Consider the following 288,358-nt stretch of genomic DNA (forward strand, 5'->3'; position numbering starts at 1 on the left):
ACAAGCAATAAACAAAGACCAAAAAATTAATGAAATGGAAGATAAACCAATAGAGTTTTAACAAGACAAATTTTCAATGATTACTCATCAATTAAAGCAATGAAAAGCACATATAAGCTAACTAGGACTCAGAGAAACCTAGAATGGCTCTAGAGTAGAGTAAAAAAAACTAAAAAAAGACTCAAGAAACCTCTAGTTTTGGCACTTGTTTTCACTCTACTTTTCAATTGAAATTTCAGAAATAAGATTGGTCTAAAATAGACACTAATTATAGAACAAATTTTGAGCCAAAACAACAAGTTCACTTTTTTTTATTTTTTTCTTGGACACCGATTTTCCTGCCAACTTGTATGATTTTTCTTATTTTTTACTTTTATCCAAATCACTTGGTTCTTTTTTTCTAATTTTTGTCCAAATGTCTACAAAATTTAGTAAACATTTTAGCTCAAAATTCGCAGTGACCAATTCCCAGTAATATTTACAAGTTCGTATGTTCAAGCTATCAGTACCAGTGATTTCATACTTCGAATTTTTTTTAAGCATGGTATATTGATTGCCTTAGGTTTACTTCCAACTTTCCTATGTATATTAAACTCGCTAGGCTTGTTTACCATAGTTTTAGGAGTTCAATATTCACTTAGGATCAAAATTTCAGCCAATAATTCAATCAGCGAAACTCAAATTCACAATAAATACAATCATAAGGAAACCTAAAAGTTTAAGAAAAGGTTCACAATCAAAGACTCTCTAAGAATTATGAATGAACATGTTAAGGACTAATTAACATGCAAGATTTGACTCAAATCAAATAATAGGCTAAAAAAATTTCATACACTCATGAACAAATGAGTTAGACAAAGAAATAAGAAAAATAAAATTAAGCACAACATAAGGAATCTTATGTGAAAGGTTTCATGATTAGACATGACTTCTATGACAAAAATACAATAGCTGAACATGTCACTCTAGATTTTCGAGGTTTTTTTTCTACTTTAATGTTTTTGTAAGAATTTTATGGTTTAGGTTTCAGCCACAAAAAATAGCAATACAAAAATCAAAGGAACCTAAAATCAACACAATTCATGGTCGAAGAACAAGAACAAGAAATTTGAACCATAGAAAATCAAATCTAGCTTCTATAGCAAGTTTAATCGATGGAAATTCTAAAAAATCATGTTAACAACATTCAGCACAAGACATGTGATGAGATACATGGAGAAAAATGAAGAAACAACAATGGAGGAGAAGGTAAAAATGAAACTTAATGGAGGTTTAAGGAGCACTTACTTGAAGCTTTTGTGCTCTGATACCAGTTGATGGAAGCTTGCTTGAGAAGGTTCTATGGAGGCTGGATATTTGAGCTTCAATAAGGTCCTTCAATGGTGATTTTTAGCCATGGAGTTGTAGCGACAGATAAATGAGAAGAGGTGAGAGGAGACGCCATTCACTAGAGAATAAGCCATGGAAGGAGAAGCTTAACCACCAAGAGAGTTCCTTGGATAAGAAGCTTAGCAAGGAAGCCTCATTGGATGAAGAGAATGAGAGAGAGTGTGAGTGTGTGTGTGTGACATGGAATGAAGGAGAATAGGGAGAGAGACCGAACTTTGAAGTGTGTCTCACAAGTTTCTCATTCATCAAAGTTATGACAAGTGTTACATATGTTTCTATTTATAGCCTAGGTCACTAACTAAATGGAATTCACTTTGTGAATTTCATCTTTGTTTCATGTGAATCTAAAAGGAATATTCCAAGAATATGCCAAAGGCATCTTAGCATATTTCCTTTAGATGCCACAAGCATGAAAGGTGTGACTCTAGCACATGGGAAGCTTCCTTGAGAAGCTAGAGGGGGCGAGGGGGGGGGGGGGGTGGGAGGGACTCACACCCCTCCAATAGCTAAGCTCACTCCCATGCCAAAATGGGCTTGGCTTCTTGGGTAAGGAGGTGACTGAAATTCATTTGGCATGGGGAGGCCTAAGCCTGGATGAATCTTAGCTACACAGATCCCTCTAATAGCTAAGCTCACCCCATGCCAAAATACATGAAGATACAAAGAATTCCCTACTACAAATATCACTCAAAATACCATGAAATACAAGGCTAAAACCCTATACGACTAGAGTACCCTTGACTTGTAGGGTAAGGTTCCTTTAATATGTAGGGTACCCTACAAACCTAAAATGACCAAAATACAAGACCCAAAAGAAGAAAAACATATTCTAATATTTACAAAGAAAATTGGACCCAACCTTGGCCCATGGGCTCATAAATCTACCCTGAAGTTCATGAGAACCCTAGGGCTCATGAGCAGCTCTAGCCCAATCCTCTTAGAGTCTCTTGCTTATGGCTCTGGTGACTAGTCCTTTCCTAGGAAGGATTGCATCACCAAGGTTCTGTATGGTCCACCTTATTTTTCTCTGAAAGGAAATTGGGAAGTGAGTTCAAGACCAATTTGAAGAGTAGTACCTTAGGCAAAACAATTTAGATCAGACCTTGTTTTTAAAACGTGGATCCAAATCTCTACTATGGAGGTTGTCACTCCATGTAGCTGAACAACCTCCTTAGCAAACAACTAAGCCACCATTTGAGCCAAAAAAGGTGTTTCTAAAGGATACAGAGATTGAATATTAGAAACTAGAAAGATCTCCAAGGTACAAGTGGCTGAACATAATAGAATCAACCAAATAGATACGCTCCTAACATGAATTTCAGAGATAAGGCCATATATTTTAGTGTGTTTGGATTATTATGAGGTTAAGAATTTTTTTTCTTAAACTATTTTCTGATAGATAGGAAAATTTTAAAATTAAAAAAGTAGCAATGACTTTACACTTTTACCTGAAAGTGTGGTTCCAACCTTAAGTTAAGATGAACTTAACTTTTCCCTCTTCCCCGCGCTAGGGATGATATTTGGGTTGTTTGCCAATTAGAAGAATACATTAGGAGGTTTACATCCTTTTGCTGCATATTCTGAATTGAAGTTCTCTTCTGAGGATAAAAGTGAGGACTTTTTTATTGACAAACTAGATGATGTTTAATATGGACTTCCTATACTGTTTAAATAGACAAAAAGCATGGTAGTTGAAGGATTTCAATTTTGTCTTTTCAATCATGTTAGGAATAATGAAGTTCAAAGTTCAGACTCAACAAATCCCTAATCCAAGAAGTATTTTTAGAATTTATCCATCTTTTCTTCTCCAATTGTTTCTTCTGTCTATTTTGGTTTGTTTTATTATTTTTACTGTCCAATCTATTGTAAGTGAGGCCTAGTTTAAGGAAATGGTCTCTTTCCTATTCCAATGCCAACAATGACTTCTTTGTTAAACAATAATGTAGAACGGAAGAAAGTTGAGGAAAATGCTAATGCCTCAAGCTTTCTATAGTGTTAAGGATAAATTAAGCTCTTACCATCTTATACTGGAGTAAGAGGTCAAGGTGGTCAATTCTTTGAATGTGTCTAGACCCATGGTTGACTTGCTAGGAAATTATGTTCAAAGAAAGAAGAAAATTTTAAGACAATTGGATTGTTGTTTCAACAATTAGCCATAGGGGAAACAACTGCATGACCTTTGATGCATTGTAGGATGCTGGTATGTCAATTAGTAAATAAATTTGTTATATATAGTGATATGATCAATTAACTTTGGAGAAGCTGCTTCTCTTGCCAATCATGATTTACCAAAAAAACAATTATTCAAAGGAAAGAAAGTCAAGTTCAGCCAAGGTATAGTAGTCCTTAATTTAAAGAAGCTATCGCAGCAGCTAATTCGCTCTCATCATGTTTTTCATTAAAGGAAGTCCTGAAGAGCCAAAATGTGGATTTAGTAGAGAAATTGTTGATATTTTGAAGTAACAAAAGTTTTCATTTTATTAAGTTTTAACATCTTGATTTATTTAGAGGTTCATGATGACTTGACGAAGTTTTCTAACTGGCTCAATTATCCAAAAATTTTCGGTGAAAGAGAATTCTTGGTGGCTGTAACAGCAATTGCTACTCATGGAGAGCTGCAATGAGTAGCAGAAGGTTTTCAAAGATCATGGATTATTCATGATAAATTCTTAGTGTGTATTTGTGATGCAATCCTACCCCCCAAGGGCATTGGATAGAAGACTCCAAGAAGATTGGACCAGAGATGCAAGAGAAGGCCCTAGGATTCTCATGAGTCATAGGGTAGATTTTGGACACATGGGCTAAGTATGAGCCCACTTATCTTTGTACATATTAGATTAAGGTTTCATTATTTTTGGGCCTTGTATTTAGGGCTCCATAGTGTAGGAAGGGTACCCTAGTAATGTAGGATTTTTCAGCCCTTGTATTTTAGGGCACCTAGACTAGTTTTTGTATTAAAGATAGTTTTGTAATTTCACATGCATTAAGTGCACTATTTGATGTGTGTGTTGGGAGATAAATTTAATTGAATTGGGAGAAGCCCAATCCAATTAAATTTTGGACCATCTTAAGGGGGAGGTGAGCATTTGCTTGCTACACCCCATTGCCACATCATATAGTCACACTTTGTGCATGTTCTTCATGTTTTACATGTCTCATGACACCTAAGCACACTTGGTGGAGAATATTGGACTTGATCTTGGATTAGTGGGCTAAACCATAGCTAAAATTCACTAATCATAATTAGTGAAATTTTTGCTCCAAATTTGGCTCCACCAATTCAAATTCAAATTCAACTGAAATTTGAATAGAAATTCAAATTTCCCTCCAATTTAGTGTGACACTTAGGCTATAAATAGAGGCCTTGCGGGTGCATTTTTTTCAAATTTGATCATTTGAGAATTACACTTCAATGTTCAGACCTCAATTCAGGCACAAAATTTCGTGCTCCTTTTCTCCTTTTCCCTCCACTCATTTTCTCCTACCTTCAAGCTCTTATCCATAGCTTCCTATGGTGGTGAGCTAGTTCTTGACTCATCTTCTCCTTGAAGTGGCATCTCCAATCATCTTTTTTCCTTCTCCATTCCGATGCCATTGATCTTCAAGAAGCAAAGGACTCCATTGATGAAAAAGATCCAAGGCCTACAAGCTCCACATGGAGCTACATCAATTTGATTTGCACTTATACGAATTGTCTAGTGCTTAGAGTCGGGTCCATCACCCACTCGTGTAGTACTCTTTATTTACTCTTTTTCATAGCTATAAACTTGATAACCCTTATTTATGTAGTTCACATAACGAAACATCAGAAAAGGACAGGATCATTAACATCAATTTTATTTTCTCTCTTCCACGGAAAATAATAATTAAAGAGACATGAAATTAATACATAAATTGTACTACTATTAATTTGTACAATATATTTAAGACATTGGTTAAACAATGAATAAATGGTGTTTTTGGCCACCTTAGCAAACAACTATGCCACCATTTGAGCCAAAAAAGGGTGTTTCTATAAGATTTAGTGACCACACACACACTAGGCTAGCCTATCCCAAACAAGTACGATTGCATCATACCCCAGGTAGTCTTGTGATAAAATCCGTCCCTACATGATCCCATTATAGTCTTTGGTATAGGTGAAGTTTTGCGTAGACCTATTGGAGAATGGACATTCAGTTTGTTACTTGTGTTGCTACCAGATACGGTGTTCCTCTATAAATTTAGTTTCTATAGCCATCATCCTTTGCCAAAATACATTTGCTTCCAAATTCCTATAGCTCCTATAAGCTCCTGAATGACCCCTAATGGGTTTGAATGAAATTCAGGTACCACTATAGTAGAACTAATGTCTATTGTTAGTTAGTTGTTATAACAACTCTCCCCTTATAGAATAGGCCTTCATGATCTAAAGAATAGTCTGGTTTGTCATTTGTTTTTTCCTAGAATGAAGTGATGATTTTACATAACCAAGGATCAACATTCATTTCTCTTCTCTTTATTTTTTGCAGCTAGCAAAATTGGCTTGGCAGACAACTATGAATATCTTCAGAATCTATTGCCCCAATTCTGCTGTCTAGGTCTAGGTCAATAGATTATGTCAAAATGATAACCCTGTGGCTTAGGCAACCACTTTTGCTGATTTTGGGTTGTTTTTCTCAGTTGTAATAGGTGTTTGAAGATTTTCTGATAGGTTAAAATTGTAAATTTTGAAATGTTAATATAGACACCAATGCTAGATGGCTTACACCAGTGCCATTAATTCTTTTTCATAAGTGGTCTTACTTTGATTGTACCAAATTTAAATGTCCTGAAAAATATTTTATTAATAACATGAACATTGTGCAATGATGTCCAAACAGATACTTAAAAGAAAAGGACACCCTATATGCTGCTAGAATTATGTGGTAAATCTTTGTCTACCTCATACATCTCAAAAAAGGAACAAAGATATAAAGGACAGAGTGTTAAACTTTTAGGGCCCCTTTGATTTCATTGTATTGGTAAATTAATAATGTTTTCCAAGATTCCTTGAAACTTGTTAATGCAACCTATGAATCATAGGCTTCACTCTAGTGGCATGTTGAAGCCAAGTAGCAGAGGGAAGCAAGTCTTCAATGACAAAAACCTATAGCAAGTTTTCCTATTTTTTTAACCACTGATTTAATATTTTCTTGGTCTTTGCATTTGTTGCCAAAGGAAGCCCTTGAAGCAATTGTATAAATTGATGAAACTACTGGTTGAGTGAGGTTAAAGGAGGTCCTTTATGTCAATCAATCACTTTGACCAGATTCGACAACTCTTCTTCTCTAATTGGCTAGTATGAGTTGACATGTTTTAGGCTTAAAAACTCCAACGTGCAAATTTTTCTTAACTGCCTCCAATAATTGCCTTAAGGATCAAAAGTTACATTTGTTGAATTGTAAGACATTATATCAATAGGTAGGACTTTAGGCCTTGTGGCAAAGTTAATGTCATGGGTTTTCATTACTTCCTTAGCAGACTTTCAAACATCACTGCCATCCTTGCACTATTGTCTCTCTTTGTCAATAATTATAATTGTCTAATGTTGCCACCATTATTTTCAAAGTCTTACATGAAATTTAAGTCTACAACAATAATTTTTTATTATGATCTTATACTGCATTGCTAACTTCCTTTCCTTTTTATAATTTGGGATGCAAGTGTTTTAAATTTTATAACTGGTGTAAATTCTAACTAGGACATTTGCTAGTGAATAAGCAAGTTGTCTTATAGAAAACATGAAATGAGGCGACTTAGGAATTAATTGTTTACATATTTCCACATTCTCGTCATTTATAGTTTGTTGTGGAATAATAGCTTCTTTGTGTGTGTTCATTTTTAACATCATTAAGGGACTGTTCTACAAGGTTCAAGTTGGTGTACAATCATCGGAAGGGATTACAAAGGTCCATGGAGTCTTAAGAAGGTTCAATGATTTTCTAAAGTTGTTTGCTAATGTAAGTTTATCCTTTTTAACTGCATCTTGATTTTTTTATTTCATGTACTTGTACTTCAACCCTGATACTGACAAGTGACGTCTCATTTTAGCATGATGATCTCTCTACACACATATTGGTTAGTACCCATTTTAGTGTTAAACACTTACTCCAATTATAGCCATTGATTCATTTTCATCCATAAGACCATTCAATTTATTATAGTGTGACAATAATAAGGGATTGGCAAGATGTTTAACAAAGAAATATTTTAACTCATCTGATACTCTCTCAAGGAGGGGGTTTTCTCCATGCAATGAAAAGAGTGGGAAAAAAATTTAATAGTGGTGAAAAAGTCCAATGGTTTTATCCATTTCCATGTCCTTTAAAGCAAATAAATGACTGTCATACCCTAATTTCGTCCGGGGACCATTGTTTGATGTCATACAACCTTCGCTCGACCTCTTCGAGGAACTTGACACTCATCGTTAAGTTATCCGTGAAGTTCCGCGACATGTCGGGAGTCGAAAGGAAACATTATTGTACAATCCGTAAAGTTCCGTATCATTCCAGAAGCCGAAGAGAGCATGGTTGCGTAATCCGTAAATTTTCATGACATTACAAAAATAAAACAAGTATCGTTACGTAATTCGTGAAGTTCCGTAACGTTACGGAAAAAGAATCAGCAAAAAAGGGGTAGAAGGGGGTATATTTAGTAAAATGGGGGTGCAAATAGTAATTTTCAAATCTGGGCCCTTCTAGAGGTTTCTGGGCATTTTCTTGCTTAATGTGGAAGCAACCTAGCTCGCCTGGGCGAGCTGAGCTCGCCTGGGTGAGCTAGGTGGCAACCACCTCCCCCGTTTTGTTAAAAAATGGGCTTCCGGGGCTTCTGGGATCCCCGTAATGCTTCCGTAAAATTCTCATAACCCTAAATAAGCATATTTCACTTAATATGGGTGAGAAGGATGAGAAAAAGAAGAAAATCATGTCCTATAGGCTTCCGTAACTTTTTCATAAATTACGAAAAAATGGAGGGTGAACTTATCAAGATAGGGGTGTAAATAGCATTTCGAGTCTAGGCCAGCTCCTCCACGTTTTTGAAAAATCATTTCTGAGGCTTTCGTAATGCTTCCGTAAAATTTCTGAAAACCTTGGTGAAAGGGAAGAGAAAAAAAGATGAAAATCAAATCCGAAACACTTCTGTAAGGCTTTCGTAACTTTTCCGTAAAATACGAAAAGGGGAGTGAACTTAGTAATTCGGGTGCGCTTAGAAATCTTCTTCATTAAGTCTCTGGGCAGCAAGCACCTCTCTTTTTCCCTATAAATAGGGAGGGGGGCTGTTTCAAAAAATACTCATCACCCCTTAGCTATGCATTTCGGCTATTTTGGGCAAAAAACACATTTTCGTGAAGAAAAAATCGAGTCGAAGTGCTTCCGTAACGCTTCCGTAAGCGATTCTGTGGAAATTCTTCATCGTTCTTCACCGTTCTTCGTTCGTTCTTCGTCGTTCTTCGGTCTTCAACCGGTAAGTTCCCGAAATCGAATCTTTCAATTCATTCTATGCACCCTTAGTGGTTCCTACTTGTTTTGTGTACTTTCACTTTAATTTCGCTTAAATTCAGTTTTCTTTTCTTCCGTTTTTAACGTGCTTTACCCGTTTATTTAAGCCGTTTTCTCACCTAATAAATGATAAAATGAATTTCAACCGATCATTTGCATTGTAATCTCGTTTAATCACTGTTAAAATAAAATCTAACCGATCATTCACGTTGTAATCTCGGTTAAACCAAAAAAAGGCCAAATAATAATAAAATAACCAAAATATCTTTGAATAAAATAATAAAAAAAAATCAATCAGACATTTTTCTTTGGAAGTTTCCTTGGATCAATTGACTAATAACCAAAGTGAAACTAAGGCTAAAATCAACTCACAAATCAAGCTTTGTCCGCAAAAAATCGCTAAAAACCGTTTTAAGGTCCAATGCCTTAAACGATCCTCTTTGCTTTTATCGGTTAACATGGACCGTTCAAAAGCATAAAATCAACATGTAACTTTACCGCTTTTGCGAGAACTACGTAGGTCTGATTTCCTCTTCGATGGAGGATACGTAGGAGCAAAAGCCCCGCTTTTGTCGACCTCGTGAGATGGTTAGAGGTCCAACACCTTAGCTTTCTCACCAAGTAAAATGGATCATTTTAAGGTCCAATGCCTTAAATGACCACCTTCCAAGTAAAAAGAATCGCTTGATTCACCCCTTTTGAAAGAACTACGTATGTCCAATTTCCTTATCACAATTGAGGAATACGTAGGAGCAAGGGAAACACCCTTGTCGACCACAAAAAGATAAAAAATATAAAAAGCATAAAAACACAAAAAGACATGTAAAAGGGAAAATAAAACAATTTGAAGTCATCTTTGCACACTCGATTAAAGGCTGTCGTCCCTTGTGACGGACGCGTGGGGTGCTAATACCTTCCTCGTGCGTAAATACAACTCCCGAATCTTTCACACTAAAAGTTCGTAGACCACGTCTTTCCGGTTTTTCCTACGTTTTCCTCGAATAAACGTTGGTGGCGACTCCACGCATCTTCCTTTCTTGGAAGACGCACCCGTGAGCCCTTGCGTCGCCTTCCCGTCGAAGGACAGGTTGCGACAGTTGGTGACTCCACTGGGGACTATTGTTAGAGAGTTAGGCCAATCAATCAGTGTGCTTTCCTTACTATGACTTCCCTTTTGTTCTTTTTCTTTGTCTTTTTTTTCTTATGTTCTTGTATATATAAACTCTTTTGATGTTTTTAGTATGTTTTAAAATGTATGCATGAGGTAAATATTTATTCATTTGATGCACACAAACACCAACACTATTTGCACACACGGTGAGTTGAAAAGGGGCCCTATACCCGGGTCCATGGGAACATAAGGAGTGGAGGTGAATCTGTGGTCATGCTAGGTCTCTGACTTGCTTGATTACAGTGAACCCTCATCTAGAGTTTTTCTCTTTGATAACATATTGTTGCTAGTAGTCCCTACTGCCGCAATATGTTCTTCGAATGGGATGATACCTCTAGAGACCATCAAGAGAGATATGACCACCTTGGGAATTATCATTAAAAGGCCTTTTGGTTCCTCCCATGTAGGTCCCTAAAATAGGGGCACGGAGCAAACACGCTGCATGCCGTTTTAAACACTGCTATGCATGTAGTCCTAAATGTCATGTACGCCTTTGCTTGTAATTATTTGTGGATATTGTCGTACTATGTGCATCCCTGTGTTATGCTTTTGTGCGTCTACATCATGTCGTCACGCACACGTTGTATGTTGGTCTCATATTTTGTCATGGGAAGCCGAAAGATCCATATCACCTTCTTAAACTGCACACATGGGGCACTGCACCCCCAAATGCGCAAGTAAGAAGAGATAATTTTCCGGGCCCTCGTGTCCGTAAATGCATTCATATCATGCATCGCGTAAGCATCTCTTCATGGCATCATAATGAACGTATCATTCCTGCATTTGCCTGTTATCATATTCCGGCATCATATTTTGCATGAGTCATTGCATCATCATGCGTATGCATTCAACATACTTTTTGTTCTACAAACTGCATACCTTTTGTTTTCATGTTTTCTCATGCATGATTCTTGCATTTTCCTCTGCAAAATGAAAACAAAAATGGGAGGCGTGAAAATTCATACTACATGTGTTAGGTACCATGAAGCCAACCATGTTGGGATCATAAACCCATTTCTAAAAAACAACAAAACAAAATGATTGAGCATGGTACCTAATGCATGGTTAACTAAGAAAAGATGTTTCTTCGGGCATCTCAATTTCATAATTACATTTTCCATGCATAGCATACGTATTCTTGAGTCGTTCCTCTCTATGAAATTTTGTCGAAGTATTGGCGATCAGAATTGCCATTCCTTGGATTATAGAGTTGAACCAAGCTCATGCTTTTACGAAAAGGTTCATCAAGTCAAGTTGAAGCATGGAAGTAACCATCTTGCAAAAATTGGGGCAAAAGATGGATCGAGTTACATCACTGCTTCGGCTACTGCCAAACACATTTAGGATTGTTGATGTCCTTGTTACTTCTAGTTTCACCTTGACAAAGATGTCATGGACCATGTTGAAAATCTAAATTGATTCAACCCCATGTCCTGCATAAAAATTCGCAATACTGTGCATCATTCACATACATCCGTTCTTTTCATTGGTTGCATTGCTTGTTGCATTCTTTCCTTGAAAAAAAAAAGAACTTAATCATTGTTATCAAAAAGAAAAGAACACGCTTTACGACGCCCTTACCGAACCCGTGCTAGAGCTAGAGTAATGGGTGAAGTAGAGGAGCTGCAAGAGCAGATGAAGGCCGACATGGAGGCCATGAAAGAGCAAATGGCCACAATGATGGAGGCCATGATGAGCATGAAGAAGATAATGGAAGCCAATGCGATTGCAGTTGCCGCTACCAGGGCTGTTGCTAAGGTGAACCTGATGCCCCCATCTGATCTCAACCAAATGAATCATCCAACCTCATATATGGTGGGCAAAGATTTGGGAAGTACGGACGACCCCATGATATGCAAATACAAAACGAGCACGCCTTCCCGCCATATGGCTTGCCTCCCAACTATACGCCACCCAATGTGGCGTACACTCCCAATGAGAATGTCAATAACTCCACTCCTATACCCATTGAGAGCCAACAACCCCAAACTGATCATGCACATTTCTCTTAAACCGTGGGGGAGACATATGAAATTCCCCACCACAATCTAGCCGACTTCGAGCCTTGCCTCAGATATGCCATTGAAGGGCAAGCAGTTGGTGGTATACCCCTGCAAAACACTTTGGAGGGCCCTCAGTATCACCCACAACTACACCTCTTGCATTCCACAACAAGTAAAAACCCTCATGCTATGGCAGAAATGGGAAAGTTGGATCATCTAGAGGAAAGGCTCAGGGCCATTGAAGGAGGTGAAGATTACGCCTTCGCTAACCTAGAAGAGTTGTTCCTAGTACCCAATATCATCACCCCTCCTAAGTTCAAGGTGCTGGACTTTGACAAGTACAAGGGGACTACTTGCCCCAAGAACCATCTAAAGATGTATTGTCGGAAGATGGGGGCATACGCAAAAGATGAGGAATTGCTGATACATTCCTTCCAAGAAAGTCTTGCTGGGGTAGCTGTTACCTGGTACACTAACTTGGAACCTTCCCGAGTCCATTCTTGGAAGGACCTAATGGTTGCCTTCGTTAGGCAGTGTCAGTATAATGGCTTCAGATAGGATACAACTATAGAACATGTGCAAAAAAGGGACATGGATCTTTCAAAGAATACACCCAAAGGTGGAGGGATCTGGCAACCCAAGTGTTTCCCTCAATGACGAAGAAAGAAATAATAACAATGATAGTAGACATATTACTAGTGTTCTATTATGGAAAATGGTGGGTTACACACTTTCAAGGTTTGCGGATTTGGTCTTCGCTGGTGAAATGATCGAAGTGGGTCTAAAAAGAGGCAAATCTAATCATCATGCTTTGATAAATGCAAAAAAACTAGGGCAAATGAAGAGGGTGAGAATGAGGGAGAAACCCATGTTGTGACTGTCATTCCTATACAGCCAAGTTTCCCACCAACCCAACAATGTCATTACTCAGCCAATAACAAACCTTCTCCTTACCCACCACCCAGTTATCCACAAAGGCCATCCCTAAATCAACCACAAAGCCTGTCTACCGCACTTCTAATGATGAACACCACCTTTAGCACAAACCAAAACACCAACCAAGAAATGAATTTTGCAACAAAAAAGCCTGTAGAATTCACCCCAATTCCGGTGTCCTATGCTGACTTGCTCCCATATCTACTTGATAATTCAATGGTAGCCATAACCCCAGCCAAGGTTCATCAACCTCTATTTCTCCAAGAATACAACTCGAACGCAACGTGTGCTTGTCATGGAGAAGCCCCGGGGCGTTCAATTGAGCATTGTAGGGCCTTGAAGCGTAAGGTGCAAAGTCTAATTAATGCAGGCTGGTTGAAATTTGAGAAGAATCGCTTATGAATCCTAACATTGACAAGCAACACCACACATGGGGCAATTTTTGGGAAGCTGTTGTTAGATGTCTCTAATGACTCATCAGGATTTTCAAGTTTATGCCATTATTGTAAACCACAGTTACAATGCTAAATAAAATGGATAAATTTGACATCTTTGTCCCTCATCATCTCACAAACACATCTTTGCTTATTCAAACTTCCACCGGAATGTGAGTGCAAGCCATTGGTTTGTTTGCTCAAACGACCTACGCTTCTGAGTGTTGACTTCCAAGACCGTTCAATCAGAGATTACTCGTCTTGCACGTTGGTGGGGGTGCCGTAAAACAACGAGTAAAGTTCAAAACAAATAAGTTTCAAAATAAAAGAAAAAAAACATTTGATTGACTGTGTTTTCAAGTAAAAATATAGGCATTCATGTGAGCTCATTTTATCATTCTTGAAAGTTTGTCTTTTCAGAGAGAAATGAGTTATCAAGAATAGGAGTCATTTGACTTAATTCGTCAATTGAAAAATCCTTCAACTATTTCTCGTCCTTGAAAAATTCTTTTGCGAGAATCAAAGCGCCTCTTTCTTTCTTCCTTGCTACAAGGTTGTGAAAACAAAACAACGATGGATACCTTAGAGCCCTACACTGGGGCAATGAAAGACACCATGCATAAACCTCAAGTGAACCTAGGGGCAGATTAAAAGTTCTCACCCAATAGGTTCCCTGCTACAAGGTCATGACGAAAGACAACGATTGGTACCTCAAAGCCCTGCACTGGGGCAATGAGGGGCATCGTGCATGAGCCTCAAGTGAACCTAGGGATAGATCAAAAGTTCTCACCCGTCGATGTTTTTAAACAAAAAAAAGGGGGGACAAACCCTGGCATTTCAATGAATTGATTAAACATCAAAAAGCTCCATTGTCGTCACTCCAAAATGGTCAAGTGACTAAATCAAATAGAACATACACTCTGAGGGAGTTCCCAGAGAGATTTGCAAAAGATAGGATAAGGTTTCATGAATTATCGCCTCTTTCAAAAGGACAGTCAATCTGTGTTTTCCAAAAAAATTAAATCAAAATCAAAATCACAAAATAGGGAAAGAATGTCATGAACATTGTACAACTTTCCGTTGCATTGCATTGTTTCATATGAAGTCCACATTTACCAAATTTCAAAGGTTGCATACATCTGCTTCCCTAAAAATCATGTTAACTGCATAGATTTCCTACACCTAATGTCCCATCTTTTGGAATTTGGGATGACCGGCCCTCTCAATGAGTCAATCTCTTGCTTTCTCAAAAGGGTGGACCCTTGGGTACTAGTACCCTCACCTTCCGAGGACTACACGTCCTCGCCTTTAGAGGGTTGCACGTCCTCACCTTCAGAGGGCTGCACACCCTCGCCTTCAGAGGACTACACATCCTCGCCTTCAGAGGACTACATGCCTTCAGAGGGCTGCACGCCCTCAGAGGACTGCATGTCCTTGCCATCAGAGGGCCGCACGCCCTCACCTTCCGAGGACTACACGTCCTCGCCTTTAGAGGACTACACGTCATCGCCATTAGAGGGCTGCACGCCTTCACCTTCAGAGGGCTACGTGTCCTCACCTTCAGAGGGCTACATGCACTCCCTCAGAGGACTACGCGTCCTCACTTTCAGAGGGCTACATGCCCTCGCCTTTAGAGGGCTACACGCCCTCACCTTCAGAGTGCTACACGCCCTCGTCTTCAAAGGACTACACGCCCTCACCTTTAGAGGGTTGCATGTCCTCGCCTTCAGAGGGTTGCACACCCTCTCCTTTAGAGGGCTGCACGCCCTCGCTTTTAGAGGACTACACGTCCTCGCCATCACAGGACTACACGTCCTCGCCTTCAGAGGGCTACATGCCCTCACCTTCAGAGGACTACACGTCTTCACCTTTTGAGGGTTGCATGTCTTCGCCTTCAGAGGGCTGCACACCTTTTCCTTTAGTGGACTGCACGCCCTCGCCTTTAGAGGGCTGGACGCCCTCGCCTTCAAAGGGTGACACATCCCCGACTTTAGAGGGCTACGTGTCCTCACTTTCAGTGGGCTCCACATCCGCACCTTAAGAAAATTTAAGGTCCTCTGCCCTTAATGCTTAACCAAGACTTGCGCTCCAGGTTTCGGGGGCCAGTAGTTTCCTTTAATCAGTTAAGTTCCTGGGCCACCCCTTGATCCTGGAGGAGGGCCAACTGTGCGAGCACAACTAGAGGAGGAGGCTATCGTACATCCACTATGCATACTGGGGCAAGATTTCACCCGTGCCGTTACAAAGAGACGAGTGCAGATCATGTACACCAACATGACCACTTTTACATAGATATAGATGATGTTGCCACTTAGCAACATTCTGCCCAGCGACCACAATGCCGATCTCCCCCTGTGGAAGTATCAGTTGGTTTGTGCCGTTCTGACATAGGTAAGCATGCATGTGGCTAAACTGATTTCTGATGACATCCACTATTTGCAGGGATCGTGCCCACAAGACACCCAGTGGACCCGGAAAAGTCCAACAGGGCCCTGGAGTTTCCAGCTCTGGTTGCAGGCCTCTATCAGTCCTACAGGGTGCCCCGTCCCCCCAGCAAGGTCATGCCATCATGACATAGGTAAGTATGCACATCGCTCAACTGATTTCTGATGTCATTTATTGTTTGCAGGGATCGCGCCCGCAAGACACCCAGTGGACCCGAAGAAGTCCAACAGGGTCTTGAGGTTTCCAGCACTGATTACGAGCCTTTGTCAATTCTACTGAGTGCCCGTCGCCCCCAGCAAGGTCATCAGGCCCCCTACTAACTGAGCTTTCATCAAGAAGTATTGCGCCCCCAAGCAAGCACAAGGCGAGACACCACAACAGCCTGTAGATGGCTGGCAGCGGGCAACAGACGCACCGCCACCACCTCTAGAGTTCACCTCAGCTCATCCACAAAAAGGTTAGAGCGTTGCCTACGACACATGACCGACTAATATGCGACCAAGTCCAAAGCCAAAGGTAAGCAAAATACTAGGTCCGTGACCGACAAGTCATAAGGCGTCCAGCTCAAGACATTAAAGAAGCGCTACTAGGAGGTAACCTAGTACCTTTTAAATTTCTGCTTGTTATTTGACCACCTTTTGTTTCTCAAGTCATAGTAGGACACACCTAGTTGCTCATGGTCCTAGGAATTTAAATAAAACAAGCACAAACTCGAAAGGTAGTCATACCTCACAAAATATATATGTATGTTTAGGTAGCAAGATACCTTGGATATGCATGTATATAGCAAAAATACCTCACAAAATATATGTAGGTGTGTGTAGGTAGTGAAAATACGTTGGATGTGCATGTATATAGAAAAAATACCTCCCAAAAATATACATATGTTTAGGTAGCAAAATACCTCATGAAAGAAAAAACAACAACAAAAACAAACAAGAACAAAAATATATCTTTCGGCTGAAAAGCCAGCTTGCTTTTGAAAAGAGATAACTTCTAGCTTTTCTATGAAAAAATTCACTGATCATAACCAGTTTTTGGATGAAAATGTGTGACACACCTGAAGGGTGAATGCTGTGAAAATTTTCCCAAACGCCTAAAATAGATTCGGATGAATGCATGAATTGATAAAGGAGCATATTTTGGAAACATTGGGTTGACTTAAAATAGGGAAAATGAATCCTGAGCCCTAGTGTCCATGACCATAAAAACTGGATGCTTGAGTGTCCACATGGGTGCATGCATGACCAGTTTTGTATAAAATTTCCTAATCATCATTGTTGCATGTGTATCACGGAAATAATGTGGGACATCCCCTTTATCCCCGAACCGCTGGCCAAACCCTGACATATATCATGACTAGCCGTTCTACAAGCCTTGAGCCAAAATCCCAACTTATCATAAACCTTGACCCAGGGTGAGAATGTCAATCCTTGCACTCGAAAGAAAACAAAAAAAAAGGTAAATTCCCAATCAAAGAGTGGGAGAAAGCAAAAAAAGAAAGAAAATTCCCAATCAAAGAGTGGGAGAAAGCAAAAAAAAATAAATCCCAATCAAAGAGTGAGAGAAAGCAAAAAAAAAAGAAAGAAAGTTCCCGATCAAAGATCGGAAGAAAACAGAAGAAACATGTAGAAAGGTCTTTGGACCAGACAATATCTGAACAATACAGAATTGTCACCAAGTAAACGAAAAAAATAAAGGAAACCACGACCTAAAGTGGCCCTCTCCCTTTGATTGCCAACCAAAATCCTGTGTGTCGGTGACTTGTTCACCTCACACTAAACAAAAACAGAAAAGGAAAAGGCCAAGAACACTCAAAGCCAAAATTCCCACAAAGAAAAATCACAAGAAAAAGTCCTATTGATCCATGATCACGCATGTAATCTTTGATTTGATAGGAAGTGATTTGCAAAATCAAGTCATGAAATATCTATGGTTCGGAATTAGGATGAAACACTTACCTGTGTGAGATTGATACACTTTGAGTAATTTTCTTCTATTTTTGTTGGACTTAGTGTTTCCTCTAAATGGTCGTTTAGAAACGAAATGCTAACATCCAAAATCTCATTTATGGTTATGAGAAAATTTCATCAGCATACTCTCCTTCCTCGATAGACACATTGTTTTTCATCCAAAAAACATATGTTGCTCTGATCAGTTGGAAGTTTTGTCTCTTTACTAGAGCATGTTCGCATTTTAGTGAAGAAAACACCGAGACTATTTTAGTCTCACAGTTATCAAGAACAACGTAGGTCTGAGTTCCTCATCACAAATTGAGGATACATATGAGCAAAAGCCCTGATTTTGTCGACCACCCCACCTTTTGTTACCATGACCCAAGAGTTCGGTGGCATGCGGAGCCACATGACCATGGGATCCCCAGATTCGTATTCATTTCATTTTTATGTATGTTATCTTGTTTCTATGACTTGAGGGACTAACGTTTGTTTTTGTTGTTTTTTTTTCGATTGTCATTTGTTTTGTGCATACATTTTTTTGGATTGTTGCATTAGTGCTTATTTCGTTATTGTCGATAATATTTGTTGAAATTCTGGAACCGTGTAGAGTTTTTGTTTAGGAGGGTCATCCTAAAAATAAAACAAACAAACGTCGTAATAACGCCAAGAATAGAGAAAGAAAGAGACGTTGTGAACAAAATGTCATATCTATATATAAAGAAAAGAAAAGAAATTTTTGTATATAAACAATGTGTGAAAAGAAATTCTTGTATATGAGCAATGAGTGTATATAAAGGAAATTTTTATATAAACAACGAGTGTATATTGAAAAGGGGAAAAGAAATCTTTGAAAAGGAATAGAGATTTTATATAGACCATGTCGGTATAGAGAGAAAGAGTTTTTCAATGCGTGTGTATATAGAGAAAAAAGTTTTTTCATGTATAGGATTGTAGGTGTACAAAGAAGAAATTTTTCTCATAGATAACGATGGATGTATAGTTTTTTTTTTTTTTTTGCAAACGTGCATAAGAAAAAATGAAACAAAAAGAAAAGAGAAAGAAAGACCTCGAAGGTCGGCATGTTATGGTCATAAGGAAGCACAAATCATTCGTAGAGAGCAAACATATCTTTTGGAAATAAGAAATTGACGCTAAGAGTTTATTTTCCAAAATAACCAAGATAAGAATGGATGGATTCGTTGAACCAATGAAAGAACATAATTTGGAAACGTTGGGTCTACTTGAGTAAATCCCAAGCCTTAGTATCATAATGCCATAAACTGGATGCTTGAGTACCCACCTAGCTGTATGCATGACTAATTTTGCGCATTGTTTCCAAATCATCATTGTTACGCGCGCCTCGTGGAAATAATATGGGAGTTTAACCCAAAACTGACACCCTGACACATGAATTTGTTTTGCCCCAAATATCAAAATCGGGCACACGCGGTGAAAGGACCATGTTGTGACACAACCTTAAGCTACCTTGAACCTTGGCCCATGAAGAGAATCCACATCCTTCCCCCCGAAGAAGAGGACAGCCGAATCTCCTCAAGGGAGAGCGAATAACGAATGCTAAAACCTGAATTCCCAATCAAAGATCGAAAAAAAAAAAGAAAAAGGAGAGAAAGAAATGAAAAGGAAGAAATGAAAAGAAAGAAAAGAAAAGAAGCATTCCCGATCGAAGATCGGAAGAAAGTAAAAAGGAAAAGATCAGAGGTAAACAGAATAATTCCCAATCAATAAAGGAAACCAAGAAAGAGAATAGAAGGTCTTTGGACCGGATAAATTTTCGGCATGTTAAATGACCGCTGGCAAAGGGAAAACCCATTTTGAAGTGGTTCTTCCTTTGGGATTGCCATTCAAGGTCGCTCCCAACTGGCGATGTCCCGCCCCACATAAACAAAGAGGAAAAGACCGAAACATCCAGCTTCCTCTCCAAAAACACTACCCTCGAGAAATTCCTATTGATCCGTGATCGCGCGTGTAATCTTTTGGTTCGATGGGAAATCATGTGCAAAATAAAGTCATGGTGCAGCTATGGTTTGGAATTAGGGTAAAACACTTACTTGTGTGAGATTTTGTACACTATGAGTGGTTTTATTCCCAGTTTCAGTTTGACCCGACATTTCCCTTCCTTGTTCATTTAAAAGTTAAACGTTGACATCCTACCCTTCATTTTTGGTTACAAGGAAAACTATTTTGGCATAAGAATATAGTTTCTCTAAAATATGGTGCTCTCGTGAATGATTTATTTTTCCTTGCTAAAGCATGTTCGCCTTTTAGGTGAAAGAACCCGGTGGACCATTCGGTCCTAAAATCAAATCTTATTCGGAGCCCCATGAATTGATTGTCGTTCATGCATCCTCCACTATTGAGTCTGGAGTCCCACGAATTGATTGCCTAGCGCTGTTTGTGCACCCTCCACCATCTTATTCGGAGCCCCATGAATTGATAGTCGTTCATGCTTCCTCCACCATTGAGTCCGGAGCCCCACGAATTGATTGCCTAGCGTTGTTCGTGCACTCTCCACCATCTTATTCAGAGCCCCATGAATTGATTGTCGTTCATGCATCCTCCACCATTGAGTCTGGAGCCCCACGAATTGATTGCCTAGCGCTGTTCGTGCATCCTCCACCATCTTATTTGGAGCCCCATGAATTGATTGTCGTTCATGCATCCTCCACCATTGAGTCTGGAGCCCCACGAATTGATTGTCTAGCGCTGTTCGTGCACCCTCCACCATCTTATTCGGAGCCCCATGAATTGATTGTCGTTCATGCATCCTCCACCATTGAGTCTGGAGCCCTATGAATTGATTGCCTAGCGCTGTTCATGCATCCTCCACCATCGAGTCTGGAACCCCTCGAATTGATTGTCTAGCGCTATTCGTGCATCCTCCACCATCAAATCTTATTCAGAGCCCCATGAATTGATTGTCGTTCATGCATCCTCCACCATCGAGTCCGGAGCCCCACGAATTAATTGCCTAGCATTGTTCATGCATCCTCCATCATCAAATCTTATTCAGAGCCCCATGAATTGATTGTCGTTCATGCATCCTCCACCATTGAGTCCGGAGCCCCACGAATTGATTGCTTAGCGCTGTTCGTGCATCCTCCACCATCGAGTCCGGAGCCCCATGAATTGTTTGCCTAGCACTGTTCATGCATCCTCCACCATTGAGTCTGGAGCCCCACGAATTGATTGCCTAGCGCTGTTCGTGCATCCTCCATCATCAAGTCCGGAGTCCCATGAATTGATTGCCTGGCGCAGTTCATGCGTCCTCCATTATCAAGTACAAAGCCCCCGGTGAGGGGAAAATACAATTTTTGTTATTTTCCCAATCGGTTCCTTCACCAAAAATGTGTATACGTGTATATTATGTTGTTTTTTTGTTTGTTTTGTGTTGTGTAAAGAAAAAAGAAGGAGAGACGGGAGTCAATTATTTCAGATCGTTTTGGTTGGAACTATTGTGATTAAGATCAATTAAATCCCCATGATGGGCAAAGGATGGCCTTCAGGAATCCTCATAGATTAATTAAAGAAAAGGCTAAGATGGACGAAATCAGTGTCTTATCTTTACTTTCCTCCTATCTCCGATAAAATGTAAGTAAAGAGGGGCAACTGTCATACCCTAATTTCGTCCGGGGACCATTGTTTGATGTCATACAACCTTTGCTCGACCGCTTTGAGGAACTTGACACCCATTGTTAAGCTATCCGTGAAGTTCCACGACATGTCAGGAGTCGAAAGGAAACATTATTGTATAATCTGTAAAGTTCCGTAGCATTCCAGAAGCCGAAGAGGGGATGGTTGCGTAATCCGTAAAATTTCGTGACATTACAGAAAGAAAACAAGTACCGTTACGTAATTCGTGAAGCTTCGTAACGTTATGGAAAAAGAATCAGCAAAAAAGGGGGAAAAGGGGTGTATTTAGTAAAATGGGGGTGCAAATAGTAATTTTCAAATATGGGTCCTTCTAGAGGTTTCTGGGCATTTTCTTGCTTAAAGTGGAAGCAACCTAGCTCGCCTAGGCAAGCTGTGCTCGCCTGGGCGAGCTAGGTGACAACCACCTCCCCTGTTTTGTTAAAAAATGGGCTTCCGGGACACCCGTAATGCTTCTGTAAAATTCCCATAACCCTAAATAAGCATATTTCACTTAATATGAGTGAGAAGGAAGAGAAAAAAGAAGAAAATCAAGTCCTATAGGCTTCCGTAACTTTTTCATAAATTACGAAAAAAGGGGGGTGAACTTATCAAGATAGGGGTGTAAATAGGATTTCGAGTCTAGGCCCACATTTTGGAAGTTGGGTTGCTTAAGGAGGAAGCAACTGGGTGGCAAGCTTCTCCACGTTTTTTAAAAATGGTTTTCGGGGCTTCCGTAATGCTTCCGTAAAATTTTTGAAAACCTTGGGTAAGTATATTTCACTTAACATTGGTGAAAGGGAAGAGAAAAAAAGATGAAAATCAAATCCGAAACACTTCCGTAAAATACGAAATGGGGGGTGAACTTAGTAATTCGGGTGTGCTTAGAAATCTTCTTCATTAAGTCTCTGGGCGGCAAACACCTATCTTTTTCCCTATAAATAGGGAGGTGGCTGTTTCAAAAAATACTCATCACCCCTTAGCTATGCATTTCGGCTATTTTGGGCAAAAAACACGCGTGAAGAAAAAATCAAGTCGAAGTGCTTCCGTAACGCTTCCGTAAGCGATTCTGTGGAAATTCTTCATCATTCTTCATCGTTCTTCACCGTTCTTTGTCATTCTTCGGTCTTCAACCGGTAAGTTCCCGAAATCGAATCTTTCAATTCATTCTATGCACCCTTAGTGTTCCCTACTTGTTTTGTGTACTTTCACTTTAATTTCGCTTACTTTCAGTTTTCTTTTCTTCCATTTTTAACGTGCTTTAACCATTTATTTAAGCCGTTTTCTCACCTAATAAATGATAAAATGAATTTCAACCGATCATTTGCGTTGTAATCTCGTTTAATCATTGTTAAAACAAAATCTAACCGATCATTCACGTTGTAATCTCGGTTAAACCAAAAAAAGGCAAAATAATAATAAAATAATCAAAATATCTTTGAATAAAATAATATAAAAAAATCAATCGGACGTTTTTCTTTGGAAGTTTCCTTGGATCAATTGACTAATAACCAAAGTGAAACTAAGGCTAAAATCAAGCTTTGTCCGCAAAAAATCACTAAAAATCGTTTTAAGGTCCAACGCCTTAAACGATCCTCTTTGCTTTTATCAGTTAACATGGATCGTTCAAAAGAATAAACTCAACATGTAACTTTACCGCTTTTGCGAGAACTACGTAGGTCTGATTTCCTCTTCGATGGAGGATACGTAGGAGCAAAAGCCCCGCTTTTGTCGACCTCGTGAGATGGTTAGAGGTCCAACGCCTTAGCTTTCTCACCAAGTAAAATGGATCATTTTAAGGTCCAACGCCTTAAATGACCACCTTCCAAGTAAAAAGAATCGCTTGATTCGCCCCTTTTGAAAGAACTACGTAGGTCTGATTTTCTTATCACAATTGAGGAATACGTAGGAGCAAGGGAAACACCCTTGTCGACCACAAAAAGATAAAAAATATAAAAAGCATAAAAACACAAAAAGACACGTAAAAGGGAAAATAAAACAATTTGAAGTCATCTTTGCACACTCGATTAAAGGCTGTCGTCCCTTGTGACGGACGCGTGCGGTGCTAATACCTTCCTCGTGCGTAAATACAACTCCTGAATCTTTCACACTTAAAGTTCGTAGACCACGTCTTTCCGGTTTTTTCGACGTTTTCCTTGAATAAAAGTTGGTGGCGACTCCGCGCATCTTCCTTTCTTGGAAGACGCACCCGTGAGCCTTCGCGTCGCCCTCCCGCCATAGGGCAGGTTTCGACAATGACTAATGACCGTAATTTTGTTTTGGTAAACAATGTAGCTATTTTACTTTGTTAAGTAAATGATGAAACACCCTTTATCAAATCTGGAATGGCTCACTTTCTAATTAATTTACTTAGACATTATGGGAATGCAAATTGAAAGGTTAACAAGTATCAAGATTCAAAAGTAGTATATTCTATTTGAAGAAGAAATAGTATAAGGTGTAATATGAAAGTTTGAAAACAGGAAACTTAGCCATTACAAAACTGACAACAAAGTTCTAAATTTGAAACATCACAAGATCTAAAGAAAATCAGCATCAACTTTTCATGTATTCAATAAACAAACATGGATGGGAAGTTTTCAAAATATTATGCCTTTCAATCAATGGACAACCATGATGGTCTCACAACAACATGAGAGAAGCCAACCTTTTTTTTCACCGATGGTACATATGGATGAGAAAATGTCTTCTTCTGGAAACTAGAAATTCTTTCAAGTATTTCTCAATTCTTTAAGAAAGAACAATTTTGGTTATTAGATTAAAATAGAACCAATGGGTTATAAGTGTTTTAAGATGTATGTTACCTGGGCTATGTGTGCACTTGTGCGTGTATGATATATATAGATAAATATTTTGCATCTGTTTCTATGCTTATTTAGGTTACTTTGATTTTTAGACTTTTCCCCCCTACTGTCTTTGTAGATTAAAAAGAAATACCCCACTAGCGCCACCCAAGGGACTCTTGCGGTTGAAAAGCCGATCTTAGTTAGAAGAGGTCATAAATATCTTAGCTCACTATGATACCAATTGTTTCATCTATGGCATTATGGACCTACATATTGCATCATGCTTGAATTTCCTTATTTTATAAGAACATAATTGGCCTAGATTCTTAGCAGCTATAGATTACTAGGACCTAGAAATTTAGGTAAGGTATGTATTTGATTATTGTTGATCAACTCCTCAATACCTGTCATTGTCTTGTAAAAATGAGCCTATTGATGTATTTACCCAAAAACATGGTAGCATTATGTGCTTTTGGATTTCTGCTAGAGCTCATTATATTTCTTTTTGCCGAATCCTTTCATTGACTCTATCTCTAACTTTCTAATTGTTATCTTTTCTCTTTGACCTAACATCAACAATAAGTGCCAGTTTTGTATGTGACTGCAACTGGGTCAAGTTTTTAGCGTGAATTTCAGTTCAAATAATGGTAAAGAACTTTTACAAATCCAATTTATATCTAAACAACCACAACCTTGTATTTTTAATTTGTTGTTGAACAATTATTTGAATTGGATAAGGATACACGTAGAAATTTTGGGACATAAAAAATATTGATGAATATTAGCTCCATATTCTCTTTATTTATGTAAAGGTAAAGAGATTATAGATTATTATGTGAGATGGTTAGGATTAGTTAGTTGAGAACTCTCATGCCTCAAGGCCATGAGGGCATGAACAACCTTATGACCTTTGTCACTCGAGAGCCAAAGAAAGGGATTTTGCCTTATTTAGTAGGATAATCTATGACAACTTGTATTCTTTTTGTTCTTTTTTGAATGTTGATAAGTCATTCTTTATCTAGTTTCTCCAAAAATTATAGGTTGAACCAAAGTAATAAGCATAAATATCTTGCTCCTACATGAAAAATAAACCCATCGTCTAACAGTGACGAGCCTATGTGAGATGGTTACGATCAATTAGCCGAGGAGTCTACATGAAAATAAATCTTGAAGTCTCCTTCCTCTTCCTCTAAAGATTCCTAGTTCTCTATCAAAAAGACTTATATATTGAACTCTCTTAGGGTTAAAATATGTTGTACTAAGTTGCAAATTCTTAGTGTAAACACTTATGTGTGTTTGGTTTAGCATTTACCAATGTTTGATTTTAGTCAAGTCCAAACTATAATTTGTAGATTTTGGGATTTTTTTTGGATGTTATTAATGTCAAAATATGACATGATTTTGTTTTTTTAATTGATGTTGTTATCCTTTCAGTTGTATTTTATGCCTACGGTCATTATCATCATTTGTATTACATCATTTATGACATTTCTATTACACAATTTCAGTTTATGTTGGAAAATAGTCTTTAACAATAAATATCATCAATTATGGGAAAAAAATGTGGTATCACTTGTTGTTTTCAATTCAATAGCCATAATTGACTTTCCTCCAGTCTGTATTCATTTTTGTTAATAACATGCTTGAACAAATTTTATATGACTGCTTTACCATCTCACCTACTCATAGCGGTTGTTAAGGTGCTTTTATGTCATTCTTGCTTGACTAAACATAAACTCATACAACTTTTGCTGCCATCACCGCACTAATAGTTATTGTTACAAGTATCTTTCCAGGTATGAATGTCATTATGACACTTATGTGGATATTACATTTTTTTCATATATGTAAATTCTTTAATGTTAAAATTATGTGCATCTTGAGTGACCCTTAGCTTCTCGTTTAAGATTCAATATAGTGATTAATACGAATAGTTTGGATTAATCATTGTATTGGATCTTGAATTGTCCATTTGGACAAGTTGGGAACACTCATTTTCACTTCATTCATAGTTATAGGTTAAGTATGTTGTGTTATATTTGATTAAATTTAGGTTTACTGCATATTTCTTTGTTCTCTGAGTGCATACTTGAACATGGTCAATTCATGTCACCACTTTCATTTCGTGTACTTGGAGACCAATGTGAAATGCTGCTGAATTTTAATCAAATTTTCCATAAGGTACTTAACTTGTACATATGAATGACGTAAAATAAGGGAGTTCCTGAATGGGATAGGACCACATTTTTTTTACAGAAAAGTGAGATTATCATGCATATGGGATAATGTAGCCGATATCATAGAACAAAAAACATGGATCAAAGTTGGATTAAAGCACATCGCAAAAGCAAAGACTATCAAAAGGGGGTTGAAGATTTCTTGCAATTTGTGCAACAAAATGCACCAATATTAGCTACAAAATATTTTTGCCCATGTGTTAAATGTGTGAATGGGAGACTTCAGTCTTTGAGTGACATTAGATCACATCTTATATGTTAGGGGTTTAGTCTGTCTTACACAAATTGGATATGACATGGTGAATTGCCACTCATGTCAACAACCTCTCACACAAAGGCGGTTGATGTACAAACTAGAGATCGTATGGAAGACATGATATGTGATCTTGGCCAAGAGGATTTTTGACATGCTCATGCACCTTATTATGAAAAATTACAAATAGATTCAAAGAAGCCATTGTATTTGTGATGCACAACCTTCACTCGATAACCAACGGTTCTAGCTTTGGTGAACTGGAAGGCCAAATTTGGGTGGAGTGACAAAAGCTTTACTGAGTTGCTTGTGTTATTGAAAAATATGCTTCCTAACGATAACATGTTACCGAAGAGTCACTATGAGGCAAAGAAGATATTATGTCCTTTAGGTATAGAGTACCAGAAAATTCATGCATGCCCTAATGATTGTATTTTGTATAGAAATGAGTTTGCAGAAATGCACAACTACCCGACATGTGGGGTATCACGCTACAAAGTGAATGACGGCGAATGCAGTGATAATGCAGCCACAAAAAATAGTCATCCAACAAAGGTTTGTTGGTATCTGCCAATAATACCAAGGTTTAAGAGATTGTTTTCTAGTGCATACAATGCAAAAACCTTAGGTGGCATGCAGATGGTAGAATAATTGATGGGTTGAGCCGACATCCCGTTGATTATCCACAATGGAAGAAAATTGATTGCTTGTATCCAAAATTTGGAGAGGATCCAAGAAACCTAAGGCTTGGTCTTGCTTTAGACGGAATGAATCCTTTTGGTAACTTGAACACCAGCCATAGTTCGTGGCCTATTTTGCTAATGATTTACAACCTTCCTCCTTGGTTGTGCATGAAGCAAAAATACATTATATGGTCTACGATCATAGTGGGTCCAAGATAGCCAGGAAATGACATTGATGTCTATCTAACTCCCTTGATTGAAGACTTAAGGAAATTGTGGGTAGACGGGGTTGATGTGTATGATGCGAATGTTCAATAAACCTTCAGGTTATGTGCAATGATATTTTGCACCATTAATAACTTTCTGGCTTATGGGAATTTGAGCAGATATAGTGTAAAAGGAACCCACGCATGTCTTATTCGTGAGAAAAAGATGAGTTACATCCAACTGAAACATGGAAAGAAAATAGTATATACAGGGCACTGAAGATTTTTGAAACCTTATCACTTATATCGGCAATTAAAGAACGCATCTAATGGAGAAAATAAGATTCAAAGTGTGCCTAAACCCTTAGTTGGACACAAAGTTTATGATCGGGCGAAAGACATCATAACTATCTTTGGTAAGACATAAAAAAGGGATGCGTTTGGGAAGAACATTTGGAAGAAAAGGTCAATATTCTTTGATCTTCCTTACTGGTGTGACCTACATGTACGACATTGTCTGGACGTTATGCATGTTGAGAAAAATGTGTATAATAGTTTGATTGGCACTCTTCTTAACATTAAGGGCAAGACAAAGGATGGTTTGAAATATCATCAAGATTTGGTTGACATGGGTATACGAGACTGCTGCATCCAATTTCTTGAGGTGATCGAATGTATTTGCCCCGACATGTCACACAATGTCAACGACAGAGAAAAAAGTTTTTGTCATTGTTTTATAAATCTGAAAGTCCCACAAGGATACTTTTCAAATATCAAGAGCCTTGTATCAAGAGTCATGTGTTAATGCAACAACTCTTGCCAATGGTCGTTCGTGGTATCTTGCCTGAAAAAGTTAGGCTTACCATAATTTGCTTGTGTTTTTTCTTTAATGCTATCTGTAGTAAGGTTATTGACCCTCAACAGTTGGATAATTTGGAGAATGAAGCTTCAATCATCCTATGTGAATTGGAGATGTATTTTCCCCTGTCATTTTTGACATCATGATTCACTTAATTGTTCATCTTGTGGGGGAGATTCATTTTTTTGGGCCTTTCTTTTAACGTTGGATGTATCCGATTGAGCAATACATGAAGGTGTTAAAAGGATATACAAAGAATCAATATCGACCAGAAGCAAGCATTGTTGAAAGATACATTGTTGGAGAAGCTATTGAATTTTGTTCAAAGTATATAAATACTGCTACACCAATCGGGGTTCCTCAAAGTCGTCATGACTCCACGATTCAAGGTAGGGGTACATGAGGATTTAATGTTATAACCATGTATCATCGGCAGTTGTCACAAGCTCATCTATATGTACTAAACAACACAACAGAGGTGATCCTGTACATAGATGCTCACAAAAAACATGTCACAAATACTCACCGAAAAATGAACAAGATGAGGTTGTTGCAAGAGCACAATAGAACTTTCATCAACTGGTTTAGACAAACAATCTTCGCAGATGACAATGCTTCGATGACACTAAAATTGTTAGTTGTTGGTCCAAATCTCAATGTTCCAACTTGGAAGGGATATGATATCAATCACTGTTCTTTCTACAGAAAGTCACAAGATGAAAAAAGTAGCGTGCATAATAGTGGGGTGAGTGTTGACGAACATTCAGATCACTTTTGTAGTGCTTCTGATAATAATATGATTCAAGCATCCATGCCTTACTATGGAGTCAATGAAGATATTTGGGAGCTTGATTACGGTGAATTTATAGTGCCTTTGTTCAAATGTCAGTGGGTTAATGGAAATATCAAAGTACGTCAAGACAAAATCGGATTTACTTTGGTTGACCTTCAAAAGGTTGGTTACAACGACAACCTATTCATCATGGTAGTCCAAGCTAGACAAGTTTTTTATGTCTAAGATCCATGCGACTCAAGATGGTCAGTGGTTCTACCAGGGAGAACAATTTCTATCGGTGACCATATTGATGGTTCAACACTCGATGTCAGCAAGATGTCAACTTTCTATCAACAAATGCCTTTCATAAATGGTGAAGATCAAGAGGATGATATACATTCAAATTGTAATGATCATGATGGTTTGTGGGAGAATATTCCTACGTAACTGCTTATGAACAAAGTAATGTATATAATATATCGCATAATTGTAATACATTTATGTATTTGAATATTTACAAGTTAATGCTTATATTTTGTTTATATAATTGATTATGTCCTAACTCAATTTGTTTGACTTGTCCAGACTCATGACAACACCCCCAAGGTCCCCTCCATATTCAGATATTCCTTCGGAGGCTACATCTAGGAGGACTAGACAATCCACTCGGCTAAGAAGGTTGACTGTCCAAAGTTTGGATCAGCCATGACCAACAGTAAACGTCAATCGTGCCACTAGGAGATGATCAGGCCCCCATAAAGAAAAGTTTCATAGTCATTTGGGGGTTGTAGCATGAGAAAAAATTCCTATTGTCCACTCCAATTGAAATGTTGTACCAAAACCTTTAAAGAATCTAATATGGGATGACATTTTGGTAAGTGCATATTTAAGTTGACAATTGTATACAATTTTCTTTAATTATTTTCAAAATATTATTATTGACTAACTGTTACTTAACAATTTAGATTTGGAGGGCAAATTTGACATCCCTAAAGGTGACAATGCCAAAAAGAAGGTGATGTCAACGGTCGCTAATAGATGAAGGCAATTTAAGTCCTCCCTAACGAAAAAGTATGTTTATGCTGACAATGAGGGTCAACAAAAAGATGATCCTTTTGTTAAGTATGGTATCGATGCAGCAACTTGGGCAGAATTTGCAAAAATCTACCAAACCCCTAATTGGAAGGTTTATTTAAGTAGTTTTGTATTTATAATTGAATTTGTTATCATTTTTTTATTTACTAATTTGAAAAAAAAATGTTTCTTTTTTGTAAGGGAATATGGAAAAAGGCCCAAAAAATTAAAAAATACAATGATTGCCTCCACTTGCTATCTCATGGGGATTATGATCTGCTTGAAAAAAAAATAATAGACGAGAAAAGGAAGACACTAGAACACCTAGCTGAGTTCACTAAAAATTCATCCCTAAGTGTCAACCCACCATCCCCCATTTCTAGACATATCAAGTGGAAGATGGCCTGCACAAAACGATATGACTAGATGACCTCTACAACGGCCCAAGAAATATCAAACAAAATTGTGAGTAATTACCTCGATGTTTCACAGTTTGACTTAATTTATTGTATAATAAGAACCTCTGTTGGATTGTAAATTCATGTTGTGTTGTTCATAGGACTCTTTAGAAGAACAGACGATGCAAAGTAGCTTTGTTTCGCATGGTCGTGTGGACATATTGAACATTGCTATTGGCCGACTAAAGCATCCAAGTCGCGTACATGTGGCGGGAATAGGTGTGACAATCATTCAATACTTTGGATAGGCCTCACGTGGCTCCAACACTTCCTTTGCATCAATCACTCAACAAAAATTGGCTGAAATCATCGGTAACCTAAAGGAAGAGTGGAGGAAAGAAGTAGAAGAAGAAACAAGAACCTACAAGAAGCGCGGAGGAGGAAGGTAGAAGAGGAAAACAAATGCAGTTTGGGGACAATTAAATAAGAGTTGAAAAAAGAAATAAAATTAGAGTTATCCCAAATTGCATCACAACACTCAACCCCACTTGAGCCATCGGATATACAAGTATTAGCTACACGTGTGAGCACCAAGGGGAGTTGTCTTGATGACACAAATCCATTAGGTAAAGAGCCTTATAATGTGCACGTGGATACCATGGGTTTGTACATAGTTGGTGAGCAGTCTACTCAACTAGTGGCATTGGGAAAAGTGTATGACAGTTTATCCACCATACATAATGTCCCTTATGCAAATGATGCGGTTAGGGTGAGTGTTGTCAAAGTTTACCATGGTGACGCTTAGTTCCCTTTCCCGACATTAGAGATTCAGTTTGTGTGGTAGACCGTTGGCACATTCGTGGGCTGGCTGACACATCTGATGAGGTTTTTTCTTTTCCCTCTGAATATTAATTTTAGTCACATTGTTAAATAAAATTAGCATAATTGATATTTTTGTCAACCATGTAGGATTCATAGAAGAGTCTACCGAAACCGGTTGGATCCGTTGAAATGGATAATGCAGTGACTGCAATTGATCCATTGGGAGAATAGGTTAAGAAATTGTTTGATGTTTACCAAAAGCCAATTGAGTTGTCATGGGATGGGGCAAAATTTGGGATACCTAATGTCAAAGATGACTTTTTCATCACACACAGAGATGTAACTGAGATAATTTTAGGTGACAAGTGTTTGAACATATCCATACTACAGTTGTGGATGATGTAAGTAAATTTGGTTTAGTAGGTGTTTAATTTATTAACTGATAATTAATTTTCGTTACAATATACCATTAACAATATTTATGTCAAATGTTTGAAATAGGTTTATGAATGATTGGAGTACGAGCTTAGGTTATGGATCACTAAATGGTATCCTTGAACCTCAGTTTATACACAACGCAAAGAACAGACGTGAAGAATGTCAACATTACATTGAAACATGGGTCAAGGAATCACAATGACAAGTCTACTTAGGAGCTTGCCTGGATTAGTAAGTGAAATTCATGTTGTACAATATGGATATTATATGCATTATTATTGCCAAAGTAATGTTTTTCGTCTTCAGGGGACATTGGCAACTTGTTGTTCTATGTCCACGGGACACTATTGTTGTTTGGTTTTGTTATTTGCGTAAGAAGCCTAATGTTAACATCAAGGCTGCAGTTAACATGTTATTTTTAACATTATAAGTCAATGAATATATATCAATTGTAACATATAAACACAATGATTATTTGATTATATACGTTAATTTTATTTTGAAACTAGTGCAATGAACATATTAACCACTACTTTGGAAGGAAAGCCAAATCAAGCTATACCTCGGTGGATTGAACCAAAGGTATGTCATTATTTCATGAATAGGTATCTCGAATTACTGTCGTGTGTTACTTTCAAAGTACTAGCTTTAGTAAATATATTTGATATTGCATTTAGAGTCATGTTCAAACCGGAGGCTATGAGTGTGGATATTGTGTCATGCATTGGATGGGGTGCATAGTGAGCGGCGGTTTAAAGAATGAATAGAATAAGGTATGTTTATTGTAACAGGTTTTAATTGTTACTTTTGTATCAAAGTCTAATTCCAATGTTTTATGTACGTCACTAATTTGATATTGACAATTTTGCAGTGGTTTTGTGATGGAACACCGTTAGACAGAAAGGCTATGACAACACTTTGCAACAAATGGACAACATATTTTCTCTAGATTAAAAACATGGAATTTAGAAAAATTTAGATGACATAGGAATATTTTTGTTTTGAACTAAACATTTTCATTGTATATTGATAACAAACAATTATGGTTAGTTGACATTTAATTTACTAGTAATATATATTTGTTTTAGTAATACTTGGTTACCCTCCATTTTTTCCCGATGACCCATTAACCACATGCAAAAAGGTACCATTCATAATTGCCTTAATCGCTTCTGATTAAATCATAATAATTTCTAGAATTTCATTGGAAAAATCATTTAATATTTGTAGATGAGGCCAATGACATAAAGGTAAGACATTCATTTATTTGTATTTTTATTTTTATTAGTAGTATATTGTCGTAATGTTGTGTCAACTTTCTTTCTTTTTTGTCATATATTTAATATAATTTTTGTATATAGCCTCCTCATATAGTTGTATTTAGGCAAGTAATACTTTGGTGATCTTTTCACCCATTGATGGAAGCTTGCTTGTGGGGCTTCTATGGAGGCTGGATCTTTGAGCTTCAATGAGGTCCTTTAATGGTGATTTTCCACCATGGAGAAGAGGTGAGAGGAGGCGCCATCCACTAGGGAATAAGCCATGGAAGAAGGAGCTTCACCACCAAGATCAGCCTTGGATAAGAAGCTTGGAAGGATGCTTCAATGGAGGAAAAGAAAGAGGGAGAGAAAGAGAGATGGGGGAGCACGAAATTGAAGGAATAAAAGAGGGAGAGAAGTGAAACTTTGAAGTATGTCTCACAAGACTCTCATTCATCAAAGTTACAACAAGTGTTACACATGCTTCTATTTATAGACTAGGTAACTTCCTTGAGAAGATTTCTTGAGAAAACTTCCTTGAGAAGCTTCTTTGAGAAAACTTCCTTGAGAAGCTAGAGCTTAGCTACACACACCCCTCTCATAACTAAGCTCACCTCCTTGAGAAGCTTCCTTAAGAAGCTTCCTAAAGAAGCTAGAGCTTAGCTACACATACCTCTCTAATAGCTAAGCTCACCTCCTTGAGATGAGAAGCTAGAGCTTAGCTACACACCCCTATAATAGCTAAGCTCACCCCCATGACAAAATACATGAAAATACAAAAAAAAAAGTCCCTACTACAAAGACTACTCAAAATGCCTCGAAATACAAGGCTAAAACCCTATACTACTTGAATGGCCAAAATACAAGGCCTAAACGAAGGAAAAAACCTATTCTAATATTTACAAAGATAAGCGGGCTCATACTTAGCCCATGGGCTCAAAATCTACCCTAAGGCTCATGAGAACCCTAGGGCCTTCCCTTGGATCTCTGGCCCAATCTACTTGGAGTCTTCTATCCAATGCCCTTGCGGGGTAGGATTGCATCATTCCCTCCACCTAGGAAAGGATTTGACCTCAAATCCCGAGGTTCTTCATACTATGGGCTCCTTCCCTCAACACCTGTTAAAAGAACAAAAACATATGTATTAGTGGTGTTTGGTATGTTGAAGTAAGGTAAGGTCTGACAACCCATTTCCTGGGCATCTTCCCATGAAGGAACATGGTTTCTCACCAACTCAATGAGTGGTGCTACAAGTATAGAAAAATATGGGATAAATCTTTTGTAAAAGTTTGTTAAGTCATGGAAGCCCCAAATTTTTCTTATACTTGGTGGAGTGGGCCACTCAGGAATGACCTTTATTCTCTTAGGGTTCATGGGAACCCCTTGATCACTATTTGAAAAATTAAGAAAAGTAACGCAATCAAACATACCTTTTTCTGTATTTTCATATTGATTATTCCTACTAAAAAGTATGACAAACCTAAGGTGTCCCATATGAGTACCTAAGTTTTTATTGAAACTAAAAATAAGAACAAACCTACCTAATGGGTCCCTATGTACACACGCCATGAAGATGTTAGGTGTACGAGTGATTTTACAAAAGAGGGTTGCACCACTCAAAACATTCATCATACCACCTATTTTAGGGACTTGGTGCCTAATAATACCTATTTTGGGCACCAAAAAAGCACAAGGATTTAAGATCTTGCGAACCAAACCCTCATCCAACAACTTCTTTACTTGAGGAATAAACTCAAGCCCAAGAGGTGTGACAATGCTAGCAAGTGTCTTTTTACAAAAGAAAAAATGTGGAGGTTGTCTAAGAGGGAAAGTTTCTTTAATGTTTGTCTTTATTGTAAAATGAGTTTCCTTCTTAGCTAACCTCTTGGAGGAGACACTTACCTCCTTACACTTCTCTTTAACGACTAATGGTTGTCCATCTTCTTGGGGGTAGATTTCTTCACTAGATTCTTCCCCTTTTGCTTCTTCACTTTCACTAGAGGAAGGTGAAGTAGTAGCCTCATCTTGGCTACTATAAATGTCTTGGCCCCTCATAATCATGGTTTTTGTGGTGGGGCATTGAGAAGTAATGTGTCCTCTTCCAAGACATTTAAAGCACTTTATAGAGCTAGTTTTCTCTTGCATACTAGCCTTAGGGGCTTGCTTTTCTATTGCCATCCCCTTATCATCTTTGGGCTTAGAAGGTGTCACCCCTAAGATTCCTTGACCTTGGTCTTTCTTTGGATAAGAGTGAGAGCCATAAATTTTGAAGTAGACTTCTTTTTAAGTTGTTGCTCTACCCTTATTTCCCAATCTAAGTTAGCCTCTACATTGTCCTTCCCATGGAAGTATGAGAGGTTAATGTTAGCCTCTTGAGGCTTTCTTTCCTTTTCTCTTCTATGGGAGTGAGGTCTAAGATGTGACCTATGCCTTCCTTCGTAATAGTCACGAAGTTCTTCACTTAGGCTCTTGCAAGAGTTATGACTACTATAGGAGGCATGTTTTTCTCTTTTCATTTCTTTCATTATTTTTCTTCTTTCTTCCTCTCTTATTTTCTTTCTTTCATCTTGACTTATTTCTTCCACTCTTTTTTTTCCTTTTTCTTTTCTCTCTTGTTTTTCTTTCCATAACTAGAGGGAACTCAACTCATCTAAGATTCTAGATAAAGGGTCTTTATGACTAGTACCCTCGCCATTAACACTAGATGAATGATGACTCATGTTGGTTCCTAAGTTGTGGTTCTTTCTTGTTGGGGGTTTGAAAACAAAAGGTAAAAGAAACTATGGTTGAAACTAGCCAAAATAAACACTAAAAGAGGTGTGACAGATAAGGTAAACAACTAATTGGTAAAAGGAAAGCTATCTAGGCGGTTTGACAATGGAAGGTAAAGGAAATAAGCTATGAAAGTAAGCAAGAAAAGTAAACTAAGTGAATCCTAAGAGTGTTTGGATGACCACATCAAGGTTCCCAACAAAACACTCATTATCCTAAGGAAATATTGCCTAAAATTATTACACTCAAATGGAAGTTTGGTAACTTATTGGAGGCTCCCAACACACTTCCAATGAAAGGTCTTTTTGTTACAAAACTTGAAAGCAATAAAGGTAAGTAAATTGCAAATTAAAAAATTACAAAACGGTCCTCAATTTTGGTGGTTGTTCTCTCTTTTGTGATTCACTCAATTTGGAGTGCTTCTTAGTCCAATAGCTCTTAAGGTGGTTGGCCCCTTGCTTCTTGACTCAAATTCTTCAAGGGATGGCACCAATCCTCCTTCCAATTCCCTATATGGCAACCCACAAACAAGGAAACAAAGAGACAAGCAATAACCAAAGACCAAAAAAAAAATGAAATGAAAGATAAACTAATGGAGTTTTAACAAGACAATTTTTCAAAGATTACTCAACAATTAAAGCAATGAAAAAGGACATAGAAGCAAGCTAGGACTCAAAGAGAAACTTAGAATGGCTCTAGAGTAGAGTAAAAAAACTATAAAAAAAAAAGACTCAACAAACCTCTAGCTTTGGCACTTGTTTTCACAGTAATTTTCAATTGAAATTTCGGAACTAAGATTGGTATAACATAGGCACCAATTATAGAATAAATTTTGAGCCAAAACTACAAGCACACTTCCCTTTCACTTTTTTTTCCTGGATACTGATTTTTCTGCCAACTTGTGTGATTTTTAGTATTTTTTCCTTTTATCCAAATCACTTGGTTCTTTTTTATAACTTTTTTCCAGATTTCTAGAAAATTCAGTAAAAATTTCAGCTCAAAATTCAAAGTAACCAATTCTCAGTAATTTTTACAAGTTTGTATGTCCAAGCTGCCAGCACCAGCGATTTTTTTTTAAAACATGGTATATTGATTGCCTTGGGCTTACTTTCAACCTTCCTATGTATGTTGAACTCACTAGTATTGTTTACCATAGTTTTAGGAGTTCAATATTCACTTAGGATCAACATTTCATCTAGCAATTCAATCACCAAAACTCAAATTCACAATAGACACAATCATAAGGAAACCTAAAAGTTCAAGAAAAGGTTCACAATCAAAGACTCTCTTAAGAATTTTGCATGAACATGTTAAGGACTAATTAACATGAAATATTTGACTCAAATCAAATAATAGGCTAAAATAATTTCATACACTCATGAACAAATGAGTTAGACAAAGAAACAAGAAAATAAAATTCAGCACAACATAAGAAATCTTATGTGACAAGTTTCATGACTAGACATGACTTCTATGACAAAACTACAATAGGTGAACAAGTCACTCTAGATTTTTGAGGTTTTCTTCTACTTTAATATTTTTGTAAGAATTTTATGGTTTAGGTTTCAGCCACAAAAAAAATAACAAGACAAAACTCAAAGGAACCTAAACTCAACACAATTCATGGTTCAAGAATAAGAACAAGAAATTTGAACCATAGAAAATCAAATCTAGCTTCTATAGCAAGTTTAATCGGTGGAAACTCTAAAGAATCATGTTAACAACATTTAGCACAAGACATGTAAGGAGATACATGGAGAAAAAATGAAGAAACAACAATGGAATAGAAGGTAAAGCCAAAAATTAATGGAAGTTTAAGGAGCACCTACTTGAAGCTCTTGTGCTCTGATACCACTTGATGGAAGCTTGCTTGTGGGGATTCTATGGAGGCTGGATCTTCGAGCTTCAATGAGGTCCTTTAATGGTGATTTTCCACCATGGAGATGCAGCAGAAGACAAAGGAGAAGAGGTGAGAGGAGGCGCCATCCACTAGGGAATAAGCCATGGAAGAAGGAGCTTCACCACCAAGATGAGCCTTGGATAAGAAGCTTGGAAGGATGCTTCAATGGAGGAAAAGAAAGAGGGGGAGAAAGAGAGATGGGGGAGCACGAAATTGAAGGAATAAAAGAGGGAGAGAAGTGGAACTTTGAAGTATTTCTCACAAGACTCTCATTCATCAAAGTTACAACAAGTGTTACACATGCTTCTATTTATAGACTAGGTAGCTTCCTTGAGAAGATTTCTTGATAAAACTTCCTTGAGAAACTTCCTTGAGAAGCTAGAGCTTAGCTACACACACCCCTCTCATAACTAAGCTCACCTCCTTGAGAAGCTTCCTTAAGAAGCTTCCTAAAGAAGCTAGATCTTAGCTACACATACCTCTCTAATAGCTAAGCTCACCTCCTTGAGATGAGAAGCTAGAGCTTAGCTACACACCCCTATAATAGCTAAGCTCACCCCCATGACAAAATACATGAAAATACAAAAAAAAAGTCCCTACTACAAAGACTACTCAAAATGCCTCAAAATACAAGGCTAAAACCCTATAATACTTGAATGGCCAAAATACAAGGCCTAAACGAAGGAAAAAACCTATTCTAATATTTACAAAGATAAGCGGGCTCATACTTAGCCCATGGACTCAAAACCTACCCTAAGGCTCATGAGAACCCTAGGGCCTTCCCTTGGATCTCTGGCCCAATCTACTTGGAGTCTTCTATCCAATGCCCTTGGAGGGTAGGATTGCATCACCTATCACTTTATCAAACTTTGGCTTTGGAAATTAAGTTGACATTGTTTTCAACTCCAGCGCTGATTAGCATGAGAGCCGTTTTTTACAGCATAAGTTGGAAAGCTGCGATGTTAAAGAGAAGGAGTTAGTGCTCAAAGAGGTTCTTCCACATACTTAAAAATTAATAACTGATGTATTTTGAAACTATGTAATCCAAAAGGTATGTTTTGAAGTGATGTACATTGTCACTTACTAACTTTATGGTTGTTTGGAATCTGTTATGCTCAATTTGTTTGTTTCTCTTATGCATAGTTTTTTGAGTATGAAAGCCTTGAGCAGAGAAAGGAACGTGCAAATTGACTTCTTGGTTAGATAGTGCCTTTAAGTATGCAGATGTATGGCTGTCGTGTAATCCAAAATGTATGTAATTTTTTTTATTCATATAACATTAAGACATTGGTATATGTTCATGTCAGTTGTTTGTCTTGAAAGCTATTAGAAGATATGTTCATGGATTTTAGTCAGTACGACTATGACTTTATTTCTACCATTTTTAACCAAAGGATCTCTGATTGAGATTTACTAATGATCTAAATATATGAAGATCCTACTTAAGCATTTTCTATATGTTTGCCTTTTTGCAAATTACAGTCTGAAAATGGGTCTGCCTATCTCATAAATTTATCTTATCTTCTAGCCAAGGTGTAGTTCCTTGTAATGACAAAATAAGTTTGTTTGCAATAGATCAAGATGAGACTATTTATGGTCTATTTTTTTTCCATGTCAAATACAAGTTGCGTAGTTTCCTATGTTGGGAAACTACATATTTTGAAGAGAAATTTTTTTACTTCAGCCCAAATTATATTTAATTATCAATAGTAATGGCTACAAGGGATTGATGAAGCAGTTTCAACATGAATTGACGGGGCTTTTTGCGTGTAAATAACTGATAGAAAATGGAATGAGGTAAGACTTCATCAAAACAAGAATTGTTCATTGTCACTGCAAATTGGGTTTTGTATATGTAGTCACAAACGAAAACAATGCTGACTAATACCATGATACTAACATGTTCTTTGTTCTTCTTTTTTGGCATAGACCCTTTCACTTTAAGAAGAGGAAAATTGAATATTATTTGATTTTTTCTCAATAGAAGCACTATTTTCCCCAAATTTAAAAGGGATACGAATAGTAAAAAGTTTAAGTAGGGGATCAAGACCTAATTTTCTTAGTAACAAATAAACTACTTGTATTCAGTGATAGGGGAGAGAACCAGGTCACTCAAGTTCAAATACCTGAGAGTTAGAGAGGAGAGAGTTTCCCTTGTGTCATTCTAAATCTCTAGTTTTCTATCACACTAATATGGATTGGAGTGGTTTACTCATTAAGATCAATTTGTTTCTACTACTTTCTAATTTGATCATCCTTCTATCTTTAAATTTCTATATGTCTTTCTAATTTGTTCCTACTTCTTTGTAATACAGGTAAGGTTATTGCATTTACCTTTTCCATTAAGAAAATGATGTTTCTTTTATTGCGCATTTAATCCCATGATTATGTTTCTTGTAGAGAGTTCTATAACATTGTTCCGATGAGGTTCAATGTCATTTTGTTGTTGATCAAATCTTGGAGTCAGTTTTTACTCTTGCTTAGGACTAGTCTGGTAATTATGTTACTCAAGTTAGTTACTATTTTTCTCTCCCTGATAATTGTAATACTGATTTTTAGCGATGGATGGTGGTTATGATGCATAATAGAAACTGAATCAAATGTTCAGTTTTAGGAGGGAATAACCCAATTCATTCCCAAGGACTATCTTGAAATAAAATTTTACACATTATGTGTATTTGTGTGGTGTGTGTGTGTGTGTATATATATATATATATATATATATATATATATATATTTGTTGAGGGGATGTTCAAGGTCCTCTTCTACTGTTATTGGCCTATAAATACTTGTTTTGTCTATGTATATATTGATAATGTCTTTTCAAACAACTTTATGTATATGCTATGAATGATATACATAAATTCTGGGGTTAACTTGCCTAACATTTACTATTTTGCACATGGGATATTTGTATGGCTTATTGATCTTTAATGTCTAAAATTTGTTTCATTTATTTAGTTATGATGCTTTGGTTATGTCTTTACAGCATGTGTTGGAGAGAGGAAAGCCTCATGAAAGGAGTCAAATTATTCGCAAGCTGTCAGGACATATCGTCCAATTAACACAGCATAAATTTGCATTAAATGTTGTTGAGAAATGTTTGGAGTATGGTGATACCATAGTTCACAACATTTGTTAATTGTGGAGATTGTTGGACATGACAAACAAAATGATAATTTATTGGTAAGTATTAATTTCTCAAGGCTAATCACATTTACTAGTTAATAAAATGTTCATATATTATTATTATCATACCCTAATTTCGTTCAGGGACTATTGTTCATTGATCTTATGATCCTTGCTAGTTGACTTACGGTGTTAAATGCCAATTACAGTGTGAAACAGATGATCATTCAGTGTTTTGATCAAGAATGCGGAAAATACCAAAAAAAGAGGGGGCAAAAAGGTCTTTTCCTTGGTTTTCCTGGACCCTAGCTCACCCAGGCTAGCCTCTGACTCACCTGAGCCACCAAATAGCTTCATGGTGAAGAAACCAGCTCGCCTGGGCAAGCTCATTGCTTCAGCACTAAGTTTCAGCTTGCCTAGGCCAGCTGCAACTGCCCCAAAGTGACCATTTGCCTATAAATAGGCGTCCTAGGGGTGTTTTAAAGGGTTCCAAGGTTCAGAAGTGGAGGGAATTAAGAGAACTAAGAAAGAAGAAGAAGAAGAAAGAAGAGGAAACAAAGCCGAGACGCTGTCGAATTGTGACTATGATCAATCTCTACATCGTTCCTTGTTCGGTGTTCTTTGTGCGACCGTCGGTTAGTTTTGTTTTTTTTTTAAGAATTTGATGTGATCTATGCACCCTTAGGGGTGCCCCTTGTTGTTTTGTGCATATTCATTTCCTTCATCTATCATCGGCGATCTCATTTTTCTTTGTAAAGTTCAATCTTAACCGATCACTAGTGTTGTAAAGTTGTCTTTAAAGAGATTCAAAGTTAATAAACAAAACCAAGATAAAACCAACTCAAAACTAACTTCTTTTTATCAAATATCACTTGAGATCATTTCAAGGTCCAACGCCTTAAACGAATTTTTGTTCACAATTAAAATGAATCTTTCAAATACATAAAAATCAATTTAACACACAAACATTCAGACTTAAAGAACTACGTAGGTCTGAATTCCTCATCACACCTGAGGATACGTAGGAGCAAGGGCAACACCCTTGTTGACCACAAAAGAATAAAAATATAAAAAGGGAAAAGTAAATAATTCTGAAGTCACGTTGCACACACTCGATTAAAGGTTGCAATCCCTTGTGATGAGCGAGTGAGGTGCTAATACCTTCCCCATAAGTAAACAACTCCCGAACCCTTATTTTCAAAATTTGAAGACCCATCTTTTTGGTTTTCTGACATTTTCCTCGAAAAAACGTTGGTGGTGACTCCACTCATTTTCTCCCTTAGAGACGAACGCTTTTGGCTTATTTATTTTGCTTTCGCCATCCCGTCGTAAGGTAGGTTACGACAATTATGCACAGCAAATTTTATCCTTAAAACTTGCATAGAAGAAAAATTGCAACCTAATTATCTGGGAAAGCTGTTGGATTAGAGTTTTGCTTGCTTGTTTTTCTTCTGATAAAAATATTATTAGAAATGAAGACAATGTTAAAGAAACAACTATTGGGGGAAGGAAAAAAGAAACGAGGGGTAAGGGGAGAAGAAAACAACATTACAAAATAGCTTTAAAACACAAAGTTGTACAATCTCTCTACATATATGAATAATATAGACTTCCTTGCAACAACCATGAGCAGAGCACTAAAAGCACTGAAAAGAAGTCATTGGTATTCCTTTCAAACCAAATACACCAGTGAACTTTAAAAATGACACCATTGTCAAGTCTTAGCCTCCTTATTTCTGCATCTAAAATGTGTTCTAAGATACCCAAGGTATATGGAGAATCCTAGACATATTGGTTCACAAGAAGAGGGCATGTGTAGCTGCTACAATGTAAATTAATGGGTTACTCGTTTCTGAATTAGACCTGTACATGACAATGAAGATATATTTGTTTGTTTTTGGATCTTTGTTTAAGAGGGCATGTGTATGGTTACTTAAAACTGGAAAAAAATGTACTTAGAAGTTTAGAGGCGGGGCATGAATGGATATTGTTTTTGCTGTTTTACTTGATCGATCTAGAGTCTTTCAAGTTTCATTTTGTAGTTGATTGAGACACTAAAACTACTATAAGATCCTTTTTCTATATTAATTATGAGCTAAAATTATTGATGCTTCCATATATTATGATTATTATGCCATATTTAGTATTGTTGAGGTCTTCCAAATTATTACAATGGTACAAAGTTCATCTCTTTACATGTAATTTGAATTGTGCTATAATTAATAAGTTCATTTTATAACTGGTATGACCCATGCATTTTGGGGTTTGTACTCTTGCTTAATACACCATGCTTGATTTCAATGTAGACAATGATGAAAGACCAATTTGCAAATTATGTGATCTAGAAGGTTCTTGAGATCTGTTCTAAAAATCAACGAGCAACATTACTTTCTCGCATAACACTTAATGTTGATGCTTTGAAAAAATATACTTATGGAAAACACATCGTGGCTCAGTTTGAAGAGCTAGTTAGAGAAGGTGTGTACTCATAGTCTAGTACCTTGGTTTACAATACATATATTTGGTTAGTTAAGCATGATTGCATTCTTCTTGTAATAATAATGAGCTAAGTAAGGAGTGCTCGAGAAAATATGTTTCAACTTTGCCAAATGGCATTGACACATGATTACTGGTTTATTTATAATCAAAGAATGATAAAATAATTACAATGAATAAGAATCCCTAAAAATTAGCTATACATTAGTTTCCAAGCTTCCCTATTTACATCAAATCCAATAAGATCTTTAACAATTTTAATGCAGTTATATAACTTCTAAATATGATGGTAAATTTGAAATGGTGATTCTTTTTGTGAACTATATTATATTGGTAGTGTGTACTTTGTTGGAAAATGACAGACATAGGGTTTAAGGCAACTAGTGCATGAAGATCATTTTGAAAGATATGTTACGTCAAATGAATCTAAATTGTTATTTGTTGAAACAACCTTCTCTATATTATTTCCCCATAAACCAAATGAAAGTCTAATTGTTATTTGTTGCTTTAGCTTTATTGCTTAAAGCTACTAGTGCATTTTCCTTCCTCCATGTTAAATTGTTTTATGTATATGCTTTATGCCAATGATGTTAACTTTTGAATAGGGAAGGTTTCGTTTTTACAAAGGACAATTTTGGTAACAGTCAAGCAACCAGTAACACATTTGATACCTCATCCGAGGATGATATTGATGTTAATACTATTGAAGAAACTGGAGCTAGAAGCTGACAAGCAGGCCCTACTATAGATTCTCAACAATGTGAACCTAATAACATGGTAAGTGACGAACTTGAGATACCAGGTGATCAGATTTGTTCACAAGGAACCATTTGTGAGAATTTAGATTGAAAGGGCTCTACTGCTCATGTGGAGACAAGAGATTTGGAATCATCTTCTAGTACTAGGTTAAAAAGAGAAGATGGCACTAGAGGAAATCTTGATACAATGCCAACTGAAGATCCTTCTAATGGCCTTACTCAACCAAGCTTGCAAATTGAAGATACAGACCATGGCAATATGCATGAGTTAAGTGAGGTACATATTGAGCAATCTCAGTGGGGTGATATAATTGATGATGAAAGTGATATTATTGATGATGTAGATTTGATTGAGTTTAAGTCATATATACCAGTAGATATGCACATTGCTATATCGGGGTTAACAAAGAGTTGTAGTGTGTGTGTGTGTATATATATATATATATATATATATATATATATATATATATATATATATATATGGCTTTATTTTGTTACACGAGAAAAATAGTAGACCTTTATACAAATTATTAGGTGACAATTAATCAAAACAAATTGGTCTGAATGATTGTAATATAGGTGGCAATTAAAACAAATGTCATTTAAAAAAAAAACAACACATTCTAAGATTGTTTTGTATAAAACTATTTTTGAATGTGTTATATTCTAAGATGGTTTCGTTGCGAGAACCGTTCTAGAATGTATCACATTCGAGACCATCTTCGAATGTGTTACATTCTAAGATGGTTCTCGTGACGAAACTGTCTTAGAATGTAACACATTCTAAGGAACCATCGTGGAAGACGCATAGGCTTTCTACAACGTTCGCTATGATGACGGTTCATAACCGATGTTGTATATCAAAAATAACCTATGTAATAGGTCATTTGTATAGTAATGGAACATATAAAATAAACTTCATATTTGAATTAACTAATTTATATTTTCATATAATATTATTTTTAATTATTGATGATTTCTTTAAAAAAATATTTGATTTCAAATTAAAATTAAAGATATTGAAAATCATATATTAAAAAAGAGTAAAATTAAAGACACTTTTGTGGAAGAAAAACTCCTAAACCCACTGTTGTTTAAAAAATGATCGCTAAAAAAACTCTTGTTTAGTATATAAGTCATTTTTTATTATATTTTCCTTGTAAAATTTAATAAATTTAATAGCATATGAATGCTCACACTAAAGCCTGTAGTCATACGATTTAACGATGTTTCTATTTTCTGATGCAATCCTACCCCGCAAGGGCATTGGATAGAAGACTCCAAGAAGATTGGGCCAGAGATGCAAGAGAAGGCCTTAGGGTTCTCATGAGTCTTAGGGTAGATTTCGGGCTCATGGGCTAAGTATGAGCCCGCTTATCTTTGTAGTTATTAGATTATGGTTTCATTATTTTTGGGGCTTGTATTTAGGGCTCCATAATATAGGTAAGGTACCCTAGAAATATAGGATTCTTCAGCCCTTGTATTTTAGGGCACCTAGACTAGTTTTTGTATTAGGGGTAGTTTTGTAATTTCACATGCACTAAGTGAATATTTGATGTGTGTAGTTGGAAATAAATTTAATTGAACCGGTTGAAACCCAATCCAATTAAATTTTAGAGGGGGAGGTGAGCATTTGCTTACTACACCCCATTGCCACATCATATAGTCACACTTTGTGCATGTCCTTCATGCTTTACATGTCTCATGACACCTAAGCACACTTAGTGGAGAATCTTGGAATTGATCTTGGATTAGTGGGCTGAACCATAACTAAAATTCACTAATCATAATTAGTGAAATTTTGGCTCCAAAGTTTGGCTCCACAAATTCAATTTCAAATTCAAGTGAAATTTGAATTGAAATTCAAATTTCCCTCCAATTTTGTGTGACACTTAGGCTATAAATAGAGGTCATGTGTGTGCATTTTTTTCAACTTTGATCATTTGAATATTAAACTTCAGATTTTAGAGCTCTTTTAGAGCACAAAATTTTGTGTTCTTCTCTCCCTCTCCCTTCATTCATCTCCTTCTTCCTCCAAAGCTCTTATCCATGGCCTCCTATGGTGGTGAGCTTCTTCTAGACCCATCTTATCCTTGAAGTGGTGTCTCCTCTCTCTCTTCCTTCTCCATTCCGCTGCCATTCATCTTCCAAGAAGCAAAGGAATCCATTGATGAAGAAGATCCTAGGCCTACAAGCTCCAATGGAGCTTACATCATTTTCACATAGTAATGGATCCAAATCTACTTTAGATAAACTGTCATAACCATGCAAGTAATACGTACTAGCTTTTTTTTTCAATTTGTAGTCAATAGCTTGATGCAAATGCTTGTGTATGCTCTTGAATTTGTTTGACGACAAAACGTTGTGTCCTTTAGCCTGTCCATGCCAACTTTTCACATTATACTTCTTTATGCTAATATATATATGGTAACATTCTCACTAAATGCAGTGTCATGAAATTTGTCAAACTTGGACATTGCCCTCCTCCACAAGGACAAGTAAAATAATCAAACTAAGTTTGATAGCTCTCTCTCGCTATATATATATATATATATGAACAACATATGTTCATAATCCTTCTCTTCAACTTCCCTAACCTTCCTTTTCCATCAAACACACCAAACTTGTGAAATTTACAGAAACATTTCATAACTTTAGTGCTTAAAAATGAATAAAATAAGATGAGTCATTAAATGGAAAATGGTATTAAAGATGAAAAATGTGAGAAAAATATTATGTATAAAGAACCTTATACACAATTACATATAGTGTTCCAAATTTATGTTTGTATTTGTATTAATTGTTTCACTAAAAAAACTAGAATTTTCTTTTTGATTGCAATTTGATGAATATATTTTGACTTCCTTTGTAACTGTTGAATCACATCTCTATTTTGGATTTGTTCAAGTACCTAGTCTCCCTTCCATAGTTATATTCATTCAAGCCCTCTTGAAATAAAAAGCCCACAAGTATATACCCAATTATTCCCTAACCCATATATTATACCCTGTTCAACATAGACTTTGTCTCATTCTTTCAATTTCTTATTCGATTTATGTATTCTTTTTTCTAAATTAAACAAGGCAAGTAAAAAAACAAGAGAATAGAATATAGATTTATCTATAAGCTCTATGACTTGTAATGGAGCTTTTGCTTGATAGAAATGTTATTATCATAGAGTTGATGAATGAGATGAAGTTAAGTTCATTAAATAAAAATGAAAAATGGAAAAAAAAAAAAAAACATTCATTCCTCTTCTATATTTTAAATCTATAGTCTTTTTGTCCTAGTGTATCTCTTTCACATTTAAGAAAAGTCTCGAATCTTGATTTATTAATTGGTAAAATACTAGACAATCTGAAATTTTCTTGAATGATATTAAAGAAAAATTCTAAAAAAATTCATAGAATTTGAAGAACTATTTTTCTTAGATAACATGTTAAAGGAATGTTCAGAAACACATCTACAAAATCTGGTTATTTACAAATTCTTTTTTTATTAATTATACTAAACATGTCAACCTTTATCCTGCTAATAATGTTCTTTAAACCATGTACTATCACAGTTTATTTGCAGCACCCAAGAATGTATTTCTTGATAATAACCAGATGTTCATCATGCAGTTCTTCAACAATGTTATTTTGTTATAAATATCAAATGTCATGTGTCAAAGCCAATAAAAAAGCACACATTTTTTTTATAAAAAAAAACAATATAAACAAGGGATTCACAATATAGCAATCTATCATCTGAAGGAACAGAATGCCAGGCGGGAAGGTCATAAAAAACTAGGTGAAAACTGAATAATTTGTAAAACATCTCCACCTGAAGAGTTTAAGCATGGATTTTACTGACCACACATTAGTTGACTAAAAAATGTTGTATGTTAATTTCAGACACATTCACCAGGGTGATGATTTCTTAAAAAAAATTCATCCAACTCATATAAGAAAACACCTACAATAAACCATATGAGCAAGGCAATCACAATCTAACAGCATATAATTTTTTGTAAAATGACAACATAAACTAGAAAGGGAAAAATAAAATGAAGTAAAATTGAGTAATATGTGAAAACATTTACCTAAATAGTTTAGGAATGAACCAATGATATAAATTTAGTGAGAATAACTCTGATTAGTGGAGAGTTTTGAAGTAGGTACTCAATTTCCCTATTTACTTCTTCATCAGATATCACTATGGATGATGAATCCATTATAAATTACAATGATTCCAATCTAACAAAGCATGGAGGTTGAGTTCTCAGTGAAGGAATATTTCATAGATCCTACACAATTAGAAGACATATTTTAATGGATTTAGTGAAATGCAATATAAAATCGAGCACTAAGCATAGCCAAAAAACTTGAGATAAGAATGTAGACATCACATGAGCATTATGAAAATAGAAAGATGAGAAAACAAACTAAAGTAACTTACTTTTAGCATTAGAATAAGGGTACCATAATAAAGTTTCAATATCTTTACATTAGTGAAGAGTTGCAGCCAGCAAAAATGGAAATTTTAAATTACTAGTCAAGATAGAACAAGAAAATGAAGGGAAAAATCAAGTCTAGATGGAGAATGCAAGTTATTTACCTAAGATGATGTAGGAAAAGCTTGCAATAAAGTGCAAATGGAGTTTCCTTGATCTCCCAACCAGCTCATGAGAAGTAAGGATGAATGACCAAGTTTTGAGTCTTTTTGACATGTTAAGAGAACTTGTTGGAGAAGATTTGGTGTTAGTTCAAGGTTATCACCTAGTCACATGTTATTAGTCATAAAATGACTACTTGATTGGCCTTGTTTCAGCCCATGGAACCGTGACACTCCTTGCCTCAATTGGGTAGTTTTCAGTTTTTGCAAAACTACCAAAAATTGAAGGGATAAGATTTTACAATAATTGATATTTTCAGTTTTTACATAAATTAGTAAATTTTATCTTAATTGTCTTGATTATTGCGCTAATCTCCCTAGGAATATGTGTACCTAGAGTGAATCTCAAACAGAGTTAAATTATATTGTTGCTCAATGCACTGGGCAATTTCGCTCTGCCAATTAACTAAATAAATTATTTACACTAAAAATAAATGACTAACATGAAACTTATACAATTAATATTATATAGAGAATAAATTAAATCACATAGTCATATAATTAAATTACACATTACATAATTTTCATTTTCTAATCTTAACCGTACAATTTTATACGTGTAGAAAAAATAAATTAAGAGAAATTTTAGAGTGTTTCAAGGCAACTCACTCAACCTATCCCTCTCTTGTTCACTTGTCCTGTGTCTCTTCATCTCCTTTCTTAACATCCCTTTAGTTTCTTTTTCTTCTTCCATATTGATATCTTACCAAAGACAAATTTTCATTTTCATTAAAAAATATTCTTAGCATCTCACAAGAAGAAACCAGCTTTTACTAGTGGTTGAATAGCAGCAGTTATTAATAACCGCCCCTAAGTTCAATTCTTCCTGCCCGTTTAAGAGCCAACATCAGTTTTAATGCTTTGAGGCAGTTATAGAACTACCCGCTTAATTTAATTAATTAATAATCTTTTCGACCCAAATTTTTTTCTCGATACATCTTTTCGACCAAGTCTTTCCTTCTCCCACAAGCTATGTGTTTTCCAATAACTGAAAAAGAGGTTTAAAGATGTTTCAGGTCCTTAATAAATACCCCATTGTTGTCTTTCTTTCCTAATAACTTTTTATTTTGCGTTGAGTTCTTAACAAAATAATACTCTATTTTTAATCCTTGATATTTTGTTTTAGTGCCTGGTAAATAAGAAAACCTTGTATTTGTTTACTAATAAATTGACAAATTTTGTTTTAGTATGTATTAATAAAAAACGGCAAATATTTATCTTGGATCAAATACAAAATTTGTTAATTTATTAGGGGCTAAAAATAAGTGTGAAGGAGCAAAAAAATTGTTTTTTTGTTAGACACTCATCGTAAAAAAAATTATTAATGATCAAATGCAAAATCGGTTTTTATTAAGAATCAAAAATATATTTAAGCAGAAAAAAAAACATATTTGGCATCATCGCACTACTACAAAAATAGCATTTTACGACACCATTTCTACGACGGTTGTTTAGGGACCGCCTTAGAAAGTGGTGTGGTGACATTTTTGTAATTATTGTGAAGATAAGAACATTTTAGGACACACATTCTAAGACGGTTAATGAAAACCACCTTAGAATGTTATTTATAATTTAATTTGTTGGGAACCAAAACAAAATGAAAACCAAATGAGCACCAAAACACATTACGTCAGATTATCAAGAGGTTTTAAGGAATACCTGGATCCATAGAGCTTGATTAACACTCAACGGAATCTGACAGTGATCACAACAATTGGTTTAATGACCTTCCTCAACCAAATCACCTTCTTCCTTATGGGACCTTCATTTTCTCTTCAGATGGGGAGAAGAGAAACTGTTTATTGATTTTTGGTATATTGGGGACCATAACCATGTCTTATGTTTTAAACCTATTAGGGTTCCCATTATCCCCTAATGGGCCAAACTGGTTTCCGCTCATTGAGCCCATATCAATTATCTGTTGGTAGTCTAATGGGCTCACTTAAATAGATCACTTTATATTGAACCCATTTAAATGTAAATAACTAATATAAATGTTATAATATAATATGTAGTCCATATTAATTAATTAGGAATTATAAAATTCCTAACAATCTCCCACTTGGGCTTCATATTAACCTTAGACATTTATATCACAAAATTCTTTAGGCGCGCAACCGTACGTTATTTACTTTTAGACTCCTTTTATACAATCTGGTCCATCTCATACAGCAACAGGAAACCACTGCAGTTTTCATCATAATTTAGCTTGACTAAGCCACAATGATCACCACTGTTACTCATACTCGATGACATAGATCAAATATGGATAAGCGGCATGAAAATTACATACAATGTGATCTTAATCATGTCTATTTCCAACTAGTCCAAACTTTATTCTTTATAGAGATCAATCCAAAATACAATACAAATATTGCACACAAACAAACTTATAATGAAATGATAAACTTCAACTTTATTTCTGCAGAAAATCCAAATAACAAATATGTTTGTAAACCATAAGATATAGAACATAAGTAAGACTCCCACTAAACTAAGGTACTGTCAGGAATTACACCCATATGAGCAGTGTGCTCGTGAAATAAAAAAAACTTTAGTGTCATACCTTTAGTAAGTGGATCAGCTAGCATGGAATGAGTTCCTATATGTTCTATACAAATCTATATTTTCTGGATTCTTTATTTAACAACCAAATACCTTATGTCAACAAACTTTTATTTGGTTGAATTCTTAATAAGACTGCTAAGATATTGTTTCAATAAACACCTGATGGCTACTTAATGTTGGCGACAACAAGCAAGCCAGTTACAATAATTTAGCAATCATAAATTCTAGTATAATGTCTCATAGCAAAATATTAACTCCACCAACATGGTCAAATGTGAATCCTTATGTGAAGTGATTGCTATTAAAACATTCTGAAATAATCGAAGTCAAAATACCCAATGATCTCTAAACTTTTAGACTTTCGATATGAAAACAGGTAGTTTCTTGTTCTCTTCAATTAACACATAATGCGCTTTACTACTTCTTGTGTTACATGCCAATATTACTCATATATCACCTTAGGATTCCCACAAAATAATTTCAAACTCCAAATTTTACACATGCAGATTTGGGATTCACATAATATGAGTAATTTAAACCATAATAGTAACAACAACAACAACAATTAAAGAAGAGAACAACAAACATGCAATGCATAAATAATCTTTATGGCAAATTTCAAGACCCAAACAAAATACCTAGTGCACCATTAATCCTCAATCTTTGGATTGAAAAAGACTAATTGCAAGCGATACTCTCAATGCATTGATCAAACATTGGTGATAAGTCCTGTCAAACAAAGGTTGTCTTTGGACACTCCATTGCTCACATGGAAAACTTATATGATGATTATTTTGGTCAAATAATGATTATCTTTGAACATTTCATTATTCACATGGAAAATCACACTATTTATAATCACCACATGTTTACCATTGCAAGCATGTAATTATTCTGTCAAATTGTGTCTTCCTTTGGGCCGAGCACAATTCACATGAATAATTTCATGCAACATCCATGTAAATTCAATCAAATAAATTTACGCAATTGAGGTTACTTTGGCAACATGTTGTTTCAATCAATTTAACCAAAAATACAAGACAATTTAATACAATAAATGGGAGGTCTTAAAATTACACAAATTTTCTTAAAATTACACAATTTAACCAAAAGAATCCTTTAAAGATACTAGAGAAGAGGTTTCTTTATAGTCAATGCCTTCCTTCTGAGAAAAGCCTTTAGCAACTAGACGAGCCTTATATCTCCCGATATTACCCTTTGAATCCTTCTTGATTTTAAATATCCATTTACAACCAATAGGTTTCACACCTTCAGGCAATTCGATTAGATTCCAAAATTCATTGTCATTCATAGACTTCATCTCATCCTTCATGACATCAATCCAATTTTGAGAGTTAGAACTATGCATAGCTTGACAGAAGTTGATTGGATCATCCTCTGTTAAATCAACACCATCCTTATGTTCTTGGAGAAATATAATATAATCATTTGAGATTGCATTTCTCCTCTCTCTAATGGATCTCCTTAATGACACTTCTTGAGGTTGTTGAGGTTTCTCTAAAGGTATTTGAGGGGGAACCTCATTGTTATCTTGTTCTGGAACAATGTCAATAGTTTGAACATTGTCTTCTATTATTGGAGTTGTGTCTTGAACAATAATAGGTATGAGGACTTGATCATTGTAAATAACAGGTTCTTCCTCAAAGACAACATTCTTTATGTTCTCTTCCTTCCCAAACTCAACTTCCTTAAGAAATCTTGCATTTCCCGTATCGGAAAAAAGATCTTAAGGTGGGATTGTAAAATTTATAGCCTCGAGAGCGTTCAGCATAACCAACAAAATAGAAACTAATTATTCTTGAGTCCAGCTTTCTTTCATATGGCCTATAAGGTCGTGCCTCAACTGGACAACCCCAAATGTGCAAATGTTTAATGCTTGGCATTTCCAAGAAGTTGTAGGAAAAGGACCATAAATGTCTGTATGCACTAGTTCCAAGACGTCTTTAACTCTTTCGGCACCTAATTTCCTTATGTTTGTTCGTTTGCCCTTTATGCATTCAATACAGACCTCAAAGTCTGATAAATACAAAGGGTCAAGAATTTCATCCAACACAAGTCTCTGAATTCTTTGTTTAGAGATATGGCCCAAACGCTTATGCCATAAGGTGGTTGAATTCTCATTCAATTTTTTTTTCATTTTGTACCATGTGAACTTATTTGCAGTATTTCATTATAGGAACTAACAACATCAAACATGTAAAGATTATCAATTAAAGAACTAGAACTAACCATATTTGAATTTTGGTAGAGACTAACTTTATTATTTCCAAATGAACAAGAAAATCCAAATTTGTCCAAACTAGAAATAGAAATCAAATTCCATCTAAAAGACGGTACAACAAAAGTCTTAAACAAATCCAAATAAAATCTAGTTTTTAAATGTAATCTAAAAGTTCCAATAGGTTCCACTGCAACCTTCTTGCCATCACCCACAAAGATGAATCTTTCATCATCACTTGGTAGTCGGCTCCACAGGCAACCCTACATAGTCATACTTATGTGAGTAGTAGCACCAGAACCTACCCACCAAGTATCTTTAGGTACAAATGCCAAATTAACTTATGAACAAACTAGAATAAGAAATTTACCTTTCTTCACATGCCATGTGGCATACTTGAGACACTCTTTCTTCATGTGTCCCAACTTCTTGCAGAAGTAACAGGTAAATTCCTCATCCTTATTTTGCTTCTTTTGCTGAGAAGTCCCTTCCGCAGCACCCTTAGTCTTCTAACTTAAGTGACTTAAGTTTTGATGCGAGATTGGACATCTCCATAATGTACTCCCTTATGTTTCCTTTGCCTTTATACTTCATGGAGATGAGTTTGGCCAAAAGGTTACTCGTCTCCGCCTTTTCATTTTTGGCAAAGTATTGCTCAATTTCCTCAAGGAATTTCTTTGCACTTTGACCCTCAGAAATAGAGCCCCGAAACACCTCTAGAATGGAGCGCTTCATGATCATAAGGCACATTCGGTTGGACCGATCCCACTTCTCAATTTTTACCTCATTAGAGGTTTATGGAGTGGAAATGGGTCGTTCCGTCCTTAATGCCAAGTCCAAATCCATACAGCCAAGAACAATTTCTACGGCTTCCTTCCAGACCTTAAAATTTGTCCCATTCAGCATTGGGATAGAATTCACTTGGGCAGTAACATTTGCAGCACTGGTAATATTAACTAAAGAGAGAACAAAATAATAACATGTTCACAAATAATCAAGCAAGTCATATATATAACAAGACATGCAAATATTTCCCATAACAGATCCATCACAAGATACCTAGCACAACATTAATTCTAGTCTTTGAACAGAGAAATTAATTTGCAATTGGTACTCTCAATGCAATGATCAAATATTGACAATTAGTTCTGACAAATAATAGCCTTTCTTTGGACCGACTATTATTCTCATGAAAAAAAACTTAATAATTGTCATATATTTATCATCGCAGGTATGTTACTATTTGGCCAAATTGTGTCTTCCTTTGGGCCGAGCACAATTCGCATAAATAATTCCATACTAACATCCATGCAATTTAATTAAATCAATTTACACAATAGAGGTTACTTTGGCAACATAATGGTTCAATCAATTTAATTAAAATTACTGGACACACAATCAAATGGAAAAGATCGGTAATGGTTAAATTTACACAAATTTGCACCCAATTGTGATAGCAGTAAATGTTTGAAAAACTACATCATGGTAAACTAATTACGCACCCGAAACAAACATATCACGATACTATCACAAATTTATACCAACCACATGAATAACATAAATTATCAGCTTATCACCGTTTCATAAAAAAAAATAGTTGGCCCAAAAAAATATATATATTTATGAAATTGTGTCACGTACTAAATGCCAACACCAGATATATAGAACCTTTATCCCAAATAGAATAATATGCCAGCAGATGCAACACATACAAAACAAAAAATTGTACAATCCCGTAAATCAAATGTGGAGGCCTTTTATTAATTCTAAAGAGGAGAAAAACTTTATGGCCATAACACATGAATTTAGGGGTTTTACAATTTTATTGATCAAAATAGTTTCTCCCCAAAATAAAATTAGGGTTCATATAACTAAAATGATCCAGATATAATACATATCAAATAGAGCATTAAATCTCAATAATCTAATAGTAATGGTGGCTCTGATACCACTTGTTGGGAATTTTCAATAAACCATATACAATACCAAATGAGCACCAAAACACATTACGTCAGATTATCAAGAGGTTTTAAGGAATACCTGGATCCATAGAGCTTGATTAACACTCAGCGGAATCTAACAGTGGTCACGAACAATTGGTTTAATGGCCTTCCTCAACCAAATCACCTTCTTCCTTATGGGACCTTCATTTTCTCTTCAGATGGGGAGAAGAGAAACTGTTTGTTGATTTTTGGTATATTGGGGACCATAACCATGTCTTATGTTTTAAACCTATTAGGGTTCCCATTATCCCCTAATGGACCAAACTGGTTTCTGCTCATTAAGCCCATATCAATTATCTGTTGGCAGTCTAATGGGCTCACTTAAATAGATCACTTTATATTGAACCCATTTAAATGTAAATAACTAATATAAATGTTATAATATAATATGTAGCCCATATTAATTAATTAGGAATTATAAAATTCCTAACATAATTTACAACAGGTTTTATAAAATAATCGTCTTAATTTTGGAAAACATAAACGTGCCCTCCATACTTCTCCTTTTCGCAGTCTCGCACCCTCCCTCAATACTGAACCTTTCCTTTTTCTAGCCCTAGTCTCGTGCACTCAAGACCTCTTGCTTCTTGTTGAACCCTAGTCGCGTGCATGCAACACCCTGTCGTGAATCTCTTCCACATTGAACCAACCTCTTCGTCGAGTTGCTTCCGCTTCTTAAAGCCCTCAAAGCCTCACTCATCTTCGTCTACACCTTCTTCCTTTCCTTCCTCCTGTTTATTCTCCCTCGCTGGCATCGCCTCTCCACCGTGGCTGGGCCACCTCCTTCGCCAAAGAAGCATTTGAGGCGACGATGGCTCGTGCGCGAGAAGGAGGACACGTGCCGCAAAATGGCGCTGGCGCATTTGAGCCTACTTTAAAAACCCACACAAACCTAACTCGTGGCTCTGCCATTTTTCGTAGCTGCTGTTCTTGCGCGTGAGCAAGCCTCAGGTAACTCTCACCTCTCTTCTTTCTCTTTGGTGCTTCATTGCAACGCTGCGTGCATTTCTCATTTTGGATCTTCATTTCCAAGACACTGCTCGTTTTATTCTTGTTTTGAATTTCGTATCTTATTCCGCTTCTGAAACTGGATTATTCTTGTGGTTTTGTTCGTTGTTTTTCTGGATTCGTAATGCTTGGGATTTAATTAGAGGTAGATCTATCATATTTTCTGATGTTCTCTTTCCCTTGCTTATGGTTTTCGTCCATTTGGATGGTTTGAGTTGTTATTGTTTTGGAAGATGTAGGACTCTGAAAACTGCTTTGATTTTCTATACACTGTGTGATAATAATGATCTCACTGGGTTTATTTCACTTTGCAGCAACCTTCAATGTTGCTTCAAGAAGTTGGTGTTGTTGTGTCAGTGTTACTTGGTTTTGCACCTCCTTCCACCTTTTTTGCTGCCAGCTCATCCAAGGTTCTTGAAATCATTCATGATGTTTTGTTTTTGCTGGAAGTTAATGGAATCAACGGTCTCTGGCCTTGTATTAAATAGAATAATCAATTTCTATATTATGTTTTCTCTTTCATAAAAAGATAACAATAATGTATTATGAATGCAGCTCATGGAAAAATTGTCCAGGATAATCCAATGTTCGGAAATTCATTTTGGAGTACAAATTTAGATAAAGTTGCCATTGAATTTCCAGGTTAGGCTTGGAAAAGTTCATTTCCAAAAAGAAAGAGAATATAATGAAAATGGTGGTAGGCAATACCAATGATTTCATAATTTTTTGTAAGAGGCTTTTCATTTTCGTTGTTTTTTTTTATGCAGATGAAACTGATGTTTCTGTGGTTTCTTTGGATGAGCAACTGGAAGACTGGACTGACAAAGAAATTAGTGATTTTGTTAGTTTTGATTTATATTATACATGTAGCTATTTCTGTATTATTTTACTATCATGTTATATGTGAAAATGACTTTTTCATTGTTTTCTTAGTCATCTTTGATAGGTGGGTCATATGCTCCTGATGCCCTTGAGCCATTAAATGGAGTGCTTACCATTCCATTGACAAATGGTGCCTCAGTGAATCTCCATATGTCAAAGGTATAGTGAGGATTTTAAGGTATATTTTTTTTAACTATATGTGAATGTGTCAAGACTAATTGGGAGGTTTATGTGCTTGTTTTTGCAGAAAGCAGAAAGGAAGTTTATCGTAGGTCTTATGTCTCTCACACATAATGTCCAAAGCGCAATTCAAATGCATGGCAATTTATCACAGAGTGCAAAGGGTCCTGCTGAGTTGTTAACAGGATGCTTTAATGGCTTTAAGGTATGTCATGTTCTTCTTCACACCTTTTCTTATTCTTCTCTACCTTTTTCTTTTGAATTTTGGGAAGAATTGCCATGTGACATGTGCTATTTACCTGCAACATTATCCAATGTAGTGGATTACTAGCTTTCCAGCATTGCCTGGGGAGAGGATAAGAACATAACTCTATACAAAAGCTAATTGCCACAATATTAGTCTTATAAGGATAAGAACATAACTCTACAAAAGCTAATCGCCAACTTGTTGAATATAAGAGATACGAGTAGGTGTGTTTTGTTTGCTTTCACCATTATTGTTTTGCTTTGGTTTCTGCATCAATATTTGAAGTTTGAATATTGAACTCACCCTAGAATCTGTGTTTAGCTTTCTTGTAGCAATGGGTGATATTTCCTCGAGGAAAAAAGAGATGAAGTGAACAAGGAATCCAAGCTTCTACTTGATTACACCAGAAAGGTCATAGCCAGGCTAACCTATTTAAAAAGGTAAATTTTCAAATGTTTTAACTTTAACAGGGATTTAAATTTCAATTGTCAAAATTGCAGAAAATTGCAATTTCAATTTTCAAATGATTTAACTTAAAAAAGGATTTAAATCTATACAATATCAATTAGGATTTATCAGCTAATAAATGATAATTCATATTCGAAGTTGGGAGAATATTGCAGCCAATTATAACTAATATCAGCTGCTATTTTTTTCTAGTATAAATTAGCTGCAATGTCACATCATGTTCCTTATGGTCTCTACGTATTTGTAATTAAAATTCATTCTTATGCATCCAATGTGTAAAAGTATTATCTAATTTCTGTGAAGTCTGATTGATATGGCATCCTACTCTGTACTAACTTTTTTCTTATGATATGGTAATTTGATGGATTAAGCTCATTATGCAAGATCATGTAGGGATGCAAATCCAGAGGTATTAAACTTTGTGGGCCACTTGCTGCAACAGGAATGATTGCTGCATGGACCTCTAAATGCCTTCCTAATTATCAAAGAGAGAAGTATGATGCATGGACCTCTAGTCATAGTGAGCAGGTAAGTAATGCCTCTTGTGTCCTATAAGTTGGATTTATTGCACTATACTTGAATTTTTCAAACCCACAGGCTTTGGAAACTGTGTTGATGAAAAGAGATATAATATATATAATTTGAAATGTTCAAGAGAAAGAATGAATAGTATTTGTTTTAAAGAAAGAAACTGTGTTGATGAGATTGAAACGGTTAAAATTAATGACGATGTTTGAGAAAGAATGAATAGTATCTATTTTAGAGAATGAAACGCAAAAAAAGAGGCATATCAGAATCGAAGTGGAGTCTTTGTGAGGAAAGCTCCTCACAAGCGGGAGAAAAGTCATTCCAAGGAGCTTTTTAAAAATCTCCTTGTTTCTAAAATTTCTTTTTTAAAAATAAGGTCTTTATATTTTTAAGACTTCTTTTCATAAAGCATGTTTAACTCAACTTCTCTTTTTAAGGAGAAGAGAAAAAAAAACGGGACCAAATACTACTGAAGTGTGATGTATTAGCGATGCTTATAACATTTTTGTATTATAGTAGTAGTTATTTATTGTGAGACACTTTTTATAAAATAGTCATTCCATACTGTGCACATATTTCCATTTATAAAATTATGTCTGAGTTGTTTTTGGACAGCTTAATGCTTATCACAAACTAGTACTCCATATGTTTTTTTTCCTTTTGCTCACTACAATGGATTTCATTTATGGCATGAGTATTTTAGGTTATTATTCGAGCTCCATTCTGGGTTAGTTACCCAGAAATGGCAAGGTTGGCTCATGCATCACCTGTGATCCTTCCAACCTTAATATTTCGTAATTTTCTAAGGTTAGTTTGTAATGTTCTATATCTGATAGTTTGTAAGGTTAGTTTATACGTGATGATACTGTTTTTGTGAAGATAATTCTTTTTGGAAAATTCTACTTTTTTATTAACTAAACTAAAAAAAAAACATTTTACATTTATTTTATAAAAATTATATGGCTTAAATTCCTATTACAATTAAGAATATTTGACTAGATTTATTTTTGGAATCACCAGAATATTTATTTTACTCAAACCAAACTTGTAAATTTTGTGTATTTAAATAGTTATTTTAATTTTATGGACTTGCTCTCTGTTGTTAACTTGTTTGCTCACTTTTTGATGTCTAAGGTGATAAAGTATATATTTTGTGTAATGGGTCTGTTTTGGTCTCTTGGTTATCATGCATGTCTTGAATTCTGCTAATTCAGACTTCCTTTGAACGTTTGAACTTTGAAGTCTCTGTTTTGTGTGATGGGTGTGTTTTGTTCTTGGTGATGCTTTGAATTGTGAAAGCTGAAGAAGTGGTGTTGTTATTAGTCTTTGTTTGTTACCAGTTCTTAACTATGTTTCCCCTGCCACTAAATCTTCCCCCCAATGATATTGAATTTAGTAATTACTAGTTTGTAGAAATATTTTTTAATGAAATGATTATGCCACCAATTTTTATGTCATCATAACTCTTGCTATCCAAAAGCAAAAAAAAAATTAATAATTCTACATCAATTTAGGCCACACCCGATGTAGAATGCTGAACATTCTACATCGGTTATTAGGACAATCGATGTTGAATGCTTCATTGTGGGTAAGAATCTACAACGGTTCAAGACACACCCGATGTAGAATGCTGACAATTCTACATCGGTTATTAGGACAACCGATGTAGAAATCCAATATTCTAAGACGGGTCTAAAGACCAAGCCGTCTTAGAATGGGTAGACTTCTACATCGGTTGTCCTAATAACCGATGTAGAATGTCAAAATTCCACAGCGGTCGCTCAACCGTTGTAGTAAGACAATGGACTTTCAACATCGCCGGTTACAATGACGCGTCAAAACTGATGTAGAAAGGCTTCTTTAACCGTTGTAGAATGTCCTATTTGTAGTAGTGTCGTCAGTCACCAGGAACCTATTGCACCCTCCATTGCCTTAATGGTGCATTGCCTGTTGAGGAAGCACTTGGTTTTTATGTAAGGTATGTTCAATCCCTTTTGTATAATGCAAAACCTTGGGGAGGTGATAGTCCCATCCCGTAAAAAACATGGTTAGTGAGGGGAAACCTAGAAGAAAAAGATTCTCTCCATTTTTGAAAAAATTGGGTGAGATTTTACCCCTTTAATGTAAATATTTAATAACTTTAATGTATAAAAGATTTAAACAAAAAAATGCATCAATATATAGTGGTTATACCTTTGGTCTTGGGATTGAGTTGATTCTCCAAACCTAAAGCGAAGCTACTCCTTGTGGCTTCCAAAAGTAAACTATATGCGCACCCAAATGACAGTCAGTGAGTAGTATAGAGAAATCGGAGACAATGATGCCTCAAATGGGAGACGATGGAAAATATGGAAACGTAAAATTCCTAGAGTTTTTGGGCAACAAATGTGCCATCATAGATTCTCATTTTTTTGTGGAGACTTCTCTTTGACCGTTTGCCTACACGTTTTCAACTTTCAAAAAGAGGCTTTCACTCGGATAGTAATCAGTGCGTCTTTTGCAATCAATTTGTTGAATACATCAATCATCTTTTTCTTCATTGTAATTTCACCTCCAACATGTGGTATGTTATCTTTGCTTGGTTAGGTGTTGTGATGCTGTTGCTGCAAGATATCCAGACTCTTTATGATCAAGTGTGGAAGTGTTTTAGGGACAAGAAAGTTAAGAGGCTAAAGCATCTGTTTTGGCATGCAAGTTGCCGGTGCATATGTAACATGAGAAACAACACCATTATCAGAAATAGTACCTTTGCAGAACCTATGGGTTGCATTCAACAAATCAAATCTATCTTGTGGCAGTGGTTGTTATGGGTTGCATTCAACAAATCAAATCTATCTTGTGGCAGTGGTTGTTATACAAAAGAGGTGTTAAGCCACCAGGAGTTTTCTAATTAACCAAATAATTTTGATTGATCGTACTAGTATGTCAGCATCCATTGAGTTTCAATTTAATCACTATTTTGATGTGCATATGGAATATACTCTGGCAAAATACCAACACAAAGCATTAATTGACATTTGCATCCAACATAGTCTGTACACCTTTTTCTCTTCTTTTTCAAGAAAATTAAATTATCTTATGTGAGAGGGTAATAATATTTGATGTATCAATTTACTTAAAATTCTTTCGGCTTAACTAGTAGTATCAAGTTTAACTTTTAGGTATACAAATAAGTTGAAAGCTTAGAGGAAAGTTTTTGTCGTGCATAGCGTATGTGGTCCATCCGTACTCATACAAACTTTGTCTCTGGTAGAGATGTCCTAGATTAGTACAAAAAAATATTAATTTGTTCTTTCCACAATTAGCAACTATTATTTTTTACTTGTTACTGATTTATTTATTAATATCAAATATATTTATGTAATAAAAAAGTAAATATTGGCATAAAGTTTTATTTATTTATTTTATAATAGCCAAAAATCATTTCTTATATAGCTACCAACCAAAATTTTAAGTGATTAAACTATTTTTTTTATAGCAGCAAATTCAATTGTATTCCATTGCAATAAAGTTGGAGATACAAACTAAACCAAAAATAGCTTTTACTGGCTAGAAATTGTTATACCATTTACTGGCAATAAGAAACAGATACGAAAGGAATTACTGCTATTAGACTTTGGCCATCTTATCCTGGTCTGTAAAGAGTTTTCCGGCCATAATACTGAATGCTGGCAAGGCCACTTTTGTTGTCGGAAAAACTATGTATGTTTACTGGCAATACTGATAACCATTAAAAATGGCTTTCCAAATTCCAGCTGTGTCCATAAAAACTACAGTCTTATACTTTTTTTTCTTTAATCTTAAGCATACATATTATCTATACACACACACACGCACACACACATTATACTTATTTTTTTTTCTTTAATCTTAAGCATACATATTATCTATACACACACGCGCGCGCACACACACACACGCACACGCACACGCACACGCACACACACACCAACTCTATCAAATTTGAGAATCATGTCGAAATCAATGTAAATTTCTTTTCATTGTATAAAAAAATACATTATTCCAGCAAACACAACTGAGTTTCGATCTAGTTAACATCTCAACTACATAATAATATATCAACAGAGTCATTGCAAAGTTCACCAAACTCAAAATATAAATATTTTCTTAGATATCCCAGCTGAAGCAAAGTAATCTGCATTCTAATCAAAGCTTAGAGAGCAAATTACATTTGTAAGATTATTAAAATCAACATTTCTTAGTACACCCTGCACTTTAAACTTGCAATAACGTGCATAATTTCGCAAACCATCGAAGAATGTAACTTAAGTATCTTAGGTTGTTCTTCACTTTTTTGGGCCACATACCAATTCTCACGATTTCCAGCGTGAATTGAAGCATTTGTTTTAGAAAGCACTTGATTTTTTCTACCAGTTTGAAGGCATTGTTCTGCTTCTGCACTTCAAACAAATCTGATTTTGCATCTTCTTGGTCAATATTTGATGACAATTCCTCACTAAACAATTCTTGCAATCCATTAATCAAATTCAGATTGAAGGATTTCTCTATTATGCAACTGAAGTTATAACTTTAGGGAATGATAGCAATAGAGTATAATTTATCATGCATGTCATCATGACCAACTTGTTTAATACAACAAAACTAATTTTCTACACTAAGTGTAAACTACTTCCACATTAATGCGTTATGGTATTATAATATTAATTTATGAAGCAATTGTAAATTCAAATTTATGGAGAAACTTACATCTGATGCCCCAACTATCAAATTAGGAGGAATTGATACCTCAATAAATTCTTGATTAATAATAGCACCATCCTTGCCTCCAATTGCAGACGTAACACCTGAAAAATGAGAATTAGTCCCTCCATGGTCCAATGTATAAATAGTTCTTCCTCATTCCTAGAAAGGGAACGGATGCATAAGGGAGTGTTTGGTTTGGTTATTTTTTGTTTTCATTTTCACTGGAAATAGAAAATGGTGATGGAAATGTGTTTGGTTGGATTTCTGTTTTCATTTTCAATGAAAATATTTTTCCAAAGGAACCAAAAATGGGAAACAATAAAATCTCGTTTTTAGTTGAAACCAGAAACCTCATTTTGGGTAAAATGAAAACACAGTGGCAAATAATGCAATTTTAAGCAAATCTAAAAATACATTTCCTTTTGAAAACGCATTTTCAGTGTTTTTATTTCTTGAAAGCAGAAAACAAGAAGTCAAACCAAACATGTTTTCAGAATTCTAATCTTTTGAAAATGAAAACAGTTTTCAGAAAATAAAAATAGAAAATAAAAATGCAAACCAAACACATCCTAAGATTTCACAAAGATTTTAAATTGAATTGTTGGGACCTTTGAATGGATCCAAACCAGGGGAGATTATTGGAACAACAGCAATGAATTCAATTAGAACAGATATGGAAGAGTACATACCTATGTAAATGTGTATGATGATTTTACTACTATTAGATTTAAACACATGATTAATGAAGCTTAGCCTTGAGGTTTCCCGCCAGAGAAGAGGAGAATCTCCTGTCACCAAAAGGAGTGAATAGAATAACTAGAACTACGTTGGTTCACAAAAAAAATCAAGGTTCCTAAACATTAGGTCTGAGTATTAAAAAATTAAGCTATACTGATCAATTAAACAACAAGTTGATTAGTAATTAACAATGAGATTTGAAAGAATCATAATTTAATCTACATCCATGATCAATGACATTAAAATTCATGACAACTAAATCAAAATGGAATCGAGCACAATTGGAATTTTGCAATTAGATCGAGGAATGAAGAAAGAAACATAAAGAAAACGGATCGGGACTACTTGTTCGATGGTTAATTCAGCTTGGTCAATGACATTAGGGAACCCTAGAACTCACGAAGTTCACTCGAGATTGCAATTTGGAACTGCGAATAAAGAAGTAAAGTTGAATGAAATGAATGCAAGTGATAAAAAGTGAGATCGATGGATCAAAAATAAATTTAACATTCATGAATCAGGACATGCAAGGAAGCTTTGAGAGAAAAGAGAAAGCACTTGAAAACCTCGTTGTGTCCAATGAGGTTAATCTTCTCCTTCTTGAAAACCACGCGTTGAAATCAAGCAATGTGGGAGACTTGAAGCTGATGGGGATTAGAACGATGCAAGTGTCGAGGTCGGAGCCACTGATGGCGACGCACCAGAAAAGCCTTAGGAATTTGAAGGCGGCAAAGAAGGAGATTGAAAAGCAAGGTTGGTGGTGAAAAGGGTTTCTGAGGCGTCAAAGATTAGTGAAGAGGGTTTTCACGGTGCAGTGAATAGTGAAAAAAAAGAAGTTTGAACTAAATCGTGAAAACTGAATTTCAGAGGGTAATGAAATAAGCCAGTTTGAGTTAGTGACTTTATTTTTGTGACTAGAGTTAGTGACTTGGTGCCTTAACGAAGAGCTGGAAAAATTAGTGACTTATGGCTTTAACGGCGATAAATATTTATTAGCCAGAAAAACATTAGATTAAACAATAATATACTGGCAATTAATTCATTGTTGGTAAATAATAGTCGCTAAAAGCAACTTTAGTAGAAGTGTACATTGTGGCACACATTAGAAAAATTGACTGCTACGATTACTGATAGAAATTCTAGCTAAAGAATATTGAGCCACCTAATTTGCAAGCCTTCTAACAAATTGAAGTTTAAAGCCAAGATTATTAGCTCCAAGAATATATCTAATATGATTAATGATAACCCCACATTCAGAAACATTCTCTTCTGCTTAATTGATGTTATCCACCTGTAGCTTGCAATCTGTTTCAAAGATAACATATTGGTATCCAATTCAGCAAATAAACCACAGCGTAGATTTTAAAAGACCAAAAGCTTCCCCCTCATGCGCATCCATAAAAAAAGAATCCAGCCAGTCTTAGCTAATAGAAAATATGTTACCATAGATTAAGACTGAGTAATTTGTAAAACATATCTACCTAAAGAGTTTAAGCAAGGATTTTGCTAACCAGATCAAAATAATAAATAAGTTATATGTTTCAGACACATTCACCACAGTGATGATTTCTTAAAAACAAAAATCCATCTATCAAAGCCAAATAAGAAAACACCTACAATAAACCATAAAAACAAGTGTCAATATCTTTACATTAGTGAACAGTTGTAGCCTTCATATGAGTATCCATATTAGGGAAAATCTAGTTGGGTATTTTTTTTATTTTATAATTATTTTTTATGTCAAGAGACTCTTAAATATTTATATTTAATTTAAATTTAATGTATAAAACTTTTAAATTTCATTTGATATCAAATCTTTCTTATTTTTTTTAATTTGATTGTATAAAAAATAAAAATTTTAAACTATCATATATTCTATTTATATTACAATAATCCATATTTTTATATGTGAATTGCCCAGGTAACCATTCTAGGATTAAACGATTTTGGTAATCATTTTTTTTATAGTCATAGACTTCTAGAAGTTAATAGAGTATTCCATAGTATCTATATATGAAAAGAAAGTATCCAACAGAGTTTATTGGCTAAAATTCCATAGCCTAAAAAGTAATATTTTTTTTTATAAAATTGATAGTTGTAACTTGTAAGAGTAATTATAAGATAAATATATTTAAGTTCATTCATTTTATTGACCTAAAATTTTAGATGCGCTGATAAAAAATAGGACAACTTTATAATATCATATATTAGGTTTGCTTCGTTACTTTTGCTTCCGAGCATATAAACCTTGACATTAAATCATGTCCAAGAAAAAAGAAATAATTAATGAAATCATATTTTTCAAAACTCATATGAGATAAAATTCATAAAAAAAATTCAATTTTGATATAAATGCTAACCATTTTTTAAAAATATATATATAATTAATATTTATTCTAGAAATATTAAAAAAGTTTATATTACTACATTTATTTTCCTAATTACAAAATACATATGACCACTAACAAATGTGTTGATTTTAATTTCTTTTAATGGCCTTAATTTATTGTGAAAAATATTAATGAAATATACATCATTTCTTATGAAAGTGAATGCATTTATTTAGTAACAATATAATTCAAATTCATTGGTTCAAAAAATTATTAATATCATTATATCTAACCACTATTTAAACTAATTAATTATATGTATATTTTCGGAATGAAATTTAAACTTATGATAATATTAATTAAAACAAACTAATTTAACTAATTTTATTTGTTTAGATGAATTAAGCATTTGTTTCTTATATATAAAAATGAGAATAGTATTGTTAGTTATTAATACAAATAATGTTTAATTTAATCATTTTAATAATATTATTAATATTATTTGTCTATTTTTTATGATTTAGCAAATCACATTGGATAATAAAATAATTTCCAATAAATATTTTCGCACACTTTGTATCAGATATTGTTATATTCGAGAGATTTTTTATTATTTATTTCATCAATCTTTGTTATATAAGCACAATTGAGTCAAATTGTAAGAGATTTATTAGAGAGATGTTTTATTATTTATTTGTACTTACAATATACAGTAGAAGATCTATGTTTGCATCTTGAATTAGCGTCAGCGGTTAGTTTTTTATAAGGACAACTAAAGAAAGGATCGAATTTAAAAATAAATAAAAGTTGAAAAACTCAATAAAAAAAAATTAGGGAAGTAATTGAAAATTTGATAAAGCAACCACGAATGAATTTAACCTATTTTATATATGTTACGCTTTTGGGCCAAAGTTGGGTCCAAATACATACAAAGCCCTCAAAGCATAATCTCACTCGTATTAGCGTTGCTGAGAGAGAAAGACAAATGGCAACAAGCGAAGAAGTGGTTGCGGCGGCGCCGGAGGCAGCCGCGCTGGAGGCAGGGCTGAAGCACAAACTGGAGAGAAAATGGACGTTTTGGTGCGACAACCAATCCAAACCCAAACAGGGCGCTGCTTGGGGTACCTCTCTTCGCAAGGTCTACACCTTCGACACCGTTGAAGAGTTCTGGTGGTATAAATTTTCTCTTCCTCCTCCTTTTTTCTGTTCCACAATTTTCATTTTTCTAATTTCAGAAAAAGGGAATCTAAGCATGCAATCTCAAATCTTATTATGGGTATCAATGATTGATGCCACTGATTTAGTTTTAAGAAAAAATTATTGATTTTATGGATCTTAGGAGAGAAACTCTTTATGGGTCTTAATCTTTTTCTTTTTCTTTTTTGCTTAACATGGGGATTTATGGTTTTTTGTTTTTTAATTGTTATTATTATTATTTGGAGAATGAGGTGTTGGTAAATTATTGGAAGAAATGAATTTGATGTGGGAAATGCTGGTATAGTTTGTATGATCAGGTATTCAAGCCCAGCAAGTTGCAAATCAATGCGGATTTTCACTTGTTCAAGACTGGGATTGAGCCTAAATGGGAAGATCCTGAGTGTGCCAATGGAGGAAAGTGGTCAGTCACCAGCAACAGCGGCAGGAAGGCTAACCTTGATAACATGTGGCTTGAAACTGTAATTGTTTTTTTGTTTTACTCCGATTGGTTTTCTTTTCGTGTTTAGAGAATATGGGGAGAGATCTGTTTTTTATTTTTTATTGTATTTCTCAATAGATGATGGCTTTGATTGGGGAGCAATTTGAGGATGCCGAGGACATATGTGGTGTTGTTGCGAGTGTGCGCCAGTGGCAGGACAAACTTTCGTTGTGGACAAAGACAGCGGCAAATGAGGCTGCCCAGGTTTGTTATTATCTTGTAAATGATACTTTGCAATTGAAACCTTATGTGATGTTGTCTGTTATCTTGTCTGTATATGATTTCCTATTGTAGAATCTAGATAATGAATGCCTTGAAACATTGAATATAAGTTATGATTAGATTCACTACAATCTCACTTATCTTCAAATTATCAATCAACTTGTCCTATCCATATTACTTTTGCCGTCTTACATGATCTCTTTTTAAGGATAGAAGTTCTAAAGAGTTGAAGATAATAGACTCATTGAAATGCATCAAATATTTAAATTACTTGTTACACTTTCATTGCTGATGTCTTGCTACTACAATCCACAATGTATTGTTTGCTTATAAAAAGAAGAATCTTAAGCATATTGTTTTCCTTTCCTTTTCCATAGGAATATTTTATCATTGTAGTCCCATTGCAAGGCATGAAAAGTAATAATGTAGATAAGTACAACTATACAATATTTTTTCATATCCTTATGTATTTTTCTCAAAGTAGTTAATGGAAGACTGTGGCATGAAGTGGTCACCCCAAAAATGCTACAGTGGCATAGCTAATTGTGAATGGCTACTACACTGAAGAAAGCGATGCTGATGCTATGTAAAAACTGAATAGAATTTGTAATGCACATCATTGATACTAAAAAACTAAGACACATGTAAATTATCAACACTCTGCTCTGGTTTCTGGTTTCCACACTTTTGTGTGGTCCTGTCTCAAACACATACTTGCCACAATTTTGGCTATAAATATCCCCTTTACCATAAGGCACTATTGCTTATATTTGGAATTTGAGCCTTTAGTTTCATCACTACATGATCTTGTCTCCTATATGGATTTTAGAGGTTGAACTTGAAGGGCTTGAAAGACATCTTGACTCTTATCTTAAACACCCTGTATGGATGCTGCTGCCACTTCAATCTCTCTCGCAGGTTGATCAGCAATATGATTGAGCTCAAAAATGAATCCCTGTCCTTGATCCTGTCATACTCCCTTAACGAGCTTGATGGATGCCAAGGTTTTTATTAATTCAGGTTCTGCCTTGAGCACTCTCATCTGACCATTCAACTTCAATGTCAAATCATCGAAATTAGCTATCTCTCCCAGCCCAGTCAACCATTCTCACCTGAGGGCTATGTCTGCTCCCCTGAAACCAAATAAGTTTTGCTGAATTACAATATCCTGCACCTTCAATGTCACTCCTTTGCACATCCGCCTGCAACTTATTTTATGTCCAGCACCTTCCACAACAGAATCTGAAGGGATTTCTGTCGCCTGTAACTTGAGCCTTGACACCATTTCAGTAGAAATAAAGTTGTAAATTGCCCTGCAATTGCACAGCCTATCCATGCATGAAGTTTGCTGGGAGAATCTTGCTTCCAATCTTGCATCCAGTCCCTTTTGGAACTGACTCCAGCACATCGCCACCCTCTCCAAAGCCTCCACTCAGGATACCATCCTTACACTTCCCATTAAATGTGCCACTCCCCACCCACAAGTCCTGTATTCAAGAGCTCTTATGTCAGTTGATAGAAGTGGATCAGGGTATTATGGAAAGAAAAGAGAAAGAATGAAACAGTGTCTGTATTCACTGGTGATGAGAGAATTGATCCATGGTCCGTGGTCTGTAACTTTTGAAAAGGTAAGCTCTTAAATTGGAAATAGGTGAATTTGAGGAGCGAAAATGGCAGAAACAAATAGGGTGTGCATGATATGAGTGAAAAATTATTGAAAATGATCAACCAAGAATTCTTGTACAGCTTTATACTTTTACCAGGATCTATAATTTCTTACATTGTACTAAAGTATGTCAGTTTTCTAATGCTGATATTATATACATAACTCCAACACTTCCTTTTGTAAACAAACTCCTGCATTTTTTTTGTAACTACAGTTTTTTACATCTGTTAATGTTATTTGGACACTGATTCATCTTGAATGTGTAAATGTATCATATTTATATTGTTGGGATCCAGAATTGTAATTAGTGCAATAATATTCCTTACCAAAAGTCATGTATATATTTTTTGACTCATCCAAAACTCAGCATGACATTTGATGTGAGCCATTTTGTCATGGAATTTATTTTGCAGATGAGCATTGGAAGGAAGTGGAAGGAAATCATAGATGTTAACGACAAGATAACATACAACTTTCATGTAAACTTATGCTCATAAGTTTTGATTGACTAGCGTAATGCATAAATATCTATGATTCTTACATCTCTATGTGTTGCAGGATGATTCTAGAACCAAAGGAGCATCAAAGGGTCGATACACCGTATAAACACCTCTTGAGCATCTTCTTGCACTTGTGCTGGGCTGCTGGCAAAGCTGTAGTATTTGATATCTTCATCATGTGCCATATGTACTAAAGAGCATACTACTACTTTGGTGGATGGGTTAGTTTTATTTTTGTTCACTCATCCCACTTTTGGGTGTTGATACTATCATACTCTTCTCATTTTTGAAATGGTCTGTCAAATTTTTCTTGGGAGTTCATTTGTAGTTTTTTTTTTTGTCACATTCTAAAAGCTTTAAATTTTGAATATGTCGACACAAGTTTAGCACGAGTTTGATGAGTTATTTGTACAATCATAACTGTGATTGAACCTACATTGTTCTGTTGAGTGTATGACCCTGAGCTAAAATTAAGATGAACTCAAGCTTCAACTAGTTGAGTATTCTGTTGATGTGGAAATACATGAAAACGAAGTATATGGTATGGTGATGAGAAATGGTTAGGGAGATAATAATATAAACCCAACAGGGACAGATGGCCGAGTGTTCGTGTTTTCTTTAATTATTATTTTTTAAATAAAGCTTTAATTTAGTTCTACAAAGGTTCTTTATAAATTTTGATAACTAATTTAGTTTTTCAAAGCTTTACTATGTCTCTAAATTAGTTTCTCCAAAAAGAACAAGAGGACTAAATAATAAGAATAAAATATCTTTGTAGTCCTTGTATTTATAGTTAAAAATTGTACTAGTTTTCATACTTTGATAAATTTGGTCTTTGAATTTTAGAAAAAAAAAATGGTTTTTGTCCCTCATTATAGGTTTTCACCATGAAGAGGGATGAAAATCACTTTTTGTAAAGTTTAGGAATCAGATTAATTATTTAAGAGATTAATTTAGGAAATGATAACATGTAATTTTAAAAATATTAAAATATATTTGTTGCCCCTATAAAATTACCATAATTTGAAATTAGTCTCTGCAAGAAATGGTCTCTTCTTCATTCCTGTAAAACTATAATATGCTTTGTTTTTACTCGACGATAGGTGCAGTTATAATCTAATCTAACCTAAGTGTAAGATGCTTGCGTCTTAAGGAGTGGACACCTGACCTGTGCCTCTCCATATGATCCCAAACCTCCTTTTTCCCTGTATCTCGATCATTCACTAACCCTCTCACAAAACTCGACCATCTCAACTTATGCAACTTGTTCTCTCCCTCAGACTCATCAACCTTCTTCGATCTCTTCCCTAGAGAGAGATCTAGAATTTCCTTTTCTCCTTCTTCTATGTGCACTGCGTGTCTGAGAAGCCTCTTAGTCGGAGCAACTTGATGAAGGGTTGTCGTTGCTGTCATGGAATTTTCGGCTGCCATGTCCACACCCTGCATGGTGACAGCGTGCTGGGCCTAGACAACTTCAATAGCTACTATGACCCCTGCCTGAAATATGCCCGCTAGACAATGCTCTTTGACTTCCATCACCCTTGCCATTTCCCTTCCCAAGGTTTGTTTCTTTCCCTCCATCCATTTGTCTTTCGCATGGATCTGTTTCTTCCCTTTTAGTTTTCAATTTTCACCTTTCAATTTTGGTTTTTTCTTCAATTTGAATGGGGGTGTTCTTCGTTTTTGGTTTTTGTTGTTGGGTAGCTGGATTTCAATTCAGTCGTTGTTGGATTTCAATTTATTTCACTGGGTGTGAGAAATTTGATTTTTTTTCTTCTTTTTGCTAGCTTTTTAAGTTCATGTGGTTTGGATTTTTTGTTTATTTGATGTTTCTTTAGGTTTTGTTCAATCTCTGGGTCGTCTATAATGGATTGATTTGGGTGTTGTTTATGAGATGGATGTGTTTTCTTGCTTTATTTTGAAGTAAAGAACAAATTTGATTAGTTTAAATGGCTACATCATGAGTCATTGTGTCCAGGTGATCTGGAGCTTTTGGAGGAGCTTCAGTGGTTATGGTGTTTGATCGTGGTGGGTGGCACGGTCCTGTTAGGAAAGAGTTATTTGCATTTTTTTTCTTTAATTTTCATGCAATTTATGTCTATTTTTATTCTTAAAGAAATGTGTTTTGATTATTGTATATTTTTCTGTAATTTGTGTAAGTTTTTAACCTCCAGAAATTACATTTTAATTTGGAATCATCCCACTCTTGCGCCAAGCCAAACCAAAAAATAGTACATTATAATTTTATAGGAAGGGAAAACGGATAGGTACTAAATCCAAATTTTGGTAATTTTACTTATAAAAAATATGTTAACCTTTAGTTTAAATTAATTGCACATACACTTTTTGTAATTTATAAAAATATAAATAATTGTCCCATGAGTGTGTGGCGTTTTGCCTGTAGTTCAAAATCATTTTCAAATAATCTTTGTTATGGACTTGTTATTTACCTAATTCAGGACTTGAATTTTAGTTATTGAAGATCATTTATACAACTAGAACAATAAGCCAAGTGATGCACGGGCGAATTGTGGAAGGAGTAATTTTTTGTATGTATAAAAAATTATTAACAATTTTGTTAATTTTTTATATGGCTAAAAAATATAAAATCAGCTAAACTTTTCACAAGGAACTCAATTTACTATAATAGAAAAATAACATATTACTTTGATATGAATTCATTAATAAGATACCTAGAAGACAACTAAATGTACTTATTTTCTAGTATAGCTATAAACTTTAATTTGACAAATTTTTGCATTATTAAACGAAGTTTTCATTGGTGAATTAAATTACATACAAAAAAATCAGATAAAAATTAATTTTAACAAAAATAACTCATGTATTGTTTCATAGGGGATGTATTGAATTAGAATTTTAAAGGTTAATTTAACATGAAAAAATGTGAATTTTAAAAGATTACTTAGGAATCTAATGATTTTTAAAAAAAAATTAAAAGATTTTTAAGATTAAGATTTTGTAATTTGAATTTTAATGGATTTATAACATGAATTTATAAGATTTAAAATAATTTTATAGATTTGTAAGATTTTAAATGATTCTAAAATTTTACAAAACATTCAAAATCAATGAAAATGATAAAAAAAAAAAAAGTAAAACCAAAGTTTTAATAGCTAATTGAGTAGCTTCATATCTTTTTATATATAGCGTTTTTTATAATGCAAAAACTTCATGTCTTTTATATATATAGCGTTTTTTATAATGCAAAAACTCAACACACAAGGAGTGCAACAGTTGGATTAGATTTACAAATTTCATCCAAAAAACAACGTAGAAAATCGTTTCAAATAGGGTAAGTGTCTTGTCTTATTCAATATTTCTATCAGATTCAGAAAGAAAACTTGCAAACTCTCACTTTCAACAATAATGTCCCTATGATTGTTCTCAGTGATGCAACTGCATGTGATTCAACTTTTATTACTTACAGTTCAAAAAATTCTCAAGGCTATTCAGGGGTTTGAATTCTTTCATGTTAACACCAATTGATCTCTCTCTTTAATTATGGTCAAACAATGAAATTTTCAAAGCTCAATACGTGGTTAGTTAACGAGTGATGGAAGAAAGGAAAACTTGGCAATCGGGAAAAAAAAAAGTTTTGAAAAATGGTAAAGGTTTGGGTCAAATTGTTAAAATTCATTGAAATTCATCCTAAAATTCAATCCATTAAAATTTGTATACTTCTCAAAACCACAAGACTTTTTTTAAGTTCTAAAAAATCTTAATTAAATAACAACAGATTTTATTGGAGAGCTTAATATATTCTAATTATCTTGATGGAATAACCTAATATTTTTTTATAAAAAAAATCTTTTAAAATTCTTTGAAATCCTAATTAAATACACTCCTAAATTCACTTTTAAGGAGTTTGTTACTTTGTTTTTTTAGCAAAAATATTGAAAATAAAATTTAGCAAACAAATGAAACAATATAAAGTAAAAGCACATCTTTAATTGATTAGGTGTTAGAACAAATAATTTGATGTGATGTATTGCATGAATAAATTATGTGAGAGAGATTTTATATTAATTTGAAAGATAATAATTTGATGTGATGTGATGGAGAAATTAATTTAACATATATTTATTATTAATAGAATAACAAAAAATTACATATTACAAACCTTAATGTTCAATATCTATCAAGTAAAATTGATATTAGTATAATATGTTATTCAGTTTGAGTTGATTTAGTTTCAAAAATATTATTTGAGTTCTAAATTAACCCATTAGTTATTAAAAAAAATATTCAAAAGAATGAGTTTTCATCAATTTGTGATTTTTACATGGATTTATATTTTATTATTGATTTAGATTTGAACACCTCTATCATATAATGCATGAAAATTTTATCATCGTACTAAAAGATAATATTTAATAAATTAGTTAGATAAAAATATAATAAATAAATAAATAAATGTTTGTTTCAAAATTATTAAGATTTAAGGTATTCATACACTAGCCGAAAAAAACGGTACTCATACACTATTCTCAATTCAAAGAGTCAAAAGGTTTAATTAGATTGATTGAATAAAATGTGCAAGTTATTATAAATATTTGATATTGTTTTTTATAGCTATGTATAATTCAAATTCTCAATTTTAGGAAAGCATTTGTAACAAACTTTTTAAATTTATCTTTCAAGAAATGATTTATAACAATTAAATAGTAAAAAAATTGAAAATAAATTTTTTAAAAAAAATGCCCAATTAAATTTTTTTGGTACATAACAATTGTTTCGGTACATAATACCCATTGAATTTAAAGAAATACATGATTCCCTCAATTAATACCCAAAACACTGTTTGAAAATAATAATTTTAAGAGAAAAATATCCAATTAGTAAATGTTAAAATTTTTAAAATGTTAAAATTCAAATATAAATAATCTTTATCTTTATATTAAATAAAAATAAAAATGTCTTAGAGGAAAATTTTAGCACAATTTATTTCAACTAATGTTTTCTATTTGATTTACGTCTTTTATTTTCACTCAAAATAAGGATAATTTGGTAATGAAATTATTTATGTAATTAAGGGTATTTTTCTGACTAGCTTTATAATTACGATAAATTTGGATAAAATAGTCCATTTGTCCTCTACATCATGTAATTTGTCAAATATTTTATTATATCTTTCCATTTATTGTGTATTTGACTACAATAATATAATAAGTTTAATAAAAAAAATAATGAAAAATAGAAACGGGAATAATAATAATAATAATAATAATAGATCAAAATAAATGTTAAAATTCATATCTAAATATAAAATAAATGAAAAGATGTTAAGTAATTTAAGTCTTTTTTGATTTTGTTAAATATTTTTATTTAGATTAATGATTTATAATCATTAATCTTAATTTTATGTTTTATAAATCTTAAATAATATGAAATAATAATTTCAAAATTTTAAAACATAGTAATAGGCACGTGCACGGACCACCATACATATTGAAGGATAAAGATAAAAAAGTGAGCACATTTGGATGCGCAATGTCTTCTTGCTTTGGGAGAATCCCCAAACCAAAAGACATAGGTACAACATTATCAATGAATGAAGGAATAGAAACAAAGGACGCCTTTCGACACAAAATTGTGCTCTTGTAATCACCAATTATGTTCAAAACTATGTTCTCTCACAATCACCAATTATTTTGGTTTCAGTTACCATTTACCAACCACTCTCCTCCACATGTAATCTTTCATCAGTTTCATGTCTTGAAGAAGGAACAATTCACACCACTACTGATATATCTTACTCAGTCTTCATAGGCTGACTGCAACTCTTCACTAATGTAAATATATTGACACTTTCTTATCATACCCTAAGATTATTGAAAGTAAGTTACTTTAGTTTGTTTTCTCCTGTATAATTTTTTTTCGTAATGCTCATGTCATGTCTGCATTCTTATGCAAGAGTGTTTTGGCTATACTAAATCCTGCATTTCACTAAATCAATTAAAATGTCTTCAATTCACTCTAATTGCGCAGGAGCTGTCAAATCTTGCTACAATGAGAATTCAACCTCCGTGCTTTGTTAGATTGGAGTCATTGAATGTGAAAATAGATCCATAAGTAGAAATATCTGATGAAGAAGTAAACAGGGCAGTGGAGTACTTACTTCAAAACTCTCCACTAATCAGAGTTGCTGTCACAAAATGCTGAAACAATGTTTCTTGCTTAACTATTTAGGTAAATATTTTTACAAATTATTCAACCTTTATTGCCGATGCTCTTCTCATTTTTAAAGAAACCGTCAATTCTCTATCGTGATTAAGTTCCTGCCTACATTCTCTATTGTGTTTGGTTTGTTTATATTGCTTGTTATAAACGTGCTTTTTTTTTATTTGGCTTTGAGACGTGATTTTAAAAAACCATCGCAGTGGGAAACAGCGTTACAAAAATCTGGGTAAGCCAAGCATCCTCCCCTTATCGAAAATACCCTTCCAATGTCCCTATCCATCAAAAAGCTTCCTCCATATGTTCACTTTCCAGGTTCCCTTTTTGAACTCCCCTCCATCTTTTCCCGCTGCTGCACCCGCTGGGTTTCTTGTTCTTGAACCTTTTTCAGACATTGTAGACACCAACCTCTCCCACATCTATTACCAGCTATCCATGTGTAGACCTTGCTGGGAAAATCTTGCTTCAATAAATGAGGATAAAGTAATCTCCATGAATTACAGTATGCTCTGGCCAAGGAAAAAGTAATAAACAGAGCTTTTTCTTCAAGTAGGTCATGGTTACTCCTAGCTAGCTACTATTCCCCTATGGATTCGGTCTCCAGTTGTGGATTATGGGGATTGAGGTTTTGTGCACCTGTAACTCATGTGGCAGCCAACACAAGTGTTTCTCATTGGTGCATATTAATGGCACTTGCAAGATTTAATTCCCTTTCTTACTTTATGTTTTGACAGTGTGTGGCGCAGTTTACCTCTTGAGAATTTGAAATGTTTCTGCTTATTTCATCTCTCTTATGTTTTTCTTTTTGTCCCATGCCAGTCTCTGTTCTAGTATGGTGGAATCAACAATACTTGATTAACTCTTGTGTCTGATAAGATGCTACAATCATAAGCTTATGGGATCATTATTATTTTGTAGTGTCTGATTACCCTATTCTAAATGTATTCATATCATCCAAAATTTGTTTGTAAACTTTATGTAAAAAAGTATTTTATGAACTTTTGTTGAAAATGGTTAAACCAAACACATTTTCAATATTTTCTTTTTTTGAAAACTGAAAACAGGAAGTGAAACCAATCAAGTTTTCTAAATCTTAAAAGTTTGAAAATGAAAACTATTTTTAGAAAATAAAAACTGGAAATGAAAATAGAAAACATTTTCTCAAACCAAACAGGCTCAAAATGTGCTGGAAACAAATAAATGTGAATTCTAATACAGCTTTCTACTTTTACCAGGATCTATGGTTTCTTACATAAGCATGTCAGTTTCTAATGCTGATATTTTATGCATAACTCCAACATTTCCTTTTGTAAGCAACCTTCTACATTCTTTTTTGTAACAACAGCTTTTTACATTTTAAATATACATCTGTTAATATAATTTGGTGACTGTTTCATCTTGAATGCGTAAATGTATCATATTTATATCTTCTAAGTTTCAGAATCATAATGGTGTTATTCTAAGCAAGTACAACATTCCTTGCCATAAGTCATGTATATTTTCCTGACTCATCCATGACTCACCATGACATTTGATTCCATTTTGTATTTGCAGATGAGTATAGGAGGGAAGTGGAAGGAAATCATTGATGTTGGGGACAAGATAATATGACTTTCATGTAAACTTATGCTCGCAAATTTTGATTTACTACTAAAATGCATAAATATCTATGATTCTTAAATCTCTAGATACTAAAGGATGATTCTAGAACCAAAGGAGCACCAAAGGGTCGATACGCCGTATAAATACTGCTGGAGCATCTTCTTTCACTTGTGCTGGCAAGGCTGTAGTATTTGATATCTTCATCTTGTGCCATATGTACTAGAACATACTATTACTTTGATGGAGGGGTTAGTTTTATTTTTGTTCACTCACCCCTCCTTTGGGTGTTGATACTATCATACTCTTCTCATTTTTGAAATGGTCTGTCAAATTTTCCTTCAGAGTTCATTTGTTGTTTTTTTTTTTTGTCAAATTCTAAAAGTTTTAAATTTTGAATATGTCGACACAAGGTTTGCATGAGTTTGTGAGTGATTGTGCAATCATAATTTTGACTGAACCTACATTGTTCTGTTGAGTGTTTGACCCTGAGCTAAAATTAAGATGAACTCAAGCTTCAACTAGTTTTGAGTATTGTGGTGTTGATGTGTAAATATATGAAAACTGTTGAAAACGATGTTGAAGGTCACGAACAATGTCTTCGTGGTATTCCAGGAACTTCTCAAACGTGCTGAGGAACAGGAAAACCCAAACAAGTGAGGCAGGAGATTTTCTCAGGGTGAAAAATTGAGTCTGAGAGACTCGTATTTATAGGACAGGTGACCATATAACCGTTTGAATAGTTAATAGTAATAAAGACGGTAATTAAAATAATGGTGTGATCATATGACTCGTATTCATAATCAGGGCATATAATAGTTGGAAAGGAAAGCTGTAGTTGAATCTCATCAACAACAAAGTTGATCTCAACATAGTAAACAGCATCTGATCACATAATTTGGGAAAATGATGTGAGGGTTTAGAAGAACCAAGGATGATAGTTGAAATGGGATCAATTGTTACAAGTAAAACGGTTCACAGAAAAGGCTACGGAAAAAAAATGTGAAAAATTTGGTGTATAAATAACATTGCTTTGTTCATTGTATCACCGTTGATATATAGATCATCTCTGGTTTATAATATTTCATGTATCAAAACAAAATAAGAGAACATTACTTAAGAATGAAAAATCACAACTAGAGTTTACATTCTGCTGTCATTTGAAAACCATCAAGTTCAAACTTGATACTTTCTCACATGGTAATTACAAAATATGGGGGAACATATGTTAATCTATCATGCAAGAAAACCAAGCCATTCTCCATTCTTCTTGGCCAACCTGATCAGCCCTTGTCTCTGTTTTCCATCTGCTCCTATTGATTTGCAGAACTCCGTGATCACCTAGCATTTCAAAATGTGAAAGTTCAGCACAAAAAACATATTTCATGCTTACATCATGCTACTAATACCAAAATAATAGCTAACAACATCTTGAAACAATTGGTTGAACAAAATTCTCAATTTCTTTTTCGTTTCCCTCAAAAATAAATCTTGAATGCATTTCGTTGGGGTAAATGGGTAATTTGAGGGGACAAGTGGTAATTATGGACCCCTTATAACATATTAGTACTTTCTAATTGGTCATTCAAGATATGGACTAGATAAGGTATAGCCCATTTCCCATGACTTCAATTTTATTTTATTTTTATTTCAAATACACCAGCAATATTTAACAAGCCTCAAACCAGATGAACATAAAGGAAAGTTAAGGTGGAATGGAAATCTGGGGGAAAAATGGATCCAAATTCATTTGTTCTCCAATCTTTCATTTTCAACCTTTCTACATGTGAGTGTATTTCAAATAATCTCCCTTTCATAGATTCTACTTGTTTTTCAACAGATTCCAAATCCTTCAATCTAACCAATCTTGAAACAGATAAACCACACACATAACACAACAAGCCCAATTTAATGGCACAACATGAAACATGGTCATAAGTTTAAATTTCCACCACCCCACAAAAAAAAAATCTCAAATCAAGCAAAAGAGTGACAAACACCAACAAGGCAAGAACTATTGAGAAAGAACATCAAATTTCACCTGGGAGTGTAAAGCAATTGCTTTGCCTCTAAGCTGGTTGAAACGCTTCTTGCCAACGATGTTGCGAGTGATCACCACAAGAGGTGCAAAGATACCTTTCCCTTCATTGACATTCTTCATCATAGGCTGCAATCTCACTGGCTTTCCCCTCCCCATACGAACTTGTGATGGCACTGACTTGGCCAGCATGGTGTAATCCTCCCCAACAATTGAAGTGCCCCAACTTCCATAGAAGGAAGTTCCAACACACCCAGTTGCTGAAAGTGAAGTAGCCATTGGTTTATCCTCTCTTTTCTTAGTGGTTTGTTGTGTGAATATAAAACTAGAGGTGCTCTTCTTGGAGCTTGAGATAGATGGTTCTAATGGCTTATATGCTTGTGAAAGAAGGGGTATTTGTGTGTAAATTGGAGAGCCAGTGGTTTGGAATTGGACTCTAGTGTGATTCACAACATAGAAAGCATTTGGAACCACACATATTGGTGGCTTGGATTTTTAGTTTTATGTGCTTAAAATTAAAAATAAATAAATAAATAAAGTTCACAACTCAAATATGACTTGTGTGTGTAGTGTTACAACTTTATTATGGTCCCAGCTACTTGGAGAAGATCTGAATCTCAAATTCTACTGGATTACACGTATTTTATAGGGTCTTCCTCTAACCAAACTATATTAGTCCTCCATCAATCACAAATTTTAAGTGATAAATAACAAATGGTTCTTATCAAAACATGTGATTTATAAATAAATTGAGTAAATCACTAGGTGGTAATCGCTATTTTTTTAAAAAAAATTTACTGGTGCCTATAATTTTATATTGAAACTTTTATATAATATAAAAAATAAAAAATGTTCGGCACGAGTACAGAAAGGAGAAATGTTCTCCAAGTCTGCATGAGCCAAATTCTAATAATATACATGTAGGGATTTTGACACTCAAATGAGTATTTACAAGAGAAAAATGAGGGTGTAGAATTTAATTTTAATACATTATCGGTATAAAAATTATTATACTGTCAATTAATTAAAAATAATTTTTAAAGTAATTACTATGAAATATTTTTTTTATTATATGACAGATACGTAATTGAATGAAGTGAAAAAAAATTGTTAAGTGTCAATGTATTGCAATTAAGTTCTATAGAGAATTGTTAACAAATGCTTAGAAAAGATTTTATATGAAAGTTAAATGGCATAGAATAGAAAATTTCAAATCAAAAGAACTTTTATTGAAAATAAAAAAAAATACATGATCGGAATATTATATTTGTTACAAAATTGGGACAGGTGTGCGCAGAGCAAAATGTGGAATCTAGAACTTCAAAATTTTGACCAAAACCTAGTAGCAAAATTGCATTTTATTCTTGAATTCCCAGCATGCTGCCACATTCATGCGAACATTAGATGGCGTTTAGTTGGACGATGTTGGATTGCGTACCAACCTTAATTAGGTGGCAACATGCCAGCGACGAAACATGTATCCATTTTCAACCTCAAGAATTTTGAGGTTGTCATATGTACATGAGAGAAGGAGTCAACTATTTTACAAGTTTTCATTTCATTCTTCACCGTCCAAAATGGATCTATTATACATTAAAACCATTTATGTTTAAGATTTGTAAATAGATTGTCAATTATGAAATGTGATATTTGATGAGTATCAGTATCTGAGCTGTTAATAAGCATATTTCACTCTCTTTTTTTATTTCTATATACTTTTAGGCATCAGCCCATTTTGTGTAAATTGGCACAGGTTGGTGTTATTCGACATGAGTTGATAGTAAATTACATTAAATTAACTTGCAAAAAAATAACAAATAAAAAATATTTGGCAAAATAGTATTTTTGGTCTCCCACATTAGTTCCAATTTTGCATTTGGTCTCTCGATAATTTAATTCACAAACTGGGTCCTTTATTTTATAAAAAAGTGCAATGTTGGTCCCCGACTTTACAATTGAACGTTGACCATTAGACAGTGACGTTGATTGTCACATGTCAACGTCTGATAGGCACGTAAAAATAAATATTTTTTAAGTGTCCCTAACCCTAATTAATTATCTTTAATTTATTTAAAAAATTATTAAAAACCAAAAAAACTTCCCTTCCTGAAAAACTTGTTGTTCCTTGTAAATCAATCGCCACCGCAGCTTCTCCAACCCCACCGCCCCTCCACCTGCAATATATTCCCCATTTTGCATCTCAACAATCGCTCTTATTACCACTCCATAACATGCAGTGGAGCCTTCACCAACTCCAACGCACACTCCACTATTACTGTTATGCACAAGCAGCAAGGGCATATGCATGTCAACAACAGCCTGCGAAAATTACGAACCAAAGACAAAGTTTTAACATTTTCGATATTGTCACTCAATCAGACCAATTTCAGATCTGGAAATCACAACATCCCCAACAAACAAAATTGAAATAAAATTATATGGTACTAATTAATTTTTCATATTGAAGAAGAAAATTGATGATAGTGAAAAAGGGTGTGTTGTCGCCGCAGCGCTATCCACCAAGCGCCACCTGTCCTCCGCCCGCGTCCACGTGCTCCGCGCCACCACGTACGCCCTCGCGGCACCACCCTCTGAGGAAACAATTTTCGTCGTTCTCGCGGTTGGGTATGGCGGCTCCCACCACCACTCGCGCGCGTGCATCGATTCTCTCATGGACCGTCTCCACACCTCAAAAAATCGCCGAGTTGACTCGTGAATCGCTGGGATGCGACGCGGACGATGTTCTCATGGTGAACTTCGCGTTCAAGCTGAACAAGATTCCCGACGAGAGCGTCTCCACGGAAAACCCTCGGGACGAGCTTCTTCAGTGCCACCTTCTTTGATGGCGCCAGAATTTGGTAGTGATAGAGGGAGGTTTGAGGTTAGATTTGCTTTCGCCACGGCATCACCTGGAGTTTTTTTTGGTTGGTAGGGTAGGTGACGCGTATGGCTGGGGTATGGCTGGGGGAGGAGGGAGAGAGAGAGGAAGTGGGACTGTGGCATCTTAGTTTTTTTTTAAATAATTTTAAAATAAATTAAAGATAATTAATTAGGGTCAGAGACACTAATGTTTATTTTTACATACCTATCAGACGTTGACATATGACAGTCAACGTCATTGCCTTACGGTCAACATCCAATTGTGACATTGAGGGACCAACATTGCACTTTTTTACAAAATAAAGAACTCAATTCATGAATTAAATTATCGGGGAACCAAATGCCAAATTGAAACTAAATTGGGAGACCAAAAATATAATTTTACCAAAATATTTTTATAGCATGTTTAGCCTATAAACTGAATTGGGTCAGTTCAAGAGCTAGAACTCATTTAGATATATACCTCTTTCCAACCTACCTTGCATCAATTGATGAGTTGTAAAATCCTCTTTTTCTTTTACGCTCGGATTTAAAATAGAAGTTCCCCAAGAAGGAAGAAAACAAAATTTAAAAAGCTATCAAAGTCAGTCCCCATTACATAGATCCACTCCAACATTAATACAAATAATTGATAAAATTGTGATTTAGTTTAGTTAAAGTTTTATATTTGAATCTTGTATATTAATTAACAAAAAAAATGTTACCAAAAATTTATCCGGTTTTGTGATTCAATTTATTTTAAATTTAAATTAGTTAGAGTTTATAATAATTTAAAAAAAAACTAATTGATCAAAGAAAAAGCACAAATTTACAGTTAGGAAAAAAATATTACATATGATTATGGTTCCGTCATAAGGTTAAAGATCTTCTATTCTAGAGCATAAAAAATGTATTATGTGTTATTTTTTTGAGTGAGACATAATTTATATAGGATTTTCTAAATTAGATAAGATCAGATTGTATTATATTTTCATAATTCTCGAAAATAAGATATAGTTTGAATAAGATATATATGATTAGGATATAATGGGACTTTTACTAATAATTTTTTTTTGTTTTTTTTTATTTGGGGTCGATTCTAAATTATTAGCTAAGAAGTTGTAGGATATGTTATGATTTTTTTTCACGACTTCAAAGTCATATATGTTTTTTTATGACTTTGAAGTTGTATTTTTTATTTATTATTTTTTTTCAATTTTTTGTTTTAGCCGTAAGTTTGAAAAAAAATATACGACTCTAAAGTCATAAATAAAAAAAATTAAACTAAATTTGTAACAAAAATTATTACTTCAATTAGAAAAAAAATAAAAAATAAAAAATCGTAATAGATATTATAACTTCTAACTCATAAGTCGTAACTTATGAACTTATGACTTACCCCATTCTCGGTAAGAAAAAAAAATTACACTCCTTTTAGTAAAAGTGTTAGATATAATAAAATATTAGAGGGAGGTTGACCAAAAATCTACTAGACATAGATAAGATCCAATTGACCAATGACTTGTTTCATTGGACTTGGCCCAATAGAGACCAAGAAAGCTACACTTATAAATAAAAGAAGTTAATTTATCTTAAAAACACAAATCCAAACTTCAAAAAAAAAATATTTATGGATGTATGAACAGCCGTGTTGCTAGCTTGTATTTGAGTTGAAAGGTTTTTTTACTTGGTGTGAAATATTCATCAAATTTATTAATTATTAATTTTGCACGCACGCACGCACATGCACATGCGATTTCAAGGTTTCTTTTAAACACCTCTTTACATAATTTTTAAGAGAAACATTAAGATTTATTAGAGTTTAAGAAAAAATATTAGTAATGTAGTTTTTAGCACGTTCTTATTATAAGTTAAAATTTATTAAAAATAATAAAATTATAATCAAATTTAAAAAATAAAATATATATTTTATATGATTTTTTAAGTTTTAGTAAATTTGATTATTAATAAAAAAAATATATTTAGAAGAGTGTCTTTTTATTATTTCTCAATTTTTAGTTCGTTTCTTTGATATTGCCTATTTTTACTCTCTCTCTCATCTTTATGGAAGTATTGTCACGTGCTATCTTGTAAATATTGTTTTCGGAATTTTCATTGGAGCCACATGCATTTGTTGCCATCATGCAACTCTCAACACATGCATTTGGCACTTGGCAGATGAAAATTACGTAATGTTAGTGTCACACTTTGAACCACACTCTTTTAAATGCATCCTTGGTTAACATTTATTAGAAATCTCAAAATTAAGTAGGTTTTATATTTTATTTAATAATTTTTCTTGATTTTATAATTTTCAATATATTTTAATCAATAAAATAAAAGAGAATGTGTATGTTAGAAAATATATTACTAGTACTTTTTGTTTTAAAAACTTTTTTTTATGTGGTTATAAATTGGTATTGGGGTGCATATAAAAAAACATTAAGTACATGATCAATTAGCATGTGATTGTTTTGATTTAATAAGAGATTTCAAGTTGAAATTGTAAACATGTAGTTGCCTTAAACACTTCAAAATTGAATGGACATTTATTTAAATTCAAAGTGAATTTATGATAACATAATAAAAAAATCTTTAAAATATTATAATTGTATTTAAATTCAATTTGAATATAAACTTTTTAACATGTGTTAAGGGTAAAGTAATTACTTCATTTTGTGCTAAATGAAGGAAAAGATGAGACATTTAATATAATAAAAGAAAAAGTACGTCATATTAAGAAGATCTTATGTTAAGTCTAAAACAATATTATTCTAAGATTTAGTTATAATAATCAAGACAATGAAGTTAATATTTTATAAGAACCTAGATAATAGGTCATATGGATAAGTTTCTTTAAATTTATTTTATTAAAATGAATTTTTTTAGTAAAATAAGTTGATTTTTTCTTTTTTTGATATTTTTATCTAATTTATTTTTGCTTAAAATATATTTTTTATTTTAAAAAAACAAAATTTATCTGCTTTTTTTAAAAATATATTTTATATAATTGTTTTTGTATGTGTGTGTTTTGTTACTAAAGGAAAAAAGTTTTCTTTAAGGTTTTCGTTAAGCAAGATAATTTGTTGAAGTGGGTTTGAGACATCAAAAAAGAGTTTGGATTTTTATTGTCATGGAAATGTTAGAAATTGTAAGGAAGACCTTTGTCCTACTTGACTTGTGAAAAGGAAAGAAAGTGCAAACAATATAAAAATAAGTTAGTATGCAAGAAACATTGTTTGGTGTTGTTTGAATTAAAAGGGAGGTTTGTAAAAGGCATCGGTTAGAAACTTTATGTTGTTTGTGATTTCCACGAAGTCAATGAAACATTGTTGGGTCATGAATATGATGACCGTTTAAGTAGGGAAAAAAAAAACTTTGTTACATCTAATGACCAAAAATATTGTGAAGTTTGACCAAATTTTGTTGACAATCAAAGATCAAGATAAGACAAAAGTCACCACCATCAAAATCATATACAATCAATGACAAAAATATCTTCAAGAACAAAGGAGTCCAAGAATTGAAATGCAACATTTCATGAAGTTTATAGAGCATGATGAATATGTTTACTAGTATAGAAGGGTGGACACTCAAGATGTTGTTAGAGATATATTGTGGTCACATCTAGATTCCATCAAGTTTTTGAATTCATTCTCTATAGTGTTGATTTATGATAGTATTTACAAGATGAACAAATATCGTCGTCTTTCGTTGTTGGAGATCGTTGAGGTGACTTCAACACATGACTTTCTTTGTTACATTTGCTTATTTACAATATGAGAGAACGCATAATTTTCAATGGGCATTAACTAAGGTGCAAGGATTGTTTGTGGAAGATGATGTTTTACCTCAAGTTATTGTCACTAATAGGGATCTTGCTTTGATGAATGCATTGAAGAGTGTTTTTCCTTCTTCAACCGCTTCTTATGTCAATCCCATATTGCTAAGAAGGTGAGAGCAAAATACAAGATTCATGTGGGAAAGGTGGAAGAGTGAGACAATGTGATGGACATTAGGAATGTGTTGGTGCAATCTCTTTATGAACAATTGTATGAGTAATGCTTCAAAAGCTTTGCAAACATGTGCTCACGTAATCTTGTGTTTCTTGAGTATATATGTATAAGATACATAGTTAAAACCTCACAAGAAGAAATTTGTTGTAACATCCCATTTTTCGTGAATTAAATTAAAAAGGTTTTTCATTTAAAATAAATAGAGTTTTAGAAAAAAAAAATGATGAGGTTTTTGTAATTAAATAAATAAGAAGAAATAACTTTATTAAAATAATAGTTTGAAGGAAAATAAAAATGATATTTGATTTATTCATTTGATAGGAAATAAAATAGAGTATTTGTTTATAAAATAATAATAAAAATAATAAAAAATAGAGTAAATAATAGATTAAGAGTACATAACTATAAATAGGGGCATGCTAGGTCATTTTTCAGAAGTCTCTGAAGTTTCTCTTCCTTTTATTTTCGTTGTCCCTTCTCCTCTTTCCAAAATTCTCTCTTTTTCTCGCACACACTCAAACCCGTCTCAGTAAAATGACGATCTCAAACTCGTTAACCGTTGGATCTTAGTTAAATTTGAGAATCAGGTTTGGAACTAATTTTCGAACATTCTCACCGTTGGAATTTGTGAAAAAATGTTGGATATGAGAGAAACTACCTTCTTATTATAACTTTCTCTTTTCCTCCAGAAACCCAAAACCTGTCGTGGAAAACTATGATCCTGGACTCGTTAACCGTTGGATCGTTGAAAAATATAAAAAATAGGTTCGCAATTCATTTCCGCATATCTTAACCGTTGGGATTTACAAAATAATGTCTGGGGAGGGAGAAACACTCATTGCACGTAGACAATGGAATGAAGACTTCAATCTCTTATCCTTCTCTCTAACATTTGGAAACCTTATCAGAATAACCAGAGAAAAAGCTTAAGAAATCTTAGGAAATTGTTAAAGATGTCGCTATCGCTGTCAGAATACACTCACAATTGGGGAGTAATGAGAACATGTGTAGGGATCCTTAGAGTATCAATTGGTATTGGTTTTTTGGGTTGTTTCTGCAAATTTTGATTCCATCTTTACAATTATAACGATGAATTATATATGTTTGATGAACCAATTGATGCTCCAATGAGAAATTACTGTGAAATTGGTGTGTGTGTGTGTGATGAACCAATTGATGCTCCAATGAGAAATTACTATGAAATTGATGTGTGTGTGTGTGAATTATATATGTTTGATGAACCAATTATGTTCCAATGAGAAATTACTGTGAAATTAATGTGTGTGTGTGTGTGTGTGTGTGTGTGGTATGTGGTACCAAGGGTAGAACTTCATGTTATAATATTGTTGTTCAGATCAAGTATAAGTGTAAAGTTAGACATGTGTTAATTTGTGAAATACACATGAACATGTGATGGTGGATTGTGATATTATAAGATGTTAAATTGTGGTCATGAGATTTGGTTGTGAATAAGTGTGTGTTTAACACTTGATGTGATAGTACTTGTGTTGTGAGTTATACAATAACCCGACCAGTGTTTACCTTGAGAAAAGTGTTTATGCACAATGTTAAAGGGAAAGTGTAGGTTTCTTAGTTAGAAACCAGTGTTAAATTGTAGCGTAATGTATTAAACATGTTTGAAACACGAGTGTGAGGTCATGGGTATTTTATAATTCATGAGCAGTGTCTGCATGCAAAAATTGTTTTAGGAGTTGGACCTAAATCTGGAAGGTGAGGTCCTAACGGATTCTTCAGACTGGTCACCTTATGATTTGGAGCATTCTCGCAAAACGGAGTTATCCTGACTGGTCACCTTATGATTTTACTTAGTGAGAATGACCTGACATACCCATTGTGTGGTGTGACTTGTTATGTACTCCTAAGCGTCCCAGGGTAGATTTTCACTGACATGGTACCACATTGCATATAGGCTTGAATCTTAGTGTATCTGCTGCATAACGCTTGTGTATTTATTGATATTGATTGATTTAGTGATATTGTGTTTTAATCTTTGAGTACGTGAAAGATGTGAAAATGAATGAGACTTGTTGTGTTGTGATGTGATGCTACGCGATAAAATGATGGAATTAAGTGAGCTATGTTTATGTAAGTTGTATCTCATTTACATGATATGTATATCTAGTTGTCTCATTTCTCTCTATTAGTTAGGAATGTGATAACTCACTCCCCGTGTGCTATTTGTGTTTAGATTCTGTAATGATCTCGAACTTTGTGTTTGTGGGAGAAGACGGTTAGGTGAATGACTATGGAGAAGCTCATGCTAGAGGACACGAAAACAAAATGCTCTGATAGGATGTGACAGTGTGATATAGGTTGCTATATTAATTGCATGAAGTCCTGAACGACCTTGTTTAAGCCGAGATGATTTTATTATTTATTTAGACAAATTTTATTATGATGCGAAAAAAGTGAATGTGAGTCTTTTACCCTTTTGAAAGGATTTTATTTAAATGTGTTTTAAAAACTTTTAATTAATTATGAATTCTTATTTCTTTTATTATTAGTACATATATGTATGAGGTAGAGGGTGTCACATTTGTAACCGTATGGACTGATTGGGTGATGCATCTTGGGGATACAATAACTAATAGGTACATTCATATAATTGCTTAATTGTTTTCACATTCATTATTTATATATTTTTTTACATTACAATTCCTTGCATGATAGGTTTGAAGGCACACATGCAAGATTGAAGGGGTTATTTTGTGATAGCATGGGAGATTTGTGTAGTTGTTGAGATGTAATGAATAACATGCTTATAAAGCAACATACTATGATTAATCTTTCATTTAATAAAAGCATCAACGTAGTTGAGCACATGTTTAAGACCTCATTTACAAGAAGGTATAGGGCTTTGTATCAACACAAGCACAAAATCTTATCTTCGATGAGTTTAAACATACTACCACTGTTGGTATTGACAATTTTGCTTGTGCCTACACACTTAGAACTACTAATGGTTTAACTGTGTGCTCGTGAAATTGCTAGATATAGGAATATGTTTGGCTCAATACCCTTGAGTTCCATTCATGTGTATTGAAATATTTTATTTGTTAGGGTAGACGTTTGCAAAAAAATTACAATGACGACTAATGTCCGTAACTTACAATTTTGGACAGCACTTCAATGTGTCCTCCTTCAAAGTAAAAACGAAGGGTGCACAATGTTTGTGAAAACTACTAAACACATACCTCAATGTGGGAGCAAGTCAATTCAATGGACATAGTGGTAGAGAGTTCAAGAACTCCTAGTGTGGTTCACAAAGTTGTTAGTGACAATAAGCAGAACAAAATGATGCCTTATGTGGATGAATTTCTCTATGAGTTGCAACAATTCATCCTCAAAATTATTTATGTAAGACCATATGAAAATTATGGTTACATGTAGTTATAGCTTTGTTAGGTATGGATGAGGAATCCTGAGCTCTAATTCGTCAAGACTTGATTCGGGAACTTCAAATATGAGACTCTTTATTGTGAGCTCTTTGGCACAAAAGAAAGATTGGTTGAATTAATCACCTCTTTGTATGTTGGAAGTGGCCCAATAGCACCCAGTGAGAAGTGGATGACCATTCCTGACATGGGTTATGTGATTGCTAGTTGGTATGATATTGTATCGATCCACTTATCTAGGCTTTAAAGTTTAACTTTCTTTTTGCTTAGAAATTTGTTACACAACAGAAGATTATTGTTGTTGGTCTTGTTAATAAAAATTACTTTGTATAAGTATACATAATTTACTTAAAATCCATATTTAGTATTGTAAGCATGTAAAGTTGTTCACTAATTTTATCCTTTTATTAATCATTATTTAGCTTTTTTTTAAAAATGATGATTGTCCCTTATCTCTTATTGCACCATAATGGATAACATGTTCTACTGAAGTTAGTTCATGGCAAAGAACGTACCTACAACGCATATAAGAATTCAACACTAACTTTTCATTCAACTAGATGATCTTAATATGTAGTAGACATTACTAGAAATTCATTTTAGTTAATTACTCTTGTATTAATTACTATTATTGTTTTATATGTTCATTTTATGTGTATTGATTTTAGTCCTCTAATGTTGACTACAAAGCTTGTCAATTGTTGCACATTTTGACCATTTTTATTGTATTATGGTTCATATGATGGTTTTCTTTTACCAAAACTGTAAGTTATTTGTCAAAAAAAGCCAACAAAAGTGTGATTATGTTATATAATATAAAACAAAATCATGTTTTTATAAGAATCATAAATTGTTATTCCCACTCATACATTATACAATGGAATCATACTTTTTGTAGGAAGGTTATTTTGAGAATTCAGTTAAAATCTTAATCCACATACATGGGTGATGAGAATAACAACTTTGTTAATCATAAAAACAAAAGACCAATTCTATTTTATCGGATGCCAATTTGCAGCAATTTCCTGTGTTGTTGATTCAGAGAAAACCAAAAGAAAAAGAAACACACCCCATCACAAAAACACCTTTAAATGAACACAACTAGTTAACTACATAACAGATGGCATCGTTGGTGACCCATTTTTGCCTATTCTCTTCCTCATTCCTCTACCTTCACAACCCCTCTCACTTCCACTCCAAACTTTGGTACTTCTCCGACCCAAAGTGGAAGACCCTTGATCTCTACGCTCTGCTTATCGCCCACCCCATCTTCTCCTTTGCCAAGTTTTCCCTCTTCTTCTCCTTCTCTGGCCACTACCCCACTTACAAATTCTCCTTCTTCCACCAACCAATGACGCTTTTGGCCTTCTGGGTATTGACCTTTTCTATCATAGTGCGTGAACACGTTGGGGGAACATCGTTGGTTTATGAAAGTTTCGTTCGGGGGGGGGGGGGGGGGGGGGTCTTGGTTGAGTATTTTGTGATGAGAAAAAGGGTTTCAAGTCTTGTTGGCTCTGTGTATGGTTTCTTGGGAGGGTTGACTCTGGTGTGTGCTGGTGCTTGCATTTACTTGGCAGTTAAACCTTTAGCGTTTTTTGCTGAGTTTTTGTTGTCTTGTGGGTTGGTGTTTAAGGGCACTTGGTTGTTGCAGGTGGGATTTTCTTTGTACACTGATGTTTTTGGGTTGAAGGGGTGTGGAAAGATCACTTTTTTGGGGAAGGAGAGTGTTGATGTGCAGTGTGATCTTAATGAGGATATTTTGAGGGGTGTTGCTTTGATGCATTTTTTGTTCATTGTGCATGCCATTGGGGTGATGGTTTTGGCTATTGGGGTGTTTGGAGTGTTGGCCGGTAACAAAAGTTTGAGGTGTGGGGAGGCAAGGGGCCTTTGTTGGTTGAGGTGGAATCTGCTAGCTCACGGATGCTGGCACTTGCGGATCTGGAGATGGGGTGAAAATGTGAATGTTGTTAGTAGAATCACAGAAAAGGCAGTTTGCGTTGTGAATCATTGGTTTTTTTACCTGCCACGGCTGTGGTTTTAACCTTTTTTAGTTTGTTGTGTTGAACTGACTTTGTTGCAATGTTTCTTGCCAAGATATTTTAAACTATATACGTATACAGATTACAGTTGCAATCAAAGAAAGTTATGACATTTGGGTTAAGGTCTTATTTATGTATTGGTTTTGTCTTCTGTTGGAGAACAAAACACATTTAAAGACTGCTTGTTGTGACTGAAATTTGCATGGAAGTCTAAAAGTATGTGATAGGGAGCCATATTAATAGTTTGAGTGCTTGTACTTTGATAGGTGATTGCACTTACTAGTTCATGATGTGAAGGAAGGTTTGTTTTAAATGTGCAGTGATAATTGTGTCAAATTGTTTAGAAGCACTTTTTTTTAACTATATAACACCTGGTTGTCAATTAGTCTAGATGAAAACTTTTGTTCTTAAAACTTTAATTGAGTTTTTAAGCTGTTGCGGTGTTTTCTTATGTTCATCTAACATAATTATATCAGGCAATAGATGTAGAGAAAGTGTACGTGGTGAGAATTAATGGATTCAATCACAATAATTAAAATAGAGATACAAAACCTGTTGTAGGCTGGTAGCATTTCATTTTTCAGTCTTACACTTCTCTATTTGAATACCCAAATCAAACAAACATTTAGATGGAACCCCCCTTTAAGGGATTATACTCGTCTATGTTCATCTTGTGTGAAACATTTCAGTATAAAATTTCATTATGATTGCTATACATTGACATTACACTTACTACATTACAAATTTGGTAGATGTCTAGATAAATGAAAATCCTCCTTTTTGTTTACAATTGAATAGTAGAAAGTCCAGATAAATTTTATAGTTAAGCATGTGAAAATAGTGCTAGTAAAGTATTTATTTTCTTGGAGTGTCTTTATGAAATCCATATATTACATAGGAAATAATATTTGTACAAAGTTCTACTCTATTTTTGTATATCCTGTTGAAAATTTTGGGAACCTAAACCATTGTTGCCGAAATCGTGTAAATCAATGAATTTTAAGTCGGAAACGGATCATCTTCATTTTTTTTGCCAAAGGTGCTCCATCTTTGTTTCAGGACGACATATTTTGCTGATCTTACTAGTTTCTTCGTGTACCTACATGCTGCATGTTGAAAATAAATTGTGAATTAACAATTGGCTTTCTGTCAGAAACCTTTCTCAATTTTGTACTTTTATATTGCATTTTTTTGTATCTATAAATACCAAGTGTATACTATAATACTAGTACGGTTTCTAGTATAAACAAAAGTTCACCAGTATAGCCTTTATGGAATATTTCTAAAGCAAGTTTAGTTTGTCTCCTTAATTTGTTAGTTGTATTTTCAATATTAAAATGTGTTAACAAAAGGCATACCTTGATATTGTTTGGTTTGTTCATTTTCTTCTGAGTTTGTTTGGTGCAGGACACCTGTAAGGCAAAAGGATCAACATTTATTTAACTAGATTTAGCTATTTATGATGGATGTCTGTCTGTTATGCAAACAATATAGTTTCTAACATAGGAAATGCCTTTACAAATGTCTCAAGTTTTAAAGCTGCCATTACAAATGTCCTTGTTCAGATAATGAACTTAATGTTGCAATTTAGGTGCGTCGGTACCTCAACAAAACTTTCCAAACGCTTCCTCATCCTTCTTAGAATAAAACCTTTGGTGCTCTGTAGTACATAAGTCAATCAGAAGCGTCAGAAATCAAGTGATTTACAAAGTAAAACTTAGGAAGCAATAATAATATTGATGTTACCTTTACATGGTAGCTAACATATGCATTAAAATTTAATAGATTCTACATTCCAGACAATTTTGTCTAGCCTATTGCCTTCAACACGGCGAGAAGAGATATCTATTAAACATAAAAAAATTTGTTAGTCTCAAATTCCTTGGATCCATTTTACTCAACAATTCTTTTGTTGATTTCCTTTTGCTTGAATTTAGAGTTCAAAATTGTGTTTGTGTCATTAGTTTATGGCTTGTAAGAAAGTAGTTCGTGGGATAATTGTTGTAGGACAATAGTATACCGAAAATGAAAAACCCTCCATTGGTACTCAAATCCTCAAAAGCTTCTCCTCTTAACTCTGGTGGAGGAATGGCTGACCAGTTGCAAGGTGGTACCTTGGCTCATTTATCTGAATTTCCCACATCCACAAACTCCTGTCACGGGTAGTAAATAAATGAGTTGAGAGCACATTCAATGAAAAACAAATTACTCGGTTGCGTGTTTTTAACTACCAACCTGAAAGAAATTCGTTGCAATGATAACATCTGACTTTTCTTTGAAACGAATTGGGAATACGGCTATGATTCTTTGTGGCTGGATACACCATGTATTATTTGATCAATATGGAAAAGCATTAAAATGTGAATAACTTTTACAGTCCAGAAAGTTGGTAATGAGTTGTCTTTGATTATTAGGTTGTTGAATTTTTCTTTTTGTGAAATATAACTAAATTTAGAAGGACTTGTTATAAGCAAAATAAATACAGAAGGAATGGAGGTTTCATGAATGGTTATTGTTGACTGTTTGAACTGCCATTTTTTGAGAATCAACAAGTTGTTCTAAATTGAAATAATTAATGAAAGATAATATGTCAGATTTCTTCTTGACTTCTTGACTTGTTTGCTTGCATCACAAATTTATAGTGATTGTGGTTCTCACTATAATTTGATTCAGGTTATGAATTTCTTAAGTATATGACGGTGTTACTTGAAAGTTGAAATACATATAGCTTATATTGTTGATATGATATCATTCCATATATTACAATGTTCTTGTTCATTTTATATGGAAGGTCTTGTTATACTTTGGTTTCTTGTTTTTCTTCTATGGCATTTGACTTGTCAGGTTAAAAAATTTGATTACCTAGGAATTACCTGCCTGATGAGAACGAAAAGGTCTTTGGGATGGTAGAGTAGTTTGATGGGTTTGTACATCCCTTGAAGTGCATCGTCAGAATTCACGTTCCACAATATTTCTTTTAGCTGTGAACTCAAAATTACTGAATGTATTGTTGAAATCTCCATAATGACCTTATCATAGTCTAGAACAAGAATTTGGCATCATCAGATAGTTCAAAATTTCAAGTTAGATTATGTGAGACTGTTAGTCCATTTACTGACAAGATGCATACAGTGTTTATTTCTATTTCTTTTACACAGATTACACACCAAGAAGTTTCTTTCTAGACTATATTTGATTTTCTGGACTGTCTGAATATTGATAACATCTTTAGATTTTTTTTCATCATTTAAATGTCCTTGGACTATTATAATTCTTCTTTCCAGTTTGATAATCTATGTCATACTTGAGTATTTAGAAAGTCACAAGCTGTGTATTTAGTTTGTGTAGCATATGCTGATATTCTGAAGTTTTGTTTCTCCCTTTGCTGACTAGATTCTCTTAGGATTCCTGTAGCTGCTAAATTATTCAAATTATGCTTTCCTTGTTGGACATATGTTTAAATATAAAGGAAGTATGTGGCTTGAATCCAAATGTAACATGTATCAAATATCAGTTATGCTCAGTTCATGAAAAAAATTGTGAGGAACATTTACTTTGAATTCACTAGTTAATTCTTAAATAGAAGGAAAACTAGATAGCCAAACATTATATTATTATTAAGTAGAGTGGAAGGGTGGCAACCATGCTGCAAGTTGTTTGTTAAGGAAAACAAACCTTTGTTTCGAGGAATCTGATTAAGGTTAAGCTTCAGAGCAAGCTGATATCCTTCTTTGGCTGGCTCTGCAATCTCCACAACATTAGGACAAAGACCCTTTACCATTTCAATGGTGTAATAAGAAAGTTCGTTTGGTAGGACTCCATGGCAAAGAGGTGACATTGATATTGACAAGTAGGCTACTTGTGGATTAGAGGCTTGAGACTGTAAACATAGCACAAATAATCAAATCTTACAGAGAATGTTTGTTAAAACTTCAATTTAAAATCCTTAACAAATCTAAAGATTTGCACACAACCAAAATAATGCTTTGATAAGCACCTCAACTGTGCACATTCTCTCTTTTCATGTAAAATTTTTGTCATATACCAATTTATTTTTCACATGACAAGAGTGAACTTTTTAAACTGTGATTAATCTATCAAGAGACATGAGGTAGTTGTCTGCAATACTGGTTGGCTAGAAATGTTTTGTTTGAAATGAAGGAAATAGCTATATATCTGTGTGTGTGTTAATTCTGCTTAAGGAACTAGGCTATACATAAATATGTAACAAAAAGTGAGTGGTCACATTGTGCAAGCTTTGAGCAAGTTAAGAGTTTTACCTGAATATGATACTCCACTGACCCAAATTCATATAAGGGATGATCAATCTCCAGTGGCTTCTCAGCACTGTCATGACGTTGACAAACATTGCCATTATCCTAATGAGAGTTACCACTCAAGCAACTATATTATCATGATTTGTACTCGTTTTCTGAGGATACAACATTACTACACAAATGCTAAATAAAGGGGTTCTACTTAATATTTATATTGTCAACTTCAAATGCTAACAATATCATTGATTTGGTGGGGGTTTGGATGGGAGCGTGGTAATTATACTGTGATAGATTTATATCAGGCTAAAATATAATATGTTCGCAATTCGTAACATATATCTAAATTTTGTGTTTATTTTCTGGTAAAATTTTTCTTTGTATTTGTTTTCTGGTAAATTTTTTCTTTGTGTTTGTTTCCTAATTTTTGAAAGTTTTGTTTTAGATCTTTGTTGTCAATTAAGTGATGATGTGATTGTTAAATATTTCGATAGACGATTTGCGGTATCTATTTTGTATTTTTAAAAAGTTAACGGTCACATTATCATAACAAGAAATCTTAAAGGATAAAAAATAAATTTTTTTAAATATCAAGGAGTAAAAACAAAAGTTAAGTATATATTAAAGATTACAAATATATTATAGCCTTTATATAATAATAAGTTGGAATAACTTTTTCTTTGTTAATATAAAAAAATTAATTATTTCCCTGAATGTGATCCCAACCAAATGTATACAAAACTTCAAAAGCAATGACAAATCAGATCAGGTGATGATATTTCAACTTCTTCCAATCAGTGAGATTTTCAGCAGACACAACCATGCATTTCTTACCCGGAAAATACATCTTATGTTTGCCAAAATCATATCAAACACTACACTAGTGCTATCAGAAGGGAGATTTTCTGCAGCTTTCAAGTTTTTGTTAACATGTGATTTTAAACTTTTTTTTCTTTCTATAGAATATGATGAGACTCGTTTTTCATTCTCTTTCTAGATACTTCTACAATAATAACTTAATTATTCTGAGCTATCAGATCCTGGATAATATCATTTTTGTTTCTTTTGTTCTAGCACAAAATAAAACCAAGTTAAGAAAGTTTGTAGGGAATCACTACAAAAAAAAGTTTATAAGGATGCCATTACTAAAAATATTTTACATTTTAACAAAAGAACAAATCACAACAACATTCCCCTAAGATTTCGTGTAATTACATATGCATTCACTGTTTTTCTAACCTTTACTTTCACCTCCATTGTAAGAGGTATTAGTGTAAGGTTTGAAGGGTATAAATATAATATTTTCAAACATATAAAAGGATGTTAATGTAATATTTTCAAATTTAAAAGAGGATTAGTGTCAGGAAAATAAAAAAGAGGTAAAATTATGTGTAATTTGATTAAAGCTCATGTGGTACTGCTGTAATTTGGTTTTAACAAAATGTAGAAAAAATAAGACAATTGAGGCTGCATATGCATTTTTGTTTGGTGAATCCGAGATATCCCCAAAGACTAATTTCTTGAAATACTGAGACCCATCTAAGAGATTGATCTTTCATAATAATTTTTTTATATGTATGAACCAAGAATCAAATCTCTATTTACATAATGAAGTGATTGAACACAAATGGTTAATGTGTTGAAGTTAAGATTGAATCATTTTAATAATATTCAAGTTCGATATTTGGTGAAAATAATTTTCTGTTAGGCTTTACTTGCTTTCTGGCAGAACTTTGGATTCAGTTTCAAATAAAAAGATACAATAAGGAGACCAAAAAATAAACAAGTATTAACATCTGTCAAAAAAATTGTTTTAATTTAATAATTTTGTCTAGAAATAAGTTATTATCTTTAATAAAATTGAAAAAATAATTAAGACTACAAATTTTCATAATGCTTAATCATTTCAATATAGTACTTCAAACACACATAATTCATTTAATGGTATATATATATATATATATATATATATATATATATATATATATATATATATATATATATATATATAAAGTAACATCGATAGAAATACATTAATTTTTTTTAACACTGACCTATGTACTTATCATACCAATATATATGTTCAACTAAATTTATTAAATAAGGAAAAGATAACTTTTTAGGAAAAAAAACACTTCAAGATGTGATGTAGAGAAATAAGAGTTTTCTTTATTATCTATAGAGATATAAAAGAAGTTCAACAGCAACAAGAGATACTAAGGAAAGTTAATCAAGTAGAAAAAGAACTAGGATTGTATTAATATACTAGTTTGTAACCTGTAAGTACGCACAAATCGTTTGTAATTTTTTTCGCATGTATGTTTATTTGTTTTGAAAAGTAGAAATAAAATGAAAACTAATGTGCAAATCAAAATAGATTAAACATTGATAATATATTTACATAGTAGATAAATTGTTTAAAAAAGCAAAAAAGATAAACACTATCATCATGAAGTAGCAGTTTAACATTCTAAATTTATTCAGTGTCACTGTCATCTCAGTTTTTCTTGCGGCGGATGATAATTTCCCATATTTTATCACGTTTGTAATAGAAGGAGACCTCATCGCCGTGAGAGAAATCACTGTCGGCAAGGAATTCATACCATGGTTGTACAACGTATCTGTGGTCAATTCCAATATTAAGGAGCAGAACATAGTGGAGGTCCAAATTTTCTAAGGATCGTCATGTGTTGGCCACAGGCATTAACATGTGTAATGGCACAATTTGGGAGTCTCTCTATGAAAAAAAAGTGTTATACATAAATAGGAATTCCTATAAGGAACAAAGAACAACTTTTGATGGTTACCAGTGGTTGGGGTGCAACAAGCATTGATTGGGTGATTTCAATTGTCCAAATATGCTCTCTTGAGATCAGCCATGGTCTTCTGCAGGTCTGGTGCTCTAGTGAGGGAGAGAAATGAAGGTCGAATATGGATTTGTTGTCACATGCCAAGAAGTTAATGGTGACAGATTCATAAATTGTTAAATCTTTCCTAAACTGGTTTAGTCCGTCAGCGAAGTATATTTTTTATCGATGCTGTCTTAGTCTGATTTGGTATGCTGTTCCATCATATCTGAAATGGACAAAGTCAGGGTATTCTGGTGCCCATTGTTGGTGGTAAAATGAAGGCACCACTATGGTGTTCTGCAAAAAAACATAGTAACAAAAGAAAATGAAACTGGAGCAATGAAAGAACAAAAAAAAGCAAAGAGTGGGCATATAAGATTATCCTATCGTTGTGGAATGGTGCTGTGAACTGCATGATTAATGGTTTTTTGTTAATTGGATATTGAATCTGCAGTGAGATAAAATGGAAAAAATAAGATTAAATATGGTACTGAAAGAATATTTAAAAATATGTGGACAATGACAACAACATAATCAAATCAATCAATGTATCGTGGCATGAAGTGTATTCTGCAATTAATGTTGAGAGTGATAGTCATGGTTAAGTTAGCAAGTTTTATAAAGTGTATTCTGCAATTAAAGATTGAGATGTGAAGTGGCATTGGGTTGGAATGCAGGTTTAAGAATCAGAACAGAAAAGCTATGGCAAAGTTTTGGGATTGTTTTGGTTTGGGACAGGGCACCAATCTTAAAATTTGCTGCATTATGTCTGTTTTTCTCATATGATAAAATAGAGTAGGAACAATTATTTTCTTGTCTAACAGAAGTCATCGTAGGCAACTAATACTTGGTGGAGCAGTTAATGGTTAAATTAAGTTAGTGATTGGTTTGAGAGTAGTTTTTTTTATGCTGGTAGTGTGAAGTTGGAACTTCAGTGGAACCAATATTTCCGCTATCCTGTTATTCATAGAGTGGTGAAGTATTGTATCAACTTTTGCATAGTGCGATTTTTTGATTTTGCTAAAACTCTGTGCATATTATAGGTATGAAGCAGGAACTTCAGTTGAGGCAATATATTAAGTTTTGTTATACTTCTATCACATATGATTTGTGCTGCAAGTAAAAAGTTTTGGTCTAGAATTACAATGTGCAATTATTCATTAAGATGACAAATCAATATAGATTGAAATGTGGAAGTCAAGCAACATGATTGTCAAAATCATAAGCTACACCTAACAGGACAAATCCCTCAAAAAGAATACGTAGGAGGAACTGGGTCTGGACTCAATTTTGTTCCCTTTGGTCAATATAGCCTTTTTATTTGGTGATAAAAAACATAAAAATTAAATTCATTTTTGTGCTAAAGGAAAGGGAACTCTAATTAATTTATATATGTCTATATCAGTTCTAATGGAATATGGATTTCATATTGGGGATTCTTGCAGGTGTATATTCTATCTAGTTACTATCCATCAGTGGCATATTGCAAATTAGAACCAATTTTATAGTACTATATTGCAGATTAATATCAATAAACAGAAGAGACAAAAAAAATAATTCCCTATTTGTTGTCTGGCAGTCAAAGGATAACAAAACTAAATTTTCAGTGCTTATTCATATGTTGTTTGTTGTTTAATTCTAAACTCAAAGTTGATAATATCAATCAGTCAAAATGTATCTGTGCATGCATTGAAAAGATTAACTAACGAGGAAGTTTTGGTTTGATGTATAGAACAAAATAACAGGAGAGAAAGAAAACCTAAGTATGTAGTGCAAAAAGAAACGCACAACTTTGGGAATCCGGATGGTGAGTTTCATCACAGTACCATACTCAGTTAAAATTTTAACAAAACAAAGTAAAATATAGTTAACAGAATTTTAATATATATTCTAAATAATTTGAGACTTGCCTTGCTTAAAACAGATGATGAGTCTGAGCTCATGGTTGTCCCAGTTGAAGTGGAGGATGAGTCTGAACTCATGTTGGCAGTCGTTTGAGTATTGGTTTTTTCGGAAATGAAGGAGGAGTGGATGGTCGGAGAAGAAAGGCTGTTTGGAGAAGAACTGTGGGATTGATGCAGTGGTTGGTGAAAACGTGTAGCTGGTGGCATATGAATGAATTTGGGAATTGTAGAGCATTGAATGCTGGCTCAGAAGATTGGACGTAGATAGTGATCTGAATCATCATGAATGTATCTCTGGTGTTGCAGGTAGTTGAAGTGTTTTTTTTGGTTGCTGAATGTTGCAACCAATATTGATATTTATAAAAATGCAGGGGAAAAAATTTATCACAAAAAATCATCATAATTATGTATTTGGCAGAACATATATTCAATATTAATGATCTTAGCAAAGCAATTATACATGTTCTAAATATATATTTCAGAAGAAATTTTTTTCATGAATAATCAAAAGTTTTTTACAAAATTAGTTGATTGTTTAACTACATATATATAAGCATTTCTCTTTTGACATTTTAATCTACATAAATCAATGATTTATAAATAATGAATTAGAATGTCAATTAAAATTCGAAACTAATCAAACTTTTTGACTTGATCATGATGTGTGAGTGAATTAAGTAGATTGAGAAAATAGGCCATTGGCGTTTGTATATGTGTGAGAGAAAAAATAAACATTAAAAAGGATATGTAATAAGTTGGTAAATTAATAAAATAAAAAATAAACACAGTTGCTAAAGTTAAATCAACAACACATAATAATAATAAATTTGTTGCCAAAAGTACCTTATTTGAAGTATAAGGTGCAATATCATTTGATAAAGTGGAGAGCAGGTATAATTTTGGATGTTCCAGACATTTTCCTTGAATAGGTCTGTCACAAGCTCACAATACAACCAAGAATAAGATGGATTTGCATATTTCTGGGACAAACAAATAGATCGATTTTCTTTTGGGAAAAAAATAAAAAGGGTTCTCTTTGTTTATAATAATAATAATAATAATAATAATAATAATGATAATGATAATGATAATAATAATAATAATAATAATAATAATAATAATAATAATAATAATAATAATAATAATAATAATTGCTGCAGCTTCCATGACCCATGAAAAATGATTCCATATAAATCCTATAAACTTCAAAACCTTTGTTTGTTACAAAATTAATACAAAAGCTCAGTAGAGAAACTAAATCTGGAAGTAGAAACCAATAATAGATAGTATAAATAGCATCATACTTTTCGAGGCTCCAATAACTGTGTTCTTAGTTTAACTATTTTTGCCTTGAGTTGTCTGAAATGATACTCTGTACAGTAGACATAATGATAATAATAATAATAATAATAATAATAATAATAATAATAATAATAATTTTAAAATCAAGCAAAATAGATGCAATTTATAAATTGAATCCAGTAGTATAAATTGCAATAGAAAGATTTTAATATAGAAGATGATATTATGTACCTTATAATAGAACATTTGGCGGTGGCTGATATGATCTTGTATTTAGCTGCATATCAGAGCGTTTTTGAGTAATTGTTAAATAAAGTATTATTAGGAATAAAAACAAACAATTGTGTTAGAGTAGAAATTATATTAACCTTGCTAGATTATTGAAGACTTCTTTGAAAACTACATTGGTGGTAGAAGTCATATTTTTCTGGTCTTTATCATAGATAAAAATTGTTAAGCCTTTCTTTGTTTTGACCCTTGATAATGCAACATATAATTGACCATGGCTAAAAACTGGTTTTGGCAAATAAAGTCCAACTGTGGATAGTGATTGTCCCTGAGATTTGTTAATTGTCATTGCATAAGACAACATGATTGGAAATTGTCTTCTTAAAAGTTTAAAAGGCCATGGTGATTGTGAAGGGGACATGGACATTCTTGGAATGTAAACCATATGGCCTAAATTTTTGCCAGAAATGATTTCAGCCGCAATTACATGTTTCACTAGTCTTGTAATTATTAATCTAGTGCCATTTCACAGGCCTTGAGTTTGGTCTAAGTTCCTTAAAAGCATTATAGGAGTTCCTATTTTAAGCTTGATACAATGATTTGGCAGGCCAGATGTCATCAATGAATTAAGGAATTCAGTAGTTATTGTTTGAAAATGACAACTTTCATTGGTTTCTGATTTGTCTATAGAGTCAGAACTTAGGTATTCCATGTGTTCACCTATGATAATTTTTGTAGTTAGTATGGCAATTGTAAAGTTAAAGATCACTCCAAAACAACAAAAACATAAAATAGATATTAATATTTAAAAATTGGTAATTAAGCACGGCTAATTTAGCTAGATGTAATATGAATTGGATTAGTGATTCTATGATTACCTTGGATTAATGATAGTATATAATCATTGACCTGTCGGACTGTTTCGTTGGTTGAAGCTAATATTGCCCTGTTGTTGAAGTATTGAGCATCATTGTGATCCTGTGTTAAATCTGGGAATGTTGAGTTAACTATGACATGGATTGGATCATCATATTGAGTTATCAACGGGTCCTCAGGGATTTCAATTGTGGAATGGCCATAATTTTCATGTCCAATAATTTCATCTCCAATGTCTAGGATCCACTTAGCAAATGCGGCAGTTTCTTGTTCATCTGGTGATTGTTCATTGTTCTGCAAACGCATGTTTTTTGTCAGTCTTAAGACCTGACAACAATCCCATAAATAAGAGGAATTGATTGTTGTGTTGACAATGTCTGAGCGACTTCCCCTTGGAATGACTGACAATATTTGTCGGAAGTCTCCACCAAATACGATGACTTTACCTCCAAATATTTGATTTGAACTGGGTTTAGTTTTAATTATATCTCTTAAACTTTGGTCAAACACTTCAAAAAAAAATTTATGACCCATTGGTGCTTCATCCCAAATAATTAGGCTTGTTTGATTTAGCAATTCAGCCAATTCACTCCCTTGATGAATGTTGCATGGTGAGTCTTCAAAAATGGGTACAGGTATTTTGAATTTTGAATGTGCAGTCCTGCCACCTGGCAACAATAGAGAAGCTATGCCGCTGGAAGCAACTATAATAACAATTTGATTGTTTGCTCTCAATGAAGTTGCCAATGTTCTCCATATGAAGGTTTTTCCTGTACCTCCAAATCCATATAGGAAAAACATGCCACCTTGATTTTTGTTGACGACTTCAATGATTTGGTTATAAATTAATGTTTGTTCATCTATAAATATGTATTAGTTTATGTTAGATGCAAAAGAAGAACAATTTAAATTTAAATTCGAAAGGTATGGCACCTGTCATGGATGAAAAAAGTTGCAAAAATTATGATCTGGTCTCATCATTGTTGTAATTTAGTTATGCTAATATTAGGCTATTGCCTAGATAGGACGTGCAATCAACATCCTCAGGATATGGCATTAAAGGATAGTCTTTAAGTGATTTTTGGTTTACGTGCAACAGTTGTTCAATCTCGAGGAATGCCAAATTACTCAGATGATTATCATCGATATATAATTCTAACACATTAGACGTTATCAGTCAAATTATGATTATGGTTGATGCGATCTCATGTAAAAATTAATCAAAACAAACCTGTATTTATTGTTGATTTGCTATAATGATATGCAATGTCATTAGCTAGCCAATGCCAAGTTTGGTTCCAAACTTCTTTAGGTTTATTGATGACACCTGTTAAAAGCATCAACACAAATAATTTCCTCAAATAATTAGTTGTGCCCTAGTCCTTTGCCTCTTTGATTGCTTCAATGAATTCTCTGTCATCTTGTAAAAACCCCATGGCAAAGCATGCTTCTCTATATGTAGGGTATTGAATATTTGTAACAGTTCTAATATCCTCAAATGAAGTTGCTCCTTTGCAGCCAATAAGCATCATCCTCAAATAAAACAATTCTCCTGTCGTTGGTAGGACCCATATAAGCCTTCCAATAGTGTATCCTTTCTTTCTAAGGTGCCATGATCTAGTCTTTGATTATATACAAACTTTGAAACAAATTCTGAATAAGTTAGAGTTCTTCCTTCTCAAAAACATTTGTTGGCATTCATCCAAGCTAAAAATTTGGAATCTGAAATGCTTGGCTTGGATAGGACATCATCAATGTCATCATGGTTCTCATAAAGAACACTGTGTTAGCTAGACATGGCAAGAAAACCCGTACCCGTGGGTACCCGCCCGAATCTGTCCCGACTTTGATGGGTAATATCCGAGTTGACCGGGTATGGGTTCGGGTTTGGGTTTTTCCCGATGTCCAAAGGTCGGGTAAGAGTACGGGTATGGGATTATTGTATCTGCCCCGACCCCGACCCCGGACCCGCCCTGCCACTTGAAAATAACATAAATAAAAATGTGCACCTAGGAATAAGTTTGTCTGGTAGACCATCATACCAGCAAAAAAAAGCACGACCCAAGGTCCATTGAAAAGACACTCCGCTGGGCCAAAAAGTGAACCCGATGAAGAAATGCAAAACCCTAAACACATTAAGGTTTGGCTGTAACCTAGAGCTGGCCGTTTCTCTCATTGATAGTTTCAAGTCTCGGTAAGATCTTCTTCCAACTCAGAAACTAGATCCGCTCGCCTTCTTCGTTTAGATTATCATTATACTGCTTTTATGCAATTTTATTCTTGCTTTATGTTGTATCATGGAAAATGGTTTTAAGTAGCCGCTGAATGTGGAAATTGTTCCTTATAATTCATATATGCATTTTTGTGTAACATCAGACTCTAACAATCACAGAGAAGATAGATAGAAAATAAAATCTTGAGAAGTTGTGCCATCTCTCCAAAGGTACCAGCTACCTCGAATTGACCCCATCTGTTTTTGTTTTTTCTTTTTTTCCTTCATTCTAAATAACTCTATGTGTTACTACTTTGTTGCTTTCTTCTCTAGCAAATGGTCAACTGGCTTGAGATATATGGACACAACATTGGCATAACTTGCTATGTTCACTAACATGCTATGTTTCACAGTTCACTAACTTATAAGTTATCATGCTTATGTATATATGTCTTTATCAATCTGGTTAATTGAGTTACTCTATGTTTTGGGGATGTTGGTTTCCTAATTCCTAATTAGGGGCTGGATCTCTACTTGATGTCTCAATCTAATTAATAAAAGCTGCTGCATGATTTTGTCTTTGGGCCTTGCATGTATGCCTTCAATTCCAGTAACCATAGCTAGTGCGTAGGATTACCTAACTAGCAACCACAAATATACCTGCAGTAACCATAGCTAGTGCGTAGGATTTTGTCTTTGTCTTTGAACCTAAATTGAATTATAATTGAACCTAAATTGAATTAATTTTTTTTAAGAATTATTTCAAGAAAAAATATACTATTTTATAAAATTATTTGGATTAGTCAAATTATTTCTAAAAAACAATTTAGTCAATCAAACTGATTTTTATTTAAATATTTTTTATTTGAAAAAAATAATACTTCGAAACCAATTCTATTCGTTTTTTTATACCAAACTAGTATGCATTCTCCTGCTATGCTGTCAGGTTTTACAGACACGTCAAACAATTTTTACACTATTATTACTTATTTTAAATGATGCATAATTATACTTTTTACAATGTTATATTTGATTATAAAATCATTACTGCTGTTTCACAGTTCTCTAAAATGTTATACTTCGAAACCAATTTTTACACTAACATGCTATGTTTCATGGTTCTCTAAAATCATTACTGTTGTTCTTCCTCTTTCTAAGCTAGCTGTCACCCATCATTGCTTTTTGAAGTACTATTCTCTGCACTAGTTGAAGTCCATGGCATAAAATATGCAAAATGAGGAACCTAGTTCACACCAACTAACTCCACAGTCTTCAGACTATCCTATTCCGCTGTCTTCACACCAACCAACTCCAGTAGAAAGTTCTACCAGTACAACTAAAGGTCCTAATAATGAACCTATGCAACAACCACCTAGCATGGAGGTGGATGACCATGGTGTATCATCAACAAAAACTGGAGGGAGGCTCAAAAGTATTGTGTGGAACCATTTTGATAAGATTATAACGGTTGATGGGCAAGATAAGGCCCAATGTAAATACTACAAAAAGTTTCTCGGGGGAGCATCAAAGAATGGAACAAAGCATTTGCATGCCTATATGGAGAAATGCATTCAAAAAAGGTTACATGACAAAGGGAAGGTACAAACATTTCTTATTCCTAAGGTTACACGAGGTAGACAAGAATTGACTACTGGAGGTTATAATGAAGAAAATGCAAGGAAGGAGCTTGCATGTGCTATTATCATGCATGAATATCCACTTTCAATAGTGAATCATGTTGGGTTTAGAAGATTTTTAGCTACACTCCAACCACAATTTCAATATCCTTCACGAAACACTATAAAGAAAGAGATATTTAATGTTTATGACTTTGAAAAATCAATTGTTACGAAGTTGTTGGATACAAATGAAGGAAGGGTGGCAATTACATTGGATATGTGGACTGCAAGCAACCAAAAGAAAGGGTATATGGCTGTCACAGCTCATTACATTGATAGCTCATGGACTTTGCAAAGTCGCATTTTGAGGTATTAGCAACATCCTTAATTTTATAGCTTCCCGATATATTGTGTTGGATATTTTTCATATATTTTTGTGTTGATATATTGTGTTAGATCTTTTTCTGTGATAGTGTGATTAAGTTATTTATTGTTATATTATATGCTAGGTTCATTTATGTTCCTTCACCTCACACAAGTGAAAGACTTTGCAATGCACTAGTTGAGTGTTTGCTGGATTGGAACATTGATACAAAATTGTCCGCTATCACTTTGGATAATTGTAGTACAAATGATTGCATGATTGAAAAAATTAAGGATAAGTTGCAATTAGGCACTTTAATTAAGGAAGGAGTGTTTCTTCACATGCGTTGTTGTGCACATATCTTAAATTTGATAGTAAAAGAAGGTTTAGGAGTTGTGAAGGATGGAGTGGAAAAAATTCGAGATAGTGTAGCATATTGGATTGCAACACCTAAAAGGCTGGAAAAATTTCAAGAAACTGCTAAACAATTGCGAACCCTTGCACCAAAAAGTTGAGTTTAGATTGTCCAACTAGATGGAATTCAACTTACAAGATGCTTGATGTTGCAATATCATATAAGGATGCGTTTCTCGATTAAAGCAGTGTGAAACTCAATACTCTTGCTTTCCAAGTGATTCACAATGGGAATTTGCAAAGGAAGTGTGTAAGAGGTTGACCATATTTAATGATATTACAAAAATGATTTCTGGTACAAAATATCCAACTGCCAACATTTATTTTCCTCAAATTTGTGAGATCAAGATGACTTTATTTGAATGGGTCAATTCCCCTAATGAAGTGATTCAAAAAATAGCAGAAAAGATGTTACAAAAATTTGATTCTTATTGGAGTGTTATTCATGTGATCATGGGAGTTGCTACTGTTTTAGATCCAAGATACAAAATGGAGTTGCTTGAGTTTTACTTTGAATCAATTTATCCCATGGATTATTTTTCACAAGTTAATAGGATCCGAAACTTGTGTTATGATTTTATTTCGGAATATCAAGCCAAAAAGCATCCAGATTCTACTAGTTCTTTTGAATCACTAGATGTGGTTAGTGATGGAAAGAGTAAATTGTGTGATTATGATAGATACATTGAAAGAAAGAAAAGGGCAAGAACCTCAACTATGAAAACGAAGTTGGATCATTACTTAGAGGATGAAGTTTTACCAAGAAATTCAGATTTTGATATCTTAATGTGGTGGAAATTGAACGAGCTAATGTATCCAACACTACAAGCAATTGCAAGGGATGTGTTAGCTATTCCGATCTCCACTGTAGCTTTTGAATCGGCATTTAGTATTGGAGGTCAGATATTAACTCCTCATCATAGCCGACTTCATTATACTACTCTAGAAGCTTTGATGTATTCTAAAAGTTGGTTATGGAATTCAGAGAATGCAGGTAAAATTCTGAATGCTTATGTGATACTTTATGAATTGCTTATATTTTTAAAACTTATAACTTGTTATTTATTATTTTATAATTATTATTTATAGGTTCTAGATCAATTGAAGAATCAACTTTTACTGATGAGATTGAATTCGATGATGAAGGTATATTCACTTTTAGTTGTTCTAAATTTTTTTTAATATCATTATACATATCTAATTTTTCAAATTTTGTAAAATATAGGTGGATCTTCGATCAGTAGCATCACTCAATGCTTGCAAGATTAGTAGACATTATTGTTGATCTGTAAAGTAATAACTATATTTATTTACTAATGCGATGTATGATTTTAAGATTTGAAACATCTAAAATATGATGTTTGATTTTATAAATGCCAGGTTGAGCGTTGAAGAAAAAATGTTGATGACATCTTTGGAGAAGTTAGTGGTGATTTTGATGATGGACATTGTTTTCATTTTCTATTTATTTCTCATTTGGTGTAATTTGAACTAATGAACATTTGAATTATGTTGTTTCATATTTAACGTATTTTATTTACCTTAAAAAATTATGGAATCACGCTAGACAAATGTGTTAGTCTTAATTTTATTTATTACTAGTTAATTTTATTTTAGAATTTTTACATAATTTAATATTCATTTCTTAACGAATTTTGTAGACACATACACTATAATAAATTTAATGATATATAAGTAGTTGAAAATAAATATTTAACAATCAATTTTTTTTTTCTAAAATCAAATTTTTAATATTTTTTAATTTTTTTTTAATTTGAATCGGGTACGGGTTGGGGTCGGAGATACTCGATACCCGATGGATACGGGGATGGGATAATAATTTAAAACCTGTCAGGTATCGGGTACGGGTTTGGGGACATGTTGAAAAGTCAGGGTCGGGGATTTGGGAGACAATACCCGTCCCCGCCCCGCCCCATTGCCATGTCTAGTGTTGGCCTGGAAGATGGAAATATAATCTTTCAACAGCAGGCTTCCTAGCATGTATTGGAAAACCAAAAATTCTCCAAGCAGCTTCACAAGGAGAAATGTATCTGGCATATACATTAATTTAGTAAAACAATAATGGGCACATTAATTACATATGTTAAATTAATGCTACTTGCAGTCTATATATTCTTTAATCTCATCTTTCTGGTTGGTAGCATTCTGGATTTCATCATTGCCATCATAAAGCATAACAGCAGTAACTCTGTCATACCCTTTATTTATGTACTTGAATAAATATTTGATTGAAGTACTTTGATTACACCATTCAATATTGACATGCGTTTGGTATTTTTTCAGTAACTTCGGATTATAAGGTACGATGTGTCTATTATCAATGATAACACCATTATTTGAAATTGTACGACCATCATTTCTCCTACGATATACTGGATAACCATTTGCATCTAAAAGAGTGCGAGGTTGGAACATTTTAGGATAAAATTTGCTACACTTTCCTTCTTTCATACATGGAGATTCAAAGTGTATAATTCCACATGGGCCATGAACCATATGATTTTGCACCAATCTATAGAGTTTTGGGTCATCTTCCTTTGAAGGTATCTCTGCTGATATAATCTGGTCAATTTCATCTGAAGTTGGATATTTATTGTCTGGGTGCAAAAACAACAATAAATGGACATGAGGAAGTCCTTGTTTTTGGAATTCTATTGTATGCATATTTGTGATTGTTAAATTATAGTATTAGCTAGAAAACAATAACATATAAATATGTAACAATTATGTTATAGGATGAGCAAAAGTGAAAAATAATAAATTGAATTCTAAGTTTAATAGAAAAAGTTGCTATCAACTTACATGCCACTGCTTTTCCAAGTAGGTGATTCTTTGTTAGGTTTGAAAGCATTTCTTCATATTTCAACTTGAAAACTCGTGAGATAATGTCTGGTCTCTCTGCTGGTTTCAAATTCAATGGAGCAAGTAATCTATGGATTTCTGGCCAATTTGGATTACATGTTAAAGTGATAAAAAGATTTGGGAAACCAACGTGGCTGCATACCGCCATACCATCAAAATATAGCTGATCCATGTAGCGGGGGCTGCCAACAAAGGTAGAAGGCAGAATTACTCTCTTGTCTTTATTTAAACCTTGGCTTGTCCCAGCATCCAGTGAATTTTGTAAGCTACAATACTTGTCAACTCTGAGTTTCTTTTGGTTGTTCCTGATGTGCTAAGTATTTCTGATTCAACTATGGTATATGCTTCAACAATGAATTGTTGAAATAGTCTTCTAGAATGCAATAAAGTTTGAGCTTCATTTGATCTGGATTGAAGTCTATAAGCAAACCATTCTCTCATAGTGAGACGATTTCTCTTTCTTTTTTTTGTTGTCTGGTGTTGCATGGTGAAGTATGTTAGGCCTATATCCATCTTCACCATAAAGGAAAAGCAGAGGGAATTGTAGGTCTAGATAGCTAGAGTGCAATTCATGTATTCTTTGTAACTGTCCATTTTGAGTCTCAACAATAATATCTCTTCTTGAGTTGGGATTAAAATCACCTACAATAAGTGCAACAACTTCTAAAACAGTTGGAACATTGTATGTATGACCATCCTTTTCACAAGTAGATATCAATCTTAATCTGACATTATCCACATCACTATTTGCCAATCTATCTCTAGCCATCCTAAAACTTTTAGCATGTGCATTGTGTTCATCCAGCATTTCAGCTAAACTTGAAACAATTTGTGGTTGAATTCCATCATGCTAGCTGAAAAAAGTAATGTTAGAACTGATATGTAATTGAAAGAAAATCTGTCATGAATGTATGATTTTTATAATTATAGAAATGAAAGAATCAGTACCTGATGACATTAATTCTATTTTGTACTTCATTATCTGTGTCAAAGATATATAATTGTGCAAATTTGGATTCTTTTCCAGACATTGGTAATAAACTGCCTATGCGATGACATGGTTGACCCTGAATTATAATTGTAGGAGGTCCTCTTGAATGATTAATTGATTTGTCTAGCTTAATACCAGCAAAAGTAAATGCAAACATCATGTTATATGTGTGTATGTTTTGTTGATAATTTCTACCATCACCTGAATTATGATCAAAGAGAAATGGAGATATTAGGGTGGATTTTGTAATAATGGAAGTTCAACTTTGCCGTCTCCACAACATAAGTTGAACCTCAGGCTTCTACTATTTTTATGTTTTGATATTATTTCATTATACCACATTTTTGCATTACAGTGTCTACATTGCATTAGTTGGTCATCAAGATCAGAATAGCCTGAAATTGTTTAATGACATATGCAAGGATGATGGTAACAATTGATAAGATGGATAAAAAAATATCTCAACTGATATGGTTGTCAATGAGTCAGAATTATAATTCTCACCTTCAGTGTTAATTGCAGAGTCATTGGGAGAGGATTGGCAATCTTCATTTCCAGCGGAAAAATTTAAATCGGATCCTTCAAGAATTACAATTACATATGGTTATTAGATTTCATGGATGAAAAAATGTTGAATAAAGGAGTTTGTTTACATGGTACCTTGTGTTGATTCATAACTTAGATCCTCTGATGAATCAGATTCAATTGCTTATAAATAGACATAAATCAAAGTTAAATGGAATCAATTAATTGAAAGCAATATATTTTACATGCAAGATGGTTCGTATAGTTTCTTACTGTGATAATTCCTAGATTGTGAAGTAGAGTCCATAATTGGCTGTGGAGGGGCCTGAGCCTGAGGTTGTCGTTTTTTATCTATGATACGTTTTCTGTTCATTCTGGCTTTTGCTGAAATAAACTTGTCCTTGAATTGGTACTTTTCCGTGATGTTAATGGCAATTGTTGACTTGGTTAAGTTATAAATTAATGAGAAAATGGGGATTGAGATCAACTAAGAAATACTAAACTAAATCTGGAATGCATGTGAGACATTCTGAAAATAAGAGAAATGGACAGCTGAAGGCCAAGAACTATAGTTCAACATTGACAGCTGGGAAAATCTGCATATAGGAATGATGACACTTGCATGTAGAAGCATCGGTTGGTGAGACTGATGGGAAAGCTAATATGAAAGATGTAGTGGATTTTTTGTAATCACATTTATAGCATATATCATTCAGCTTGATGTATGTTTTTTTTTCTTCGAACGATGCAGAACAAAACAGGGCACAAACAGGTTAAGGCAATCCCAAACCAAAACAACTTTTCATAAATTTGAGCAATTAAGATTGTGTTTATTGTTGAATCAGACTTGTTTCTATATTGAAAATTTTCACGTTCTTAATGGCAATTGTTGTACTTTACCAAGATACAAATTAATTAAAAAGAATGAAACAAATCTTGAAAATAATAGAAATGGCTAGCTGAGGGGCTAAGTGTATGGTTCAACATTGATAGCTACAAAAATTGGAGATACAGGAATGATAATAGTTGTATGTAGAGCCATGGCTTGCTGACATTTGCACAAAATCTAATATCAAAGATCTTTTGTGTGCAGAAGTAGGGAGAATGAATTTTGGTGAACTCCAAAAAAAATCCCCTTGATTAATTTGACATTATGATAAAAAAAAAGTGTATCATATTTATTCTGGTTTTATCGTATCAGGTGCCATTGTTCGAATGAGCGATTAATGCTATTTGTGTTAGACCCAGAAGTGCATCATATTTGATTTTACAGATGATTGAGAATACAATTTAAATTGGATAATATCAACACATGAAATTAAGCTTGGGAAAACAACTTTTGGCTCCACACTGCAAGCGCACAACAGGTTCCAATGCTAAGTTAACACATATATAGAGTTTTAAGCAAGAGATTATGGAGAACTGGAAGCAAGAAGCTACCGTATCACGGAAAAGATATTTTCTTTAAAGGAAAAAGGGTGTAATAATTCATTGTCCTGATTTAATTTTCTTAATTAATATCAGTTATGGTCATGCTGAAATAAACCACAGTCTGTTAATAATGATTTTGTAATCGGGTTGGGAACTGATAAAAAAATATAATTCAAATTGGACAATCTAACACAAAAGATATCTAAACAACCAAAAGTTAATTCCTGCTTCCACCATTAGGAATCTATAAGATATGTCCACCCTGACAAAATGTTAAATATGGACAGTACAGGAAAAGAACGTCAATGTTTCAACAATTGCACGTCTTCCAAATAATAGAATCCATACAACGCAAAAAAAATGCAAGTAACTGCATTCATTCAATTTATTCATGTCTTGCTAATTTGTTAGATGAAAGTTGGGTCGGTGAAATCTGAGAACCTTTTGGTTCATCATCACAGTCATAAGATGTAATATGTTTTGTAGGTGTCAATGGAAGACCCAGAAGTGAATCATGATCTACTGTGACAGACACAGATTATTGCATAACACTTACACTGATCAATAAACTAAATTTGGAATTAGAGGCGATGGAGTTTTTAAATAAGATTCTGCCAACACACACAGAATCTGGAAAACACTATCACAGTGTCAACTTACAGATTCAAGTTGGGAAGGATCATCGGAGGATTATCGGAGTCAAAAATAGGACCATGAACCTTGGAAATTGCCTATATAAGATATAAGTTCAGGGTAACAGATATGACAATAATGGGTGCAACATGCTTTACAAAACATTACCTCAGCATCAGGCAGCATCTCCACCACATCATTGATCAAATCTATGTCATTTGAGTATCTAAGAACAACAACATTGTTAAACTTGGGTTGAACTTTGACTTTAAATGCAAGGACATAACCCAGCAACTTATCAAGGGCTTGAGGAGAAACATTTAAATCAACATCACCCTCCTTGACCAAAGAAAAAAAAATCCCATAATTAATACATGTAATCAAATTCGATAGTAAACTAATAAAACATCATTCAAATGTTAAAAACCATCGTATGATAATTTGGTTAGGTACTTCAATTTTCAGCTTGTTAACTTCATTAGCTGATGGTCCAATCAACTCAGTGCATTCACAGTCCCAGAGCAAAAATTTTGTGCTTTCCTCCTTGTAGTTGACCATCACCTCAAGTCTATACCTGCCAATGTACATAAGAGTGTAAAAAAGAGTGATAAATGAAGATGACAGTAATGAAACACGAGTGGAATAACCTTAGCACAGGTTGATCATTATGTTTGCCACATGCACATGTGAATGCTGCTGTCTCAACATCAGTTTTTTTGTAGCAGTAACTGCAAGCTGAATAACACCATGAATGGTTATCCATAACAATTCTATTAATGGAGCCAGTAGTAACACAAACAATTTCCTAGAAAAAAAGATAGGTGTCACATTCCAAATTAACTGGTACAACCATTGAATAAATAGCAGGACTTTGATTACAGTTCATAGATTTTGATCACCAGGACTTTTCATCAGGTTTTCTATTGAACTGAATTAACAGTTTTACCTCAGAAATGTTGCTAATCTCAGAGATTGTCTTTGCTTCAGCTTTTGAAAGAAATGCATCCTTTGACGACAATTGGCTTGAACCTGAAACTTGCGAACTCCCCTGGCCACCAGGTGTCAAAACTGACCGAACCTGAATGCCTAAATCAGAAAGCCCATAGACATAGAATAAACCAAAACTATTAGAAAAAATAATTCACACATGTAATTAAGAAAGTTTGTAAATTCAGGACCAAGGCCATGACCAACAAACCTCTCCCTGAATTCTTGAATTTCAAACACAACTTCATTGATCAATAATTTGGAGGCCATCAACGAATTACTGACTGAGGGTACATAATGTTGGTAAATATTTGTGTTTTAATTTAAAATTTATAAATATATATTAATTCTATTTTATAAAATAATATTTATTTTAGATTCTCTTAAGATTTTGTTTTAATGAGTCAAACTAGTTTGTTATATTTGTTGTGACAACTGTAGGTTGGTTTTCCAACGGTCATATTTCTAACGGTCATATTTTGTTGTTGCAAAATGCCTATATATATCTCTTTCCTCTTTTCTAGAAATGACAGACTGAGAGCTCTGGTTTCTGGTTTCTTTCTGCCAAAAATTTATCTCTTTCTTTTCCTATACAAAACTTAATTTTTGTGAGAGCAAGAGCATTGGTGTTCATAAGGTTCGGGGATCCTTTCGCTGCACACGATCGGAACCAACGGGTTGTCGTATCTTGGGAGAGGAGCACAATCAGAATTTCTTACCCGTGTAGTGGGGGCGTTTTCTCTCTAAGTATAGCGTTTACGCGCTTCAACCCAGGTTATATCTTTCTTTCCTTAATTTATTTTCTTGTGCTTATTGTATGTTATAATGCATTATTCATGTGTTGTCAATTAAATTTAATTTGCTACTGCTATTTTGTTATTTAATTCAAGACTGTGCATCTTCTTCATATTTATTTTCTTTCATTTTTGTTTTATTTTCCAACACATAAGATCCTGTATTTTTTTGTGACAAAAAAAACATATAAGATGTTATTTAATAAGCATAAGAATTCACAAATTTGACATCATGTTGTACCCTGGCCTTCTTTGATTCGCGCATGGGTCAATATAATAATGATGGGGACATCGTTTTCAGACTCATTCAAGTAGTCTAAGAACTGCAAGCAATAACTATCCCAAAGAGTGCAAGACAGGATTTGGCCACTATGGCAAATAAACAATGGTTAATGCATCAGCTTATAATGATCAAATACAGATAGCAATTGGACACCATACCAAACAAACAATGATGAGAGTAAGAGCATATAATAATTATAAAAGACATAATTTGTCAAAAGGTCAATTGCACAATATAACCTCAAATCCTTGAGTTTGAAAACAACCCTTGTACTCTTTGATCCCACATGGCGATAGACCACCTCATCCACGACGCCAATAATGTCTCAAGAAATCATAAAATAAAAAATGTCATCAAAAGAGCTATAATTTTGTGAACAAACTATTGAACAAATTGCAACTGAACTTACCAACCAACAACTTAGGTTGGAAGAGCCCAACAATGATATTGGTGAAATCAGCAAATTTATATTTCTTAAAGGGAAGATCCTCCAAATCAGATTTCCTCACAACAGTCAGTAAAAACTAATTTATACTGGTGATCACAGATTCTAAATTGACCATCATTCTTCATGACTTTAAAATTATGCATTACATAAGTACAATTTTCCATCAAATTAGTCTTCCAAGACTTTAGCTGATCTTGTTTGCAGACAACATAGATTGCATCTCCCTGTAATAGACAAAGTATATAAGTAACTGGTTGAATGGTTAATAATGAACCAAACAAAAAGACAAAGAAAACCATACATGAGAATCAGTTATGACCATTTCTGCTTGTTCAGACCTGTTGAAAGTCCCAACAAACCAAAGATCAGTAATTCTTACGACAAGTTTAAGTGTCTCTTTTGATCCATTAATAGACTTGATGTTATCTGGAGCACGTGCCATAATTCTACCACAACATGACCGATAAAATTTGAACAGAAATACACGTCGGAGAATCAAAGAAGGTGCAGCAAGGCAGCAAAACATATGGCAGAAAACAAAGGCAACCGAGCAAGACAGCTAGAAGAAAACTAAGGGCAAAACGGGACGGGTCAAATAGGCAAAAACACAGCAAAATGGCAACATGTGAGAATTCCAACAATGGCTACAATAGGCATTTCAATGGCCTTCTTTTCTTACTTACACATCCAATAAATGATCCAAAAAATGGCCAAGCATGGCCACGACAAACCAAAAAGTTAATTGATCAGTCATAAACAAAACATGCAATTGGAAATGTGGTAACAATGAGCAACAAAGCAAAAACAAACATGGATAAGAATCATGCAAGCTGCGGACACAAGTGCATAATAGACATGCAACTCTCAGCATGAGATGAAAAAAATATATCAGAAAGAAGTAGAAAACATTAAATGTAGAACTAAAGAAACATAACAGTGTTGGACAAGTGGCCTCAGAAATTTTAAGAATGGGGGGTTGAATTTAGATTTCGTTGACTATTCCTAATTGAAAATTTCCCTTTCTTAGATATTCCCTAGATTCAATTATTTCTTTAATTTTAAGTTACTCGAATAACAAATAAGGAGAAGTAAACTTAAAGAAATATAAACACAACAGAAAGTAAAAGAGATTAAGGAAAGAGAGAATGCAAAACCGAATTTATACTAGTTCGACCACAACCCATGCCTACATCCAGTCCCCAAGCAACCCGCTTGAGATTTCCACTATCCTTGTAAATTCCTTTTCAAGCAATGAACCACAAAGGACTTCCCTCATTTGTGTCCAATTATTACAACCAAGAAGTTATTCCCACTTCTTGCAATGAACCCCAAGGAACGTTGGTCCCTTGTGTCCAGTGATAACAATCAAGAAGTTATACCCACTTCTTGCAATTAATCCAAAAGACATTGGTCTTTTGTGTCCAGTGATCAACCAAGAAGCAAATCCTGCTTCTTACAATGAACCCAAGGAACATTGGTCCCTTATGTTCAGTGTTTGCAACGAAGAAAACCTTCTCTTGAAAACAGTCACCAGGAGTAGGTCTCTTGAAAAGCTTTTTGTAAGAATGGAGGAGAGGAAGAAAATAGAATAGCACAAGTTTTTGCCCAATGAACTTTTCTTAACAAAGCAAGTGTTGAACAAAAACTCTTAGAAAGATGTTGAGAATGATTTAGTTTTGAAATTCATGTCATGGTCACATATTTATAGCCATTTGATGGCTCTTCAAGAAACCATGTTAAAAGTTGTGACTTTTTGGCAATTTTCTTCAAAACCAGTCACTTTAAAAAGTTGTGACTTTTGGAAATTTTCTTCAAAACCAATCACTTTAAAAAGTTGTGACTCTTGGCAATTTCTTCAAAAACCAGTCACTTTAAAAGTTGTGACTCTTGGCAATTTCTTCAAAATCAGTCACTGGTAATCGATTACACAGTTTATTTTATCAAAGGTTATGACTCTTCGTGTTGAAGTTTGAAATCCAATGTTCAAAACCACTGGTAATTGATTATAAATATTGTGTAATCGATTACACTATTTTGAAAATATTTTGTCACAAGTTGTGACTCTTGAGATTTGAAATTCAACATTCAAAAACATTGGTAATCGATTACATGCCCATGGTAATCGATTACTACTTTGTAAAATAGTTATAAAACTATTTTGGGCTTCTGGTAATCGATTACGACCTTATGGTAATCGATTACCAGAAACTAAAAACTCTGGTAAAAGATTTTTCTTTGAAAAATTCTTTTGGGCAAATTGTGCTATGCAATCTTTTCTTTGAAAAATTCTTTTTATACTTATCTTGATGTTTTTCTTGAGGTTCTTGCATATCTTGAGTCTTCTCTTGAATCTTCACTTGAATCTTTTTGATTTCTTTAATCTTGTTTGAAAAATCTTTGGCATCATCAAAATAATCTTGGAAGCTTTGCTTCTACAAATAGCCAAAACACAGTCGAACATAATTTTTAGCCTCATTCAAGTACTCTAAGAACTACAACCAATAATTATCCTACAGGGTGCAAGACAGTATATAATAGACATGCATAGGAATCAGTCAACCTGGCAACACAATTGTATAATAGACATGCAAGTATCACCATGACATGAAAAAAAATATAGAAACAAACAATGGTTAATGTATCAGTTTATAATCAAAATACAACCACAATTTTTCACAAACAAAGCCCAGCACAAACTAACTAAAACACAATGATAGAAAAAATCCAACAATGCATTGACAAAAAGCAAAAAATCTCAGGAAAACATCCACGAAAAAAACAAAAAAAAATACTTAAGCTAAAGAATCTCAAGCAAACGTCAACCGGCTAAAAATTTAGACAGAAAAGAGGAGATTTAATTTCCAAAAATTTACAACCAAAAGGAAGACAACAACATTACCTTCACTCCCCACAACCAAAGAGAACAACGCAGCAAATCAAACTGCAGAAAATAGGGGATTTATTTTCCAAAAATTTACAACCAAAAGGAAGACCAAAGATGAATGCAAGCATGCAGCAAAAGAAACGGAAAAACAAAGGAAAAGAACCTGAAAAAATCAATGCTACCTTCACTCCCCGCAACCAAAGAGAATACCGCAGCAAACCAAACTGCAAAACAAATCGAAATGGACTCAAAAGTTAGACAGAAAACAGGGTTGGGCAACATGCTTGCCATGAAAGCCAGGGCCAATCAGAAGGATATGCCATTGCAATGGAGGGCTGAACGTTCTTAAAATCGTCATATGAAAACGCAAGAAGGAAGATGTATTGCTGCAAGAGGTGGAAGCATCTGAACAAAAAATTTAACTGAGTTAATTTTTTCGGGTAAAAATTTGATTATAATGTAAAAGTAGTAATTATAGATTACCAATGGTTTAGGATCACCAAGCAGGACCTGTGTGAGTTCAAGAGTCCAGACATGCATTCTAGTTGCTAGTAGGGGTCTAAGTGTTATGTATCAGGTAAAAAGAATCAGGGAAAAAACAATGTGAGTAAAAGAGAAGTCGAATATCACCTTGTCGTTGTGGAATGTGGCAATAAATTGTAACATGCAGTGTTGGCTCATAATGGGATTCCTCATCTGCAATAACACAGACATGATAATTGCAGTTACAACAACCATTTGGTGTGGAGAGAAGCAGTTTACTAAAAACAAAAGCTAAGAAAATTAAAGTTGTTTAGGCGGCTCTGGTGATGTTATGCTCATCTTTGGGACAGTCAGAAGTTAATGGTACTTCAGGAAAAACACCAAGACATGAAAATCCAGGAATGTTGTGAAGCTTCTACGTCCTTTGGTATATAAGTTGTCCTTTGGCATGTCACTAGAAGCTGAAGTAGCAAATTGCATGAATTAAATTATTGCATTTTCCCAAAGTTTGAATTAATGGCAGGATCATTTGGTTGGCAGGTGTGCAGTCTCAATCGCTGTTTCTGAAGAGTCAAGGTTGCAGGGGCATTAGAATCATTGGCAAGCTACACAGGTGTGCAAGCAACTGAACGGTTATTTGTGCATAGTAAATAATTATATTATAAATGCTTTTAATGCTACACATTCTATGGGTCAACTGGATCTGACAATTGGGCCAGCATCATGATCAAACAATGTAGACAGAGGTTTGCCACTTGGTTGCTAATTTAATAAACCTGGGCTGATATTGAGAATTTGGGTTAAAAAAATGCACAGCAGAGGATAATAGCATTCTAAATTTTTCACAGCCAGAAATATAATTGTTGGAAGTTGACCTCATGCATGACCATTGGATGAAAATCATATGGCATCGAAAGTAATTTTTTGATAAACAAATTTGAAATTTTGGCAGAGATGAATGCAGAGCATGTATGTAGATAGATCAAAGCAGATCTACACCAAAGAGAATTATGGCAATTGTTTCTAGAATCTAATGTGTCAAATAAAAGCAATTTTGTGTAAAGCATGGCACGAAATCTAATCACATATAAAAAGAAATGCATATCAGGCATACCATATCTAATATTTTTAGGTCAGAGCAAATAAATATATGATTTTAAAATCGTCACATTACTTAAAGTATAACAATTAAAAGTATCAGCAACATTCAAGACAACTAAAGTTTGTCTGAATTTAAAAATAAGCACCATTCAAAAGGATGAAATATTCCAATAGTACAGGTAAAAAACAGGATCAACGATCATCCATAACAATTGTATTAATGGTGCTAATAGTTACACAAACTATGATTGGAGGAAGCCAATAAATAGCAGCACTGTGATTTTAGCTAATAAAGTTGAGTTGCCATTACTTTTGGTTAGATTCTGCATTGAACAAAACAAAAATGAAACATAAATAGCAGGTTTACCAAAGGAATGCAATTAATCTCAACAAACACTCTGGGACTGAGCTCCTGAAAGAAATGCATCCTTTAACATAATTGACTCAAAAGAATTGTTGGCTAATGATGGTCAGCATCCTGTACCAATGAGAAATAGAAGCATCAGGGCAATGTGATAAACAGGAAAAACAACAAAGAAGCATGGAAAAAATAGAATTGGAAGTAAAATGCAACAGTAAAATAGAAGCAAATTTTCCAAATGCATGTAACAAAACCTGGAAAAATATAAAAGGAAATGCATGTCTGATATTCAAAGAAGCATGGAAAAATAGAATTGGAAATAAAATGCAACAGTAAAATAGAAGCAAATTTGCCAAATGCATGCAACAAAACCTGGAAAAATATAAAACGAAATGCATGCCTGATATTTAAACTTAAGAATTAAAAGTATCAGGAGTGTTAAACATGCATAAAGTTAATCTGATTTAATCAAGCAGGCACCATTCTAAAGTTTGCAATATTTTAGCAGCAGCAATAGAAAATAGAATTAATTGTTATCCACAACAATCCTATCAATGGTGCTGATAGTTACAGAAATTATTAGTGGGGGAAGTGAGCACAACACTCTGATTTGAGTTAATAACAAGTTTCCATTGAACTTAACAAATAGAAAACATAGATAACAGATTTACCCCAGAAAGGTAGTTAATCTCATAATTGACTTAAAGGAATTGCTAGTTAAGTATGGGTAGGATCTTGTATCAATCAGAAAGAAAAGCATCAACTCCATGGGGTAAACAGGGAAAACAACAATCTCTATATGACAGTATACACTGACCTTCCCTAATTTCCGCATTGGAGAACAACACAATAATGTGATTTTGACTGTGATGATCATCTAAGAAGCACACCAACAAAGCACAAAATATAAAAGCAAGCATGCAGTAAAAGAAACCAAAAATAATTTGTTTAGTGCTCATGAGCTGACCTAAACTCCTTCCATTTCGATCTGCAACAGGGGTCCTAAGGTTCCCACCGATTGCTTTGCGGCCTTACTTTGTCCTACTTCTAAGCAAGAGGTTTGGAATGTTATTTCTGTGATGGATAACAATAAAGCTCCTGGGCCAGATGGTTTCAATGTTTTATTCTTCAAGAAGGCTTGGAATATCATTGGTGATGATATCTTTGCAGCGGTTAATGAATTCTTTACAACTGGAAAAATTCTAAAGCAGCTCAACCGTGCTATTATTGCGCTTATTCCTAAGCATGATTAGGCCTCCCAGGTTAACCATTTTAGACCGATATCTTGCTGTAATTTGTTATACAAGATTGTATCTAAAATTCTGGCCAACTGCATAGCCCCAGTGCTTGAGACTATTATTGGGGAAACTCAAACTGCTTTCATTAAGAACAAAAAGATGATGGACAACATCTTCCTAGTTCAAGAGATTTTGCGCAAATATGCCCGGAAAAGATCCTCTCCGAGATGCCTCCTGAAAATTGACTTGCATAAAGCTTATGATTCCATTTCCTGGGAATTCTTGGATTGGATGCTTAAGTCCATTGGCTTCCCAGCCCAGTTCTGTACTTGGATCATGGAATGTGTTTCTTCCACTTCCTTTAGTGTGGCAGTCAATGGATCCATTTATGGTCACTTCAAAGGGCAGCGGGGTCTTAGATAAGGGGATCCTCTCTCCCCTTATCTGTTTGTGCTCTGTTTGGAGTACTTTTCCAAAGATATGAGCAGCCTCAAGGATGATGCCAATTTTAAATTTCATCCCAACTGTGCAGGTATTCAGCTATCTCATTTGGCTTTTGCAGATGATATTATGCTTCTATCTAGAGGAGATATCCCTTCTGTGTCAACTATGTTTGCCAAGCTTCAGCACTTCTGTAGGGTTTCAGGGCTTTCCATCAGCTCTGATAAATCTGCCATATACTCAGTCGGTATTAGGCCTCATGAGCTTTCTCATATTCAACAGCTTACTGGATTTAGCTTGGGTGACTTCCCTTTTAGATACTTGGGTGTTCCACTTTTATCATCTAGATTAAATGTATGTCATTATGCTCCCTTGCTTTCCAAGATTACTGGCCTGATTCAGGGATGGAGCAAGAAGTCTTTATCTTATGCAAGTAAGTTAGAGTTGATCAGAGCAGTTATTCAAGGAATTGTGAATTTCTGGATGGGGATTTTTCCTTTGCCGCAATCTGTTCTAGACCGGATCAACACTTCGTGCCGTAATTTTCTGTGGGGCAAAGCGGATGTTGGCAAAAACAATCCCTTGGTTGCTTGGTCAGTAGTTTGTTCTCCGAAAAAAGAAGGGGGTTTAGGCCTTTTTAATCTCAAGGACTGGAACCTTGCGCTTCTTTCCCATATCCTGTGGGACTTTCATTGTAAGAAAGATTCTCTATGGGTTCGATGGGTTCACCATTACTATTTCAGAGGGAGCGATGTGTGGAATTACAATACTTCTTCATCAGATTCAGTTTTGATAAAGAAAATCATTCAAATAAGGGACTTTATTATCTCTAAAGAGCTAAGTACGGAAGAGGCCAAAAAGAGGATTCAATCTTGGAGCACCAATGAACAATTGCTTGTTGACAAAGTCTATGAATACATTAGAGGTGTCCAGCCTACTGTTAGTTGGTGTTCAGTTATATGGAACCCAGCAATCCCACCTAAGATGTCTTTCATTTTGTGGCTTGCTAAAAGGAACCGGCTGCTTACTCTTGACAATGTTGCTTTTTTGAACAAGGGTTCCCTCTGCCCTTTATGCTCAAATGAGGCTGAGTCAAATGCTCATTTGTTCTTTTCTTGCAGGAAATCTTTCCAAGTTTGGGCTCACATTCGTGATTTGGCTCCTTTTCGTAGGCGTTTCACTTCTTTACAACGCATTACTGACTCTTTAATTAGGGGCAGATCCACATCAGGTGTTCAAGGAAAATTACATTGTCTGGCTATAGCAATTACAGTCTACTGCATATGGCTGTCTAGGAACAAGCTGATTTTTGAAGATTATCAATTTTCTATAATAGAGGTTATTAGCAAGATTAAGTTTCTTATGTATAGACAAGCGCACCTGTTGCATTTGTTTTAGCATCTTGATATAGGTCTTCTTGTATTAGGGAGGCTTTTGATTTTCTTTAACTGCGGGGTATGTCCCGTTTATTATTGTATCATTTTGGGTTTAATATAATTTACATTTTTCCCCAAAAAAAAAAGAAACCAAAAAAAGAAGGAGAACAACCTGGAAAAAAACCCAGCAAAGTCAGCCAAGCACCAAACAGGCGAAAAAAAAACATATATAGGAAAGAAGCACAAAAGCCACAGAAGCACACCTTGAGTGGAGGAAGCAAGCAAAGACAAAGTGAAGAATCGAGGAGGAACTGAATGAAGAAGCAAGTGAAGAACTGAGGGAACAGAAACGAAGAAGCGGTCAACTAATACAAACCAAAAAACTGAAGAAGAAACAAAAGAGTGAGGCAACGTAGCACAGTGGAGGGGCACAACAATAAATGCACCTGGAAAGAAGACCAAGGCAACATAGCAAAAGTGCCACATGGCAGAAAACAAACTCAACATAGCAAGCCAGATGGCAGAAGACTAAGGCCAAAGTTGGAGGGGTAAAATTACCAAAAAAACAGCAAAAGTGCCACATGTCAAGCTCTCAGCCATGTGCATTTTAGAGATCCTATTGGGCTTCTCTTTTAACATCAGATGGAGCAAAATCACAAAAGAACAGTCAATAACCAAACACACATAAATGTGAACTAATATTTAAGCAATGGAATAACATCTTACCTATTTTCTGATTGTCCTAACCTGGTTAAGTGACAACCAACACATACCAGACATGGAGAGATATTAGAAAACATACCAGGCATGACCACATGTTACCTATTTTCCAATTTTCTTGATCCTGTTCAAATGCCAACATAAACAACCACAAAAGTTAACAAATAAGATCATAAGGGAACAAAAACAACATTTCATTATTGATTGTAACTTTTTTTTATCCTGACCAAACAAAATAACCATAAATGCATATATATTAAATATAATTGAATCACGACGGCAACATCTTACCAACCTAACCATTGGCTCAACCCTGCGTAAAAATGGAAGACCATAGCAGCTGGCAAACTCAACTGGAATTGAAAACAGGAAAAATTAAGAAAAAAGAAAGCAAACCGAGGAAGCAAAATAAGGAAAACAGAATTTTGCAGATGGAGCAACCAACAAAAAACAAAGGCAACACAACAGTATAATTACCAAAATAAAACTTCATTTAGGCATTTGACCAAACACATAACTTAGAACCCATTTCACCAACAATTTACATGGCAGAAAACAAAAGCAAGCCAACAAGCCAGTTGCAACATCATTTTCAGCCTCATTCAAGTACTCTAAGAAGTGCAACCAATAATCATCCTACAGATTGCAAGACAGTATATACTAGACATGCATAAGAAAAAGCAAACATCCATAGGAATCAGCCAATCTGCGGGCACAAGTGTATAATAGACATGCAAGTGTCAGCATCACACCAAAAAAATATAGAAACAAACAATCCTCAATGTATCAATTTATAATCAAAACACACCCACAATTTTTCGGAAACAAACCCCAGCAGAAACTGACTGAAACACAATGATACAAAAAATCCAACCATGCATTCAGAAAAAGAAAAAAATCTCAAGAAAACACCAACAATAAAAAACACAAAAAAAAAATACTTAAGCTAAAGAACCTCTACCAAACGTCAACTGCCTCAAAAGTTAGACAGAAAATAGGGGATTTATTTTCCAAAATTTTACAACCAAAAGGAAGGCCAAACCAAAGTTGATGCCTATGTGAGAAGGTATTACCTTCACTCCCCACAACCAAAGAGAACACCATACCAAACAAAACTGCAAAACAAACGGAAACGGCCTCAAATAGAAAAGCAAAGTAAGGAAAAATCCAAAAACACATGTAATAAAACACAAAACAGAGGAAATAAAAGGACAAATCAAGGAACCACAAAACATGAACGCAAGAATGCAGCAAAAGAAACCCACAAACAAAGGAGAACAACCCGGAAAAAAAACCCAGCAAACTCAGCCAAGCACCAAACAGCCGAAAAAAAAACCATATATAGGAAAGAAGCATAAAAGCCACAGAATCACACCTTGAGAAGAAGCAAGTGAAGAACTAAGGAAATAGAAACGAAGAAGGAATCAACTGATACAAACCGTGCATAAAAATGGAAAACCATAGCAGCTGGCAAACTCAACTGGAACTGAAAACAGGAAAAATTAAGGAAAAAGAAAGCAAATTGACGAAGCAAAATAAGGAGAACAGAGGAAACAAATTAGTAGTTATTAAAGAATTAAAGCATGAATCGATCCAGACACAGGAAGCATTAACACAAATGAGAGGAAGAAAGAGAAGTGGTGGAGCAACCAACAGAAAACAAAGACAACACAGCAAGTCAGGTGGTAGAAGACTAAGCCCAAAGCTGGAAGGGTAAAATTACCAAAAATCTAACAAAAGTGCCACATGTCAAGCTCTCAACCATGGACATTTTAGGGATTTCATTGGTCTTCTCTTTTATTATATACCTTGGATGGATTGTCACTTTGGCAAATCAAATATGAAAAAAATTTAAGCTCAACTTATATTAGTAACATATCAACGTGTCACATGCTGTACAAATTTTTATTTAAATGTATATTTTTCCAAATACAAACAAACATTAATATATTAAATAATTCCATTACTAAAACTTTTCAATAATGAAATTGCTTCATGCTTTATCATGTGCCACTTTCCCTTCAACAAAAACTAACCAAAGAAAAGAAAAAATCAAAAATAGACACATACAAAAACAACTAAACCATGTGCTGCATATTAGGAAAACTTAATTTAAACAATATATATATATATATATATATATATATATATATATATATATGACAAATATTGGCCAGAAATTACTGTTTTAATGCAATCAGGATCGGTGTCCATGTTCAGTGGATTGCGTTTTTCGGGTGTGCAAAAGAATCCAGAAGGGTTTCTCTGATTGCTCAGCGTTAAACTCAAACCCCACTTTGTTGTACTTGAAAAGGGCTATTGGTGTGAGAGGGACAACAACAATGCACCACTTTCTTTTTTCTTTCTTATTTTTTTTTTCGCACCCCTTTCTTTAATTTGGGTGTTAGACACTTAGAATATTTTTTTTTTCCATTCCAAGTTTCCAACTCACCACACGGAATATTTTTTTGATTTAGTTCCATAAACATATTTTTTTTCTTCTTAATCTCATATTTCTCATATGTTTATGTAACCATATGATTAGTGTTGATTGGTTATTTCATGTCATGTGGACATGGCATATTTTTTTCTTTTTGTTTTTGAATACGATAATAATTAATCTTTCAATTATGATCCGCTTAATATTTTTTATTGTACATGTAAATATCAAATTAAATCTCTTAAGTCTTAATAATATTTTTTGCATACGTACAATTTATAAAATCTCGAGATTAAATTGAATATCACAAGCTCAAGGAATTCAAACTCGTCGAACTAAAAGTGATGATTTCTTGACTAAATATTAGTACCTTGTTCCAGATTTTATTTCAAAATTAATTTTATGTATTTTTTTTCTCTAATTTTTATGTGTTTCAACACTTCTCGATTTCTCCTCAAAGACACTTTTCAGTTTGTGTTTCTTTTTAGATATTTTAAACTATTATTTTAGCACGTGCATCACATAAACTAAATATTTTAAATATATAATTTATAAAATTCCATCTAACTACAAATTAATATATAAATGAAAAAGGTTGATTTTTTTTGGTAAAAAAAAGAAGAAAATGATTGATTTTATTTTTCAAAATTCATCACATTCAAATTATTTCTAAATGATTGATAATGTAAGTATCTTTACACATAAAAAATGTTTTTTTTTTATCAAACTTAAATTCAATTGTACAGTGTTTTATTAAGAAAGAAATTTATTTTACTCTTTTTTTTATTTTCACATAAATTGGAGGTCTTCATGTTTCATATTTAGTATCTATTTTAAAATATAACATTTTCATCAAAGAACTTTTTTGCTAATTCCTTTTTAGCTAAATTTTCTACAAAATTATACTCGTAACAAAAATCTAATTTTTCAAGTTAAAATACATTTTTACCACGGTAGTTTAACTTTAAGAAACTCTATTAGTCATCTCTCAACCTTAATCTATAATTGGGTTGGTTAATATTATGCCATTCTTATTAAATTATCTAATGTAGTAAATAATTAAAGTAAATATTTAAAGATATTCTGTTTCTCTTTAATTTATAAAAAACTTAAATAAATATTTTCAAGAATACTTATCATCAATCAACCAAATTTAATTCAAGGGATGTTTATTGGGATTCACCATTATCAAAAATTATGTTTTTTAGACATAAATAAACTTTTCTTATACTAAATGCTCCTTTAATTGCCTAAAATCAATCCCAATGTTAACAAAATAATATTTTTATCATAATATATATTTTCTTTCATGTGAAGTGAGAAATATATCATAAAAAATTTAGATCAATTATTAATATTTTTGTCATTTTATATTTATCAATTATTTTAACAAATAAATTTTTATCAAATATTTATAATTTAATAAGATACTTTAATAGCGTTTGACTAGTACTTCTATTTCTAAATATAATAATTTATATAATTTAATTTCTATCCTTTAAGAATTTTATTTAATTTGATTAGTAAGATTAAGTTTATTAACGATTTGTATTATTTTTATAAGATTATCCTTAATATTATTAGAATTCATCATCTTTTTCCAATAAAACCGATCAACACCCAACAATCAATTTTCAGTTGGAACACCAAATCAAAATCAAAATCCGTATCAATTAACCCAAATTGGATCTAATACCTTACCCTCTCACTCCACATTTCCATCATCCGCCACTTAATGGCTGTGGCGGAGTCCATAATAAGCCCATCTAACACGTGCCTGGGCTGGATCGGAATCGGCGTCATGGGCTAGTCCATGTTCGCCTATCGGGTGTGGCTAGGTGCATCAGCATCATTACTTGTGCACTAGTAATAAAATTTAATTCCAAAAATTCCCTTATTGCTTTCTTCTTCCTTTAAAGTGACTTTTGTTACACTAACGCATTGCTTCCTTTGTGTTCTTGGTTAACTCTTGGTTTTTCAGTGTTGTGAGAGGTGCATTGTGCCGCTTCGATTGAGATGAAAGTATTACAGAGGTACGTCATTGGTGGTTGTTACGGTGGTTGTTTTGGTTGTTAACGAAGATACATCAAAGATACGTCGGCATTATTTTTTTTTTGTTTGCATAACATACGGATTAAACAATTCATAAGTTTTATATAACTAATGGATTGATTAATCCGTAAGTTTTATTATAAATTACAGATTAGTTAATCCGTATGAGCTATACAGATTATGTAATCCGTATAAGTCATACAGATTAACTAATCTGTATGATTTATATGGATTAGGTAATCCATATAAATCATATGGATTAGTTAATCCGTATGACTTATACGGATTATATAATTTGTATAACTCATACGGATTAGTTAATCCATATGAATTATACGGATTTTTAATTTTTTTTTTAAAATTAAAAGAAATATTAAATTTTATAAATTTTTTTAAATCATGAATATGTTAGTATGATTGTTAAAAATATTAAATTAGTGTGTAAAAAATTATTTTTTATTTGTTTATTTGAAATGTAATTCATATTATTGTTTTAAATATTTTTAAATAAGTTTAGATTGATAATTAATTTGTAAATGGTATTAATTGTAAGATAATTTACACTTGTAATTTATGGATAATTTATTTGAGTTGTTGTGGTCTAAAATTGATTGTTTTGTGTGGTCATAATTTCATGCATTAGAATTAAGTTGAATAAAATAATTTATTTTACTACATATGGTTTGGTTATAAATTTTTTAATGTATTATATGATTATGAATTGTAAGTAGAAAAAGTTGATGTTATTGGTTTTTAATATATAGGGTTATCAATTTTAATATTTTATAATATTGTATGTAGTAAAAAATTACGTAGGGTTTTGTGTAATAGTATTTGTATAGTACAGTTAGGGGTTGTTTGTTTATGATGTTCAAACTTTTGAATGTGTTTTTATGACAGTATAATATTTAAAGAAGTTCATATGAATGAACAAAATGAAGACAGAGCTGGTGTGAATGAAGAACATGTTAATTGTTCTAATGCGTTCAATACTTCTCAGGTATTAATGTGATTTATTATTATTAAATTAATAAAATTAATTTCCCTTTAAAGACTAAATTTGTGTGGATTGCATTGTAGGTGTTTGCTACCCAAGATGATATTTTACAATAGGCTCGATCTGTTGCTTATGAAATTTGATTTGTGGCGATGATTATGAGGTCAGACACAAATACTTGTATGAGAGGAAAGATTTCATTTGTGTTAATTGATTGTGAAAGGAGTGACCAGTATATGTCTAGGAATAAAGATTTTGTAAGAAGAAATACTAAGAGTAGGAAATGTGGGTGTCCCTTTAAGCTTCTTGGGAAACCAGTGGTTGGAGGGCAAGGGTGGATGGTGAAGTTAATGTGTAGAAGTCACAATCATGAAACGACAAAGTCATTAGTTGGACATCCATACGCTGGTCGATTGACTAAGAATGAAAAGACAATTATCACTAATATGACAAAGTCAATGATGAAACCAAGAAATATTCTACTAACGCTGAAGGAGCACAATGTCAATAGTTGTACAACAATCAAACAAATATACAATGCAAGAAGTGCATACCATTCTTCCATAAGAGGCAGTGATATTGAAATGCAACATTTAATGAAGCTTCTTGAATGGGATCAGTATATTCATTGGCATAGATTAAAGGATGAAGATGTTGTACGTGATATCTTCTGGTATCATTCTGATGTAGTGAAGTTATGGAATATCTGTAATTTGATATTTTTGATAGATAGTACCTACAAAACAAACATGTACAGGCTCCCGTTACTTGACTTTGTTGGTGTGACACTAATGTGGATGACATTCTCTGTTGGTTTTGTCTATTTGGAGGGAGAACGTCTAAATAATGTGGTATGGGCTCTAGAATGATTTCGGGATCTTTTTCTAAGATGTGATGCCCTCCGTAGAGTTATTGTTACCGACAGAGACCTAACATTGATGAATGTAGTGAAAACTGTATTCCCTGAGTGTACCAACTTGTTGTGTAGGTTTTACATCGACAAGAATATCAAGGAAAAATTTAAATCCCTAATTGATCAAAAAAATGCATGGGGTTATGTCATGGATGCCTAGGGGAGTTTGGTTGATTGTCCTTTCGAGCATCAATTTGATGATTGCCTTAAGAAGTTTGAAATTGCTTATTCACCATGGTCAATGTTTGTTGACTATGTCAACCAAACATGGATAATTCTCCACAAAGAAAAATTTGTTAAAGCCTAGACAAATAAGGTGATGCACTTAGGAAACACAACAACAAACATGTATGAAAATTTTGATTTATTTATTAGGGTTTAGGAATTAGTTGATTTTAATTATTGTATTTGTTTATTGTTTTTTGTGTATTTCAAATGAAGGGTTGAATTTGCTCATTGGGCTTTAAAAAGACTATTACAGAATAACCTTGGAGACCTATGTAGTATTTGAGATGCCATGAACAACATGATCATGCTGCAACACAATGAAATTAAGGCGTCCTTTGAGACAAGTACACATGTGGTTGGAGATGTTTTTAAAGTTACCTTATACAAGAGGCTACTTGGCAAGGTATCAAGGTATGCTTTAAATCAGATTGTTGTTGAGTTTGAGCATGTACATGATGTTGGCAAAAACCCTTCTCGTTGTGGATGTGTCATGAAAACTACTCACGATCTTGCATGTGCATGTGAGCTATCCAAATATGTTCTTGGTACCATACCACTTGAGACAATCCATATGTTTTGATGGAGGCTAAGTTTTTCAGACCAAGGGTTATCTGAGCCCCAAGTGACCATAACCGAAGATATGAAAACCATATCCAAGCGATTTGAAGAGCTCGATGTTTGTGGCAAAGTTACTCTAAAGAGTAAACTTCGGGAAATTGCCTACCCTGATCTGAACTCTATGTGTCCTCCTCCAGAAAAGGTCAACACCAAAGGTGCTCAAAAGAAACCGATGACCAAACATCAAAGATCAACAAAGTATGATCCATCTTACTGGGAGTATGTTGATGCTTTACATTCTGTGCAAAATAGTAATTCTTTAGTCAAACATAGTGCATCATCTTCTGACCAGGCAATTCCAAGAATGACTGTGTCGATGTTGGATCAATTTCATCCGTTCATTCACGATTTCATTGAAAAAATTGTCAATGTCAAAGTTGACGATAATTGTGGATATCGTGCAATTGCTGCCTTATTAGGTATAGGTAAAGATTCATGGTCATTGGTGCACAGCCATTTGCTTAAAGAATTTGCCAAATAGTATGATGAGTATATCAACCTCCTTGGTGGCATAGACAGATTTGAGAAATTAAAGAGGTCCCTACTTGTTGATGGATTATCCATGGTATGTAATTTATGTTTTGTTTTTTTATTTAAAATTTAATTTAAATAAATGTAATTTGTATAACTGGTTCACGTAGGTTACTATAGATAAGTGGATAGATATAACCAGCATGGGATATGTCATTGCATCAAGCTTATGGAAGCAATGTCTTCCAAGGTTATTTCGATGATGCCAAAGAATCAAGAGTCAAGCAAAATCCAAAGATTCAAGAATCAAGTTTCAAGAATTAAGATTCAAGAATAATCAAGATCAAGATTCAAGTCTCAAGATTCAAGAATCAAGAGAAGACTCAATCAAGATAAGTACTAAAAAAGTTTTTCAAAATATTGAGTAGCACAAGAAGTTTTCACAAAATCATTACCAAAGAGTTTTACTCTCTGGTAATCGATTACCAGAAGGTAGTAATCGATTACCAGTGTTTTAAAACGCTAAGATTTCAAATTTCAAGAGTTATAACTTATGTTTAAACAGTTTTAAAGTATTTTAAACTTGTGTAATCGATTACAAAATACTTGTAATCGATTACCAGAGCTTCTAAATGTTTTAATTTTCAAAATTCAAAATGAAAAGTCATATCTGTTGATGTGTAATCGATTACACCTTAATGGTAATCAATTACCAGTGACTGATTTTGAAAAATACATTTCCAAAAGTCACAATTCATCAAGTGACTTGTTTCTGAAGATTTTTTCAAAAGTCACAACTTTTTAAGTGACTAGTTTTAAAGAAATTGCCAAGAGTCACAAGCTTTGACTTGAGTCATCAAGAGATTATAAATATGTGACCATGGCATGAGTTTCAAGAACAATCAATTATCATCATCAATCATCTTTGAATCATCTATCTTTCAATCTTTTTCAACATCATCTCTCAAGCATCTTTCAATCAATCTTTCAATATCTTTCTACAGAATTTTCTGATTCATTTCTCTTCATCTTTCTAAGAGTTTTTTATCAACACTTTCTCTTCCAAGAAAAGTTTTTTGTTCAAAAACTTGTGTTATTCATCTTTTTCATTCTCTTCTCCCTTTGCCAAAAGAACGAAGGACTAACCGCCTGAATTCTTTTGTGTCTCTCTTCTCCCTTACAAAAGATTCAAAGGACTAACCGCCTGAGAATTCTTTTGATTCTTCCTTTCCCCTTAAGCAAAAGATTTCAAAGGACTAACCGCCTAAGATATCTTTTGTTTCCCCTCACAAAGATTCAAAGGACTAACCGCCTGAGAATTCTTTGTCCCAACACATTGGAAGGTACATCCTTTGTGGTACAAGTAGAGGGTACATCTACTTGGGGATTGTTATACTGAGAACAAGAGAGGGTACATCTCTTGTGGATCAGTTCAAGTAGAGGGTACATCCACTTGGTTTTTTTCAAAGAGAACAAGGGAGGGTACATCTCTTGTGAATCTTTGGCTTGTAAAGGATTTTACAAGGTTGAAAGAAATCTCAAGAACCGCAGGTTGCTTGGGGACTGGATGTAGGCACGGTTTGTGGCCGAACCAGTATGAATCTTGTGTTTGTCTTCTTCCCTACACTCTTTAATTTCCGCTGTGTACTTTTAATTACCGCTTTTACTTTTGGTTAAGTTTTTATTTCTGTTCTTTACTTTCTTAACTTAGTAGTAAAAGCCTATTTGAATCTAGTAAATTAAGAAGGATAGTTTTTTAATTAGTCAAGACACGTTCATAATTAATTCAACCCCCGCCCCCTTCTTAATTATTCCGAGGTCACTTGATCCAACAAAGGTATAATGTTATCATTGTATCGTTATCTCTGCAAGCATGTAGATTCATCGTAATCCTATTTTTAAATTTATGAAATTAATTGTCTTATCATAACTTGAAATTTTTTGTACATGTGTAACAAGTTTATTTAAGAGACCATTGTCCCTTACCGCCTCTAGCTTTGTTATGGTCTAGAAATTGTCATCCTCAGGCAAAGTAGTGACCAACTCCATATATTAGTAGAATGCAATAGTACAGAAATTTGATGATGTTGAATTGAGACTATGTTGATTTAAGTGAAGAGTGAACATTTAGGTACCTATGACATTGTAATGTACTACAATAATATATAGTCGTTTCATTGGAAATTCATGTGTGGAAAATAAGGTTTAGTGTTACGCTTTAGGGTTAACACAAATGTTATTAATTTTTTTTAACATGTGGAAAATAAGGTTTGTGTTTTAATTTATGTGTGTTGATATAAGAGGTTGTTAAATAATTTACGTTTGTCAATAGTAATATAAAAAAATTCAAATAAAAATTGTAAAAGAGAAATGCTGTCAAATAAAATAAACTAATAAACATAGTCTATAAATTTTCCTAAAAAATTTTAAATGTCTTCATGCATGATCTTTGCGCTGCTTTCGTCACGACCACACATATGCATTGCAATCCACAGTGACACCTCTAGCGATCTTTAGGTAGTCTTGCATGACATCGTATGTTTTTGTGCCTTCAGTCATTATCCTTGGATTGAGCAACCGCTCCAATCTTTCAGCTATTGCTTGACAAGCCTCCTATGACATTCACAACAACAAATAAGGTATTACCATATTGCATGTTTAAATTAAATGAAATTAAGAGCAAGATTAATATATATGTTACCACTGCATGTCTAGGTTGCTCCACATCAGAAGGTGCATGCGCGGGTGCTTCCTCTATAGCTACTATTGTCATTGGGTACTGAGGCATATCTGGTTAGACATATGTCTCATCTTGCACGACAGGTGGATGTCTGGGTGGATCCTCGGGTTGTGTCAGCCTCAAGAATGGATGAGAAATCATGTAGAACCAGTCCATGTAGTCTGGTGCACATTGTCCAGGCACAACATAAATATTTCCCATTGGTGCAAGGTAGTAAGAGAAATGCATCCATCTGTCGTCAATATCTTCCAAGCATAATCTTGAACCCGGAGAATATGGAGGAATCTTCTGAACATACCCAAACTACCGTACAACCCTCTCTGGTCGGTGTATAACAACAACGGGACCCCATCGAATATGTATAGAAAAACACGAAATCATATCGAAGTCTCTAACTGCATGGTTGTCACCGTAAGGCATCCAACATACATCAGTAGTTATCAATCGATCTAGATGCTTGCAATATGTCGACGTTGGTAATGCCTTCGTAGAGGTCCAACGATAGGCACGTGGTGACCTTTCATCGTAGTCTTCATCCGTAAAAGCCACAACAATAGATGGAAACTGCTTATAAATCCAACACTGCACAAATTTCATCTGAACAAAAAAAATATTTAAAAAATTAAATAACATTCAATGACAATTACCTATAATAGTGTGATATATCTAGCAAGTTGTCTGCTGCCACTTTTACAAGCATCATTCAAATTATCATACATATGCACTAGGGTTGCAACTCCCCATGCGTAGCTTCCATTCTGAATTAGGTCTTAAAAGGCGTCCAAGAACACTACATGCACGTGTGTTGCACTCTTGTTAGCAAAAAGAATGCAACCTAGCAAATGCAGCAAATAAACTTGAGCTGCTATAGTTCAGTGTCCGGCCTCACATTTGCTATGATAAATCTCTCGTAGCCATGATATTCGTATATATGCCCCATGACACTGTACTATCTTAGCTCTGGCTTCATCTCCACTGACTTCAAGTAACTCCACTAACATCAACACTGCTTTGTCGACATGAAGAGTCTCGAAGCTGGGGAATGTGCCTATGATGGGCAAATGAAGTAAAGAGGCCACTTCATCGAGAGTGATGGTGACCTCTCCTACTGCTAGTTTCCTTATGTCACCTCTCCACAAAAGCCGATATAAGTCCTCGATCGCTAGTGTCCAATGAACATGCAATTAAAGGACTTAATCCTGTGGCAGCTACTAACCCTTCAATTTCAGCAGTAGGCCTCCCGAATTTCTGAACCTTCCTTCCATGGGAGGATAACTTCAATTCAAGACGTTCCTAAAAAAATTTAAACAATTTTAACAATATTAACAAATAATTATTGAAATATAATTTATTTAAAACTATAAATACCTCTCCATTTCAAACAATGATTGCAACATGATCAGCATAGACAGTCAGAACTAATGTGTTGTGTAGCCTGCCTGGAAAACCTTGGGCATCAACAACTACTTCTTCAAGTTGTTGGAAGACCTCTTCAGCTGCGTCAGCCACGTGAGGAGCATCCTCAGCAATAGCGATAGCTTCACATTGCCTATGTGCAGATGCTGTGGGCCTTCGCCGCTGGAAAACTTTATCAAAATCATGATTATCTTCTCTCCCCAAGGCTTTTCCTATAACTCTATCTAAAACACGACCTAAACCTCTAGTTCTAACCATAATCTGTAAATTTGGACATACATACAAATTTATGTCAAAATTCAAACAATACTTCTATCAGTTACAATACAATCATTAATAAATGAAAAAATTATTATATACATACATATATATACATATATATTTTCAAAATTTATTTGTAATCAATTTTATATAGTGAATTAACTTTTTTTATTGAAAATCAACTTAAAAAACACTATAATTAATTACTTACATAAAAAGCAAATATATAATAATCATAAATATATTTATAATTAAAAATAAAACAATAGCTTTTTCAAAACAAAAATGAAAATTATGTATTTTTTTTATTAAAATATATTAACTATTTTAAAAAACAAACAATACGTATTTAAAACCAAAAACAAAATTAATATATTTACAGTTTAAAAAATAAATATTTAAAAACATAATTCAAAATAAACTATTTTTATTTAAAAAACAAACAATACGTATTTAAAAACAAAAATAAAATTAATATATTTACAATTAAAAAAACAACTATTTCAAAACATAATCCAAAATAAACTATTCTTATTTAAAAAACAAACAATACGTATTTAATTACAAAAGGAAAATTAATATATTTATAATTAAAAAATAAATATTTAAAGACATAATTCAAATAAACTATTTTTTATTTAAAAAATAAACAATAAATATTTAAAAAAAAAAGAAAATTATATATTTATATTTCATACAAAAAAACTATTTAAAAACAAAAATCAAAATAATACTTTTTATAAAAAAAAAACTTTTACTATTAAAAAAAATATAATTAATTTATTAATAATTAAAAAAAATATAGATTAGGTAATCCGTATAACTCATATGGATTTCACAATCTGTATGACTTATACGGATTAAGTAATCCGTATAAATCATATGAATTATATAATCCATATGAGTTATACGAATTACTTAATTCGTATAAGTCATACGGATTACTTAATCCATATAACTCATATGAATTATGTAATCCATATGTATTATACGGAATCCAATAAACACAAAGCAACCATTAACGCCATCAACGAAGAATACGAAAGCTTACCTTGATGGCACAAATGACATGATGGCGGTGGAGACGTCCTCAAAGCCGGCAATGGAAGCAGCCAACAACGGTGGCGGGCACAAACCAAGGAAAAGGAATCAAGAAAACGAAGGAAGAAGATGAGACGAAGGGAGATTCCGTATGTACGTACGAATTACAATTTTTTTTTTATAATTTTTTTAAAAAATGCTTTCCATGCAGGATTCAAACCTGTGACTTTTAGGTTATTAACAAGATACTCTAACAAACTGAGCTAATAGGCCAATTATGTCCTAAAATAATTAATGTCGCTATATATAACATTAAAATTTCTAATTATATTTAATGCACATGTAAATTTACATAATAAATTTTATGAAAAATAATTTTGGTGCATTACTTTCTAATGTATATTTACTGCAAATGTAATTTTAATCCGTATGAGCATACGAATTGCCAATTCGTAATCTTGCAGATTACGAATTCGTAAGTTTATGGATTACGAATCTGTAAGTTTTCCAGGGTAATTTTGGAAAAAATGAAAAAATGTTGGATGTATAAGATAAAAGTTGGGTGCACAAAGTAATTCCCTCTTCAATCGCCCCTTTTCCAAGGCCCAACCACTCCTCGGAGCCCACTTCTCAACACCCATGTCATCGCCGCCCACTCTGACGTCATCTTCCTCTTCGTCCTCCTCCACCCCTTCTCCGGCACCCTCTTTGTCGTTCGCCTCGGTGGTGTCCTCATCGACGTGAAAACCTCGAAGCCCTCCCTCACTGCCAAAATCTTAGGTGCCGCCGCATCAAAGGTTGCCACTCCATCAACGCCTCCATATACAAGGACAATTGTGGCGCAAAGAACGAAACCCTAGCTATCTTCGCCAGCGGGGAAGAATCAATGGTTAAGCGTCTAAAACCGTTATTTAGAAGGGCTAAGGTGGTTGTGGAAGGGCTGGTTGGAAGCGGAGGAGAGTGGGCAAAATTCCTGCATGGGGTTACTTTTAGAAACATTTTCCCGAAATGGGTCTGTTTCTAAAGTAATCCCTGCATGGTGCTCTTTTTTACGTAGAGCCCATGCAAATCGCAGGAGAGAATGGCGCTTTCCCTGAGAACGCGACAGCTGGCCATGGTGTCGCCATTCACGATGGCGTGTTGCAGGGGTTGGACTCGCCAGTCAAACTGGCGAGTTGAGGGTGCAGATTTCGTAGGGTGCAGGCAGTAGCAGCAGCAGCAGAGGCTGTTTCCAAGGTTGCAGTCTGCAACGCTGCAGGAAGCGCCATCTTCAATGGCGTTTTGCTTGGCCAAAGGCGCCAGCACCAGCAGCGATTCGCGTTGCCTGAGCTGCTTAAATCCCCCTCTTCGTAGACCATTTCACACGAGAAAAAGAAAAGAAAAGAGAAGATCGGTGCTGTGTTTGAGGAAGAACGAAGGAGTGTTGCTGTGCTGTTTGTATTTGAGCAAACCTCTTCTTTTGTAAGTTTGTTTAATTAATTTTTTATTTTATTTGTATTGTGATGATAATTATAGTTTTATTAATATGTATTAGTAGTATTTTTATAAGTTAGTTTTAGTTAGAATTGATAGTTATAATTTTATTAATATGTGTTATTAGGTTTTTCATCTTAAGTTAGTTTTAGTTAGAATTGATAGTTATAATTTTATTAATATGTGTTATTAATTTTTTTTTTATCTTAAGTTAGTTTTAGTTAGAATTGATAGTTATAATTTTATTAATATGTGTTATTAGTTTTTTTTATCTTAAGTTAGTTTTAGTTAGAATTGATAGTTATAATTTTATTAATATGTGTTATTAGGTTTTTCATCTTAAGTTAGTTTTAGTTAGAAATTATAAACTTAATTTAATTTCATAATTATAGTTTTATTAATATGTGTTATTAGTTTTTTTATGTTAAGTTAGTTTTAGTTAGAAATGATAATTTAATATGTGTTATTAGTTTTTTTTTATCTTAAGTTAGTTTTAGATAGAATTGATAATTATAATTTTATTAATATGTGTTATTAGTTTTTTTTATCTTAAGTTAGTTTTAGTTAGAAATTATAAATTTAATTTAATTTGATAATTTAATATGTGTTATTAGTTTTTTTTTATCTTAAGTTATTTTTAGTTAGAAATTATAAATTTAATTTAATTTGACAATTTAATATGTGTTATTAGTTTTTTTTTTTATCTTAAGTTATTTTTAGTTAGAATTGATAATTATAATTTTATTAATATGTGTTATTAGCTTTTTTATCTTAAGTTAGTTTTACTTAGAAATTATAAATTTAATTTAATTTGATAATTATAGTTTTATTAATATGTGTTATTAGTTTTTTTATGTTAAGTTAGTTTTAGTTAGAAATGATAAATTTAATTTAATTTGATAATTTAATATGTGTTATTAGTTTTTTTTTATCTTAAGTTATTTTTAGTTAGAAATTATAAATTTAATATGTGTTATTAATTTTTTTATATCTTAAGTTATTAGTTTTTTTATCTTAAGTTTGTTTTAGTTAGAATTGATAATTATAATATTTGTTATTTATTTGAAATTTGGAGACTATGTGTAATTTTTATTATTAATGTAATTGTATTATATTTTATTGTGTAGGATCAATGGCATCTTCGTCATCATGCGCATCAAGTATACAAACGAGGTCTGGTCCAATTGAGGGTGACGTTTTGTGGATGCAACCCAAGCATGTTTCAGAACATGTTTGGAATGGAGAAGCAGACAGAAAACTACACATCAGACGAGCACTGCCGACGTATCAAGGTGAAGAACAAATACCAGAGGAAATTGTTCCTCTGCTTCGGCAATGTGGGTTTTATTGGATAATTAAGATGGGATACCTAAAGATAAATGCAGCCTTAATTAGTGCGTTCATTGAAAGATGGAGACCTGAAACCCACACGTTTCACCTGAGATGCGGAGAGGCTACCATTACTCTCCAAGATGTGTCAGTCTTATTAGGTCTTCGTATTGATGGGACACCACTAATTGGTTCAACAAATCTTGATTGGGCCGACTTATGTGAAGAATTATTAGGAGTCCGACCACAGGAAGGCGAACTTGAAGGCAGTGTCGTCAAATTAAGTTGGCTGGCTCACCATTTTTCTCACATAAATATTGATGAGGGTAATGTTGAACAATTACAAAGGTTTACCCGTGCGTGGATCCTTCGATTCATAGGAGGTGTCCTCTTTGTTAACAAAAGTAGTAGCAGAGTTTCCTTAAGGTACCTATAATTTTTACGTGACTTTGAACAGTGCAGCACGTATGCGTGGGGACCTGCCGTGCTTGTGTATTTATATAGAGAGATGTGCAGCGCCACCGATTACAAAGTTAAATCAATCGGAGGTATGTGCATCTTAATCCAAATGTGGGCATGGGAACGATGTACAACTTTAGCTCCAAAGAGGACGCCTCCCGTCATAGAAAATAAACCACTCGGACACAGGTTTGTCGTTTAAAAAATTAGATTTGAATTAAAAATATTTATTGATGGAATGTGTTGACAATGATGATTTCTTTTTTATTGTAGGTGGCTGCGACGTGGAAATCAGCATATTGGCAATGATGATCTTAGAATTTTCCGTCGCAAATTGGATCTGATGAAACGACATGAGGTAAAAACATCGTAATGTAATGGTTAAATGAAATTTTAATATCTAGCCACTTGACTGAAAATTGACAAGTGTGTTGTTATATGCAGTTTGTCTGGGAGCCATACACAGCAACTGTGATGGGAGCGTTGCCTCCAATTTGTGTGGTTGGAAGTGTAGCCTGGTTTGCGGTGGTGCCACTGATTTGTTTCCATGTTGTTGAGTGGCACCAACCCGATAGAGTTTTACGACAATTTGGATTGCAACAACCCATTCCCGGGTGTCCTTCGCAACCGTAGAATCTCCATGGCATAACGCTCAAAGGCAAACAAGATGAGAATTGGTTCCACCTGTTGGCCCCAATCATTGGTCAGTGGAACAACCGAGCAGAGTTTAGGGTCGACGTTTATCCTCGACAGGAGGGCCTACTGGGTTATAACTCAGACTACATGGTGTGGTATAGGCGTAAAACAAAGATGTTTGTCGACCCAAACAATGCAAACACAGCTGCATTGGTATTTATCTGTTTCTCAATGTTTAACTTCTAATTAATTTCTTAAGCATGAGCAATAATTTGTTGACGCTACTAATTGCAGGGTGAAGTTGTGGAGACTTTACAATATATGGTGTCACCACAAGGGAGGAACACGTGGACGGTTGATGATCTCGTGCCTTACGTGGATAAGTTAGCGATTATATCTGAAGAGCAAGAGAGAATCACTGAGCTAGTGTCACATGGTCCAGCATCAGAGCGTGAATTCCCAGCCCCAGAGTTTCACATTCTTCAGTCAAGTGTTGAAACTCGGGGCATAGGCAGATGAAGGAAGCCTGTTGAAGCCGAACAATATTCCCAACAAATGATGGAGCGTGGTCATGGAATGTATTACACGCCAGCAACATTTTCCGAATATCCTTCACAGATGTATCAGTATCCTTTTGTAGGTCATGATACTGATACTTCTGAGACCTCACATTCGTTCGGTGGTGTTGCGGAAACACAAGCTCATTTTTCATGGCCCACTATGACTCCTTCACAACAGCACGATGCCTCCATGGCAACACCTAACGCCCCATTTGCTCCGCAATGGAATGTACCCGGAGCAATACCTGATATGAGCGACTTATTAGGTGTTGATTTGCGTCAGGAGTTTTCTGCAGAGGCTGAGCAAGCAGAAGCGGGGAGACAACGCGGCGGAAGAAGAAATCCTGATCGTCAAGCGCGAAGATGGGATCGACCATGTGGCACATCCTCACGACATCACGGACACCATAATGATTGATTTTGATGTATCTGTGTAATTTTGTTGTTGTTTGTAAGACATTTGATTTTGACAATTAATCTATCGCATCTGATTTATTATGCCTTACTAATGTATAGAGTTTATGTGGCGCATCAAAGTATAATAATAAACTAAGTTTAGGGTTTAGGGTTGATGGATATGTTTTAGGGTTAGGGTTTATGGATTATGGTAAAGGTTAAGGTTTAGGGATTATGGCAAGGGGTTAGGGTTAGGGTTTATGCATTATGGTTAGCTTGTGGGGTTAGGGTTAGGCTTTATGTATTATGGTTAGCTGCTAGGGTTTAAGTTTATGGATTAGGGCAAGGGTTTAGGGTTAGGTTTCATGGATTATGGTAAAGGTGTAGGGTTAGGTTTCAGGGATTAGGGTAAGGGTTTATGGTTAGGTGTTAGGGTTGAGGGATAGGGTTTATGGATTATGGTAAGGGTTTAGGGTTAGGTGTTAGGGATTATGGCAATGGGTTAGGGTTTGGTTTTATGCATTAGGGGTTTAAGGGATAGGGTGTAGGTGTTTCGATTTGGGTTTGGGTTAGGGTTAGAGGTGTCGGGTTTAAGGGTTTAGGGTTGAGTTGGTTGGGTTTGTGTTAGGGTTAAGGTTAGAGGTTAGGGGTTTAAGGGTTTATGGTTTCGATTAGGGGTTAGGGTTAGGGCTAGATGTTTGGGGTTTAAGGGATATGGTTGAGTTGGTTGGGTTAGGGTTTAGGGTTAGAGGTTTGGGGTTTAAGGGATAGGGTTTAGGGTTTAGGGTTTAGGGTTTAGGTTTAGGGTTTAGGGTTAAGTTGGTTGGGTTTGGTTTAGGGTTATGGTTAGATGTTAGAGGTTTGGGGTTTAAGGGTTTAGGGTTTGGATTAGGGGTTAGGATTAGGGGTTTAAGGGTTTAGGGTTTGGGTTAGATGTTAGAGGTTTGGGGTTTAAGGGTTTAGGGTTTGGATTAGGGGTTAGGGTTAGGGGTTATAGGGTTTAGGGTTATGATTAGGGGTTAGGGTTTGGGTTTAGGGTTAGACTTTTGGGGTTTAAGGGTTTAGGGTTGAGTTGGTTGGGTTTGGGTTAGGGTTAGAGTTAGATGATAGAGGTTTGGGGTTTAAGGGTTTAGGGTTTGGATTAGGGGTTAGGGTTAAGGGTTATATGTTAGGGGTTTAAGGGTTTAGGGTTTGGATTAGGTGTTAGGGTTAGAGTTAGATGATAGAGGTTTGGGGTTTAAGGGTTTAGGGTTTGGATTAGGGGTTAGGGTTAGGGGTTATAGGTTAGGGGTTTAAGGGTTTAGGGTTTGGATTAGGTGTTAGGGTTAGAGTTAGAGGTTAGAGTTAGATGTTAGAGGTTTGGGGTTTAAGGGTTTAGGGTTATGGTTAGGGGTTTAAGGGTTTAGGGTTTGGGTTAGATGTTAGAGGTTTGGGGTTTAAGGGTTTAGGGTTTGGATTAGGGGTTAGGGTTAGGGGTTATAGGGTAGGGGTTTAAGGGTTTAGGGTTTGGATTAGGGGTTAGTGTTTGGGTTTAGGGTTAGACTTTTGGGGTTTAAGGGTTTAGGGTTGAGTTGGTTGGGTTTGGGTTAGGGTTAGAGTTAGATGATAGAGGTTTGGGGTTTAAGGGTTTAGGGTTAAGGGTTATAGGTTAGGGGTTTAAGGATTTAGGGTTTGGATTAGGTGTTAGGGTTAGAGTTAGAGGTTAGAGTTAGATGATAGAGGTTTGGGGTTTAAGGGTTTAGGGTTTGGATTAGGGGTTAGGGTTAGGGGTTATAGGTTAGGGGTTTAAGGGTTTAGGGTTTGGATTAGGTGTTAGGGTTAGAGTTAGAGGTTTGGGGTTTAAGGGTTTAGGGTTTGGATTAGGTGTTAGGGTTAGAGTTAGAGGTTAGAGTTAGATGTTAGAGGTTTGGGGTTTAAGGGGTTAGGGTTTAGGGTTTGGGTTAGGGTTAGACATTTGGGGTTTAAGGGTTTAGGGTTGAGTTGGTTTAGGGTTTAGGGTAAGGGGTTAGGTTTAGGTTTTATGGAATAGGGTAAGGGGTTAGGGTTAGGTTTGATGGTTTAGGTTTTATGGATTAGTGTAAGGGGTTAGGGTTAGGTTTGATGGTTTAGGTTTTATGGATTAGTGTAAGGGGTTAGGGTTAGGTTTGATGGTTTAGGTGTTATGGATTAGGGTAAGGGGTTAGGGTTAGGTTTGATGGTTTAGGTGTTATGGATTAGGGTAAGGGGTTAGGGTTAGGTTTGATGGTTTAGGTGTTATGGATTAGGGTAAGGGTTAGGGTTAGGTTTGATGGTTTAGGTGTTATGGATTAGAGTAAGGGTTTATGGTTAGGGTTTATGTATTAGGGTTAGGTTTAGGGATTAGGGATGTTTCCTAGGACTTGGGGTTAGGGTTTAGGTGTTTGGGTTAGGGTTTTAACTAATTAATTCTTGGAACCCCACAAATAGTTAATGTACACAAACAAAAATAAGTAATGTTTTTAACTAATGAATTCATAGAACTCCACAAACTGATTCAACCCCAGAAATTCAATTCATTGAAGACAACTTAAACAAATATAAGTCACTCGACTAACATACATAAATCAATGATTTGAACAACTCCCACGCTCAGATTGCATTGGACAGCGACGCCTGTTATGCCCTTCGGCTCCACATCTACTGCATTTTTGTCGGTGGTCAGATGGTTCGACCCAATCCATCTCATTCCTTATTCTTGTTGATTTTGGCCGACCTTTCGCACGAATTGTAGTTGGGTCAGGGATAAGTGTCCATGCGTCATTAGAAGGAGGAATAGCCGCTTCATTCCCAAGAGGCCACCATTGTGGGGAGTAAGCTTTTAAGATGTGCTCATTTGTATAAACAACATCTATATATTGGTAGTAGTTCAGGCTCACGTAACCACAAGCTGCAATAATATGTGAACATGGATAGTGAAGCGCAGAATACCTTCCGCATTGACAATAATGACCATTCAAGTTAACTGCCCATTTTTGTCCGCCACGTTGCGTAATAGGATTGAAGGTCTCCTCTACTTCAAACCTTGTGGAGTGGATGTCATACACGCGAACAATGTGCGAACAAGCTTGTTCTTGATTTTTTCTAAGTTCTTTAACAAGCTTTGAACAATATACTTGCCCTTCATTTAACTGTCTTTGCGCTTGGCGGCCCCGCTCAACAAAGTACTTTCGACACCTACTGTACGTTGATTTAACCAATGCTGTTATGGGAATGTTGCGACAATCCTTCAAAACCTTATTGATACATTCTGAGAGGTTGGTTGTCATGTGGCCATATCGACGTCCTTCTCTATCATAAGCCATCGTCCATTTTTCCTTTGAAATTCGATCAATCCATGTGGCTATGGCTGGACTCAGTTCACGAAATTTTTCTAAATTTTGATCAAAAATGTGCTTGCAAGGAGTGTAGGCTGCATAAAATTAGTTATGAATAACGTGGATAAGTATATATGAAAGGTAAATAAACGGGACCATCAAATATGAAATCTTACCCAATTTCTTCAACATTTCTTTTTGTTTTGCATTATTGAATTTCCGATTGAAGTTGCTTGCTATGTGACGCACGCAGTAGACATGACAACCGTGGGGAGGTTGCCAACCAAGTGCTTCGTTAGCGACAGCGGACTTTATACTCGCGTGTCGATCAGATATCAGACAAATACCATTTTTATCTGTGACGTATTCACGCAAGTGTGCCAAAAACCATGACCACGCTGTCAACGTCTCACCTTCAACCACCGCGAATGCTAGAGGAAGGACACCACCATTTCCATCTTGTGATGTGGCCATTAAGAGGGTCCCACGGTATTTGCCGTACAAATGTGTGCCGTCAACTTGTATGATTGGCTTACAGTACTTGAAAGCCTCTTTACATTGGCCAAAAGTCCAAAAAACTCTATGAAACTGACGGTGTTCGCGACTAACCGTATTCCCAACGATAAAATCGTCATGTAGTACTTGAAAATATGATCCAGGAGAATGATTTTGCATATGTGTTAGCCACGACGAAAGTTTCGCATAAGACTCATCCCAATCGCCATATTCAATTGCAATGGCTTTCTGTTTCGCCAACCACGCTTTTTTGTACGACACCTTGTACGCAAATTCACTATTAATCCTCTCTTGAATCAACGAAATTTTTATTGATGGATCTTCTCTGACCATGCCTGTCAATAACATAACAAAATTTAAATGACAATTAACAAAAAATGAACATAATATGAACATAAAATACGTACCTACTACACAAGTGGCAATTAAATCTGAATCAAGTTTCTCGTGATCTTGTGTCATGGTCATATTCAGACATGTGTGTGGTCCACCCCATTGTGTGACTTTCCACGTATCTGTTTTTTTGGATAAAATTGCCCTCATATAGAAAGGGCAAGGACACTCTGCATTTTTATTCAAGCAACAAACCACATACTTGTTCGATTTGCTTTCAACAACTTTGAAACTTTGATGCACCTTCATAACATATTGTTTGAGTGCATTCTTGACTGCATCTTTACTATCAAATTCCATGCCAACATATAATTCTTGGCCAACATTAAAGGTCGACGGCATCTCCAAACCACAAATGTCCTCCTCATCAGGATAACTCCAGTTGATATTGTTATAATGTAAAGCATTATTCCAAAATGGATTTTCAATTCGTTGTGCACCTAACAGTTCAAAGCATTCAAATTCAAATAATGCTTATTTAGCATTAAATTCAATAGACATCAAATAATAAATGTATTGTCTAATTTTTTAATTCAGCAAATTATACCTTCTGCTGGGTGAACAATTCTTACTGGTTGAGGAATGTCGGTGACTTCATCGTCTGTATCAGATATACCGTCAACACTATCATCTTCGTCTAAAGACTCTTCAACGTATGAGTTAGACTCAAGATAATCATCATCATCATGATCATCATCTTCGTCAAGATTTAAATTGCTCATATTTGTTGGCGGTTATGTGTCATCGTTAGATACATAATTTCCACATGATGTAAGGGAATTTGCAGAATGAAACATTGAACCTCCAGCCACATCCTTTTCTATGTACAATTCTAGAACTGACATTTCTTGTTGTTGTTTAAAACTTTCCAGCATCGTCTCGACGTCTTCGTCATCACAAATTTGCAAGGCAATATATTTTCCTGACACTAAAAATCTACAGCTGATAGCAGAAATAATTTCATTATTTTGTAACTTTACCTTATCTCCAATTTTTTTCTTCAAAGCATTGAAACTAATTCCACGTTTAATCTGTATCGCTTTTTTACTGCCTTCAAATATTACACCATCATTATCTTCATATACTCTTCCATTGAAATACAGCACTGTTATAACCGAATTCATCGTGTACCTACAAAAACAATATTTTAACACGTCATAAAAATTATAAAATGGGACACACTTAAATCCAAACTAATAAAATCTAATCACAAAAGCTCTCTTTATTGGAATTTCACATTAAATTTGTCTTTTAAAATTATTTAATTAACTTGAAATAAATTTCTTGGGACACATTTAAAAAAAAATGAATAATTTCAAACTAATAAAATCTAATCACAAAAGGTCCCTTTATTGGAATTTCACATTAAATTTGTCTATTAAAATAATTTAATTAACTTGAAATAAATTTTATGGGACACACTTAAAAAAAATGAATCATTTCAAACTAATAAAATCTAATCACAAAAGGTCCCTTTATTGGAATTTCACATTCAATTTGTCTTTTAAAATAATTTAATTAACTTGAAATAAATTTCATGGGACACACTTAAAAAAAATGAATAATTTCAACATAGTGATTTTAAAGACAAAATAAAAAAATTCATGAACGAAGTTAATAATATAGATAATTAATCTTAACAATAATAACTTCAAAATGAAAATAGGTAATTACAAAATTACTACAAATATATTCAAATGAATATGATACGAGAAACAACAAAGCATCGTCAAATAACTTATTATGGTGTCTTTCGTTAAATGATTTGACGGAAAAAAATATAACAAAAATTTAAACATATTGTTATGGTGTCCGTAATTTATAAGTGTCTAAATATCAATAGCATCAATCATTTGTACAATATCTCAAATAGGCGGACATATAAATAATTAATCTTCACAATAATAACTTCAAAATGAAAATAGGTAATTAAAAAATTATTACTACACTTATATTAAAATAAATAATACTTTCAACTTCAACGCATATAAATTTTTAACACACCAACAAATGAACCTAATCTAATTAAAAAAATACTATCGCTTCATCTTAAAAAAACACCAACATCAACACAGTTCAAAGAACACTCATAAATTTTTAAGACACTAATACAACATAAATACCAACACCAACTTAATATAATTATAAAATAACTATAAAATAACTAACTATAAAAATAACATTCATTCAATACACATTTGAACTTTTATACCTGCCTTCAACAACGTTTTTCAGATTGAACTTGATAGGATAATAAACAATTTGAAACTCACTATTTTTTAAAAAACGCACATAAAATATGGATGTGCACCTTCATAAACATATGAGCTCTCAGTATTTTCAAGAAACGCACATCAAATAGATGGACCAGGGGTTTATAAAGGGCTGAAATCGCCATTGGGAATGGCTACATCAACCTCAAATCGCCAGTGCCACTGGCTACTCCCAACTGCAGCCCAAATCGCCAGTGGCACTAGCGCTTTCATCTGCAAAAGCCTGTCCCTCTCTGCAACTTCCTGCTGCACGCGTAGGCTGGGCAAACAGTGCCCTAACATCAACTCGCCAGTTTGACTGGCGAGTCCAAGCTCCAGCAAAACGCCATCGTTAATGGCGACACCATGGCCAGCTGTCGCATTCACAGGGAAAGCGCCATTCCCTCCTGCGATTTGCATGGGCTCTACGTAAAAAAGAGCACCATGCAGGGATTACTTTAGAAACAGACCCATTTCGGGAAAATGTTTCTAAAAGTAACCCCATGCAGGAATTTTGCCGAGGAGAGTGTTAGTGTGTTTTGGGGTGCTCAAATTTGGTGTTGAGAACATCATTTGCCAGCTTGAGAATTTGTTGGATGAGGTTATGAAGAAGAGGAAAAAAACTTTATATTTTGTAGCAATTTTAATCATTAATATTTTTTTCATTAACCAAAAGATTAATTTAATTCTTAAGGACTAAAATAAACATTTTAAAAGATAAATAATTAAAGTGAAGTAATAAAAATTTGGTGGTAAATTGATACATTAAATAAATTTTAGATTCTTGATTTAATTGTTGAGTGCATTATATTTTGTTTTTTTATTAAATTTTATATTTTTTTAAATAATTAAATTTTAATCCAATCGATCCAACTAAATTGAATCCCATGTCAACTACACAACCGTTCCCATGATTAATTTCCCTCCTATTCGTAATCAAATGGGTCAATCTAGGTTTTAAAACATGATATAAAATAATCAATGGTATTTTGATAAAGAAAATTAATAGAAGAGACAACTTAAAAAAATCTTATAAAAATGATAAACAAATTTAAAAACATATTCTTGTATTTAAAGACTAGGTAACTAGCAATTAATTTTCAACTTTTAATTAATTTTTTGGCTTTTAGTTAATATTTTAACTAATTTTATTAAAAACTCTTTTTATTTTTGTATTTAGCAGTTGATATTGGGTTTTCAATTTTAGTTTTAAGAAAATCTAATGTAGTGAAATCTATTAATTTTAACTAACATTTTATTTTGGTATTTAGCAGCTGATACCATTTAACGTTTCAGGTTTGTCAGCGGAGAATGTTACTGTTACATTTACACAAATATTATGCAAAAGCAGTGTGCAACATGTTTATTTTCTCAAGCTCTTACGTGTTGGGATTTTTCTTCCCATTTTACTAATAAATAAATACATAAATAAAACCCGATGATGGGTTGTCATTTCGTAACGAGAAAAACTTTCCCTCATTTTCTCGAGAAAATAAATTTCCATTCTTTACACTGAGATTCTCTTCTCACAATTTCTTGATTTTCTTCCCACTTTAATTTTTTTCCCCTTCTCAATGTTTGTTTCCACTGATCTCTCCATATCACCGTCGTGGAGAAAACGTTGACCTTTCTTAGACTTGTTCTTCCCATCCAAAGTTTTGATCTTTTTTTCAGATTTTGAAGTTGGAAAATGTTTTTTAGTCAACTGGGTCAAATGGGTCTCTTCCAAATCTTTAAATTGTTCTAAATCTTTTCTGGGTTGAAATATTTATTTTCTGTGTTTGTTTGTGTGAGTGTGTGTGTGTGGTTGTTGGTGGATATGGATTCCGAGGATGTTAATGGTTGCCTCATGGATAAACATAAACCTGTGGTGGCTTCTTCTTTGGTTTGTGAAAAGGTTGAAGATCATGTAAACGGAGAAGATGATAGTGATTCCAATTCTTTGTTGCCTCCTCGGAGAGGTGGCATGTCCAGAAACTGTGAAAAGACTCGCCGGAAAGTGCAGTGGAATGATAGGAATGGAAACAAGCTTGCTGAGGTGTTGGAATATGAGCCAAGGTACCCTTTTTTGTTTTTTCGATATGGTAAATCTTGGTGAATTTGGGTTGGCTATTTGAATTGTTCTGTTTTTGTCTTGATTTGTTTTCTTTTCATGGTAACTTTTTTGCAGTTTTATGATTTGAATGTTCTCTTGGTTAGAATTGGAATACTTATTATGCACTAGTTGGCTACTTCAGTTGTGTTGCTGTAGGAAAAGGAAAGAAGAGGTTGACATGTTTTTGTTTTTCCTAATTTGAGGAATGTTGTGAATTTTTGCTAAATTTATGTTGTGTAGGGTAGTGATGACATGTCTGTAAATATAGTGGTTTGTGATGGTAAGATGGTATTTTTTGCACTAAATAAGCAAGTCTTCTGGAATGAGTTAATAAAGTCCGTGGAAACTTAGGTGTCTGTCATTTTCACGTTCATTACCCTTGATTTGATCATGCGGATGTGTTTACGTTGATCATCATTTCATTCAGTTGTTTGATATTACCTATATTTTATTTTAGGAGTATTTGGATCAACTTAAGGTAATTAAGCTTTGAAGTCTTTGTCAGAAGGTCAAGTTGGATTAGGAATTAGAAGCTGATTATGTTTAATGCTGATAATATCACAGAATATTTGTGCGTTGATAATTAGTGGATGTATGGTTTTGTTGTTTCTTTAGAGGTTCTTTGAACCAGTACATTCCTCTTAATTTAGACAATTTTGATCCTTTTTTCTCTCCCCTTCTCATTTCACTGTTTTGTTGTTTGACTTTTGAAACTTCTCCCAATGCTGAAAATTTCCAACATATGAAATTGGAACTTGTGACCTTTTTGTTTTATTCTCTTTTCTATCCCATAAAGGAAAAGAACAAGTAAATTTCAACTTAATTAATGGGTTTATCTTCTTTTAATTAACTTTTTCTATTCCAAAAATTTTAAAGTCTTGTTTTAACTTGATTTTTACTGCATTTTTTTATCAAAAAAGAAAAATAATTCATGGGCTTATGTTGTGTTTGGATCTTTAGAACTACTACTCTCTTAAAGGTTGGCCTATGTACCATGTCATGGCTTAGATTTTATATCAGATCTTAGTTTGGTTTGACCTAATATGTTTGAAATCCAACTACTTTCTACTGCTGGTTTTACTTAGGCCTTACTGCAGGTAATCTATTATGAGTCTCATAGTGATAATCTGTAAATGGGACTTTTGGATGGTGTTTTCTTACCTAATAGGATTGGAATTTGTAGGGCACTTCAGGTGTTTCATTTTGTATCACCTTCATTTACTAACTAATCCTCATTTAAGTTCTGTATATTTTGTCCTCCATTAAGGGCAACCCTCACCTATTGACTAGCAAGTTTCTTTTGTCATGACCGTATTTAAAAACTGTGAACACTTATCTTCTGCTTCTTAGCATTTATAGCAAAGTGAAAAAGATTAAAGAACATTAAATTTAAGTTCAAATTAGAAAAGATTCATTTTTATAGATTAAGACTTTGTGCAGACTTGTAAATTACTAGCTATGTGATTCTTGAATTATAATCCCACAGATTTTAGGATTTGCACAGAATTTGATTTGCCAGAGACCATCTTGTCTTTCCAAATCATATTCCTGATCTCTCCAAGTGTTTGATCTTAACCAAAAAAACATGTGGAGGCCTCTTAATCTTCTGATCACCCGAGCATTAACACTTGCGAAGCCATTGTTGTTAACTGATGTAGGTGATCTTTGGAGGGACAAATCAATACGCACACAATTTTTCAAGGAACAAAATTCCAGTTTGCTAAACTTTTAATCTTTGATAATTAGTGAGGCTTTTGATTGTACTACAGGGAAAATGTCAATGTAAGTTGCTGGCAATGATTAGGTTAATATGAGAAATATTGGAGGAATACAATGTGCTGAGTGTTCCTGCTATCAGTGTGTCTCCTTAAATATTTGAAGTCTGTCTGACGGACAAGTGTGAATGGGTAAAATTTTTCCAGTGGCCATGGAACACTATATTATGATTTTTCCAGTGGCTAAAATCTTTACTAACTTCCCACCTATGTTATGCATCACAATTTCTTTTGCAGAAGAGTTTTCACTACCTAAACATAATTTATTATGATTGTTGAGTCTAGAGCATTTGCATTTGCATTAATGGCACATTTTGAAAAACATGAAACCCATTATATGTTTTAGTTAACTACTATGAATTTCATCAAATATAGAATAAAAGGGGTGCCACTGAAATCACAGGAGTAAGGCTTCTCTTGTACCTGTGCAATCATTTTCCTTGCTTTCCTTTCTGTTTCATTTTTATTATCTTTGTCGTTATTGAATGTAAAAGGTAGAATGGAGTGAAATACTAGATTAGATTTAAGATGTGTTTCCTTTTGTACAAGTTAGGAATAAGAATGATGGGATAATAAGGAGAATAAGAAGCAAAAATGCAGGCTAGTTGGTTTTAGTGAGGAAGAGTGCATTTAAAAAGGTGTTTTACTTTGACACATACTGGAAAAAATGCAGAGAATTAGGGACTTATTCTGGTGAGTTCCGAGGTGGAATTTCATTCTGCTTGCTCAATTCATGAAGAAGTTGAAAATGCCTTAAATCCTTGGCTGGATTCTTAACCTGTGCTGTATTGAGGAAGGATTTATTGGTCATTGTCTCTTATTTTTTATTTTTTTGTGTGTTTGGGATAAAAGTTAAATGCATTTGCAATACAACTTCAATGTAACAAAATGTAATTGAGTATGACAATCAGTTTTATGTGTGTTATTTATTGAGATATACAAGAATTATTTCCCATTTGGTCTCACATTGTGTCTGCAGTGATGTCAGTGATTCAGAAGATGAGGATTCAGATTCTTGCATCTGTACAATAATGTAGAAACCATCTTGATAATTGTCTCAAACTCTGCTGGATCAGGGGGCATTGTTGTGACTTCCCAACCCTGATTATGACCAAAACACGACAACTTGGCAAGTTTGATCTGTGTTGTGTTTTTGAGGTGGGACGAACAGTCCAATAAACCAAGACAAGCGGCTTCTCATGTCTACCAAGCCATGGATCCAGTTCACTTACTGGGTTTTGAGATGATTTCATAGATGGACTTTTGGGTGGGTTCTTGGATGTAGATCAAAATACAGATGATAGCGATATGATTTCGAGAGTGGTGATAGCTTTCATGCTTAGCCACATCTACTGATACTGTAAAAGCTGTGCTCTCAATTGCTTTGATCATCATCTTTCTAAATTAAAGAGGGAGACACAACTATTAAATATTTCCTTTTGTTTTCTTGGTTCCTCAATATATGGAACAAGTTTTCATGATTTGGGTATTCATTCTCAAATAATTTTGCAGAAGCAGTCCTTGTGTAATGCTTGCATCTTTGCTGTTGAATAAACGTTTATATTCAGTTCTACTTTTTATGTTAATCTACTCTTCATATCAACTTATGTTGTACAGATTGTCCAAACAAGAGTTTATCCTATTCGGAATCTACTTACTCCACTATGTGCTTGACTTGACAATAACCTTTTATAGAAGTTGAATTTATCAATCCAACTATTAGATGAGAAGTTCTCATGAGATAGATCAAGTCTTTAAAAATTAAGATTTTTAGACTAATTTATTCCACTTTTAACTTGCTTTCCTAATGTAAGTAAATTTCAATTTTTAGAGTAAATACCTATGTTGGATATGTTAGGTGCTAACATGAATACATAAACAAAGACAGAACCTCACTTCATTTTATTACAACATAACTATTAACAGCAAAACACATGATAAGAATTACACACAAATACAATTCAGTCGTCCCAACTGGTTCATACCAACTTGCTGAAGGAATAAACAACAGAAGAATAAAATTTGATGCATTCTCTTCTATAATTGATGTCCACAGATAGGGTGTGTTAATATTGTATTGCACTTAACTGTGTGATTCCCCACCAAGTAAAATCTGATCTATCAAGTCAATGGAATTAATTTTTCTAGATCTTTTATTCTCTGTCATGCCTGATCATTAGCAACAAACTGTAGTCATAGAGCATTTGGATTTGAAGAAACTAGCCAATTTGAAAGACTAGCATAAACTTCAATTTATGGCAGTAGAGGGTTGGAGTTATGTACATTTGATTCTGACCTGAAAGTGAAAGGTGAGAAATTTAAGCTTGTTTCTGAGACCAAGGGCCTGCCTTTCTTTTGCTCTGGCTGAACATTTCTCCCTCCTCGTGTGCTTATTACTTAATGTAGCTTTTGCTTTGATTTCTTTCCACTGAGTCAGGTTCTCTACAGGGCTCATTACAGAATGCATGCACATGCTTCTGTTTTGTCCACTTCTTTTGTCTGCCACCAAGGAATGCAGCTCAAGCAAGCAACTCTGTGTCTTGTGTTCTGATTACATGCTTCAAACACTTTATTGTCTTTTTCACTGCAATCATTATCACTATCATCAAATACATCTTCGTCGTCGAATGCTTCAATATCTGATTCCTCATGCTATTCCATAATTGGTTAAGGATTTAAAAGTGTTAGATATTGGTTAAGGATTAAAAAGTCTTGTATTTTTTTTTCTTAAAAGTATTACTAACATGCCGTGATTTTTAATAGGATAAAATGTGTTTTATTAGGTTTCTTAAATTTGGGTTAAAATTGGTCTTCACTCTTCAGTCTTTATGCTTTAAAAATGATAATTTAGTCCACGTATGTTACATAATTGGTAAAATTTGTCTCTCATTTATCATAAGTTTCATTTTTTTTATCAGCAAAACAATATTAAGAACGATGAAAAAGGGTACAAGGGGTACCCAACCCTTACCGTATGTCTCTCATTTATCTTAAGTTTCATATAGAGGAACACAATTTATCAATTATAAAAAATACAAGGATCGAAATTATTGTTTTTAAAATAGTAATAACTAAAATTAATTTTGACCAAAAAACGAGAATTTATAATACATTTTATCCTTCCGAATTGAAAAAATTTAACATAGTTGCTAGCATTGTCACAAAGTGACAGTGACAGAGAGTGTAATATATATGATATGGCTTGTGACAAATTTAAAAGCCGTTTAGTTCCATTTGAGTTTCGAAAATGATAACGTTGGGCACGCAATGATGCTGAGAGATGCGGTGGGCGCATGAGTTTCTTAATCATGCAAGAGTAGGGACAAGCACATAGAAGTGCTCTATGTATGAGATCTAAACTGCAAAATGTATGTCCTACCAGTCTACCACATTTCCTTCATTAGACTAATTTTGTAGTAATTAATTAGTCATAACAAAGTATGTGCCTCGGAGATTTTTATACCCATTTAGGCAAAATACAAAACAAATTTCCCCAAGTAGCTATTTTTGGAAATTATTTATCAAACTAGCAATATTTACTGTTCATGGTGTGAATGCGGGTCCAGAATTCACGCCTCCCCCTATGGAAATTTTGTTTTGCAAAACTTTGGTCGGCAAAACTCAAATTCTGACTCTGTTTTCTTTTTCTTTTTTCTTTTTTAACTAATGTATTTTGGTTGAATTAAAAAAGTAAAATTAATTTATATTTCTTTAAATTAAAAATATAATTAATTTAAATTTGTTAAATTAATTTGTTTTATATTTAATTTCTTATTTTCATTTTTAAATATCTATTTAGTTTTTGAAGTAAAGTATTTTATTATTTAGTTAATAATAAAATAATGCTACATCTTTTTATTAAGATATTTATTATTATTAAAATACATTTTGAAAAAGGTATTTTAAAATAATTCCGACTTTGTTTTTTTTAATCAAATAATGCCACATATTCTTTAATAATTTTAAATATGTTAACAAAATATTTTTATTTATTTAAATTCAATAATAATACATAGCATTGTTAATTTTTAATATGTTCAAAAAATATCTATGAAAAATTTAATTTGTTGTATTTAATTATTAATATATTGAAATATTTTTAAAGAATAAATGTTATAATGTCATTTAAAAAAATATTTTAATAGTAATGGAAATTAAAATTTATCCTAATGACATGTAATAGGTGGAGATGTTTTATTAACATTTTATATATTGAATTTTTCATAATAAAATAATTTGTAGAATTTGTAATGTTACATGTGTTGTTTAACAACAATGTGTTCGAGTTTGTTATTTGATGAATTTATTTGCCCATTCTTTTAGTTAATAAATTCATAAAAATACAAAATAACATTAATGTATAGCTAGAGAGAGAATTCAAGTTTAACAATATTCATAAAATAATATTTAACAAATATAATGAGACAATACAACTGGAATAGGTATGCCATTGAGGTTGACTTGATCTGGGACGATGTGGACACTTGTTCTTTGAATGAGTGGGGGTTATACACATTGAACAATGCTTTTCTTGTCCCGGATCTCTTTGGTCTATCCTAGTATGAATACAAATTGAATTTGGATGACCTTTTTTGTTCCTTTGCATTTCAAGATTGTGGCGCATTGGTAGGTCTTTATATTTTAGCCAGTAACTTGGGTGTTTCATTTTCCCAAATGATCCACTGTACATGTGGGATACATAATTAAGCATGTAAACTTTATCAATTAACTGCCTATAACTGATGTGCACATACTTACACACAACAATCGCATGTGAACATGACATGTGAAGATTTTGAAATTTACCACAACCAAACATTGTTTTGCAAGGTCTACATCGTATTTTTTTTTTGGCAAAAGCCACTCCGAAGGATGAAAGGATTCTTCCACTAAGAAAAATGTATTTTGTTGATCAAACTCAAGCACATGGTACAAGTTAGCCTTAGCTTCTTCATCAAAAATGAACTTGGTAGCAGTGTCTATCAAGTATTTACCACCAGTCATCATTGCCATTGCTTGCTTCCTCCTTGTGATAGAGTATTTGTTGCATTTCATATGTCGTGTTGACCACCGAAAAAATAGGAAGAGTCCTTACTTTTTTTGCATATTGTTCATGCATTCCACTAGATTTGTAGTCATGTGCCCCCAATGTCGCATTGAGGAAAATGCAGTTGTCCATTTATCTTTAGGGATTTCACCAAACCAGTTCGTCGCTTTGGGATGTTAAACTTTGAGATTATTGTAGTAAGAAGCAAACTTTGGCGTAGTCATGACATAGCCTAGGAAGTGTTCAACAAAACACATTAAAAATGTTAGTCGGTATAAAACAATGTTGTAAAAATAGTAAGTTGTTTAGTTTTTGTGCATACCCATGCCAATAACGTCCGTTTTTAGAACTGAGTTTTGGAATTTCCTCATGAAATTTTGTGTTATGTGCCGAATATAGAACACATGCACAAAGTTATTTTTTGTCCATCCACTAGCTTCTTGTAGATACACACTTAATATTGATTGGTGCCTGTTTGAGATCAGACACAAGTTTTCTTTCATCGCTACATGCCTTTTTAGGTTTTCTTGAATAAAAATACCATGGAGGCCCAGTCTCACCCTCAACAAGGGCAAAGTCTATTGGCATTACATTGTTCTCCCCATATTATGCCACTGCCACTAACAACGTGTGTTTTTACTTCCTGTAAAGCTAAGTACCATCGAGCAATACTAGCGGCTTCAATATTCAAACCAATCAATGCAAGCCTTGAAATTTCAAAAAGATGCTTGTACGTTTCACAACTAGGAAGTAACTTTCCTTCTTCATCTTTTGCAGGCACCTTCTGTACTAAACAATGGTGCCAAGAAAAAAATGTTTGCAACACTAGCAACAATTTTGGTAGGTTGGTGTAGGATTGCTCCTAGTTACCATATGCTTGTTCAATTACCCATTGTTTTGCGAGCCACACCTAACTCTAGGAAGAAGTGAATTTGTGAAGTCGTTTTATGTGTGCAATCAAGGTTGATATCAACATTGTTGAATCTTCTTTAACCATCAAAAGGATGCTTGTTCCAATGACGTCGTGCCTCAACTTGTTGTGATCTTGTGTAATCCTTATCAACACACAAGTTTGGGGGCTCCTTAAGTAATTTGATATCCCATTGTTTTTGAGTCTGTGCCCCCGTTGATGCTTTTAACCTGTAGAACTATTCAAATTAGTATTTTACATAACTTAAGTTATGAAAAAAGTGAAAAAAAATGCTAAAATGATTTACCTCCATTTGCACTTTTGGTCTTTGTAATCCAGATTCCATCTTTTAGAATTATACCTATTCACAGAGTAAAGAAACATAATTCTTTACACAATATGGATTTACTATGATTGTGGGTTCAATTTTTGTGGAAAAGCTCATTCCTTCAAAGATTTCTCCAGAGACGTGGTTGGGTTTTTTTGGTCGGTCTAGCAAGTGCCCATATTCTAGATCTTGCCAATGTTCAGTGTTGACTATGTTACACATGTGTGTTGTGACATCGTAAGAAAGTTATATTGGTGTTGGTTGATCAATAGGCTACACGTTGTTGTTGTCCTCGTTGTTGTCATCATGGTTTAACATGATTTCTTCTTCATCCTCATTAAAAGGACCAACATTTTTGTCTAATGCACCAGCCTTTGCGTAATGTCGTTGAGATTGTTTAGGAATTGGAAAATCCTCTGGCATGGGGTGCTCTTTATCACAATTGGGGTTCTCACTGGACACATGGGGAGAAGGTGGTTCATGATCATAAATTGATGTTGATGGGAACAATTGTGTGTATGAAGGGGCAACTAACAATTGCGTGTATGATGTAATGTCAACATCCCAATCATGTTGTTGGACCTGAGTGTTGTTGTAATCAAGTCGAGGTTGATAAGATTTAGATGGAATATAGTAGGATAAGCCAATGTTGGTGGCCTGGTTATATTGTTTAGATTAAGTTTGGTTGAAAATGTATCCTAGTTGATAAGTATCATAATTTGTTGGTTCAACAATTTGGGTGGGGTGACTAGCATTGCCATATCTAACAAATAACTCAAACCTAGAGAGACATTGATGATGGTAAAAAACAATAAACATGTTTTCTATGTTAGTGTCTTGTTGTAGTCTTATTTGTGTGTACCTTATTTTCCATTACCAACTATCAATGGGTATCTGTAGGTAACTTCCTCAATTTGTTGTGTTGGATTGAGTTTAATTTTGCGGTATATTTTATGATACAAGGCATCTATTGTCACGCCTCGTCTCATTCTTAACCATAATTGACTTCTACAGTCGAACATGACTTCCTCATATGATTGTCTAACCTCTCCATTGTAGTAGATCATAGTAGAAAACAACTTGTGGTGGATTAGCCATGGTATCGATTGGTTTGAATGATTTTGAGCATACTGTGGTGTTTAAGAAGAATGTGATGTATAAGAAGTGTATGTATTGTGAAAAGATTGTTGTATCACACTTGGAATTTGTGGCATGTTACAAAGACACATTCCATGACTTAAATAAGTATTTCATATTGTCTCTCTTCTAAATGTTTAATGTTAAAAAGTAAAACATCATTAAGGTTAACTTTTGGTAAGCCACGTGTGCCAGTGTCATCACATCTACATAGACTTTAAATTTAACAATATGTTCATTAGGCATGCGTGAAGCTATGATCATTACAAACATAACCTAAGCTGGCTAGCATCACGGGACAAATTTCAATGTGGCACAATCCACTATAAAATAACACACCCCAACCAAGGCTACATACAATGTAAGTGATGCATTATTCACTAGGCACACATGATTTTGACTCAAGGCTTAACAATGTCAAGGCTATGGAATAATTTCATGCATTATTCACAAGGCATGCCCAAAGTTATGACCATTGAAATCATAGCTTAAGTTGATGAACATCATGACACGTATTTCGACGTAAGACACGTTCGGGTGAGCAAAAGTACTTATGTGGCCCATCTCCAACCAGATAAGCTTTCAAATTAGGTGAGTGATGGGTGAGTCGGGTTATGGGCAGGTTCACTCGGATATGGAAATAAAAAATGTCACTTTTTCTAACCACAGAATGACAGAGAAAAAGAAATAGTTGGTGAAATGAGAAGAAGAAACACATGGTCATTTCAATAAAGGGAAGATCGGACGGAGATGGTGGCTTAGCTTGTTGGTGAAAAGATGAAAAAAGAGACAGTTTTGTGGACAATTGTTAAAGAGATTGTCAGCCCACAAGGTTCTAGATTCTTCAAACACAGTTCAAGGGAGCCAAAACCACATGCAAAATTGGGTTATGAGGAACACCCAAAAAGAAGCCAGGAAAGATCTTAAATGATTTAGAAAGGTGAAAGGTTGTGTTAAAAGTGGTGGTGAATTTCTATATAATGATTTCAAAGCACCAGTTTATTCTATGATGACTCAGGCATTAAAATAAAATTTAGAAAAGTGAAAAGGAAGAAAGAGGGAAAATTAAAAGAAAAAAAAATGCATTCTAGACTTCTAATAGCTAGTAGGTCTTTGTGAACTTGTTAAGTGACTTCTCAGAATTTGAATTTAGTTACAGGGCTTATTGAATACTAATATTAAAAAAAAATGTATAGAATCTCTTTTAAAAAAACACCTATATTACTTCTTATAACAAAATTAGTAACAATTAATTTTAAATAGTCATACTTTTAATTTAATAAATATTTTATATAAATTATATAAATGTGATATTTGATCAAAAGAAATATATACATAAGTTTTTTCACAGATGAGAGACTTTTATTATTTTCTTAAACTCATAATGTATTTAAAGATTTTTATAAAGAAAAGAAATGACGTGAATTATTTTGATCATAAAATATATGAATATTTAACAACAATAAAATAATGAAACTGGTTTTGAAAAACAAAATGTTTTATTTCTAAATAAAAAGTGAGTGATTCAATCACTTGTCCCAAGAAATTATTTATGTTTTCCTAAATGACATCAATCAATCAAACATATGTTGTGCATAGATCAGGTAAGAGTATTAATATCATTTTCTATGGAAGAACCAATTGACCAACGAATTTATCTCCCAAACTATTAACGTAAATTGGAGTATCTAATTGTTCTTCGGTTGGTTCGGTTACCGACAGTTTCCACTTTTCAAAACCACAACTGACCACTAAAATTGAAATCGATGAAATTTTTAACCCACAATAACCTGAGTATTCGATCGTAGCCGTCTGTTTATCCATTTGCACTTCAGGTTGGGCGAATTCGTATGGTTCAAGATTTTCTGCTCACCCTTAGGTAATAAGGGTTATTGTTTCGGACAAAAATTAAACAACAAAATCAAGAATTTTATTGCATATGAGGGCTATTTTTTAGAGGCTACAAATCTACATTAAGCACAATTACACACACGAAAAAGGAACACACCCAATTAAAATTAAAAAAACAAAAACACATATACAAGTGCTAATCAAGCTACGCTAAACTAATTTAATGGTACATTGTCTTGTCGTTGGTGATGTAACAATTTTCAACTTCACCCAGGTTCATACTTTTGTCAAGATATTGTGTTAGACCGCCAAAGAACCTCTAAGACCGTGTATTAGTATCCTCTATAGTAGCATACAACTCAATTGAGGTCAAGATTGGGTGTTGTCTAAGTGTGTCAAACAATGACATCATATCATTATCATATTGAAGTTTATATGACATATAATGAGAACATCCACCAACAAATTGAATTGGGCATCGAAAATGGATTTTGCTTACAGTTTTGTCCTCAACATGTTGAAGCTTATGATGAATGGCTTGCTTTAAATCATCAAGTGATGATACATTAGTAATATCCATTAGACTTAGATATGTTTTTGATCCCTAAAAAATACTCAAATTTTGCAATTACTCCTAGAAATATTTTTCCTTTGTGGTTGCTCCCTACAATTTAATTTTTTTTGTCTCTATTCCTTGATATTAGGTTCCATCAAATGGTTGTTTATGTGTTCGCAGCGGACACGCCATATGTCTATAGCAAACACCTCACATGTCCACTTGTTAAAAACAATATTGTTCTATTTTTAAATAATTTATATTTATAACTGATGTAGAAAATGTTATTACTTTATATCAGGAGGAATATGGGTGACGAAAGGAATTTTTACATCAGTTATATTATAAACAATGTAGAATAATAATGTTTTCTACATCGGTCATAACTATAATTGATTTAAAAAAGTTGAAAAACTTGATGCATTTTACATCAACATACATGTGGGCAGGTGACATGTTCCTTTAATGGGCATGTTAGCAATCATTTCACGGAAACTAATGGTAGGGAGCAAAGACAAAAAAATAAAAATAAATTGTAGGCAGCAACCACGAAGAAATTTTTTTTAAGGACCAATAACAATATTTGGGTATTTTTTAGGGACCAAAAACATAGTTAAGCCTATCCATGCTTAGTTTGTCTAACGTCACCATGTAGTAGATGATTGCAAATGAATTTGATGAGCTCATGATTTGGAAATCGCTTATTGAATTGACTATTGGATGTGAGACTTCATGTGATAGTTTTCAGAAATGAGAAGCATTTATTGGAAGAGGTAGGACATTAAATAAAAATACTAGGTCTTGCGTGAAAAGAATGCAATAGATAGGATTGATGGTGTAAATTGCATCGATTGGTACATCGTTACCGTTCCCCCGTGATTAAATAGTAGTGCGTAGTCGATTTGGCCTAAAAATAAACAACAACAAGGATTGCATCGATAGATTGAACGTGTTAGATCACATCAGTTCAATCCTAATCGCTCATTTTTCTACCATAGAAAGACAAAAATGTTAATGATTCTTGATGCAAAAACAATAACCATATTGATGGGTTGTCAAAAACACGAACTAGTTCTATGTAGAGGTCAATCATTCAATGAAATAACATATGCTAAGTGAAAATAATGCAATAGATAGGATTGCACTAAATTTTTTAATGTTGTACATTACATTGTATGCAACACAGTTATTGTTATAACATGAGCTTATACTACAATGTGTTGGTCATTTTGACTAAAAAAAATAAGCAACAACTCAAATTTCACTGATAGATTGAACAAGTTGGATCACATCAATCTGCATGCAAAAAACTATAATGACTCAGAGTAATGTAAGTTGTAACACAAGTATAAATACACATAATCTGAGGCACACACATATAATTTCTCCACTAAGTAAAACATTTATCCATTTCAATCAGTTTGTGTTTGTTGTGTTAAAGAAAAAATGGTGTCTTCAATGTTGCTATGGAAACAACACAAACACAAATATGCACATATGTATAACATGGTCTATTAAAAAATTTTCATTTTCATTATGTATATTTATATCATTTGGTCCTCGTAATATTGTTGCTAACAATTATGGTTTAATGCTTTCATTAATAGGGCAATGCATAAAATGTCATTGTTTCATGTTGTCACTCAATGCCTGTGTTGAATCCTCTAATAGAACCATTGTTAGAGGAAGTTGGCTTTGCTCAAGTAACAGAACTCATACACTTCAAGATTGATCACCATTTTAATATTGAGCCTGTTGAAAGAAGGGAGACGTGAAATACACACTTTCCATCTTCCAGTGGAAGAATGTACAATAATGTTTGAAGACATGACCCTTTAACTGGGAATTCGTGTGGATGGAAAACCAATGACTGGATTAACTTATTTTGACTGGAAAGACATGTGTCATACTTATCTAGTTGTTGTTCTACCAAAACATGAAACAATAGTAAGGTCGATGATCAAACTAAAATGGTTGTGCGAAAATATGCCAACTTTGCCACAATAACCAACACAACAACAATTAGAAGCTCATTGCAGAGCATAAATTCTAGGGTTGATTGAGGGGGGGGGGGTATTAGTGCTTGATAAAATAGGTAACAAAGTTGGCCTAATGTATATAGTAGACAGAAGTGGATGCTAAATGCATGGGTGGGTGCAATGTTATCAAACAGAGTTTACGTAGACTCGTGAGAGTTTCATAGACTTGACTCGCGGACTCAACTTGTAGACTCGTAATAGTTCATTTCATATAAAAATAATAACAAAATATCTATAAATAACATACCAATTAAACATTTCAACAATATAATAAAGCAATATAGTAAATCATAAATTCCACAATACTTAAATAACCAAGTCTAGTAATGCATTACTACTAGATAATGACTTACAAATGTTATAGTAGTGGTAGATCATTCCTATTGATGGTTTGATGTTATTAGAGGTGAAATTTTTTAGATTCGGGAACAACACACTAAATGAAAGTATGTTAAATACTAAACAGACAGAAAATAACCCAAAATGACTTATGTTTTGGTATAATTTTTTTAACTTGCTGACTCATTGACTCGGTATTAAACTTGAGAGCTTATCCAGTTTACTTAAAGTTTATCGACTCTACCCAGAGTCTACTAAAAAGAGAGTTTACACATGAGTCAACTCATAGAGGGTAAGTGGACTCATAAACTTGTAATAGTTAGTAAGTTAACTTGAGTGTTTGATAACCATGGGTGGCAATACATCATTTGATGGAAGCTTGCTTGTAGGGCTTCTATGGAGGCTGGATCTTTGAGCTTTAATGAGGTCCTTTAATGGTGATTTTCCACCATGGAGATGCAGCGGAAGACAAAGGAGAAGAGGTGAGAGGAGGAGCCATCCACTGGGGAATAAGCCATGGAAGAAGGAGCTTCACCACCAAGATGAGCCTTGGATAAGAAGCTTGGAGAGGATGCTTCAATGGAGGAAAAGAAAGAGGGAGAGAAAGAGAGAGGGGGGAGCACGAAAATGAAGGAAGAAAAAGGGAGAGAAGTTGAACTTTGAGTTGTGTCTCACAAGACTCTCATTCATCAAAGTTACAACAAGTGTTACACATGCTTCTATTTATAGACTAGGTAGCTTCCTTGAGAATCTTTCTTGAGAAAACTTCCTTGAGAAACTTCTTTGAGAAAACTTCCTTGAGAAGCTAGAGCTTAGATACACACACCCCTCTCATAACTAAGCTCACCTCCTTGAGAAGCTTCCTTAAGAAGATTCCTAAAGAAGCTAGAGCTTAGCTACATATACCTCTCTAATAGCTAAGCTCACCTCCTTGAGATGAGAAGTTAGAGCTTAGCTACACACCCCCTATAATAGCTAAGCTCAACCCCATGACAAAATACATGAAAATAAAAAAAAAATTCCTACTACAAAGACTACTCAAAATGCCTCGAAATACAAGGCTAAAACCCTATACCACTAGAATGGCCAAAATACAAGGCCCAAACGAAGGAAAAACCTATTCTAATATTTACAAAGATAAGCGGGCTCATACTTAGCCCATGGACTCAAAATCTACCCTAAGGCTCATGAGAACCCTAGGGCCATCCCTTGGATCTCTGGCCTAATCTACTTGGAGTCTTCTATCCAATGCCCTTGCAAGGTAGGATTGCATCATTCCCTCCACCTTGGAAAGGATTTGACCTCAAATCTTGAGGTTCTTCATACTCTGGGCTCCTTCCCTCAACACCTGTAAAAAGAACAAAAATATATGTATTAGTGGTGTTTGGTATGTTGAAGTAAGGTAAGGTCTGAAAACCCATTTCCTGGGCATCTTCCCATGAAGGAACATGGTTTCTCACCAACTCAATGAGTGGTGCTACAAGTATAGAAAAATATGGGACAAATCTTTTGTAAAAGTTTGTTAAGTCATGGAAGCCCCAAATTTTTCTTATACTTGGTGGAGTGGGCTACTCAGGAATGACCTTTATTCTCTTAGGGTTCATGGGAACCCCTTGATCACTATTTGAAAAATTAAGAAAAGTAACGCAATAAAACATACCTTTTTCTGTATTTTCATATTGATTATTCCTACCAAAAAGTATGACAAACCTAAGGTGTCCCATATGAGTACCTAAGTTTGTATTGAAACTAAAAATAAGAACAAACCTACCTAACGGATCCCTATGTACACACACCATGAAGATGTTAGGTGCACGAGTAATTTTACAAAAGAGGGTTGCACCACTCAAAACATTCATCATACCACCTATTTTAGGGACTAGGTGCCTAATAATACCTATTTTGGACACCAACAAAGCACAAGGATTTATGCTCTTGCGAACCAAAACCTCATCCAACAACTTCTTTACTTGAGGAATAAACTCAAGCCCAAGAGGTATGGCAATGCTAGCAAGTGTCTTTTTACAAAAGAGAAAATATGGAGGTTGTCTAAGAGGGAAAGTTTCTTTAATGTTTGTCTTTATTGTAAAATGAGTTTCCTTCTTAGCTAACCACTTGGAGGAGACACTTACCTCGTTACACTTCTCTTTAACCACTAATGGTTGTCCTTCTTCTTGGGGGTATATTTCTTCACTAGATTCTTCCCCTTTTGCTTTTTCACTGTCACTAGAGGAAGGTGAAGTAGTAGCCTTATCTTGGCTACTATAAATGTCTTGGCCCCTCATAGTCATGGTTTTTGTGGTGGGGCATTGAGAAGTAATGTTTCCTCTTCCAAGACATTTAAAGCACTTTATAGTGCTAGTTTTCTCTTGCATACTAGCCTTAAGGGCTTGCTTTTCTATTGTCTTCCCCTTATCATCTTTGGGCTTAGAAGGTGTCACCCCTAAGATGCCTTGACCTTGGTCTTTCTTTGGATAAGAGTGAGAGCCATAAGATTTTGATGTAGACTTCTTTTTAAGTTGTTGCTCTACCCTTATTTCCCAAACTAAGTTAGCCTCTACATTGTCCTTCCTATGGAAGTATGGGAGGTTAATGTTAGCCTCTTGAGGCTTTCTTTACTTTTCTCTTCTATGGGAGTGAGGTCTAAGATGTGACCTATGCCTTCCTTCGTAATAGTCACGAAGTTCTTCACTTAGGCTCTTGCAAGAGTTATGACTACTATAGGAGGCATGTTTTTCTCTTTTCATTTCTTTCATTATTTTTCTTCTTTCTTCCTCTCTTATTTTCTTTCTTTCATCTTGACTTATTTCTTCCACTTCTTTTTTTCCTTTTTCTTTTCTCTCTTGTTTTTCTTTCCATAACTTGAGGGAACTCAACTCATCTATGATTCTAGATAAAGGGTCTTTATGACTAGTACCCTCGCCATTAACACTAGATGAATGATGACTCATGTTAGTTCCTAAGTTGTGGTTCTTTCTTGTTGGAGGTTTGAAAACAAAAGGTAAAAGAAACTATGGTTGAAACTAGCCAAAATAAACACTAAAAGAGGTGTGAAAGATAAGGTAAAAAACTAATTGGTAAAATGCAAGCTATCTAGGCGGTTTGACAATGGAAGGTAAAGGAAATAAGCTATGAAAGTAACCAAGAAAAGTAAACTAGGTGAATCCTAAGAGTGTTTGGATGACCACATTCAAGGTTCCCAACAAAACCCTCACTATCCTAAGGAAAAAATTGTCTTAAATTATTACTCACAAATGAAAGTCTGGTAACCTATTGGAGGCTCCAAACACACTTCTAATGAAAGGCCTTTTTGTTACAAAACTTGAAAGCAATGAAGGTAAGTAAATTGAAAATTACAAAATTAAAAAACGGTCCTCAATTTTGGTGGTTGTTCTTTCTTTAGTGATTAACTCAATTTGGAATGCTTCTTAGTCCAATAGCTCTTAAGGTGGTTGGCCCATTTCTTCTTGACTCAAATTCTTCAAGGGATGGCACCAATCCTCCTTCCAATTCCCTATATGGCAACCCACAAACAAGGAAACAAAGAGACAAGCAATAACCAAAGACCAAAAAAAAAATGAAATGAAAGCTAAACAAATGGAGTTTTAACAAGACAATTTTACAATGATTATTCAACAATTAAAGCAATGAAAAGGACATAGAAGCAAGCTAGGACTCAAAGAGAAACTTAGAATGGCTCTAAAGTAGAGTAAAAAAATCTATAAAAAAAAGACTCAACAAACCTCTAGCTTTGGCACTTGTTTTCACAGTAATTTTCAATTGAAATTTCGGAACTAAGATTGGTATAACATAAGCACCAATTATAGAATAAATTTTGAGCCAAAACAACAAGCATACTTCTCTTTCACTTTTTTTTTCCTGGATACTGATTTTTCTGCCAACTTGTGTGATTTTTATTATTTTTTTCCTTTTATCCAAACCACTTGGTTCTTTTTGTATAATTTTTTTCCAGATGTGTAGAAAATTCAGTAAAAATTTCAGCTCATAATTCGAAGTAACCAATTCTTAGTAATTTTTACAAGTTTATTTGTCCAAGTTGCCAGCACCAGCGATTTGTTTTTTTTAAGCATGGTATATTGATTGCCTTGGGCTTACTTTCAACCTTCCTCTGTATGTTGAACTCATTAGGATTGTTTACCACAATTTAAGGAGTTCAATATTCACTTAGGATCAACATTTCAGCCAGCAATTCAATCACCAAAACTCAAATTCACAATAGACACAATCATAAGGAAACTTAAAAGTTCAAGAAAAGGTTCACAATCAAAGACTCTCTAAGAATTTTGCATGAACATGTTAAGGACTAATTAACATGAAAGATTTGACTAAAATCAAATAATAGGCTAAAAGAATTTTATACACTCATGAGCAAATGAGTTAGACAAAGAAACAAGAAAATAAAATTCAGCACAACATAAGAAATCTTATGTGACAAGTTTCATGACTAGACATGACTTCTATGACAAAACTACAATAGGTGAACAAGTCACTCTAGATTTTTGAGGTTTTCTTCTACTTTAATATTTTTGTAAGAATTTTATGGTTTAGGTTTCAGCCACAAAAAATAACAAGACAAAACTCAAAGGAACCTAAACTCAACATAATTCATTGTTCAAGAACAAGAATAAGAAATTTGAACCATAGAAAATCAAATCTAGCTTCTATAGCATGTTTAATCGGTGGAAACTCTAAAGAATCATGTTAACAACATTTAGCATAAGACATGTGAGGAGATACATGGAGAAAGATGAAGAAACAACAATGGAAGAGAAGGTAAAGCAAAAAATTAATGGAGGTTTAAGGAGCACCTACTTGAAGCTCTTGTGCTCAGATTACCACTTGATGGAAGCTTGCTTGTGGGACTTCTATGGAGGCTGGATCTTTGAGCTTCAATGAGGTCCTTTAATGGTGATTTTCCACCATGGAGATGCAGCGGAAGACAAAGGAGAAGAGGTGAGAGGAGGCGCCATCCACTAGGGAATAAGCCATGAAAGAAGGAGCTTCACCACCAAGATGAGCCTTGGATAAGAAGCTTGGAGAGGATGCTTCAATGGAGGAAAAGAAAAAGGGAGAGAAAGAGAGAGGGGGGAGCACGAAATTAAAGGAAGAAAAAGGGAGAGAAGTTGAACTTTGAGTTGTGTCTCACAAGACTCTCATTCATCAAAGTTACAACAAGTGTTACACATGCTTCTATTTATAGACTAGGTAGCTTCCTTGAGAAGCTTTCTTGAGAAAACTTCCTTGAGAAGCTTCTTCTCATAACTAAGCTCACCTCCTTGAGAAGCTTCCTTAAGAAGATTCCTAAAGAAGCTAGAGCTTAGCTACACATACCTCTCTAATAGCTAAGTTCACCTCCTTGAGATGAGAAGCTAGAGCTTAGCTACACACCCTCTATAATAGCTAAGCTCACCCCCATGACAAAATACATGAAAATACAAAAAAAATCCCTACTACAAAGACTACTCAAAATGCCTCGAAATACAAGGCTAAAACCCTATACTACTAGAATGGTCAAAATACAAGGTCCAAACGAAGAAAAAACCTATTCTAATATCTACAAAGACAAGAGGGCTCATACTTAGTCCATGGGCTCAAAATCTACCCTAAGGCTCATGAGAACCCTAGGGCCTTCCCTTGGATCTCTATCCAATGACCTTGCGGGGTAGGATTGCATCATCATTGTTACAATCTTTGGGATCGTATCATATTCAATTCGTTGCACCACAACCCAAAAGACAACCAATGTATCCACTAGTATTTAGATGGAGTGGGGATGGGTTGCATTTTTATGGAACTCCTTGTGACGCCCTCTACCCCTCACATATATATACTAATAATAAAAGGAATAAGAAATTAGAATTAATTAAAAGTTTTTAAAACACATTTAAATGCAAGCCTTTCAAAAGGGTAAAAGGCTCACATTCACTTTTCTAACATCATAATAAAATTTATCCAAATAAATAATAAATTATCTTGGCTCAAAATAAGGTTGTCCAAGATTTTATGCAATTAATATAGAAACCTATACCCCAATGTCACATTCTATCAAAGCATTGTGTTCTCATGTCCTCTAGCATGAGGTTCTTCATAGTCATCCACCTAATCATCTGCTCCCACGAATACAAAGTTCAAGATCATCACAGGATCCAAACACAAACAACACACGGGGAGTGAGTTATCACATTCCTAACTAATAGAGAAACAAGACAACTAGATATCATATAAATGAGATAAAACTTACTTCAACATAACTCGTAATTCCACCACTTTGTCATTTAAAATTCACTTTTCAATCATTAATCACATTACACATGAATCACACACCCCGATCAAGACATAATAACACATCAATTTCATAATAAACAATTAGCAAGTGTTATGCAATAGTTATGCTAAAACTCAAGCCTATATGCAATGTGGTACCATGTCAATGAAAAGCCATCCTGGGGCGCTTAGGAGTACATAACAAGACACATCACAAATGGGTATGACAGGTTACTCTCACTAAGTAAAATCATAGGGAGACCAGTCAGGGTCACACTATTTTGTGAGAATACTCCAACCATGTGGGATCGGTACAGACTTAAAGGAACACACAAACAGGATGTATTTACCCCCAAGGCCTACACTCCGAAGAGTCTGTCAGGGCCTCTCCCTCCTGATTCAGGTCCAACCCCTAAAATAATTTTTGCATGTAGACACTGCTCATGAATTATACAATACCCATGACCTCACACTCGTGTTTCAAACACGTTCAACATATTGCCCTACAATTTAATACTGGTTCCTAAATAGGAAACCTACACTTTCCCTTTAACACTGTACATAAACACTTTTCTCAAGATAAACACTGGTCGGGTTATTGTATAATTCACAGCTCACAACACAAGTAATGTCATATCAAGTGTTAATCACACACTTATTCACAACTAAAACTCATGTTCACAATTTCACATCTCATAACGTCACAATCCACCATCACATGTTTACATGTATCTCACAAATTAACAAATGTTCAACTTTGCACTTATACTCAATCTCAATAATAATATTATAATCTCAAAGCAATATGTTATCCCATAATTTATCACATATTCAATTTATAGACACTGCTCATGAATTATACAATACCCACAACCTTACACTCATGTTTCAAACACGTTTAACACATAGCGCTACAATTTAACACTGGTTCCTAAATAGGAGACCTACATTTTCCCTTTAACACTACGCATCAACATTTTTCTCAAGATAAACACTGGTCGGGTTATTGTATATTTCACAGCTCACATCGCAAGTAATGCCACATCTGATGTTAACCACACACTTACAACTAAAACTCATGCTCACAATTTCCCATCTCATTATGTCACAATCAACCATCTCATGTTTATATGTATCTCGCAAATTGACACATTCCACTTTGCACTACTCAATCTCCATAACAATATTATAATCTCATTATAATAATTTATCACGCCTCATAACTCATATACACATCACACAATAATAATATTTGCATGGCACAACACACACACACACATACACTTATATATATATATATATATATATATATATATATATATATATATATATATATATATATAAAATCAAACTACATTATTTTTAATCAAAAGAGTTTCTATAACAATTAATTTAAGATTACATCAAAAGAAATTACTAGGCCTTAACCTTACAACTTTCTTTAATTTATTATTTGAGTATTACAATATATATATACACATAACATGTTGATCATCATCATGGGAAAATTAGAATAAGATAATAATTTGTATAAAATAAGTCATTAAAGAATATTATTTAGAGTATAATTCACGTGAGTAAAAAAAACTTAATTTTTTTAAGAGTTCACACTCAATACAAGAACACATCAATTTCACAGCAATTTCTCATTGGGACATCAATTGGTTCGTCAAACATATATAACTCACAATTATAATTATAAGGATAGAATCAAAATTTACATAAACATCCCAAAATTCATTCCAATTGATACTCTAAGGATTCCTACACATGTTCTCACTACTCCCAAATTGTGAATAACTCATCCCTTACCTCTAAGCGGGCTCACGTGTGTATTGTGACAACAATAGTGGAATATCTAGCGGTTTCCTGAAATTCCTCAAGTTTTTCCTCTGATTGCTCTGATAGGGTTTCCAAACGTTAGAGAGGAGGAGAAAAGATTGAAGCCTTCATTCCATTGTCTACGTGCGATGAGTATTTCTCCCTCCACAGATGTTATTTTCTAAATCCCAACGGTGAAGATGTGTAGAAATGAATCGTGAACTACATATCAAAATTTCACAACAATCCAACGGTTAACGCTTCTAGGATTGTAGTTTTACTGGAACCATTTTGGGTTTCTACGGGAAAGAAAAAACTATGATGCAAAGTGTATTTCTCTCAACTCCGACATGATTTCGTAATTCCCAATGGTGAGAATTTTCAGAAATGAGTTCCAAACTAGGTACTCAAATTTCACAATGATCCAGCGATGAATGAGTCTGAGATTGTCATTTTTTTGAAATAGGTTAGGTGATATGCGAGAAAAAGAGAGGGTTTTGAGAGGAGGAGAAGGGAAAACGAAATTAAGAGAAAGAGGAGGCATAGAGAGTATCGTTAGTCTTAAAACTAACCTAAGATACCTCTATTTATAGATAGGATACTCATAGCCTATTATTACTCTATTTATTTATTTTTATTATTTTATAAAAAGAAACTCTATTTTCTTTCCTATCAAAAGAATAAATAAAATACCCTTTTTATTTTCTCTCAAACCATCATTTTAATACACTTATTTTTCCTTATTTATTTAATTATAAAAACCTCATCATTTTTCTAAAAACCTATTTATTTACAAATAAAAATACTTTTTAAATTAGTTTACGAAAAATGAGATGTTAGACTCCTCATGCTAATGTTATTGGTTTGAGAACAAGAATTGATAACATGAGTCATGACTAGGTATAATTTATGTGAATCATTTATGAACTCATATAATAGTACTTAATGAAGTTTCATATAGTGTACTAATTTTATTTAATATTATAGTTTCGCTGGATGCCATACCTTTCTTATGTTCAAATAATGTCACCTCAACCATTTAACAATTCATACATATGGACTGCATGCATTGCATTGGTTCATTATGCAGTGGTTGTTTGACAACAAACAGACCGGGTAAAGCTTCAATTTGGATTATGCCAGGATGTATTGAAACTGCAAAAACAAAAATTTAAGTAAATTACACAAGGTGGACATGCAAGGATACATTGACAAGAATTGAGGGAAAAAACATGTTAAAGTGGATCAAGTTTTGGAATGAAAGACAAGAAAGAGTCTTGGTAGGGCAACCTATGTAGGGACTTCCACATCACACCCCTGAATACCTTGAATGGTACCATATTAATTCGATACAACCAAGGAACTTAATTCTACAACCTAACAATAATAGTCCAAACAACATGTTGAATGAAGATCTCAAAGAACAACATCATCAACAATAGAGTGCACGAAGGAATGATGCACCTCCATAATAGAGTACCTTTGATATAGACATTGTGACCAATTTTGATATGAAGGGCCACTTCGTCAATCATTTGCATTGTCTATGTCCAAATAACAACCATATGCAAGCGTTGACATTGATCCATAATTCTTTGCATCTACTCCTACAAAATTCTACAATAATCTTTTTGGTGCAAATCTGGGAACCCTAGAGTCAACTGTTGCATATATGCAAACTATGTACTTTGGTTCAAACCCATTGTATCCCATAATGATGGTGTCAGTTTGTCATTGAATAAGGAGCATGTGAGTTTTACTCTGCCATCATTTAGTTTAAATATCATTCAGGATTTTGATCAATCACATGAACTTGCTGACAATGGACAACATGAAACACGACCACAAGAACAAAAAAGCAACAACCCCAACATAATTTGCACCATATGAGAAAACCTAGACTTTGTGGCATTGGATCTGACTTTGGGGATTAATTATGTATTTTGCTTTTATTTTTCACAAGTATTGTATTTAAGAAAATGTTGTCAGTATTTTTCATGTTTTTCTAATTTACTTATGGAGAGATTTGTAATTTTTCGTCATGAAAAATTCATAATAAAAATTTGATAACATCTATTTGAACTATTTCTAGAAAAAACTACCAAATTTCATTTCATGAGTGCAACTTTTAACACCTATATGGTTATGTGTATTAGGTATATTGGTTCCAATATTGCTCGATTTCCATAGTTTTCATGGCAATGAAGCAAGAAATAAAACTTGCAAGACTCTAATCGGCTAAAAGTCACATGAAAAAGTGCCCAAAAGCTAGAAAAAAATCACATTTACTTCAAAATTCATTCCATGAGTGCAACTTTTGGTGTCTATGTGGTTATGTGTATTTGTTTTTTTTTTGTTCCAATAATGTTTCATTCTCATAGTTTTCATGTCAATAAAGCCGAGAATACAACTTTCATGACTGCAATCCGCCTAAAATTGCATAAAAAAATGTGAATGTATGTATACCTAGTTTTGATGATGTCAAAGAAGAATCAAACAAGGTTGCTTCAAAGGATAAGCAATGCTTCAAGATTAATACAAGATTGCTTCAACAAACAAAGCCTTGTTTCAAGATTCACTAAAGATCAAGTCTTGCCTCAAAACAAAGTGTTTCCAAGACATGCAAGGCTCTGGTAATCGATTACCAGGTAGTGTAATCGATTACCAAAAGATAAGTTTGAAAAATAGTTGTTTAAAAGAGTTTTGAATTTGAAATTTAAACCTGTAATCGATTACCAGATGTGTGTAATCGATTACCAGCAACGAAACTCTTGAAATTCAAATTCAAAAGTCATGACCCTTCAAAATATAACTATGTAATCGATTACCAGAAACTTGTAATCGATTACCAATGAAGAAATTCAGAAAAAGATTTTTGAAAAGACACATCTCTTCAAACCATTTTGAAAAGGCACGAAGGGCCTATATATATGTGTGTGTTTGACTTCAAAAAACAAGAGAGAGATATTCCAAGAGAACTTCATTGTCAAATGCTCGCTCAACAACTCTTGGGCAAACACTTGTAAATCTATTAAGAGTTCATCCAAGAACTTCAATTGTAATATCCTTCTCTTAAAGAGAGAATTCTTCTTTTTCTTCTTATTCAAAGAGATTGATTAAGGGACCGATGGTCTCTTAAGTTGTAAGGATTCCTGAACACAAGGGAAGGGTTGTCCCTGTGTGTTTTAGACTTTGTAAAAGGAGTTTTACAAAGAGAGTGGAAAATCTCAAGTGGGTTGCTTAGGGACTGGACGTAAGCACGGGAAGTGGCCGAACCAGTATAAATTGAGTTTGCATTTCTCTCTTACCTTATCTCATTTATTTTATTGCAATCAATTTTGTCTTGCATGTTTAAAGAACATTATTAAATTGATTGCTGCTTCTTCTTTTGCATTCTGAGCCTATCATTTAGAAGGGGGTTAAAAGTTTATTTGTGGGAAATTAATTCACCCCCTCTTAAGTTATTGAGGCCACTTGTCCAACAAGTGGTATCAAAGCAGGATTCTTGTTTAAAGTTTAAAAACTTCAAGAATAGATATGGCCTCATCCAATTTTCCATTTCCTGAGGGAAATTATATTAATAGGTCTCTTATGTTCAATGGAGAGGGTTATCACTATTGGAAAACCCGAATGCAGATCTTTATTGAAGCCATAGATTTAAATATATGGGAAGCCATTGAAGTTGGTCCCTTTATTCCTACAAAGGTTGTGGGAAATGCAACTATAGAAAAACCAAGAGAATAATGGAATGATGATGAAAGGAGAAAGGTTCAATACAATTTAAAGGCCAAAAATATAATCACTTCTACTTTAGGCATGGATGAATATTTTAGAGTCTCAAATTGTAAAAATGCAAAATAAATGTGGGATACATTACAAGTAACCCATGAAGGCACAACTGATATCAAGAGATCTAGAATAAACACTCTCCCACATGAATATGAACTGTTTAGAATGTATCAATATGAGATCATAGAAGATATGCAGAAGAGATTTACTCATATAGTTAATCATCTTGCATCATTGGGAAAAATATTTCCTAATGAAGATCTCATTAACAAAGTGTTGAGATGTTTAAGCAGGCAATGACAACCAAAAGTAACAGCAATTGCAGAATCAAGAGATCTCACTAATATGTCTCTTGCCACTCTCTTTGGAAAACTTCAAGAACATGAAATGAAACTTATGAGACTCTATCAACATGAAGAGAATGGTATAAAGAGATAAGGAATACCACTCAGAGCCTCATCATCTTCTATTCAAGAAGAAAGTGACAAAGAGGACTTGACTGAAATAGAAGAAGATGATGATTTCAAATTCTTTGTGAAGAGGTTCAATAAATTTTTGAGAAACAAAAGAAATAAAAGGGAATTAAACATCGATCCAAAGAAGAAAGAAGAAGATTCCTCCTTAGCCCCAAAATGCTATGAATGCGATCAACTTGGGCACATGAGATTCGATTTTCCTGTCTTTAAAAGAAGAATGGAAAAATCCGACAAGAGGAATTTAAAAGAAAAAAAGAAAAGAAAAGAAAGCATACATCACTTGGGAAGATAATGACATAAATTCTTCAAGTGATTCAAAAAATAAAATCATAAATTTGGGTCTCATGGCGAAAGACTATGAAAGCGGATAAGAGGTAATGTCTTCTAACTATGACTTATTTATTTCTTTTGATGAACTTCAAGATCCATTCAATGACTTGCATAAAGAATCTATTAAACTTTTCAAATTTGAAATTGGAAGTTGGAAGTTGGGAGTGGAAATTGGAAGTTGGAAGTTGAAATTTGAAATTGGAAGTTTGAAGTTGAAATTGGAAGTGGAAGTTGCAAGTTGGAAGTTTGAATTTGAAATTTGAAATTTAAAATTTAAAATTTAAAATTTGAAATTTGAAATTTAAAATTTAAAATTTGAAATTTGAAATTTAAAATTTGAAATTGAAATTTGAAGATTTAAAAATTATTATTGCCAAATTTAGTCTTGTTACTAGTTCTACTTCTTTTATGGTGATAAGAAAGAAAGATCATAGTGCATCAAAATGTTATATTAGAAACAATGATAGTAGCATTGGAAGAATGGTATGAGTTCCAAAAGGATCCTTACTCAAAAACTAACATACAAGGACCCAAGAAAATTTGGGTACCAAAATCAATATGATTATATGAATGATGGACTCCTTGAAGCGAAGTTGAGACACTAATAGCGGTTGCTCCAAACACATGGTGGGAGATGCATCAAATTTTATTCATATTTCTCCCAAAAATAGTGAATATGTGATTTATGGAGACAACAAACAAAGACCACTTGATCAACAAGCCTAACGAGTGGTATCAAATGATACCAAAATGTCACTTGTCTTTGATTGATTACTTTTGATTATTTTTGTCTATGATGATTGTGTTTAAGAGTTATGTTGATTGTCTTTGATGATTGTTCTTGATTGAGTTTTGATTGTCTTTGATGATTGTTTTTTATGATTGTTCTTGATTGAGTTTTGATTGTCTTTAATGATTTTTTTTATGATTGTTTTTTATTGTCTAAGATGATTGTCTTTGAGAGTTATTATGATTGTTTTTTATGATTGTGTTTGAAGGTTATGTTGATTATTGATTACTTTTGATGATTTTTCTTTATTATATATTTTGATTGTTTTATAGTAGATATGTATTTTTGTGGGTGCAAAATAGTTTGTTTTAATTTCTTTTGGTATCACTTGACTCTCATACATTGCAACAAGTGGTTTTCTCCTCTCTGCTCATGATTTGTTTTTGATGTTGACAAAGGGGGAGAGACAGATAAAAGATAAAAGAGTAAGGGAAATTATCTATTCTTTATGAGACAACTTTTTATATATGAAATCTTCAACTGTCTCATATAAGCAATCATTGCAAAACCAAGGAGGAGTAAACTATATACAAATAGATATTTTCTGTTGTTGCTCCTAACCTATAGGTGGTTGTCATCATCAAAAAGGGGGAGAATGTAAATCATGCAGGTTTTGATGATGTCAAAAAGAATTTTCTTGATAATGAGTGTCATCATCAAAAAGGGAGAAAATGTGAATGTATGTATACATGATTTTGATGATGCCAAAGAAGAATCAAACAAGGTTGCTTCAAAGGATAAGCAATGCTTCAAGATTAATACAAGATTGCTTCAACAAACACAACCTTGTTTCAAGATTCACAAAAGATCAAGTCTTTCCTAAAAAAAAGTGTTTCCAAGACATGCAAGGCTCTGGTAATCGATTACCAGGCAGTGTAATCGATTACCAGAAGACAAGTTTGAAAAATAGTTGTTTAAAAGGGTTTTGAATTTGAAATTTGAACCTGTAATCAATTACCAGACGTGTGTAATTGATTACCAGCAACAAAAATCTTGAAATTCAAATTCAAAAGTCATGGCCCTTCAAAATATAACTGTGTAATTGATTACTAGAAACTTGTAATCGATTACCAGTGAAGAAATTAAAAAAAAAAGCTTTTTAAAATGACACATCTCTTCAAACCATTTTGAAAAGGCACGAAGGGCCTATATATATGTGTGTGTTTGACTTCAAAAAGCAAGAAAGAGATATTCCAAGAGAACTTCATTGTCAAATGCTCTCTCAACAACTCTTGGGCAAACACTTGCAAATCTATTAAGAGTTCATCCAGGAACTTCAATTGTAATATCCTTCTCTTAAAGAAAGAATTCTTCTTTTTCTTCTTATTCAAAGAGATTGATTAAGGGACCGAGGGTCTCTTAAGTTGTAAGGATTCCTGAACACAAGGGAAGGGTTGTCCTTGTGTGTTTCAGACTTTGTAAAAGGAGTTTTACAAAGAGAGTGGAAAATCTCAAGTGGGTTGCTTGAGGACGTAGGCACGGGAAGTGGCCGAATCAGTATAAATCGAGTTTGCATTTCTCTCTTACCTTATCTCATTTATTTTATTGCAATCAATTTTTGTCTTGCATGTTTAAAGAATATTATTAAATTGATTGCTACTTCTTCTTTTACATTTTGAGCCTATCATTTAGAAGGGGGTTAAAAGTTTGTTAGTGAGACATTAATTCACCCCCTCTTAAGTTATTGAGGCCACTTGTCCAACAAGAAAGTGTCCAAAAACTAGAAAATTTCACTTTAATTTCAAAATTTCATCCATGAGGACGACTTTTGCCGCTTATATGGTTATGTGTATTAGGTATTTTGGTTCCAATAATGCTTTATTCTCATAGTTTCCATGTCAGTGAAGCTGATAACAAAACTTTGACAACTCCAATCGACCTGAAATCAAATAAAAAGTGTCCAAAAACTAGAAAACATCAACTTTACTTCAAATTTCATTCCACGAGTGCAACTGTTGGTGCTTAGATGGTTATGTGTATCAAGTATTTTGGTTCTAATAATGCTTCATACCCATAGTTTTCGTGTCAATGAAACCCACAATACAACTTTCATGATTGCAATCGACATAAAATCGAATAAAAAAACATGCCCAAAAGTTAGAAAAAAATCTCCTTACTTCATCTTCATTCCCATAGTTTTCATGTCAATGAAGCCAACAATACAACTTTCATGACTCCAATCAGCCTAAAATCGCATGAAAAAAGTGTCCAAAAACTAGAAGAGAATCACCTTTACTTCAAACTTTATTCCATGAGTTAATCTTTTGACGCCTATATGGTTATGTGTATTAGGTATTTTGGATCCAATAATGCTTCATTCTCATAGTTTTCATGCCAATGAAGCTGACAATACAACTTTCATGACTCCAATTGGCTTAATTAAAATTGCATAAAGAAAATGTCCCAAAACTATAAAATTGTTGTTTTTTAGGGGTTTTGAGAGGAAGAAAAATAATGAGCAGAGAAGTATCTATTATATAACAACATAATTTGAAATTTAAAAACAAAATCATAAACTCCAAATATTTCCAAATATTTGAAATGTAAATTTAAAATTAAACTCCAAAAAAGTAGGGAAGAGGTTGCAACTATTATGGACACATTTGCAACAAATCTTCTCCTTGCCTTAATAGTTGTAGACTCCTTTAATTTTCAAAAAAAAAAAAAAATCAAATTTGGCTCTTGCTTTTCTTCTTTTGTCTTGCTTGTAATTTTTGCCATCATCTTTCTCAATTGGGACCACCGTCACATCTTTGTTGGCTTATTTTCTCAAGCCTTCTGGTTTTTAAGGTTTTTCTCATACGACTTCTTCCTTGGCTATTTCTTGCTGGCATTGTCATCTTTGTTATCTTCTTGCTCCTCCTTCATCATATCTAAGGAAAAACTCTTTCCTCTCATATGAACTTTGAACACTTATAAGTTGTTTGCATCTTTAATCACACAAATTTTGTGTTCAAAAGACACCTTATAGCCTTTCTCCAGTAATTGAGAAACACTTAATAAATTTTGATTAATCTCAAGAACATATAATACATCAAAGATATATTTCAAACCTGTCATGCTTTCAGTAGCAATGGTCTCATTTCCCTTGACTAAGATGAAATCACCATTTCCAATTTTTACTTTGAAAATGATGGTTTTGTCAAGCTCCTTGAAGAGCTTCTAATTGTTGGTCATATGGTTTGTGTAGTTGTTGTCTACTAATCATGAATAACTGGAAGTGTTGCTTGTAGCAAAGCATGTTGCAACAAAGAGTTGCTCATCTTCTTGTTCCTTTGCTATCACCTTTGCATCCTCTGGTTTAGACTTGTAGATTCGATCTACATGTCCCAGTTGAGCACACTTATGGCATTTTGTTTTTGGCCTCCAGAAACGCTTGTTGTGTGGATGGTTATTTTTTTGCAATAGGGACAAGGCGGAAAAACATGTGTGTTACTGTTTTGGTTGTGTTTATCTTTTTAGTTCTTGGCTTGGAAAACTCCCTTTGGATATCCTTCTTTCCTCATAAGACTTCTTTGTTCTTGTGCTTGTAGTGCATTCACCAATTATGCTAGAGTAATGCTCAACAAATCCCTTGAGTTCTCCAAAGATGCAATTATGGCTTCAAATTTTTTAGGCATTGTGACTAGAATATTTTGAACAATTTTATCATCTGAAAAATCAGTATCAAGGAGTCTTACATTGTTGACTACGTCAAGAAATTTGTCAAAGTATTACTTAATTGTTTTTTATTCCTTCATTCTCTACATCTCAAATTCTCAGACTAAGTTTAGCATTTGTATCACTTTCACCTTTTCATTTCCATCGTACGCTTGCTTCAAAAATTCTGAAATTTTATCTGGTGTTTTCAGCTTCATTATTTTGATTAACATAGTGGATGATACTGCTTCAAACAAGACTATTTTTGCCTTTGACTTTCTCTGTTTCCTCTCTTTGTGATTTTTTATTTGAGCAACTGTTGCATTATCCAGTAGGGTTGGAACTTTGTACAAGTCTTCATTAATGGCTTCCCATAGATCACAAGCATTAAGATAAGCTTCCATTCTAACAACCTAGAGGTGGTAATGTTTGCCATCGAATAGTGCAAGCGAAATTGGAATGGATGAACCCTATGAATTGATTCTGGTGTGTGTTTGTTCAATCTCATAATACGTAGAGAAGTATTTATTATTTTATTGAGGCAGCTTTATATAAAGAGCACACAACATAATTGATACATCCCTTATTTGTATTCATAACAACATAATTTTAAATTTAAAAACAGAATCATAAACTCCTAATATTTGAAATGTAAATTTAAAATTGTAATCCTAAAAACTAGGAAAGAGGATGTAGTTGTTATGGACACATTTGCAACAAAAATATCTCTTTTACTTCAAAGTTTCATTCCATGAAAGCAACTTTTGACACCTTTATGATTATGTGTATCAAGTATTTTGATTTCAATAATGTTTCGTTCCCAATGTTTTCATATCAATGAAGCCGATAGTACAACTTTCATGCTCAATGAACAATGTCAAACAAGAAAAAAGTTCTCAAAAACTAGAAAAGAAAAATTTACTTCAAAATTTCATCTGTCTTGGTTATTAGATTATGATTTTGCCTATGTTTATTTTTATTTATCAAATTGATTACTATTTAACTTCAATTAAAATTGCAATTCATTAAAAAAATAAAAGTAAATATTATCAATAATTATTCTTATAATTTAGTTATATTATATATCAATATTTAAAAATTATAATAATAATTAATTATATCATTGAAATAACATATTTTCGTATATTAATAATTATTAATATTATATCTCAATTATAAAAAAATTTAAAACAAACTTTACATTAAAATAATTTACAAAAGGAAAGAAAATTGTATTTCTATTATTTAATTTTTTTTATATATTTAATTACAACAAAATAAATATTTTTTTACTAATTTTAATTTTTTTAATAAATTTTATTATTTAAAAAGTTTTCAAATAAAATAATTTAATATATTATTGAAATTTTTATTAATTTTAGTAATTAAATATTTCACTTACAAAAAAAAGAGAAAGAGGATCAGATTTCGGGTTCTCCAAAACCAATTTCTTACCCTGTTAAAAAAACAAAATAAAGGAAGGAGGGGGTGTGAATTCGGATTTACCAGTACCGAATTCATACCATGAACAGTAAAAATGACTAGTTAGATAAATAAATTTTAAAAGTTGCTAGTTGAAGAAATTTGATTTGTTTTGGCTAAATGGGGAAATTTGTCATGCCTTGGAAGGCTTTCTTATTTGATTTTTTTTTCTATTTTGATCTCACCTCTGTATTTACTAAAGCATTTCTAATTTCTATTTAGGATAGGATGTGTGCATAAATATTGCTAACTATTACTAAATGCATTTGTTAAATTAATGACTTAACTGTCTAATTAGCATAATTTCACAAATTTTATCATTTAAGTTTATTTTTCTTAATTTTACCATCCTAAGTTTTTTTTCCTCATTATCTATTAAATTAATAACTTAATTGCACGTCTTACGTGTTACAGAAAAAAGTTTAATAAAAAAAAAATGAAAACATTTTGTTATCAATTTTTGTGAAACATCATTTTAATTTGTTACCAACATATGGTGAAGTGCACAAAAATTAAAAAATGTGATAGTAAAATTGGTGAAAATGAAACTTTATATAATTTCATTATATAATTTATAGTTAGTGCGAATAAATAAATGAATATTTATTTAATAAACTTTATTTTTGTTTTAAATTTCACATATATGATTGAATTCGTTTACCTAAAGGGAGAAAAGGAAAGAAAAGAAAAAGACCTGTTCCCCAATGAAAAGAATCCCTTGTTTCATTCGGAAATGTAAATTAAGACTAAAAAGTAAACCATTTCAGTACACCAAATTGCATAGAAAAAAAAAAAAATAACGTGTGTGCAGAAAGAATAATGGAAACACATGTGTGAGCAGCACCCAACCATAACACCTGACACACTCCATCATGTATCAATTGGGCGATTAAATCAAACGGAAATGTTATATATGTGTGTTTCGTTCACACGTTACTATAAGCCACCTCTTGTTAATTATAAATGCATTTTGATAATTTGGCAAATAGAATATGGGATTGTAATATTTTCATCTAAGAATAGCAATACACATTTCTTGAGCAAGCCTTAAAATATCTATCATTTCTGAACTCAAATACTAAATGAGAGTGAATTAGAGACATATTTAGAAGGATAATCTGAAAGGCAGGGTTATCTATTGGCAATAAGTAGGACATAAGGGACATCATATGAGCAATATGAAAACTAAAATGGAGAAAACAAACTAAAGCAAATCTCATTTAGAATCTTAAGGGTACTAAAAGTTACTATCATTGCTTTTAGCAACCACTGTCAGCAAATTAATTAAGGTCATATTTCTCTTCTCATAATCTGTATGGAAATAGGCTTCAACGAAAATATTTACTTGTTAAGAAAAGAAAGATTGCATGCTAAGTGCTGGTTAATAGGATCATCCATCACAGTAAGAGATATAAGATTTGGAATAGAAAGCACAATTTTGTGTTACTTCTTAGAAAGGTACTCCCTGTGGTCAAACTGGAAATATTGGAATTAGATATGTAGAGGAATTTTGAATCATGATGTAAATTGCAATTGTCAAGAACCAAAGTATGAAACCACCTAAAGAATCAAGAACCAAAGTATTCAGCATGTAACATGTTGAAAAGGGCTCAACACTGTCCGTTTCAATAAGAGTGAGATGCAAACATTTCAATGTTGGCAACTGCAAGAAATTTGGAACTACAAGGTACATATTGGAAACTTAAGAAATGTTATAGATTAACAGGAAAAAATGAAAGGGTGAAACTATAAAACCTTGTTCTAAATTTAAATTAACATCAATTTTCAACTGCAGGTAATTATGTGACAGCATATTCCATGACCTAATCTGAGAGTTCGTATTCGAAGCTAATTTTATGGCCTCAAATCAAGATTATGCAAAACCACCTAGGGTTGGCCTAGTGGTGGGGATCGGGATAGATGCATGAAGACATATGATTGTATACCAAAAAAAGAAAATCAGGATTATGCAGGGAAATGAATCCATCTCAATGAGATAGCTCAAAAGATACATATTTGCTGAAATGGGCGAGTTTGATAAAGCCTAAGAAATTCTGAGATTAAAAAATTAACATACCGAGCGCCGGAGGCTCCTTGCTATGAGAAGGTATGGGGATGATCATTGTACACAGCCTTATCCTTGCATATGCAAAGTATGAGTTTAATGAAATATTTTTCAAAATCCTTCCATCTACTAGAAAAGACATAAAAGTCTGAACAACATGTTTCGTGTTCATAGATTTCATTATGTGAAGCAAAATAAAGTCATTTATCGTTGATCCTATACTTGTCCTCAGTTCTATCTATGCCATTGTGCATCCTTCACTTCAACTTCAACGTTCCCAATGTTCCTTTACCTTCAAACACACCTAACCTATGAAATTTACATAAATATTTCATAAACAATAAATTTATTACTTACAAATGCAAAACAACGATGCGAGTCATTCATTGGAATAAAACAAAAGAGAGAAAAAATGGTAATAAAGATGAAAAATGTGAGAAAAATAGTCTGTATAAACATTATAGTTTGTTTTGAGTTGAATAAATATTTTTCATTAGTTGTCAATTGAATAGGAATTTATTACTAGACTCGTGAGTTTTTCCTCAAATTCAGATTCCAAATTCATGTCCTTTGAGAATATGTTTTAATTTCCTTTGAAATTGTTGAATCTTATCTCTGTTTTGGATTTGTTAAGTACCTAGTCTCCCTTCCAAAGTTATATTCATTGAAACTCTCCTGAATTAGAAAACCCACTAGTATGTACCCAGTTCTTCTTGACCCATAATTATACTCTGTTCAACACAGACTTTGTCCCATTCCTTTGTTAATTGCTATTTGCTATGTGATATGCTCTCTGTCATTTTTTTATATCATTGTTTACTGTTTTTAGTTTTTTTTTTAATTTACCGTGCTCAACCAGCCAACCTTTATTTCTATTCATATTCAAACTCTTATTTTTCCCATGCTGTTTCCTCTTCTGTTTTACCTACGCAAATAATACCATTCGATCATGTTATTATTTGATCCTGTTTTCCTCTGCTAATAATGTTCTTTAATATCAGATTATTGTGATGCTGTTTCCCACGTTGATAGTTTCTGAAATTTAAAATTTTCACGTGTCAAGGCCAAATAAAATACCAAATTTACAACAAGCAATATAAACAAGGCAATCACAATATAGCAATCTCCATCTGTTTAAGCATGAATTTACAAACCACCTCTAACGATTTTTTTTTTTTTTATGTTTCAAACATATTCCCCACGGTGACGGTTACTTAAAGAATAATTCATCTATCAAAGCCAAATAAGAAAAAACCCTATAATTTGTTGTAAGAAGGGAGCATCAGCAAGAAAGGGAAACATCAAATGAAGTAAAAATTGAATAAAACATTTACCTAAATAGTTAAGCAAGGGATAGTGATACAACTTTCAGGCATTTATGAGAGAAGCTCTGGTCATTGGAGAATTCTCAAGTAAGTACTTCGTTACCCTGTTGAATTCTTCATCAGATATCACTACGTGTAAATACTTTAATATTTTCAATGATTCCAATCTAACAAAGCACGGAGGTTGAGTTCTCATTGTAGCATTATTTGAGAGATCCTATACAATTGAAGTAAATTGAAGACATATTTTAATTGATTTAGTGAAACACAGGATTCAGTATAGCCAAAACATTTTGGCATAAGAATGCAGACATCACATGAGCATTACGAAAAAAAATTAAAAATAAAAATAGGAGAAAACAAACTAAAGTAACTTACTTTCAGTAATCTCAGTGTATTATACGAATGTGTCAATATCTTTACATTAGTGAAGAGTTGCAGCCAGCCTATGAAGACCTGGTAAGATATATTAGGAGTGATGTAAATAATGTAAAGTTTAAGGATTTTTTAGATTAACAATTATAGGAAACCTACAAGATCTTGAAACCTATTATTCTCACAAATAATAGATATACAATGTGTACCTTTCTTTATAACGAGGCTTCTCTCCGTTGTACTTTGATTTCTTGAAAGAGGAGAGAAATAAGATTTCACTCCCTTAATTATTTTTTCTATCTCTCTACGTTTGTGATGGCTAGAGATTAGAAAGAACACTTTTCTGTAAGGAGGAGACATTGTTTCACATTAGTGGGTATTAACCCCTTTTATAACCACCACTCTCATGAGTAGAAGTTACCTTTAGAAATTTCTCTTATTTAACCCAATTACAATTTAGTTCCTAATTATTAATTATTTATTAGTCTCTACATAAGTCACATGCCTCTCACATGAGACATTAATTCTAACATTCTCTCACTTAACTCATGTGGCATTACTAAACATTATGGACTAAATAAATGAATAGATTAAACTAACATAATGCGCATTAAAATGACTAAACCATTCTATACATTGGCTACATTATAATTTCATGATTAAGAATATAAACCAATTTGAATCATGACGGTTGTACATCACTTAATCGACATAGTCCTTTGCATGTACTACAAATTAGTCTTCTCCTTAATATGACCATTAGTTAGGAGTACATAATCCGTCCAACATAATGTCTTTATTTAAGACAAAACCTGTTAACATTACTTTAATACAAATAATCCTGCGCAAACATAAAGAATAGGTAATCAGAAACATATCATAAATGAGCTTAGAGTATTAGTAAATACATAAGGTAAATTAAACTTAATGATCATCAATAATCAATAATGCCCATATTTTCAACATGTTCTATAAATGTCTTGGGCGGTAATCCCTTTGTCAAAGGATCAACTATCATAAGGTTTGTGCTAATATGTTCTATTGACACTCTTTGTTTCTGAACTTCTTCTTTCACGACAAAGTACTTCAATTCCATATGCTTAGCACCCTTAGAGTACTTGTTGTTCTTAGAGAAAAATACTGTTGTGGAGTTATCACAATACATTTTCAGCGGCCTAACAATACTGTTGACAATTCCAAGCCCTAAAATAAAGTTTCACACCAATTAGCTTGAATTATAGCCTCAAAACATGCTACAAATTCAACTTCCATGGTAGACGCAACAACAATTGATTCATACAGAATTGCTTCCATTTGTTTTCGTTTCAGATCATTTCTAAGACATTGTGCGAGACTAAATTTATCTTCTTTTTAAATTGGAACGGGTGATGCTGAACACTTTTCCATCCTGAATCTCTCTAGTACTTTATTGGTGTATGCTTTTTGAGATAAGCCTAACAATCCCTGTGATCTATTACAGAATATTTTTATCTTTATCACATAGCTTGTCTCACCCATACCTTGCATTTCAAAGTTGCTAGAGAGAAACTTCTTAGTCACATGAAGAAGACCAAGATCATTAGTTGCAAGCAAGATATCATCAACATATAGAATTAGAAAAATAACCTTAACCCCACTGACCTTCAAATATATACACCGATCAATAGTATTTTCCTTAAATCCAAAAGAAACAATGGTATCATTAAACTTCAAATACCATTGGCGGGAAACTTGCTTAAGATTGTATATTGATTTCTTTAATTTGCAAACCATGTGTTCCTTTCCTTAAACTGAGAACCCCATTGGTTGGTCCATATAAACATTATCCTCTAAATTTCCATTAAAAAAGATAGTTTTCACATCCATCTGATGTAGCTCCAAGTCATAATGAGCTACTAATGCCATGATAATCTTGAAAGAATCCTTTCGTGAGATCGGTGAAAATGTCTCTTTATAATCAATGTCATCTTTCTGAATAAATCCCTTAGCAACAAGTATAACCTTGTAACATTCAAGGTTGCCATGAGAGTCACGTTAAGTCTTGAAGACCCACTTACAACCCTTTGGTAATTCTACAAGGTCCCAAACACCATTATGTTCCATGGAATTTATCTATTATTTCATGGCATTTAACCACTTCTCAGAATTATCACATCTTACAACTTGTGAAAATGAAATTGGATCATTATTATTAATGCTTAAGTCTGTTTATGTTTCATGTAGGTATACCACAAAATCATTCGAAATAGCTGGTCTCCTTTCTCTTTGAGACCTCCTTAATGCTACTTCTTGTGATTCTTCCATAATAGGTTCATTATGTATCATGGGCTTATTATTGTGTTGCTCTTCTTCATTATTGTGTGGAACTACAACTAAAGGAGCAATCACCTTACTATTAGAGGCACAAGCTAAAGGGACTTGCACTCTAACTTCTTTAATTTTCAAATCTCGTGGAACTATACTCCCACTGATTTCACCATTTTTAATGAACCTTGCATTTCTAGTTTCGACATTCACATGCCATGATTAGGACAATAAAACATATACCCCTTTGACTTTTCTAGATAACCAATGAAATATCCACTGATTGTTCTTTCATCCAATTTTCTTTCTTGTGAATTATAAATCCTTATTTTTGCCTGGAAACGCCAAACATGTAGGTGCCTTATACTAGGTGTCCTATTCGTCCATAGTTCAAAAGGTGTCTTTGGAACTGCCTTATTAGGAACCCTATTCAACAAATACATGACGGTTTTCAAGGCATACATCCACAAAGATACGGGTAAAGTTGAATTACTTAACATACTCCTAACCATATCCATTAAAGTTCTATTACACCTTTCTGATAAAATTAACATCAAAAGGTCCACAAATATCAGTATGCACAATTTTAAGAAGCTGAGTGTTTCTTGTAGCTCCTTTCTTGGTATGTTTTGTTTGTTTTCCCTTAATACAATCTTCACAAATATTTAGGTCCGTAAAATCTAGATTAGGAAGAATTTCATTCTTTATTAATCTTTCCATCCTTTCTCTAGAAATGTGACCTAAATGTTTATGTGACAAGAAAGCAGATCATTCATTCACTAAACTACATTTAGTGTCAACACTATGATGCAAAGTTGAAATGATTTTAGCATACAAACCATCTAATTTCAATTTATATAAACCATCACAAAGAACACCAGTACCAATGAAACTAAATTAAAAGAGTATCCATTAACATCAGGTTTAGATAATGAAATTAAATTCCTAGATAAACTAGGTACATAAAAGTTTCCATTAAATCTAAATGATGTCCAGTGTCGAGTTTTAAACGATAAGTCCCGACTACTTCTACTGAAGCTTTCACTCTATTTCTCATGAAGACAAACTTCTCATTTGGGCTTATGGTTTGGATTGTAAGGAATCCCTGCATAGTATTAGAAACATGAGTCATACATTCAGAATCAATCCGCCATGTATTATTAGAAACTTTCTTTTTGAACCAAGACTTACGCTTTGGACAATCCTTCTAGAAATGTCCAGATTTCCCACAAAATTGGCAATTATTACCCTTTGATACCTTTTTATGGATTAGCAAAGAGTCGTCATTGATCTTTAATGGGTGTTTTCCTTTACCATGCTTCTTTATAAATTTCTTTTCAACTCCTTGATTCCCTTGGTGGCTTACATAATGAACCGAGTGACTTCCTTGATTCTTAAGCCTCGTTTCTTCCTGAACTAACACATTGTGCAATTCATGCACATTCCATTTATCTTTCATGGTATTATAGCTCATTTGGAACGGGCCATACTCAAACGTTAATGAGTTTAGAATAAAATGAACAAGGAAGTTCTCATTCACAATCATTCCCAAGGTCTTAAGTCTTGCTGCAATGTTTGTCATCTCAATGACATGTATAATACGTGAACCATCAAACTTCATGGTGGTCAATGTACTCATTAATGTCCCAACAAGAGACTTATCAGCTATTTGAGAGTGTTCTTCCACTAATCCCATAAACTTTTTAGCATTATCGGTCTTAGAAGAGCTGTCTTAATATTGTTTGTAACAGTCATTCTCATGAACATTAGGCTGAGTTTATTTGATCTTTCGCAAGCTTTATAATGGACTTTTTCTTCATAATAAAATTTACACAAGTATTTTGAGACATAAAACACATGATTCATTCAGATAATGGTCAATGTAGATTGATGCTCTCCTTTTGGTGATACACCACACACAACATACAAACATGATGATGCTAATAAAATTCTTAACATTATTTGACAATTAAATTTGCACCAATTAGTAATACCTATTTCCTTTGGGTATATAAATAAAACTAATGATACATACAAATCGCCTACAATTATATTCATTAATTATAAGAGCAACTAATCAACCTTTAGGCGATCCATAAATGCCTTATAACAATGAATTTAATCATCCATAAACTAATAATCATATAATTTAGCATCCATTATTCTATGAATAATTGAAATAATCATTATTTTGGAATTAAATAACCTTATAGATTTGACCACTTTGGCGACTAACAAATCCATCGTACACTTAATTTCAACCAAATATATGGTCTGCACATACTTATTGCTATTAACAATTCATAGCCATTTTATTAATTTCATTTGAAGCCAAACAAATATCATACATTCAAACAAATATATAACATGCATATTTACGGCTACCGACAATTTTAAAGCATTTACGTTAATTTAATTGTAGGACATAAACTTTCCATCCTTTAATCACGTTTAATAATAATATTGAAAAAAAAATACGTGGGATTGAGAATAACAAAAGTGGGTTGCAAATAGCAATTCCAAAGAATTCCTTTCGCTCTATGAGGAACTTGAAACCTATATGCCGGCGGCAAAAGAATGACTTTGGCATTTCATTCCAAGATATCACAAAAAAAAATAAAAATATGGAATCTTTCTCCAAGGGTGAAACATAATTTCCATATTCTTATTATTATAATACGTAATTGCCATCTTTGGTCCCAATAAAAGGCACAAATTCGAAGCCTAACACAGAAGTCACTTCCTCGTACAAATCTCTCGTTTCAAAAAATAAAATTCAATAATAATAAAATATTGACACCATATATACTTGTACTCGAAAACATAATTACCACTGAAAGACATGCCGATAAAAAAATACATACAATTGAAAGTAAAAATCTTAAATTTTATAATTAGGGTTCATAAAATCTGAGAAGAAACATCGTTAATGGAGAATCTTACAATTTCACATGTTCTGATACCACATGTAAAATTTAAGGGTTTCTTAGATTAACAATTATAGGAAATTAACAAGATTTTGAAACCTATGATTCTCACAAATAATAGATAAACAATGCTACTTTTTTTTATGGTGAGACTTCTCTCCAGTATATTTTAATTTCTTGGAAGAGAAGAGAAACAAGATTCCACTCCCTTGACTATTCTTTTTTCTCTCTACGTTTGTGATGACTAAAAATTAGAAAGAACATTTTTCTGTCAGGAGGAGACCTTGTTTCACATTAGTGGGTATTAACCCCTCTTATAACTACTATTCCCATCAAGCAGTTACCTTTAGACACTTCTCTTATTTAATCTAATTATAATTTAGTCCCTAATTATTAATTATTTATTAATTCCTACATAAGTCACATGCCTCTTAGATGAGACATTAATTCTAACAAATAAGTTCTTCTTCGAGACATGAAAGATTACGTGTGGAGGAGAGTGGTTGATGTCTGAAACCTAAATAATTGGTGATTGTGAGAGAACTAAGATTTGGAATAGAGACCACAATTTTGTGTTGAAAGGTGTCCAATTCCAAAGTGGAAAGGTTAGAATTAGATATGAAGAGTACTTCTGCGTCCTTGTGCAAAGAACATTTTCTAAGGACCAAAGTATTCAACATGTTGCAGGTTGAAAAGGGCTCAGTGCAGCCATTATCAGTTGCAGTAAAACCGACATTTGCCAGAAACAAGGCTTTCAGCACTGGTAACTGGAGAGATGTTGGGAGTTCCAAATGAGAGCCACCAAATGATTTGTCAAGCTTGAGAATCGTCAAAGACGGACATGAAAAAATGAGAGGGTCAAAACAATTGGATTTGTTTATAAATTTGGATTTGGAAGTTATGTCGATTGTCAACTGCTGGACATTGTATAACGCAGCATATCTCAGGGCGCTACTTAGGGTTTCATATTGAGTTGAACAGAGGCTCCAGAAATGAAGTTTAAGCAGTGAAACGTAACCATCCCGACTAGACAGAACCTGAGATACATATTTGTTACGTTTAGACAAGATACAAGTCCGAACAGCATATATTGTTTCCATAAAATTCAATATATGGAGCAGAACACAATCAGATAACTCACTCAACCTGTCCCTCTCTCTTATATTTGTCATCTGTGTCTTCATCGCTTTTCTTTCTCTTCCTTCATCATCCATTGATACTGAATGTGCTCGGACAGGAAAAAACTCACCCAAAGAAAGAAGACGTCGCGCAGCCAAATGTGCTCCCACCGGCGGATGCAAGAAGGAATGATGGGAGCCAAATCTGGAATGAGTGGGATCAGAAAACACAATTAAATTTTTTTAATATGAATTTTGAATTAAATATCTGGAATGAATTTTTTCAGTTATTGATATTGAAATCTATTATTATTATTATTATTAGGGGAAAAGAGGCTCTCCTCTCTATATATTTTAAATAAAAAAGAAAGATTTAGAAGTTTTAAAAAAATAAAAGTAACTGACTAAAAAGTAGTGGGGTAATTGTTAAAAAATAAATAAATTGATGGAGGGTAAAATAGTCTAAAAATTTGTAGACCAAATGAGATAATTCTCATTATTAATTAATAGTTATAGATTATTAATAAGAGAGAAAAGACACTAAGTGTCTTTTAAAATATAATCCTTTCAAAAATAAAATTAGATAGTTTGTAGGATGTGAGTGACATGGATTAGTTGAAAAGAATAATTATGGTGATAAAAAAAGAATTGAAAGGGTAGTTTTTGGAATAATATGGAAAAAGAAATGCATATACCAAAATATTTTATTCTCTCTATTGATAGTATAGATTATTATTAATATTAGTAAAAAAAAAGGTACTTTGTGCCTCGGTTTAAAAGTTATTTATATATGTAGTTGGATGTAATTTATTTTGAAAGATATAACTGTTATTAAAAGTTAAAATAAAATATAATAATAATTTATAATAGTTGAGGGTAAAAATATTCAAAAGAAATATGATATCAAATGGGATTATTTTCTTTATAATAAGGACAAATTAACCTACATGTACTTTCATTCCTATTTTGCTATCATATTTATTGTGGTAAAATTTATACTTCCTCAATATCAAACGAATAGTTGTATAAAAATAAAAAATTATTTCAAAACAATTGACATTTTAATTTTTCAATATAATATTAATATTTTTTTTTACTAATGCCCCTTATCATATTAATAATATGAGCTACAAAAATAAATAAAAATAATGATAATAAAATTAATTTTATAAAACTATTATTATATTTATCTATTTAATGATTTTTCTTGAAATGTCTAAAATACCTAGAATGACAATTACAATGTGACGTACGAAATACATTACAATAACAGTTTCTCTTTTATATATATTTTGATCTACATATTATTTTTTGTTTAAGATGTTTTCTAAATTCATGTTTATGTGCGCAATTTTTTTTTTGCGCTAAAATTAATATACCACGTTTTAATTGACATATTTATTAGTTTAAGTTTAATATTTTATTTCTAAATACATATTAAGCGTAACACGTTCTAAAATATTTTAGTTTATTTTTTTTGAAAGAATTTTAGTTTAATTTTAAATGTGACTACTTTTGTTTTTTTCGCTCACTTCTTGATAATCAATTAGTTTTGTGGCCGTGTTTGGATTTTTTATTGAGCTATATAACATTTTTTATTATTATGTATTGATAATAACATGTATATTAGTTTCAATTTTACATTAATATTTTTTAATATATGTTTATCTATTCCATAAAAAAATAATTTTATCTATAAATATTTTTTTTTTACTTCTTGGAACATTTAATATATCAATGGTTTTGCCATCCTTCAAACTACCTTCATTGAGAAACCCAATAATAATTATATCTCAAACATTTTTATTCCTTGCAATTAAAAAAACATTTGTAATTGGACATTGTTTTTAGCTAACTATAAAAAACATATCAATGAATAAAAAATAATAAATTTAAACAGTTGTTACATGTTTGCCTGACTTTCTCAATTGATTATACTTATAAATAAATTTTTAATATTTTTTTCTTTTTAAACTTGAGAATCTCAACTGCAATAGTTAATACTATTTATCATATAAGTTTGATCTAACTTCAACTAGAATAAATTTCATTTTAATTTTATTGTATAATTTTTTAAGATTTATTTTTGTATTTAAAAATCTCAATGGAAATAACTTCTCATTTATTTTATAAGTTTATTCTGATCTCATATAAAATACACTCCTTTTAATAAAGAAGCATAACAAAAATAATTGTATTAAAAATGGGGAAAATATGGAGAAATTGAAGATATCGTTGATTAATTATATTTAAAATTTTTAATAAATATTTTTAATAATTAAAAAAAGGAAAACATAAATTTTTCTATTTTTCTTAATTTTTAAAATTTTAACTCAGATAGACTGAAAAAACAAACAATAGCCTTATTCATTGGTAGTGATAAGTTACAAGAATAGAAAAAGATAACGTAATAAGAAGAAAAAAAAGGATAAATTATTTTTTTACTCCTTAAGCTTTTAATTTTTTTTAGTCCTTAAGTTTTTAATTTTTTTTAGTCCTTAAGTTTTTAAAGTCTATTTTTAGTCTCTTAACTTTTTTTACTCCTTAAGCTTTTAAATTTTTTTTAGTCCTTAAGTTTTTAAAATCTATTTTTAGTCTCTTTTTTTTTCAGTCTTACTTTTAATCCTTTAACTTTTCTTTTTCATTCTTACTTTTAATCCTTTTAAGGGCCTATAAGAACAAAAAAGTCAAGAGAGCAAAAATAAGAATGTAATAAAAGTTAAAAGACTAAAAATAGATAAATAAGTTTAAGGACTAAAAACATAAACTTTAAAAAGTTTAATTAAGGACTAAAAAGATAATAAAAAAGAGCAAAAGACAAGGTGTGGTGGTTAATTGAAATCTACTAAGAAATAAAAATGGTTATTCATTAGTTGTGAGAAAATTTTCAATTTTCTTGTATTTAAGATGTAAAATCACAACCAACAAGAATAATTTGTTTGAAAATTTAATTATTTAGAATCTATTATAAATGATTTCTTGAAATTTTAAAGATTTAAAATTTAAAATGATTTTTAAAAATATTTCACATTTTCTATCTTTTATATTTTATTTCATTATTTAAATATTGATTCCTTATTTTTCAAAAAATTTCACAGAAAAAATTTATATAATCTTTGTATCTTTCTAATTTATACTCAAAACAAGGTATAGAAAGAATTGGAAACTTTTGCTTTTAATAGTGTTAATTTTTTTATTTTATATTTATAAAAAAACTAAAATAATTATTTTCGGTAGGTGAGTTTTGAGAATTAATGATTTTTTAATAGCTACTATTTACTATGTACGTAGATTTAATATTTGAATTTCAAATTTAAATATATTTTCAGACTATCAAACTTATTTTTTAGGTGAATTTTTTTCCAGAGACGGATTAATATTTTTTTATGTAACAAACTAACAATAATATAAAACTATTTAATATATGAATCATGTTTTAAGAAATTATTTATAAATAACAAGTATTGCAAAACACAGCAAAAAAAGTATTGCAATGAAAATTTTAATATTTATAAATTAATATTAAATTCTAAAAACTATCAAATATGATTACTTCAATTTCTGAGAATTAATAGTCATATTAATATATATGGTACATTGGGAATGTAAATATAATTAACTTGAATCCCTTGGAGCAAATGACATTCAATTATAAAACCAAATAATCTAATTAATAATTTTAACTTAAATAGATCTTGAATTATTATGATATTTTATCACACAATGATGTTTAATTTTATTCTTTGAGTATTTTGTTATTACTAAAACCTTTTCATCCAATGCTAAGTAGTATTCATTATTTTCTCTTTTATTAGTTTGTCTCACGCTGAGATAATCGACTTTTACTTCCAAATTGATTTAATATTTTATCAAAATAATTTTATTTAGTAGTTCATTTTTAATTTAAACAAAACTTCTACACTCATTATCCAACGTCTAACACACAAAAAAAAATTGTAATCTAAATATCATATATATATATATATATATATATATATATATATATATATATATATATATATATATATATATATATATATAAAATAAACTATGATCGCGTATTTATAATTTTAAATACTTTTACATAAAATTTAAATGTTTTGTTAAAATATTTATAATTTATTTTCAAGTATTTATCAATAGAAATTATCTATTTACTTAAAAAATTAAAATACAATATCTAAATTAGTTTTAAAATATATTTAAATTGAAAATGTAGATATAAAAATTTCTATTAAAATATTATAACAATGCATTAAAAAAAATACTAAAGTTATTCGGAGTCAAAATTTAATTTACGCAGAGAAGATCAAATTTAATGTTATTAAGTAATTGAATTTAAATTATTTTTAAAATTTTAAAATACTGCACATTATGCACATTATAACCACTTTGTTAATTGAGTGTTGTATTTTGAAAGTATTAGAAATATTTTAAAATTTTTAATTTTATAATAAAAAATAAATATCCTATTAATATTTTTTTAAAATTATTTATTAATATTTTAAAATTTTTAATATTATAAAATAAATACATAAGTTAACAAAAATAAAGAGGCATGTATTAAATATTTATAAACTGAAATAAAATTAGTCATTTATAGTATATATGAAGTTTATAAATAATGTATTATTTTTTTCCAAAAACAGTAAAATAATAAATATACCGTTAAATATTTTTTTTATAAAAGATAATTTAGCATATTAAAATATGAAATTATGTAAATATCTTATCAGTGAGTTTGCAGTATCAACAAGAGAGTATAGTCTAAAGCAATTTAATAAGGAAAGATAAACATCAACTTTATATATTTGTTTTATGTTTCTATAATGACAGTATATTTTTTACTTCAACTTAAAATTAAAAATTTTGATAAAAATTCAAGTGACGATATTAACTTATTTTTTATCTTTAAATTTGTATATCTGAAGGAAAATATTTACATACGATAACTTGATTTATGTATATGTAATATAATTTTATATCATGTAAATATCTGATATAAGTCAAATTAAGAGCTTATTGAGTCTCCTTATACTGAATTTTCTTTTAACTTTCAGCTTAAATTATTTTCAAATATTTTTTTCTTGTGATTAAAATAAATACGAGTTTAGGAATTTTTTCAACTTTTTCAATTAAATCATATCTTAGAATAGAAAGCTAAACTTGATTTATGTTGTCATGTCCTATTATGTTTTATAAAAGATTTTTTTTATCTTTTTCAAGTTTTTAAAAACTAATAATAATATTATTCTTTTAATACTTTACCCGTACATCACACAACAACATGAACTAGTAGGTATACAATGTCTACATACACTAGAACAAAATGTAAAAAGAAACGTAAAAAATTAATAATGTATTGTTCAAGATCTATAAAATACATGTGGTATTTTATATGACACTTTGAGACATGTGCCATGTAGGATACCACGCCAGTCCTATTATAAGAGCGCAGACGCTCGATCCTTAGCAGTCGGGCTCCCTCCCTAACAAACAAATTATTTCTCTAACCTATTAATGTTCAAATGTATTTGATAAATTATCTGTAAAGGCTACAATAGCCCTTACAAACAAGGACCGACAGTCACGCTCAACTACTATAAATACAACACTTAACACAGTGCCTCTCTCTTTTGCTCATACGAACTTTACTTAAGCATATACTTGCTTTACTTTTCTCACTCATATTCTTACTTGAGCATCAGAGTTCTTTGTTTTGTAGATCCCCCCTTCTGTCAAAGGTATCGATCCAAGCCGATGTGTGAAGTTCGGGACCCCACTCAACCATGTCCGCCCTGAGGTGTCACAATTTTGGATTTGGGTAAGAACATTTGGCGTCCACCATGGGGCCGCGATAAAACATACCTCGTTGCCTCTCATCAATTCTCTCACATCCATACATGGTTAGTTCTCGATCTGGCCTCGAATGCGAGATCCCCTCACAAATTCCCATCCTCATTCGGTAGTTATGACAAACGCAGATACTCTACAACAACTCCAAAACCGCATTGCAAAGATGGAGCAACACCACGAGGAGGAGCTGAGAAAGTTAAAGGCTGATCATGACCAACTAGAGGCTCATGTCAGACGTCCCCAAGGCGATGAACAATCCGCCCACACCTTGTCTGTATGCACCTAAGGGGAATCACACCCCCAACGCACAGGCAACACTATGTATGACTTAAATCTCTTCGCCATGCAACATCTAGTAGGCCAGGCCGTCCGCCAGCATCATTTTGTTGACAACATTATGGAGGCTAACATACCCTTGGGGTGGAAACCACTCAATCTCGAGCGGTATGATGAGACAACAAATCCAGACAAGCATCTGGGTGCATTCCCGACACATGTGAACCTCTACACCAACGACAACGTGATTCTATGTCGTGTCTTTCCAACATCCCTCAAAGGAGTATCATTGACCTGGTACAGTGGACTTCCACCTAGGCCCATAGATAGCTTCGACACCATCATCGAACAATTCAGTGTGCAGTGCAGCACCAGCAGGTATTACTACATTATTGTGGCCGCCTTGGCTAGTTTGTGACAAGCAAATGACGAGTCCCTTAAAAAATTCATGGACAGATTTGGGCACACATCCATCGAGATCCAAAATCTCAACCCTGAGGTAGCATTGTATTCCATGCGAAAGCAAGGGCTACATCCAGATGGAAGAAATGTCTAGATTCCGAAATAAATTCCACCAAGCCGGACTAAAGTGCGACAAGAATAAAGCAAACACCAAAGCCGACTTGCCCAAGTCAGATAAGAGGCACAAGCTATAGACAAACGGCAGCCTCTTTCCAAAGGGCCCATGTACAAGCATTACACACCCCTAATGGCCAATCGCACCACAATTATCGAGGAAGCATTCAATCTGGAGGTACCTATCTGGCTACCCTAGATGAAAACCTCCCAGGCTGGGGTTGTCAGACCCTAATTTCGTTTAGGGACGATCATTTGCTAACATTTTGTTTCTTGCCAGCCGAATTGAGTTGCTTACCACCAGTTGTTGTGCAATCCGAAAGGTTTTTCGATGTTTCAGAAAAGAATACGAAAAATACCCAAAAGGAGGGGGCAAAAGGGTCATTTAGAGGCTTTTTCAGACCCCTGGCTCACCCAGGCTAGCCTCTGTCTCACTGGGCCCCTAGAAGACTTAGGGGTGAAGTAACCAGCTCGCCTAGGCGAGCTGCTGTTCAACCTCCTCCCCTCATTTCCTATAAATAAGCATTAGGGGGATGAAGGAATGGGTTCAGACTTTCAAACATTGAAAGATTTAGTGAACTTAAGGAGAAGAAGGAGAAAGAAGAAGAAAAAACAAGGCCGAGGCGCTTTTAAATTGCATCCGTGACCGATTCCTACATCGTTCTTTGTTCGTCAACCGATTAGTTTTTATTTTGAAGTTTTGAATTCGCTCTATGCACCCTTAGGGTTCCCCTCTTGCTTTTCACATCTTCATCTTCATTCTTCTACCATCAGTGATCTCATTTCTTTGTGTAAAGCAAATTTCGATCGATCATTTGTGCCATAATCTCACTTTATCATTGTAAAATAAAGCTTCAACCAATCGTTTGTACCGTAATCTCACTTTCTCATTGTAAAATAAAGTTTCAACTGATCGTTTGCACCGTAATCTCATTCTATCATTGTAAAATAAGTTTCCACCGGTCATTTACTTCGTAAGTCATCTTTTAATGAGTTTGAAAATAAATAAGTGAAACCAAAGTTAAAATCAACACACAACCAAGCTTTTATCCACAAAAATCGCTTGAATTCGTTCAAGGTCCAACGCCTTAACGGTATCTTTTACTTTTGTTGGTTAAAATGAACCTTTCAAAAGTTTAAAATCAACTCTATGTGTAACTTTATCGCTTTTTAAGAACTACGTAGGTCTGAGTTCCTCTTCGCACTTGAGGATACGTAGGAGCAAGGGCCATGCTCTTGTCGATCCCAAAAGATAAAAAAACACAAAAAAAAGGAAAAATAAATAAATATTGAAGTCATGATTTTGCACACTTGATTAAAGGCCACCATCCCTTGTGACGGACGCGTGGGGTGCTAATACCTTCCTCGCACGTAAACAACTCCCGAACCTTTATTCTTAAAATTCGTAGACACCCTTTTGTTTTTTCTAATGTTTTTCTCGAATAAACGTTGGTGGCGACTCCCGCGCATTTCCTTTGTTAGAAGATGCACCCTTGAGTCTCGCGTCACACTCTCGCCTAAGGGTAGGTTGCAACAGGGGTCAGACGCAATAAAATACTCCAGATATCATCGTGGTATTGGTCATAACACCGAAGACTGCTGGGCCCTAAAGGACAAGATAGAAGAATCCATACAAGTTGGGTACTTAGCCCAATTTGTTAAGAGGCTAGACAACCACCAAACACGAGCAAGACCCGGAGGACATCAAGAAGAATAGAACAAGAACTAGGAAGCAGATAGAAGAAAAGCGAAAGATCAAGGCAGATAAAGACAATAGCCACAACAGCGTGAGCGACCACCTCCACTAGAACAAGAACCTTCCCTTCACATCAGAGGTGTAATCAACACCATCACTAGCAGATTTTCCTATGGAGGATAATCCAGCCAGTCCTAAAAACATCACTTGCACGCCATCCAGGACGTCGACATTAACTTTATCGACGCACCCCTACAGCAAAATCTCCCTCATATCACCTTCACGGATAGGGACTTCAAGGGCATCAACCTCGTCAACCAAGACAACCCCATGGTAGTCTTCATCATCATAGTGAACTTCATGGTGTCCAGGGTCCACATTGACCAAGGCAGTTCCACTGATATCTTGTACTGGAAAACCTTCCAAAGACTTAAGGTCTCAGCTGACACTGTCCACCCTCACGTTGGTCCACTCCCCGGCTTTGTAGTCGAGAGAATCGAGCTAGAGGCTACGTGGACTTGATGACCACCTTCAGTTAGGGCAAGTTCTCTATGAACTTCACCATCAGATATCTACTGGTTTACACAGTCATATCATACTTTGCCTTAATCGACAGAAAGACACTTAACGAGCTCAGAGCCATAGTCTCCATGCCTAATTTGAAAATGAAATTCCCTAAATTTACAGTGGAGATTGTAACCGTTAAGGCTGACCAAAAGCAAGCACAACAGTGCTATGCAGAGAGCCTGAAGGTAGCACCATATCCTCCCATTCGGGAGCCGGCCATGCCTTATCCCATAACAGCTGAAGGCACTCAAGTCATGACCATGGATGAAGGGCCTCAAATCCAAGCCCTGACCGTCTACCAAGCCATCCAGGGCAGTGAAGTTGACATAGATCCACAAGACGAAACCTTCAACAGAGGCCCAAAACCCATCAAAGAGCTTGTCCAGCTACAACTCGGACCTAAACCCGGGCAGTGCATGCAGCTCTGTAGGGACTTCACCAGTCAAGAACACTGGTGGATTGCCAACCTACTATGCAGAAATGCAGATTTATTTGCCTGATATCCATCTAACATGCCGGGGACTTCACCAGATTTATTTAACCTGCCACAAACTTGTTATATGCCCCCAAGGCAAACCAATATCACAGAAGAAAAGAAAGATGGGTGAAGAACGATGTAAATCTGTCAAAGAAGAAGTCGACAAGCTCCTCAAGGAAAACTTCATCAGAGAAGTTAGGTTATCTACTTGGCTTACCAACATCGTCATTGTCAAAAAGGCCAACGATAAATGGCGAATGTGCACCGACTACACTAATATGAACAGGGCGTACCCCAAAGATGCATACCCTCTGCCCAGCATCAACAGGCTAGTCGATGGAACATCTGAGTTCTAGATGTTAAGCTTCTTGGATGCAATTCTAGATATAACCAGATCAGGATGCATCCTGTAGACGAGGAGAATACAACATTTATCACTGAAGATGCCAACTTTCGGCCTAAAATATGCTGGCGCGACATACCAATGACTAATGGATCGAGTCTTCAAACAACAGATCAGACAAAATGTTGAGGTATATGTGGATGACATGGTCGTCAAGTCTCAAAGCATACCTTGGCATGTGGCAGACCTGGAAGAAGTCTTCAAGGAACTTCGCAAATATGACATGTGCCTTAACCTTGAAAAATGTACTTTTAGGGTAGGCAGAGGCAAGTTCCTCAGCTTCATGATCACTCACCGGCGGATTGAAGTCGACCCCGACAAATAAACTGGCATACTGGAGATGTGCAACCCAATCAACATCTAAGAAGTTCAAAAGCTCAACAGTAGGCTTGCATCCCTATCTAAGTTCCTCCCAAAGCTCATCGAAAAGGGGAAGCCATTTTACAAACTGCTCAAGAAAACTGAGCCTTTCCTATGGGACAAGTCTTGAGAACAAGCCTTCCTAGCTTTCAAGAAAACCATAGCCACACTGCTAGTTTTGAGTCGAACCAGCCTAGGAGCACCCCTACTTTTGTATCTCTCAGTAGTTGATGAAGTCGTTAGTTCAACCTTCGTACAAGAGGAAGGGAAGCACTAACTCCTTATCTATTTCACCAGCCGCATGCTCCATGATGTCGAGAAGCGCTACAAATGATCGAAAAGGTGGCACTAGCTTTCATCACCTCGGTCCGACGACTTAGGCCATTCTTCGAGAGTCATCAAGTGGTAGTCAAGATGACCTACCCCATCAAGTAGGTTTTGAGAAAGCCTGAACTTGCAGGAAGGATGGTAGTCTGGTCTGTCAAACTTTTAGAGTTTGACATTCAGTACGAACCACACAGCCCCATGAAGACACAATTCATGGCTAACTTTCTAGCAGAATTCGTTGGAAACGACATAACCACCCCGGACTGGTGGACCCTTTACGTTGACGGTGCGTCCAACATAAAAGGAAGCAAGGTAGGGATTATCCTCGAAGGCCCTGACAATATTACTCTAGAGCAAGTCCTCAAGCTCAACTTCAGAGCCTCAAACAACTAGGCAGAGTACGAGGCGCTCATTGCATGTCTGAAGCTAGTAAGAGAAATCAAAGCCAAGAGGCTACGATGCTACACAAACTCGCAGCTTGTCCAAGGTCAGGTTGCCAACACATACCAGACCAAGGAAATAGTACTACTCAAGTACTATCATATAACGAAGTCTCTCATTGACAATTTCGAATGTTTCAAAATGTACTACATCCCCTGGGAAAGCAATACACAAGCGGACTTGCTACACATACTCACAGCTTGTCCAAGGACAGGTTGCCAACACATACTAGACCAAGGAAACAGTACTGTCACATAGCGAAGTCTCTCATCGACAATTTTGAATGTTTTGAAATTTACTACATCCCTAGGGAAAGCAATACCAGAGCAGACTTGTTCTCCAAGCTGGCTAGCACTAAGAAGGTTGGACACCTCAAGACCATAATCTAGGAGACGCTCCAAACTTCCACCATAGATGTTGAGGAAATTATGGCCGGAGAAGAGGAGGAACCAAACTGGATAATTCCCTACAATAACTTCCTAATCCAGGGGGTCCTGCCACCAAACAAGGACGAAGCCCGATGCCTCAAACAGAAGGCCAGCTACTACATCATCCTTAATGGAGAGCTATTCAAAAGAGGGTTGACAACACCCTTCCCTACTCAAATGCCTAAACAACCAATAGGCAGACTACGTCATGAGAGAACTTCATAAAGGGATCTGCAGTCTCCATACCGAAGGACGCTTCCTAGCCACCAAAGTCATGCAAGTTGGCTACTACTTGCAACCACCTAGGGTAGATGCCCTCGACTTTACCAGGAGGTCCAAACATTGCCAAGAGTTTGCAGACGTGTCATGCACTACTCATGACAATCTTCACAGTCTAAGCTCCTATTGGCCCTTCACCATGTGGGGAATGGACATATTTGGACCACTGCCAAAGGCCGCAGGAGCAGTCAAATACTTACTAGTTGCCATCGAATACTTCACCAAGTGGATGGAAGCAAGACCACTACGGGAAATTATGGCTAATAAGGTGGAGAAATTCACCTGGAAACACCTTATCTGAAGGTATGGCCTCCTATGCGCCATTGTCACCGACAATGACACTCAATTCAAAGTTCAGACTTATGAAGACTTCCTAAAAAAGCTAGGCATCAAGCACCTAGTGATGGGCATCTTTCAAGAGTGTTGGCCAGAAAAATCCTGACTGTAAAACCTTAGTTGTTGTTTTGTCTCCGCCATAATGCCCTCCACATGGTGAATTGTGACAATGCCACAATATGCCCTTGGCCTCCTCACTTGTCACACATCTTTGAAGAAGATTATCTGCACCTACTTTGAACAAGTGTGGATCATCCCAAATATAATATTGGGCATCATGGAAGAATTTCTTTCTCTGTTGCCAATTGAGGTCTTTGGGAATGACACCTGTTGCCTTGAAATTAGCCATATCAGCAAACCAGGGTCTCCCTGCAATCACAAACAAAGATTCATCAGGAAATTTATCTTTTATTTCAGCCTCATTTGAAGTGACCTCTTCATTCACCAATCTGGATAGGTGGTCTACTAGCACATTTTCAGAACCTTTCTTGTCCTCGATGACTAAATCAAATTCTTGAAGCAGCAGTATCCATCTGATCAATTGTGGCTTGGAATCAGCTTTGCGCAACAAATATTTAATTGCTGCGTGATCAGTGTAAATCACTATCTTTGATCCCACCAGATAAGATCAAAATTTCTCAAGTACATAAACGATTTCCAGCAATTCTTTCTCAATGGTGACATAGTTAATCTCAGCATTATTCAAAACATTGCTAGCATAATAGATGATATGAAACATTCTTCCCTTCCGCTGTCCCAGCACAACACCTACTGCATAATCACTTGCATCACACATCAATTCAAACTCTTGTCCCCAGTCTGGTGTTGTGATCACAGGAGCAGAGACCAACTTGGCTTTGAGGGTGGTAAAGGCTTCTAAACATTCGTCATTAAACACAAACATAACATCCTTGTTCAGCAGATTACTTAGTGGTTTAGCAATTTTGGAAAAGTCTTTAATGAATCGCCGATAAAATCCAGCATGATCCAAAAAACTTTGTATGCCTTTCACATTAACTGGAGGTGGAAGTTTATCAATAACATCTAGTTTTGGTTTATCCACCTCAATTCCTCTTTTAGAAATCTTGTGTCCCAGCACGATACCTTCTTGAACCATAAAGTGACATTTCTCCCAATTGAGTTCCAAATTAGATTCTTTATAGCATTGTAACACTTTCTCTAAATTTGCTAGAAAATTTCCAAAAGATGCACCAAAGACCGAAAAATCGTCCATAAAGACTTCAATACATTTCTCTACCATGTCAGCAAAAATTGCCATCATACATCTCTGGAAAGTAGCTGGGGCATTACATAAACCTAACGACATGCGGCGATAAGCAAATACATCAAAGGGGCATGTGAAAGCTGTCTTTTCTTGGTCCTGAGGATCTACTGCAATTTGATTGTAGCCCGAGCACCCGTCCAAGAAACAGTAGAAAGATTGCCCTGCAGGGAAGGGAAGCGGGTAATGGTCTTTCCTTGTGGCTTCATTGAGCTTCCTATAATCAATACACATTCTCCATCCGGTGACTGTTCTTGTAGGAATTAACTCATCTCTATCATTCTTGACCACTGTCATACCTCCCTTTTCCGGAACGACTTGAACAGGACTCACCCATGAACTGTCCGAAATTGGATAGATGAGCCCTGCCTCTAGTAACTTGAGCACTTCTTTTCTTACTTCTTCTTTCATTATAGGATTCAATCTTCTTTGAGGTTGTCTCACAGGCTTGTAATCAGCTTCCAAATTGATGTTGTTCATACAATATGATGGACTGATTCCTTTTAAGTCAGAGATGTGCCAACCAATAGCAGCTTTACGACTTTTCAGAATCTGCACCAGTTGATCCTCCTCTTTCTTCTGCAAGGAGTTGCTAATTATAACTGGTTTAGTCTCATTATCCTCCAAGTATACATACTTTAAGTGTGCTGGAAGAGTCTTCAATTCTGCTTTGGGTTTTTCTGTTGGTCTATTTTTTTCTAATTCTTCAAAAACCACATGACCAGCAAAGTTATCTTTTAGATCATCAAGCTCTTCATCACAAGCTAGGCAGTCTATCACATAATCAAGTTCTTTTTCCAAAGGGAACTATAGTACCATGGTTGAAGCTAATAATGCTATCTCCTGCTCCACCTCTTCTTCTTCAAAACAGGCATCACTCATATCTGGGTGTTTCATTGCTTCAAAGAGGTCAAAGGAGATTTTCTGATCCTCTACACTGAGTTCCAATCAACCTTTATCTTTGCCTACAACACATCCAGTAGTTGCCATGCAGGGATATTCTGGAATAATGGAGACTTCATCCTTTTCTTCTTTGGTGATCAATTGATGATGGATTCTGTTAACTTGAAGAATACTTTCTTGATGTGTTTTAATCTCTGCATACTATTCTTCTCTTTTGACCACAACTTTAGTCATGTCATCCACCAACTTACCAATCTGAGTCTCAGTTCTTTTAAATGTTTGTTGCATTAAATCTACTGTAACCTTGAATTGCATTAACAGGATGCCATTCTGATTCCCATTGATGATCTTCAAAAAAATAGTCTTTTCCAAACTGATTTCCATGCTATTGTGTTGAATAGCAATCACCTTTAGAGCTAGCTTGATATGTCATGAAGTCTGCCAATACACTTTCAAGATCAGGAACTCTTCCTTTCTCATGATGATTGTACATGGTCGACTCCTGTCTCCAGTCAGATTTATTTATAGAATAGAAATAACAACTGTCCTGGTAATGTTCTCCTCCAGCAAAATCACAATTTATTAGTGGAATAGAGATAACAATCTTCATGATACAGCGGTAGGAGATTGTATTTCTTCAGAATAACTAGGCTACCTATAGGAGATTCTATACATACAAAACATTGACAGAAACAATGGTTATCCAGTTCAAGAGGAAAACAAATATGAATTGAAAGCAAATATTCACAGTTAATCAAAGAATAAAGAATAGACACCTAGGACTGAACTAACTTTCCAAATAGAAAGAAGTTCCCCGGCAACGACACCAAAAACTTGTTCGAACCCGGCAAGTGCACCTGATCGCGTAAGTAGTATAAAATAGTAAGAACCGAGTATCGAACTCTCGGGGAACTTTTGTTACTTGGTAAAGCTATATTTAGTGAATAGGTGTCTAGTCTGAAAAGATATGTGTGGACTATACACAGGTATGTAAACTAACTATTAAAAGGAAAATCATGTGAGTAATGATGTGTAAAGATAAGTAGACAACATGTTGGTCTTCCTATTAGGTACCTAATGTTATAAGGATACTCTCTACTTAACAATGCTCATGTGTTCTATGGTGTCTCCTGAAATGCTAAACCCCGATTCCTCATGATAGTCTAGCCTAATCCTGATCCAGCATCATCCTCAGATTCCTCTTGTTGGACTAAACTTGACCAGAACCGCATTAAGACAAACATACAAACAACTAGGTTATCGTACCCCGATCCCTCGTGATAATACGATAAACTAGCCATGTCCTATCAAGTTCTACGAATCAAACCAGTTTCCACTGTTGAATGATCCTAACAAAGCATGCATCTACGTGATCAAGGAAAGAGAACACTGAAATGGCGTACTGATAGCACAGAGAACACATAAATCATCATTAAATAGATATATAGGTATTTACATCAAGTACCTACAAGGAAGAACCAACATAGGATTTAGCTCTCTATAACTGGGAAACTTCCTTTACAACAGAGAGAAGAGAAAAATGAAGGATTGAATAAATGCAAGTAGTGGGGATGTCTCCTCCACCTCTAGAACCTCATAATCACTCACAGACTCATCTCATGCTCTCAGGATGACTTCCTTTTCTTGCTCAGTTCTCTACCAGTCTTCGCACAGCAAAAGCTCTCAAAACTCTCTAGAATTTGGACCTTTCTCTCTCTAAAAATCTCTAAACATGCAAAAGCTTCGAGAATTGCCCAAAATCCATTTCTATTTCTGATTTCAGGCTTAAATAGGTGGCCTTGTTGGTGCTTGCACGCTTAGCACAACTCTAGCTCGCTTAGCATGCATTAGTGAATTTCGGCTTAGCGCGCATCTTCTCGCTCAGTGGACGGACTCAAGCGGTGCGCTTAATGGGATGAAACCTCGCTCAGCGAACATGCACAACTCATCCTTTTTCCAAATTCTTCCTCGCGCTCAGCCCAAGGAGTGTTGCGCTCAGCAGATGGCTCGCTAAGCTGGCAGATTGGCTTAGCGAGCAGATCAAAATCAACACTTCATAAACTTGCCTAATTAACCTGAAATTGTGAGGAAATGATTATTAAATAGAAAAAATGGGAGTAGTAAGTATTTATTACCTATCTTTAACAAAAAGTAATTACAACACTACAAAATAACCATAAATGGGAGGAGTTAGATACAATTTTCGCAGATTTCTTACACAAAAGTTAGTTGTATTCATCGACTAACACGGAGGACCAGTCACGACCCTCAAGAACAGGAAGTCATCACTCTCGCAATCCTAAATGATCAACTTGTAGGAGTCCTCAGGCTAAGCTTGCTTTGCCTGGTGCTGAAGCGCAACAACACTCGCCACCGAGGTCAGAGAGGACTTATATTTTAAAAAGTCATCCATCACCCACTCATAGCCAGCAATGGCTAGGGTGGACGACAACAACCCAATGCTTTGGCTACGTTGCACGTGGGGAGACGCCCTAGCATCTCCACCACCATTATCGCTCCTAACACCCCCAAAAGCAGAAGAGGGGAGGATCATAGTAATCGGGACAGGCTCCCCGGCAGCAACGGAAGGCCACGCCCCTCCGTGAAGGCGAGAAGTGCCCCCACTAGTTCGACGTGAGACCCTCACCCTCTCTTAAGAGGAGGACTCGCTATCAGAGGCACCTCGGCAAGTATCCTCGGACAAGGAACTGCTTATTAAGATGACCTTTCGATCGATGATGGGTTGCTTAATTGAGCCCCAGAGTCCTTGCCACCTAGACCGATGACAGAATTAGACAGAAAGGAAGACATTATGGTAGACGGGAGTACCTTTAGAAATTGAAGGGAGAAGAAAGGGAAATCGAAAGCCAAAAAGCACAAGAGCAAGAAGACAATGAACAGTGACCTGAAATCAAATGTCTACTCCATTTAAAGGGAAGGCGGAATCTTCGGTAATTGGCGGGAGCTGAAGTGGTGCCCTAAAATTTTGCACCACGACGCTCCCCCACTCACGCACGACTTCTACTCTAGTACGTGCCCACTCCATGAGTGACACTTATGCAAGAGTATTGCGTGTGCGACGCACACACCTACAGCAATAGATAGATGTTACGCTTTATCTTCAATGCACTCTCCAATGGTCAAAAAAGGGTAGAGTTGTCAAATCTGATGGCTTACCATACTTTACACGCCAAAGACATGTCCATCATAAACAACTTGACAAACGTAGCTAGAACAACACTTGTCCAGGCTCAGGGGCTTAAAAGACCACATCGACCTATAATTCTCTCACACTCATCGAGGTTACCCCACCCAACACCAAACAACACTCGTCCACACTTGGGGGCTTGACAAACTTGTCACCCTCTACTTGTTAAGACTACTACCCCAGACATCAAACAGACTCCCTCGAGATGGGACAAACTCTTTCAGCACTAGACAACCACTTTTGCCTGCAAGCTAGCTCAAAGCTTGGGGGGCTTATGTGTTTTCTAGGACCCACAAAATACATGTGGCATCCTACATGGCACTTTGAGATACGTGTTAACCCTCCACGTTAGCCCTGCTACAGGAGCGTAGATGCTTGGCCCTCAGTGGCTGGGTTCCCCAACAAACAAGTTATCTCCAACCTATTAATTTTCAAATGTATTTGAATATCTTATCTATTGACAAGTAATTAATTATCTATAAGGCCACACATTATCTACAAGGAATGATTATCTTCTACCTTTTATCTATAAGCAAATGTTTATCTCTAACATTATCTATAAGCTCTCAGCTATTATCTACAAATCGAGAATTATCTACAAAGGCTACAACAACCCCTACAAACAAGGATCGACAGTCATGCTCAACTACTATAAATACAGGTTCCATCAAAACCTCTAAGCAATCCCATCACACACTCAGCACACGAGCAACAAGCATGTGCCTCTCTCTCTCTCTCTTGCTCATACGAGCTTTACTTAAGCATATACTTGCTTTACTTTCCTCACTCATATTATTACTTGAGCGCCAAAGTCCTTTGTTTTGCAGGTCCACTCTTCTGTCAAAGGTACCTCTCTAGACTGAGGTGTGAAGTTTGAGACCACACTCAACCACGTCCACCCTGACGTGTCACAGTTCCGGATTTCAGTAAGAACAAATAATAAAAGATGCAATTATGTTTTTGTTAGTTATTGCATTGGGATTCTATAGTAATGAGAGAAAACTTGCCAATTATACACTAAAGTTCCAAAAACATTGTTAAAAATTACAACAAGAATACATAAATGATAGCGAAAAGAAAAAAGATGGAACAAAAATGTGAGGAAAAAAATGCATGCCTTCAAAACTGTAGCTAATTAACATCATGGGCAAAGATTGTTGTGATACATACACATTGATAGTTCAATTTTGTTTCATATTTATTTCACATCTTGAAGTTGTCATCATGAACTTCGTGTATACAAAAGGCCCTTCACAGCTGTATATGACAAGAAAAACAATGGCTTTTTATTATCATGTATTGAAGAAAAAATAACATGTCTCACTTTAACATCAAGATGAAACACAGTGTTTGACATGGACCGTAAAGCCTAAAAATTAGATGGGAATAAAGATGTTAGAGAGGGGTTGAGTATGCATTAGGATTTAGGACTCTACATATCTTAATGTTCTTTTGTTTTGGTTCTGTCAAGGCAAAACGTGAAAGACCATGCTAGAATAGGTGCAGTTATGGAAGGATTGGTTAATTCAAAGATTGTGTGGTTACCATAAAAGATAAACGATAGAGAAAGGTGTAAATTAATTATGATAACCTTAACAAGAAGAATTGATTTGTCATTTCCTCATGCTATGATGTTCCTTCTCCACTACTTTATTTATTTGAAAAACAACTGCACAACAAACACCAAGCAAATTAGAACTAAATACATTGATATAGAACATTATTTTGTCTACACAAATTTTGGAGGAAAAACTTATATTTTCAAGTGACTAACTTTATAAATAAATTGAGGTTTCAAAGAGAGAAAAAGAGTACCTATAATTGAAATGCAATACAAAATGCAGTACGTACCTCATTACAAATTTGTATTGAACTGGAAAAGTAGTTTTAAAATTTTGCTGAACATTCGTTTATTAATTCAAAGAATAGAAACTAAAAACCTCAATGGGTCAAACTCAAAACCTATGGGAGATTACGGAGAAGCAAACACAAAATAAAGAATAAATTTCTCATTCAAAGAAAGAGTCAGTTAACAAAAAACTTGGGGAAAGAGATAAAATTGAAAGTCTATATAGAACAGTAGGTGGTTTACCTTTATGTGATAGTGGAGATTGGTGGGTGGTTTACCGTCCTCAATGAAAAAAAATCACTATTTCCCTAAAAATAACTAATTTAATTTTAAGGTAAGGGAGAAAAAAGGAATGAAATTAAAATTAGAAAAACTTGCAAAGGTTGAATGAGGAGGAAAAGGCTTTGAATCGAGAAACGGTAATCATTATAACATTGTGTTTTTCATAATGTTTGATTAAGTGATTTTAATTAATTATCTAGTGTAATTAAATTTAAATTAAACGCTTGAAGTAAATTAATTATTTACGTGGTGATGTTGTGCTTATGTTTGCGTGTGTTTAGTGGTTTTAGTAAGTTTGGGCCTAAGCAGATAGACCTTGAGGTATGTTAGGGGGTAGGCATACTCGAAGAAAGCCTGGGTGTAAAAAGGAGAATTTGAAGGGTTATAAACCATTCCCATAGCCTCACAATTCATATTTGCATTTGTAAGGGGCTATCTTTCTCTTCTCTTATTCTCTCTAAGAAAAACCTAAATCCTAAAAGCTTGAGGTTTGGTGTTGATGATCAAAGGAGACTATTTTCCTCTCTCTTTCATGTTGTTTGGCTGAGCCATGGATTGGTAAGCACCTCTTCTTCCTCCCTTTCATTTTTCTCATAGAGCACCCATAAGTGCTCATGAATAAACTTTGTTTCGGGTTTTTGATTCCATTTATGGTCAATTTTTGGTTTGGGATGATGTTGCTCTGATGGGCTTGTCGTTGGAGTGGAAGAAAACTCTAACCTTGGACCCAAAACCTTCTATTTTTTCTTTTCTTCCTCTTAATGTTTTCTTCTTGGTTTATGGAGGTAAGAAGAGCTTTAATTTGGTTTGATTAATGCTTTGATTATGTGATTTATACTTGGAATAATGATGTTTTGGTGTGTTATATGTTGGATTTGATGGAAAATCATTTGGGTTTTAAGTGGGATGAATGGATTTTTGAAAAAAAATTAAAAAAAATGGAAGCTTTGGGGGAAGAGGATAAACACTTTTGAAATCATTTCTACATAAGTCTAGCTTGGTGCAACTTTTGGCTCACTGTGCTAGAATTCAATTTTCAAAAATGTTGTCTCTAAAGTGTTCTGGTTGGGTCGTATGTTTGTTGGTTCATTCGGTTAAATTTTTTGGCTAGGCTGTAATTTTGACTTGCTGGGCCAGAATCTAGTCATTTTGAAAATTATCTTGAAACTCTTTCTTTTTTTATGATTCAAATGACCTTAAAATGTTTATGCAAATACAATATACTTATTTATACGATGATTACATTATTCTTGAAGTGTTTATATTATGTTGAGGTGATTGCATTGTTGTTACAATATTTATGTCTTGATGAATGTCTGAAGTTATGTTGGGTTGATTTCTTTAATAATGATATGAATATTGTTTGATGAGGTGAATGCATTGATGTTAATAAGTTGGTGAAAATCTTGCCTTGTAACCATTCATATGTGTTGGAAGGGTTGACTACATCCTTTGGGAAAATTTTGTTGTTGTTCAAAAATGGTATAGTTGAGAGGGTGAGTTCCACGCTAGAACTCTATCTCACTAAAGCAACTTAAGTGTCTCGCCTAGTGGGATATCTTCTTAAGTACCACCCGTAGCTTTTTACTTCGAATGGTGTGTCAAAGTGTTGGGAAATACTTCTCAAGAGGTTTAGTCACTTTTTAGTGTATATGAGATGGATTGTTGTTGATGCTGACACTTGGATCCTTGAGATCAACCATGAGTGAGATGGTGGGTATAGAGGTGTCATATCTTAAACCTCAAGGAATCCAAGTTTAGTTGTCATTGTCGTGAGTACGCATATAAGTTGGAGGGTGCTAAGAAGACCCTCAACCTAGTGCTGAAGGTTGTCTGTGGTGGCTAATGATGAAAGGGCCTATATAATGGATGGGTGGGCAAACTCCTAGATTGGTTAAAGTCTTTGCAAGCCTTTCTGCAGTAAGCCACTACCCACACTCATTCATTTTCAATAAAATCACACTTCCTTTGTAGGGTTACTTATAGTCTCCCTGAATGGTTAAGATGTGATTATGTTAAGGGATGTACTTGAGTTAATTACTCATGTAGTGTAAATCTCCATGGAGTAGAGTCCATCGTTGGTGTTTATCATTGGTGTACATGGTGATGATGATGCTTAATAGTTTATGTGTGATGTTGATTCTTGAAATGTTTCATGATGGTTGATTATGAGATGACTTGTTTATGTGAGTTTAATGTTATTAGTTTTCTTCATAAGAGTTCAATGTTATTAGTTTTTTTTATGTGAGTTGAATGTTATTAGTTTTATTTATTGTCAAATACCATAATTTAAAAGATGAAAGAGCTTATGTAATGTTAATTGTTGAGGTTTTTAAATTGTTTTATGTACGCTTATGCTTGGTAAGTTTACCCTTGTGTATGGCAATGTGGTTGCGACTATGATGATCTTGAACTTCATGTTCGTGTCTTCAGAGACTTCGTGAATATGTGTACTTGATGTGACATTGTTTCTCTTTTAGTATCTTGTATAGTGTTGACCGGCTTAGAGTCTAGGAAGTTTATATTCATAGAGTTTCCATGTCTATATGTGAGTTTTGAGGAGATTTGAGTTGCTATGATATTATATAAGTTTATGTTATGATGGAGTTCCATAATATACACAATTTGTTCAATTGTATATGTATACATATCACATGTTGTTTAATCTTGGTATCATTTGTTTAATCTTTTGGCCTTGAAATGCGAAAATTTTACAAGTAGTTTCATAATTAAATTACCTGAAGAGTTTTAAATGAATACAAATAAAGTCTTTCACTTGTGTTTTTTATTCTTTATATAGTTCCATGTAACAACGACAAGTTGTTACAATCACATAGTCGTCCCAATCAGGAAATTTGTTTTCTTTGAATCACTGAACCTGAAGAACATACTAAAAATGCCACATATGAAAAGTGTAAACAAGGAACCTAAAAAACTTGGAAAATGAATTAATTAAAGATGAAAATAAAAAGCTTAACTGAGATTTTACCCGATTAAGATATGAAAATGTGGGTTCTGCAAATTTCAAGGAAAAAATCCGATTTTGAATATCATTCATAATTAAAAATGCAAAAGGGAGTATGTAATGGGTTGATAGAAACTGGAAACACCACCTTTTTAGTTTTTGACCTTCTAGAGAGTAATTACATCGAGTGTTGTGGTGCAAAAAGAGTCGAGGAAGTGTTGCAGTTCTGCTTCATCCTTTATCCTTGCCTCTCCTTGAATGTGCATTAAGTTCCTTCTCTCTACTACACTAATCTTCCACGCCAAACAATAGAGGAAGTGTTGCGGTTTTCTTTAAGTAGTTACTCATGTACTTTAAGCAGTTACTCATCACTCGGTGCTTATATGATGGACTTTGCAATATCATGTGGAGCCTATCTTGTTACGATACGAGTAGCGTTGAAGCGTTTGTGGACATCGAATGTGAAAGAAGTTGAGCCCCATCATGAAAGATGTAAGACCTCTATGATGGCATATCAATGAAGCGGTCATGCCCGAGATAGTGGAACTGTGCATGTAGTAAAAGAATAGGAACTCGAGAGTATACATGTGTAGTTGAACACTAAGAATGGATACATGATTATGTATTGTGATTGTGGACTTTGGTCCTTTTGCTTGTAGCATGATGGGGGAGTATAGGACTCACCCATACATCTATTTTTTTTCAGAGGATGAAGGCATGAGAGTGTAGACCGATGTTTCACATGTGGATTTGACCATTGGATGACTAGTGGAACCATGATCATTGGTTCAAGGAAAATCACCTCGCAGGCGACGTTCACTTTAGACTTTCACCAGTGGCAGAGGAGAAATGCATTCCATCTTTTTACTTTGACTTATTATTGGTTTTGACTCGGTATCTGATACTCAGCTATATGCAAATTCAGAGACTTCTTCTTCTTCACCTTCTCGTCCTTCAACAACAACAACTTCTATGGATAACATGCTATGATGGTAGAAGGGATCTTTTCCTAGCCTATTGTTAAATAGTACTTTCTGCCATCTCTTGGTAGTGAGATTCCCCTATCCATTTATTCGCTGTATGATTTGGTTATGCAAACCAGGTTTCTCTTGCTCGGGTGTTCAATCAATTGGGCACTTGTCATGGAGGACTACACTAGGGATGACAATGAGGAGAAGGATTTTTCTAAGGTTGTGAGTAAAGTGAAGGAGTCAACAAAGATGGAGGAGGATCCATCAAAGGATTCTTCTTAGCTTTTGGGATGTGAAGTAGTCAGTAAAGGGTAGTGGTAAGGTTTCATCCTTGTTATGACTAGATTTACTTTATGATGTATACATGGGTGGGGAGTCTAGTACAGTTTTGGGATGTGATACCTTTTAAAAATCCTTTGGTTAATACTTCTATCATGGTTTGTAATTACTTAAGTTATCCATGTCAAAAGGTTTTTCCTTAAAACTTTACTTAAATAATACATCGCCGATATTTTAGAGACTTCATTTTTAGGCATCATTATTATTTATGATTTATCTGACTAGCTTTTGTTTAACTAAGAGGTGTTATCTTTTATCTAATTTGAAAAAATCCATTACATATTTCCAAGTAGTTTCTTATGCATTGATGCATCATTATGCTTGAGTATCGTAATTGCAAAAATATTTAAATATTTTTTGTGTATTTAATTAGAAAATTGAGGTAATTCCTTTATAAAATATGGATGTTACATACCATATTCCTATTTAGGATCAAACTGCTCTGATACCACAAATGTAATTCCTTTCCTTACAATAACAAGTCATAATAAAATATACTTTAAATCTTCTACAACATAAGACTTTAGAAGTTAGAATGATTTGAAATATTTAATACTATAAATAAATTCAAATGAATAGGTCCTTACATAAATAAGCATCTTTATAATCAAATATGGACATCTAAAATTAAATACTAACAAAACTAAAATAAAGTTTAGCTAATAATGAACTAAGTCTTCAATTCTCCTTCATCTCAAAAACTTCTTCCTCGAACTCTAAAAACATCACTTTTAATGAGATAATAATCCCAATGAATATACAAGTTCTAAAAGAGTTCACAAATAGTGTTATTCTCAATACGATAAAAAAAATATTCCAACCATCATATCCACCAGAATTTAGAACTAAGAATAATACATATATACTTATAAAACAATAACAAACTATTCACACAATGAAAGACACTCAAAACACTAACACTTTAGTGCATTCAATTATTGAACAAGCAAATATCACATACACAATTCAATGATTCCTAGAATCACTAGGCTCAATTCTTTGGTTCCTAGAATCAGTGTGGATCTCATATTCATTAAAGACCAATGAGCTCATATCCATGCAATGACGTTTCACTGTCTTCCCCATCATGGACGGAGGCATCCATAATCTCTTCCCCATCCTAGATGAAAATATCTTATTATAAATCTCATCCTTATCCCATATGGAAGTATCTATCATCCTATTATCAAAATAAAATGTATACGATCATCCCTTCCTAGAAGGTGATAATCAACTCACATAAATGCAAAATATCATTCAAGATAATTACCAAATAAATTTCCTAATTCCATGCATTTGACAATAGTTCATAAGGTCATACCACAAATTATAATATCATAAAAGTCAATTAATAATTAAGTATGAATCCAACACACATATATCAATATATTTTAGTGTATATATATGATAGCTGCACACAAAATCCACACACGCTAATTCATAAATTTTCAAATAAATTCCAACATTTTATATGGAACCAGTGAAGATTTGTACATTGGAAGATCCTTTTTTAAAAATTAAATTAAACTCCACACATAGTCAAAGCTACATGTTTGTATAAATATATCACACTTAAATAATTTCACACAAGAATACTACAAAACCTAAATTTTTTAAATCATCACTGAGATATATTAATTCACGCAAGGATCAATGTATCAATTTATCGATTTACAACTTATAAACTTAAGAAGACGCATTTTCCAAAAATCTATGACATAGAAGTTTAGGAAAAGGTTGTTTTACTCACCTATTAAAGCATAACAATTCACATTCTTCACTTATTATTCATCTTCTCTATATACGGGGTCAACAAGATCCTCATGGTTTCTTCCTTCTTTTCAATCCTATATACTACTTTTCTATTTTCTAAGAGAGCTTATCTATAAAATTCTAGGAGAAGCGAATTGCTTATCCTTATATAAGTACAAAAATATATGATTTAAGATTGAGTCACATGAGATATACTATCAATAGATTTGGCTAACTAAATCATTCTTTATCCTTTTTCTACTCAGTTATCTAATTAATATTATCTAATTTTTTATTTCATTTCAAGATATATTAAGATAAAACATGATAATATTCAAATATAACAAATATTTTATCCAAACTAAATATACAATATTATACGAGAAATGCTATTTTCTCTTATTAGGTTTTGCCAAAAAAATAGTCGACTTAGTTAAAAGTGAAACCTATCAACTCATTAATTATAAAATATTAGTTGTTTCTAAATTTTTTCTCTCTTCCAAATGTACCCTTTCCACTCACCATGTACCTTTGGCTTACACTCACCCGTGAACCTAAAGACATTGTCCGCTCTATCTTTACTTTTTGAATAAATACCCAATTTGGTCATTGAATTTCTAAAGCACTGATAGTTGGGTTCATGAATTATCAAAAAATAAAATTTTGTCTCTCAATTTATAAAAAGTGCGACAAATCTGTCCCACTGTCTATTTCCTCCGTTAATGTAAACAATCAAACCTATGTGGCATTGTTGGACGTATTTGACAGCAAAATTTTTCATGAATGTGCTGCTAACTCGAATGGACTAAATTGTCATATGAAACCACTGATGGGTGGAAAGATCCTTCTCCCCCAATGGATACTTCTTCTTCCCCAAAGACTCATTGTGCAACACAAATATCTCATTCTCAATGCCCATCGACTCTTTCTCTTCTCCTGTTGTTACCTTCTTTTTCTACACAAATGGATGGAAAATGTAATTTTTTTTTATCAGGTGAATCCCATATAAGAAAGGTGGATGGAAGAGCTGAGGGAGAGGATTGATGACTTGCCAAAGTAGTTGAAGACTATAAAATACTCCCTTTTCCTTTTGTTTTTATGTTGTGGTGATTTCTCTTTGGTTAGTTTAAGGGTGGTTAGAAACCACTGAAATGGAAATGTAATTCTAGATTTAGGTTGTAGCTATTTGTGATTGACTAATTTGGCATAGTTGTTAAATTTAGGGATTTAAATGACATTAAGTAATATTATTTAGGGGCTAATATGTCATTTTTTTAATAAAAATGAGGTACTGAAATGTTATTCCTTTTGCATTGTGCAACCTTGTTAAGTTTCTATAATGGCAAATGAAAAGAACTAACTGTTGTTGAGCTTTGCTCAAATTGGAAAAACTCTTCATGACAAAATCAATCTACTACAAGTTACTTCCGAAATGACATTTGTTTGGCCTCCGAATGAGAAAAGATACGCCACTAAAGGAACATTTTGATGAGCTAAACTCTATTCTGATGGAGTTGTGCGACATTGATTTCAAGATGGAAGACAAAGATCTAACAATGATTCTGTTAGCCTCTCTTCCTCACTCCTATGAGAATTTTGTGAGTTCTCTTAGTGTAGGCAAAGGCTCCATTACCCTTGAAGAGGTCAACTATAGTGTCCATTCTTAAGAGATTCAACTAAAGGCATCTGGGAATGGTGATGAAGCCTCTATGTCCGGATTATTGGTGACTAATTCTACTAAGGCAAAGGTGGTAAGAAGAGCAAAGCTGGTCCTAAGGACATTTGAAATTACTACAACAAACCAGGTAATTGGATACGAGACTGCCCAAAGAAAGCAAAGAAAGATTTTGTTGTTGCTCTTGTTCAGAATGATGCATCATCAAAAAGTGATTTGGTTCTGGTTGTTGGTGAGCAACTACAATAACATTTTGAACAATGGGTACTAGGCTCAGGTTGTCCTTATCATATGTATCCACACAGACATTGGTTTGTGACATATGAGAAGTAGTCTGGTGGTAACTATGGATCATGCATGTTTTGATGATGTCGAAAAGAAATCACTTGATTGTCATCATCAAAAAGGGGGAGAATGTGAATGTATGATGATTTTGATGATGCCAAAGAAGAATCAAACAAGGCCACTTCAAAGGATAAGCATTTTCTTCAAGATTGCTTCAAAAAACAAAGCCTTGTTTCAAGATTCACTAAAGATCAAGCCTTGCCTCAAAACAAAGGGTTTCAAAGTCATGCAAGGCTCTGGTAATCGATTACCAGGAAGTGTAATCGATTACCAGAAGGGAAGGTTGAAAAAGAGCTATTGAAAATGGTTTTGAATTTGAATTTTCAACATATAATTGATTACTATATGTCTATAATCGATTACCAGCAACGAAACTCCTGAAATTCAAATTCAAAAGTCATGACCCTTCAAATTATAACCGTGAAATCGATTACACAAACAATGTAATCGATTACCAGTGGAGAGTTTTCAGAAAATCTGTCAACAGTCACATCTTTTCATTGGATTTGTGAATGGCCATCAAAGGCCTATAAATAGGTGACTTGGGAACGAATTTTAAAGAGAGAGTTTTGCTGGTCCAAAATATCTTATCCTCTCGAAAGAAAATGAGAGAGATTCCAAGAGAACTTCATTTCCAAATGCTCTCTCAAAAGAAACTCTTGGGCAAACACTTACAAATTCATTAAGAGTTTTTCCATGGACTTCAATTGTAATATCCTTCTCTTCAAGAAAGAATTCTTCTTTCTTTCTTCTCATTCAATGAGATTGATTAAGGGACCGATGGTCTCTTAAGTTGTAAGGAATGCTGAACACAAGAGATGGGTTGTCCCTATGTGGTTCAGACTTTGTAAACGGATTTTTACAAAAGGAGTGGAAAATCTCAAGTGGGTTGCTTGAGTACTAGTCGTAGGCACGGAATTTGCCAAACCAGTATAAAATTGTGTTTGCATTCTCTCTTCCCTTATCTCATTTATTTTGTTGCAATCAATTTTGTCTTTCATGTTTAAAGAACATTATAAAATTGATTGTTGTTTCTACTTCTGCATTCTGAGCCTATCATTTAGAAGCGGGTTAAAAGTTTGTTAGTGGGAAATTAATTGACTCCCTCTTAAGTTATTGAAGCCGCTGGTCTAATAGTAACGCTCTCATGAGTAATGATGCTCATTGTAAGTCTGTCATTATAGGTTCTATACAAATTAGAATGCATGATGGTGTTGTTAGAACCTTAATTGATATTCATCACATTCCATAACTTAAAAAATCTTGTATTTGTGGGTACCCTTGATTCGAAAGGTTTTTCTTGCTAGGTTGAAGGTGGAGTTATGCAAATTAGAAGGAAAGGAAATTTTGTGGTAATATAAGGAACCAAGCAAGGAAATTTGTACATCTTTCAAGGGTCCACTGTGACAAGCTCTGGCTCTATTGATTCACAACCTAGAAGCCATGCGTCCAATGGCTCATCTGATAATTCTCTATGGCATTTGCATCTGGGCCACTTGAGTGAAAAATGTCTGGATATTCTGGGCAAGTGAGGCTTACATGGAAATCACAAGGTGAAACCTCTTCAGTTTTGTGAGCATTGCGTCTATGGGAAGTAGCATAGGACAAAGTTTTGAAAGGTTGTGCACAAAACAAAGGCCATGTTGGACTACATCCATTCTGACTGTTGGGAGCCTTCGAGTGTTCCATCATTGGGAGGGGCAAGGTGTTTCTTCTCCATCATCAATGATTACTCCAAGATGACATAGGTATTCATGATGAAGCAAAAATCTGAAGCTTTCAAATTTTTCAAGCATTGGACGATTCTTATGAAGAATCAGATAGGAAAGACAATAAAGTGTCTTAGACTGACAATGGCATGGAATTCTGTTTTATTGAATTTAATGAATTTTGCAGAGATGAAGGAATAGCAAGACAACATATTGTATGCTATACTCCACAAAAAAATGGAGTAGTTGAAAGAATAAACATGACCTTGTTGGAAAAGTGCCAAATACATGTTATCTAATTCAAACTTGAATATGATTTTGTGGGTTGAGGCGGTCAGCATAGCATGCTATCTCATGAATCGCTCACTGTCCACTGCTATAGACTTCAAGACCCGTATTGAGGTATGATCTAACAAACTAGTTGAATACTCAATGTTGAAGGTGTTTGGATGTCTGACATACTATCACGTAAGTGAAGGTAAGTTGAATCCCAGAGCCAAGAAGGGGTGCTTTAGGGGCTATGAAGATGGAGTCAAAGGATTCTGAGTCTAATCTCTATCTGAAAGAAAGGTCATTTTGAGTAGAGATGCAGTGTTTGAGGAAGTCTCTATGTTGCATTCTAAATTCGATGAAGATTTAGGCAAGACTAAGGATGCCACTAAGCAAGTGGAGTTTGAGAGCTCCATAATAAAAAATATTAATGATTAGAAGCAGTTTGAAGCACCTGATGAGACTGATCAGGATCTTCAAATGAACCCTCAACATTAGAATTCAACACTAGTTGAGGGGATTGACAGGATGAGTCAAAACCATCTAAAGCAACCTAAAACCACAACACCTAGAAAGTTACAAAGGAAAATCAAAACTCCTGAAAGATATGGCTTTAATATAGGATCTTATGCACTACAAGTAGTAGAATAAATCAATTCTTTTGAACCATCCATTTATTAGGAAGAAATTTCCAATTTTGAAGTTGAAGAGCAAACGATGGCTATGAAAGAAGAGATGGAATCCATTCAGAAGAATTAGACTTGGTATTTAGTTGAGCTACCTGAAGGCATATGAGTAGTAGGGTGCAAATAGATCTTCAAGAAGAAATCTGGATCGTCCACTGAAGAAATCATCTATTATAAAGCATTTCTTGTAGCTAAGGGCTATAGTTAGAAGGAAAGAGTGGACTACAACAAGATATTCTCTCTAGTAGCTCGACATGTAATGACTCGCCTTGTCACTATGATATCACCACTCTAAACCGCGAAAATTTCAATTTTTAAATGAAAACTTCGTTAATTTGCTTATGAAAAATGAAAGTAAATTTTTCACGATATACATTCACCAAACAACACATAAATACTTAAATGAATACCTATATAGATACAGTAACTCAGTACACATCATCCACATAATGGAAAGTAAATTAGCTTATGCATATAATTAAATCTATGATTTACATCCTCAATTAAAAAAAAAGAATTATAAAACCAACTACAGAGGATTTGATTAGCAAAACACAACTCTCTCCCAAAATAATCCCAACATCATCACGTCAGCTTGGCGGCTCCATAAAAGAATCTCACTTCACATACTTACTGCTGCCCTTCTGCTCCCACGAACAAAGGTTCGCGATCATCACAGGTACCAACCACACTGTACAAAAATTGCAAGGGTGAGTTTATTATAAAAGAAATTAACACAAAAAAATCAAATAAACATAATTAGTAAGAAAACATTAACAAATACCATAAGCATACACAAACATCCATTAGTCCAACATACAATCAACAAGTAGTCATCATCCATCCATAATTCCAATCAATCATGCTCAGTATAACGCATGCACCTGACCTCAACTCTAAAATGCAATATGGTACCATTTATCAAGGAAATAGCCTAAGTGTGTCCACATGACACTTTCACTTAGGAAATTAGGCAGCAAGTGTTAAGGTCACCTTGTCATGCACAGGCAACTCCCCCCCCCCCCATGGTGATCAGCCTGAGTCTTAAAAGAGTTCCAAGCTGAGTGACATGCCCCCAAGTACAAGTATTCCCCCTCATTAGAAACTACAAGTACTTACAGACAAAGTTTATACTATTTCCATGCAATATGAAGTATGAAACATGGGCACCATCAATGCACTGACCGTGGATAATTAAAGATTCTAAGCCATCCCCCTTTAGAGATGCTTAAAACTCTTTAACCACTTTATTTCTCCCACCAGGGATATCCAACATGGTCATTGCACCCCCCATGTACATACACAACATACATCATCATAATGACATTTTCAACATCATCAACATCTCATCTCAATGTCATTATCAACATCAACATTGTCTCATCGCAATCTCATTCTCAACATCAACATCATCTCATCTCAATGACATTATCAACAACAACAACATCATCTCATATCAACATAATCATCAATAAAAACATAATCTCATATCAACATAATCATCAATAACAACATCATCTCATATCAATATTATCATAAACACCAACATAGTCTCATATCAATTATTATCAATATCATCTTCAATAACAACATCTTTCTCTATCAACATTATCATAAACATCAACGTCACCTCATATCAATTAATATCATCAATAACAATATCATCAGTAAATCACATTCCGCATATACATACATATATAGTTCATGCCTGAGATTCACACTACTCAGGTCTTTAGACAACACAAGTCTAATAAAAAAAATAATGTCATTTATCAATAATAGATGTATCGCATCCCATTAGTCAAAAACATTGTTTTTCTTGAAAACTAGCATGCAACAGAGGCAGTCATACATCTCTATAGTTAGGTTCCCTAACCCCAACTACGGTATCAAAATTCATAAATTATAATAAACTCCCCTCATCTATAGTAAGCTCTCCATCAGTTCCTCTTTGCGTCGCTCAGAAGTCTCTCTCGTTCACGTTCGTCAGTCCAAACGCAAGGTTCTATATATCAAATTGAAGGAAATTTAGTATAGATTTCAAAAACAAGGTTAATAACAACATTCGGAGCCAATTACCCTTGTCAAAACATAAAAGGCTAAAGGGTGTTTTAGATCCTACTAAAAGGAGACGTCATTTTGAAATTCCGATCATCCCAATGTGACTGGGGTTCAGCGAAGGTCACGAAAATAACATCAATTTTATGAAAAGAAAACTTTTACAACGTCTCATTTTCAAGGGTTTTTCAAAGGAAGTCTAAAAACACCCTATTAAAGTAGCCAAAACACAAAAGACACTAAGAGAAGGTCAAACTAACTAGGAGAAAGACTTAGAAGTCAAGATTACCTCAGAGAAGCTACAAAAGAAAGGATTGAGGGATTTTTCTCCACTAAGAGAAGGTCAAACTAACTAGGAGAAAGGCTTAGAAGTCAAGATTACCTCAGAGAAGCTACAAAAGAAAGGATTGAGGGATTTTTTCTCCACTGAATCATTGAGGTGGATTCTGACGATTTTGCTCTGATTAAAATGTTCCTCTTGGTGTGGTGGTTCAGCGGCAAGCAATGGTGGCTCGTGGTGGCCACCGGTGGTCATGGGTGGTGGAGGAGGAGTTTCTAGGATGGTTTGGATGAAGTTTTGAGAGAGAGAGAGGCGTGAAATCGTGTTTTTCACGCTGAAAAATGTATTTATAATCTGCAAATCTCACTTAGCGAGCTCGTTTCGCTAAGCGGGAGCTCACTTTTGGCGCTAAGCACGACTTTTTGTGCTTAGCACAATACCTCTTGGGTTGGGATTTGCACTGAGCGCGACAATTCGCACTAAGCGCAATTCCTCTTGTGCTAAGCGCGACAATTCTAGCTCAGCGCAATTCCCTCTTGGGTTGGAATTGCACTTAGTGCAATTCTTGAATGATGTTATTTTGAAAATCCCAACAGTCAAATGGTGGCGAGATGCGTTAGGGACCTACAGTCAAAATGTGAAGGCGATCTAACAGTTAACGAATCCAGGATCGTGATTTTATTGGAATAGGTTTAGGTAAAATTTGAAATCTCATAATTTCAACTTAGATCAATACAACTCCACATAACTCAACATCCACATCAAGCAAATCAAACATGACTAATTCATACCATAACTAAACTCATTCAAGTCAATCATATAATCAAAATAACACGATAAATACAATTAAACATCAATGTATAATTAGTGATATTTCAGGGTGTTACCCGACACACCTTCATACGTGTTTTGTAGCCCTAGTGGCAACTCTAGACATGGAGTTAGAGCAACTCAATGTCAAAACTACCTTTCTCTATGGAAGACTGGAGGAAGACATTCTGACGCAACAACTTGAAGGTTTTGAGGTTGAAGGAAAGGAAAATTGTTTGTAGATTGAAGAGGTCTCTTTGTGGGCTAAAGCAATCTCCAAGGCAGTGGTACATGATATTTGATGAGGTCATTGTCTCTTATGGGTACATCAGAAGTCCTTGTGACTCATGTGTTTATCATAGCAAGGTGCAGGATGGTTCCCACATCTATCTACTACACTCTATGGACGACATAGTCATAGCATCTCAAAATTTGTTAGTAACTTAAAAGTTGAAGTCACTGCTCAGTAGTGAATTTGATATGAAGGACATGAAAGCTACTGAAAAGATTTTGGGCATAGAGATCAAGAGGGATTAGGTCTAGAAAAATTTATTTCTGTATCAGAAGGAATACATGTTTTGGGATGGCATCCACTAAACTAGTATGCACTCCTTTGACAACATCCATTCTTCTATCTGAACTCAATACTACTCAGCTAGAATTAGAGAAGGAATACATGTCTCATGTTCCTTATGCAAGTGTTGTAGGTAGTCTCATGTATGTTATGGTATACACCAAACCGGACCTAGCATAAGCAGTCAGTGTTGTGAGTAGATATATGGGTAATCCTCAGAAGGAACATTTACAGGATGTGAAACATATACTCAGGTACCTTAAGGATAGAATTGATATTGGACTTGTCTACTATGGAGACACATTTTGTGCTCTCACTGGTTACTCAGATTCTAACATGTTGCGGGTTTGGATGCAAAGAGATTTGTGACTAGGTATGCATTCATGATTGACAATTCTCTTGTCACTTGGTGTAGAAGCAAGCTTCATGATGATGAATCAAGATTGATTCAAGTTGTTTTGATTATAACAAAGATGATGACAAAATTCCCAAGAGAATGATTTCAGGATTGAGTCAAGAACAATTCAAGAATTAAGAGAAATTTGATTTCAAGAATCAAGAATCAAGAATAATCAAGATCAAAATTCAAGACTCAAGATTCAAGAATCAAGATTCAAGAATCAAGAGAAGACTCAATCAAGATAAGTATTAAAAAGTTTTTCAAAACATTGAGTAGCACATGAAGTTTTCACAAAAGCTTTTACCAAAGAGTTTTTACTCTCTGGTAATCGATTACAGTAAACTGGTAATCGATTACCAGTAGCAAAGTTTGTTTTCAAAAGCTTTCAACTGAATTTACAACGTTCTAATTAATTTCAAAATGGTGTAATCGATTACAATATATTGGTAATCGATTACTAGTGTGTTTGAACGTTGAAATTCAAATTCAATTATGAAGAGTCACATCCTTTCACAAAAATGCTTTGTGTAATCGATTACAATGATTTGGTAATCGATTACCAGTGATAAGTTTTGAATAAAAATCAAAAGATGTAACTCTTCCAATGGTTTTCAAGTTTTTCTAAAGGTTATAACTCTTCTAATGGTTTTCTTGACCAGACTTGAAGAGTCTATAAAAGCAAGACCTTGACTTGCATTTCTATAACTTTTGAACAATTATTACAATCCTTTACAACCTTTGAATCTCCTTGAACATCTTCTTGAATTTCTTCTTCTTCTTCCTTTGCCAAAAGCTTTCTAAAGTTTTTTGGTTTTCCAAACCTTGAAAACAAAAGTGTGCTATTCATCTTTTTCATTCACTTCTCCCTTTGCCAAAAAGAATTCGCCAAGGATTAATCGCCTGAATTCTTTTTGTGTCTCTTTTCTCCCTTTTCCAAAAGAACGAAGGACTAACCACCTGAATTCTTTTGTGTCTCCCTTCTCCCTTGTCAAAGAATTTAAAACGACACAGTCTGAGAATTCTTTTGATTCTTCCCTTTCCCATAAACAAAAGATTTCAAAGGACTAACCGCTTGAGAATTCTTTTGTTTCCCCCTTCACAAAGTTTCAAAGGACTAACCGCCTGAGAACTTTGTCTTAACACAATGGAGGGTACATCCTTTGTGGTACAAGTAGAGGGTACATCTACTTAGGTTGTTGTGACTGAGAACAAGAGAGAGTACATCTCTTGTGGATTAGTTCTAGTGGAGGGTACATCCACTAGGTTGTTCAAAGAGAAAAAGGGAGAGTACATCCCTTGTGAATCTTTGCTTGTAAAGGATTTTACAAGGTTGAAAAGAAATCTCAAGGACCGCAGGTCGTTTGGGGACTGGATGTAGGCACGGGTTGTTGCCAAATCAATATAAAACTCTTGTGTTTGTCTCCCTACACTCTTTATTTTCCGTTGTGCACTTTAATTATCGCTTTTACTTTTGGTTAAGTTTCTATTTTTGTTCTTTACTTTCTTAACATTATAGTAAAAGCCTAATTGAATCTAGTAATTAAGAAGGATAAGTTTTTAATTAGTAAAGGTTCATCAATAATTAATTCAACCCCCCCCCCTTCTTAATTATTCCGAGGTCACTTGATCCAACACTTGGAAGGCAACACTTTAGCCCACAATAACTTTATTCACTACAAAGGCAGAGTACATGGCTCTGGTAGAAGCAGTAGAGGAAGGGATCTAGATGAAGGGTCTGATTAGCAATCATGGGTTTTCACATGAAAAGGCTATCATTTTCTATGACATACCGAATGCAATTTGTTTAGCAAAGGGTTAAGTCCATCATGTGAGGACTAAGGACATTGACATCAGATACCACTTCATCCATTCTATGATAAAGAGGGTTGAAGTCTAGAAGGTTGATACAAGGGAGAATCCAGCTAATATGTTCACGAAGTCTATTCAAGAAGCAAGTTCATGCCCTATCTAGATCTACTTAACATATATTGCTGAAATGATCTAAGTTACTTGTAATTCACAAATGTTATTGGACTAAGGTGGATATTGTTGATTTTTGAATGATGGACAATAGAGATAGGGTGAATGACAATGGTCATCTGGTCCAATACTCTTGTCTTCAGTATAGATTGTTTATTCCTCTACAATCTGGTAGAACATCCAATCACATAGAAGGGAACATCTAGTCTGGTGGTTCATTAACATAGGTTGTGTTGTAATTATAATTATTTTCTATTTTTTATGTTGCAATCATTTTCGGTTAAACAATGAATTGTTGTCTCCTTTATACGAAACTTTATATTCTAGGTTCAGAGAGTTAGAGAATGCTTTGAATCCTTTCATTGTAAATTCTATTATTCACAATAAACTTAATAATTTTGAAAAATATCTCTCTTCTCCTTCTATCATCTATGCTTCCCTATATGAATAGAATTTGTCGAATTTTCCCAACACTTTTGATTTATTTAGAGCCAACAGTAATTTGGTAGAACAAAGAATATCGAGTTATTTTAAACTTGAGATAGAACTAGAAGTGACAATAATTAATACTTGTAACTTTTTAAAAGTTGATGTAGAAAATCACATTCTATTGACTATTATCATACATGATGTAGGAAGTGACAATATTTACATCAATTTTATCAATAATCAATGAAAGTGGCTTAATACATTATCATAGAATGTGTCCTACATTTAACATAATTACATTGGTTTAGAAACCAATGTATAATATGGCTTTTAAAACTAATGTAAACTTCGTTCCCTATGGTAGTGAATACATGTAGATTATTTGTAAGTACATTTTGACTCCATAAATATTTCTTACCTTAGATCTGACCATCATCTTACACTTCTCTTCAAGGAATAAAAAAAATTCTATCGTAAAGGATACACTTTTAATTATATTTTTAAATAATCTTATTTCAAGAAAGACTACCCTGTCGTAAAAAATAAATAAAGAAACTACATTTTCCATCCACCAACGACAACTAATATGATGAGTCAAATGGATAGTGCCACCTATTATCTCAAACTAATTACAGCGCCTCTCTATAAAACTAAACCAGAAGGTGATGACAGCACATACAAATAAACACAAAACAGAAACAAGGTGAAAAAGCCATGTTTAATTTAATAACAAATGCTAATAAGTGACTTTAAAATATTGGTTAAAAAATTAACAAGAGAATTTTTTTATTAAGATGGGCAAAATTTTGTTGTCCATGACTTTTTTTTTCTCTAATGATTTCGATAATAAATATTTTTTATAAAAATTTAACCAATACTCTAAGAGTAGTGACGAAATTTCAACTAAAATTTTGGGGAAGCCAAAATAAGATGGACTAAAACGAAATTTTGATTATTTATCTATATTTTAGATTTTAATTTGGTCTACTTAAAAAGTTTATCTTGGGTCTCTTGAAATTTTTTGATACATCAAATTTGTCCTTCCGGTAGCTTTTGACACAATATTGATCAACATGGTGAAATGTGATAAAATATTAGTAATTTCATGTCAACCAAGATTGACACTGGAAGTGCCAAAAACTGAGAGAGTAATTAATTTTAATCTAAGAGAGATGTTATAAGGGATAAAAGTAAGACTTTTTAAACTCAGACCAAATTGGAACCTAAAGTTTATTTAAGGGACAAAAATTCTAGCTAATAAAATTTAATACATAAATTTAATATTAGTGAATATTACTAAATTTGAAAGTACCTTCCAAGATCACGCTCTAAATAATTTTTAATTTATCATCCTATGCCACTATAGGATCATAGAAAATTGCTTCTTATTTCCTTTCAATCCTGTACCCAAGATAATTTTTGGGTTCAAGTGATGTAAAAGATAATTTTGTTCATCTTGCTTACAAGTTTCTCTTAAAAACTCATTTCTTTTACTCTTAAATAATTATTTCCTAATATAAATTTATCAATTACGTAGAAAATGAAAAAATCATTTTCATAATTATCATAAATTAAAATAAATAAAATCAATAAATATCTAATTGAACATGTAAGTAAACTCTTTTTACAAAAAAAAATAGTAGATAAAATATATTTTTTTAATCGAAAAAAAAGCTTTTATTAAGATAGAGGATGGGTATAAGAAGTAACTAGTCTTACATAATGTAAACTATGTCACTGTAACAGAAAATAAAGCCAATCCTCTATCTCAAAATCCAACCATACGAAAACATAAATTTATGTAATGAACGTGTATATTCTTGCTTTTTACCTCTTCTATGTACAACTAGTAACTTTTCAATTAGTTTTACTATATTATTGTATACATATATTAATATTTCTCAAAATATTTGGGGGTCGTGGCTCCCCTGTCCTTATAAAGATCCGTCCATCCTTAACAATGGTTAACAAGATATTAATTTGATTATGTTAATTAATTCTTGCGTATCACAACGAAAACATAATAATGCAAATAAGAACAAAAAGTTCAGAAAAAAAAACAAACAAAAAAGACAAAAAGAAAATGCTTCCGAGAAAAATGCATTCAAATGCACACAAGTCTTTTATTTTGGCAGATAGATCACCTTTTGTTTGTTTCACGTATTCTTCGCTAATGACAACGTGGGCAAACCCACAATCATTCATATCTTTCTCTCTCTCATGCACCATCCATGCAGAAAAGTGCTGTCATTAACTTAACGTAAACGAACACCATACCCTTATAATCCATGCGCTCTCTCTCTTATTCCCTCTTTTAACACAAATACACCACTCCCTTTCCCCACCCATTTTTAATAAAATATATATATAGTCATTGCGCTGGTTGCCGCCACCATTCACCGTTTTGGTTTCTGACCCACCATCCATCTTCTCCTTATGGGTCAGCAAACCCGCCGGGAGTCCTATTCCGGCCCCTTGCCTTCCACTGCACATCGAAAGGATTACAATTATAATTACTGTCATCACCGTTGTCATCATTATCATCGTGACCCACGTTTCTTCGAGTTTGTCAGCAAGAACGAGACTAGTGACTTAGTCTTGCCTTTCGACAAACTCGAGAAGCTAAGTCAGGATGACATTAGGGAATGTGCTTATGAAATTTTTTTCACTGCTTGCCGGTCTTCCCCAGGATTTGGGAGCCGGCAAGCGCACTCGTTCTCGTCATGGAATAACGATGCAAAGTCAAGCAATGTGGTGATGTCGCCGACAAGTAAGGTGAAGCGGGCTCTAGGGTTGAAGATGTTGAAAAGGTCACCATCAAGGAGAATGGTGTCGGGTGGCAGCCGCGGGCCGTCATCGCCAGTGGGCGGAAGCAGCCCTTTTCATCAGACTGGGCCACCATTGAGGCCACGGCGGCCGATGACTTCTGCTGAGATTATGAGGCAGCAGATGAGAGTGACTGAGCACGACGATAACCGCCTAAGGAAAACCATCATGAGGACCCTCGTTGGCCAAGTATGTACACTGCATTTACGTAATTAATATGTTGTTAATTAGTAGTTATTTGTTCTGAAATTGTTTTGGCTATGATTTTCTGTTAAAATTAATTGATGACTTTGGAAGTTAAGCATATAGATTGAAGGTGAGGTATATCAATTAATTGGGGGATCTAAAATCCTCTTAGATCAGGTTGTTTCATGAGGGATAGGTTACATGGCCATTGACTTATGATATCTGTAAAAGTATGTATTTGTTGATTTTTTTAAAATGTTTATTAAATTCAGTTTCATCACAGATAAATTCTACTTCAGACAAAAAAATCATAGATAAATTATATGGTTTGATTTATTTTTCTAATCCTGATATTTTACATTACATTTTTAGTACTCACGTTACATTCTGTTTTTCTTTTTCATTTCCATCGTACCATTGTCACATTCTTTCCTATCTCTTTCTTTTCCCGGAAAGGTACATACATCTTCAAGAACTTCAAAATGATCAGTTTTCTTAATAACCTCATTATTATGATTTTTGTGATGTGTGCTATTGTATTTTCGGGTTCATTATTGACATTGACATGTAATATATAAGCATAACTGATCAATATGTGTGTGTGATAATTAAACAAATTATTACTCAGAAGTTCAAATCAAATAAATGACTAGATTTGTGAAACTGAATTACACTTTTTAAATATATTGAAAATAATATAAAATTATATATCAATTAACTTTTAAATAGATCTATATTAATGCTAAAACTTTAATCACGTTTCTAATGGTGTTTAATTCCTAAATGTATGATGTACTGTGACATTTATGAGGTTTTATATGTTGGATGACTTCAAGTTCATTTTGATTATTTTCCTCGAAGCAGGGGAAAAAGCAGAAGATTACATCTCTAATTGATTTTGTTGCTTCTCTTTTGCCCATTTTGGATTCCATTAGAGTGATTTCTTTTCATTTCCTTGACTTGATAACAACGAGTAATAATTTGAAGCCGAACATATTAATTAAAAATTATACTAGTTTGAGACTTGCTCTCGTGTTGATCTGCTTGTAAATATTCATCATTCAAAACCTTACTTTACAACAAAAGATTGCACTGCATTATTTTCTTGTGGTTCAAGGAACAAAACGGAGACATTGCTAATAGTAATAAGTAGAACATGCAAACAATGAAACTAGTTGACACATCTGAACTTTTTGTTAGATAGAGTTTGCTAACTTTACGTATAAACATGTAAAGCACTTGGTGTTAGTCTAACTATTTCAAAATGATTGCAACATTGCAGGCAGGAAGAAGAGCAGAAACTATCATTCTCCCCTTAGAACTTCTGAGGAACCTAAAACCTTCAGAGTTCAATGATTCCAATGAGTACCATATGTGGCAAAAGAGGCAGCTTAGAGTCCTTGAAGTAGGGCTCCTCACACACCCTTCAGTCCCTATAGAAAAAGCCACCACCTTCGCCCTGCGCCTTAGGGACATCATACGTAGTGGTGAGTCCAAAATCATAGACACTGGCAAAAACTCTGACACCTTGAGAACCCTTTCCAATTCAGTGGTTTCCTTGGCGTGGAGAAGTTCCAACGGTACCCCCACCGATGTTTGCCACTGGGCTGATGGATTCCCTTTGAACATTCACCTCTACACTTCACTTCTTCAAGCAATTTTTGACAATAGGGATGACACATTAGTCCTTGATGAGGTTGATGAGCTCCTTGAACTGATGAAAAAGACATGGTCCGTATTGGGGATCACTAGGCCTATTCACAACGTGTGCTTCACTTGGGTGTTGTTTCAACAGTATGTGGCAACCGGGCAGATAGAACCTGATCTTCTATGTGCCACACATACCATGTTGAGTGAGGTGGCCATTGATGCTAAGAGGGAAAGGGAATCATTTTATGTGAAGCTCTTGACATCAGTGCTGAGTTCAATTCAGGGTTGGGCTGAGAAGAGACTGATTGATTATCATGAGCATTTCCAGAGAGGAAATATTGGCCAAATTGAAAATGTTCTTCCTGTGGTGTTGTCAGTCACAAATATTCTCGGTGAAGATCTCGTAATATCTGACAGTGGGGAAGGGGGAGAGAAGGGAGATATAACCATAGTGGACTCATCTGGGGATAGGGTTGACTATTATATTCGATCTACCATAAAAAATGCATTTGAAAAGGTTTGTTTTTCAAACCTAATTCTTCTCTTTACTCTTTAGTGTGTTAAACTATAGTGTTCGTGTATATATTTAGTCATAATGTGTTTTTTTCTTTTCATGAATGCAGGCAATTGAGGCAGTGAAAGCCAAGGCTGGTGAATTGGAAATAAAGGGAGAATTCAGTGAATTTCTGCTTCATTTAGCTCAGGAGGTAGAAGATTTGGCAATGAAGGAAAGAGAGAATTTTACTCCAATGCTAAAGAGATGGCATCCAGCACCAGGTGCAGTTGCAGCAATGATGTTGCACAGCTGCTATGGGCATGCGCTGAGGCAATATTTAGGTGATGTGACCTCACTGACTCATGAGACAGTTGAGGTGTTGCAAAGGGCTGAAAAGGTAGAAAAGGTTTTGCTCCAAATGGTGGTTGAGGAGGACTATGGTGAGGGTGAGGATAATGCCAAAACAGTTATGAGAGAGATGGTTCCATATGAAGTTGATTCAATCATATTGAATCTCATGAGAAAATGGATAAATGAGTCATTGAGCAATGGAAAAGAGTGTCTGCTAAGAGCAAAAGAAACTGAAGTAAGTTTTGGCTCAATTGTCGTCTTTCCATCAGAGATTAAAAGGAAGGACACAATTAAGAACATTTGATTAGATCATCGATTTGTTGTTTTTGATAAAAATGAGTATGAATTTTTATTTTCCTTTCACTTTCACTGCAGACATGGAATCCAAAGTCCAAATCAGAGCCATATGCACCATCAGCCGCAGAGTTGGTGAAATTGACCAAGACAACTGTAGAAGAATTCTTTCAGATTCCAGTAGGAATAACTGAAGATATAGTTCAAGAACTTGCTGATGGATTGGAAAGTCTCTTCCAGGACTACATGATGTTTGTTGCAGCATGTGGTAAGTACTGTGCTAGTACATAAAAAGTCAAAGTTGTTTTCTCTAGAGAATAAATAAAGCACAGCAAAACTATTACACTGGTGATTCCTATTTATTTGGTGCAACTAGGATGTTGTGCTTGCACATGGAATTGAGCAATTCTTACATGACTTCAGTACTGACTACTTATAGACACAACCAATCAAAAGTTTTAAGATAATACTAACACAACTTGAGATCAGAATTCAACAGGAACTTTACTATAAATTTAGTGCTTCTTTAGCTTTTGATTAAGAGTTACCACATTGATGCAAGAATTGAAATTTACTAATACAAAATGGTTACAACTCTGTTCTGTTTCAGGTACAAAGCAGAGCTATATTCCTTCACTTCCCCCTTTGACAAGATGCAACCGTGGCTCAAAGTTGATCAAGTTGTGGAAGAAAGCTAGCCCTTGTGGTGCTAATATCTCAGAGCTAGATAACACAAATGAAGGTCATAATCCTAGGCCATCAACTAGCCGTGGCACCCAGCGCCTCTATGTTCGTCTCAACACCTTACACTATCTCCTCTCTCACATCCACACCCTTGAGAAATCACTCTCTCACACCCCTGGTGTAGTCCCTTCTTCAAACCGTAAACATAGTGGTCCCTATTTTGAAATAGTCAATTCCTCCATCCCAGCAGCATGTCAACATGTCTCAGAAGTTGCAGCATACCGTCTCATATTCCTTGACTCCAATTCAGTCTTCTATGACAGCCTCTATGTTGGTGATGTAGCCAACTCACGCATTAGGCCAGCATTGAGGATCCTCAAGCAAAACATCACACTGATGACTACACTTGTGGCAGATAGAGCTCAAGCACTTGCAATGAAGGAAGTGATGAAGGCATCCTTTGATGCATTCCTCATGGTTTTGCTTGCTGGTGGAAGCTCAAGGGTGTTTAACAGGTCTGATCATGTGATGATCCAAGAGGACTTTGAGAGCTTGAACCGGCTTTTCTGCACTTGTGGGGAGGGACTAATAGCAGAAAATTTGGTCCAGAGAGAGGCTGCAGTGGTAGAGGGTGTTATTGCATTGATGGGGCAATATACTGAACAGTTGATGGAAGATTTCAGCATTGCCACATGTGAAACAAGTGGGATTAGAGTCATGGGTAATGGGCAAAAGTTGCCTATGCCACCTACCACGGGAAGGTGGAATAGGTCAGATCCAAACACAATATTGAGGGTGCTGTGCAGTAGAAAGGACAGAGCTGCAAATCATTTCTTGAAGAGGACATTCCAGTTAGCAAAGAGAAGGTGAAGCCAAAATGTCTTGTTGAAGTTTAAGCACAGAGATACACTATTGGCAATGATGCATATTGTTGCTCTACAATTCTTGCCTTGTGACAAAGTGGGGGAGCAGGGTTGTATATTTGAAAGCACACAAAGTGGTTGCCAAATGGAGAAAATATGGGCTGAAGAAAGCAATGCTTATGTTTTCATCATTAAGCATTGAAATGAATTGTATTTTAAATACCCTAAGATATTCTTTAATTGTTTTTTTTTTGGGAGATAAAGAGAGAAGGAAAAAATGGCAGTTTCTTAGCTTAGTTTGTTGATGTTGCATATATAAAGTAGGCCTACACACACTGCTCTGAGAATTTCTGTTTGTAATTAATCAATTAGCTGAAAGGGAAATGTATTTTCTTTTCTAATTTTAGTGTCAACTAAAAGGGCTTGCAAGAAGGGCACTAATCAAAATGGAGTTCTAGAAGTTAATAACAAACATAACAAAATAAATAACAGTAACGATGTTTTCCAAACATCAGAAACAAATTTTTACCAAAATTGTTGCCAGAATAAGTTGACATTATTAATAAAGCTGATACATGAGTGCACCGGTTTGATTTATTTAACAATCACTCTCGAGTTTCGGTAAATTTTTACTGAAACTTGTTAAACCTTTATAGCTATGTAGGGTTACTCGTTCCTTTTATTTTTTAGACATACTGAAATACATACAAACACTTAAATTATCTTAAATTATGGCCTGTACAGTTTTGCCCTGACATTTTATAATTTCACGTTAGTCATTATGTATTTCTATTTATTTATAATATATAAATTCTTAGAAGCACGTTGACATGTCAGATCTTTAGAAAGCTCAAATTCTTCAATGTCATCCTTTTTGAGTGTTCAATTTCAACATAAAGTTTGTAACAAATGATTTTCATGTTTCATATGTTACTAATCTCTCATTATACCCTATTTATTACATAAGTTACTAAACTCATTACCACTTGAGTGACCTCTCCTCTCATCAGCCTTTACCGTGTTTCCCAACTTCTGTAACTCCTATCTCTGCATTTAGTGTCATTACACTCTATGCTAATATAAATTTGGCTTAGAAACCATACACCTCTCCCTCATCCCCTCTCATTGCCCACGGCTAAGAACTTTCTTGAACAAGAAGATGGGGATATCATTGGATCCCCAAAACACAAAGAAATGACAGAGAGAAGTGAGACATTAGAATTGAAAAGATAACTCATGTTCAGACAAAGTTAATAGCATTCCAACATCAACAGAAAGTTACAGCAAACTGGAAAACCGACCTATTAGCAACAATAACAGGTTTATAATTGTGTCCAGGTTCTCTTCAATCTCAGTTTCATCCTTTTTTTCTTTCCATCACTCTTATTACACCATTTATCATATCTATGAATTTCTCTCACTTTGTTTATTTCTTCTCTCTACCTCTGTCTTTCTTTCACATATTTACTCCAAAATTGTCCAGTACAGGGTTAAGTTTTTATTATTTATATCAAATATCAATGTCATAAGTGAAGGATTCTAGTTGTTATGAAAATATTACAGTATTTATGACAAATAATTTCAAAATCTTTAATCAATATCATAAGTGGAGGGTTGTATGCATGTCTAAAGTCTGGTTTAATGATTTCATTATTGCAATACCATTATTGGTCCCAAGTTCCAGATATGACAATCCCTTGCTCTACCAACCAACAACAAAATCCAAAGTGGAGGGTTCTAGTTATCAACATTTCAATCTTTGATAAAAAAAAAAATAATAATAAGATTAAATTACAGTAACACTCCCTGAAGTTTCATTTAATCTCGTCCTTCTTGTTTTTTCTACCCTAACCTCCCTTGAGTTTTGAAGTATTACACTTGTATGTTTGAAAATTACCCTGACACCCCCTCAAATCTTACACTAATATCCTCTATCGGGAAGGTGAATATAATGGTTTAAAAAGCTTAGGGATGTTGTGTAATTACATAAAACCTTATGGGAGGTTGCTGTAATTTGCTCAATCTTTTAATTTGGGTAGGAGAAAAAACTTGAAATATCCCTTTGAGCCATGTTTGTAGTTGGATTTGATCCGCAATAACTTTATCAGGTAATATATTGAAAGGCACCACAAAAAACCTGATAGTTGAATTTGGAATTTTGAAGAAGTTTAATATCAATATTCATCCCTGGAAAACCCCATTGCCTAAGCAAGTTTTATGGTCTCCACCCCTTTGTGGCTGGACAAAATGCAATTCAGACAGAGCAGCGAGAGGGTCTCCTGGAGTAGCATCCAGAGAAGGCACCTTCAGAGATTATAGAGGAAGCATTCTGGGATGCTTCTCTTGCATCTTGGTGTTACAACAGCTTTCAATGCTGAGCTCATTGCAGCAATGACAGCTATTGAACAAGCTTTTGATTGAGGATAGCACTCTTTTTGGCTAGAATGTGAGATCAAGTTTGGTGATTTCAGCTTTCAAGTCCCCTTCTCTTGTCCCTTGTAGGTTGAGAACAAGATGGTCTAACATCATCCACATTACCCAGTCCATGGGTTTTGTTGCATCTCACATCTATGGCGAAGGCAATAGCTGTGCAGATAGTTTAGCTGACCATAGTTTATCTACTCCTGGTTTTTCTTGGTGGAGCTTAGTGAAATGCATCGTTTCAATTCTTTTTTATATATAAAATAGTAAAACAACCCCCTTTGCTTCTAAAAACCCGAGATCCCCTCCCCCTCTCCTATTTTTATTTTTCAATAACCCCCTCTCATCTCTCAAACCACTCCCATCTCTCAAACCCTCCCTCTTCTTCCCAATTTTTCATCTCTCAACCTTCCACTCAATTTCCTTCATTGTTCAAAAATTAATTAAGTTTATTGCATCTTTGTGTCACTCTCAAGCAAAAAAAGGTGATTGAAATAAAAAGGGAATACCACTCATTTTCTTAAAATTTATATTTAATCTCTTTAAGGTAAATTTATAATCCATTGTGTTAGATAAGTATTTTATAGTATAGTTTAGTTATGGGTTTTGTGGGAAGGGTTAGAAAACTAAGTAATAGGGATTGTTGTGGTTTTCTCAAAACCCTAGGTATGCTGAATTTGGGAATTTTGCCTAATCTTTTGTTCGTTTTATTTTAAATGTTTAAATCCTGTGAAAAATACAGTAGTTGATCCTCCCAACGACATTAGAAGACATTGATTACGTTCTTTTTTATGTGAGTAGCTAATCTACTTAGCGACATTTTAAAATTCTTTTAGGAGAAACACGTAAACTTCAAAATATATTCTTTTGTGATCTTTGAAATTCTAGGAGTACTTGAGAATAAAGTAAAATGGTTATTTTCGCTTGATATGAATTTATTCTAAGATTTTTTATAAGGTATTTAAGAGTGGATATTGGATTATATTTTTATTGTATTTATTGTAAGTTTATGAATGATTGTCGTTCGCTACAACAAAAAGATAATGTAGCCTATGAGTCAAATACTCATAGTATATATATGTTTTCCATTTGCTACAACGAAGAAATAATGTAGCCTATGAGTGTGTGTATGTATCCATAGTTCCTAAAGATCCATTTGCTGCAACGAAGAGATAATGTAGCCTATGAGATAAATGTCGTAGTTCTATAATTATCATTCACCCCAACAAAGAGATAATGTGCTCTATTTGCAGATAGTAAAATGAAAGTTTGTTTATAAAGTTATTATTCTTTAGTACAAGTTTTTATGTAGTTCTAAAAGTTTTCAAGGGAGTATACAGTAGTTTCTAAAAGTAAGTTTTATTTATTTTGCTTTTATTTAATGTCATTTAAATTCTTCCTGGAGGTAAAGACTCGTGTTATGTTGTGCTCTCATTCTAGTTTATTTTATATTTTATGCTTTCACTAAGTCTTCGTCACTTATTGCTTATTTCATTTTATTTTTCTCAAATACACAAATAGTGGAGTAGCTGACTTCTTGGGATTTGACTTACTCAGGAATTTGTTTATTTTTTTGGTAGACCTTGTTTGCGTTTGATGGAAAGTGTTTTTGTGACTCCAGTATAATGCAACTATAAGGATAAGGGTAGTAATAGATATAAAGAGAATTCCCTTATTTTGAAATTTAGATGATCTTATCTTATAGGCTTATGATGTAACTATGATGTTTTGAGACACTTTGATGATTAGTATATATGACCAATATTACTATTAGTTGATATTTTGGATAGCATGTCAACAGTCTGTGTTGTGATTTGTGGCCTTGATATCTAAATGTTGGATCTGGATATATATTTATATATATCGATTTGTTTGAATGTGATATGTTTCTACAAATTATTCAATATGAGATTTGTCCTCTTTTTAAGCTAAATTTTAGATAACTCCTTTTCGTTGATCTTTTAATTGTGATTTTGAGAGAATTCTTAGATTAACTAGACTAAGGAAATTATAGTATGTGCGTTAGTCATGATACAAGAATTAGTCGTGCACTTAGTGCCGCCTTTTATTGGGGAGGCTTTCTATAGAGATGGAACTCGTTTACCCCGTTATAGATTTCATTGAACCTTTGTTTGAGAATTAATTCCTCGTTTGCTTGTTGTTTTGTACTCTGTTTTCTCTTTTTGGAATAAAATTGGAGCATGTTGTATAGGATTTTAAGAGCTTTGGTGCCAACCTAGTTGGGATTAAATCTCTTGTTTTGATGCCTTGCATGACTCTTTTTTTTTTTAATGGCATGAATACAGTATAACCATTGACACCACATGCCATATTTGAGTAATCAATAGTAATTTTTCCCAATGTTTCTGATGCCTACATAAGATAGATCATAACCACCAACCTGCCATTGAAGGGGGTGAGACTATAGGACTAGGAGTGAGGAACATAACTGTTACGGCAGATCACCTCCAAGAAAACAGAACAACAAAACACGGTATCCAAAAAAAAAAAAAGATCAAAGCAATAACAATCTATACAGCTAAGGAAAGCCTACGTCTCCAGGACTCAGCATTTGGTATCACTCATTCCGGTTAATGTTAGTTTATATATAATACATCATACAAGAGGATTACAAGATATCCTATGCAAAAGAGAAACAGAAGATTAGTTACAACTGAAAACAAACATAACTGAATGTGTCACAACAGCAACCATAACTGAGTAGCGGATGAGGGATCAGGACCCAACTGACCAGTTTCACTCACAGAGAGTGAAACTAGAGGAGACAACAGAAGCAATGGGTCAAGGAGCACTAGAAGGACTTGACATCATAGCCAGTTGTGCCATGGATCTTTTAGTTAGTCTTGGAGGTGAAGTCCAATTGTTACTTGTGATACAGAAGTTAAAGATGAAGATGCCTCTTTATCAGTCAATTGTGAGGCACCAAAAGATGTTTTCCCGACATGAACAGGTATACAGGTCTGCAGTAACCCTACAGTTTAATTTCCTAACTCATTGGAACAGATAGAGTTCTTGGAGGACTACTATTTGAGGATGTTGTTCTCTTTCGGCAGGCCTTCATCGTCAACAGCTCTTTTTACATTAACTTGGTCTTCAATGCTCTCAATCTTTTGTGGTGAAAAGAACATCCTCTTCCTATCAAATAGGAAAGCAAAAGCCCATGACATCAGGCTCAAATTATAACAGCACTACTGAGAGAACTTAATATAAAAATAAGGACAAATTATGTTTTTAGTCTTTAAACTTTTATCAATTTTTATTTTTAGTTTCTAAATTTTTATTTGATGGATCTTAGTCCCTAAACTATTTTTCTGTTTGGTTTTTTATTCCAGGCATCAAGTGTCTTCATTAAAATATGACGTGACAGTTAATTTGAGGTGGTTTTTCTAAAAACTGCCGGAAATAAATAAACATCAAATTAATAATCAGTTTTACTACAATTCCAAATATAATCTCTCACACTTCAAGAAAAAGAAAGTTCAGACTCCACATCCTTTTGTCTCATAAATACAATGCAACACATCTTAAGATGTAGTTTAGTGGAAAGCCTTGAAAGTGTAAAAGAGTGATTACAAAGTCGTTTTAATCTTGACAACTACATTGCTAATAGGAATGATAGTAGACTGGAAGGATTTAAAAGTGAAAGCTTGTTATGCATATTTTGAAGAAAGAAGAAAAGCATATACATCTTTTTTTTCTCACGAATATTTCAATTCTTTTGCAGACTAATTTAAAGAAGAGAGATACATTGATGCATCACCAATTGGTTTTTGGCCTTGCAAAAACATTATTTTTTTCATCACATTTCCAGATGATGACATACAAATTAGATCAAATGAAGTTGTTCAGTCATTCATTTTTAAGACCAATATAAATGCCTTAAGTTATTCTCAATTACAAAACTACTTCCAGATTGTCATTGATGATAAAAAAAAGAAATGCTTAAATATATTTTTCTCCCTGATATATACTCAACTTTTGTGTTTGATCCTTAAAAAGCTTTATTTTAGATTCTTATAATCAGTTAAGTGATGACATGTCTGTTAAATATTTGATAACGCGATTTGTGGCAGATCAAAAATCAACTGTATTTGTTTCAAAATCAAATTTAATCAACTGTATTTGTTTCAAAATCAAATTTAAAATAAATTTCTTTCTCTCTCTCTGTCGTCGTCTCCTCCACTCCTCAACCAAATTTAAAATGAATTTGTCTCCTCCACTCCTTCTCCATCATCTTTCTCTACTTGTTCTATGTTTTCTCATGAACTAACTCCCTCTAAATCCACTATCTAATCCCTTCAATCTCCCCATTTTTTTAATTAATTAGATCTACAAAATCCTAATTTCTATAACCCTAACAAAACCCCAAAAATTCAAAGCAAAAGCTGGAGATCTAGTGAGTTCGGAATCGTTTGGGAATGTTCATCTCAATGATTGTGTTCTCCCATCTGTGCTATCGGAGTAGGTAGCAAATTGCATGTCGGGGACGTTGGAGTTGCTAGAATAGTTTTGAACTTGTCGGAGCCACCGGTGGCATTGGTGCCGTAGCCGGTGAAGCTCTTGCCATGGCCCTTGCTATGGTGAAGTTCTGGTCATCGGCGATGTTGGTGAAGTTCTGGCCCTCGCTATGGAAGTCATGAACCACATCCTTAGAGCATAGAGAGCACCCGAATCCTTCCCTCCCCCTATATTTGTATCCCACTTTCATTTCATTTCCGTTTTCTCTCCAAAAACCTCTATCTCTCTTTCTTCTCTCTCTTTTCCTTTAAATGCCGACCAACGACATGACACTGTTTTGATGGTAGTGAAGATGATGCGACGGAGGCCATGACCCCCTCTCGTCTAGAAGAAGTACAAGGTGAAGCTCATCATGAAGACCCTAACTCTCCAAGGCTGCGATCTGGTGCGTGCATCCGCAGAGAAAGGTTTCATGCTCCAGATTAAGTGGAAAGGTCCCAAACTTACCCTAAGCTCTTTGCGACGCAACGTTGTTGCTAGAAACTTCACAAAGAGGCGCACCCCAAGAAAAACAATGACTTCCTCATTTGGGGGTTTTGTTGAATTTTTTTTAGTAATTTTAAAAAAATATTAATTTTTTGGGTTAATTTGAAGGTTTTTACTTTTTTAAAAAAAAATTGTTAGTTTTTATTTTAATTGATTCTTGTGGTTTTTAACCGCTAGACAATTTAAATTTAATTTTGTGCGCAAATACTAATAGTTTTTGAGCCACCACAAATTATGTTATTAGGTCTTTAATGGATACATCATCACTTAACTAACAAATGTAAAATTTTTTTTTTCATATATCAAGGATCTGATTCGAAGGAAAAAAATTAGCAGGGATCAAACACAAAAGTCAAGTATATACCCAGGATTAAAAACATAGGTAAGCTATCATGATAAAGCAGCACTTAGAAAAGAAAACTTAAGAAAGGAAGAATGATAGACAAGAATGGGACGCATTTACTATGACAGCACATTGTGAAAGGATGTGCTTTTGGAAATAACACCCCCATTATGAGGATATGTTATCAGACTATTCTGCAAGCAGAGAACAACACCATCAGGCTGAGATTTGCCTAACTTGCCACTTTCGGACTTGTTACATCAACAACATCTGCAGCAGAATCGGATATTTGACTATCCATTTCAGTTGTCCAACTGCTTGCATTACATGATGCTTTTACTTTTCTCTAACCTCTACGGATAAGCAATGCCAAATCAAATTAACACACCAGAAAAATAATTGATATTCATCCACCTGCAAGAAACACCATGTTACATAATTACCTGCTATGCGATTTCTGGACTTTGTAAAGAAGAGTTCCCCTTGTAGTTGCCATTCATTACAATTGATGGTAATTAATCAGTGGAACATGCTGAAGGACTGTCATCCATTACCGAACTGCTCCTTTTCTCAGCCATTCCTTTTCGTACAGATGAAATACTACCTATACCATTGCTACGACACAGTTGGAGGATGAACTTCTGATGCATGTGTCCCAATTTACAGGACTCACATCTCTGTCCACAGAATCAAGCTGAATCACCTTAGTGATCCCATCCACAGAATCCTATGAATAAGAAACAACTTCCAGGGAATCATGATTTTCATCAAGAATTTGAACTTCCTCCATCTTAGAATCCTTTTTCTCATTAGCAGCAATGTCTTGCTGCTTGTCATGTACAACCACAGTAGGTCTCTCCTCTCTATCTTTATCCTTCTCTTTCCGATTGTTCTGTTTCTGTGATGCACACAGTGACAAGAAAGGATTATCTAGTTAAAAAGGAAAATCCAAAGTCTCACCAACCACATGCATATAGCATCATTGAATCCCATGAATAGCAGGCATGCTACAAAAATGGAACATCTAGAAAACAACTTTGGAGAATTATTGTTTATATATGTTGCCAGCAAAATATTCCCAATTTATGAATAATTTAGCCAAAGAAATGTTTATTGGGTTTGTTACGCGGTAATTTATGGAAATGCGAGGCTGGAAAAGAAAAATAAATTAGCCAATTATTTACCAACAGACCAGAATATTTTTATTTATTCGCATCTTTATTGGCCACAACTATTGTAAATTCAACAAAACGACTCCATCCTGTATTATCTCCCCCAAAAAAAGTAAGAACCAAAAAAAAATTCAAGACATGTACTCTGGGACGAAGAATAGCTAGTTAAAACTAACTATAAGTAATGCCATCTGAAAAGTTCATGAATCAAACCTGGAAGAAATTTGTCATGATTAGCAACACAAAAATAGAGAGATCATTGCAGAAGTAGCTATACACACACAAAAAAAATGCTAAAATGACTTAAATATCACTTACACAACCATTCATGAGGTAATTAATGTGTTAATTACACTAATTATCAAATACCCACACACCCTTTTGCATGTCCTTGGACAAAATTCAAAAATTAGCTCAAAGTAGGAAGAAGAAAAAGTGTGCAGCTCAATAACTTTAAAACTATAAAAAAACAAAATGCTATGTATTTGATTTACTTATGGAAATTAAGATTGCACAAGTATGAGAAAACCCTTCCAAGCTGAAGAGATCAAAGTGATCGTTGAGATCACTTCTTAACATTCCAAACCAATAAATGAGCAATAATTCATGACTGGATTACAAGCGACTCATGAACAAGTTACTCCAATATTAACTTTAAAAGCGTTACTCTTCTTTCTCACTTTTCATTTTCTTTTAATTCTTGGAGTAACTTGATCTCACCTTTCTAGGGTTGTTCAAATTCAATATTATCTAAAAATAAAAGCAATAATCAATCCAAACAACCAAAAACGCATGCAAACCATTAGTTTTAGTTTTGTTGGACTATTTTTTGGTTAAACCGATTGGTTCAAATCGATTTTCGGTTGGTGTCTCCACAACCTAACCAAATCGAACCGAACTGATATTATTAATACAACTATGCATTTTATATTCAATGTTTTATGCTTTGACCGTTTTGTTAAAGAAAAGGCCAAACCCTACTTTTCCATAAAAAGCCTTATTTTTTCTTATGCTTCATTCCTTCCGCCGCAGAGACTGTGGGAGCATGGATCGGTTAGCCGCTATTCGCCGCGGGAGCACATTTGGGTAAGCAATGCCTTCTTTGGGTGTCTCTACCTAGACAATCAGGATGATCCTCAAATGAAACCACACTTTTATAACCTCCCTTCCTATTCACCAATCTTTTTTTTGGATTATGAAATGTTGCTTTGCTTCTTTTTTTTTAATAGAAAAATGTTGCTTTGCTTTGCCAACTATTTCTACGTTTTCCCTTAACATGTTTTTTAGGGATGGGATTACCACTTCCCCAAGATTTTTCCATTAGATGCTTAAGATTATTTTGATTAAAAATCAAATTTGTCTTTGGTCAGGTATCAATGGAAGAAGGAAAAGAAATTAGGGGGAAGTTGATGATGAAGAGACAGAGGATGAGTGGGACAGATAGAGAAGAGGAAATAGGTTGAGTCAGTTGCTTGGCTGTGTTCTATTTCATATGATGAAATTTATGGATGCAAAATAAGCTGTTCAGACTTGTATCTTGTCTAAACAATGGAAGAACCTTCGAAAATGTATCAGTACTCTATCCTTCTATGGTGGATACTTTAGAAAGATTGTCAAATTTAACAAATTTATATCTCAGGTTTTGTCTAGGTGAGATGGGTCCATTTCATTGCTTAATCTTAATTTCTAGTCCAGCAGTAGTAGTACAACTTCCTCCAAACTCATGAATAGGGTCGTGAAATATGCTGTGTTGCACAATGTCAAAGAGTTGAGAATTGGATAAACTTTCAATCTCAGACACAAGTACATTTATCTTGTCTGTCTTTGACTTTTCTTGAGCTTTACAATTCTGGCCCTCCTTTGGAACTTCCAAACTCTCTGCAGTTACCAACATTGAAAACCTTGTTGCTAGTGAATGTCGGTTTTACTGCAAGTGACAATGGCTGTGCTGATCCCTTTGCAACTTGTAAGTTGTTGAATAGTTTGGTCCTTTATGAATGCTCTTTGCACAATGATGAAAAAATACTCTTCATATGTAGTTCTAACCTCTTGAATTTGAAACTAGACAATACCTTTCGAGCTACCACCAGCAAACTGGACAATGCATAACACAAAATTGGGCTTTCTACTCCAAATCTCAGTTCTCTCATAATCAAGGATTGTTGGAGTTTCAGTTACCACGCGCCAACTTTTCTCCACATGTAATCTTTCATTTTTTGAAGAAAGAAATATCCACACCTCTCGTTGTGATATATAAGCAGATGATATCATAGGCTGGCTGCAACTGCTGACCAATGTAAATGGCACTTTCTTTGAGTACCCTCAAGATAATACTAAAGGTAAGCTACTTAAAATAGTTTGTTTCCTCCTCCTTTTATTTTTATAATGCTCATGTGATGTCTGCATTCTTTTGTCAAACTTTTTCCAATACTCAATCTTGCATTTTACTATATCCATTAAAATGTCTTCAATTCACTCTTATTGTGTAGGATCTACCAAATCTTGTTACAATCAGAACTCAACTGCCGTGCTTTGTTAGATTGGAGTCATTAAAGGTGAAAATATCCTCGCATACAAATATCTGCTGAACAAGTAAACAAGGCAGTGGAGTATTTACATCAGAGCTTTCCACTAACCAGAGTGGCTGTCACAAATTGCTGAAAGTTATGCCACTGTTCCTTGCTTAACTATTTAGGTAAGTATTTTTACAAATTATTCAGTCTATTTAGGTTTCCTTTTCATGCTCATGCTGTCTTTTTACAACAAATTGTAAGTGTTAGTGTCATGAGCCCAGTCAATATTTCCTTATGTTGCATTTAAAATATTTTGGCCTGGGCCCAAGGAAATAATTCAGTAGGTTCTAGAAGCGCATTTGGCAATTGATAGCATTCTGTTATGGATTCTATTTTTGTTGCTGTTATATATACTACTGTAATGACCGATAGAAAGGAGAAGAATGAATTGAATCTTAGTTTCTATTTCTGGTCTTCTTAATTTTCTGAGGTGCTTCCCCTTGCTCGAAAGGGTTCACAAAATTTGGTGCTTCCATTGAGAGTTTCTTCTCCCATGGCAAGTTATACAGCACCCACTTCCCATGCTGAGAAACTTGATGACATTATGCAGAAGTTAACTCAATTCCAAACCACTAACCCCACCAAGATGGATAGTTGTGCCCGTGTCATCGCCTTGGAAAGTTGTTCGTCGTCTTCATCTCACACAGCCACTCCTTCTTCCTCACCCTTGGCTTTTTCAACTGATGTTGTGATCAAATCCCTTCATCTCACACAGCCACTCCTTCTTCCTCTTCCCTTGTTCAACAGAAACCACTAGACTGCTTCTCTCCCGGATATTCACTTATTGAGATGGGTAAATGATTGAACATTAGTATGTGGATTCTGGAGATATACAGGCCAACATTTTTTAGGAAAGACTGGGGTCCAAGTTTAACAGCCACTTTCTGTATACATGGTTTATGTTACTCTTATTGCTTCAGCTATATTCATTGGATGCTGAATGGTTTGAACTCAAACTATATTTACCCTTCTTCCTTTTGTCCTCGTTTTTGTTTATGTATGTTGTAATTCAGTTAGTTAGTTTGACAGCTATGAAGGATGTTGTAGTTACATATACAGTGTGTATAAAAATAATAGTGATCATGAATGAGAAACATGAGAGTGCAGAAGTTTTATTTAGAATTCTAAGTTCCTTCTATTTTCTCAATCAATTCTTTCATCTTCTCTTATTCTCTAACATAAAGTGAGTGAGTGCATAGTGTGAGTGTGTGTGAAGAGCTTCTTTGTTCCAACAACTGGTATCCAGAGCAGAAGTTCAAGATCCTTGGATACTGAAATTGAGATGGCTTCCTCGAATGGAAATTTTCCAGCATCCATGCATGTTCTCAAAGGCAAGAACTATGATGATTGGTGTGCTCAGATGAAGGTAATCTTTCGATTTCAAGATGTGACAGAAGTGGTGCAAGAAGGGGTTCAAGAACTTGATAGGAACCCAACTGATGCACAGAAGGTGGCTCACCGTGATTTGATGAAAAGAGATGCAAAGGCGTTGTTCATTATTCATCAATGTGTAGATGCAGATAATTTTCAGAAAATTAGATCTTCTGATATTGCAAAGAAGGCATGGGATACTCTAGAGAAATCCTATGCAGGGGATAGCAAACTCAAGAAGGTGAAGTTGCAGACCTTGAGAAGACATTATGAACTTCTACAAATGAGTGATCAAGAAAGCATTGGTGAGTTCTTTTCTCGAATCTTGGCAATTACAAATCAAATGAATGCTTATGGTGACAAGCAATCAGACTTAGGGATCATTGACAAGGTATTAAGAACCTTGACACCAAGATTTGATCATATAGTGGTGGCAATTGAGCAAGGCCAAAATCTTGAAGAACTACAAGGAATTCTTGAAGCTCAAGAGATAGGCTCAATGAAAGAAATTCACAAAGATCAGCTTAGCAAGCTATGCAAGCCCAAACAACCAAAGGGAACAACTATGATGGTGGCAAGAATAAGAAGGGAAAGGGAAAGTGGAAGAACAATAAGTGGAAGGGGTCAAGTGAGGGCTCCAGCAATTCTGGAAATCATAACCAGAATGAAGAAACAGACAAGAAAGGTGGAGGGAATCACAAAGTGGGTAAGAAGAAATTCAACAAGAAAGGGATTCAGTGTTATAACTGTCAGAAATGGGGACATTTTGCATATGAATGCATAAATAAAAGGGTTCCAAGAAATGCAGATGAGGCTCAATTGGCACAAGATGAGGATTCTGACTCTGATAAAGTGTTACTAATGGCAACAACAAACTCAGAAGAAGACAATGTTAATCTGTGGTATCTTGACACAGGCTGTTCCAATCACATGACTGGACATAGAGAGTGGTTTGTAAACATTGATGATAAGGTGAAGAGCAAGATCAAGTTTGCAGATAACAGCTCTGTAACTGCAGAAGACATGGGAAAAGTGATGATTCAGAGGAAGGATGGACAACACTCATTTATCAATGATGTGCTGTATGTTTCCAATATGAAGAATAATTTGCTGAGTTTGGGACAGTTGCTAGAAAATGGCTACTCAATGCAGATGGAGGACATTCAAATGAAGATATTTGATAGCAATAGGAGGTTGATTCTAAAGGCTCCTTTGTCAAGAAATAGAACATTCAAGATTGGAATTCATATTGCAAAATTTCATTGTTTGGCTGCTTCTATAAGTGATGAAAGCTGGATGTGGCATCACAGGTTTGGTCATCTAAACTTCAAGAGTTTAAGTGAATTGAAAAGTAAGAAAATGGTTCATGGTCTTCCCCAAATTGAGATACCAAAACAATTGTGTGTTGAGTGTTGTGTGTCAAAGCAACCAAGGAATTCTTTCAAGTCAGAAATTCCAATCAGATCCAAAAGAAAGCTTGAAGTGATCTATTCTGATGTGTGTGGTACTTTTGAAGTGAAATCCCTAGGAGGTAACAATTACTTTGTGTCATTCATTGATGAATTTACTAGAAAAATGTGGATTTATCTCATTAAGCAGAAAAGTGAAGTGTTTAACATTTTTAAGAAGTTTAAGTTGTTGAGTGAAAAGCAAAGTGATAAAGTGATCAAAGTGCTTAGAACAGATGGAGATGGTGAGTATAACTCACATGAATTTCAAGTATTTTGTGATGAAGAGGGGATAATTCATGAAGTGACATCTCCTTATACACCTCAGCATAATGGTGTTGCTGAGAGAAGAAACAGAACCATTTTGAACATGGCCAGGAGCATGATGAAAGGGAAGGGAATGTCTCATTATTTCTGGGGAGAGGCAACTTCTACTGCTGTGTATATTCTGAACAGGTGTCCCACTAAGAGATTGCAGGGATACACACCTGAAGAAGCATGGTCAGAAAAGAAGCCTAGTGAGTCATTTCAGAATATTTGGTTCACTGTGTTTTAAGCATGTGCCTAAGCAGAACAGAAAGAAACTTGATGACAAGGCTGAACCAATGATACTCATTGAATATCATCCAACTGGTGCCTACAAGCTGTATGATCCTAGAATGAGGAAGGTTGTGATTAGCAGAGATGTCTTGATAGATGAAACAAAGGGTTGGAATTAGGAAATAAATGTTGTAGACAATGGTGAAAGAAAGGTGATTGTGAACCTTGAAGACAAACAAAGTGAAGAGGATGTACCATCGTGTGGAGAGCAACTCAGAAGGTCACAAAGAGAGAGACAAGTACCACAAATACTTAGAGATTATGAATTGTATCCTGATACAGCAATCACTGCAGAAGGGGATTTTGTGCACTTTGCTCTACTTGCTGAATCAGAATCAATGAGTCATGATGAAGCCTCACAAAGTTCACATTGGAGAGCAGCTATGGAAGAAGAATTGAGATCAATTGAGAAGAATCAGACTTGGGAGTTAGTCCATTTACCTCAAGGAAAAAGACCAATTGATGTGAAGTGGGTCTATAAGACTAAAGTAAAGCCTAATGGAGATGTGTCCAAGTATAAGGCAAGATTAGTAGCAAGGGGATTTCTGCAAAAACATGGCTTGGATTACAATGAGGTTTTCGCTCCAGTTGCAAGACTTGAAACTGTTAGGCTCATTGTGGCAGCTGCTTGCAACAGAAATTGGTCTCTATATCAACTGGATGTGAAGTCAGCATTTTTGAATGGGCCACTTGAAGAAGAAGTCTACATAACTCAACCACCTGGTTATGTAGTTGTAGGACAAGAGGATAAAGTCTACAAGTTGAATAAGGCACTATATGGCCTCAAGCAGGCTCCTAGAGCCTGGAATATGAAAATTGATAGCTTCCTAGTCCAGTAGAATTTCACCAAGTGCACTACTGAGCATGAAGTCTATGTCAGAAACACAAATTCTGGTGAGTTTTTGATAATATGTCTCTATGTAGATGATTTGCTAGTGACTGGCAGTAGTAAAGAAGATATAAGAGTGTTCAAAGGAAGAATAATGGATGAATTTGAGATGTCTGATTTTGGTGAACTATCATACTTCCTGGGTATTGAATTTGTTTCTACCAGTCAAGGGATTTTCATGCATCAAAAGAAGTATGCAGAAGACATCTTAAAAAGGTTCAATATGATGGAATGCAATTTTGTTATCACACCAACCGAAACTGAAATTAAGCTGCAAATAGATGGGAATGAGAAAGAAGTTGATTCTATCTTGTACAAGCAAATTGTAGGCTCATTGAGGTACCTATGTAACACCAGACCTGATATTGCCTATTGTGTTGGGTTGATAAGCAGGTTTATGGAGAAACCAAAGACACCTCACTTCTTGGCAGCAAAGAGGATTCTGAGGTATGTGAAAGGAACATTGGATCTTGGCATTTTATACCCTTACAGTCAGAAGAATATAGAAGGAGAAGTGTTTGGTTATAGTGATTCAGATTGGTGTGGTGATAAGGATGATAGGAAAAGCACTGCTGGGTATGTTTTCAAATTTGGAACATCACCAATCTCTTGGTGCTCAAAGAAGCAGAGTGTAGTTACTTTGTTAACATGTGAAGCAGAATATATTGCTGCTGCTATGGCAGCCTGTCAAGCTCTATGGCCGGAAGCTTTAATGGAAGAACTGAACTTGAGAAATTGCAGTCCTATGAGGTTGTTGATGGATAACAAATCAGCTATTGATTTAGCTAAGCATCCTGTGGCACATGGCAGAAGTAAACATATTGAAACCAAGTTTCATTTCCTGCGTGATCAAGTGAGTAAGGAGAAGCTTGAATTGGAGTTTTGCAGGTCTGAAGATCAAGTTGCAGACATACTAACTAAGCCATTGAAGTCTATCAAGTTCAAGGAATTGAGAGACAAGTTAGGAGTGACATCCTTGACAAATCTGAATTAAGAAGGGATGTTGATGTATGTTGTAATTCAGTTAGTTAGTTAGGAGTTAGTTAGTTTGACAGCTATGAAGGATGTTGTAGTTACATATGCAGTGTGTATAAAAATAATAGTGATCATGAATGAGAAACATGAGAGTGCAGAAGTTTTATTCAGAATTCTAAGTTCCTTCTATTTTCTCAATCAATTCTTTCATCTTCTCTTATTTTCTAACATAGATTGAGTGAGTGCATAGTGTGAGTGTGTGTGAAGAGCTTCTTTGTTCCAACAGTTTTGTGGTTCTCCACTTAGCAATTTTGGATACCATTATGCTCTAGATTGTGATTTCCACGTTTATATGGTTTATTATAGACATTTTGTTATTTGACTTCAATAGTTTTTTTTAACAAATCATTACAATTTTAGTTCATATGTTTGTAAGCTTTTGTTAGTGATTGCAGTTTTATCATATAACTAGAATGAAGTTTTTTATATTTTTATCATCAAGTTCTTCAATTAAATGATGACATAAGCATGTTTCAATAATAAATAATCCCTATTAAAAACATGTTATAGAGTTCTAAATGAACATCTATGTGTCATTAATTATATGATTATAGAAATTCATAGAAAAAATATAAAAAATTTGCACGTTTTCTCTTAACCTTTTATGTGTTTTGAGCCCACAAAAACCATTAATACTAGTCATAAAAAAAACTTAATACTACATTTATTATAGAAAGTAATAAATATCAAAGTTAATATAATAAAGAATGAGACAGACAAAATGTAAGATAATTAAACCTTTAATACTAAATTGAAAGAATCTCTTCACATTAAGTCAATCAAGATTAAAACACTTACGGAAGTCAAGAACAAAACCGATGTGAAAGGATGTAGTGGTCAAAGAATCCACTCTTATTTATTTATTTATTTGAGTTTTTGGCCCTTGGCTGCAAACTTTTCAAACCAAAAGAATATCATTTCATATAAAAGAAATAAATGTGTATGTTTTGTGTAATCAATAAGTTCATTGATTATGTGTATTTTATAAGACATTTTAATTATTTTCATTTAATGCATTTAAAGTATTTAAATCGTTGCATTAATAAAAATGTCCTAAAATCAATAAAAATTGTCTCATTAATCAAAATTCTTGGTCAACAAAAGAAAAATAAATAAATTTATTGATTTGAAGACATTTTCATTCATGCGATGATTTAAATACTTTAAATGCATTAAATGAAAATAATTAAAATGTCTTAAAAAATACACTTAATAAATAAATTCATTGATTACACGAAACATACACATTTATTTCTTTTCTTTGAAATGATACTATTTTGGTATGAAAGGTTTGTAGCTAAGGGTTGAAAACTCAAAAAAAAAATGAAGAGTGAATTCTTTGACCACTAGCATCCTTTCACATCCTTTTTGTTTTTTTACTTTTGTAAGTGTTTTACTCTTGATTTGTTTAATGTGAAGGGACTAATTCTTTCAATATAGTATTAAAAGTTTAATTATTTTACATTTTTTTCTCTCTTGTTCTTTATTATATTAACTTTGACATTTATTATTTTCATTTTTTTCTATCCCATATTTAATGTGAAAAAGATTAATTTTAATATTTCCCAGATCTTTAATAAATTTAGTATTATTTTTTTATGACTAGTATTATTGGTTCTTGTGGACTCAATAAACACCTATAAACGTTTAAGGGGGGAAATGCTCATAAAACTTTTATTCTTCCTATGAATTTCTATAATCATATAATTAATGACATATAAACATTCATTTAGAACTCTATAACATATTTTTAATAAGGATTATTTATTATTTAAAACATTCTTTTGTCATCATTTAAGTGAACCAACTTGATAATAAGAATATAAAAAATTTCATTCTAGTTATAAGGTAAAATTGTAATCACTGGCAAAACCATTCCTTTCAACATATGTTCAAAAGTCAATTTTTTAAACTACATTGACATGAATGAAATAATACTTATAGTCATAGAAGGGCAAAATCCCAAAACTATTAAAAGTTGGAAAAGGCTTATCTTGATAGTATAAGTAACTATTCTTAGTGTTTCTTATGCCTAGATAAGATAAATCATGAACAACCTGCCATTGCATGAGGGAGACTAGTAGCTATTGAGGATTGACGAACATAACTTTTATGGCAAAGCACCTCGAAGAAACCAAATGTAAGACTTGATTTTTTCCAATACACTGATACGTGCTAGTGTAGAGGGATGTTCTAACTCAATTTGCTTTGATTTTGTTAGTAGTTAAGTTTTAGGCTTAATTGCAAAAAGAGTCCCCCTATTTTTTCCATTTCACTAAATCGGTCCCCCTATTTTTCCAAATTCACTATCTGAGCCCTAGAGAAAAAATTGAACATTGACTATTAGCATAAAATGTTGACTACGCAATCGAGTCCTTCCTTTTGCCCTCGCAGCGCTCTAAATATGAAGACCGATAACAATTCCACCACGGACCGGTCAATTCCAGAGTTTTTCCTTTTGGAAAACGATGCCACTGTCCACAGAGCCGAGTTTTCACCTCTACCATCTGTGATGCTGCTGTTGCAATGTTTGATGTAGAGGAAGAGGAGCGATGTAAGGGAGATTACGGTTGTCAAAATGCGCACCACCACCTCTATGCCTGGTCTAAACGGCGACAAGGAGTTGTTGTTTTTGAGATAATTTTTAATTACCTAATTACTGATGAGGGTAAATTGGAAATACCTCTTAAACAACCAATTATATGCGGACATATGGCAGGCAATGTTCAAATTTTCCTCTAGGACTCAAATAGTGAATTTGGAAAAATAGGAGGACTCTGATAGTGAATTAAAATATAGGGGGACGAATTTAGTGAAATGGGAAAAATAGGGGGACTCTTTTTGCAATTAAGTCTAAGTTTTACTTCAGTAGTTTAGTTTCTTGGTTAATTGTAGTAATTTGCCCCATTGTCTGTAGAAAAAAAAAAGAATAAAGATGAAGAACATATTATGGAGTTGGAAATTGAAGTATTGAAGCTTCAAAGGATCATTTGAGGCAAAAAATTGTTGAAGTATCCAGATGGCTAAGCTAGAATCTATGGCTAAGCCAAGCGTCACTTAAAGATAGAAATTGATTTGCTCGACTATATAAAGGGTTGACCTTCATTTGTGAAGATATTCTAAATCATTCTGCAGTAGGACATGGATTTGGATAGTTCTTTGGAGTAGAGGAGCTCCTCGTTTCTCCCTATGAGCTTTTTCTTCCATCTTCTTCCTCCTTCCATGTATTTTGATGCTACTCAATGGGTAGCTAATTTCTTCAATTTAAGGGATAAATGTAACCATTTATGCATTCTCTTATATCTTTTGATATGGTTTAATATATATTATGCTTCTTTGTATTCCATGTTAGTATTTTGCTTCTTTAATTAATGCTTGTTGTGGATTGCAACCATGGCATGATGTTTGACATGAATGCTATTGGAAAACACTTTTATTGTCTAGATCTAAAGTAATATACTCAATAGGTTCAATGTCTGGGAATGGAGCTGAGTTTGTTGATATTCGTTAAGTTGTTGATCAATCATGGCTTAGGGAAGGTATCTAAGACTCTTTTTACCTAAAGAATTAAGATTCAGAACACTTTTATTGGTTGATTTTAACATGAGAATGCAAATGGAATATGTATGGCTCATTTATGCAAGAAGAAAGTAAAGATTTGGTGATCTAACCCCTTCAACATTTCTACATTTTTGTTTTAACCTCTTTCGTAGCTTTTTTTATGTTATAAAACCACAAAATCATATTTTTAAGTTTTGTCCAACATTAGATATATTCTTAACTTTCAGAAAACCAACCAAAGTTCATGTCTTTATTGCTTTCTTGTGACATTTGTTAGCTTAGACAGTAATTAGATGAACATTGCCCAATATTATGCAAGTCTCTTAGGAAATGATACTTGGACTTATCCATTGCACTATTTGTGCATTTTAGTCTGCTTGCCAAAAATATCTCAACACACACCCCCTCACGGCAACACTTTTGGGTTTGATGCATGAATAACATGTTCGGTGGTCTGTTTTAATGAATCTAGCATAATCTCTAATACCATTTTAAAATATGGATTTGAGACTAACAATAACAATTGAAGAATTAGTCTCCTCCCCTCTACACTTTGATTTTGATTTTGGTATTAGTTCTAAATTAATTGTAATTAAGATAGAATTTTAAAACTCAAATCAAATCGAACAGTTTGACCAGTTCAAATGAAAACTAGACTAGCTTAGTCACTAGTCCTAACGTACTTTCATGTCAAAAGTGTTATCGAATTGTGTCCACATCATCGACTCAAATTTGAACCAATAAAAATCAGTGACTCTCTTATTCAGTAGGCCTTTAAAATTGATTTGGAAACTATATATACAAAGTGTTGTTCAATACCACCATTATGTCTACTTTGTTTTTTTTAGAAGGCAAAGATGAATTTTATTAAAGAAAAAAGCTGAAAAGAACTCATAAGAAGTGATCTAAACAACTCAATAGAGATACATAAAAGAAAATAGTAGAAGAAAATATGGAAAAATACAAAAAATAAGACATTCGAAATAGGTTAGGGATACCCATCAGCCCAATCCTAATAGAGCTACCCAAGTTACTTTAAACAAATGATAGGTTTTGCATGCCATTAATAAAAAAGAATGAAGCTCTTGGGTATTTTGCCTTGATCTAACTCCAAGATTTGAATTTAACACCATCAAACACCTTCTCTATGCATGGTTCCTCATTTCTAAAAATGACCATGTTCTAGTGTAGCCACAGAGACCAGATCATCGCCATCCAAATCACCATCCCAACCCTTTGTAGAATGGGCTTGCTAGCTTATCTTCATCCGATATAATCTTCATTTTCCAAAGTTGATCCCCTGTCTGAATTCTGCTATAATAATCTCACCAAGAGAAGACCCTCACCTTTAAAGGTACTTTAACACACTAGAGATTTTTAAAGAGACCACTCTTGTCTGTAGCGACAGTCCCCTAAATAGGCATGTTTTATAGAATACCTATTCAAAGGACTCGCTTTCCACCTCCCTTCATCAATTTGTCTCATAATAGGCACAACAGGCTGAATTGCCATTGTGAGTTTATGCAACAATGATTCTTCTCATGCCATACACTTCCTTTTCCATGAAAATACCCACTTCCAAGTTGACCCTTCCCACACACCCATATTAGAGATCACAACATTTTTGGATTGAGAGAGAGAACTGTAACGACTAAAAATTTTGCAAACTAAAAATCAATGTTTGATGTATTTCTTGTGATATTTGATTATTTGATTGATTTGGATGAGTTGAGGTGTTGTGTGAATTAGCTATGTGCGACTGCTTGATGTGAATGTTAGGTTTTGTGGAGTTTGATTAACCTATGTTGAAATTGTGAGATTTCAAGTTTTACCCAAATATGTTCCGGTAAAACTACGATCATGGACTCGTTAACTGTTAGATCGCCTTCAAATTTGAACAATTAGATCGCCTTCAAATTTGAACGATGGGATTTGCAAAATAACACTTTTAGACATCTCGCTTAGCGAGACAAGCTCACTAAGCAAAATTCCAACCCGAGGAGAAAATTTGCTCAGCGAGATTAGCGTACTAAGCACAATTCCAACCAGTAAAGAAATTGTGCTCAGCGCGAAATGTTGCGTTCAATGCCAAAATTTAAATTTTGCTTAGCGAGATCTGTAAATTATAAATACGTTCTTCAGCATGAAAAACACGATTTTTCACTCTTTTTCTCTCCAAATGCCCTCCCAAACCTTCTCCACCACCCACGACCACCGGTGGCCACCACAAGCCATCGTTGCTTGCCGCATGTAGAGGAACATTTTAATCAAAGCGGAATCCTTAGAATCCACCTCAACGATTCGGTAGAGAAACAAGCTCTCAATCCTTTCTTTTGTAGTTTCTCTAAGGTAACCTTGACTTCTATGCATGTCTCCTAGTTAGCATGAGTTTCTCTTAGTATCTCTTGGGTTTTGGGTACTGTAATCAGATGTTTTTGCACTTCCTTTGAAAATGAGACATTGTAAAATTTACCTATTTATAAAATTGATGTTGTATTAGTGATCTTCACTGAACCCCGATCACATTGGGGTGATCGGAATTTCAAAATAACATCTCTTTGAAGTAGACCCCAAAACACCTCTTAGCCAATTTTAATTTGATAGGGGTATTCGACCTCGAATGTTGATATTAACCTTGTTTTTGAAATCTACACTAAATTGTCTTCAATTTGGTATACATAACTCTACATTTGAAATGACAAACGTGAATGTTAGAGGCATCTGAGCGACATAGAGAGGAGCTGACAAAGGGATATCCATAGGTGAAGGGAGTTTATTATAATTCATTGATACCGTAATTGGGGTTAGGGAACCCAATGTTGTGCATGCTGGTTTTCAAGAAACACAATGTTTTCGACTAATGGGATGCGATACATTTGTTATTAATAAAATGACATTACCGTTTTATTAGACTTATATTGTCTGAAGACCTGGGGAGTGTGAATCTTAGACATGAAATTTATATATATGTATGTGTGGAATGTGATTACTGATGATGTTGTTATTGATGATAATAATTGATATGAGACGATGTTGGTGTTTATGATAATATTAATATGAGATGATGTTGTTATTGATAATAATATTGATATGAGATGATGTTGTTATCGTTGATAATGTCATTGAGATGAGATGATGTTGATAGTGCCATTGGGATGAGATGATGTTGATGTTGAGAATGACATTGAGATGGGATGATGCTGATGTTCATAATGACATTCAGATGAGATGGTGTTGATGTTGATAGTGCCATTGGGATGAGATGATGTTGATGTTGAGAATGACATTGTGATGGGATGATGTTGATGTTCATAATGACATCCAGATGAGATGGTGTTGATGTTGATAGTGACATTAAGGTGAGATGTTGTTAATGTTGATAATGTCATTATGATGATATATGTTATGTATGTAGATGGGGGTGCAGTGACCAAGTTGGATATCCCTAGTGGGGGAAATAGAGTGGTTAAAGAGTTTTAAGCATCTCTGGAGTGAAGGGCTGACTTAGAATCTTTAATTATCCATGGTTAGTGCATTGATGGTGTCCATGTGTCACACTTCATACTGCATGGAAATAGTATAAACTTTTTCAGTAAGTATTTGTAGTTTTCCATGAGGGAAAATACTTGTACTTGGTGGCATGTCACTCGGCTTGGAACTCCCTTGTGACCCAGGCTGATCACCATGGGGGGAGTTGCATCTACATCACATGATGACCTCGACACTGGTTGCCAAGTTTTCCTGAGTATGAGTGTCGTGTGGACACGCTCAGGCTATTTCCTGACGAATGGTACCACATTGCATTTGATAGTTGAGGTTAGGTGCATGCATCATACTGAGCATGATTGATTGGAATTATGGAAAAGTTGATGAATAATTGTTAAGTGTATGTTGAATTGATGGATAATTATGTATGATCATGGTACATGTTATTGTTTCTCTTGCTAATTATGGTCATTTGATATTTGTTGGTTTTCTTTATAATAAACTCGCCCTTGTAATTTTGTACCAAGTGGTTGGTACATGTGATGATCGTGAACCTTTATTTGTGGGAGTAGATAGACAACAGTAGATTACATGGAGAGAGATTCTTTTTGTTGGAGTCGTCAAGCCTATGTGATGACGTTAGGATTATTTTGGGGAGAGAGTTGTGTTTTATTAATCAACTTCTCTGTAGCTATTTCCGTAATTCTTTTTTATTGAGGGATGTAAATCATAGATTTAAATATATGTGTCAACTAATTTATGTTTTGTCATGTGAATGATGTATACTTGGTTAATATATATATATATATATATATATATATATATATATATATATATACATATTCAATAAAGTATTTATGTGTTGTTTGATGAAAGTGTATCATGAAAAATTTACTCTCATTTTTCATAAACAAATTAATAGAATTTTCATTTAAAATTGAAATTTACGCATTTTAGAGTAGTGATATCGTAACGACGAGATGGGCCATTACAAGAACAATCTTGGAAAGCGATCTTGCAGGAAACCTTCCCTAGACCAGCCATCATCCCAGAAGCTAAACATTGCTTTGTCACCTAATGCACAAGCTAAGTTCATTTGAAACCAACTAGGCTCCACACCTTCCTCTGATAAGGCGAGTGCACCCTTCCACCATTGAGATTGCCCTTGTACATGTAGATCAACAGAAGGGACCTTAAGGCTTCTGTACTTGGCCTCTAATACCTTCACCCACAGCAAATCCTTTTCACATAACACCCTCCACCACCACTTACCAATTAGAGCTCTATTATATTGTTCTATATTCCACACCTCTAGGCCACCTTGATCCTTCCTCAAACAAACAAAATCCCATTTTATCCAAGCTATAAACCTCTTACTTCAGCCCTTCCCCACAAGAAGTTGCACTGGAGCATGCCAATTTGTTGTGCAACCTATTTGGGAATCCTATAAAAAGATAAGAAGAACAATGAAATAGATGATAATTTCTTGTTGATATTTTGTTCATCAACAATGTATGTAATAAACATCAATGCGTCTTTCTTATACATCTCTCGAAAAAAAGTAAAAGCTCCTTTAACATCCAACGGATATTGACATCTTTGTCTTTCAATCTGATTGTAAATATCCTTGTTGACAAATCCTACCTTCTCATACCCACCAAAATTATTAGTAAAGTCTGAAAACATATGGGGAGGCCTGATGCCGACCTTTCTAAAATTTTCAATTTGCATAATGTTAGTTGTTGTCATCTTTATGTATGCAGGAAGCAAGGCAGAGTATATTGGTTCCAACATATTATGATTATGATGAAATATAAACATGGACACATACCATCTCCTTGTCAAAATGTTGATATGAAAGCATTGCTTTACACCCACATCTTGTTTTCTTCTTCTATCGTCGTTTTCTATTATCAGTAATCAGACCTATATCTACTTTGTACCCTTCATGGGAACACTAATGTTTTTTGCTAAATTTCCCCAGTAACACTTGTTAGATTGTGGCTTTTGCAAACAGAAAAATGAATCATCTTTGAATACCATGTGTAAAACAAGTAACCAAACTCAACATCATCAAAATACAACCTTTTTACATCATCTATCAAACAGTCAACATCCAAGTCTTAAATATCATTTATGGAATCTATCATTATTGGATCTTCTACAACAACATCAAGCATTCTTCGATCTGTTACATCAACATCATGCATTCCATACTCAATTTCATCATCAAAATCACTAGCTCCATTGAAATACTCATCTTCATCCAAATCCTTAAGCATAGGGTCATCAGACTCCTCTACATAATCTACCATATTGTCTTCAAACTCATCATTGATACTAACATTTGTCTTCATATTCATCCCCATCAACTCCAATCTCCTCCCCAACCTAAAAATTCAACAAAAAAAACACTTAAACTAACAGGATTACATAAAACCAACAAATTTCTATTAATAAAACACAATACTTACAATTGATGGTGTATCCCTTTCTTCACTCAACTCTATTTACACTATGCCTTCATCGTTTATGTTCATTCCTACCAAAAATTACATAAATTCATAATTAAAACCACATTTCACCATCAAGTCATTTGAAATACAAGTTTCACAAATTGTCAATTATTGTATGTTCCTCAATATTGATATAGGCTACTGCATTTTAAATACAAAAAAAAGTGAACAAAATGATTAAAAAAAAGGAACAAATTGACTTACTAAGACAACACAACCACAACAAGCAACACAAATAAATGGCAAAACACAACAATATGAATCCCTTAGCTAAAGGAAACTTCAAATGGGCTTATGGAAGCATCTCAAGAGCACAAGGTTCCCAAATTAGTTTGGGATAAGATTTTACAAAAAGGATTGGGATAATGAAAAAGATGGGTTCATCAACTTCTACAAGATTCAAGGGGAAATGTTTCATGAAGGTGCTAGAAAGGAAGACAAATGAATCTCAAATAGGGGTAGAGATCTGTTGGTCAAAGAAGTGGAGAAGGAACGATTTCACAAAGAAATTTTTTCTGGCGAAGAGAGTGGGTAAATGTTGTTGGGCTTAACGATGAAACACCATCTGATTGAGCATTTGTAGTTTAGTATTTTTCTATTTTTCTTAGCTTATTTGACCTCTCTTTGACTTTTATTTTCTCACCTTAACTAATAATAATTGTTGCTTATTTTTGGATTTTGTGCTTACTTGACCTATCTACCTTATGCAGGACCTATAGGACATTACAAAACTCCAAATGGAGCATGTTAGTAGTTCCTGGAAATCTAAGAAAAGAGCTTCAATTTTGTCGAAAATAAGTAATGTAGCTCCATGTAGAGCTTGTAGGCCTTGGATCTTCTTCATTAATGGAGTGTTTTGCTTCTTGAAGATCAATGGTAGCGGAATAAAGGAGGAAAGGTGATTAGAGATGCCACTTCAAGGAGAAGACGAGTGGAGGGAGAGGGAGAATGAAGTTTGAACTTTGAAGTCTAATTTCTCAAATGATCAAAGTTACAAAATGCACACACAAGGCTTCTATTTATAGCCTAAGTGTCACACAAAATTGGAGGGAAATTTGAATTTATATTCAAATTTCACTTGAATTTGAATTTGTAGAGTCAAATATGGAGCCAAAATTTCACTAATTATGAAAACTGAATTTCAATTATGGTTCAGCCTACTAATCCAAGATCAAATTTGAGATTCTCCAGTAAGTGTGCTTAGGTGTCATGAGGCATATAAAACATAAAGGACATGCACAAAGTGTGACTATATGATGTGGCAATGGGGTGTAGCAAGCAAATGCTCACCTCCCCCTTAGGTTGTGGATTGGGCTTTTCCCAATTCAATTAAATTTCTACCCAACACACACATCAAATAGTACACTTAATACATGTGAAATTACAAAACTATCCCTAATACAAATACTAGTCTAGGTGCCCTAAAATGCAAGGGCTAAAAAAATCCTACATTACTAAGGTACCCTAAACTTGTGGGGTACCCACCTTACACTATGGAATCCTAAATATAAGGCCATAAAAATAATGAAACTCTTATCTAATATGTACAAAGGTAAATGGACTCATAATTAGCCCTAGGCCCAAAATCTAACCTTAAAGCTCATGAGAACCTTAGGTCTTCTCCTGCATCCCTGGTCCAATCGTTCTGGAGTCTCCTAGCCATGGCTCTGGTGATGGGTCCCCTCCTTGGGAGGATTGCATCATCCCCTCCCTCTTGAAGAGGATTTGTTCTCAAATCTGCAGACCCCTCATCATCTAAATCGGCTACACCTTCAAAAGGAACCAAGTCAGTAATGTTAAAGGTGTTGCTAACTCCATACTCCTCTTAGAGGTCTAGCCTATAAGCATTGTTATTGATCTTCTCCAAGACCTGAAAAATGGTCATCACCTCTGGGGCTAAGTTTGCACTTTCTCTTAGTAGGAAATCTATGCTTCCTAAGATGGAGTTAAACCTAATCCCTTTCATTAAGCACCAACTCATTTCTTCCTCTATTGCCTTTAGCTACATACACCTTTATTTGGTTCTCTATTTGGTTCCTAACCCTCTCATGTAATTTATTCACAAACTTTGACCTAGATACCCCTTCTTTATGTATAAAAGAAGTGTCAAGTGGAAGGGGAATTAGGTCCAAAGGTGTAAGAGGATTGAACCCATAGACAACCTCAAAAAGTGACTGCCTGGTAGTTTTATGAACCCCCTTGTTATAGGCAAACTCCACATGAGGAAGGTACTCATCCCAATGTGATTATAATGCTTGTGTTTGTTAGTTATTTTTCATGTTTGATTATAATGTTTTGATTGTTTATAATGACTGTTTTTAATGGTTGTTTTGCTTGTTTATGATGACTGATTACTTTGAATGTTTATAATAATTGCATTTGATGGTTGTTTTTCGTGATTGTTCATACTCATAAATGTTTTTGATTGCTTAATTTTATATTGATTGCTTATAATCACATATTTGTCCTGATTTCTAGCATTATCTGACTTTAATTTCCTTGATATTTCAAACTTTTTGCATTGGGTTTCTTTCGGATTTGGTTCTTTATATTTCAATTTTGGACTTGGTTGTTTTGTGACTGCTTTGGATATTCCTCTTTGCTATTTAAGCCTTGATGTATTTAGCACTTGGTTGATTCCTCTGTGAAGGATTGGTTATCATGTGAATGATTGTTTCTATTTTGGTGCTTTCGTCTTTTTGATGTTGCCAAAGGGGGAGAGAATCATGTAAGGTACAAGATATATATTTTTTTGCAAACTATTTTCTGCTAAGCAATGATTGCAAAATTAAGGGGGACTGATCGTCTCGCAAAAGATATTTTTCAGTAAATGATTTCAGTTGGTTGTCATCATTAAAAGAAAACAAAGATCAAGAATATTTTGCAAGATATATATTTTGTGTATGAATGTTTTGATGATGCCAAGACAAAAGCAACACAAGTTTTATTTCAAGTCCAAATCAAGACCAAGAAAACAAATATCAAGAAGAAAGCTAAGTCTTAGTCTATCTTTGTTAAAAGAGTCTCTTAGTGATTACAAAGGTTTGGCCTCACAACATAATTTTTAAATTGGTTATAAAAAGGTTTTAAAATATTTTTAACATTTTCTGAAAAAGGCATTTTCCACTGGTAATCGATTACCAGAAGCAAAACTATTTTAAAAAAGCTTTTTTAGAAAATTTGAAATCTGAAAGCTGTAATCGATCACCACTTTTCTGTAATCGATTACTAGTAACGGAACTACAAAAATTCAAATTGAAAAGTCATGACTCCTCATTACATAACTATGTAATCAATTACCAAAGAGTTTATTACCAGTGGGGAAATTTTAAAAGTTACTCTGAAAAGTCACATCCCTTCATAAGTTTTTGAAAAGCCACCAAGGGCCTATAACTATGTGACTTATCTATGAAATTTTTTAGAGAGTTTTTCAGAACCTTATTGTCTTATCCTCTCAAAAAACAGATCATTAGCCAAACACTTGCAAATCAATTAAGGATTCTTCTAAGAACTTCATCTTGTATCTTCTTTAAAGACTTATTGAGATCAAGAGGTTGTTTGTCTCTTGAATTGTGAGTTTCCTGAACACAAGGGAAAGGGATCCCTCGGGTGTTCAGAAGTTGTAAAAAGGATTTTTACAAAGTTAGTGGAAATCTCAAGTGGGTTGCTTGAGGACTGGATGTAGGCACAGGAAGTGGTCAAACCAGGATAAACTAAGTTTACATTTCTCTCTTCCCTATCTTGATTACTTTATCTTGCATATTTTATTTATCTTGCACACTTGAAGTATTCTGTTGATATAATTTTCATCTTCATCTTCAATATTCTTATCATATAGATTTAAAAGGGGATTTAGAAGTCAATTAAATAAGAAATTTTTTAACTTAAATTCATCCCATTTCTTAAGTTATTGAGGTCACTTGTCCAACACCCAAGACTTGTGATTGCCTTTTAGGAGAGCCCTTAACAATTTGGATAGATATCTATTCACTACCTCTACCTGCCCATCAATCTGTGGGTGACAAATGGTGGAGAAACGAAGCTTAGTTCCTAGCTTAGCCCATAAAGTTTTCAAAAAATGGCTAAGGAACTTAGCATCTCTACTAGACACAATAGTCTTAGGCAAACCATGAAGTCTCACAACTTCTCTAAAGAAGAGTCTTGAGATGTGACTAGCATCATCTACCTTGTGGCATGGTATGAAATGTGCCATCTTGCTAAACCTATCCACCACCACAAAGATAGAGTCTACACCTCTCTGGGTCCTAGGAAGCACAAGACAAAGTCCATACTAATATCTACCCAGGGTGCAGATGGAATGGGTAAGGGTGTGTATAGCCCATGAGGCATCACCCTAGAATTGGCTTGTAAACAAGCCACACACCTAGTGCAATACCTTTATACAAATAGTGCACTTAATGCATGTGAAATTATAAAACTACCCCTAATACAAAAACTAGTCTATGTACCCTAAAACACAAGGGCTGAAAAAATCCTTCATTACTAAGGTACCTTAAACTTGTGGGGTACCCTCCCTACACTATGGAGCCCTAAATACAAGGCCCAAAAAATAATGAAATCCTAATCTAATGTGTACAAAGATAAGTGGGTTCATACTTAGCCCATGGGCCCAAAATCTATCCTAAGGCTCATGAGAACCCTAGGGCCTTCTCTTGCATCCCTAGCCCAATCTTCCTGGAGTCTCCTAGTCATGGCTATGGTGATGGGTCCCCTCCTTGGGAGGATTGCATCAATAAGCTTGGGCCAATCCTTCCATTTTGAGGGTCAAATTAATCTTGGAAGTCAGAACCTCTGCACTTGAATAATTGGGTTACGAATTTAGGCTTTGCTTTGTGTAATTAGTTTAATTAGGCAGATTAGGTTGGACTAATCATGACCTATCCCTTCCTTCTAAGTAGTCACAGTATATATTAGTGGTAATTAGTTACTTACTTCATTTTGTTCAAAAACATATTTAGAAATTTGTTGTGGAAGCTTTAGGATCAAACTTTTTTCTCTCAATTGTCCTTCATTCTTCTTCCTCTTTTAACTTTTTTTCTTCCTTTTTCTTGCATAAATTTTGTGGCTCTTCCACTGGTGATGATCATGGAAAGCTAAACACTCAATCAATCCAAGGATCCACTCCAAGCAAGGCTGAATTTGAGTTCTGGTTTGGTATTTCAATGTTGTGTGAATGTTCACTTTTTTTCAATTCTATTTTCTATTTTCATGATTATGAATATGCTTAGGATTGAAAATTACTTTGGTTATGGATTCATTTCCTAATTTCAAAATTTAATCATAGATTGTTTGCATGATATTCCAACCTAATTTATGATCTCGGTGAATTTAGGGATTAATTCAATTGAACTAACTCTAATGACATTAATTGAACTTTCATAACATGATCATTCTCTGTAGAACTATGATAATTCGTTTTGGATTGGTTTGGTGAATTGGATTGATGCTATTGAACTTGATTCATATGTTGTTATTCTGTTTCCAAAAACTCTGTTCTATTTCTACAATTCTATTTTTGTGTTTTCTCATTCCTTTACATTGCCTACAAACTATTTGTTGAAAATCCCCATGTTGTTTATAAGTGAATTGAAGTAGGAACCAAAATGAATTGTATCTCTGAGTCAACCTATGTTAATCTTGTACTGTCAAATTTCCTAGTTTTATTTGTTTTGGAACGAGTCGACAGTCGTAATCAAAACTGATGTTGTTGCCATGGATACAATTCTTTGTGTGTCAACCTTAATTCACTCATAGTAGTATAGGTATAACTAACATTAGTATAGTAAGTTTGCATCTTTCCATTGGAAAAATAAAAGAATAGATATCTGCAGATGTTCTACATGTTCCGCATTTTATAGCATTTTGCATTATCATTCTTCATATACTAACTGTTTGACATATTGCATCGATCTTGTTAATGTTGTTATGTAGAATATGTGTAAGTAGTAGAGTGAAAGCTCCATTAATTTGATTATGAAAACGATGGTAAATTTTTCACGATATACATTCATCAAACAACGCACAAGCACATGAATAAGTACACACACACACACACACACACACACACACACATATATATATTAAACCACTATACTTCATTCAAATGTCAGAACATATTTAGTTTTTACATATATCTAAACCTGGGACTTACATGCCCAATCAAAAAGAGTCAAGGAACCAACTAAGGAATAGTTGATAACAAAACACAACTCGCTCCTAAAATAAATTCCAACATCATCACGTCGACTTGGCGGCTCCAACAAAAGACTTCCCTCCAAGTCACCTACTGCTGCTCATCTGCTCCCACGAACGAAAGTTCAAGATCATCACAGGCACCAATCACACAATACAAAAATTGCAAGGGTGAGTTTATTATAAAAGATCAACAAACACCAACTGACAATAATTAACAAGAAAACAATAACAATAACCACAATCATTCTCAATAACCCATCAGTTCAACGTACACTTAACAAACTAGTCATCAACTTTTCCACAATTCAAATCAATTATGTTCAGAATAATGCATGTACCTGACTCAACTCTAAAATGCAATGTGGTACCCTTCGTCAGGAAATAGCCTAAGCGTGTCAACATGATACTTTCACTTAGGAAAACTAGGCAACAAGTGTCGAGGTCACCTTATCGTGCACAAGCAACTTCCCCCCATAGTGATCAACCTGAGTCTCAAGGATGTTCTAAACTGAGTGACAAACCCCCAAGTACAAGGATTTTTCCTCATGAAAAACTAGTACTTACTGAAAAAGTTTATACTATTTTCATGTAATATGAAGTATGAAACATGGGCATCATCAATACACTAGCCATGGATAGTTAAAGATTCTAAGTCATTCCCTTCCTTCTCCAAAGATGCTTAAAACTCTTTAAACACTTTATTTCCCCCTCCAGGGATATCCAACATGTTCACTACACCCCCCCATGTACATACACAACATACATCATCACAATGACATCATCAACATCAACGTCATCTCATCTCAACATCACAAGCAATCACATTCCACATACATACATATAAATTCATGTCTGAGATTCACATTCCCCAGGTCTTTAGACAACACAAACCTTATACAACAACAATCCATAATATCACGAGACTGGTATTTTAAGGAAAATTCTAAATTAAATAAGAAAACTATGGTATTCAAAACAAACTCTTATGCCCATTTAAAATTTAATAAAGAAGTAAATAGAAGAACAAATATAAAATTATGGGCAGAGTCTCTTCTGTAAGTAAGACTTTTCCCAAAAATTCCAATCATTACAACGACAACATTATTCACAATTTCAATCATCAATAACAAATATATCACATCCCATTAGTTAAAAACACAGTTTTTCATGAAAACCAGCATGCACAGGGACAGACATACATCCCCATAATTGGGTTCCCTGACCCCAACTATGGTATCAAAAGCTGTAAATAAAAAATAAAGTCCTTTTACCTATCTATATCTCTCTGTTAGTTTCTTGCGGCGTTGTTCTGAGATCTCTTAGGTTCACGGCTGTTCATCCAAACGTAGAGCCTTATATACCAAATCAAAGACAATTTAGTATAAATTTCAAAGACAAGGTTAATATCAAATTTTGACGTTAAATACCCATTCAATTTAAAAAGGGGTTAAAGAAGTGTTTTGAGATCCACATCAAAGAGACGTCATTTTGAAATTCATGCCATTGTGATCGAGGTTCAGCGAAGGTTACAAAAACAAAGTCTATTTTATAAAAAGACAACTTTTACAACATCTCATTTTCAAGGGTTTTTCAAATGAAGAGTGAAAGCACTCAATAACAGTACCCAAGTTACAAGAAATGCAAAGATAGGCTTAAACTAACTAGGAGAAGGCTTAGAAATCCCGGTTACCTTGAAGAAACCGTGAAGGAAGGATTGGAGGCTCTATTCTCTACCAAATCCTCGAGTTGAGTTTTGAGAATTCTACTTTGATTAAACTGTTCTTCTCCTTGCGGTGGTCTGACGACAAGCAACGACAGCTCGTGACGGTCACTAGGTAAAATTATAGGGAGATCAGTCAGGGTCACACTATATTGCGAGAATGCTCCAACCATGTAGAATCAGCACATGCTTAAATGAGCACTTAAATCGGGTGTATTTATCCCCAAGGCTTAGACTCCGAAAAGTCCGTCAGGGTCTCTCCTTCTTGATTCAGGTCCAACCCAGAAAACATTTTAACGTGCAGACTCTGTCTATGAACTATACATAACACACGACTCCTCAATTATTCTCATAATTTTAACTCGTCGATTTCCCATAATAGATCCCCTCACAATACTCGTTGTGCATTAACTCATCACCCTTAAAGAGTCTTACAATCGTGTGATTGTATGGTTCATAGCTCACAACTCAATGCACACAAAATCTTAATACACATGTGATCTCACAATTTAAAACATACTCAACTTGTCACTTACGCATAGTTCATCACACTTTCATAATCCAAAGACATCACATTATCACACCTCATCCATCATACACATATTACACAGTAATAATATTAATATGTAATATGTTATGTTCATATGACTAATCATCTCATTAAAACATGCATTTAAAATCATATATGTGTCACTAGAGTTTGAACTATGCAATACACACAAGTACTCAATTGTTTTTAAAATCATTTTAACTCGTCATGCCTCAAAGTGATTCAACTCGTTAGGTTCCTACAGTGGATCCCATCACAATACTCATCGCCCTTAAGGGCCTTACAGTTGTGTGATTGTATAGTTCATAGCTCACAACTCAATGCGTACAAAATCTCAATACATATGTATCTTACAATTCAACACATACTCAATTTATCACATATACCCAATCTCAATCCCAATGCAACATGTTACCACACCTCATGAATCATATAAACATCACACAATATTAATATTTACATGGCACAAAACCTGTATATATTAAATCGAACTATATTGTTTTCAATTAAAAAGAGTTAATAAATAATTAAACTAAAAATGCATTGAAATTATTTATCATTGTATCTTAATATGTTAATTTCCTTCAATTTAATTTTATTATTTGAACTATTAATTCCTAATTTATTTTAACAATTCATATACATATATATATGTGTGTGTGTGTGTGTGTGTGTGTGTGTGTGTGTGTGTGTGTGTGTGTGTGTGTGTGTGTGTGTGTGTGTGTGTGTGTGTGTGTGTGTGTGTGTGTGTGTGTGTGTGTGTGTGTGTGTGTGTGTGTGTGTGTTATAATCATCAATACGTAATAAGCTTATGAGTCCAAAACATGGCAAAGAACGTTTCCAACTATCTGATTCTCATGCTAATCTACTAAATCTTGTCCAAAATAGAAATGAATTATACAGAAATATTTCTCACAACATACGGAGTAAAACCCCTTAAACAATTTCACATAATTATATCAAAATCAAAGGAATCAAAATCATAGGTTCAAAAACATGAAAACACCAAGAGCACTCAATTTTTTCAACCAATTCGCATTAGGGAATCTATTGGCCTGTCAAACATATCAATCTCATGATTATAATCATAAAGGCAAAATTACAATACAATAAACATCTCAAAATAAACCCTAATTTGATCCTCTAAGGATCCCTACTCATGTTCATTCTAACCCTAATTGCAATAAACTCATGTCTTACCTCTAAGCGGGCTCACATGTGTAATCTGGCCATGATAGCGGTGTCTCTAGTGTTTCCCTAAGATTCCAATAGTTTTTTCTCTGCTTGCTCTGCTAGGGTTTTCAAACGTTCGAGAGAAGGAGAAGGGATCTGATCCTCAATTTCACTATCTTTGTGTGACGGGAATTTCTCTCTCTAAAAACATTATCTAAAAAATCCCAACGATTAGAATGTGCGAAAATGAGTTCCGAAGTTGGAGTCCAAATTTTAGAATAATCCAACGGTTAACGAGTTTGAGATCATAGTTTTACTGGGATAAGTGTGGGTGTACACGAGAAAAAAAAGGGTTTTGGAAGAAGAAGAATGGAGAACGAATCCGAGAAGAAGAAATATCATAAAGACGTATTGTAATTGTAAAAACTGACCTAGTATGTCTCTATTTATAGCTAGGGTACTCTGACCCTATTATTTACTCTATTTTTTATTTTATAAAAAAGAACTCTATTTTGTTATTTCATTAAATAAATAACCAATTAAAACATCTCTTTATTTTCTAAAATATTATTTTACTCTATTTATTTTCTAATACTATGAAACCCTTATTTTAATTAACAAAATCATTTCCTCTCATTTATTTAATTTCTAAAAACCATATTAATTTTTAAATAAAACTCTTTTTTATTTATTTTATGAAAAACCGGGTGTTACACCACCAACTTCAAAAGGTTATTTGTTTTTTATTTTATTTTCTCAAATTATAGAAGAATTGTGAATTTCATATTCTAATTTCCCTTGTCACTGAATGTAGAAGAATTGGTAGGAAGGATGTTGGTTGAATTTGTAGTCTCTAGTGGTGCGGAATGTGATGTAGAATTGATTTATTTAGGCGTCCATTGTTGTGATGTTAATGTAGAATAAAAGGGAACCCGTTAATGAGGAGAGAAAGAGAGGTAGAGAAGAAAAGTTAGGAAATTGAGAGATAATAGATGAGAAAGAAGAGAAAATGTGTGGAACAGGACAGAAAAAATAGTTTTTATTTGTATTTTTTAAATTAAATAGCAAAGTACAATAATATTCCTAAATTAAATTTTGAAAAACAAAAAAAAATGGATTTTTTGTCCAAAATTTGTGGTATTGGTTGCTAATGCACTCATACTAAAAAGTGTGTGTGCATTAGTAAACCCCATATGTGTGTGTGGATTGCTAACATACTCTTACTCTTTTTTCAGTTGGAGTGTTTTAGCAATCTAGACTAAAATCTATAGAAAAAAAAACTAGTTATTTCTTTTATTTTACTGCATTGAATTTAGGGATATTCTAGTAATTACTCTTATTTAAAAAAAAAGTCATTTCTCTCTTTTTTGTGCTCTCTTTCTCTCTCACATCTCCTATTTTCTCGTTGTTTCTCCTCCCACATTTTGTGGAAGTACTCTGCTATGACTGAGTGATAGAATATATGATAAGATATTCTATCAGTATTGTTAGCCTAACGAATCAGTTTGTATTTGATAAAATATATTATCAAAATATATGATAAGTTATTATATCGGTATTCTTAGCCTAGCTAATCAGTTTGTATTTGATAGAATATATTATCAGAATATAAGATAAGATATTTTATTATTATTCTTAGTTTATCTTTAAGTTTATAATCCTTTATATAAGCTAATGATGCTTAACGAAAGGGGAGAGAAAAATGTTATTTCCCTCATCCCTTGAGCTAGCTTTTGGGGTTGAGTTAGGCCTCTCACATTATTCATTCTAAGACTGAGTTTCTTAAACTAGCCTTGCACCACCATTGTACCTAGCTCCAACGATCGAAGACAGAGAAGCGGTGTGAAAACTCACAAAAATATTTTGTAACAACAAAAGAATTAATTGTGAAGCAATTTAGGTTTCTGTTGAAAGAGCCTTCCACTATTGTTGTTTAGAATCCACATTAGATTTCGCAACCGAAAAATGAAATTAAAATGTAAAAGCAAAGTGGCCATGGTTTCTAAGTTGCACTCTTAATATGTGATTGATTACAATCAAGCAAAGGACGCTAAGGCCCAACCTAGGTTGAGTCTAGTTGAGTCCCTGTTATAATTTTTCTGTCATGGCAATAGTGAGTTTGTGACGAGGAGGATTGTAGATATGGTGTGATAATCATTGTTTATTATTACTACTTATTTGTTGTTGGCTAAGGTGCTGCCAACGAGAGCCTTCATCCAATTGAAATTCAAATTGGTGAGAAATTGGAGCAAGGAGATAAATAGGAAATAAGATGCCACTAAAAAAATTCTTAATAAGACGTGATGATGGTACATAGGAGAAGAAGTCTAGAAAATTTGGGTGAGATGTGATGATGGTAGGACTATAAAGGAAAGAGAATGAGTGAGAGACAATGCAGGGAGAGAGAAAGAATTTTGTTTTAAAAAATTAAAGTTTTAAATGACTATAATAACCCTAATATAATTTATTAAAACAAAACAAATAGTTGGTTGTGTTGTCCAAAATTATTGGTGTAGCTTGCTAACATGCTCTAACTAAAAAAGTGGTGAGAGTATGTTAGCAAACCCTATATATATAGGAACATGGCCCGTTTACACCAAGTGCATATCTAAACACTTATCGCAAATCCTATCCGTTAATTTTATGAAATATGATGGTTCAGATTATTTCACTTCCAAAAAAATTTAAGAAAAAGGAAGTAAGTCACGCGATCATTTTGTTTCATATCCTCATTCAACTTCCTATTAACCATTTTCTTGTTCTTTGTTATATGTTCCTAGTAAAACCTATTGTCTATCCAATTAAAGTCAGTCAAGGTTTCGTCTCGACAAGTTTTGAAACTAATCTCTAAAGTTTTCTTCTTATAAGATCAAGTTCAAATAACAAAAACCATAGTCAAAGTCGTTGGAGTTAGGACACAAATTGACACATAAACAATATAGTGATCATCAAAGCCGCCCATTCTGCAGAGCATGTTGTGACCATCAAAGGCAACGATTGTGGCACCAGCTCCGTCACCAGTCATCCAACTAAATAAAACTGCAACATTGCTATTGGCTAAATAAAATCTATTCTAATTGTCCTATTTCATTCTACAAAATTGATACGATTCAATAGTAAAATTGATATGATTCAACAATTAGGAAAACATTTGGAAAATCAAACTTACTAAATTTCAATTAGCTAAATTAAAAAGCATTGATGAATCAATTTTGAATTATGGCATGAATTTCAATTGGCTAAACAAGAAACTCCTAAACATAAACTGTTTAGTTAATTAGCTTTTGCATGAATGAAGAGAAAGGTTTCTAAATTAGGCTAGGATGGTATCACATAAAAAGAAACACACTTACTGGTAAATCGATCTATGACAATCAATGACATGCGTGCAATGAAAAAGGTTTTCAACTAGCAATTGGTTTTACGAGAAAAAAAATGATGAAGAAGAGACAATACATGACTCACTTTCTTACTTTTTTTTTTAATTTTAAATGTGAAATAATCTAAACCATCAAATTTCATAAAATTAACAGATAGGATTTGGTGTAAGTCTTTAGGCTCTGATACCAGAGATCAGCGGAAAAGGACCAAACGGACGGATAGGAAGTAAGAATGCAGTATGATAAATGGAAATCAAACACTAAACGTTGAAAACAAATATCAAGGGCACACCGAAAACCGGCTTACAAATCCTAGATTTTCATAAACAGAGAAATCGAAGCGGCGACAGTGCCGCACAGGATCGGTAAAGAGGGAGAAGGGAGATGGATGTAACCTTGAAATTTATTAAAACTTGAAAGAAGTGCTTACAAAAGTTGTTCTTTGAGTAGAGCACCTCGTCTCAGAAACCTAAAATGGCTAAATGGAAGGGTGCCTCACAATGTAGATGATGACTCCTTTTATAGCCATATGAAGCACTGTTGCTACAGTACCGGTAACATGACCGGAACTTTTACAATAATTGAAGCAAAATACAGGTAACTTGACCGGCAAATTAATTACAATCATTAAACAATCATTACATTGGATTAATCATCCTCTAGAGAAATGTCGAAACAATCATCCTTATTCTGGTAGAAGGGATCATCAATTTCATCGGAGGACTCAATTTCCTTTTTTGAAGGTTTTTCTTCTTCTTCTTCCTGTTGAAGTAGATGGAGGACTTCCTTCAGATTCTTTGCAAGAATTTCTTTAGATTTGGATCCAGCCAGAAATGCTGCTAACTGAGATTTTTGATTAAAAAACAATGATGTTTCTGGGTCAGCAGGTTTTAGGAATTCTGGGTGGCTTTGGAACCAGTTCTTGACTTGGTCTGGAGCTGCCTTTGAAGTGTCGAACTGTGACCACCATTTAACAAAAGCATGTCTTTGTAAAGGTGGAAATTGTTTGTTATTCTCTTTTTTCTCATACCTATATTGCCATGAAAAGATTCATGACAAAGCAAAGCTGGAGAAGTACATCAGATCAGCCAGAATTCTTGATTCTTGATTATTATACATTTTTTTAAATTGGGTAAATCCTTGTTGGACTTCTTCTGGGTAAATTTGTGAGATTGGTCCGAAAAAGTCCACCATTGGAGGAACCAATTCGGGAAATTATATGTTGTGTTATTTTTAAAACAAATTAACCATGAGTGCTTGTATTTGTTGTTCTGATGCCAAAACGCGTTGGTCAGAGCATCAATATAATCCCAATAAGTGTATCCTGCAGGATCAAATGTGTGCAAAAAACTTTTTGGGTTGGTTCAAGTTTGATCCATAATGTCGAGGTTGCATTACCTTTAAAATTTGGATTGTTGAATGGGTATTTAAATTTGGATCTTTTGGGTCTTTGAAATGTTTAATGGATACTGAATTTGTATCCACTAAGATAAATTCATAAAATTTTATGGTCTTATTGAGGGCTGTTGGCCTATAATGGAATCCTGGTGGGAAGGTTTTTGCAGTTGCCTTAAAGGGATTTTTGTCCCAATATTCTGGCTCCATTTGCAAAACATTAAAAAATTTGTTTTTTGAGACATAGTTGTTTGAAGGTTTTGGTGTTGGGTCTTGTTGAACCATTGTCTGTTTGGCTTTTAGGTTGCAAACCGTTTTGGTTTGCTTGGCCTTTTGGATTTGTTTTTGGAGATCAGTCTCAGAATCATCATCTGATTCTGAGGCCATTTCTGCCCAGGTCTTTTTGGCTAACCTGGGGACTTTGGTGAGTCCTATTTCCTCAAGGGCTTGGAGGGTTTGGACTGACCAGGCATAATCTGCCACGGTTTGTTTGGAGGTGATTGGTTTTGAAGATTCCTGAGTTGATGACTCAGGTTTGGCAGAGATTAGTTAGGTTGATGACCTATCAATTTTTTATTTCTGGGTAGATTATTTTGATTGTGGAAGCAATGACTTCCAAGATTATTTTGATTATGCCAAAGAATCAAGAGTTAAGCAAGTTCCAAAGAATCAGGCTTCAAGAATCAAGTCTCAAAGAATCAAGATTCAAGAACAATTAAGATTCAAGATTCAAGATTCAAGAACAATCAAGATCAAGATTCAAGAGAAGTTGATTTCAAGATTCAAGAGAAGAAATCGAGAAGCAACAATCAAGACTTCACAAGGGAAGTATTTTTTCAAAAAATCCAAACATAGCACAATTTTGTTTTACAAAAGAGTTTTCTCAAAATTTTCTAAGTTACTAGAGTATTTACTCTCTGGTAATCGATTACCAGTATCATGTAATCGATTACCATTGACCAAATTTGATTTCAAAATGTTTTTAACTGATTTGCAATGTTCCAAAATATTTTTTCAAATAGTGTAATCGATTACACTATATTGGTAATCGATTACCAGTGTATCTGAACCATTGACCAAATTTGAGAATGGGTATTTAAGACCTTGACTTGCATTCAATAGAACCTTGTTTTTACTCATCTCTCTTCTTGTTCTTCCTTTGCCAAAAAGCTTTCTAAGTTTTGTTTTTCCAAACCTTGTTTTTCTACAAGTGAAAATTCTGTAGAAAACAAAAGTGTGCTATATTTTCTTCTCTTCTCCCTTTGCCAAAAGAATAGAAGGACTAACCGCCTGAATTCTTTTGTATCTCCCTTCTCTCTTTCCAAGAGAATTCAAAGGACTAACTGCCTGAGAATTCTTTTGATTCTTCCCTTTCCCTTAAACAAAAGATTTCAAAGGACTAACTGTTGGATCAAGTGGCCTCGAAATAATTAAGAAGGGGGGGTTGAATTAATTATTAATGAACCCTTACTAATTAAAAATCTATCCTTCTTAATGTTACCAAAAGTAAAAGCAATAATTAAAGTGCACAGCGGAAATTAAAGAGTGTAGGGAAAAAGAAGACAAACACAAGAGTTTTATACTGGTTCGGCAACAACCCGTGCCTACATCTAGTCCTTGAGATTTCTTTTCAACCTTGTAAAATCCTTTACAAGCAAAGATCCACAAGGGATGTACCCTCCCTTGTTCTCTATGTACAACCTAGTGGATGTACCCTCCACTAGAACTGATCCACAAGAGATGTACCTTCTCTTGTTCTCAGTCACAACAACCCAAGTAGATGTACCCTCTACTTGTACCACAAAGGATATACCCTCCAATGTGTTAAGACAAAGTTCTCAGGCAGTTAGTCCTTCGAAACTTTGTGAAGGGGAAAACAAAAGAATTCTCAGGCGGTTAGTCCTTTGAAATCTTTTGTTTATGGGAAAGGGAAGAATCAAAAGAATTCTCAGACTGTGTCATTTTGAATTCTTTGACAAGGGATAAGGGAGACACAAAAGAATTCAGGCGGTTAGTCCTTGGCGAATTCTTTTTGGCAAAGGGAGAAGGGAATGAAAAAGATGAATAGCACACTTTTGTTTTCAAGGTTTAGAAAACCAGAAAACTTTAGAAAGCTTTTGGCAAAGGAAGAAGAAGAAGAAGATGTTCAAAGAGATTCAAAGATTGTAAAGGATTGTAATAATTGTTATGAATCAATTCTAAAATGCAAGTCAAGGTTTTGCTTTTATAGACTCGTCATGTCTTGTCAAGAAAACCATTAGAAGAGTTATAACCTTTAGAAAAACTTGAAAACCATTGGAAGAGTTACATCTTTTGATTTTTATTCAAAACTTATCACTGGTAATCGATTACCAAATCATTGTAATCGATTACACAAAGCATTTTTGTGAAAGGATGTGACTCTTCACAATTGAATTTGAATTTCAACGTTCAAACACACTGGTAATCGATTACACCATTTTGAAATTAATTGGAACGTTGTAAATTCAATTTGAAAGCTTTTGAAAACAAACTTTGATGCTGGTAATCGATCACAGTAAACTGGTAATCAATTACCAGAGAGTAAAAACTCTTTGGTAATAGCTTTTGTGAAAACTTCATGTGCTACTCAATGTTTTGAAAAACTTTTAAGTACTTATCTTGATTGAGTTTTTTCTTGATTCTTGAATCTTGAGTCATGAATCTTGATCTTGATTATTCTTGATTCTTGATTCTTGAAACTTGATTCTTGATTCTTGAATTGTTCTTGACTCAATCTTGAAGTCATTCTCTTGGTTTTTTGTCATCATCTTTGTTATCATCAAAACACCTTGAATCAATCTTGATTCATCATCATGAATCAATCTTGATTCATGACTCAATCTTGATTCAATCATGAAGCTTGCTTATACACTAACCACCTGAGATATCTTTTGTTTCCCCTTACAAAGATTCAAAGGACTAACCGCCTGAGAATCCTTTGTCTTAACACATTGGAGGGTACATCTACTTGGGTTGTTATACTGAGAACAAGAGAGGGTACATCTCTTGTGGATCAGTTCAAGTGGAGGGTACATCCACTTGGTTGTTCAAAGAGAACAAGGGAAGGTACATCCCTTGTGGATCTTTGGCTTGTAAAGGATTTTACAAGGTTGAAAGAAATCTCAAGAACCGTTGGTTGCCTGGGGACTGGATGCAGGCACGGATTGTGACCGAACTAGTATAAATCTTGTGTTTGTCTTCTTCTTCCCCACACTCTTTAATTTCCACTGTGTACTTTTAATTGCCGCTTTTACTTTTGGTTAAGTTTATGTTTCTCTTCTTTAATTTCTTAACTTTGTAGTAAAAGCCTAGTTAAATCTAGTAACATTAAGAAGGATAATTTTTTAATTAGTCAAGACACATTAATAATTAATTCAACCCCCCCCCCCTCTTCTTAATTATTCTGAGGCCACTTGATCCAACATTGATGTATATGCAATTACATGATCTTGGCCATGGATTCTTTGTTTGAGGATGCCACCATAACCTATGTCTGATGCATCGGTTTCGACAATTTTAAATGCCTGCGGAATGGGAAGATACAGACATATTATAGATTGGACTTTGAGTTTGATCTCTTTAACTGTTTGAGTATGGAGTTCGGACCAAGGAGGCAGATTTTTCTTCAGCCTATCATGTAATGGTTTGACAATATTGTTTAAATAGGGGACAAACTCTCATACATAATTTAGACAACCTAGAAATCTTTGTAACTAGGTTTTGTCTAAGATTTGGTTGGGGAATTTGTTAGCAAATTCTATTGACCTTTCTATTGAAATGATTGTACCTTGATATATATTATAACCAAGGAATCGAATTCGAGTTTGGAAAAGATTGATTTTTGATTTAGAGACCGCCAAACCATTTTGTTTGATGATATGGATGAAAGTCTGAAGATGTTTGAAATGTTGGTCAATGTTTTGGGAAAAGATTAAAACATCATCTATGTAGACAATGACAAATTTTGAATAGGTATTGAAAATGCCGTTCATGATTTTTTGAAATTCTGAAGGGGCATTCTTCAGTCTGAATGGCATTACATTCCATTCATATTGCCCGAAAGGTACAGTAAACGTTGTTTTGTACCTATCTGATTCTTGGATTTGGATTTGCCAAAATCCAGATTTCATATCAAATTTTGAAAATATTTTTGCAGAATTTAATATGTTAAGTAAATCTTTTTTGTTTGGAATATGATACATAATCCATTGTAATGCTTGATTCAATGGCTTGTAGTTTATGACTAAGCAGGGTGTTCCACGCTCAAGCTCAGATTGTTTATTGACATAAAAAGCCGCACAAGACCATGGGCTTTTGCTTTTCCGGATTAAGCCTTTATTAAGCAAATCCTTGATTTCCTTTTTACAGTATTGAAGGAGTTCTTCATTCATTTGAATCGATCTGGCTTTTGTGGGAATTTTTTTCCCTAAAGTCTTTCTCATAAGGGAGATCAACAATATGTTTCTTTCTATCCCAAAATGCATGTGGCAAATCAGAACAGACAATTGATTCAATATGGCTTAGCAAGGATTGAATTTTTTCTTTTATTTGGGGTTTTCCCATTTGTATTTAAATATTATTAAAAGATACTTCTTCTTTTAAGAAATTAATTTGGTTAATCTTATTTTCTATAAGATTTATATTTCTGGAGATTGGTTTGGTAGAGAAATTAAATATAATTTTTCTTCCTAGATGGTTTATAGGTATTCCTTCATTAGATATTTGGATGGAAAACAAGGCTCTGATGAAGGGAGTTCCTAGGATCACTTCGTTCTTAAGGTTTTTTACCAGAAGAAAGTTTGTCTTAACCTTAAGACCTTGGTTTTCAATTATTGCATTAGATAGTTTGTAATTGATTTTTAATTTAGATCCACTTGTTGTACTGAGTTTTTCTAAAGTTTTTTCAAAGAATTTTGTAGGAATTAATCCTTTTAAAATACAGTTTGAATCAACCCCTGTGTCAAATAGGGCCATTGTATCTAAAACAAAATCAATAATAATAATTTTAATGTTTATGTAAATTTTTTGGATTTTAAACTTGTTGATTAATCCCATAAACATATCATCTTCTAAATTTTCAGCTTGGTTTTCTTCACTATCTTTGGTACTTTCAGAATCACTTTCTTCCTCAAGTTGGGAAAGGATGATTTGATGAATTTCTTGTTGTTGGCAAAGTTCTTTTACTTCCCTTTTGAGATTGTTAATTTCTGTTTGGAGATCCTGAAATGTTGTTGGTTTGGCTGAAGTATTTTCTAACCTTTTGAATATGTTACAAACATCAAACTTATTGTTTGTAATAAAATCTTTCTGCCTAGGTTTTACCTCTAATGTTTCTTTAGTTTTTCCAGGAAAATCTTCTTTTCTTGGGGATCAGGTATGGAATTTATCGCCTCAAACAAGAGATATGGTTCTCTTGTTAGAGTATTGATTTGTCTTTCATCATCATCCGTGGATGATGGTTGGTCATCATGTTGGATTATGTTGAGGTTTTCATCTGAAGGTTCAAAGGACGAAGTTTCTGTTTCTTCCTCCGAGGTTTCTATGAGCAAATTATTGATATGCTCTTCAATGTCTGGTTCTAGGTTAAGATTTCTTAATTTTTTTCTTTAACCTACAATATTTACTAATGTGGCATGTTTTCCACAATTATAACATGTTATTTTCAATTTTGATTTTTGTCTGGGATTTTCTATTTCTTTACTAGTTGAGGGTTTGTGCGAGTATCTCTTTTTTGGGAATCTCTTTTTGTGAGCAGGTGTATTCTCATGGATTTCTTTCCTAGAGGTTTGTTTTTTCTTTTGTTTTGGACAAGCTGGTAATCCAAATTGTTCACAGAAAGAACCTAAATCCTTCTTTGTTTGGGCCTTTTCTTTGGCTAATTGTCTTTGTATTTTGTCATCTTGACAAATTTTTAAGGCTACCTTTTGGACATAAGAAATTAATTGACCGTAACTAAGGATTTCATATGGAATGTCTCCATTAAAGGACTGGCTACAGATTTTATCTCTAACCTTATCTCCTAAAGATCTTGGAAGACCGACTAGAAATTTTTCTTTCCATAAAGGTTGTTGACTATCTTCTCTGGTGTAGACCCTAGTTAGGAAAGTATCTCTGTACCACCTAAAATCTGTTAAGGTTCTACACTTAAGATTTGATAATAATTCTGCAGAACTATCTTTCCACAAGGATGGGTCTCCAATGAAATGTTGAGCTATTGTAAAAATTAATGTGTTAATAGTGTCAGGAATCTATTTATCATCGTCATTAGTAATGATTTTTCCATTGAGATCAGTCTTAACTGCGCTGTAAATTTTTTATTTCTCTTCGTTAGTGAGATAATTATCCCACCATCCTTTCAACTGTCTGGAAAATCCTGCCACTAAGATATCTATAATGGTTTCTTCCGAACATTCATAGGAGGTTTGGTAGGTTGTGGCTACCATGGTCATATGTTGGAGTGTGTTCATGATGTTATACTCCATTTGTGCATCTATGTTCCATTCATAGATATTATTCGCACTAAAACTCTTAAAATTGTTTTCACCTCTTTCTTCTAGTAGAAGGTCAGGGGCAGTTGGATGTTGATAATATAATTTAGAGGGTGTTTTCCAGTGTTTGGAATTAATTGGATTTATATCTTTTCCTGATACTGATCCTATCTCAAATGTATTTTCTGAGTTTTGGTCACTATCCTCATCAATAACATTAATTAATTTGGAGATACTTCTTGTTACCATTTTTGATGTATTCTCCGATGTTTAGGGAGTTTCTGGAATGACCTTAAGTAAACTACCAATTTTGTTTAGTAATTCACTATGGTTGTCTCCTACTCCTTCAATTAAGGATTTATTTTTTCTAAGTTCTCTAATTTTTCGTTTAGCTTTATCGCTAATTTTGAAAGGCTTGAACAATGGTTTTTCAATGGGAATACTTGGTGAAGCTTCCTCAACTGATTTGCGTTTAGGAACTACCTTAGTTTTAATGGTTTCTCCTAAAACTTGTAAATATTTGTTGGTATAATTTGCCCGTTCCATTAGGCTCTTAATGTCTTTGGAGGTTACTTCCTCATTAACATCCTTTATTTTGAATGGAACTGCCATGACAGGTTTATTGTTACTATCTTTGACATTCGGTAGTTGATATTGTGTTGCGGGAGGTAATTCCGATTGGATTAACTCACCATGC

General features: G+C 34.2%; 7 protein-coding genes, 4 long non-coding RNA genes and 2 pseudogenes across 19 annotated transcripts; 6 read left to right on the forward strand and 7 right to left on the reverse strand.

Moving 5' to 3' along the window:
* The first annotated feature begins 54,554 nt into the window (after positions 1-54,554).
* On the forward strand, positions 54,555-61,778 carry LOC114402037. The gene is made up of 9 exons (XM_028364582.1): positions 54,555-54,779; positions 57,159-57,309; positions 57,400-57,486; positions 57,612-57,685; positions 57,778-57,885; positions 57,974-58,111; positions 59,015-59,149; positions 59,853-59,956; positions 61,736-61,778. The coding sequence occupies exons 1-9, from the start codon at positions 54,555-54,557 to the stop codon at positions 61,776-61,778; spliced, it is 1,065 nt and encodes a 354-aa protein (XP_028220383.1).
* A 1,346-nt stretch (positions 61,779-63,124) lies between these two features.
* Positions 63,125-65,531, reverse strand: LOC114402794. Of its 5 annotated transcripts, none has more exons than XR_003664516.1 (4): positions 65,179-65,531; positions 64,958-65,040; positions 64,564-64,662; positions 63,125-63,975 (listed from the first exon to the last, which is right to left on the reverse strand). It is a non-coding gene; the product is annotated as an uncharacterized LOC114402794 (long non-coding RNA). The 5 variants fall into 5 exon arrangements; XR_003664514.1 differs by having other exon boundaries at positions 63,125-64,033; XR_003664515.1 differs by having other exon boundaries at positions 64,564-65,040.
* A 2,326-nt stretch (positions 65,532-67,857) lies between these two features.
* On the forward strand, positions 67,858-78,989 carry LOC114402616 (eukaryotic translation initiation factor-like). 3 transcript variants are annotated; one of them, XR_003664479.1, is made up of 6 exons: positions 67,859-68,115; positions 68,444-68,618; positions 68,717-68,842; positions 70,940-71,005; positions 71,085-71,247; positions 73,005-73,224. XR_003664479.1 is itself a non-coding variant. In XM_028365265.1 (5 exons), the coding sequence occupies exons 1-5, from the start codon at positions 67,928-67,930 to the stop codon at positions 78,967-78,969; spliced, it is 603 nt and encodes a 200-aa protein (XP_028221066.1). In that variant the 5' UTR covers positions 67,858-67,927; the 3' UTR covers positions 78,970-78,989. The 3 variants fall into 3 exon arrangements, 2 of the variants coding, with proteins under 2 accessions (XP_028221066.1, XP_028221065.1); XM_028365265.1 differs by lacking the exons at positions 71,085-71,247; positions 73,005-73,224 and adding an exon at positions 78,922-78,989 and having other exon boundaries at positions 67,858-68,115; XM_028365264.1 differs by lacking the exon at positions 73,005-73,224 and having other exon boundaries at positions 71,085-71,536.
* On the forward strand, positions 76,558-78,915 carry LOC114402619. The gene is made up of 3 exons (XR_003664480.1): positions 76,558-76,884; positions 77,036-77,236; positions 78,779-78,915. It is a non-coding gene; the product is annotated as an uncharacterized LOC114402619 (long non-coding RNA).
* An 844-nt stretch (positions 78,990-79,833) lies between the features above and the next one.
* LOC114402618 (protein PROTON GRADIENT REGULATION 5, chloroplastic-like) lies at positions 79,834-81,197 on the reverse strand. The gene is made up of 2 exons (XM_028365266.1): positions 80,865-81,197; positions 79,834-80,164 (listed from the first exon to the last, which is right to left on the reverse strand). Exons 1-2 carry the CDS (start codon positions 81,138-81,140, stop codon positions 80,060-80,062), a joined length of 381 nt encoding a protein of 126 aa, XP_028221067.1. The 5' UTR covers positions 81,141-81,197; the 3' UTR covers positions 79,834-80,059.
* A 14,114-nt stretch (positions 81,198-95,311) lies between these two features.
* On the reverse strand, positions 95,312-114,005 carry LOC114402038 (annotated as a pseudogene).
* A 1,714-nt stretch (positions 114,006-115,719) lies between these two features.
* Positions 115,720-116,953, reverse strand: LOC114402039 (replication protein A 70 kDa DNA-binding subunit D-like). Its single transcript, XM_028364583.1, has 6 exons — positions 116,875-116,953; positions 116,643-116,782; positions 116,344-116,501; positions 116,150-116,270; positions 115,865-116,035; positions 115,720-115,794 (listed from the first exon to the last, which is right to left on the reverse strand). The coding sequence occupies exons 1-6, from the start codon at positions 116,951-116,953 to the stop codon at positions 115,720-115,722; spliced, it is 744 nt and encodes a 247-aa protein (XP_028220384.1).
* A 1,082-nt stretch (positions 116,954-118,035) lies between these two features.
* LOC114403098 lies at positions 118,036-121,653 on the reverse strand. Of its 2 annotated transcripts, XR_003664582.1 has the most exons (5): positions 121,576-121,653; positions 121,256-121,497; positions 121,108-121,149; positions 118,510-118,546; positions 118,036-118,432 (listed from the first exon to the last, which is right to left on the reverse strand). XR_003664582.1 is itself a non-coding variant. In XM_028365829.1 (4 exons), the coding sequence occupies exons 2-4, from the start codon at positions 121,381-121,383 to the stop codon at positions 118,256-118,258; spliced, it is 342 nt and encodes a 113-aa protein (XP_028221630.1). In that variant the 5' UTR covers positions 121,384-121,497; positions 121,576-121,653; the 3' UTR covers positions 118,036-118,255. The 2 variants fall into 2 exon arrangements, 1 of the variants encoding a protein (XP_028221630.1); XM_028365829.1 differs by lacking the exon at positions 121,108-121,149.
* Positions 121,654-121,728: 75 nt separating this feature from the next.
* LOC114403063 lies at positions 121,729-125,493 on the reverse strand. The gene is made up of 3 exons (XR_003664576.1): positions 123,709-125,493; positions 123,044-123,154; positions 121,729-122,138 (listed from the first exon to the last, which is right to left on the reverse strand). It is a non-coding gene; the product is annotated as an uncharacterized LOC114403063 (long non-coding RNA).
* An 11,334-nt stretch (positions 125,494-136,827) lies between these two features.
* LOC114403025 lies at positions 136,828-140,959 on the reverse strand. Its single transcript, XR_003664570.1, has 5 exons — positions 140,000-140,959; positions 138,640-138,948; positions 137,919-138,564; positions 137,233-137,801; positions 136,828-137,144 (listed from the first exon to the last, which is right to left on the reverse strand). It is a non-coding gene; the product is annotated as an uncharacterized LOC114403025 (long non-coding RNA).
* A 1,635-nt stretch (positions 140,960-142,594) lies between these two features.
* On the forward strand, positions 142,595-149,675 carry LOC114401639 (annotated as a pseudogene).
* A 3,100-nt stretch (positions 149,676-152,775) lies between these two features.
* Positions 152,776-156,847, forward strand: LOC114403756. 2 transcript variants are annotated; one of them, XM_028366905.1, is made up of 2 exons: positions 152,776-153,393; positions 155,089-156,178. In XM_028366905.1, the coding sequence occupies exons 1-2, from the start codon at positions 153,155-153,157 to the stop codon at positions 155,090-155,092; spliced, it is 243 nt and encodes an 80-aa protein (XP_028222706.1). In that variant the 5' UTR covers positions 152,776-153,154; the 3' UTR covers positions 155,093-156,178. The 2 variants fall into 2 exon arrangements, with proteins under 2 accessions (XP_028222706.1, XP_028222705.1); XM_028366904.1 differs by lacking the exon at positions 155,089-156,178 and adding an exon at positions 156,185-156,847 and having other exon boundaries at positions 152,781-153,393.
* Positions 156,848-235,260: 78,413 nt separating this feature from the next.
* On the forward strand, positions 235,261-240,745 carry LOC114402977 (protein unc-13 homolog). Its single transcript, XM_028365690.1, has 5 exons — positions 235,261-235,943; positions 237,223-238,107; positions 238,214-238,672; positions 238,813-238,999; positions 239,342-240,745. The coding sequence occupies exons 1-5, from the start codon at positions 235,365-235,367 to the stop codon at positions 240,283-240,285; spliced, it is 3,054 nt and encodes a 1,017-aa protein (XP_028221491.1). The 5' UTR covers positions 235,261-235,364; the 3' UTR covers positions 240,286-240,745.
* The last annotated feature ends 47,613 nt before the right edge of the window (positions 240,746-288,358 follow it).

The sequence above is a fragment of the Glycine soja genome, chromosome 20, assembly GCF_004193775.1.
Source record: "Glycine soja cultivar W05 chromosome 20, ASM419377v2, whole genome shotgun sequence".
NCBI classification, from domain to species: Eukaryota; Viridiplantae; Streptophyta; class Magnoliopsida; order Fabales; family Fabaceae; genus Glycine; species Glycine soja.

What these genes read in the sequence shown, in the direction of transcription:
- LOC114403098 (XM_028365829.1), bottom strand. Translation starts at nt 121,383, where the DNA reads ATGGCAAGCATGTTGCCCAACCCTGTTTTCTGTCTAACTTTTGAGTCC. An exon ending in GGTAGCATTGATTTTTTCAG is followed by an intron (nt 118,547 to 121,255) that starts GTTCTTTTCCTT and finishes GACTTTCAACAG; the next exon opens with GTCTGAACAAGCAGAAATGG. An exon ending in TGGTCATAACTGATTCTCAT is followed by an intron (nt 118,433 to 118,509) that starts GTATGGTTTTCT and finishes TGTCTATTACAG; the next exon opens with GGAGATGCAATCTATGTTGT.
- LOC114402618 (XM_028365266.1), bottom strand. Translation starts at nt 81,140, where the DNA reads ATGGCTACTTCACTTTCAGCAACTGGGTGTGTTGGAACTTCCTTCTAT. An exon ending in CAATTGCTTTACACTCCCAG is followed by an intron (nt 80,165 to 80,864) that starts GTGAAATTTGAT and finishes TTGAAATGCTAG; the next exon opens with GTGATCACGGAGTTCTGCAA.
- LOC114402616 (XM_028365265.1), top strand. Translation starts at nt 67,928, where the DNA reads ATGGCAACAAGCGAAGAAGTGGTTGCGGCGGCGCCGGAGGCAGCCGCG. An exon ending in ATAACATGTGGCTTGAAACT is followed by an intron (nt 68,619 to 68,716) that starts GTAATTGTTTTT and finishes ATTTCTCAATAG; the next exon opens with ATGATGGCTTTGATTGGGGA. An exon ending in CGGCAAATGAGGCTGCCCAG is followed by an intron (nt 68,843 to 70,939) that starts GTTTGTTATTAT and finishes TTTATTTTGCAG; the next exon opens with ATGAGCATTGGAAGGAAGTG.
- LOC114403756 (XM_028366904.1), top strand. Translation starts at nt 153,155, where the DNA reads ATGGATTCCGAGGATGTTAATGGTTGCCTCATGGATAAACATAAACCT. An exon ending in GTGTTGGAATATGAGCCAAG is followed by an intron (nt 153,394 to 156,184) that starts GTACCCTTTTTT and finishes TTGTGTCTGCAG; the next exon opens with TGATGTCAGTGATTCAGAAG.
- LOC114402039 (XM_028364583.1), bottom strand. Translation starts at nt 116,953, where the DNA reads ATGGCCTCCAAATTATTGATCAATGAAGTTGTGTTTGAAATTCAAGAA. An exon ending in GTTTGTTGGTCATGGCCTTG is followed by an intron (nt 116,783 to 116,874) that starts GTCCTGAATTTA and finishes TTTCTGATTTAG; the next exon opens with GCATTCAGGTTCGGTCAGTT. An exon ending in AATGATCAACCTGTGCTAAG is followed by an intron (nt 116,271 to 116,343) that starts GTTATTCCACTC and finishes GTACATTGGCAG; the next exon opens with GTATAGACTTGAGGTGATGG.
- LOC114402977 (XM_028365690.1), top strand. Translation starts at nt 235,365, where the DNA reads ATGGGTCAGCAAACCCGCCGGGAGTCCTATTCCGGCCCCTTGCCTTCC. An exon ending in TAAAAAATGCATTTGAAAAG is followed by an intron (nt 238,108 to 238,213) that starts GTTTGTTTTTCA and finishes TCATGAATGCAG; the next exon opens with GCAATTGAGGCAGTGAAAGC. An exon ending in TAAGAGCAAAAGAAACTGAA is followed by an intron (nt 238,673 to 238,812) that starts GTAAGTTTTGGC and finishes CTTTCACTGCAG; the next exon opens with ACATGGAATCCAAAGTCCAA.
- LOC114402037 (XM_028364582.1), top strand. Translation starts at nt 54,555, where the DNA reads ATGGAGCGCTTCATGATCATAAGGCACATTCGGTTGGACCGATCCCAC. An exon ending in TGAATCTCCATATGTCAAAG is followed by an intron (nt 57,886 to 57,973) that starts GTATAGTGAGGA and finishes TTGTTTTTGCAG; the next exon opens with AAAGCAGAAAGGAAGTTTAT. An exon ending in ATATTTCGTAATTTTCTAAG is followed by an intron (nt 59,957 to 61,735) that starts GTTAGTTTGTAA and finishes TTGCTTGGTTAG; the next exon opens with GTGTTGTGATGCTGTTGCTG.